Source organism: Nematostella vectensis, chromosome 10 (assembly GCF_932526225.1).
Source record: "Nematostella vectensis chromosome 10, jaNemVect1.1, whole genome shotgun sequence".
In the NCBI taxonomy this organism is placed as follows: domain Eukaryota; kingdom Metazoa; phylum Cnidaria; class Anthozoa; order Actiniaria; family Edwardsiidae; genus Nematostella; species Nematostella vectensis.
This window is the reverse complement of record NC_064043.1, coordinates 2440862-2659757: the sequence shown is the minus strand read 5'-3', so window position 1 is coordinate 2659757 and position 218896 is coordinate 2440862. Positions and strand designations below refer to the sequence as shown.

The window sequence follows — 218896 nt, the reverse complement described above, 5'->3', positions numbered from 1 at the left end:
GTTGCCCTGACCAAAAATGCGCTATAGTAATATATAGAGACGGGGCTGGGAGGCCCGGAGGGGCGATTCGCGCCTCCCAGGCCTAAGACGGGAGACGAGGCTGGGAGGCCCGGAGGGGCGATCCACGCCTCCCACTAGTTTCTCTGAAACCCCCCGGTCCCCCCCGAGGGACACTTTGGTATTACCCGCGCGCCATGTCGCGTCCGAATCCGGCTATTTTTAGTAACCACCACGCCACCACTGCGCGTGAGCATTTTTACTCACCCCACCCCCGCGCTTTGGCATTTACATCTTGTTGTTTGCCGCTGCTTTGTGACTTGAAACCGGAAAAAACACCCTCTTTGCACAAATACCATCGAAAATTTCATTCTAGCATCAAGGATACAGGCACTTGCGGTTTATTAAGGGGGTGTAGTACTTTGAGGATTGCAAGATTTCCAAAACAAGACTTCAATCACCGATTTTGCTGCTTTTTCCTGGTTTCTCAACATTCATTATCTTCCTAATGGCCAAACGCAATCTGTAAGTTAGACATTAGATATAATATTGGTTTTTGTGAATATTTCGGTGAATTGAGAAGGAATCCAAGAAAAATACATTTCATAAAAGTTATCCTTGTAGCGAGGGAATGCATTTTTGTGATGATCAAAGCCAGCAAGCTGAAGTATCTGAGCTTTTGTAAAAGTGAGGAAATAAAGAGGGAGATATTAATATATTTCTATGATGTTGTTATTATTATATGTTATATTATTATGTTGTTATTATACAAGCTGGTGTCGGGATTTGAATCAAACGCAGTATCGCCGCCATTTTATCTCTCGTCGGTTTTTTCTTTCTAATTTGACTTCGCCGCTCAGACAAACAAAACAGTCAAACTATTCAGAAATTTAGCTTTCTGTGAGTATATTTGCCAATCTTGGTAACTTAAGTTAGACCTGTTTTCTTCTCCCAAGTTATTTTACATGATCTCTTTTCATTCCTATCGAGTTGGCAAAACAACAACACGCAACCCGCGGGGGAGTAGGACAAAATAAAAGGAGCAAATCCTCACGCGCAGTGGTGGGGTGGTGGTTACTAAAAATAGCCGGATTCGGACGCGACATGGCGCGCGGATAATACCAAAGTGTCCCTCTCTTATCTTATGCTCTCTTGGTGAAATACAAAGCTTTCCTAGGTTCCTGGGTACGGTGTAAGTTATACTGAAGAATCAGACTTTCTTGTAATTAATTTGCATTATTGATCAGGGCTACACTTACTTGACGGCCGAGGGCCAATTAGGCTGATCGATATGTTTCTAGCACGACTCAAATTTATTTTCCTCGCGCTCAAGCACCAACATATTGCGCAGTTTCACAAGAGCAACAGTGTGCTAGAAACAAGTTTTTTTAAAGCCTTTCTGTTCCCCTTCTTTCCTACCCATTCCTTCTTCCTCAGCCCCACCCCCACCCCCCTAAACAATAAAAACAATTATAACAACAACATCGACAAAAAAGCGTGCTTCCCTTAACAGGGATATACGAGATTCTGTCAAAATACAAATTCTATCGAGCATTGCCTTTTTGCTTTCCTAAAAGCAAGACAACTAGGCATAGTGAAAAAGCTCCAGTTTTATGAAAAGAAGGGTAGGGTGTTTGCCCGGAGTAATACCGCTCTGAGAACAACCTGCTTCCCAGGGTGTTCTGGGTAGTTTTTCAATATGGCCACCTGTTCCTACCTCGCCATTGCTAGCGTGATTTTTGGTAGGATTGCACAAAACTAGCATGATTTTTTACATTTTTCGCATAAAAACAATACTCAGAATTATTTGTTATTTTGCAGACCGAGAATGTTAAAACCAACCCCATAGATATATCCCATATATATTAACATTTAAACAAAAAGAAAGCTTGCACTTGCATTTACAGTCATGGGGGGGTGGGGGGGGGGGGGGGGGGGGGGAGTTGAGGGAGCGAAGAAAATTATGTGAATCTGCACGACACAAATGTGTTGTTGGTATTCGCGAGAGAGGAAAGGTTAACTCGTGCTATATGCATTCCGATATCCCAATAGGTACTCGGACCTCAGTCTTTAAAGAAAGTGCAGCCGTGTTCAGCGTATCTGATAATGGACTCTAATTACGGTAATTGATATCGCCTTATTCAAGGCCAAATTAAAGAAGAGGTTTAAAGATAATTTTTTTACATTGTTTTTCCCATTTTTTTACGAGTATAATGTTGGAAACAATTAGCATAATTTTTAAAAGCGAGTATTATCGGAGCATAATTATCAGAATCGCATTAAAAAGTGGCGGTGGACTGGGAAAGAACTTGAAAACTATTCATGTGTTTTATTGTCCTAAGCTTGAACACAATTGGTCAATTTTCGAATAGCACGTCAATCAGCCAATTTCAAATCCGTTACACGACCGCGCAGTTCTGTAAATCGAGCTAGAGTCACGAGCAGAACAAATATTTTACTTGTTTAGCCAATTTTACGTTAAAACTTCACCTTTTTTAAACTCACATTTAAAGGGCAGAACGTTCAACGACCGATAGCGGAGGGGAGAACGGAACAAAAGCTTTAATTTGAAGAAGTAGACTTGTGAAACGTTGGGTTGGTCTTTTCTTCCGGGGAGAAGAACTTTGATCCTCGTGTTTGACCTTCTATCAAAAACCTCGCCGTAAAATGCCTACTCCTGCCTTTCCAGTCGAGTTGAGCAAGTACTATGATGTCAGAGAAACCATTGGAAGTGGTAAGTCCTTCATATAACTGGCTAAAATCGAGTTGTTAGCGCTCTAAAACTGTCTTCGCAGAGGAATTCTGTGAACTTTTGATTTCGATGAGTTAAACGGTTTCATTTTGTCTTATTCGATGCTGTTGTTATTTGTTTCGAAAATAATATCACTTTAACCTCGTCACAAGCATAATTGTTCAGCTAAAATAATGAACTCCATTTTCTTTGTACATAATTTATTGAATACTAGTTGTTGATTATTATCATAAATTCAAAGAAACCAAAAGATATGTCAAACTATGAAAGTGTTTGTGTCTTCTCTCGTGTATGTGTTGTACTTCCACGTTCAGTATTTTAGTGATTTCTTGTATTTCAAGAATCTAAGAATTCCCTCCTATCTTTAGTGATTCTGATCTTAACTTATCATGTCCCATTCAAAAAGTCACGTCTAACTTCTGATTTCCAAAAATGTCATTCAGGCGGCTTTGCTAAAGTTAAGCTTGCTGTGCATCGAACCTCAGGCGAAAAGGTAAATTTGATTTGATTTACCAAACAGTATAAAATAAAGTAATTATTTTCTGAGAAATGTTCTTAATCAAAAAATATTTTACTGCTCAATGATATTTTGATCAATCCTTCTGTCTCAGGTTGCAATCAAAATGATGAACAAAGAAGCACTTGGGGTACGTACAATTTGATAAAATAAATAGTAATTTTTCTGTTCACCTCAAGATACAAGACCTTCAAAAACAGGGTAACATAATTGCAGTTACGGTGGAACCCAGAATGCAAACTAACTGTAACTCCTTCCTAACTCAAACTAAAAGCAGAACTCCCTGCTTACCTCAACTGCATTTTGACTTGAGGGTTTACCCCCCCCCCCCCCCCCCCCCCCCTCCCTCCCGCTCACCACCACCACTCCCTGGATTAGCCTTAACCATGTACAAGCTTCAGCACTGAAGTTTCTGAACTATGTGCTTGTAAGGGAAAGTTTGTTAGGCTCCAGTGGAACCTCAATATAACTAAAGAATATGGAAAAATAACCTGAAATTCCAGCTGTCTAGATTGTTTCAACTTTTAAGTGTTTTTTTTTTTGTCCATTGCCATATTGTTATCCAGGTTTCTGGATATATATATATATTATATATCTCTGTTACAGCATGATCTTCCACGGGTTCAAAGGGAATTAGAGGCGATGAAAGATCTATGTCATCAGCACATCTGTCAGCTGTATCATGTCATAGAGACGGATGAGAACATCTATATGGTGCTAGAGGTAATAATAGGTGGATACCACCTAGGGCAGGGAAAAGGCACCTGTGTGGGACAATTTTATGTCTAAGATTAAAATTTGATTGACTAGAAAATTGAAAAAGATTGTGCCTGCAAGATTTTACTTAAAATGATGTAAAAGAAATACACTTGTTCTAATAATAAGTGGATTGGCCCATAGAGAATTAAACTTTACAGAAATAGTAAGTGTACATTGATTCCCTTTTCAGTATGCACAAGGCGGAGAGCTGTTTGATTACATTGTTGCCAAGGATAGATTAAAGGTACTTGTCTAATGTTAGCACACAAGGATAGATTTAAGGTACTTGTCTAATGTTAGCACACAAGGATAGATTAAAGGTACTTGTCTAATGTTGCACACAAGGATAGGTTAAAGGTACTTGTCTAATGTTCGCACACAAGGATAGATTAAAGGTACTTGTCTAATCTTCGCACACAAACATTTTGGTGTGATGCAGATAATAAAACCATACTCATTTGGTATTTTTATAGCATTATATATTTTGTTATTATTATTATTCTACAGGAGGATGAAGCCCGAGGTTTTTTCCGACAAATCATCTCAGCTGTGGCATACATTCATGAGAAAGGATATGCTCACAGAGATCTTAAACCTGTATGTGAAGATTATTCCAATTTGTTTAACTTTATCAATTTTATTTCTATTAATATAACCATAAACAGGCTGATATGAATTATTTATTATTATGTTATGTTTTTATTTAGTAAGATTGTTTGTTTTGTCAAGTTTGTTTATAATTTTTTTTATTCTAATTGAACATCCCAAAACACTGTTCTTTTTTTCAACAGGAAAATCTTCTTCTTGATGAAGAGCAGGTAGGATCCTTTTATAGCTAAATTCAATGTTGTGCGACCTTGGCAAATACAAAATCCTCGTCTTGTTCGGGAATAACGCGTAGTCAATCATTCATCTAAACTAATCAATGGCTTTTATGTTCTTACTGTTGCGTCATAAACCATTTGACTGCACACAGCAAGGAATTGATTGTTCATGGTGGTATGATTGACTATTTCTATTCCCAAACAAGAAATGGTCGCACACTAACAGATTCTACTATAACAAAGATTTTTTTAAGATTGTTATATACACAAGATTGTGACATTTGTATAAATGGTTATCATACTAGAATATCAAGCTAATTGACTTCGGCCTAGTTGCCAAACCTGAAGGCGGGATGACAGAACAACTGGAGACATGCTGTGGCTCACCGGCATATGCTGCTCCAGGTGTGTGCTATCTATGGTTGTTTGCATGGATTAAACCATTTCTTATTGAACAACAGGGCATTTGATAAATATAAATCTTATTTATTTACTTACCTTAACTTTACTTATTTTTCAGAGTTAATATCTGGCCTTCCTTATTTTGGAAATGAGGTACAGTTATAAGGTGACATTTTGTATTGCATGCTGTAAAAAGCACTATGAAATTGATAAATAAAATGCCACAATCTTATAACCTCCTGACTTCAATTGTCTGGATTCATCCTGTGACCAGGTTGACTTGTGGAGCATGGGTGTACTGCTCTATGCCCTCGTCTGTGGATTCCTCCCATTTGATGATGACAACACCTACAAACTGTACAGACTTATTCAGGTCAGTTGTTTGTTATTTCAGAAGTGCGCAGGCTAGGGCTCAGATTGTAAAATGAAATCAATTTCTCTTATAAAATTCCTAAAGTTCTGACAACAAATTTTTTAGAAAGGAGAGTATGAAATCCCTTCCTGGCTGTCTCAAGGCACCGTTGCCATTCTTGGACAACTTTTGCAGGTCAGTGAGCATTCAATGTCTAGAAAATGCTATCCCACCACTTCATGCCCTTCACAGTGAGATTGTTGCCCTACTCCTTCACAGTTAAATTCCTGCTCCTTCACTCCACAGCGATTGACTCTTCACAAAGAAAGACTACCCTCCCCTCCTTCTATCTTAGGTATTTCCATACCTATATATATGAGTATAAAACGAGGGGGAGGAATCATGCTTTACCCACTGGCATGCCTGCAAACATATTATCCCCAATCAATTTAGACTATGGTTTCTATTCTTTGCTGGTAATGCGGAAGGTATTTACAGCATGTTGTCTGAACAAGCCTACAAGCAATTTATAATTTGTCAATGTAGGTCAGTCCTAGAAAACGTGCCAAAATCCAAGATCTAGTGAACCATGATTGGGTGATGAAGGGTTATGCTGCACCTGTAAAATGGCAGACAAAGATTAAGGTATGTAAGTCAGCAGAAGGTATGTTTTATGCCTCTATGAAAATAGAGTAGTTTTGCTGACATTCTAAGCATTATCCCTTAGTCAGAACAAAAAAAACTGTGCAAAAGATGGTACCAAGATACTCCCTTATTTTACTTACAGTATCTGTGGTATTACTTCCTCGCAATTATTCCTCATTGTTTTTTTATGTCTGTAACTTCTTCCTCATTCTTATTCCTCGTTGTTTTTTTTGTCTGTATCTTTGTTCGGCTTTTTCCTCTTTGGTTTGTCTATATCTTTCTTTCTCATTCTTATTACTCATTGGTTTGTTTGTCTATATCTTTGTTCATACTTATTCCTCATTGGTTTGTCTGTCTGTATCTTTGTTCTGCTTATTCCTCATTTGTTTGTTTGTCTGTATCTTTGTTCATACTTATTCCTCATTGGTTTGTCTGTTTGTTGTGTAGAGAGACAAGCCAGAGATGGATGTCATCAAGGAGCTTGCTGCCTACTATGAGGTCTCCACTGAGAGAATGGCTAAGCGAATACTGGAGGTACAGGCCAACGGGAAATCCATCTACTGATGTGGTCCTTTACCATCTGAGACCTGCGTTTTGTTCTCATGATGCTCTGGACTTGTTATTAAAAAAAGCATAACTTCTGATGACACTTACTAAAAGTACTAGTAGGGAACATATGACACTTGTAAGTCAAAGTCAAACTTCATTGTCTTGATCACATTGTGTGCTACATAAAAAAGAAAACACTAAGTTTTTAGGTGGAGGTTCTAGCAAGTACGTTTACAAGCAGAAAACTGTTGCCTTGCACTCCTTGACAGTAGAAGTATGATCACATCCTGACTGCTTACAATTAGAAGACAAGTGCTTGGCTGCTCTACCTTACAGATTTAATCTTGCATTTAATACCTCTTTCCTTTCACAGTGGAAGTATGATCATGCCACTGCTACATATTTTCTGCTGAGGAAAAAGAAAAGTCAGGGAGAGAGGCCACAGCTGCTGCCCAAGTACTCAAGGTACTGCAAGGCTTACATTGATAAGAGAACTCAAGTTTTGATGGTTGTCGCCTGGTATTATGTTGCAAGTTGATAATAAAACAACTCACATAAACCTCCCTTGTTGTCACCAGAACATGCAATGATTCCAAGGAGAACAAGGTAAATGAATGTACCAGTCAATTAGACCAACAGATTTTCATCCCTTTTCAGAACAACAATCAGCTAGCAGAAAAATGCCAGTGCTTTGCTAAGTTGATTCTTGTTCTATAAAACAAGAGCTGTAACTATTTTATATCTCTTTTAGCAACCCAATAATCAAAAGAACGAGAACGAAAAAGAGGATTTCGCCCTTCCGCCGCCTAAACCTCTTCCGTACAAACCCAAGAGGGCCATCCTTAATAATGTTGGTCCCATGGATGACTTGGAGCGAAAACCACGGGCTGACACCATGCCTGATAACATCCCTAGCACACCAACCACCAAGGAGATAATGCCCCCACCGATGGCACCTTACACCCCAAGACGAGGTAGGTGGCACCATTCACCCCAAGACGAAGTAGGTGGCACCATTCACCCCAAGACGAAGTAGGACATAATGACAGTGATAGTGTACATTTGCCATATGTTAATTTATTATGTGATTTTCCAGGAGTGGGTGATATCCCCATGTCCAAATCAGATTACCATTTTGGCGCTACTGACCTCACTCCAATCTCTCAGTCAAAGATGTGAGTATAAGACGCAGGTAGACAGGAGGTGATATAGTGTCAGACTTTGGAGTGCACAAATGCACCTGGTGTTTTGTGACCTTCAATTAGCTGGACTTCTCCCTCCACATTTGCAAACAGAATTCTTTAATCATCACAATCACACTACAGTCTTTACATCGCTGTTTCCTGAGTGTACCATGCCTCAAACGTTTGTCCGGTTGCAGCATTTCGCTGTCCCTTGACATGGATCTCGACAAGAAAGGCAAGGGAAGAAAAACACCTTTCAAGTCACCCTTCACACCCCGAAGAAGGGTCGGATCAGAAAGGGGCACACCCTCTACCGCCGGCAAGAAGGTACGTCTTCCTCCCCATTGCATACTCCTGTTCTGGTCACCCATTTATCACCTGAAGTAAGACACATTTCAGCTAACCCCTTCAGGATCTTTCACAACCACAGCTGGGCTCATGCATTGCCTTGTTCACAAAACGTTTGAAGTTGTGAACAATTACCCTGAGTGCAAAGGCCTGACAAACCCGTCTACTGTTCAAACTCCTAGCGAATCAGGCATCTTGTGCCGGTATCCCGTCAATTCACCATCGTAGCCAACTCGCCACCACCAATGGACAACCACCATTTGGTGGCGAGTTGACCGTAAATCGTGTGCCCGTGTAAAATGTCATCCCTAAATTCAGGGTAAAAGATTAGTATTTGCTTGGTGCTATATATTTTTTGTGTATGTTCAGGGGGCTATCATGAGCAGTATCGAGGAAGGACTCAATAAAGTGATCGACGCCATTACACCGAAACGGAGTGCGCTTTCCGGCGCAGGGCCAAGAAAGGTCAAGGTACGACCACTCCTCTATTACACCAAAACACGTCTGGTAAGGTATAATCACTTGCTTCCACGCACCCACATGCAGCGCCCCTCCCGCTCACTCATACCTAATGTCAGAATACAGTAAAGGACGGCTGCGAACGAAAATAACGGGGGACTGAAGTCAAAGTATTGGACACTTATCTCCAGTGCAACCATAGCACACTGTCAGATAAGCAAATCCAAGGACAATGTGTATTGATGATGTGTCCACCACGTCAACATTCAGAGCTTTTCTTTATGATGTGACTTTTAGGCCTTGTATAATGTGTCCACGTCCGTCCTAAGCGGTTATCTGTGTGATGTGACTTTTAGGCCTTGTTCAATGTGTCTACGTCCGTCCTTAGCGCTTATCTGTATGTGAATTTTAGGCCTTGTATAATGTCTCCACCACGTCAACACTGAGCGCAGATGAGGTGATGGAGGAACTCCAGAGAGTTCTCAATGATAACGACGTCCTTTTCAAGAAAAAGAAGTGAGCATATATTTTCTTTGATGATGATAATGATGTTGAAGATGATGATGGCGATAATGTCCAAGATGGTGACGACTACGATGATAAGAGCGACTGATTTTTTTTCTTTCTACTCAGCTACGTATTACGATGCAAAACAATCGATAATCGAGGCAAAGTCATTTTGGAATTCGAGATGGAAGTCTGTCACATCCCCAAGATGGAATTGATAGGTGAGTTCCTCTGGAATAAAATAAAAAGCCAATGCCTTATGAGAGGACCCTGGCGCACCAAGTACCGCGCTTGCCAGTTTGTGGGTTGTACTTTGCATATTCATGCGTCTGTCACGTGATTCAACACCCTTGCGTTTATGCTAATGAACATTATGGTTTCGTGATCCAGGCATCCGAAGAAAGCGCATGAAGGGAGATACGTGGGCATACAAGAAAGTTTGCGAGGGACTCTTAGGATCCGCCAAACTATAAATGTATCACAGAACAAGAAAGTCTGCGAGGGACATTAAGGATCCGCCAAACTATAGATGAGTCACGGAAGTGTGGCGCTATCACTTGCCCCATAGAAACGGTCCCATATATGGCTAGATTGACCAAATAAGCCACAGAATGTCCAAATATGGCCTTTCTATCATTTGGCTAGAAACCGTTTCATATAAGGCTTAAATGCCACCAAGAAATTATATTCGCAATTCGTCACTAGATAGCCCCATAGTTGTACACATGGCATTTACATGCATTTACAGATACCACGCATTGGTGGCAGGGGCGTTATGCCATGGTGCCTTGCACACAGCACCAATAGTATCGCTATAGTCGTACTTTCTCTAATGCACGTGAACCGTTGAATGTAGTAGAACAAAGGCAAATATTTGTTATTTATTTGTTTTATTTATTATTTAAATAAAATGAATAAAAAATATTTGTCTTTGTTCATGTTAAAAATACATAGAAAGTCACGAATGAAATGGTTAAAACGTTGCACACCTTTTCTAATAGGAGCGCCCCCGTAGTCTTCAAATATTTTTATCGACAGAATTTCGCAATGTAATACGTTATTAGCATTGTTATGATAATAATTTCAACATGAATAGAAGCAGAAACCTATTAAAGGGATTATATATTACTAGGTTTTCTGATGAAAGTTGGTGAGTATTTTTTTTTTTCAAAAGAAAAGCTGCGTGTTTTTCATACTTATGAGATATTATTAATATTTTATACCTATTTAGTGGGTTTTGCTAATAGGGTTTGGGGAGATAATTTAAAACTGTACATAGCTTTTAGAATAGCCAATGAATAAACAATTTTATTCCAATCGTTATTTATGTTTTATTCATGTCATTTCAGAAGTCCCCTCCCCCCAAGTCAAACTTGGCCTTCCTTCCTCAAGTCAACAATGACCCTTAACCCCCAAGTCAACCTTGGCCCATTTCCCCTCAAGTCAACCTTGACCCTTAACCCCCAAGTCGACCTTGACCCTTAACCCCCAAGTCGACCTTTACCCTTAACCCTCAAGTCAACCTTGACCCTTACCTCCAAGTCGACCTTAACCCCCAAGTCTACCTTGACCCTTAACCCCCAAGTCGACCTTGACCCTTAACCCCCAAGTCGACCTTGACCCTTATTCCCAATTCGACCTTGACCCTTATTCCCAATTCGACCTTGACCCTTAACCCCAAGTCGACCTTGACCCTTAACCCCCAAGTCAACCTTTACCCTTAAGGGTGTACTGACATTAGTGTTGCTCAGTTACGACGTTGCTACGCTGGTGGCGTTGAGCGCGCGCATATACATAACACGGACTTCGTCATTCACAAGCTTTCCTGGAGTAAAAGAAACAAAAAAAAAATTGCGTTTCAAGTTCCCCCAAATTGACTTTAAGTTGATCTCAGCCTTTTCGGGTTATGGTATTTTCCATATTTTGAAAAAACGAAGATTAAGTCAAGCATACGTTTTTGAAGCCAAAGTTTTCAATTTTCACTACCTGCGCGCGCTGCAAAAACCGCTTGCAAACGCTCGCGCACGCACTGAAAATCTTGTTTCAAAGTAGCGCGCGCTGTATCAGAATTTTAAAATACTTTTTTAATTTCCATCATGACATGACGGATATCGTTCCTTTGAAGTGTTAATACCACGAAACACTATTGGAATTTGTTTTTAAACTTCATTTCAATATCATCATGTGAGATGTGATCATTGTGTCTGAGCAGGCCGAATGTGCAAATGTGCGGGCTTTGGATTCACTTCCGGTTATGCGTTTTCTAAAAAAGGAAATATTTGTTTGCAAATAGAATTTTTATGCTTTATTTCGAGCACTGTTTAGTAGCATGTATGTTATGTAATATTATTTGTGGTCGCGTGTCAGCACCATGTCTGTTGTTAGGAGGACAAAGAGGGGGGTCAATTAATCTCATACATGTGACCGCTTAGCAAGGATCACTTGGCTTCTGTAACTCGTTGAGAACAGAAGTGTTTTTTGACCCACCACCTCCCCTTTTTCTCCTCGTCACACTATCAGATTTTAGAGTTGTCAAGTTGGTTGCGTTTTGTTGCCCTCACCTTTACTGGGCTAAGATAATTGAAAAATATTGTAAATATAAAGTGAAAAAATAATTATATTAAATACGGCTTTGGGCGTGGCCCATAGCCAATTAAGTCCATACAATGGTGTGGTCTACATTGATAGGGGTTGGGCCCAGTAAACTAGCTTCAGGAAAAGCAGCATTTTACCTTTTAATTGCGAGAGAGAAAAGCATAAAAGCCTTTTTTTCGCCAAATTATTTCAAAACGCAATATTTTTTTCTGTATTCCTTTTTATTAAAATCTCCTTCATATAGCCAAGCATGGATTTAGCGTTAATTTAACAGAAACCAAAATTATATCAAATAATCTGGATTTCAGGACCTTTGAAAAATCATACAAAAACAATTACTCAATCATTTCTAAAACGCATGCTTGGCTTAATGCACCCATCCCTCAAGCTTCATAAAACGTATTCAATATTTGTTTTCGAGCAATTTTACTTGAAATATTTGCTTTTATCTGTATCTATGACGTCACATTATGACGTCACGGGGTAACGTCATCATAATAGTCATACTTTTGTTGGTCAACTTGGCAAATATCAGACACTCATGACTTTCTACAAGGCTTTTATGCTATATTCACTTTTCCTTAGCAACAGATGTCAGTACACCCTTAACCCCCAAGTCGACCTTGACCGATAAACGCTTAGTCAACCTTGACCATTATTCCCTCAAATCAACCTTGACCTTTCTCCCCTTAAATCAACCTTGACCTTTCTCCCCTTAAATCAACCTTGACCTTTCTCCCCTTAAATCAACCTTGACCTTTCTCCCCTTAAATCAACCTTGATCTTTAGGGACAAGGCTATAGTGGATTGTATTGAATTGTATTGAAGTGACAGTGCTACACCATGCAGGAGGGTTCAGAAGCTCATTTGATTAAAGATCAAACGAATATCTCATGATTTTTCTTTACATTTTATTACTTGAAAACGGTTTTTAATTAATATTAATTTTATCTGAACTTCCCAATAATCCATCTAGTCATACCCGGATGCAGCGGGTAGCCTGTGTACAGATGGCTCTTCTTTCATCAAGTTGCTAAACTAAAAAAAGCTCCTCCCCTCGAAGACAACTCTAAGCCAGTAAGTCATGTGAAATTTCATGTAAGATTTGGGTTAGGGAAATGATGTCAGTTCACGGGCCCTAATATGAATTACTTACAGTAATTGCAGTTTCTGTAAAATCACATTCCATCGAAAAATATATTTATATATAAAATAATACAGTAATTAAAACAGGGGTGACGACCTCTTTAGTCAAAATTAAATTTAGCCACGCCCCTTCACGGAAAAGCGATACGCAAGACAAAGATTCGGTATTTGAGGATCTTGGATCGTGGCACACGGCGGCTGGTTAACAATATAAATTTAGAAAGAGTCTTATCTACAATGTGTGTGATAAGCGCATCAGATATACATTTTAAGAGAGCATAGCGTAAAAATGGCGCGACAAAACAAGGAGAAAGACGCTTTTTTCACATTTTGCGGTTGTGTTATGACGCTTTTCCCTAGCTACAGCTAGGAAAGCGCATAGCATCATAAGATTAGGAGAAGGGGGCATGATAACAGTATGCGGCAGCATTAAAAGGTGCTTTTAGTAGGTTTGGTATGTGTGACTAGTGCATGAGATACATGGCATAGTAAAATACGACAGCAAACAGAATCACCATCCCAGAGAAAAGGGCAAGCTGAACTTTGATGAACACCTGAAGACCTTCTTCTATGTAAGAGACTTTGCGGTACAACTGGTCGATCTGAGGAACAAAACAAAATGTCACAAGAAAATATAATTACCACAAGAGCATTATTAAATGCAAGATTTCTAATTTTGATTGTTATTAACACTTCTATTACTAAAACGCCCCCAGACGTCCGTAAAATATAGGCCCAACTCCAAAACGTCAAAAATGCAAACTAAACATTGCCAGACCCGGATACTCATGGATTCAACCAAGGCATAGACGACCTTCAAAAGCGCATCCAAGCAATGTAATAGAATTGACTCTTTTGCCAAAATATCAACCTTGATTTCTGACCAATTCGTAAACAAATGGCTAAACTCAGAAACATTTCTTACCAAAAAGACACAAAATTCCGAACTACAAATAGAGACAAGCATACACAGATCAAGTCACAAATAGATAACTTTATTGCGCTCCGTCAGGTAACATTTTACAGCCATCAGCCACAATAATCAATGCTAAGACCTCCATTTGAAACGAGTTGCCATGTTTAGGCTATATTGCATGCCTGCACTGCACCATGGGAGTCTTGGAAACAGATAGGCGGACAAACTTCTCCCCCATAATCATAACAGTTTTTTTATAAGTCTCTTTGCCCCAAAGCCAAACAAAACATTTCCAGGTCCAAGGAACCCAGAATAAGCCGGAAAACAATTTTTGAATAAGGTTGGATAGCAAAGATGTTCCACATTGGAGAGTACGAGGCCATTCACTAGAAAATTCCTTTCTCGCTCGGTGAAACCCAAACAAGGAATTATTCCATTGAATCAACCTCAGCGTGCAAACATCACAGCACAGCACAGCATTAATTATGCCCAAATAGACTTCATGATGTCCTTAGGCACTCTCCAGATGTGAAAAAGCTCTAATTTTTAAACAAATTACAAGCAAAACTGTTGAAAGCAACCAGCTTTAGCTGTGCTGCGCTAGACAGAAAAGACACTGCAGCGCAATGTTGGGAACTTCAAGGCATACTATCTTGGGTCAGCAGTAGATTAACATAACTGGTAGTGTTGGACTTGAAATAAGGGGTCTGTTTTCAGTCTGTTTTTCTTACAATGTTGCTCAAAATAGACATTCACACCTACCTTTTTCTCAATTGCTTGAATCTGTTTATATGAGACAGTATTGTGTTTGTCGGCTGTATCATTTGACTCTAACTGACTAAGCCCAATTGCATCATGGGTGTCGCACTGTTCTGACGTCATAAATTTGCAGCGCAACCTGGTTGTTCAAAAGAGAGATTCAAAACTAAGATAATGCCAAAATATCCCTAACAATTCCAGTGACATTTCTTAGTCCAACGGTTGTCAATCAACCGCCAAGCTTGGGACCCAGGGCATCTAAGCCAATTGGAACCGAAATGGGTGGGTGTGGCCGCAACACCCTGGGCCCTAAGGATATTCAATCACCACTAAGGGGTTTATACCCCACGAGCGAGGAATAACCAAACAGGGGAAGTTTCAAAATGGAATAGTAGGAATAGTATTAATTCACGCATTGAATATACCATATTTTTTGGTAGAAACCTTAAAAGATTATGCGTTGTGCAGGTTGTTTATGAACATTCCTATGAATTATTTTGATTGAAAAACCACCAATTGGGATACCTATGTTATTCTGAGTGGGAGACCACAAGGTGGGATACCTATGTTATTTTGAGTGACAGACCACAGTGAGAAACCACTCAGTGGGATACCTGTGTTATTTTTGAGTGAGAGAATACCCGAATGAGATACCAATGCTATTTTGAGTGGGAGACCACAAGGTGAGAAACCTGTGTCATTTTGAGTGAGAGACCATAAGGTGGGATACCTGCGTTATTTTGAGTGAGAGACCAACCAGTGGGATATGTTATTTTTAATGAGAGACCACCTAGTGGGATACCCGTGTTAATTTGAGTGAGAGACCATCCAGTGGGATACCTGTGCTCCATAATGCTGCTCTTGTGAACTTTTTTCCAAAGTGATGCGACCTCGGCATTAGTGTTAGCACCAGTTACCCTCATTGACATCACAAGAAACTTGTCTCGACTAACGGTGGTAGCCAAACCTACAAGTACACAAATAATTAGTTTAGACACATCCATAGCCTCCAATCAAAGGTTACAGTGAGGACACAGAAAGCGAGCCATGCTGAACAACTTTGACCAATCAGATTCGGCTGGAACACCATAAAAATTTTGAAAAAAAGTTCAGTCAATGAGAAATGCTGGACATTGTTTATCACTCATATTTTTACAAGTAATCGAGCCGCTTTCCCACGGTCGACTACACGTACAAGATCAAATTACCAATGCCCGGCGTTTCTCATTGGCTGAACATTTTTTTTAAATGTTTACGCTGTTTAAGCCGAATCTGATTGGTCAAAGTTTTTCAGCATGGCAGCTTTCTGTGTCTTTACTGTAATTGCTACGCATGAACATTTTAATGAAATAATCAAATAAGAGAACCTACAACTTCATTCAAAAAGTCATTAAATGACACCTAACAAATAGAGGTTTGTGAGCAGCTGGTGGAGACATACAGACCCGTGGAAATGTGTTATGGTTTAGGTCTGTGATGATGTGTTGAGGATATTTAGACCCTAAGTAATGTGTTATTGTTTAGGTTGGTGGTGATGGCATGTTACCTGGTGTCATGGTGATGGTGATGTAACCTGTTGTCATGGTGGTGGTGATGTTACCTGTTGTCATGGCGATGGTGATGTTACCTGGTTGTAAATAGACACTGACTTCTGCAGATGACCCCTGGTTGATGACGCCTGAACTGGGTCGTACCCGGTAACTCTCAGGAGAAGTCGTCTTGACCTGCCATCAAAAGACAAGTAGCTGAGGGTTTCCAATTGAAGATAAGAGAGACTACACTCTTTTTTATACAAGAACTTGAAAAGACAACAAACAAAATATTGAAAAACATTTCTTACAGGCCCTTATATATGGCAAAGTGTTGAATTATAGACATGAAGTTTCTGTAAGCAACTATTGTTTACAGGTCATTTAAGACCTTTAAAAGGCATATGGACAAGACAACGATTAGCTGCAGTGGACTATCTATGAGCCCTAACCTTATATGCTACTTGTGTTGATGACGTATTCTTGAGAGTCAGGGTTTGCAGAATCTCTGCACTCGACATTGAGCCAATGAATACAAGCTCCTCGGCAGGGCTGAAAGATTACATTTTGCATCATTGAATATTTGTAGATTGAAGAGGCAACATCACCAGTTGTGCAACCTATATGGTTGCTGTGATGCATGCTACTGTGGCCAACAATACAAACTTAAAGAAAGAAAGTTAGCCAATTAGCTTAGGAAAATTATAGTTTGATAATATGAAATTTTAGCCAATAGAAAACTTGACAAAACCCCTTTAAGCTCAGTGCAAACAGCACCAACATTGCTAGGGGGAATATTTAACCATTTTGCTTGGCCCAGTAATGTTTTGGTATTTGCACACTTTGCTGTGAGGTGCTTCCCTAAGTGTTATTTTCTTTGTCCTGAAGTTATTCAAGCAAGGCTGGACAATGCCGCCGTCATTCTCACAAAGCCTTCCAAACCAAATCATAATCACAGTGCGGCTACACAGTATAATGCATGATGTAAATGCAGAAATGTTTGCCCTATACTTTGCCCATCAAAAGAAAACCTCAGTAAGGAAGTGTCTCTTGTATGCCTCTGAAAACCAGGCTAGAAAAAGATTTCTTTGTGCGAGGGCCATAGACATTCTAATTTTATCAAGTTATTCATTTTATATTACAGAAAAAGAAGAGAATGGTTGAAAGGTAGAAATCACTATTTCAAAAGCAACACAAACCTTATGACAAGCAGTAAAACTTATATCATTTTGGGGATGTTTCTGAGTGTTTTTTATACACCAAGGGATGATATGAGAAATTAAGTTTAAGCTCACCGGATGGTGAGATAATTCCCAGGTTGAATGGCTGGGTTGATTTGTTTGGCTCTTTGTGTCGGTTCCTGGAAACAACATGAACCACAAATGACAAGAGGCGAATCAAGCAGCACACACACACATGATACTTGCAAACAAGGCCACTACAAATCCTACGTACTAAGAGAGCCAGGGGGAAGGAGCCTAAGACCCGCATTCCCCAAGGGGGGGAGGGAGTAAGTTATAGTATAGAGTAATGTAACCTTACATCATCAATCAAAGTGAAAGGACTATTGGGTGTGTGGTGGGCAAAATGTTCTTCCTCGAATGTGACCTACAACAATAAAAAGAAACATTGAGATCATATAGTAAGGATCTATACATTCTGTCAAGCTGTGATGTCTAAGAGACTGAGAAATTATAATTAGCAGACCTCTATAGCAGCCAATATTTTATTGAATGGAATGGCAATCTACCTTGTCCTATCCCCATTTACAGAGTTGAGAAATTACATGGGTGAACACTGAGAGATTGATCTGACTAATCAAATCATCTACTCTTTTTGTAGAAAAAGTTTGGATCTAAGATAGGTCTAGTACCCATTTACCAGAGCTCAGCAATGGCTTTGAAAATAAAATAGAGATTTTCAAACCAGGTCAGTGAATTACTGCTGCAACCCATCCTGCATTTTCCCCTGGGCATGCCCCAGCCCATGTTTTTTTTGGCACCCCCGTCAGGGCCAAAGATATTTAAATAAGAACCCAGCGATGCTTATAATACACATACTTACCTTCCTAGATAAGTCTGTGTCAGCTTCATCTAGTACTAGGCCAGTCTCATCTGACGTCACCTCAACACTCCCATTCTCAACAACAGCATCATTATTATTTGGCTGAAGATCTTCTTTTCTACAATGAGCAAAAAATATGTCAGAATTATGTTTTCACTGGGCCTTAAAAACTGTACTTCAACTTTAGGATTTGACTTACCTTTCTGGTGGGCCAAGCCCCATATCTTCCTCTGCGTAAGGATATGTGTATTCAAATGTGTCCTATTTCAAAACAATTAATAATACTATCAGAGGAAACAAGTATTACTATCTCTCATAATCTTTGTGAATACTTACAGTTCCTCCTAGTGATGTCAGTAATTGTTCTCTGTCAATATACTCATGTAGTGCATCTTTGGAGACAAATCTAAAAAAAAAAAGGAATGTGGGCTGTTTCTACCCCAAATCCTAGTCAGAAGCATAATAACTTACTTTATAATTCGAACAGCATTAGGACTCAGCCAAGTTTTCACAATTTTCCAGGCAGCTGTAACAGAGCAAAAAATGTCACACAAAGATACACAAAATATAGAATCCATAATAGCTGCTTTACCGACCTGTTAATATCCACGGTAACTCAATGACCAACAGCCATGCTGTCGAACAAGAAAAGAGAGAATTAAACATTTCTTGGAAGAGAAAATTAAGAAGGAAATGAAATGAATGAAAAATGTCATGATACAGTACCACAGATATCTATATTGAATATTGTGGCATAGCACACTCACCAGCAACTCACCCGCATTAGGCAGGTGTCACAAGATTTTGGACCTCACCACAAGCCTAATTTTTGTGAGAATGTTCATACATTCTCTGTCTTCACCCACATTGGCTTTCTTTTTTTTACATATTTACTGTATTTCACCCAGTTTCACAAGATTTCTATCCAAGTTGGATTGACAGCTATGTTGTGGGTATAATGAACTGGGTACAGACTGCAAATCATAGGAGTGCAATTGCAGCCCAAGGCAAACAGTTCTTCTCCCACATATATTTACACAGTCTCTCCAGCCCCTTTGATAAAATCCAAGATTTGACACTACACAAAGCAACAATAACTATGCCAATTACTAGATGTAAAATGAAAGATTGAAATCACAGTCTGTAAACTCAAAGAATATACATTGTTGGTACTTACAAAGAGTATTGGGGTAGTAGTTTGTAAAACATGTGATAATAAATTTGACAAACTCCATATCCTAAAACAAAAGGATGCACAAATCAATGTCATATAGCACTATGCCAAGAAGAAGGTGGGGTGGGGTGAAGGAGGGGTGGAAGAAAATAAGTTTTACAGCAATTTGCATTGGAGCAAAGCATGGAAGGGGAGACTTTTTCAGGGGTTTCATTGAGCCGGTGGCTGCAGGAACCGCCAGCCACTACTTTCCGAGCACTGGCTACTTCTTTAAAAAGTAGATTAATGTTTTATTTGAACTAATATCTTCCACCCCCTATTTATCAATTTCCACTCCCTACTCTGAAACTAAATAAAACCCCTGCTTTTTGGATCACTTACCATATTTGCAAGTCCTGTCTCCTGCATGTCAAACAACAAATTGATTTTTCTGCTTGGGTACATTTTTCTCTATAAACAAGAACAGAATGGTTGTAAAGAAAGATATCATGGCACTATATCCAAAAGAATGGGAGTGGGGTACTCAGATATAGTGAATAGGAAACAATTTAACACATCGACCCCTCAACCGGCCTGTACCGGCTTTGGGAAGTACCCACAACCCAAAAAATTCATAAATTCAAAATAAACACAACAAGATGAAGATACTCAGGCATCAGTCTAAGGGATAAATGGTCTTGCAGATATGCATCCAACCAAGGTGTTGGCATCTACTCTCAAGCCAAATAATAGCACAGGTTCTTTGACAAATCTCAAATCGAACAAGGAGAGAAAAGCAGAATCACCCCTCTCAATAAAACGCTCAAAATACCACACAAGGGAGAGAGATCAGCAAACACAGCTCAAGACACAAATAGATACCTTTATTCTGATCCTCCAGGTACATTTCCTTGGCCTCAAAACACAATGTCCATTCCTTGAAGGATTGTACAACCACGAAAATATCTTTACGTATTGCAAAGCATTCTGGGAGATCCAGGGGAAAATTCACGAGGGGAGGGCCAGTCAACACTCCTCTCCCCAAAGTCAGATGGTTTTTTAGAAGTCTTTTCACCCCGAAGCCAAACAAATCAATTCCAGGTCATACAGACCCAGAATAGCAGTGTAAACAATTTTGGAATCAATTTGGTTTCAGAAAAGACAGCATTTAGGAGAGCTGTGGTGATTCATTAGAAAATTATTTTCTCATCCGGGCAAAGCCAAACAAGAAAAAATCATCATGAATCCACCTTTGCTTGCAAATATCCATAAGCAAAGCACTCAATTATGCCCCAAAAGACTTCATGATGTCCTGAGACACTCTCCTAATATGCTCATAGCTGTATTTTTGATGAAAAATACAAGCAACCATCAACTTTTGCTGGCTTCAGCACATCGACGAGGGATTAAAAGTGGGGACCGCAAAGCACTGTTGGAAAGCTTGGATACCGCTGACTAGGTGCAGCTGTGTTTGACTTTGACGGGCTGTATAAAACTCAGAATAGGGGGGGAGGTATCTGTTTTCAGTCTGTTTTTTGTAAATTCAGCTCCAAAAAAGCCAGGAGTCAATGGGTTAAACAATAAAAATAAAATACATAAAGACAGATTAAAATATAAGTTCAATAGAATGACAACACTAGATTCTTTTCACTATTTTTCAAATGACTCTTGGAAAAAATATAAACAGCACAAAAGGCTACTGCTAAGCACATATGCTTTTGCCTAAAAATATTTTTGATCCTTAAATACATATACAATTTATTGGGACCTATTATTCTGCTTAAAAAAAGATGTCTGTCTATCTGCAAGGGGAAATTTCAGGGCCCTAGCAGGGGGTGGGGCACTTAGGGCACGTGTGCCCCCCCCCCCAATATTTAAAAAATATATAAGGAAATGACCAGTAGGGGCGTGGCTGTGCCCCCTTAATATTTTCTTAATGTTTCTGTATTATCCCCCCATTATTTCGAGGCCTGCTACGGCAATGAATTTCCATGTCTTGTTGTGAGTTTGTTACTTGGGTTCTTTTGAACTCTATTGGACTTTAAACCTTAATGAGTCATTACGCTCATAGTTACATACCCTTCCCCTCCCCCCAGGGGGAAAGCTCCAACCCCACTTCCCTGAGATGCTATGATGCTTTTTGGGGTAAAGCCCCAGCCCCACTCCCTGAGATGCTATGATGCTTTTTGGGGTAAAGCTCCAACCCCACTTCCCTGAGATGCTATGATGCTTTTTGGGGGAAAGCCCCAGCCCCACTTCCGTGAGATGCTATGATGCTTTTTGGGGTAAAGCTCCAACCCCACTTCCCTGAGATGCTATGCTGCTTTTTGGGGGAAAGCTCCAACCCCAATTCCCTGAGATGCTATGCTGCTTTTTGGGGGAAAGCTCCAACCCCACTTCCCTGAGATGCTATGCTGCTTTTTGGGGTTAAGCTCCAACCCCACTTCCCTGAGATGCTATGATGCTTTTTGGGGTAAAGCCCCAGCCCCACTTCCCTGAGATGCTACGATGCTTTTTGGGGGAAAGCATGGGTACTGACAGAAGCCCATCACTCACATGTTTTTCTAGAAGGAAAACCAGGAAGCGCTTCATCTCATGATGCTGCTGGGGGTCCTTCTTATGGTTTCTTCCAACAAATAGCACTGTGCAAAGAATAACACAATGGAAAAACTAGAATACTAGAAATGAAATACTTGGGAAAGAATTTGCTTTTTTGGAAACTGGTTGGTTGAGGCCAGTCAACAGAGGTCATCAACCTATCTGATCTTTGTCACAAAAGTTCTGCAGGCTTGAAGGGGAGTAACAACACAGTATCTTGCCAAAAACCTGAACATTCAGTTCAGATCTCCACATGTCTGTTAAGAATGTATAAGGTAAAACAAATGTAGATTTGTTTTACTTGGTTCTCACCGATAGTGTTGCCATCTTTATCAATATTGTGTGGAAAAAGAAATCCACTTTCAAAAAGCTTTCTGTTCAGGTTGTCTTCAGTTATATCTGCAAAAAGGAAGACAATTTTAAAAAGCCTCAAAATGGCTGATAATGAAGACATAGAGTATAATAGCATTTTTAACTCAACTAGTTAGGTTTCCACTGCCTTAAACTATTACCAGGGTACTATTACCAGGGTACTATTACCAGGGTACTATTACCAGGGTACTATTACCAGGGTACATAGGGGGTTGCGGCTTTGTGGCTTTGATAGATTATTTGTGCCGTTTCATTGGATTTATATTATAAGTGATTTGTTTTAATATTGTTTCTTTGTGCCTAACGTCAATAATGTTTACCATAACTTTTTACCATTAAGTCCAAATGTCTTTCTCCATTCTAAACAAAAGACCTGAAAAAAAGGAGAACTTTGAGACAATGATAATCGCTATCCATCAACTCTTGCCATTATCATTATCTGGACACTTATTAATACAATAACTTATTGATTTTGAGCAGGCATCTGTAATAGCAAAACTTTTTATATACAGTATAGAGAAGTAGTAGTACAAATACTAACCAGGGCTTCTAGAGCTTTATCGACATCTTGACTGCGAGCACGTATGAAACATCGCAGCCAAAGATCATCCTGTCTCACCCTTATAAGGTCTCGCTCATCAAACTTATCCACTGCATCTGAAAAAACACATTGGAATACACTCACCTATCGTTTGATGCAAGATATAATGTTAATTAATAAAGGACTCCATACACCAAATATGCAGAGAAAGGAGATCCAAGTTTATCTCAACAAAGTAAACGACTAAGGATACACCCTAAGTTAGGGGGATTTCCTTAGAAAAAGTAATAAAAATTAATTTCTATATATTTGTATTAACATATAATTTTTCGTTAGGATGGAAGCATAAGACGATAACGCTCTTTTAAGTGTAAACTAAATTGAGGTGGAACAAGTAAATAAGACATATAAGCTTACCAATGAGAGTCTGATCTCTTTTTTCTGTGCGAGCATCACTCACCGTTTTCTAGGAAAAACCTTCGACGAAGCTCAGCGATTCGATTTGCTTCATGCGCGGTCTGAATTAATAAGTACACACGAATATTCCCCCCATTTAGTGCCTTGTGAGATTGTTATGATCAGAAAGCAAAAGATCAACAACATTACTTTATAAACCCACCTCATCGTCCGCCATTACTGCTTTCCTCTTTCCGGTCGAATTCGGAAGAGCTCCGAGATTCCGAAAGCTGAGCGAAATTATTCCGGAGCAAAGCCGGGAAATTTCCGCTGGTTTGTTTAGAACTGTGGGCTCAGCAGATCAAGATGGCGGACAAATTCAAAAATTGTGAAGAGCCGCATATTTACGCACTCCTCTACCTGTATGGCGATAAATTATTGATTACTTGAGTTTTAACAGTTCTGTGGCACTCAATATATTGACCACAATATGGTGATTTTTTTCGACTTTTCCCTTCGTTCATCACGGGTACTTTCACCTAGAAATGCTCGACTTTAAGACTCGAAAAGTTTAGTCTTATTTTATTTCTTGTGATAATTGTTGTGGTTATGAGCGCGGCAAGCTACCCGAGTTGCCGTGGATTTCTCAGTTTGATCTTTTATCTTGCTCTCGCAACACTGACAATATGTTGTCACGGCAAGCCAGTGCGCTTGTCTACCGCTTGGCGGGATGAAATTTCGCAAAAAGCTTCAGAGTACGGTAGGATACAATTGATGTTCACTAAACGAAATTATTTTTCTATCTAAATATAGAATTCAATAACTTAAAAGATCATGTAGTTTTTGAAATAGATTTATTCTAATAGTCTCTTGGATAATTTCATAGAGGGGGAACTCTCACCCCAAGTAAGATAGCAGTTTACAATTTCATTTATTCAATTATTATTTCCACAGCCGAGCATGTAGCTTTGCCATTTCTTGTTTCTCAAATGACTGCCCTTAAGATCCCAGGACTCAAGGGATCGGTTAAAACACCACTGGGGATGGTACTCTATGACTTGGATAAGTAAGTATCCAGGACATATAAAAGACCACACCCCCACTCCATCCCCAGCCTTTACCAGGGAGATGGGTAAAGGCTGGGGATGGAGTGGGGGTGTGGAAATTATAAAGGTACACTAGAAGGAGCTGGGGCTTTGTGCATGTTTTTTTTGTTCACTGATTTTGCTGTTGTCCCACTGTCTTATGAATGCTCCCTTGCCCTTTAGGGTGTGATTATAAGGTAAAAATACTGCCAAAAAGCAGTAATTGAGCAAACCTGAACAATTGTCCAGTTGTGTGAGCTTCCCAGATACAGGCGCATAACCAGGATTGGCCGAGGGGGGTGCACAGTCATAGGTATCATATGGGAAAAGCATAGAATTTGAAGATTCCTTAATAAGAAATGACCCAGTTTTTGGCGGCCAAGGGGGGGGGGTGGTGCATGCACCCCCCTGTGTACGCGCCTGAGGTACATGCTACTCACCCTAATGCATAGTCATATCCTTACTCACCAAGCTCCATCCCTGGGATACTGAAAGGCATGGCTACCATGTTCTTCATTATATTGTTAGCCCCAAACATCTGGGTGCCACTTGACAGCAAACTTCGGGTGCCACATGACCGGTAATCCCTAGGGTTATTTCTGCTCATTGCCAGGCGCATACACAGAGAGAGGGCGGCGGGGGTGGGGTAGGGTGGCCAGGAAAAAGTTGAATATTTCTTATTGAAGGGTTGTCATATACTATCCTTTTTCAATATGAGACCTGTGACGCCGCACCCCCCCCCCCCTCAGCCATCCTGGGTAAGCGCCCCTGTTATATGAGGGTGGTTGACCCTGGTGCACAAGGACCTTGTGTGAGGTACTTAATGTTGGTGAAATGTAATACTTATACACCATTCATTAACTGTTTTGTTGTATTCATAACTTTTCAGAGTAAAACTAAATAATGTGAACATTCCAAAAGCTAATTTGACTCTTGAGTCAGACAATGAGCTAAGGATGATAGCCAAAGATGCTTCTCTACATGTGAATGCAAACTGGGCATATAGAGAACAGCCATGGTTAGTAAAAACATGTTATCAATTCATTAATGGCATTCTAAGTGGCATTCTAATTTATTTTGTTTTTCCAGGCCTCATATATCTGATTCTGGGACCTGTGATATATCTGTTGGAGGACTTTCTCTTGGGATGCTATTTGACATCAGCAGTAAGTGTTAATGAAAAACAGATTATCTGATTATGTTAAAAACATTCCAAAAATCCAAGAAAAATTTTAAAGTTTGGCAATATTTACCAAAAAATGCTTTTTTTTGTAAATATTGCCAAACCAAGAATAAAAGCTGTGAAGCTCATATTATTTAGTATCGAGTGGCTGTCTATATATATGGTCATTTTAAAAGATGGATAGGGGGTGGATGGAGTCACCTCTACATGTTTCTTTCTCAGATTTTATCTCTACAAAATCCCTGAAATACCAAGGCAACATGATCATCCAAATATAAATGATACAAGGTTTTAAGAGGTACAGAACCACTTTGTGCTTTTCCTATTACTATCCATTACAGCTGACATCCCCAAGAAGAAAAGTTCCATGCATGTTAAGAATTGCAATTTGAATGTTGGAAAGCTGAGCGTCAAGTTCCATGGTGGGGCAAGGTGTGTTTCTTTTAGTTTATTGCTGTAGATGGTAAAAAAATTATATGATTTTAAACTATTTATATTTCGCAGTTGGTTGTATAACCTTTTCTCAAAGGAGATCGAAAGAGAACTGAGGTCCAGCCTTGGGGATAAGGTAAACAATAGTAATCAAGAAATGCAATTCTTCTTGATGGAATCATTGGAGTGCCTAGGGGCATTCTAAAAGGGGGTTGACTAATTGGGGGGGGGGAGGATAAGGGGAATTGTATCAGAAATCTGCCCAGATCTCATAAATTTGCACCTTAATATAGAGTTTTCTTGGGCAGTAATCTTGGAAATTAGGTGAAATACAGTAAATATGTGAACGATCAGAAAAGAGCCTATGCAGGTGAAAGATCAATACAGAATGTATGAACATTCTCACAAAATTTTTTCTTGTGATGAGGTCCAAAATCTTGTGGCGACCGCCTAATGGGGTAAGTCGACAGCTACATGTATGTATGTGACAGGAAAGGAGAGACCACTTTCCCTAGATCCTCCCCATATTATCTAAAATAATAATAAAAAATAGTTGCTTTTGATGTTTGTAGGTTTGTAAGTCTGCTGAACAGCTCATTGACTCGAAAGCAAACAAAGCGCTGGATGCGTTAGCTGGCATGATCAAGGGTTTTGAAGGAGGGACCTAATCCACAGGATGACTTGGGGGTCACCTATTAGCTAGAAATACCAAAATGATGTCTTAGGCTTTGTCTTCTTTGTAGCCATCTATATTTGTCAGTCGCAAAAGAAAATACATGGACAAGGAATAAACTAAACTAAACTAAAATAAACAAAAAAAAAGACAAAAAAGTATTTTTCTACTTCTATTTTTTTCTTTTTCTTTACCCATGTACAGTACAATATACTGAAGGAATGTATGTGCTACTCAGAGAAAAGAAAAGTACAGAATATTGTAATCCCCCTGCTTTGCTATTTTTAAGTAAAACATTCAATGTCGGAGACTCTTTTGTAAGACTACAGAAAACAAAGTAAGAATTAAACTAAAAAATATGTTCCTGTCTTAACTTTGTCCCCTGAATGCAAGTGTAAACATTCATTTATCTGAAATCTCTGGCACACAGGTTATAAACAGCATTACAATTTCTGTTTATATGGAGAGAGTAATTGATGTTGAGGTGACAAAAAAAGCTGTTTTGCAGTTGTTTGTTAATTATTACCAGTCTTGATATCTTTATCTTTATTTTATTCTTCTTTCTTGTTTATCTGTTTTATGTCTTCAAGAAAGCTGCAAAATATTTTTTTGTTCATCACAGCATACAGCACTCAGCATTTTTTTAATTATATGGCAGAGGTTGGCAAGCTTTGCTGGCATCTTGGGCAATATAATGGACATAATAAATTTGTCAGTTTCCATGTTTCCACATGATACCCTGTCCAAAGTCTGTGATAAACAGTACAGTGTCACTTTGATCCCGTACAAGTTACAAAATCTTTTCTTTACTCCCATGGCTCAATTCAACCTTGGAGTTTAACATTTGACGCATATCCTCCTTAGGTAAGAAAACACTTGACAATCTTGGTCAAACTTGACCCTGTATGTAGCTTACTATGCCTTGGGCTGGAAGTTTGTTACTGTTTCCCCTGAGAATATTCACAAATCCAGTATAGCAGAAGGCGTTCAGATGGTGTTTGAATACAAATGGTTCCCCACAGGAATATCAACAGACCAATATGAGACATCTACAACACCCTGAAGTGGCCTTAATGAGACTGTTACAACACTCTGTAGCAGTCTTATGAAACTGCTACGACACCCTGTAGCAGTTTAAGTCCTGGAGCATTAGAGGTACTCTCTGCTGTTTTTCTTGGGAATATTCACTGTCCATTACACCAGAGAATGCTACTACAAAACCCTGTAGCGGTAGAAGAACATGGTACTCTGACTGATATTCCAGCCAATAGCAAGGGACACAACATATACCACCCCAACAATCAGTACAGGTGGATACAACAAAGTGACGGTGTTCTTTAAGAATGGCAAAGCTGTGGAGATAAACAGATGGTTAGGGCTGGTAGGGAAATTGGGTTACCATATATAATAAGTTCAGTGGCACTCATTTAAATCTTCATGTCAAAGGCAAGGCGCTTATTAAAGGGAGGTTTATACAGTAATTCAAAATCTGTTTTAATCTTGATAAAATTCTTGTTGAATGCCTTTAACTTGGCCAAAAGAGAGCAGAACTCACCGCTGTATCCTAAGAATGTGATGTAGACGTAGTAGACCAGGGCTATCAGCCACAGTGTGTTACCAATGAACCTTGAAATGAACCATGGGTGGTCTATAATAACTGAAAAGGAAGGCATGGAGAAGCTCAAGTATTTTCCAACGGAAGCAATTCTCACTTGTAAAGATGTAAAATTATTAATTTGGGCACAGTCTTTACATAGGATTGAAAAATGCTATATTTTTTTCACATAGGATTTGTATACATAAGATGGGTAAGAAATACCAATCACCTACTTTAGTTAACACCCTTTACAGTATTTCACTAGCTGAGCTAGTGGCAAAGATGTGTAGAACCATTTTACATCAAAGAAGGGACATCAATTCAATGCCAATTGGTAATGCAAGAAAAATTGTAAAAGTTTTTAAAATAAAGTATAAACGGAAAGGCGAAACACTAAGTAAATTTTATCTCTATTGAAATGGGTAATAATAATTTGAAAATTGTGAGGGGTACGTACAAATGATAATTAAGTGAAGGAAGTGGATAATATCCAGACAAAAAATGTAATTCAGTTACACTACTGTGCAGGTTTAATCTATAATTTAAGATGAGAGTCCATAAGAGAGTTTTCAAGTCAAATTAATGATTGAATGTGATAATTCTTGGATAAAAAGCTAGAAAGAGTGTAGAACTCTCACCAACTCTCATACATGTATTTGTTTAATCAAGGCTTGACATAATGACATTCATGAATGAATCAAAGATAAGTATTTACATAAAGAGGTGGGGGGGGGATGAATGAGTCAAAGATAGTATTTACACTGCATACAGAAGAGTTGCACCACGTGGAGAATGATAAGCAGAGGGAAGAACGCATTCAGGTGCACATCAAATGCGTAGCCCCACTCCACGCCCTGTTCCCGGTTATATGTGGATGGTATCCGCAAGTACCGATTAGTTACAATCCTGAATAGAAAATACACATCAAGCATCAGGGAGGTATTATAAACTAGACAATAATTTTCTGAATGGTACTCCTAAAATCTACCCCTAGCATATTCTCAGTTGGCTAGAAGGTAATATTTTTACAGTTGAAGTTGAAATCCTATGTTTTTGGTCAAGGAAATGAAGTTAAAATGAGACTCAGGTTAACTTCCTTTCGGCAAAGTTCAGGTACCATATAGCACTTAAAGCTTGTACAAGTTTACTCACCATAACACTGTTGCTATACAGAGACCACACCCAATGCAGTCAATAAATACAACCCATAATAAAAACTTGATAAACCCTAGGAAGTGTAGCTTTAACACTATCGCAAAACCAATAGAGGAAACTGAAAATAAATAAAAAAACCCAGCTGTTAACACCATGGTATACATTTTTCCCCTTCAAATTTTTGGTAATATATAGATTTTAAAGGTGATGACATATTGTTCCCAGGAAACTACTACTTCTTGTTTGTTAAATGGACTCTCTCATCTGATCTTGTTCACTTTTGCATTATTTGCAAATAAAATTACTAAATAACCATCCAAATACATAACTTTATAATAAGCATGTCAAATTCAGTCATTACAAATGCCAAAGGAATTGCAGATACTGTAAGCTGATGCAAATAGTTTTTTTCTACTAGCTCTATATGAAGCGGCTGGGATGACAAAATGGTGACAGCCCCTTGAACTCAACCCCTTGAGCCTTTGCTCATCTTGATATAATGACTACGTATACAGTTATAAGTAATTCACAGGAGCTTACCACATAACCAAAAGCTGAGGAGAACAAGAAAAGCAGGGTCGTCCCTTGCCCATTGGTCTTTTGTCTCTGAAGACAAAAAAAAGACATGGTATTTATTATAATCAAGCATTGACCTGCATTTCTCGCACCATGATGCTCACCTAACCACAAGATAAGGAAAAGATTACTAACAGCACTCCTACTGTAACAAGTTATTAAAATAATGTCAACATTGCAGGAATAGCAATGCTGTATCAGCCATTATTGCAGAGGTAGATTGCACAGCGCTTAATAACCTCTGCATGTATAAGACCATGCACACATCATTCATATAATACTCTTTGAAGAAAGTTATCTTTCCATTTATAAATGTCAAATGTGCTGTTATTTTGCAGAAATAATATTCTATGGAGGTATACTTACGTTTGTGATAATGGAAGTTTCTATATCTATAAAAAAATGAAAAAGGTAAAATAAGACTTACATATGTATAATTTCCTTGTTTAACTGAGATGGCACTGCTTTTAATATTTGAAAATGTTTCTTTCCATGTCTGAGTATAATTTGATATTTTATGGTATTACGGCAGTATTTGGCCCTATTGACAAGGTGTTAAGACGTTCCTTCCGAGTGCAATGCTTTACAAACTTGTAAACAATGCCGTGTTTGTTTACCCTTTTCACCACATTTGATGACTCTCAATATCGAGATGGATACGACTCTACTACATGCCACACTTTACTTACACTTTCTGAGGTGAAACACACAGGTATAGCATTTGCCATAGCGCAAACTCGAAGTCCATATGTCTAAATTTCAGGATTCGTTTCAGATACTTCCACCTCCTTGAAGTAGACATGGTACGGAAAAGCTGCGATTTCGCTGTCGAATAACTCGAATTTGTAGATAATGGTAGCATTATATGCTTACACACGAACGAGATTGCATTCCCGGTTCGAAGAAAGTCACTTATTACGCGAGTTTACAGGGTTTTTAACAAAAAAAATAACGTCTTCTAAATACACCATCAAAACAGACATGTTTTGCGCATGCGTTGACACGTCGCTTCTTCCCGAATTGCATTGCTTCTTGTTAACACAGGTAGCCAATTCCCGGCTCTTGCACAATAAAGATTGGAGGCGAATGATTAGCGTGGTTAGAGTGTACTATGCATGATGACGACATCACTATAGCAACACACCCATTCCCAAGAGACGCAAGAGGTAAAAAGACCCCGATAACTTTCAGTCTACATCTCAGCGAGCTGTGTGTGGCGTAACCGACTAAGACAGGCCTGGGATCCTGGTTATTGCCTCCCCATTAATGCGCGGGTACCTCAGGTTCCTTTGTGTTGTACAGTTCGCTAGATAGCGGTGTTGGGGCCGAAATCTCCAGCTTAGCCGTAAAGCTTTAGCTGCCATACGTCGTTTCAGCGATTGTCTGGAAGTATGGTCTATTTTTTGTCATTTCACATGATCTGGATTTGGTTCGATCCTTGGCTTTGATTTTTTTTTTCTCACACGGTATTGTTTTATGCCATTCCTCGGGTTTTCCGTTCCCAGGATTTTCTGTCAAGGGGCGCGCAGTCATAGCTTTATTTCAAAAGACCATTTTTTGGCTGTCCTTTCTCTCTCTCCCCCCCCCCCCCCCCCCCTTCTCTCGCTTTTTTGCTCGCCACAGGAATCTCGAAACCCCGAAATTTCCAAATTAACTCACTTGGAAAGCCGGCTCGCAGATGCTCGATTTCCAGCTCGTTTCTGTAAAGCCCGCAGTACCAGAGTGCCGATGAGGCCTAGCGACGACTGAAAATCGAAACTAAGAGAGGAGAGGGGACGCGAAATCAGCGTCTTAGCTACGCCCCCGACAAATATCGCTTGTGAACGACACAACGACACGCTATCCTAGCCGCCAAGATTAAGTCTTAATTAAGTCAGCAAATTTGCACGCAAGAAAAATATCATGTTTTTCGTCATAATTCGATACCCACTGGGCTTTTGTTCCCGTCTTATGCCATGTTTGCACGCCGATCGAGGTTGATTCAATGAGGTTGTTCGGGCTTTACCAAATGATAAATTTTGCCCTCCAAATCCTCCATTAGTCCATGAGCTAAATCTCCAAAATTCCCCCACCCTACCCCCCAAAAGTAAATTCTTGGTTGTCGGTTATAGCACGGGTAATATAACTGGAGACATCGAAATTCTTAAAATATAGGCCATAAGCTATAATTTGATACCAATTTCACTATGTCTACCGGGGAGGGGGGGGGGGGGGTGCTACGAGGTGCGTATTTTCTTGACCTCAGCTCATGGACTACATGGGAAGAGGGAGATTTAGAGGACGCCGTCTCGGTCAATGCAGGCATATGGAAAAGGGTCGAAAATGGTATCTATCTTGGCATGGAGGTATTAACGTTGATACTTGTGGTTGATGGCTTTAAAATGGAACCTGATTGAGCGCAACAAAGGTATCTATTTGTGACTTCATCTGTGTTTGCTTGTCTTTATTCATAGTTCGGTATATTTTGTGTCTTTTTAGGTATAAAAGTTAAAGGATTTCTAGACCAATTCTCCAATTCTATGCAAGCAGGCTTATTGAAAAAGACCCTTTATAAAAAGATTGTCTAGATGTGTTAAAAAAAATCACAAATGTTTATAACTATTTTTTTGCTGATTGCTGACCACCTTATAATTTATTGTACAACCCAACAATGTTGAATTACCGATTGAATGAATGAAATGTGTGTGGAATGTCGAAATGTCTTCTGAAAGATTAAAGCGAAAATCTAGACACGGTATTTCGTAAATTTGACTATTTGACATGTGAAATTTTGCCGTCGTGTGATTGGGCAAACATTCCTTACACATATTCGCTATTCAATGGTGACCCTGGTCATTACTTATGCCAACCTGTATAAATTTTATACCTAAACATGAGCATCGGCCAGGAAACTTTCAATGTCTGCTTCAATGCAGGCCCGGTAACCCTCCCTGTGGTATGCACTAAACATACTAGGCGTGAAGAATTGATTGACGGTCGAGTGGTGAGGAAACCCATTGCAGAGTTTCTTAGATACCCATTGGATGGCTTTGCTGCTTGAATGACAGCACTCACAGCAGCAAAAAGTAAGTCTGTCTACCTCCTCCGCCTTTAACACGGGGCCTGGGCCCCAGCGCTTGGGGTCGAGGTTCTTACTCGTGTCTCTAGCGTACTCGCCCCAGGTCATGTCAACGCTCGAACTCTCTGGAAAAGGAACTCCTCTATCGGGATGCCTCGGGGAGAGAAGTAGAACTTCCCCTTTTCCTGCCTCCACGTAACCATTCTCAGTTTTATCAAAATACTTCACAATGAATCGATAACTCCTCGGGCGCCTCTCGGCGGGCGTGTTAATGTACTTCTTGTAAATTTCGCCGATGACGTCACGGCAGTCGTATCCGATGAACTCGCAGTTGAAATACTTTCGTGCTAGCTCCATGGAACGTATAATCTGTATTGCATAATCATCGTCTTTCTGGATGTAGCTGCCGTCCACTGTGACGATTTTCTTGACGCGTCGCTTGAAAAGGCTCAGTAAGCCGAACTTCTCCACTCGGCCCAGATCGCTCAGGCTGATAAGAGCAGGGGGCCTGGGTCCAACATTGTTAATATTCAGGAATTCACGAAGGAACCTCACGTGGTACAGGTTCACGTGACACCACCTGGAACAAAACGTTTGATTGGTTATTAAGGATCACGTGGAAGAACAAGAAGTTTGATAGGTTATGCGAATAAACCATCTATATTCTATCTTATTAAGGGCACGTGTGAAGATCGTTCAGTTTTATTGGTTATCGAGGATAACGTGGAAAAACAAGACGTTTGATTTGTTATCAAGGATCACGTTTGATTGGTTATCAAGGATCACATGGAGAGCCAGACGTTTGATTGGTTATCAAGGATCACATGGAGATTCTGACGTTTGATTGGTTATCAAGGATCATATAAATAGAACATGATTGTTTATTAAGCGTGGAGAGCATACAATTCAGATGGAAGAAAGTGTAAAATGCTTATTTCTAGCCGTATAGTGGCTTAGGGAAGGTGGAGGGAGGTAGGGGCACGAAAAAAACCCCCAAATAACCACGGTACTCTCGTACCCTCTCGGACTCTCTCGGACCCACTCGTACCCTCTCGGACTCTCTCGTACCCTCTCGGACTCTCTCGTACCCTCTCGTACCCTCTAGTACCCTGTCGGACTCTCTCGTACCCTTTCGGACTCTCTCGTACCCTCTCGGACTCCCTCTTACCCTCTCGGACTCTCTCGGACTCTCTCTTACCCTCTCGGACTCTCTCTTACCCTTTCGGACTCTCTCGTACCCTCTAGTACCCTGTCGGACCCTCTCGTACCCTTTAGGACTCTCTCGTACCCTCTCGGACTCTCTCTTACCCTCTCGGACTCTCTCTTACCCTCTCGGACTCTCTCTTACCCTTTCGGACTCTCTCGTACCCTTTCGGACTCTCTCTTACCCTCTCTTACCCTCTCGGACTCTCTCTTACCCTTTCGGACTCTCTCTTACCCTCTCGGACTCTCTCTTACCCTTTCGGACTCTCTCGTACCCTCTAGTACCCTGTCGGACCCTCTCGTACCCTCTCGGACTCTCTCTTACCCTCTCTTACCCTCTCGGACTCTCTCTTACCCTTTCAGGCTCTCTCGTACCCTGTCGGACTCTCTCGTACCCTTTCGGGCTCTTTCGTACCCTCTTGGACTCTTTCTTACCCTCTCGGACTCTCTCGGCCTCTCTCGGCCTCTCTCGGCCTCTCTCGTACCCTCTCGGACTCTTTCGGTTTCTTTCGGCCTCTCTCGGACTCTCTCGTACCCTCTCGGACTCTCTCGGACTCTCTCGGCCTCTCTCGGCCTCTCTCGGACTCTCTCGGCCTCTCTCGGACTCTCTCGTACCCTCTCGGACTCTCTCGTACCCTCTCGGACTCTCTCGGCCTCTCTCGGACTCTCTCGTACCCTCTCGTACCCTCTCGGACTCTCTCGTACCCTCTCGGACTCTCTCTTACCCTCTCTTACCCTCTCGGACTCTCTCTTACCCTCTCGGACTCTCTCTTACCCTCTCTTACCCTCTTGGACTCTCTCTTACCCTTTCGGACTCTCTCGTACCCTGTCGGACTCTCTCGTACCCTTTCGGGCTCTTTTGTACCCTCTCGGACTCTTTCTTACCCTCTCGGACTCTCTCGGACTCTCTCGTACCCTCTAGGACTCTCTCGGCCTCTCTCGTACCCTCTCGGACTCTCTCGGACTTTCTCGGACTCTCTCGGCCTCTCTCGGACTCTCCCGTACCCTTTCGGACTCTCTCTGACTCTCTCGTACCCTCTCGGACTCTCTCGGACTCTCTCGTACCCTCTCGGACTCTCTCGGACTCTCTCGTACCCTCTCGGACTTTCTCGGCCTCTCTCGGCCTCTCTCGGACCCAGCCCTTCTCGGACACAGCCCTATTCGGAGCAATTCCCCCTCCAGTATTACCCACCTGACGATCTCCTCTCCGAACCAGCCCCCCTCGGACCCAGTCGGCAACATGGCAATGGCGGCAAAGATCAGCACGTACGCGATAAACACGATCATCAAAACCTTCTCGACGTCACTTGTGGAGTAGTCCAATCTCTCCGCGGTCAGCCATAACACAGCGAGCAAGATAATGGGCGCGCCAGCGATACTCTGCAGCAGTATAGGCATTACCTAACAAACACAGAAAATCATTCTGTGGCGAATAACAGAGACCGAGACATCATAATGTCCGATGTTGGAGAGACTGAACTATGTAACTAGGGACTATATTTCATTATCTTAAAAATAGCCTGATAGTGTCGGTCAAAGGTTCTAAGTACGAGTATATATCTAACCATTTTAGCAAGCTTGTTAGTCAGGAGTTTTTCGTACAAAAGTATATATCTAACCTTAGCAAGCTTTTCGGTCAGAGGTTTACGTACAATTGTATAGCTTACCTTAGCAAGCTTATCGTTGGTGCAGCCGTAATTTTCCATAGGGGCGGTGGGGACCGCGTTATTGTTTGCCAGTCCCAGAATGATCTGCAGCTCGCGGAAAGGCTCGAACTGCTTGTCCTGTTCCCTTGGAGGCCTGACGACCAGGGCCGCTGTTGTCATGGCGTCCGCAAGCTTGATGTGTTCAGGAAGAAGACTGCATTGAATGGCATCTGGAGAAAGAACATGTCAGATTGTAAACCATGTTCTACGCCTTTCAATTTAAGTCAATTCGAAAGGGAAGGTGCAGCGCTACGGGACATGTCGGTTACGAGAGTTAACGGACGTTCAATGTCATAGCTGATAAAAAATAGTAGGTAACATCGAAAAAGGTAAACATCGAAAAAGGTAGACATCGAAAAAATGGACAGAAAAAAAAACGAAAAAACAAATGTAGTAAATGTAAAAAAGACGTGACAGTGGTGCTGTGTTGATTGTGGTTAATACTGCGTATGCGCTCCTTACCAGTCCCCGACCCTGGCTGCTCGGTGATGACCTCGATCTCTGTACTAGACAGGCTAATCATGGCCTCTGGGGGCTCGTCAGGGTCTCCGAGCTTGCGTATACGCCAGTAATCCGCTACCACGTTACTGATGTACTGTGGGCGCATACCCGCCAAACTAGCCAAAGTGAGAGTTTTGTCGTTGGTCGCCTGGCAGCGTGAACAGTGGAGGAGTGGGGAGAGAACGGGGAAGAAGTCAGTGCACGTGATACCAGAGCAGCCATAACGACCGACACTTTCCTTCGTGAAAAACGCGTACTGGAGTCGCCATCTGGAACGACAAAATAGACTGTTAAGCCTAAATACACAAGGAAACTTTTATAAAAGAAGTTTTACAAACGTGCACCTCTTAAATGTTAAAAGTTAAATGACATATGTGATAATATGGCGTGTTGCCGGAACCTTGTATGTAACTAGCTTCTTGCACCCAGGAAGTTAATACCTGGAAGCGAGGCGATAATTACTTTAGTAGGAAAACTAAGGTCCTCTTTCCGTCAGTGACAAGCATTTGGGATTCAGTAGAAATAAGTTGGACAATTTTAAAGGAAACAAGGGCGGATCCAGGCGTTCCAAGCAAGGGGGGCCGGATTCATCGTTCTTCCGTGGATTTCCTTATATTTCTTGTTATTTCTAAGCCAAATATCTGAAATTTGATGGGTGACCCGCTCGGCCCACCCCTAGATCCTGGTAAATCTCACTTACTTGACATAATTGTAGATAGAAGTACGACTGAATACACCCAAGTACGGGCTGACCCATAGAATAGCGCCCGCGATCAGCATAGCGGTGTAGAAATGAGACTCTGAGTAGTGAATGGGGAAGTCGGACCGGTACACGCGCCACTTGATGACGTATGCGTAGATGTAGAACACTATGGCCAGCGCGGAGACATTCCTAAGAGGCGGAAAGCCACACCAAAAGAACATACTGAGACCAAGAATAAGGACCTTCAGCCAGAGAGGCGCGGATTGTGAGTACTGTTGAAGGAACCAGGGCAGTACTGACAGCCCGAGGAGAATTCCCGTAGAGATTTGGATGAACCGGATGGTGTTACAAATTCGCTTGATAATCTTTTTCAGTAAGTAGAAGAATAAATATCCCACAGCGAGGAAAATAAATAGAAACGCGACCTTGAAGGCCTCGCGGTCATTCGCGTTGAACGTCGTGCCGCACTCTCTTACTGTGGTCGTGTTCCCGCACTGGAAACCAATACGCAAGGTCCCTCCAAGGACCAGGTCGATGACGTAGGCGACTGGAATGGACAAGCCCCCCCACAGGACAATCGGGATCAATAGGTTAACGAACAGCATGAGTAGAAGCACGATCACGAAATCGTGGATTCCACGACAAGCGTTACGCCAGTCGCAAAAGTAACCAATCCGTCGGCGCATGTTCTCGAAGAACTCATGGTGCCATTCATGCTCGTCCTCTTGTCGGTTCCTGGATTTCCAGTCCAGGAAGGCGGCCGCGGTGAAATTTCCGCCGGAAATACAGCTGATGTAATCAATCTCGATGGATTTCTGCAGGAGTCTGCGCAGTACACCAGATGAGAAGGCCGCTGACCTCACACCACCGCCGGAGAGAGCTAAGCCAATCTTGTTCCTCGGCATGTTGGGGTGGGCACTGGGTCCCAGGGGGGCCCTGGTGGGCGTGACCTTCTTCAGGTTGATGGCCTTGGCGGTTCCTGGATGGAATGACACAGCAAAAATTTTTAGAAGATATGAAATTTAGATATTAGCGAGCAAAGTTGGCTTAATTTCTGATCAGAGCCCGACTTCTCCCTAAAAACAAGGAGAATTTATACTTTGAACATTTGAAAATTGCAATTCAAGTCTCATATCTCGAAGATGAATCCATTAGAAAAAAAAACTTTGTTTACATAACATAAGGAACCTCTATGCAAAAATTCAAGCTAACCAAAGTTAACAGCATGGAATGTTAGTTTGGGGCTCTATTAAAACCGTAAAAATGTAAAGGAGACGATGGACATCTGATGGACGCTTTATTTGCTAAGTCTAGGTTCAAGCCCTACGCCTCTTAGATGGGTCTTGCTTAGGGAGTGTGTGAACACTCCCTTATACAAGAGTTGATGGAGATATGAAATACAATGTTGTTACAGATATAACCTAATGAAGACCTGCATGGAATATTAAATATTAGTTTGTGGCCTCCGATAGAAATCAGAAATGACGCATATTGTAAACAAGTAATTGGTTGTTATAAAACACTTTGCATATAAGAGAACGAAACAAACTAATCGAGTTTCTAATTGCCGCAGGGGGGTCGCAACGGATAAAAAGACTTTTCTATGCCCTAGAAGCAACGGATTGCTTGAAACAGCTCTAAGCCGATTCGACTATAAATGTCTTTTTTTTCTTTCGAGACAGGCTCTATTCCCGGCAAGTAATGCAATATATTCCTGAATGTAAGTTCTGAGTCCTCGGTGGATAAATATACATTAAAATACAGGCCCCTCTAACACCGCGAATGACGCTCTTAAGTTGTTCTCAGTACAGTACGGTTTATGACGTAATTCCTTGCAATGCCTGCACTAGTTCCCCGAGTTCGTCAAATTTCAAGAAATAGTTTCTGGATTACCTCGGCATCCTAGAAATGATATGAACGACATTCTTTGACAGGTTTCACCCTGTTATAGACCTCTCTTGGACCCTCGAGAGGTCTTGTAAAGTGTCTACGAGTTTGATTGTTCAGTGAACCATTTAAACGCTATGATGCGGACAAGATTGATATGCTAGTTGGTTCCACAAGACACGAGTATCATACCGTGATCGGAGGCTGAGCAATCTGAGGTCTATTATTGCAATGAGCTGTGCATGAGACTAAGTGGGCTTGTTGACAAGGTTACCTGCAAGGGTGCCTGCAAGTCTGATCATCGCGTAAATAGTACTCAACCAATATCATCACTAATGGATCTCAGATCACTAAACTTTACGCAAAACTAGAACCTTCTTCGTAAAAATAGCTCGAAACTTATTCGGCTCACATTCCTCACCCAAACCTGACAAAATAAAAACCCCACTCCAAAAACGGTCCAAAAAATCGCTCTACAGACACATCTTGTGACAAACCTTCGTGATCATGGGAACCATTTGCGGACAGCAAGGCCCTTTGTGTCTCGTTCAAATCGCTGGGCATAGCCACCAGACTGTATTATACAACACCGATAGATCTGTGTTCTTAGCAGAGCGACAAAATCAGAGTAAGCCCCGTCTGTCAAAATATGCATCCTCTAATACGCCTATCACTGCAGCAAAAAGCAAAATGCTAATATTATTACTTCTTGTGTGACGTCAACTAAGACCGGCATTAATTCTCTGTTTCCGTTTTTTTCAATATCCGGCATTGTTAGGAAAATCCACCCGGCTCAAAATAGCACTTATTTCCTGGAAATACAAGAGAATATAACAAGTGTATATTTGTCTAGCAAGTAAATTGTAAAAAAAAATAACTCTTAAATAATAGTTTAATACCGATGTATTCGTCTATTGTGCAAAATTACCGATCCCAGTTACTACTGTTTTCTTAATTGTTTATCAGAACAATGTCACCGACAGGGGTAGCTTTTTAATAGAGATATCCATCAAAATTCAAATAAGATGTAATCTAATGTCTATGGCTGTGGTCGCAGCGAGTCGTCAATAATTATATACGATTCATATGCACGGGGCAAATGCCATCGGCAAGATGAACTTACTGATTTGTATAGCACATTAGCCCGTTTTAAGATATTTGGTTCTGGCGTTTTGAAGAGGAGCCATGCGCCAAATACGGTAAAATGGCAACTATATATAAGCGGAAACGGGAAGTCGAAAGCGGAGAAGTGATTATACCGACGTCATAACCCGATCTCTAAAGGGACACAGGAAATAGAGAATCCTACTATTACGATAATACTACTTCCGGTTTTCATACAGAAACCACCTAATGGGCGTGTCTTGCACCCCTCCCTCAGCGTGCATCTGATTTTACATCCCTCGCCATATGCATCTCATCTCGCTGGTGCAGTCGATGACTTTGTGCTTTCATGAAGTTTTTCGCCCTGTGACGCATAAATTAGAGCACAACTTAGGTGAAAATGTGCAAAGAAAACCTGGTCTTTCGGTTTATTTGCAATTGGTCGCCTATCTATGCCCGCAGGGCTATGAATATAGAAAAAAATCAAAAAAGCTAACTTTTCAATTATTTCTTTTGCAGGAGAAGATTCCTGAAAACGAGTAATCCAAGAATGTGGGTTTTTTTTCGCCAATCTTGATGATGTTATAAAAAAGGGAATATATTCACACCAAACGACAAAAGAGTTTTACCGTATCAAAGAAACAGAGAACAGTAGTACAAAAAATGAGATGCGACCTACTAAGCAAGACCGTGACCTTTTTTAGCGGTCGACAGTATGCAAATTTAGAACGTAGGTAGAATAGCTGGTTGCAGAAAAGTTAAAAAAAAAAACGCAGCATGCAACCAAGATTCTCTTTTGTTAGTACCTGGAAGAGGTCAAATGTGTGTCAAATGTGTAGAAATAATTATTTTACAGGCGTGCTTTTCTTCGACGTGTAACTTCTCATGGAAAATGTATCAATATAATATATTTTTGTCATGAATTGTAACACAAATAAGCTTATCGATAAAAGAAAATAGAAACAGATACATAGTTGAAACATGCAGAATTGTTTTTTCAAGCCAGAGATATTTTTATATTCTAGTTTCCTGCTGTGTGGGAAGGCTAAATCATGGCGAGAACTCATGGAGCTACAAGAGCTAAATCCTGTCGGACCAGTGGCCAGTTTCCAGCATATATATAGCTTTAATCCACGTCGGTATCTTTAATTCCTTGAAATAAACCCCTAAATCCTGTTATAGCAGCACTTTGTCCTGATTTCTTCACTAGATTTGTTTCGTACTTGTGGCCTTATGCTAAAAATTCAGACGTGCGTTTGGTATGTTTGTGGTGCGACCACGAGATGGTTAGCAAACTTTTGCATTTTATCTCACGAAGTGTCAAGATCAGATTGGATATATTGCACTTCATGCTCCTGTAAATATCTGTTTTTCACAAAATCATTAAAAATTGAACTCTTTGCACCAGAGCGATTGTGAGCTTGTGGTGTGTGTGCACAATAAGAATTCATCGCGGTTTTACTCGTTAGAAAAATGTATTTACAAGTCATCAATTATCAAATGTTATCTAAAATAATTAGCCTTTTTAACCCAAATTACTTACTTCCAGTGAAAGTGATATTCGGTTTACGAAGTGTGTATTGTGATCAGCGAGAGCCTTGCCTGAGAGCGCAAATCGCTCCAAGCCCGCCTGGTCAACTGTTTTCCCATACGGAAAAAAATGTATCACTGGTCTTCTTTGCAGTAACATTTCGATTTAAAGCTACTCACCAGCTAGAAAGAACATCAGAATATTATCTCTTTCAACTTCAAATTAGATTGTTTTGTCTAAGTCGACGAGCAAACCGGTCGGTTGAGAGCCCGTGAGGCTTGGGTAATTAAAAGCTTCTTTTGCATGTTACCAATAACATAAATGCGTTGAGTTCAGGGGGACAGTTGGTTTTGTTTAGCATTCACAAGATATCTTGATATCATATGATAAACTCGGCATGGGAACACGCCTGTATATACTTACTGCTGAGCCGGTGATTTAGTTACAATTGTGGTTAAAACCTCCACCGCAAAATCCACCGCAATCTGGAGCCGCCTCGCGTAGGAATAGTAAAAGAGGAACTAAAGGGAACTGTAACTGAGACCGGAATGATATGCACTGCGGTCGAGTTTGGGCATATCACAGCGTATGCTGTTCAGTCATCAAGGTCAAGTCGACACACTGCACACTGGTTCACACGGACCCCGGTAGGCAAGGGTACATCTGTAATACTGCACGAGGGCCCCTCGCATCGGAGCGAAATTCTACATAAATTATCATGTGAAGTACCTTCGAAAACGAAACGTCATTACACTTTGTGTATTCGTGTGGATTCAAGTGCTTCGGAAAGAGCTTACCCGCTTATTTGCCTCCTTAGATCTTTCTTTTGTCTCAGTGATTTATAGACAGAACAAATATGTTATTTAACATAAACAAAAAAAATAATATCATTGTACCGTGTGTGTATGGATATCTCATTTTTTAAAGCATGTTCCAGAACATTAGGATAATGAGCTAAGTGATAGGCCATCTATTTTGCAAAGACCGTGAATGCCATTGTCTGCTGGACAATGCGCTTCACTTACGTGCAACAGATCTCAACAAGCCACATGGAACGGCTTAAGTAAGCTAATGTGAGAAGTAATTAGTTACGCGTGGTCGGAAAGCGTAGCTGAGCAGTACCAGACGTTGTCAATACACACGATATTTGTGCTGTATGCCCGAGGTATTCCATGATCTTGCGTGTTGTGTCAAGGCGGAAGGGGGGTGGGGGTGGTATCATGCTGATGCGAAGGGTGGGGTAGGAAAGGATAGCTGTCAATGTAAAAGATGATGTCAATGTATGTGCTGTATGGTGGTGGGTGCTGTATGTGCTCAGCCGGGGTGTTCTAGGGTGGTGGGTGCTGTATGTGCTGAGTCGGGGTGTTCTATGGTGGTGTGCTGAGCCGGGGTGTTCTATGGTGGTGTGCTGAGCCGGGGTGTTCTATGGTGGCGGGCGCACTAGGCTTATTGGAGATGCGGGGGAGGAAGGAAGGGGTAGGGGGGAGGGGTAGGATTGGAAAGCCTGAGTTGTACCAGTCAATAAAAAGTTCGTGATCTACAGACAAGCACAGCTAATAACTTACACTTACTGGTACGGCAAGTACTGTCACTTATTGTGGTATCTGCGTCCCCAGTGTTTTTAATCCACGTCCATTCGATTCAGATTAGTGTAGTGTAGCTTGAAAAGAATGTAAAGAGAGTAGGAATGACTAGCTCATTCATACCTCCAAGCTCGAATCAGGTGCTAACAATCTAAGCGCATATACGTTAATGGACCTGCGCCGAAAAGGGGGGGGGGGGGGGGCTGGGTCATTTCATAGAACGGGCTGGGAGGCGCGCCGCGCCCCTCCGAGCCCCTCCGAGCCCCCCAGCCCCGTCTCATGCAAATAAGGCTCCGCGTAGATAATTGCTAATTATCAATCTACGTCGGGACCACTTCGCGTAGATAAATAATTGGCAATTACTAATCTACGTCGGGACCACTTCGCGTAGATAAATAATTAGCAATGGTTAGCAATCATTAATCCGCTGTCTATCGACAGCAGCGGGACTGGGGCCACATGTATGCGCGCGCATAGAAACGAGTGGGAACCTTGCAATTAGACCCCCGTCTTTCCTGTAGTATATGCACATGTGCGTACGTACGTATATATACACATGTGCATAGCATTGGGTTGGGCCGCCACGCTACGGAGCGCGGAATGACCGTTTTTCGGCCGTAAATTTAAAGCCGCTGGCGTGGCGTTTAAACCTGAGCTTTACTCGAACACCTCGCTCCCGAACTCCTCGCGAATTTCTCGCAGTCTCTTTTTCATCTTTTCGCGTGTTTCCAGGGAGGGCCCTTTCCTGCTTTTTTTCTCAGACGATGCGAGGCCGTGCCTGATAGCGGCCTTGAGCGCGTAGTATCTCTCTTGTTCCCGAAGTATTAGCCGAAACTCTTCGTCTGAGATATGCCCGTCTTGCAGAGCCTTAGAGACCAGCTCGCTGATCGAGTTTTTCTTACTCTCCGCTAAAACCATCGTGTCTTCGTGTTTAGCCACCTTGCTCGTAAGACCCCTAGAGACTACCCCCGCGCCCGCGACACCGACCAGCCCAGCGACCCCTGCCAGCGGACCGCCGATCAGAACCCCTATCCCACTCAAAGAGACCCCACCCCGGCGCTGGAAAGCGCCCCTGCAGCGATGCCGGATTCCACAGACACAGCATGGGTAACGGCAAAGGCGCGCTTATACTTCTTCCGCACCTGTCGATGATGCGTTATCTCGTTGTCTAGAACCGCCTGAGTGTCACATATTTTCTGGAGTCGGAAGCTTTGCACGTCGCCGCCGATGCTTGCCGAAACGGCAGGCGTCATGTGCGTACCCTTCGGGGGGCAAACACTGGGAAGCGAGGGGTATATGGCACCACTGCTAACGTCGCTGTTTGCCATGCTTGTTATGTCGGACCTAGGTTAGCTCTAATACAAGGCGAACAGGCTTGCCCTTAAAGTCCACCCGTCTACCGCTGTCATCCCTGATCCATATTTGGATACTCGAGACAAACTCAGAGGAAGATGCTGTGGCACAAACGGGGATGTCGGGTCCATAGACGACTTTCTCGTGCGGCCTCCCGCGGGTTTCTAGGCAAGCGAGAACGTTTGAAGACTCGCCTAAGGAGAGGCATTGCGTGCGGTCTACGATATCGCAGCAGATGTAGAGGGCCTCTATTTTCGGCAAAGCAACCTTAAGTGGGGGCCCCCCCAAGGGCAGTGCGAGGCCCAGCTCCCCCAACTGATCGTCTTTAGCCTCTAGGCCAAATAGTGCGCAAAGCTCGGCATTCAGGAATGCAACGCCATTGGACATGAGCGCGATCTTCCCGGTGAGGGGATCCAGTTCCGCGGTCAGAATCTCGCTTTCAGCGCGGTTGATCGTTTCCACGATGGACTCGGCCGTGTGGTGCCCGGCTGGCAGAGTATAGCGATGGGCGGGAGGGCGGCTATAGTCATTATCTGATGCTCCCGCTCGAGATTATACCAGCTGTTAAACAGCGAGCACTGCCGGAGCGCCACGAAGCGTGGGCGCCTTATCGGCCGCTCGAAGAAGAGCGTCTGTTCGCCTTTGGTGAGCACAGTATGTAGGACCACCATTGTGTTGAACACAGCCCGCCTTCGTGTTTAACAGGACTAAGCATGGATTGGGAAGGCTGGCGGATGCTGAACGAGGAGGCGATTCCCCGAAGGGAGGTGGAAAAGACGAAGAAGGCGGCAACTGCGGCGGGAGCCTCTATAGCCGAACATATCAAACGCGCAAAACCCGGTTTCCCTGGGTCTCTGACCCTCGCGCAAAAGCTGCTCTACGCCGTGCCCGCGACCCCCGTGGAGAGCACGGCCTCAGACATCACCCCACTAATCACGCAGCTGGAGATACACGTGGCTGAGGACAAATCATTCACGACTAGGGTCCGAGACATATTCAAGAGACAGTAGTCACGCACAAGTCCGCCAAGGAGTCTCGCCGGTGGCTATCGGAGCCTTCCTATGGGTACTGGCCACAGCAACTCAACTTTGCGGTCTGGTGCGCAACCGCCGGATGCGGGGTGTCCCTAACCGACCCCGCTTTCGCCACGCTCCCCTCTGTCATCAGGGGATTTCTAAGGTTTTACGTCTACTTTACCACGCGGAGGATACTCTACGAGCTCGGCGCCCCCCTGCCTGGCGACAGCCCGTTCACGCAAAAAGGTAACCCCTACAAGAAGGCCGCTTCCGAGCGTCTATGTATAGAGTTCGGTTTGCCGCGTAAGCCGGACTTCCGGTGGAAAGGCGGGCGGAACTACGGGCTAGGCGGTGTGTTTGTGTTCTACCCGGGGGAGGGGTATCGCAACGTGCACGTGATCCGTGGCTACGACACGGCGGCGGACGAGTACCCGAGCCACCTCAATCTGTTTAGCGACGAAGGTGGGACGTACAATAGTGGGAAGCAGGTGGGTTTCATACGCAACGACGACCACGGGGGCGTGCAACATAGCTGGTTTGCGCCTCCCAAAGGTGAGGGGCTGACAAAAGCAGGGCTAGGAAGACTCGATCGCTCGGTCGAGGCGTTCGTCTACACAGTGCTTGGCGCGCAGGTAAACGTCTGTTCCTCTATCGCGGGGGCAGGTGGGCCGGCCATGGCCGAGACAAAGCCAGTCGGTGCTCATAACATGGCCGGTGGGCATCCTAGGGTGCAACACGTGACTGATCCGAGGATCGACCGCGTGCCGTTCCGGCGGCGAAGCAAGGCTTTAGCACCTGCGAAAGCGCACCCATAGGGCGCAGCGCCAGCCCCTTCTTCACGTATGCATGCTGCGCATAGCATGACCGCCGCCGGGACGGCAAGCGCACCCGGACCGGGCGAAAAGAGTGACCACACCGCCCTCAAGGCGGGGTTGTCGGCACTCGCGGTGGCCGCGGCGTATTACTTGTTCCGATGATTGCTTTGCATTCGACGAACCAAGAACGCGGCTACGGCTAGAATGAGCAGCCACGCATTTTCGCCAAGGAATTTCACCGCTTCCCCTGCAGCCTTAAACACGAAGTTCGCGATGCTGCCTACTAGCCCAGGGAGAAGCTCGCCTAGCTTTTTCCCGATAGCCTTAAGCCCGTTACCAACCCCTCTGGCCACGGAGGAGAGCGACCTGCCGAGCGACGTCACAATGGCCGCGATCGTCGTCGCTACGGCCAACCCGATAGCGGTGACGGTAAAGCCGTACTTTTTGAAGATGGCTTTGATGCGCTCTCTGAGCGGCTTTCGGTTCTCGAGCTCTCGGTTTTCGCGTTCTAGTTCGTCGATCTCGGATAGCCTCTCCTCGTTGCGCTCACGGACCTCTTGGCGGCGACTCTCCGACTTGTTAGGGTCGTCGATGGTCTCCCTGTCTGTGGTTACCACCCCTTGCAGCTCTTGGACTCGTTCTGTGTTCTCCTGGACCGCGTCTATCTCTGCCACAGACCCCATCGCCAGCTTGAAGCCTTTCAGCTTTGCAACGTCCTGTCGAACGCCCCCGTTCTCATTGAACAGCTATCTTGGTTTAGCCCAACCTTCTTTGTCGAGGTTACGAAGTCGTATTAGCGTCTTTCCCCTCCGGTCTGACTGGAACCGTATCAGATTCTCGTTAAGGTCTGGGTATTTCTCCCTGAGGGACTGGAGACCGAGTCTTGCCGCTGCACCCTCTGTGGTGAACGAGGTTTTAGTGGTCGTCTGCGTCCGGCCCCCCCGCGATTACGTGTTCGTCATTGGGATCGACTCCCCATCGTCGGGGTCAAACGGGATAAGGGGCGTCGTCTCGTCGTCCCCCGCTCCGCGATCGGCGGACGCACCCGGCAAAAAATCGTCAATGTCAACGTCAACATCACCCATGATGCGTGAGCATAGCGCATGCTACGCTATATTAGACATGTCTAACAGTCCGCACCATAGTCGCGTGACGTACTACTAGGAATGTCAAGATAAACTTGACCCCCAACGAACACCCAGAACTCCTCTGGGGTTGAAAGCCGAGAGAACTGTTCACCGGGTCACTCTCAACCCGTCGACGGCTTCCCCAGGCGAGACGCTATATGTGGCGGCCCCAAAGCTATCGGAAGGCGTCACGCTCGTGCCTGGCTCCTTGAGGGTCGGTTTCGATCTCTCCATCTCAGGCCAAGCAAATAATACCGTCGTGAACAACGTCGGCCGAAATCTCGTGAGCCGCCTGAAAATCACGTTTGCAGGAGAAACGCTCCAGGACACCAACCGATACGATGTCTTTAAGACGTATGAGGAGCTTTACCTGTCCAAGGTCGAGAGAGAGGACCGCCTGGAGCAGGGCATACAGTCAGAAAACATGCGCAAGCTTCGCTCAAAGGCTGGCGATAAAGCGACTAGTAACGCCAAGGAGAACGCTCTAAACGCCGCCCACGGGGCGAAATACACCATCCCGCTAGACCATTCTCTGCTGACGGACCACGGCGTACTGTACCCAAGGGCGCTCTCCGAGGCGCTGCTCTTCGAGATAACGCTCGCAACGGTTAACCAGGTAGTAGTCGGAAGCGATGCTACCAAATTATCCTATGGCATCAAAAATCTAGAGCTGGAATACGAAAGCCTGAGGGACGACAACCTCGCCCGGTCTGCAGCCGCCGCCTACCACAACGGCACAACGTTCTTCTACGAGCAAGTGAACCTTCACAAGACCTTCGTGATTAGCAAAGGGACGGACAGCATAATCAACGAGAGTGTCAACCTGCCGGGAAGGTTTATGAGTGGTCTGTTGCTCCTCTTTGTGGAGCCATACACAGCAGGGGCTCGCGACTCTGAGAAGTTCGTGTAACCCGACATCCAGAGCGTTCGCGTTACAATCGACGGCATGCCAAACAAGGTCTTCAGCCAGGGACTGCGCCCCACGGATTTCTGGAGGGAGGCGAAAAGGCGGTTCGTCCGCCCCTCCCCGGGGGGGGGGGGGGGGGCACAGCGGAGCGCCTGCCGCCCCGGCAGTCAGCCCCGAGTCGTTCTATGGCGATAACAAGTTTGCTCTGTGGATCGACCTTCGAACGACGGACGACAGTGCTATCCATGGGGGCGGTCTCCGATTGGTCAATACCCGCGACGGTGTGCATCTCGAGATAAAAGGCACGGCAAGCGGCCAGGGTACCGTAAACTGTCACGTGTTTGTGGTGGCCGACGCCCAAATGAACCTTATGAACGGACAGCTAGAGTCCATACAATACTGAGCACAGACACCGAAACGCGTTTCTGCGCAAAGCGCTTGCTTTCCCGGCGCAGCGCTGTATGGACCCGAAAAACATCCCATTTAACGCTCTCATCGTGGGCCCGACGTCATGCGGGAAGACCCAATTCGTAGTGGACCGGCTGCGCGGCCCTTTCCGGGGGAAGTTTGACTACATCCTACTCGTGTGCCCTACCTTTGTCTACAACAAAACATACGACGGCTTCGGCGAGGGCGACAATCGTCTGTTTGTCATCGCACCTGAGGCGGGTCAGATCGACATACTGCTGAGGTTTGCTCTCTTCGAAGGCACTAATACGCTGATCATACTAGACGACTGTGCGGCCTCGAAAGACGTAAAGAGGCGCTCTGACCAGCTCGTCAACTTGGCGTTCAGCGCGCGCCACGTGGGTATTAGCGTGTGGGTGATCACGCAGCAGCTCACCAGCATCACGAAGCCGTTCCGCGAGAACATCGCGGCCCTGGTGGTCTTCTATACCCCGAGCAAGGCGGACATGAAAGCTATCCTGCATGACTACGGCGCGGAGCTCTCAGAAGAGAAGATGAAAGAGTACATGAAGGCCCTCAAGACGAAAAAGTTCCCGAAGTTAGAGTTTTGCTTGCGTCACCCTTATACCATCGCCCTAGTTGAACGGTAACCACCGCCCTAGGGCATAACGTATACATATATATATGCACCTTAGCCACGGCATGATGAGCGACGAATACTTTGAGAGTCTTCTTGAGGGGGGGCGCCGCAGGCCTCCCGGCCGTCGAGTCGTTGGACTGCTCGACGCATCCTGCCGGAACGGCAACCGGAGGTGAGCAAACTGGGATAGCAGACGCGAGGGAGAAACTCGCGATTCTCGTAGCCTCGGGGAAGTCGAGAGAAATGGTAGGCAAGGCCCTGTCTCACGACGACGTCAAACGCATGAGCGCCGAGGAGGTGAGGAAGTACGAGAAGCGATACGAGACCGCTCTAGCCAGCCGGACTACAGACGCCCTGGCAGACAGCTTTCTGAAGCTTACGACCAAGCTAGTAGGCATGGCGCTGCCGATAGACAGTGTGGTCGATCTCCACAATGATCTAGTGTCCGACTACATCATCAACAACGGGCTCCGCACATTGTGCGGAAGCCTGTCTCTACGCTGCGGTCGTTTGATGGCTTTAGCCGTCGGGGCGTTACACGTAGCACGTCATGTGAACACCGCCGGAACGGCAAGCGCTGACACGCGGTGTCAACACGGGGTAGCAGTCGCGGACTCACCAGTGGTTTGCCCGCAAACGCACACTGGCGAGCCTGCCATGACGACTTTAGAGTAGACGCTCATTTGAAAGCTTGCCACTTCTTCAGCAACCAAGTAGTTGCATCACAAATGGAGGAACCTCAAGGAAGTACTAGTGCTCAGCCTGCCGGAACGGCAAACGGGTCAGCGGAAGCTGCTGATGAGCATCATCAAAAAACTGCTCACGAACCTGCACGTACGCCTTCGGCGTTGGTGGAGAGAATCACGAGCCCCGAGCCACCCGCGACCCGACCTAAACACCCTGGACGAGTCGAAGCTGGAAGGCGCTTGGCAAAGTGGAACCGACTAAACAGAGCGAAGAAGAAAGAGACACTTCGTGTCGTGCAACACGTTAAGTCGCCGGTCGCTAGCGAGTCGCAGGGACGCGAGGGTGCGCGCGCGCGCCGAAGGCATACACACACCAGTCCCGGAAAGCAACTCTGCTTGGTCGGCCAGCTCGGTCATCGGGGTCGCTGGTCTTCTAGTGTCATTGATCGGCCTCTACACACGTAGGCGGGAGCTAGCAGACGCGTTCACTCGTACACCAGCTGTTAAACAGCGAGCTACCGATCCACGTGTAGTGGCCGACGGCGTGACTCCGCCGACACTTCGTGTCTATGCACAGCAGATCAAGGGTCGACCGCTTGCCGTTCCGGCGACAGCGCTTCGCGCTCCCGGACTATGCAAATCTCGGCTGTTAGCCATGGAGTAAGCAGACATTTAAACAAAAGAGCCCCTCCCATATCCGCACGTCCGTGCATCATACGCGTGTACGCATATATATGTCGACGACGCAGCAAAGCAAGATTACAAAGAACATCACCGACGCCGCAGTCATAACCGGCCTCGTCGCAGGTATTGGCTGGGTTGGGCGCAAGGTCTTGCGCGAAGACTTCACCAAAGACCCCTCCGCGAACGCCATGAACTACGCAAAAATGACTGCCGCTGTTGCGGGTGCTAACGCTTTGAAAGGTTACCTTGAGGACCAGAAGATCCTGCCCATGTAGTAGTGTACTACACGTATTAGACTCGTGTTCACGTACACACAGCACGTGAAGTGTGCGAAGCACACACACACTACTCGATGGCCTCCATCGCAATTTTGGTTGGCGGCGCCGTCCTAAACGCGACTGTATTCCGTTCCGGCGCTGCATCTAGGCGGCCTTTTCCCATACTGCGCGTATTCGTATACGTATACGTATAAGATGATTGCAGACCAGTTGTGGAGTGCACGATGTAGCAGCCGCTGCTAAGCGAGTGACACCGAAGGTGCCGTCGATGGGTGGGTTATGTAGCTTTGGTGATATTGCTAACCGAAGCCTCGAGTTGTGGCGCGCAGACAGGGAGTGCGTTAAGAGGTTCGCCAATGTCGTTCTCCGAGGGCCTACCGACCTCAGAAAGACCGCCTCGGCACTACCTGAGCAGACGGCAACCGCCTGTTGGAGACTGATACACCTGTTGCAGTACATTGCCGACACGTAATGGCGGCGAAGCGCATGTCCGACGAAGAACTCGATGCGTTCCTTCGTATATACTACGCCAGAGGTGGCTTCCAGGGAGTGACCGCTCTGCATGCCAAACTCCCCAAGAACTCAGCCTCCATAGATCGAGTGCGCAAGTGGGTAAGCTCGCAGCCCGTCGGGGGCTACACACAGACACCCCCTCCTCCGACTACCTACGCCCACTTCTCGGAGCAGATACCTAACCGTATCCACCAGTCGGACCTGCTATTCTTGCCAACCGATCGCGGGTACAAGTATGCCCTGACTGTCGTTGACGTTGCTTCACGATATAAAGCCGCCCGCCCACTGAGGACTAAGAGCGCGGCCGTCGTCTCCCGCGAACTCGCTGACATCTATGCGAGGGACCTCTCACATGGCCTAAAGTCCTCATGGTTGATGACGGCACGGAGTTCAAGGGTGCTACCACAAAGCTCCTAACAGACCACGGGGTGGAGGTCCGACGGGCTGAGCCAGGGTACCACAGGAGCCAAGCTACCGCCGAGTCTTTCCATCGATGGCTGGCACAGCGCCTATTTCGTGCGCAGTACTCGAAGGAGCTTGCATCCGGCGAAACAAACCGCGAGTAGGTTACTGCTTTGCCAATCGTCATCTCGGACATAAACGCAACGAAGAGTCGCATGACTGGCTTTGCGCCTAAAGACGCCATAAAGCTGAGGCGCGTGCCTCTCAAAGCCGAAAAGCCCCCATTAGAGGTCCCCTTAGAGGTCGGAACGGAGGTGTACATCGCCGTAAACGAGGAAGACCTCCAGGACAAGGGCCGACGGCGAGCGACGGACCCGTGGTGGACAAGCAAGGCATACCCAATACTAAAGAGGGTTATGGAGGCCGGACAGCCAGTGTTGTATTACACGGCGTACTCTAAGCACGGCTTCACGCGTTCGCAGTTGCGTAGCATCAGGCCAGCGTGATCAGCGCTTGTGCCTTCTATTGCAGCTAAGGCACGTGAGTCTGACATTCCACTTGTAGTGACCCTGACTGTCGTCCAGCCGGTCGATACTGAAGCATTGGGGATGGCTCTTGGTGTATCCCTGAAGCAAAAGCTGTGCCACAGACCGTGCACTTCTTTTCCGCGTCAGCAATCATGCCGAGTACGTGGTCTACCGTCAGAACGTGGTGCGATCCCGTGTACTTTGTGCGGCCCTTTTGCCTGTCGTCTATAGCGTATCGCTTGATTCGCGCTATAATGAACTCTTCACTGGGCGTAGCCTGGCAGTCGGGGGTAGTTCTTCCTGTGGTGCTCTATCAATCGCTGCTGAACAAGAGCCCCCATCTTGTTGGTCGAGCACACCCACGTGTCGCTTGGGTGGGCCTGCTCGATCGCCGCGTCGAACGCTACCCCATCCCACTCCTCTCGATACACCTCAAGCTGTTTGGAATCTGGCCGACACCAAATCCGGCCCTTTATGCCGTGGAGCCTGGAGGAGGGCGCGGCAGAGCCGCAGTCGCATGTACTGTACGGCTTTCCGCAGTCTTCACACAGGCAGCGGTAGTCAGACTCGAACCAGCGGATGTTCCCTTGTGCCCACTCCTTGAGCATATCGTGAGGCCCCTCTTTATCTCCCCAGGGCGGGAGCTGCCCATAGTCGCCACAACACACTACCTGACACGGCCGAGATACCCTAGGATGGCGCGTAGCACTTTAGTCTGTACCTTATAGCACTCGTCAATGATGATTAGTTCTGCGAGACGGTCGAGTTTGTGCCCCAGCTTGGAAGGTCTCCACTCCTCTATCGGCTTCTCCGCTGGTATGCAGAGGTAGTGGTGGTAGGTTTGAGCCTTCACCACCTCCCTCGCCGTGGCCATGACGAGGTCACCCGAGTCTAACAGGTCCTTAAGCTCTGGCGTGGTGATCCAGCCCTCGTTTTGTTCCAAGTGCTGCCCTACCCTCCCGGAAGTGTAGGGGTGGCAGGCCTCAGAGAACTCCCACTCGGTCAGCTGAATGGCCCCGGTTAGTTGAAGAACCTCGCTCAATGGCCGTCCCACAACATCCGCGATACGATACACGTTCGTAGGGAAGCCGTATTTCCGTACCAAATCAATGGCGTCCGAGGCGCCGCCGGAGAGACTGTCCTCGCATCCTAGGTACGCCGCACGCATGTCGATGTGCGTATGAGGCTGCGCCCCTAAGTTTTCCTTGCTATTCCACACTTTGGACTCAACCTGCGCCGCTCGCCAGACGTCCCTGTATTTAAGAGGCGTTGGCCTGATGTTCTCTCTTTGGGTCCACTTCTTGAAGCGATACCCTATTGCGCCGCCCATCGAGTGCGTAGCTTCGGTGTACTCTTGGTAGGCTGGGTGATCATCAGGGAGCCATTGAGGGTCATATCCTGTCTCGTCTGTAAACGCCCTGTCGATAGCCGCTCCGTCCTGTCCCGATCGGTACAGTTTGCCTTCGTGCGTGACTATAGCGCGCCCGCACAGCCAGATCCTCGTGCTTCTGGGGATCGCCCTGTTTATAAAGCGAATGAGCACCTCTCGCACTTTTGCCTCGCGCGTTTTTGTGGCGGCACTGGTAGCGCGAAGCGCTGCCTTCTCCTGACATAACGAACGAAGCTCCCCCTCGGCCTCGAAGTCTAGGCCGTGGACGCTCGTGATCGCAGGTGGTTCGGTAGGAAGCTCCGCCCAGGCGTGGTTATTGTGGCAGGGGATAGTGACCCTTGCATTAGTCTTGTACTTCCCCGAGTCCCACATAACGTTGCCCAGGGCGTCCACGCCTACTAGCTTTACCTCGAGCATCTTTTCCATCTCAAAGAGGTCTTCTTTGGTGCATCCCGTAGTGGCCAGCTTCTTGTCAAATCGCTCGAGGATCCTGCCTCGTGTCTTGGTTAGACCGAGGAAGCGCGAGGTGCCGCGATTCCTCAAGAAGTGGGCAACATAACTCACAACACAGTTAGCGAAGGTGTCACCCCCCTCTCGCTCAAACATTGGCCCAGGCTCACCATTTTGCTCAGGTAAAGGGCAAAGCTCGTATTTCACGTAGACGAGGTACTCTCGCCCTTTCCCCCAAATACCCGCATCGATGCCTTCCAGGGCGCCGACTGCGATTCGGTCCCCTCTTTTGACTAACGACCAACCAATCTTGTGCTCCGAGCGCCCTTCCTCCTCTGTGATTGGCGCCAATGGCTCTGCGGGGGCCTTACCAACGACCGTAAAGAGTCTGTAACGCCGGTCGGGGTCTACCATCTCAAGCACCGGTGGCAACACTGCGTTTGCCCGCAGAGACTCTCGCTCGTGCGAGACCCACCACACCGAGCCATCGTCATTAATGTCAGGCCCCCGCATAACCGGCTTTAGAGCAATGACACCTGCTCCACCAAGATCTCGTATCTCCTGGTAAACACCGGCGCTTATGTCTTGGCCCCGAAGAGTGGCATCCACGCTTGGGAACCGAAGATAGGCGCCGCCGACGAAGAGAGAATATTACTTCTCGGGGTCTAAGCTCTCTGGGCCCTTTTGCTCCAGCAAAGGGTCGAACTCGCGCCAGACTTCCTCTGTCCACGCTTTCGCCGGTACGAGCGGCTTAAGCAGCTTGTGTTTGACATCGTCGGGGATATCCTCGTCCAGGATGTTCTGGACCAGCCCTGCTAGTACGGCAGGCGCCTCTTTGTCAGGCATGCTTTTGAGAACCTCCTCTATGTAGGCGTCCATGTTTCCGTATCACAGCCGGCGGGACGAGTGTTTGGGTATGCCTTGTGCCATCCAGTCTCTAATTGCCCGTATCACAGCCGGCGGGACGAGTGTTTGGGTATGCCTTGTGCCACCCAGTCTCTAATTGCCCGTATCGCGGGCTGCGATGTCAGACAGGACGAGTGCGAACCGTTCCCGAGCGCGCCTCTCGGTGCCGCGCATCCGCAGGGGCGACACAACCGCGTGTGGTGTCGCCCCTGCGGAGTTGAACAGATGGCATCAAAAGACAAGATGGATGCGCTGGTTGAACAAATGGCATCAAAAGACACGATGGGTGCGCTGGTTGAACAGATGGCATCAAAAGACACGATGGATGCGCTGGTTGAACAGATGGCATCAAAAGACACGATGGATGCGCTGGTGGAACAGATAGCATCAAAAGACACGATGGATGCGCTGGTTGAACAGATGGCATCAAAAGACACGATGGATGCGCTGGTTGAACAGATGGCATCAAAAGACACGATGGATGCGCTGGTTGAACAGATGGCATCAAAAGACACGATGGATGCGCTGGTTAAGCAGATGGCATCAAAAGACATGATGGATGCGCTGGTTGAACAGATGGCATCAAAAGACACGATGGATGCGCTGGTTGAACAGATGGCATCAAAAGACACGATAGATGCGCTGGTTGAGCAGATGGCATCAAAAGACACGATGGATGCGAGTTAAGAGTGCCTCGGACCCCCCATAGTGGGAAAGGGTGTGACGGGTTTAGACATGGCCTCGAGGTATAGTTGAACAGATAGCGTCAAAAGGCATGGCAGGGACTGCAAAGCACCCGGGTGATGGGGTGAAGGGACCGGCTGACGGCTTCAAAGCTCTAGAAAAAGCGTCCAATGTCAGTTGATAGGGAGGTGCAACAGGTCAGGAGGGAAAATGAATTTTGTCTTCGGTAGTTCCTAGGAGACGCCATCCTCAGAGGAGTGTGTACGTATAGTCGTTGTCTTGGTGGAATGCGACACCTGGGTTCCTAGGAGACGCCACCCTCAGAGGAGTGTGTACGTATAGTCATTGTCTTGGTGGAATACGACACCTGGGTTCCTAGGAGACGCCACCCTCAGAGGAGTGTGTACGTATAGTCTTTGTCTTGGTGGAATACGACACCTGGGTTCCTAGGGGACGCCACCCTTAGAGGAGTGTGTACGTATAGTCATTGTCTTTGTGGAATGCGACACCTGGGTTCCTAGGGGACGCCATCCTCAGAGGAGTGTGTACGTATAGTCATTGTCTTGGTGGAATGCGACACCTGGGTTCCTAGGGGACGCCATCCTCAGAGGAGTGTGTACTTATAGTCATTGTCTTGGTGGAATACGACACCTGGGTTCCCAGCGGGAAAATTCAAGTTTATTTAACGTGAGTCGAACTTGTCGGGTAGTTTAAAAGTTAACGGTGCAGTGAATTTAACGCTTCACATGAACCAGTCCTTCTGGTAAATTAGAGTTAAGAAAAATACAAACTTTTCTGGTGGGAACGAAGCACTGTAAAATACTTAGATCTCGCTACTAATTAAGAACAGGGCCGTAGCAGGGGGTGGGGCACTGGGCGCACGTGTCCCCCCTCCCAATATTTCAAAATTTATAAGGAAGTGACCAGTAGGGGCAAGGCTGTGCCCCCAATATTCTCTTAATGTTTGTATATTGTGCCCTCCCCAATATTTCGAGGCCTGCTACGGCCCTGTACAAGAATGTAAGCGTTTTGAAAATTTACAGTACTTCTTCACGAAGTGTGCCTAAACACGGACACAAATAGACTGCTTATTGGAAATATGTTTAAAAAGATAATGGGAATTGGTTTTTGCATTTAAACTACATTTTAGATGGATTTAGGTACATATAAACAATGTGTCAATTTGTGCAATCATATGATAAAGACAACGCTCGCAAAAAATTGCAACATTATTAGCAGCTTGTAAAAATTGTAACAAATATTTGGTTCGTCAAACTTTCTAAACAAAATCTAATGGCTATGTAGACAGCCAAAACTATAAGCACGTCTGGGATAAAGTTTTTTCTTTCTAGATGCTTCTATCATCAGGTTACAATAATTATTTTGAATGTGACTTTTTAGCGTCAATTCTTGGGGGGAACCCATTCAGAAGTAAGTAAAGTACAAATGCCTCTACGTTTAACAGATATTGATACAAAGCCGTCTGTCTACGGCAAAAGGTCAAAACAAGATCAAGTGATAAAAAGATGTTTTGCATTTTTATTAAGTTGAATCAGTAAAACTTAATAAGATCATTGTTATATGCCAAATTTCATGATTATTTTTCGACAAAAGTCTACGGATTCAAACGAACATGTGATTCAGAGAGCGCGCAATTATCAAGTAAACGATTCCTAAAATGCTCTTCGCAGATCCACAAAATTAAAATTGGCTTTGCTAAATAGATAATATAAATTCTTATTTTTATTTTATAACCATTGGAAATTTATGGGAAAGGTACGAAAATCGTTCCTTAAGTTTGTGTCCGAAATTGGGGCCAGTTGACCAGTTGACACATACTTTTCGAGCACGGCGCCCTAAACTTTAAAAAAAATGTATATATATTATAAGTGTTTTATTAGGTTATGGTCCAACCTTGTTACCTGCAAAATATTAAAAGTGTATTTTTATTGCTAAAAGGTTATGGTGCTAAATGCAAAAACCGTCCGTAATTAGGGCAACACACTGTAGCTCAAACGTGGACACACGGACGTGTACGTCAAAAAAGTGAAGTCCGGATATGTGGTACACAGGCTCTGAATGACAGAAGTCAGAAAGCGGTTGAGCAGTTGGAAATTATTGACGAGAATTCGTGTAATATTGAGAACTGCAGTAACAAAGTAACGGAAAAAAGAGCGCGAAAGAAAGAGCGCAAAGAACATTTTTTTACCATTTTTAATTCAGTCGAAATTGGTTTTATTTTTGTAAAATAGAAAATATAATTCATTCTATACTATAGCATGCCGTGAAGAAGTTATAATAAAGGAGAAAATTTACCAGAGTCAAATACCAGCGGCTTGGTGTATATCACGTACATTCAATACAAGCACATTATACATTATACCATTGTATTTACATTAATTTTGAATTATTCTCAACTTTTCATGGTAAAAACAGCAAGAATAGCAAGGAAAATAAATAAACTTTGCCATCCCTTTCTATTATAGGGTTAGGGGACTGTGAGCGAAGATATTTCTATTTTGTTAAAGTCTTGCTGAGAGGAGGAAAGCGTGTGACTTCCCTTATTATCCCATGCCGCTTCCTGCAAAGCCAGTGGAGATGACTGCTTGAAAAGATTCTTGCCTGAGACTTAACCCCCCTCCCCTACAACCCTTCCTACCATATCCCTAGAGAGGGCAGCTTTGCTACAGCCACGCTGAGAGGAGGGAAATGTGTGACTCCTCCCCCCCTTGCCCCTTCCTGCCTTGCTGCTGGCAGCTTTGCTAAAGACTTTAGGGGAGCTCAATATTTGTCCCACTTAGCTTTACTGCTTCAAGTAGCTCCTCTCTGCTCAATAGGTTTTCTTTCTCAATTCCAATAAAAAGTTGTAGTCTTGCATTTCCAACAAAGTTATGCAGTAGAAAGCTTGGTAAGCCCCCTTTCTTGTCCCTTAGCGTATAGAGAGGGCAGCGAATAGCTCCTAAAACCTGAATAGAATATGAAAAGCTGACCACCAGATACTGCTTGACCTTTAAAAACATGACTGTATGGAGCATCCTTTTTGAAATTGCACATGCAATAAGGTACACTAATTCTACAATAATAAAATAATGTGCAATACTCCTCTTGATCTGGTAAAGGGCTAGTTTCTAAACTATAATGCCAACATTGCTCATGTATTATAGTGCAAGAACTAAGAGTACGGACAAACAGATGAATATTACATATTCTTTAGGCCTTCCAAGGTATTCTAGTATTTAGCTCACAAACCAATAAAAACTTACACTGTTTAGGTTTTTGCAGTCTCAACAGCACTTATGACCTTCACCAATTGTCGATAAATTTCCCTTATTTCCTCAATTTCTACAATTTTTACATGAAAACATTGACTCACCTCAAAATCAAGATTTGAAGTTGTTGAATTCCTTCTTTCCAGCTCAAGAAACTGGTTCAAGGGTACTTCTTTAGCATAAAAATGTAGACAGAGTTTCTTTGTCAAATTCAGTTCTGCAATATGCTCTTCTTGTACATGTGTTATGACATAATTATCTTCTGTTATCCCAACAGGAGTTGAAGTCTGGCCCATTTCTTCTTGTACTTCTCTGTTAACAGCTGTCTCTAAGTCTTCACCATCATCAACAAAGCCTCCAGAAAAACCTATTCTGCCATCAAACCTGAGCTGCATCTGAAACAGCACAATTGATTGGCACTTTTGCAATAGATATTTATCAGAGATAATCCACTCTTTGTTATAAAGCACTCCATCTTATTGTAGCCATCAAAATTATTTAACACCTCTCGCAGGTAATTGATTTAAAAAATTTGTTCACCCGTTTAATAGCCCCTTCCAAGCGTGCGATCGATTTAATCTTGGGCGAACATAATCACCAGTTTTTTCACCCCAAAGCCAAAAAAATAATTTCCAGGTCATACAGACTAAAAAAAAAGTGGGATCAATTTGGTTTCAGAAAAGACTGCATTAAGGAAAGCTGTGGTGGTTCATTAGAAAATTATTTACTCATCCAGGCAAAGCCAAACAAGAAAAAATCCCCATGAATCCACAGGCAGCCCAAGTTCATTATATGTATTTTGTGAAAATTCAAAATCTTCAAAATTGTGTATTTATGAATAAATGATTCGCAATGGCTCACTTGTTGTGTCGTTTATTACTCAACCGAGTTTGAAGCCATTCGGCAGGCATTTCACAGAGTTGAGTTTTCTCCCCCACTATCAATAGTATAACCGTAAATCTAAAGAAGCCAATAATAGGGAGTCGTCACTTATAAACTATGAGGCACAAGATTGATTGTAAGAGAAAATCTTTAGCTTCCAAATAGCGTGAATGGTGTTTTTAAATACTGATCTTATTTGATACTAAACTAATACCAGAAAGCAAATCATTCTAACCTATATAAGATCGTGGGAAGTTTTAGTGATACTTGACAGATTTTGACCTATTTTTATCATGACCGAATGAACACTTAAACGCGAGAAAACACGTTACATAACACTACATCTTAAAACATACAAGATAAAAAACCCAAATACAAATGCTTACATGAGTTAAATAATTCAATTAAAGGGCCTGACTAAATAAGTCACAACTTCTTAAGACTTAACAGTGCTATTCAAGACCAATTTTTGACTTACCAAAATGGTATTCTTGATGGGGTAATATCGAAACAATTTTACGTCCTCCGGTATAGATGTATGTAACATCACATGGCAACAGTGCCTGTACCCAACAAGAGCGAGAGAATTGGCGCGAGATATGACCCTCCCTGTCGACATGGTGTTTAACACCACACGATCAACCTTCAAGGTGAATAAAAACTCGCTATTTTAATAATAAAAACAATACACGAAACTCGAAAAGTTAAACCTGTGTTTTAGTCAGGCGTTCCTAAAATCGCGATTACCCAGAGTTCTTTTTCGCCCGAGTCTAACTCTCCGTAATAGCACAGGAAGCCAAATGCTATGGGTACGGTATTTACCTAGTATCTTAATCGAGAGGGTTTTGCACTTTGGTATCCAAAAGGGTCGGAAAATAATGCACGAAAATAAAAACGTAGCATTCGTATTAGTTGGTTGCTTTTTAGTGATTAAATTCACTATCTACAGGAAAACATGTTCTCCCGCTATCTACTATTTTGCCTTGAGTCAATCACAATTTATTGGCCCCGACGAACTGTTAATTGTGGGGCTTACATTTCGTTAGGTCAAAAACCTGAGCAGGGGGAGGGGAGTGGGTGATGGCAAACAGCTCTGGAGGCCTACTGGTTAAAGAAGGCCAATCGCGCCGCCATTTTACGCTCCCGCAAAATACCTGGTGACTTAAAAAAATCCATTTCCATCGCCCTATCCGAGCAAGTAACTAATAAAATTTCAATCAAATACCATTAATAAAATGTCAGACTTCAATCGTGGATACTTACTGTGCTTTCTTGCACATGAACCTCTGTATTTTCAATAGTAAATAATAACAACACAGGCCCGTACCAGCGTACCCAGGATTTTTCTTGGGGAGGGGGGGGGGGGGGGGGGGGATCGGTAAAAGTGTCTTATTTGTTTCTCTCAACTCGAGTTTTCTACCTCAGCGTCACCACCCACTTCCGCTCCCCGTTTTGGCTCTGGCCGGGGGGGGGGAGGGGGGGTTCTCTGGTAAAAATCTCACCACTCCCGAAAAAAAAAAGTTTTTTTTATTCATTTGCAGTATCTCCACGGTACGTTTATGGTTGGATTTGGCTACATACTAGAGTGATTTAGCGTTTTTGAGAACCGAAAGTGAACCTTCCGTAACAATTGCTGTTGACCGCGCCCAAAATGCTACCGCTTAGGGTTAAAACTGATTTTTCCAACGAAAAACCCTGTCTTTTTCATGTGAGAAAAACCCCGTCTTTTTATGTGAGAAAACCCCGTCTTTTTTATGTGAGAAAAACCCCGTCTCTTTTATGTGAGAAAAACCCCATCTTTTTATGTGAGAAAAACCCCATCTTTTTTATGTGAGAAAAAACCCCGTCTTTTTTTATGTGAGTTATGCCTTTGCCGTACCTCACAAAGTAATTCTCAAACGCTTGAAGGGGCGTAGCATATGGGGCGAGCGGCATCCATTGTGGTCGATTTGTTCTATGCATTCGGTACAAATACGTGACTGGGAGGCGCATGTTGTGGATAGCGAGTTGTTCGGTTGACCTGTTGTGGGGTAAATCTTAGCTGATTACCAAGGTGAATGAATAAAAAAAGAACGAACCGAATCATCGCGTCTTCATCTGGTGTCAACTTGAAAACTCATACAATGGTAGTCGTGTTATCATCTAGTTTGCATGCCATGAAACCTTAGCCACGCAAAGGTAACCAAGAATAGCTCAACTAAAAAGTGCCAACCAGATGAGCCGTGCTATCATTGAGTTTATACATCGGAGGATTTTAATATAGTTTTCTAATCCTGACAGTGCACTAGAAGCGAGATATATTCTTAGTGAAGTGAACCAAGCGTAATCTCAACTATACGGTCTCGCAATTACAACCAAAAATATGCAATAATTTGTAAGCCATCAACACTAGATGAGTCGTGCTATCATCTAGTTTGTCCATCTGAGTAATTGAGGATACTTGACAATGAACGCAAACCACGACGTATGTTTATAATCTTGTCAAGTTCGATTCTCACGCACGCGATATAGACCGAGAGCCACTCAAATGTAACTCAGAACTCGGACAGCTCACGCGATCCGAAAATTGCTCGCAAAGCAGCACCGGAAATCAAGGCTTAGGGCCAACATAATGTTTGCGGAATCGCCTGAAAAAGTTAATCAATTTATTTTTCAACTAGTTTAGCCCGTAGATGGGTATTTGTAAGATCTCGTGTATCAGTATCTGCAATAAGGATGTTTGTAATTCCTAAATCCTGCCTTTTATGCTTTGATTAATTCCGACAATAACACGACCCTCACGAACAAAGCATGCAACACTAATGTACGACGCGCTCACAATGCAATACTTGATCACAACTTCCCTCCAGAGGGGGAGGGGTCAGGGAAACAAAAACAAGGTCAAACGGCTCGAGCCTCACGTTCACGGAACGTCAGGGATTTCATTGGAGACAAGTATCAATAGTTTGTAGACGAAAGAAACCTTCAAATATCGCACTCAAAGTGCTGAGGGAAGTTATTTAGGGAAAATTCACGTTATTAAGAATGTGATGAAAGGTCGAGCGATATTTTGGTATCTCACGCGATACAACGGGCAGTAGGCCACGCAAACCCTTGTTCCCATCCATAAGCCAAGCTGCAATAACTGTGCTATAACAATCCCAAAGGCACCGCTTACAGTAGGGTGTTAGTCTTAAAGGAATTGTACGTAGCATTGCGACTCGCCGCTACTAAACCGCGCGAAATACGCGATCAATGGGAGCCTGTGGGGTGGCCCTAAACAATAACCCCAAAACACGCAAACTTGACACAACGTCGTTACCATTTAGTGCTGTTTAATAATCGGATTTCTTTAAGATAGGTAATCCGAGAATACTCGATTAGACTATAAACATTCTAACGTTCTTAAAAATTGCTACCAAGCGCCCAGCGGCCTGGAATATACAGTTATAATTATATAGTACATCTTCCGGTAGAATGCGATAAGCGAATTGTGGATTGACTTTGATTTGACCACAAGTGAAATGGGCGGTTCTACTATCATACAATGGTTATACCCTATTAGAAACGCTCTTCTTTAAGAACCTAACGCTTGTTATTGAATAACGTTTGCGCCTTTAACCCCTAGCCCAGTCGCCCCCAGCCTCTACACAAATTACGCCTTTGCTCTCTGCCGAGTGGATTTCTTCTTGTATTCTGCAAGCCATTGCATGATATCCTGAGTGTGATAAAAAGTTGGTCCCATTCCACCCGCATACTGAACACGCCCGTCATGTATGATGTACAGTCTGGTAGGCAGCCCGGCGAAGCTCTTGTTAGCGAGGTTCTCCATTGTATCGACCAGGAGTCTCGAAGAGGGGTGGAGCTTGTTAAGCTCTTTGAGTTTTTGTGCCGCGCGGCATCGCTCTTGTATTGTACGAGGCTGTTGTATTTCGATGTTACCCTACAACATGTAAGCACTCAGATTAAAAGCTATTATGACATCACATCGCGATTATCGATCAATTTTAACAGCGCTACAAATGCTTCCAGTAGTGAATGGCATATTACGCATACGCTGCTAAACTTATCACATACCTCGAACTTCCATTCGTCCGAGGGATGCGCCTCCTTGATGTAGACAGTGGCAAAGTCCGCGACGCTCATAAACTCCTCCACGATTTTCTTGAATTCACTTTGTCTCTTCATGAACACGGGACAAGTGCAACTTCCCAGGTTTACGATAAGAGGCCGACTTCCCCGCACGTGATCCAGAAGATGGCTTTTTTCTTTTCCATCTAGGGATACGAGAGGTGGATTAGGAGCAATTTTTCCCGGTACTGCTTCTCTCTGCAGTTCCAATTGTATCATTTCCAGGTGCGCCTTTAGAGATTCCCAGCCGAACACGTTCGCCCAGTACGCATCTTTCCGTATTTCGACCGTAGCGATGAAAAGGAAAAGTCTCATAAGCGGTCTTTCCATACAGTGGAAGCACTGTAGCAGCTTTAACACCCCGAACCCCACAACAAGCAGAGCAGAAGCCGCGTAGAACAGCAGAGCAACTCGCACAGATTGCAACATGGTGGAGGGATTACGCGAAGTACTCTTCAGCCTTGTCTTCACCGTGTGCGATGCTCATATGCACTGTGTGATTCAAAGCGCGCAGTTTTCTAGTCGTTGTTTCTGGCATGTCAATAATGTTGACCCCCTCCCCCCGAAGGGTCTTTTGCGCACTGACCGTGTCGTTCTTTAGGTGCGTTTTTGCGGCGGTATTTATTTCCGCTATATCCTACCAAAACAACTTGAGCATTGAAAAATATTTGTATATAGCCTTGACAAAACCTTTACCCTTGGTCTGTTGTTTGTGATAGAAGCAATGACGCTATCCATCGTAGACAGACACAGTCTCCTCCATAATAATATATTTATGTGAACTCGGGGTATTTTTGTATTTGTCTTGTAAATCAAATATTTTTTAGAATCACTTCTAAATTCGCTATCCTCGTATCTTGGGCTTAGTTAACAGAAGATATGTTGTCCTTTGACGCAAGAAGACACACTGCGCAGAAGCCATCATAGTGTACAAAACAAAATAGCAATAAAAAGTTGCAGATCAATTTACTTTGCGCTAATTTGTTTTTTTATTCACTTATCATTTGTTTTGACGGAATCGATGCGTTGCTTAGGTGAGTTTGTTTGCTTTTTGCAAGAGTTAAAAAACTAGCAGGTTTTCTTACTTTTAAAGGTCACCGGCAAAATGTTTCTTAATCCATTACTAGAGTGCACCTTCATGGCCTCTTGGATGCATAAAGGGCTATTCATTTGGTATTACTTGTAATTCTCTTGCGCTACTTGTCCGTAGCTAACCACCCGTACCGTGGGACAATCTTGGAAATTTGATCACGCGATCAAAATAAAGCAAAATGGGGTTGATTTTTAATGTCATAACATTCAATGCTTGCGATCACTATAACACGCGCATGCAGCCATTGGATGTTTAAAGCAATTTATTTTCTGTTAGATTTTTTCTTAAATTATTTTGTCAAGGTGTGTTATGCTCAATTTTTTGTGTCTTTCTTTTCCTTAAAAAAGATAAGCTTATCAGGTTTTAGAGAGTCGTTACTTATGTAATTAGGTAAAAAAATATATATGAACTTTTGCCTTTTTTCCAAGGTTTTCTTTTGCGATATGGTTCCGGGTGATTGCATCGGCTCGCGTGATTTCTCAAATCTCAGACACTTGATCAAACAACTCCTCAAAAGCCCCCAGATAAATAACATAGCAGATCATGCAATCATTATATCGCCAAACTCGACATTATAGCCCATACCCTGACCTTGATGAAGACAAGGTTACTCTGTTTATCTTTAATTGTGATTTCTTTTCAGCGTTTTGTTGTTGGTGAGATCGATATGATTAGCAAGAATGGGAATGTTATTATGAGTCCCATCAATCATTGTTAGCAAGCTAACTAAATCCCTACTTGCCTTCACAGCTTATTAAATCGGTCACAGAGTCATCTTGTTATGTTTAGCAGTTTAGTAACGTGGCTAGAGCCCCATTCCATATTAGAAAATACAATCCCTAGGTTAGATAACTGAATGGAAATTAAAAAAGAAGCGAATGGATTGACTGAAAAGCCTAGATGTAACTGTTATAATGATATTATTATCATTATTACCGTTATCATTATTACATTATTGATATTATTAACTTGGTCAGAGCTGAGCTTGACTCGTGATCGTCGCTTGATATCATAGTGTTGATCTCTGGATAAAAATATCAAAAATAAGAATGACTAGTGCGTCCTGTGCTCGGGTGGTGGAGGTAGTCTGGGTAGAGACGATCAGAGATAAGACTAATGTACTGATACCGAGGACGGAACGAAAGAACACAATAGTATTGTCCTCTCAAAACTTGATCCTCTTTTCCGTCTTTTGAGCGAAGACTCGCTGGCGCTGGTAGAGCGCTAGTAAAGGGCTCTATCCGACCACAGCTCAAGACGTGCCATCCGTTGGAAGGAAAAAGGAAGGGGATTATATAATTTTGATGTAAAAAACAGCATCTTTTTCATATTCAATTTGCTAGGAATCCAATAGACTGCGAGCTTAAGAAACACGTCATCCCTTTTGGGCGTGGTTCCATTAATGTGTCTCAAATGCGAAATAATTCGTTAAACATATTTCTAGGGACGGGGCTGTAGTAACGAAACGAAGGCACATGCGATGTTTTTACGTTATGCAGGCTTGTCCATGGCTTGTGTTGGTTCGTCTTCAAAATAGATATCTAGGAACAATTCTGTGTTTGCATTTATAAGCCTTATTTGGCAAATGCTCCGTTAAACATTTATTGCTTATAGCTCTTTAATTACTAATTAACCAAATACCATTTACATTTGTTTCCTTCATTAAAGTAATTATCACAAAACAGAGTGACAAATGTGTGCCTTTATAGCGCTCAATGCTTCAACGCTTTTTCAGGTGTAAGAAACCCACATGCCCTACAGCCAATATTATTTCTTCAGACAAACATGTATAATTTATATGAATTTACATAATAAAACTACGAACATAAAACAAACCATACTACTACTTAATACAGTATAGTTGTAATGTTCTCATAGTTTTGTTGTTCATGGCTTCCTTTCCTTATGAGAATAGAGGGAAGTGGATATATCACTGATTTATAAGTCACATACTTGTAAATCTAAACATTTGATAACAAGAGTTCACTTAACAGATTTCTTTTATTTATTGATTTTAAAGGAGCTAAATGACACAAGGATTTCTATTTAGCTTGTTTTGCGACGATCTTGACAACGTACACTAATACAAGCAAACAAGCTAAAAAATAACACTAAAGTAATGAAAAAAGCACACAAAAAGCAAGCATTGGCACTAGTAAGTTTATTTATTTTTATTGAATTGTTACAACTCTTGTCGACGCAGGAAATCGCTTCGACTTTATGAGTCTTTGCTAAATTGATGACGATGTGAAACAAAACACCTCAAATCTGGAAGAACAATAATAGGAAACTAAGGAGGAACAATGATAGGAAATTAAAACATTCCTCAACTGAAAAAAAAAACAATAGCAGGAAACTAAGGTCTCACTTACATGATTATAGGGGGTAAAATGGAGGGGGGGGGGGGGGGGTGAATAGAGCCTTTACGGCACCTTTTCGATCGTTTTCAAGTCAGTTCTATTTTGCATTTTCAAGAATAGAGTTCTTGATTAACCCCCGGAATCGGCCGAGATGCACGAATAGCTCGAGAATGTGTAGGGTGAGAGGGCTGCAATTGAGTCCTCAGAAAGGTCACAGTTTCGATCAAGCATTTGGTCTCCTTGCACGCAAAAACTGCATATATCATCACACGACATTTCATCCATCTAAGAAAAGAAAAGTCAATAATCCGCTATATATATATATATATATATATATATATATATATATATATATATATATATATATATATATATATATATATATATATATATATATATATATATATATATATTTTACGAAACGTAGAAATCTAGAAATACCTCTATCCCCAAAGGCACGTAAAAAGATCATTCTAGTTGTCTTGTCCTATCTACCTGTGTACGGGTAACCTGTGTACTCAGTTAAGAGCATAATTGCCGTCAATTATGATTATGACATTTGCAGTTTTATATCATGTTTATCTTTGAGTATATTTGATGCAGATAGGAATACATACTGCGTTTCACTCTGCAAAGGTCGGCATCGAGGGTAAAAACATTACAATTAGTAGACTTTCCAAACAGAACATTTTTCCACAAATTTACTGCAAGTCTTCGCCAAATGCTGATAATAACCGTCGTAAAATGACTTGTGTACGAACAGAATCTCAATATGAGCCTGGCAATTCGTCCTACAAAATCACGTGCACTCTTTTCTTATCGCGTTTTGTTCTAGGCTTTTCCGTTTCATCACACACTACCAGCTGTGTGGCATATACCGCTAACGATAGCGTGCAGCAGGATCTTTTAGGTTAAAGTGCAGAGCTCTCAACTCACTCAATAAGCCACTCAAACCACTCAATAGTCTAAGCTGACCCTGTGGAAACCACACAGCGACGACAGTCAGGAGAGTGATGCTTCTGTCAATTCAGACACCCTCTCATCTTCGCCCATTCAACACCAGAACTTGTAGAAAGATAAATAGCACATGCCAGTACCCGCACAGACAGACATGGAAATTACGAAAACGCGTAAAGTATGTTATTCTTCGTATAACGAAGGAGGGAGGGGATGGGGTGGAGAGAGGGGATGGGGTGGAGAGAAGGGATGGGGTGGAGGGAGGGGATGTGGTGGAGGAAGGGGATGGGGTGGAGAGTGGGGGTGACACGCCCACCCCTACCACCTTTAGCTACACATATATACAAAGTCCCTCTTACCCCTTTTCGTCTGTAAACGCACGTCCACACGAAAGGTTTAAATTATTCCATTCTGGAGAACGTTTTCAAAAAGTTTCGTTTTTCCTAAATTGTGGACGATGATACCCGTATCTGCAAAAAAAGGTTGTGCTTTCCGAGAGGATAACGTAGGGAAGGCCTAGGGTCAAGAGAGCTGAAGATAATATAGGGACACTTTGGTATTATCCGCGCGGAAGAAGAAAACAAGTCTAACTTAAGTAAGCAAGATTGGCAAATTTACTCACAGAAGTCTCGTTTTGGAAATCTTGCAATCCTCGAAGTACTACATCCCCTTAATAAGCCGTAACTGCCCGTATCCTTGATACTAGAATGAAATTTTCGATGGTATTTGTGCAAATAGGGTGTTTATTTCGGTTTCAAGTCACAAAACAGCGGCAAACAACAAGATGTAAATGACAAAGCGCGGGGGTAGAGTGAGTAAAAATCCTCACGCGCAATGGTGGGGTGGTGGTTACTAAAAATAGCCAGATCCGGAATCGACATGGCGCGCGGGTAGTCCCTCTCTTATCATATGCTCTCTTGGTCATACCAGGGGCTCATAAATAGGGGCAATCATCTGTATTATATAAATGTCACAGCGTTTCCTAGGATCAGGCTATTTTTAGGCGCGCGCGCACGAACGGGCCTACTTTGACGTTGGTATTTTGACGTTGGTAGCTACTTTGACGTTGGTCGCGCGCGCGAGTGACGTGAGGCTGCACGCGCAAATTGCAGTTAGGAAGAATATATTTTTATCTATCGTCCGTCGGTTTTGTTTGTTTACCAAAAGAATTGCAAGCTAGAATTCAAAGTCATTGGTAGGGTTGGATTCATATTAAAGAAGAGAGCAACAAAAGTCAAAGTACCGAAGAGAGAACATAGCTTTTTGTTTGAGACTGCGCGTGCAGTTGAGCTCAGCCAAAACGTCAACACAAAGGTTGAATCTGATTGGCTCATCCGCGCGTCTGAAAATAGCCTGACCCTAGGAAACGCCGTGACACCTATATAGTACCAGAACATGGGGAAGTTGATTGCCCCTAAGAGCCCCTGGTCATACTCATAATCTCAAGCCTAAAACAATAACGGTAAGTCCACCGTTTGTGTTTTAGGGTTGAAGGTAGGTAAAGTCTAGAGACTTTATATGAGATAGTGTTCGGAGATGGGGGGGGGGGGGGGGGTGCTGGTAGTGTGTTGCAAATGTTGGTCCTCCTGTGGCTCGGCTGCAAGTTTGTCAGCGGTTTCAGCCAATAATGTAAAATCTAAAATGGCGGACGACAACAAGATTGCCGCAGTAGATATGACCAACCTTTTTACTCGCGAATTAGAGGGGAACTATGGTAACTTAGTCATCAAACAAGCCGTGTCTGGCGACGTAGGATGTGTAGTGTGGGATGCTGCGATTGTACTTGCAAAGTACTTAGAGACCGACGGTTTTAACGTGAACTATGGACTAGCTAAGAAGCGCGCCGTGGAGTTGGGCGCAGGGACCGGGGTAGTCGGGCTTGCTGCGGCCGCCATGGGGTCAGTGTCCAAGAATTCACTTGAACTCCATTAAGTGAGCGTTACGATGAATGTGTTGTTATGTGATTCAGGGCTGATGTTGTTGGCACGGATTTAGAAGATTTTATCCCGTTGATAGATCTAAATAAACGAACGAACGGTCATCTGATAACCGGGAAGTTCTCAGCGAGATGTTTGAAATGGTGAGTGATGATGCAGATTGTACATGTAAGTACTATAATTTCTCGATTAATACCCAACAGATATTACTTTAGATATTCAGGCCAGTACTCAGCAGGAGAGGGGAGAGTTTTCTGATAAAAAATCTGACTACACTGTAGAAAAAAGTGTTTTTTTATGCCATTGCAGTACTCCATAGGACGTTTCTTTTCGGATTTTATTACAAAAAAGTTTAACTTAGAGTTAGGACGCGCGAAAATTAAGTGAGTATACAAGAAGCCTTTGGTGGAAAATTGGCCGTTTAATAAGCTTTATGAAAACACCTTGTCTATTTAGTCATCTAATGTACATATAGTATGGTGAGGGGTTGAGTTGGACTTGTATTTATAGATTTTTATGAAACCGAATTTAGCCCACACATCTTTTTGTTACAAATTGTTTCAGTTTTGATGGTAACAGTACATTTTAATTCCACTTGTTTTTATTGATTTTATTATCCCAAAATCGCGAACTTGTGCAAATAAAGTGATCTGGTTTTTACCAAAATGGGAAAATCCTCCAAAAAAGTGTCTAGAAATATAACGATTTCAAAATCGTGTAATAAGGTAATTCAAATAGAATGTCTATTGCGAAACTTTCCACCATTATGGGAGGTGCAAACACACCCCCTGCACTCCCCTTGGTATGGGCCTGATCTTGACAGTTGCCAGGCAGGCGCATAGCTCAGGCACCAGGATTTGCTGAGGGAGGGAAGGGGGGAGTCATAGGTGTCATATAGTCATCATAGGTAGCGCTCCCCTAGGTATGGACCTCTAGTTAAGGATGGGCACGGGGTATGCGCTCCTATATAATCCCCATTCTTTTCAAGTGTCTTATGGCCTGTCCAAGGAGTCAATGGTAAGTGCATTATTCAGGTTGTGCTTCCCCTTTGTATCTCTTACTCTTATTGCTCCTGAGATAAGGCAATCCCCCTCTAATCCTGTGGGAGCCCAGCTGGCTTCTGGATACTTCAAGCAAACTTGCATTCCCGGATTCAATCTCGCCCAACTGGCCTCTGGAGACTTCAAGCGAACTTTCATTCCCGGACTCAATCTCTAGAGAGACAGGAGCCCCTCTGATCTGCAGGATCTGGTAATTGCAAACGGTAGACCACAGTGTGTGAAGTGGGTCGTCTGAGCCACAAGGCCAAATGCTTCTGCTGCAGGATCTGGTAATTGCAAATGGTAGACCACAGTGTGTGAAGTTGGTCGTCTGAGCCACAAGGCCAAATGCTTCTGCTGCAGGATCTGGTAATTGCAAATGGTAGACCACAGTGTGTGAAGTGGGTCGTCTGAGCCACAAGGCCAAATGCTTCTGCTGCAGGATCTGGTAATTGCAAATGGTAGACCACAGTGTGTGAAGGGGGTCGTCTGAGCCACAAGGCCAAATGCTTCTGCTGCAGGATCTGGTAATTGCAAACGGTAGACCACAGTGTGTGAAGGGGGTCGCCTGAGCCACAAGGCCAAATGCTTCTGCTGCAGGATCTGGTAATTGCAAATGGTAGACCACAGTGTGTGAAGTGGGTCGTCTGAGCCACAAGGCCAAATGCTTCTGCTGCAGGATCTGGTAATTGCAAATGGTAGACCACAGTGTGTGAAGTGGGTCGTCTGAGCCACAAGGCCAAATGTTTCTGCTGCAGGATCTGGTAATTGCAAATGGTAGACCACAGTGTGTGAAGTGGGTCATCTGAGCCACAAGGCCAAATGCTTCTGCTGCAGGATCTGGTAATTGCAAACGGTAGACCACAGTGTGTGAAGGGGGTCGTCTGAGCCACAAGGCCAAATGTTTCTGCTGCTGATGATTTTGAATCTCTTGCTTATACTTACTTCAGCAAAATAATATTTTGTGTTGTCTAATATAGGGGAAGTGATGTTTCATCTTTTCTTCCTCACCCTGACTATGTATTCATAGCAGACTGTATTTACTATGAAGAGGTTAGTATAATTATTTGCCCTAGTAGTTTTTAATGTGTTTGAATGTATTTAAATGCCTTTCGTAAGTAGCCCCTAGAAATCTATTTGCCAGTTGTTTGTTACTCTTGCAGTCTCTTGAGCCACTTGTCCCTCTGTCCATCTATTTGCCGATTGTTTGTTACTCCATCTATTTGCCGATTGTTTGTTACTCTTGCAGTCTCTTGAGCCACTTGTCCAGACAATGAATGATCTTAGTGGACACCAGACCTCGATCTTTCTCTGTTATGAGGAGCGAAGAACTGGAAATAAGCTTGAATTAGAAAAAAAATTCTTTAAGGTACGCAATCACACCTATGCACTTGGTCCTTGAACGTAACATTTTAATTGTTATATTTCATTTATCAGCTGACAAAGAAGCTATTTACATTGGAGGAAATCCCACATAGCAAACAAGACCCACTTTATCACAGTAATGACATTCATATTTTACATTTGAGAAGACACCCTCCATCTGATGGTTGATGCCAAGAACATACGGAAGAACAACGGAACATAGAGGCTAGTAAATGACGGATTGCGGTAGCCATGACAACTTCAAGATTGGTAGTTAGTGGATCGTGGTAGCCATGACAACATCAAGGTTGGTTATTGATGGATTGTCGTAGCCATGACAACATTTAGGTTTGTGATTAATGGATCGGGTAGCCATGACAACGTCAAGGTTGGTTATTGATGGATTGCGGTGGCCATGACAACGTTGATGTTGGCAATTGATGGATTGCAGTAGCCTGCTGACTGACAAGCCTGATTTATGGGCTTCCTGTGGTAATGCACGGTAGCCTCTTCCCCAAGCCCCCTCCAGGTTGGAACAATAAAGAAAATCTGTGATCAATAGAGAAGTGTAGAAGCCCGCTCATAACAGGATTGGCTAGAATACCTCATTGTTCTATTGTATTCTTGTTTTTCATCTGTGGTGCATCAGTCCAATGTAGTGAAATCTGATAGCTTCTACATGACCTGATCAATTTTTTGAAGAAAGTAAAAAAAGCTAGGAATAATGAACAATTACTTACCTATTTTTGGTGTCAACTATCAATTCCTTGATAACTGATGAAATTCGAAACACGAGGCAGGCAAAAGAGTGAGCATTCTTATCATTCAGCAGCAGGAAAGAGAGTAAGGCATGATGAAATACACCTGAATGTGATATTAACAAAATATCCAGGGTGACTTTTTTAATTTTGATGCAACTTTTTTGGTATATTTTCCCAGTGTCCATATGTGAGGTTTTCTGTCATGTCAGCATTATTTCATCGCAAAGTCATTGTAGATTTTAAGGCCCCTACTATCTTATATTAATCTCAAATGGTTCATCTCAGCCAGTTGGATAAGTCCAATACACGCAATTTGTCTTTTTGACTAATCTGATGTTACATAAAAGTCATGAATCCTATCCATAATGCTCAACGCCCTTGGTGTGGTGGGAGCTTGTGTCTAGGGGGAAGGGGGTAATCAAATTCAAACCTGACAGGAAGGAAATTTTTTTTAATACATATTTATTGTTCCGTGTACAAGTTTTTTTGTTCTTTTTTTTTAAAACATCTCTCTTTTTTTACATTTTTCTTTTTTACATTATACTTGTTACATTATTCCTTTTTTTGTATTTCTTATTCTTTCTCTTTTTTTACATTTACTTTTCTTTTACATTACAAGTACACGGGAATTTACGAATACGTATACACATCACACTACACACAAACACGCGAAGGAGGAGGCAGACATGCTGCTTGAGGAAAAAAAAACTTATTTCAAAAACATTTTCCACTTTTCTTTGAACTGCTTCTCTTTGTGATTTTTCCTAGCTATACCGCTCTCAATATTTAACTTGTCATTAAAAAGGGAAAGAAAAGCGTCAAATGAAGGAGCCAATTTGTTTGAAAAATTTCTAAAAATACTATATTTTGCAATGATTATTGCGTGATTTACTCCTATAAACCTATTTTCCTTTGGCTTATACCCATACAAAATTTCTCTAGGTGAAGGAAGAATCTCCAAACTAGACTTATCCCTGAACCATTTCAAGTAATGAGACCAAAATTCAATAGCCGTTTGGCATTTGGCAAAGATATGTTCTAGATTGTGCAGTTCATTGCAAAACTGGCAGTTTGGCGATTCAGAAAGATTCATTTTGAATAAAAGAGAATTAGAGGGTAAAATATTGTGCACTATCTTGTACTGAAACACATTTAGAAAGGCTTCAGATGTGACTTCAAATGGTAAAGCATAAACATCTTCTAATTCGGTCAAAGGAACTCCAGAGTCTAATATTCGTTTTTCAGCGGCTGCTGTCACAAGTAATTTTCGGTGCGCTGCGCATGTTAAGTTACCTAGTTCCAGGAGTGCCTTTTGATTAAAAGCTTTAACCTCATCCATTGGTTGCTCGTCATCTGTCATCGCTGCTTTGTTGACGTAATGGGAAACAGCATTATACACTCCCATGATTGTAAGAAAATTGCAATCTAAATCGTGGGACGTTTGAAATTCTGAGATAGGAATCATTTCTCCTCTAGCAGAATAGAGATCGTGAATATATGTTATGCCTGCCTGATGCCATTTCCTATAGTACACAGTTTTGCCTCCTATCTTAATATTTTTATTATTCCATATTATGTCATTATACCATCTTCGGGATGGGCCAAACTGTTCTTCCGCTATATCTGCTATATTTGCCCAGTATTAAGAAAGACGGTATAGAAAGTGGGAATGACATTATGACATTCTGTGCTTAAAAGTGAGACATCATAGTTACAAAAGAGCATGAAAGTCCCCCCGAATTTCTGCAGATGATGAAGAGGAATGATTTTCCATGGTGCGATAGAATCACTTAAAAAACGTTTGTCCCATGATAGTTTCAAAGACCTTTCAAAAGTATTGAAATCAATCATGTTCAGGCCGCCGTGATTTTTCACTCCGATAAGTGTAGATTTATCTTGTGGGTTTTACCATTCCAAACAAAGTCAAAAATGATGCTATCTATTTTCTTACCAAACCCGGGCGGCGACACTAGTGAAGTCATTGAGTAAACAAGTTTTGACAAACCCAGAGTTTTAACAATATTTATCCTTCCGAGTAAGGTGAGATTTCCACCCTTCCAAGTATGCAGCAGCTTTTGTAGACTTTCCGCTTTGTCCTTAAAATTAAACTTGTCGTTCATTTCATTGTCGTACGAGAAAGCGCAACCAAGAGCTTTAATCGGATGCTTAGGCCAATTCACACCCAATGGAGTCTCGCGCTTCTCTTTATCGCGACCAAGCCATAGTGCGTCAGTTTTGGATTTATTAATCTCTAAACCGGACACACGTTTAAACTTATTCAACAGTTCGAATAATTTCTCGCCGGAGCATGCGTCTTTTAAAAAGACAGTCAAATCGTCTGCGTATATAGAATATTCTCATTTATATCATTCATCCATATATATATCTCATTTTTGTTGACAGTAATTCCTTTAATATTAGGGTCGTGCTGTATTGCGCAAACAAGTAGCTCGATGGCTACTGCAAAAAGAATTCCTGATAGCGGGCAACCTTGTCTGACACCCCTTTGTACAGAAAAAAAAACTCGGACGCAATCCCATTATTTATAATACAACTTGATGTCTGGTTGTAAAATACCGAAGGAAGGACATTTTAAACCCATTTAAACCATGTTTTCTGCTTACCTTACGTGGGTAGCCTATTAATTTTCGCACCCGTCACCTCCCTGTCGCGCGTTATCTTCAAAAACACTTAAAACAAATCGTAATAACGACAGAGACGAGATTTGAGGCGGTACCGTGTTTACTTGATTGCTGTTACAAAACTGCTTTAAGCAGAGTGTGCAAGACGGTTTTACAAGTAGATTTTAAGGTGATCTTGGGGTATCGTACCGCATCCCTTTATGTTTTCCTAAGACGGCTAGTGCAAAGAAGAGGCCTTCATTACGAGCCGCATGCAACCGGAAGTTAAAAAATACTGCCTCTGTGGTTGCTACGGAGTGACGTCATATTGTTGTCATCATACTAGATTTGCGGTTTGATATTGACACCATAGGTGTTGGTAAAACTCATCTTTGAGTCTGGTAAAACACTTGTATCTTTGAGTCTGGTAAGTATGATAAAGCATTGCCTAGTTGAGGATTTAAAATATGCGACAAAACTTAATAAAGAAGCGGTCGCGATTTATGTTACATCGCCGGAAGAGCGTGATAGCGCAGCTGACACATCACCGAAAATCTAAGCTCCAAAACAAACAAGAGATATAGTTCCAACCAGGATAGGGTGCACGGGGGTGGCTACGATTTTGTAGGATTTATCTATATGGAGGAGTTTCTGTTTTTCAATGTTTGATGCATCTACAGGAAAGCAAATGTTTGACACGAGGTCCTCAATTACCAGAGTACACACATCGCTAAGCACATGCTTTTGGTTAAACAAAGGAATCTATTAGAAATCTGTACGGTGTTCAAGGGCTTTTGGTCGTCGCTAAAACTTCTAAGTGGTTTCGAAGGCCGGGACGATCAAGCAGGGACGACTGGAATCAAAACAAGGAAATGGGAGCCTAGGTGGCGCAGTTGGCAGAGCGTCGCTCTGTAGTGCCTGTGCCTCTCACCACTGGGTTCTGGGTTCGATTCCCGGTTCCGACGTGAGTAGAGTTAGTTGGTCTTACCTTTGCTCCGAGGGTTTTTCTCCGGGTTCTCCGGTTTTCATCCCTCCACAAAACCAACAATTTCGATCTTAGCTGTGATCCGTGGTCAGACATGAGTTGTATGTCGGCTGCCTGAGGCGCCTTCATGTGCCTTCAACTCGACCACGTCTGAATCTGCGCTCTCGTAATTCAGCTTCCCAGCTGCAATGAAAGCGATTAGCTACCCAAATTTATTTATTTATTTATTTATAAGGAAAGCGCGGTAAAATAATTCAAAATGGCGGGAGTCCGAAAGCAGCTAAATCTATTGACTTTGGAACAGTCTCCCTATTACAACAAGGCGAATCGAACAACCTGGGCCCTTCAAGAAATCTCTAAGAGATAGAGCGTTTTCGGAGCAGCGTCTTTTGCACCATTTTATCATATAATTTTTGTTATTTATTGTTAATTTTTAATATAGTATTTTTAGAATTTTTATAACATAGTCGGATTTGTATATATTATATATTTAAGGGAGGGCCACAAGTTTATTAGCTATGCTATTATGTGTCACCCTCATTTTAAATAAACTTTATTATTATTATTATTATTATTATTATTATTATTATTATTATTATTATTATTATTATTATTATTATTATTATTATTATTATTATATGGGTTTCTTCCATTTTAAAGTTACTAGCACGAAAGGGTAAGGTAGCCGTGCTGCATGCGATTTGCGCGCTATCGTCGAGAACGCGGTCGCCTTTTAGATGCTTAGAAGCAGGGAGTTGAGTAAGGAGAGAGGGGGCAGAGGTGAGGGGGAGAGTCGGAGGAAAAAAGTTTATTACGTGTGCTATTGTATCCTATTTGGTGAATCCAATCAATGAAGTCCTGGTACAAACTGTAGGTACCTGAGAGCTTTAGGGTTACATATATTGCACTATATTTTATGCTATCCTATTTGGTGGATCCAATTAATAGAGTCCTGGTACTTATGTAGATACCTGAGAGCTTTAGGGATATGCTACGTTTTTACTTACTCTATATCCTAAAGTCCTGGTTCTTGCTTACCTGAGAGCCTTAGGGGTATATCAATGCTATGCTATCCTGTTTGGTGGATCCAATTAGTAAAGTCCTGATACTTTAAGTGCCTGAGAGCTTTAGGGATATGCCACGTTTTTCTTTATTATTTATCCTATTTGGTGGACCCAATTAATAGAGTCCTGGTACTTGCGTACCTGAGAGCTTTAGGGATATATCAATGCTATGCTATCCTGTTTGGTGGATCCAATTAGTAAAATCCTGGAACTTTAGGTGCCTGAGAGCTTTAGGGATATGCCACGTTTTTACTTACCATATCTGGACCCAGTCCTGTACATAGAAACCTGAGAGCCCAAGGCACTCCGACCATGACCCCTCCCCTCTACTCCCTCATCTCAATTCTGGCCCTGGTCGCGATCTTTCACGCCACCTTTCTCTAAACTACGAATATTCTATATTTTTGGCCATAAAATAAAACAAAATAATTGTGTTTTCCCGAATAATCATGTACGCGATATCATAAATATTTGGCGCATCTTGGGGACTCTAATCTGCCATTTTAGCGATTGAATCGTATTTCTTTAATTTGATTTTTGTGCGCTGCTTACCCACATCCATGACTCCCACAAAAAGATGTGATCAAATATCACAAATCAAAAGTTAACATAACTAAAAATGAAAGCCTGTCGCATATGGTTGGGATACTAGGTAATTTGGGGCATCATTTATTATTTTCATTCTTCTGACAGGTAATTGGGATTAGTGGATCGAAGTGTTACCTGGAATGCTGTAGCCTACAACGCTCAAAAAGCATCGATCCCCACAGGGGCCGGGGTAAAAAATTCCGTTGCTAGGAGCATGCGGCTCGTTCCCCGAAAAGCGTTTAGTTTCGTTTGGATTTTTAGCCAATGGGCCTTCGAAGGGCGGTCTAAACTGCAGAATACCCGTCCACTTATTTGCATTTTCCTTATATTTACTGCCTCGTTCTATAGAAATCGAGGTGTGAAGTCTCATTGTTAACTCTTTGTGGACGGGTATTCTGCAGTTGCTCTGAAGGGCGACCTATTAACGTGGGTGTGCCAGTGAGTTACCCTTGGACTACCGTGACCTACGTTATGCTTACATGGTTATTATTCATTTCGGAGGTAACGCACTACATGCTTGCTGTGCTAGTGCGCATGGCAAACTTCACGCGTGACCACAATGATTGACAACATTCAAATTATTTTTGCACTTGCTTTCTCAATACCGAACCTAGCTATACCAGATTTACACTAGACCTAGATGATACCTAGAGTTACCTGCTCACGAAGCAACTTTATACCGGTAGTTGATAAATACGGAACGGGAATAGGCGCTCGATTTACGATTCTCGAGTATCTTGAAAACAATGTGGACACGCCTACAATTGGGGAGGGGCAAATTCACGTTGACTCTTAACTAAACAAAACGTATCATTAACTCCCGGAAAAAGTTGGCGGTAAATTGTCTAAAATGATAAAGTTATAAAAATAACCCATCACCTAGCGTTAATTTCCCGCGTGGCAAGAAGTAGCGTAGCCGCGACACCCTGCAATATTTTCCCGCGTGACAAAATGTTTTGAAGAAAGTTTGTCTGGATATTTTAGCTCCGAGTATTATTCCCTGGGTGGCGGAAAACTGTTCGAGCTAGCGGGGAGTTCGATTTATCCGGGTTGAAATCACTAAAAATTAGACTTTAAGGGGAACTTGAAGCTAGCTCAAGCTAGCGGGGAGCTCGTTTTATCCAAGTAGAAATATTAAAAAACAATAAACGGAAAACGTGAAAAGTTTTTTACAATTTTTCTTCGAGTATGTAACTGATAATTTATAGCGTAGATAGTGTAGATTCTAATATATTCTTTTGTCCGTTGAGGTTTCCGTCCGCCCGACGCAAGTAAACTGGTGCGATGGCCGCTTCAAGTGAACTTGGAGTTAGTCACCCGAGGATGGAGTTATCTGAGTTCCGCTGTTGTAGATACTATTAGGGGTAATATTATCTTAAGGGTTTTTCTTCGTTTATCAAGAGCAAACAACCATTAACAAACTGTCAACACAATAACAGTTTATGTATGTTGTTATACAATATTCTTGCTAATTTGCTATGCAGTGAGTTTTTACATGGTCTACAAGTGGCAATAAGTTGCATATTTAATGCATCTTAAATGATCTTGTTTACAACATAAAATAAAATATCATTAAAAAGTGCCAATATTCAAAATGCGATTTTAAAAACTGGATTGATATCCTACAGATTACTAATAATTAATGTCTTGATACAGGGTATATTTCTAAATTCTTTTTTTAGGCTCAAACCACTGATGCGTAGAATTACTCCAAGAAGGCTAACGGTTGACAATTCTTAAGTACACATTCCTACAAGATGATAAATCAATAATCCACTAGGAAATCTCAATATTTGCCAATAAATCATTCGCTACTGTTAAATGTCTAGTTTGCGACGGAGTCACGGAGCTACTAGTTGTAGACGTGTACAGAATGCAAATGCGGAATGCAAAATGTACAGACAAGATTTGCTCTACTTTTTAATGAATACCCAGTTGTTTTATCTCGCGGTGGCTCATGTAGACAGCACATACTTGATGAACTCCTCATAATTCACCTGCCCCTGGTTGTATTCCACCGCTTGGAAGAGAGAGTCGGCCTCTTCGTCTGATAGTTTCTCGCCGATACTCGTCAGGACGTGTCGTAGCTCACCGGCACTAATAAACCCGGATCCGTCGCTATCAAACACCTTTAGACTATCCACGAAATCATCCGACTTGGCTTTATTGCGGGCTACTTTCCCTTTAAAGGACTGGTACACGGGGAAGAACTCATCGAAGGAAACTCTGCGAGTCCCTTCTGGGTCGACTTCTTTGATGATTTTTCGGACCTCGACATTTGTCGGGTTGAGATCAAACGCCCGCATGACTTCGCCAAGTTGAGCAGACTCAACCTTCCCATCCCCCACAGTGTCGTAGATCGAGAACACGTCTGTGAGCTCGGCGATTTGGCGTTCTGTGAGCTGAGCTGCCATTTTAGGAGTGTCTTGTTCGTTTGCAGTGCTTCCAGTCAGAGCCACTGATTATGGATTCAATCTTTAGAAACAAGACAATGTGATTTCCCATGTGGTATAAAGTGCCGATAAGTTCCGCTAGGATTTGCATTTGTAAGAACAGTGACAAATAACCCGCTAGCTCCGGCATTTCGGACAGGACAGGCCTCGTCACTTGACTCAAAAGCTTTATGTCAAAAGCGGCGCGGAATAGACCTGATGACATGAATCGATTTATAAATAAAGATGACAATAGAAATTGGTTCGAGTCATACGATGGTTTCTAAGGACCGTGGCAAATATCTATATCTCGCCTGTTCTTACTGACATTGATATTCTAACAGACCCCTATCCTAGCTCGTCTGTGCCTTTAATATCAAGCTACTACCGACCTTACCTGCAACTATAGATCTCCCCACCCCTCGTCGTCTTGTTTTTTTGTGCCTCGAAGAAACTGTGTGGATCTTTTGAAAAAATGAAAGGGATTGAAGCCAGAGAGGGGAAGGAAGATTGGTAGATAACGAAATAAATGTTTACTTACATGCGGTACATTAAATGTTTTTATTTACATGTTTCAAGTACCGCATGAATAAAATAATGATTTCAATATTTAATAATATGTCCTCATTATTTTATTGCAGAATCAAAGAGTAATCTATCTAGCGTATTCTAAGTACACAGACATATAAATAAACGCTAAGTATTTGCAGGCGGTATGGTACCTTATCATACGAAATGTACAGATGGAATTAAAAACCACTAGCTTAATTTATTTAGGGGGGGATTTACAAATTATATTTGTAGAAAAAGAAAAGCTTTTTTTAAAGGCACATTTCTTATGATGAGGCATTTGTTTATCAAAGTGCCTGAAGTTTCCTATTTGCACTAATTGTTTTATCTAACAATACATATTAAAAGTATAAATCAGTGATAATTATTTTTTTGTGATGGTGCCACTTACTCTCTGGGCGTGTAGTTTCAAGTTTTCTATTTCAAAAATTTTTAACTGGTAGAAATATCAATTCATTGATAATCTTCATTGTGAATGTTCTCTAGGCATGTTCTGTAAGTTTCCTATTTAAACTATTTTTTTATCTAGTAGTAAAAAATATCAATTCATCGATAATTGTTCAGTGAATGCCGCCCACTAGGCTTGCTCGCTTTTGCGAGGCGTTTTGCGCTTGGCTCCCTGGTCATCCTTACTCCGCTTTTCTTCATTGATGTCATCCTCATCACTCTCGCCCCAGTCTCTCTCTATCACTTCCAAGCGGCGCTTCATGTCGACCTTCTTGCGAGCTTCTCTGAGATAAGAGCTGATCTCTCTGTCATTCGGCACTTTGCGCGTAATTTTCTTCAGAGGAATCTTCTTTTTCTCCTCTTCCTTGCTCTTTTTCTCCTGTTTCTCTCCTCTTGTAACTTTCGGGATGAACGGGTTGGACTCGCTGCTTCCACTGTTTGTCTTTGGGAGGAAGGGGTTTCCCTTATCCCCGCGGACCTCAAAAGGGTTGATGCCTACTCCTTTGCGTCGAACCTTTGATTGTCGATTTTTCTGTTTCTTGAGAATACTGCGTAACATGGGCAGTGAGGAAGTGAAGTCAGGGGCTGACCGCTTAGCGCTTGGACCGTCCTTGGACCGTGCGGCACACTTCTCCGGCGTATCCTGAACCGTGTCACTAAATCGCACGCTTTTACGCTGTTTCGGTGCGACCTCCTGCACGATTTCTTGTGTTTCCGTCAATTCTTTGAAAAAAATATAATAAAATAAATGCATTTCCTCGTGTGTTTTAACTTATCACAATCTTTGCTAATCGTAGTTTGATTCTTAAGCCTTTCCTTTTCATGTACAGTTCAAAATTAAAGTATGCAGATGAAGAGAAGCAGAAAGAGGTTTTCCCTGAGCGTAATTACGATTTAATATAATGTGGTGATGGAGTTATGAGTTCCTTTTGTCGTGGTCATTTTTGTTGTTATTATTACCGCTGTCCTTTTTGTTTGTATTGTTAAGGTTGACCTTCTTGTTGTTTGTGGTTGGCTTGCTGTTATTGTTTGTGGTTGGCTTGCTGTTGTTGTTTGTGGTTGGCTTGCTGTTGTTGTTTGTGGTTGGCTTGCTGTTGTTGTTTGTGGTTGGCTTTGCTGTTGTTGATGTTGTTTTTGTGATTGGCTCTGCTGTTGTTGTTTGTGGTTGGCTTTGCTGTTTGTTGTCTGTGGTTGGCCTTGTTGATTTTTTGTGGTTGGGTTTGCTGTTATGTTGTTCTTTGTTGTTGTTGTTGTTTGTGGGTGACCTTGCTGTTGTTTATTGTTGTTTGTCGTTGGCTTCGTAGGCTGTTGTTGCTGAACATTGTTGTTTTCTGTTCATGTTCTGGTCGCTGTTGCACCTGTTTTCAGCAATCTTTATTTGTTATCGCATTCTTGTTTCTTTTTGAGGTTGATATCTTACCTTTGCTATCTTCATCCTCCTTCCTCACCGACAAAGATGTCAGCTTGGAGACCAACTGATCTTTAATTTTACCGACATCGCATCCGCCTCTCAGCGCCATGGACTCCAGACGCATAGTCAGTGACTCCTCCGAATACGAGAGCAGCTCTTTTATGCTTCCAAACTCCCGACTGGGCTCGTCGGTCTCGGGTGTGGTACTGGCGATGGCTGGCTCACACGCGTTAATGGCTTCCACCTCGCTGTCCTCGCCCGTGACACAAGACTCAATCGCCTTGTCAAGGTACCTGTCTACGTCCCTCATCTTCAAAAATGGAGAAATTTGACCGGGAGTGCTTGCTGGTGACCCGCTGCAAGTTAGTGTCTGGATGTCGCGGAAGCCTGTAGCTATCTCCTCTTCCGTCTTGTTTGACTGTTCTTGGATTGCTTGTACGAGATGAGCGTTTGCAGCGGTGCCAAGTTTCCAGAATGTCGCCTTTTCCGCGGCCTCGGCTATCGCCGCTTTTGAATTATCCCTTTCTACGTTCTTGCGTTCAATCTTATTAAACATGTCAGATGTCTGAGCACTTAGCCTATCAACTCTTTCTTGGTTTCTTTTCAATATTGCATCGCGTAGCACTCTGCTGAGCTCTTGATCTATATTTTTGCGCTCCTCTTCTGGGCTTGGCTTGTCGGTTGCCGTAACCTGGGGCGTGGTATTTGCTGTAGACGTACTTTCCGCCACATCGCAGAACTGGCCCAACACATCTATTAACTGCCCGTAGTCCTTTACCGTGTCCTGGTCGCCGTCATAAAAAACTTCAGACAAAGGTTGCAAACGTTCCTCTATGTCTATATCGTCATTGCTGACCTTGTCATCTTTGTAAGCTGGTGTTTGGATGGGCTCTACGCTCGACCCTGATCTGTCAGTCGTAGTAAATGCATCTCCAGTGTATTTCATCCTGGGTTTCGTGGCCACTACCTCCACTCCAGCAGCGCTTGATAGCAGCATAGCAGATGCCGTTACTGTCGAGGCATGCATACGAGGTTTTTCCTGGCATTGCGTCATCGAAGCTTTGATATCCTCGCTTATCGTCGAACTCACTGTAGAAGTTTCTTCGTTCCTCTCCGAAAGCGCGACTGTGTTATTATATTGCTGGAACAACTGCAGCAAAGGACATCGCACGCTGCTGGGATCTGCTGATTCTTTGTCGTTACTGCTGTTACGGAAAGAGGCAGAGTCCAACCCAAGCTGTGAAGCGCAGTTTTCTACAGATTCTGGGCGCTCAGGTGTGGCGTTTGTTGCAGTATCATCGTTTGTTATGGAGTCCTCTAGTGGGGGGATAACTTGAAATGTGTCATTGTTGCTTGACTTAACTTCTTGATCCTCTTTCACATCGTCTCCGTCATAAAGCAAGTTGGCCATGTCATCTGAGGTCTCGTGAATTTCATTAACCGTTGCTGTGAGTTGATGTTTTAGATACTTATAAGAAAACAACGTAAGAGTTTGGTTAGGAACTTCTTGCACGCTTGACGGCGCTGTTTGGTCGTCTATTGAATCGTCCTCCTTTGGCTCACATAGTGCTGTTGGAGTTGCAAACTTAAATGTGCTTGTAGTATTGTTGTTGACTTGTTGAGAACCGTAAGACGTTTTATCCTGGTTGCTTGTGGAATCGTTATCCTTGGGTGGTGCAAAGGTAAAGCTGTTAAAGGGTTTGTCGTTGGTCTCTTGTCCATGACAAGTGCCTTGAACATCTGCTTCACTCTGCTTTTGTGGAATTACAAACTTGAACGTGTCAAGTGCGTCGCCCTTGACCTCCTGGTGATCTAATGATGTAGCTTGGTCAGCGGTCTTAGTAATTAAAGACTGCGCTTTGTAAACCTTGTTGATGATTTCTTGCGTCTGTTCCTCTGTAAAATCCAACGTGAATAAGTCGTCTGACACGGCTAGGCTATCCTCCTTGTTCTCTTGCTGCTCTTTCGTTTGTTCAGATTCCTCACCGTTGTTTGTGTCTTCAACTTTTGAATTGTTGATATCAGATTTGACCTCTTCGTTGTCTTTTACCTTCTTTTGTTCCTGTAGTCGTTTTTCCTCTTCTATTTCCCTTAAAGTCTCTTCAATCGCATCTTTGAACGGATCGCGCTTCTTCTTTGAAGGTTTAAAAACCTTTTTCTTCTTCACCAAGGTGAAGTCTGCGGTCGTGAGTTTTGGCTTGCCGTTCTTATCAATCTCGTGCGTCCTGCGTCTGCTGTTTAGTTTAGCTGCAGCACCTGCCCTTGCGACTTCCGTCAAATCAAAGATGGGACCTTCTCGTATAGGTTCAGCTGTTGCACAGCCCATCTCAAGATCCTGGACTGGCGTACTGATCCACGGCTTAAACAATCCACTGTTCTGCCAAGGTTTAAGGCATCCTAATCCGATTTGTAGAGCTGCTGTTGTGTTGGCCGAAGAGGCACCATCCCACATGGCCTCTGACGCTTCTGACATGTCTGTGTCTGTCTCGTCGTCACTCATTCCCTCGTCGTCAGACTGGAGTGCTTCGGTGTCCATTGTCTCATTCTGAAGAACAACTTGGGGGAAACGGGTGCCAGTAGTTTTTTGTACAAACGGGTTGAAGATAGAACCTGGTGGACTCTGCAAGACGATAGACGTTACCCCAAAAGGAGAAGTGTCCATTGATGGGATCATGGGGGCTACAGGAGTTGTGTCCATTGATGGTCTCATGACACCTTCAGGACCGGTGTCCATTGTTGGTGTCTTGGCGCAGACAGGAGTTGTGTCCATTGCAGGGGTAGTGGTGGCTGCAGGCGTTGCAAAGACTTGTTCCATTGGTGGCTGAAACATCGGCGTCGTAAATCCCCCGAGGGAGTTAGTAGTTTCTCTTGTCTTATTTTGAACAAACGACTCTAAACTCCTGCTCGGTTGCACAGGGATATCTCTAATAGCGTTCAGCATATCAGAGGTAGTTCCTGTTCTCATAACTGGTGCTTGTTGTGAGGAATCCGCTGGGTTGGAGTGGCCTTCACCGCACTGCGATGCGGATACAATGGTGAATCGGAGCGTGGCGGGTTTTATGAAGGGCGTGGAAAACTTATAGACTTTCTGCTGTGTATCAGTGGGAGCATCTACTTTGGCTTCTGAATTCTTTGTCTCATCTTTGATTCGTTTGGTACCAGCCTCATGTTCTTCTACACCAGTGGTCGCTACACTGTTCTTTTCTGTAGTATTGATTAGTGTTGTTTGATCCGCCTGCGTCCCGACTGATAATGGCAATCCTTGGTTTGATAATGCATCATCAGAGTTTTGCTCTTTGCCCCTTTGTTGAATATCTCTATGTTGCGTTGAAGAGGTCTCCGTATATTTAGTAGACTCGGCTGTGTTCTTGACTAATGTTTTCTCGGCTTTGGTTGTTTGTAGGCTTGCTGAAGGGGCAACTGGTTGCTCAGTGATACACTGGATGGCATCAAGAATAGCCGACATGGTCCCTTTTTTGTCAGACATCGTCCCTTCTTTGTCCGACACTGTCCCTTTTTTGTCCGACATTCCTTCCTTGTCCGACATCGTCCCTTTCTTGTCCGACACCGTCACTTTCTTGTCCGACGCCGTCACTTTTTTGTCCGACATCGTTCCTTTCTTGTCGGACATCGTCCCTTTATTGTCCGACACCGTCTCTTTCTTGTCAGACACCATCACTTTCTTGTCCGACATCGTCCCTTTATTGTAAGACATCGTTCCTTTCTTGTCGGACATCGTCCCTTTATTGTCCGACACCGTCTTTTTCTTGTCAGACACCATCACTTTCTTGTCCAACATCGTCCCTTTATTGCCAGACACCGTCCCACTCTTGTCTGACACCGTCTGCTTATTGTGGTCATTGCTGCATTGTGATGTTGAAACAAAAGAACCGACAAATCTAAGCGTAGCAGGTTTGATCAATGATGTTGTAAGCTTGTAGCTCTTTTCCTGTACATTAACGGGAGCAGATGTTTTAGTGTTTTGATGTACACCAGTAGTCAACGGAATCTTTGTGAGATCAGCCGCTGATATTGTTGATTCCTGTTTGGGAACACTGCGAGCCCCAGTAGAGCCTTCAACACTAACTGCAGCACAAGTGACCTCTTTGCTTTTCTGTTGGACATCTTCAAGTTTTTTTTGTTGCGTCTCCGCATCCTGTGTACACATGTCTGAATCCTTCTTGACAGGGGAAACCACGGTGTTTGTGATCTGTGAACATGATGAGATTACAATCGTTCCTACAGGGGTGCAAAAGTATGAAGTCTCCCTATTCTTGACGATTGACACCGTTGGGTCTGAAGTCTTCGTACTAAGCAGTGGTTTTTGATCTTCATATTTTTTGTTGCTCTTGCATTGCGATGTGGAGCAAATTGATCCAGCAAAGCTTAGTGTAGCAGGCTTTATAAGTGGTGTGGTAAACGTGTAGCTCTTTACTGGTGTAGTAACTGAAGTAGTTTGTTCGCTTTTGACACATGAATCCTTGGTCTGCAGCTTGCTCTTTTGCGGATGCTGCACAGGTTTCCTTGGCGTATTGTCAATTGATGCTGTGGTAGATGCAATAGTATGGCATTTATTTGGAATTGGCATAGATGGTGGTACAGACGAAGCCACTTTGCAGGAGGATAAAGTTGTTATTATTTCATGAGCAGAAGATGTACTCTTGCTCTGTGCAGCAGACTGCTGGGCGACATTGTTGTTGATTTTATTGCTATTCGATTGTGATGTTGTGCCAATTGAGCCGGCAAAGCTTAGCTTAGCGGGCTTGATAAGCGGAGTGGTAAACGTGTAGCTCTTTATTTGAGTAGTAATAGAAGAAGTTTTTTCAGTTTTGTCATCTTGTGATATCGCACTTTTCAATGTTCCAAAGGTGTTGCTGCTATTTCCCTGTCGCCCACAGGCTGCCGATGGCTTGCAGTCTTCTCCCGGCAGAACAGACCTGTACATCTGAGAAGCGTTCTTATTAGCTACTTGCGAAGGTGGCGATGTTTTAGCTTCTTTACTCTTTGTACCGTCGGTCTCCAGGGGTGCAAACTTGAATGTGTGAAAGGCAATCCTTTTGGCCTCTTGCGCAGATGTATTAACTTTATTCACCTCGCCGCTACTATCTTCAGGGAGTGCAAATTTAAAAGTGTGAAAGGCATTGCTCTCGGCCTCTTGCGCAGATGTAGTAACTTTATTCACCTCGCCGCTACTATCTTCAGGGAGTGCAAATTTGAAAGTGTGAAAGGCATTGCTCTCGGCTTCTTGCGCAGATGTAGTAACTTTATTCACCTCGCCGCTACTATCTTCAGGGAGTGCAAATTTGAAAGTGTGAAAGGCATTGCTCTCGGCCTCTTGCGCAGATGTAGTAACTGTATTCACCTCGCCGCTACTATCTTCAGGGAGTGCAAATTTGAAAGTGTGAAAGGCATTGCTCTCGGCTTCTTGCGCAGATGTAGTAACTTTATTCACCTCGCCGCTACTATCTTCAGGGAGTGCAAATTTGAAAGTGTGAAAGGCATTGCTCTCGGCCTCTTGCGCAGATGTAGTAACTTTATTCACCTCTCCGCTACTATCTTCAGGGAGTGCAAATTTGAATGTGTTAAAGGCATCGCTCTTGGTCTCTTGCGCAGATGTAGTAACATTATCGACCTCACCGCTGTTGTCTTCAGGGAGCGCAAACTTGAATGTGTTAAAGACGTTAGCCTTGGCCTCTTGATAACCTCGATCACGTGCTGCACTTTCCCCTTGTGCGATCTTGTCCAAGGTCTCGCTCTTCACTCCACTCTCACACGTTACTATTTCCTCCTGCTTACGATCCGTTGTTGCATCCCGTATTGTTTTCATTACGACGTTGTACAGTCCAGCCATCACTTTGCCTTTTCCGAGCACGACAACACAGCTCTCATGGCCCCTTGTATCCACGTTAGACTTGACATCAGTTGTAGAGATGTCAGGTACAATGGCAGCCACTGGCTTTTTGCTGTCTAGAAGTGATGAGCTTGACTTTACGATTGGTGTTATCTCTGAGCTTGACTTCACGATTGGTGTTATCTCTGAGCTTGACTTCACGATTGGTGTTATCTCTGAGCTTGACTTGACGTTTGGTGTTATCTCTGAGCTTGACTTCACGATTGGTGATATCTCTGAGTTTGACTTAACGATTTGTTGGATATCGGAGCTTTGTTTGCCATTAAATCGCTTAGAGCCGCTCTTCGTAACCTTCGTAGCCTCCGCTTTCTCAGGAACCTTGGAAACCAACTTGCGTCCACTTCCACTCTTGCCTTTCTCAGCAGCTTTCTTAGCTTGAAAAGATACGGTGACGTTTGGCTTTGCCGTGGATCTGTTAGGTGATCCTTGCTTTCGTTTTCCTTTGACTTTGCGCTTTTTTGGTTGTTTCTTCCAGGGCTGCTTTTGGTATTTCTTCTTATCCTGAGAGTTTTGACAATCATGCTCTTTTTCGAGAGTCGTCTCATCTGAATTCTCCCATAGAGTGCTAAATAACACGTCAGCAAAATCAGGAGAGGGTGGAATGATGTCATGATGACCATCGGGGCTCTCATCCACTATGGCAGCTGGAAAGTCAGCGAATATTGGAGGAGGTGCAATGATATCGTCTTGATGGAACGCACCAGTTTTTTCTCCCCTCCCCGAAGTGGTGCTAACTGGAGAGTCAGCGAATTTAGCAGGGGGTGAGATGATGTCATATTGATTATCGTGACAAGTACCAACTGTCTCCTTCCTTGACGCTTTTCTTGTCGTTGATTGTTTTGTCACTGTATTATTCCCCCTTGTGACGACCTCCTCTCTTTTTCCAACTCTTGATTCTAACTCGGTTGGTGTCGCGAGGCATCCCTTGCAATATTGCAGTTGCGCAACATCGCCATTTGACACGCCTTCTTTGGCGCCATTATCGAGATCATCCGCGTCTTCTAGGTCGATGTTGCGCTGCAGCATGGTTGCCGACAGTCTGGTCTGATTGATGCTTGTCTTGACCTGAGAGACGCCAAATCGTCGATCATCGTGCCGCTTCATGGCCAGTTGTCTAGCCGCCTTCTGCCATTGCCTGAGTGGTGTTGTTGTAGTTGTCTTGAAGGTGACCAAGTGGTCATACTTGCATCCATTTGGACACTTGTCAATCCGAGGGTTGTGCATGTCCTCTTCGAGTAGCACCGGCTTGATCATATAGCGAAGGTCCTTCCAAGGCATCAGTAGCTCTTGTCGAAGCCTGTTTCGAAATCGTCGTCTACAGCTAGCAAAACTCTGCGGGCTTGAAAGACGCCTTGGTGGTGAAGAAATGCCGATTGACCACACTTGGTATTTGCTGGCGATACTGGCGCCGTAGAGGTATTTGCTGCTGCAAGTAAGGTTATCTCCACCATGGCTGGTAACATTAGCAGGGTCGCGCAGTTCTTGCAGACACGCACTTGAGATTACACTGTTCTTAGCTATGAGCCGCTTGCTTGTTAAACCGCAGTCTTGTTTCTTGGCTTGTATGAAAGGAGTGTGGGACACTTCAGTTTCACTCTCAGTAACCCTTGGCAGAGTACCTCCTGTAGCGTTGCCTGTATCTACCCCCTTCATTCTCAAATCCAATTTTGAGAGTACACTGTTTAGCGGTGTTGGCACTGGTGTGATTGTAGAACTTCGCTGTAATCTCTTTTGACTCATAGAGTAGACGGTGAGGCCATATTTTCGCGCCGTTCGCTCGTCGATGTATACAACCATGATGGTATATGGGTCCCTCAGCCGTTGGTAATACAAAGGGATAGAGGTCACAAGGCGGTAACGTTTGGCCTCGTTGATGTAAATAACAAGACTCAAAGCTCTAACAGTAGCTATCGCAAACTCTGAACTCGGGTTAGCCATCGTGGTGCTGGTGTCAACGATGCCATCTCCTGCTGTTACCTGACGCCAATCTGGCCAGGGCGATATGTTTCTCTTGTTAGGCTTCAAGGTGATAGTAGGCTTCAAGATGACAAGCCAGAACGTTCTTGATACTACTGTCGTCTCCTGTCTTGTCGTGATCAAGATGAGGACTGTGTTGTCATCACATATTATGACAGTGATGCTGGTATATTCTGCCTTGGCTTGTTGTTGACTTAACTCCATCAGGATTCGCAGAGTGGTAGCTACTTCTAAATGGAAGTCTTGTACGTTTTGCTCGCTGTTTCTTCTCATCACGATCGCTAGCTGGTTCTTAATCAGTTGTGCTCTCTTGAACTGATTGTAAGTCATGAGTACGCGCATGGCACTAGCCAAAGTGCTTTGAAACTCGTGGCTTGAGGCTGCTGGTGGAAGTTGTGCAGCCCAGTCGTCAGGTCTTCCCAAGACAATGTCTTTTAGGAATGCATTCAGCTTGACCTCCGACACGCCTCTTGGCTCTGTGGCCTTCGGTCTCCACGGGACCAGAGCTTTGCGCTTGGATTCACTGTTCTTCGCCTGGAGTTGGCTCCAGGCAATTAGCACGCACGCAGCTTGAGTCATGGTTGTATGGACGTTTTGGCCTGTGGCGTCTGCAGTGAGGCCTGGTACCCAATCATCAGGTCTTCCCAGGAGTGGATCCTTGTCTCTGAGGAGAACGCTCAGCGTGACTTTGGAAATGCGTCGAGGCTTTGCCGGGTTCGGTCTCCATGGGGCAACCGCGGTGCACCCGGTCTCACTTGCAAGCAGCTCGCTCACATCGGCCTCGGGTTCTTCAGTCTCTTTCTCCTCCGTCTCGCACTCCTGCGCCTCGGATGTTAGATCAGCGGGCTCTGCAGTAGGCTCTGCGGCGCGACGGGAGGTCACGTGGTACAGCAGTTCCATCGCACCAACCATGACAAGGGAGAGCTCAGATGGTAAACAAAGCACGATAACGCAAAACTGTAAGGGCAGGGTTATTACCATGACAACGATATCGTATAGCACTTCCGGTCTCGTGACGTAGATGGACAGCAGGGCGCAGCACACGGGGAGGGGTGCCGCGACGGTGAGCAGGGTGTGGATGGCACATGCTAGAATGATGGCTAGAACAGGCACGCTGACCACCAAGCACAGGATCGCAGACAGAATCATGAGGATCCATAATGCACTGCCGGTTGAAGCTGTTTGTCAAATATGTTATTTAGTAATGAGGTTTCAATTAATAGTTTATATAAAATTAATATCTAAAATATAATAATATAAAAAGGTGCTTTCATAGCTAATAAGCTCGTAAGGAAAATAAATTGAGAATAAATTGTACAGGTGGTGAAAAAGGTTTGCTTGACTTATTTCTAAAAATAATGGGGTACCATAATTGCTAGAATAAGCACTTTTATAGAATCCGATAAGGACTTAGTTTTCACGCGAGCCAGAATGTCGAGCGCAAAGAGGGAGTCCCAGGTCTGGACTAATAAAGACTGTACGTTTAAAGAGAGGCGACGGGAAGCGAAGGGAACTGATGCAACTACCAGGTTCTGGGAGGATTTATACTCTTTGCACGTTGTAAAAAATATCTAGAGATCAAACAGATTTTGAAATAAGTACTTTTCCGACCAATTACGGCATGCCTGCCTGGGATACAAGCGCGTAGAGTAATAGCAAGTATAACACAAGCGAGAATCGGTTAAACACAAGCGCAAGATGAAAAAATGGCGTTCTCTTGGGTTTAATGATAATGTAGAGGTTATTTGTGTTTTGGTTGCGTCTTAGTAAGAAAAAAGAGAAAATTGGGACGTGTATTCGGAGACTGGCTGTAAGCACTCAGAAAATAGCTCCGGTATAATTTGGCAAAATTAGAATTATAAAACTGCCATTATTTTATAGAAAACTGTGAAGTTTTCACGCATTGTTTTTTTTTTGATCTGTTTGAGTTTGTCTGGTTGAGTTTGACATTTACACCACCTATTTGTAACCATTCAAGTGCAAATTTTGTCCAAATTTGGCAAGTCATTCCTGCGCTCCGATTGGCTTAGGCCGTGACACAGAAGCAGAGTGCGAAGCGTGCAACGTGCAACTGGGTCAAAGCAGAACCAGTGAAAAACGACATTATTTTGTTGGGTATAGCAAAAAAGTACTTAATCCCTGCGTTGTAGTTCCAGGACATGGTTTCGTAAGTATTAAAGCCCTAATGTTTAAAGTGTACATTCAAAACAAAAGTCATGTAAGAGCTTTTCTCGTTCACCTGCAAATCTGCCATTCTCCCGAAGCAAGCGCTGTCAAAGTTTTGTCCTTCAATCTTTTACAGGATTTCAAAGTTATTCCCTTTTTTGAAAGATTTATTGAAAGCATTGATCAACGGTAAGTCCCCACCATCTGTTTCGTAACACGCTCATTTTTCGCGAAAAGAAAAAGCCCTGTCTGGAATAGTCTTGAATCGCACAGAAGGACGGTATTCATCAATTTACCATCGTTCGTTGTCTTTCTTGTCTCAGCTTTCCGTATTTTTCAAGTATTAGTCAGTAAATACTAAAAAGCCATAGGATGACTAGTCTTTAAATCACTTAATTGAGAACAAGTTCGCCTTTACGCAGTAAGATGTTTTGTACGGTATGCAAAGAGCTCGTTTGTTTTTAATTTTAAGTACTTAAGTTAACTTTGCTTTACGAAATATCCCTCCTTACTCGCTTTTATATTCTAATGATTATCGATAAGACTTGTATTCTAATAGACAAAGACTTGAAGACTTTTTTTCTGTATTCTTTAATTACTTCTAATCAATATAATTAAGTAAATCACTTCTATTGCATTACTAGTGTTAATTTATTTATAGTTTTAGGTTGCTATTACACGGTACTTAAGTACCTTGGCCAAGTTAAAAGAACAACAACAATCAATAATCATTATGAATCATTTGTAAGAGTTAACTGAGTGAGAGCGAAACGTTTGTATCCTGCTAACAAAGCTTTTTCCTGTTTGTTTCTATCGATTCACTTATCGGTGTCGCGGCTCTGTTCTTTCGCGTTTTCGTTTGTTAGTGTCCGCTAAACAGTGCCCTATAAAACAAGGGCCCTAAAACAACAATTAAAATTTATTGAAAACATTACTAAAACAATTTTGGGATAGCTAACATACCTTCACCGTCTTTGGATGTCGTGGATTTTGGGTGGATGTTGTTGACCTATAAAATGTAAGACAAAATTGTTAGAAAAATTATGACTGTGACCTTAGTATATCTCATAAAAGGTATTATTTATTATTTTTGTTCGGACTTCATATTGTACTTGAATTTCGAATCGAAAGCTTTTGGCAATCAAGAACGATTTAGGACTAATATTTTTTGTAAAGCTGTTCTTTAATTTTCCTGCTTTTTTTTATCTCACTGATTTTCCAACATGCCCAAACTTACTTATTCATACAATTTTGCAGGTTTATCACCAGAGGCTGTGAATATCGTGCGGTTTCACTATTAAATTTAATCCCAGTTTTCATAAACGGAAAAAAAAAACTTTTGGACTTGACGCAATAAAACAATTAATGGCTGCAATATTTTTAACTTTATCCAGCTTTATTTATGCCGGTAAGCAAGTGAAAGAAATTGATCCACTGTTTAAACGCATGTAATAATGTAGATTTCTCCTCGCCTGGAGCTCGCTGATTGGCTCACCTTTTCGCAGGAGTTTGTCGGGATTTCTCGGGACTCCTCCTTCGTCGAGCGTGGGTCGCTGACTTCTACGATCACATCCAGTGATGGTTCGTAACTATCCATTTAGGATTTCTTGAAGTTTTGAGTTTCTATCATTTTGAAGTTTGGATTTTTCTTGCCGAGAGACTCGGCAAGGTTCGCATCCATTTTCCGTAAAGTGGAAAGCCCTAAAGGTTGCTATGGGCAACCGGGTTTTAGTGCACCAAACAAATTTCACGTCACAGAAAAATTAGCCAATCAGAAGCCTTCGGCGAAACGCAGCTCAGCTAATCAGAATCATGCATTCTGTTGAAGCGCGCTCTAAAGACGTCAATCCGATTCTCACTCGAACGCTGGAACGCAAGCACGAGAACAGGCGCAAGAGAGCGCATCTTCCTGCGCTTGTGTTCGCTAATGCGTCCAAGAGAGAGCCAACCTTCAATAAGTTTTGATTGGCCTTGAATTGTGCGAAAAATATCAAACTTGGCAAATGCTCACGCTCACTTCAGTGATTTTGATACTGCCATATTTCTTTTGATTTTTGTGCATAATTGAAAGAGCCCTTGTCAGAGACACCTTCTGATAACTGTTAGTAATGATTTGAAGAAATTTTGAAATAACCATCTAGAAAACAAAGTTGTATACGTTATTTGCTAATTCGATAATATATATATATATATATATATACATATATATTCGTGTTGCACGAGATGATTGTATAAAGAACGGATATGAAGCGATGAGGGAAACTGGAGGGAGGGGCTTTGGAGGACGTGCGGAGTCGAGGATAAGAATAGAGAACATTTAGGATATGTTATGGATAGGCATACACGATCGAAGCGCTCTTTGCTTGAGAATGAACGAACATTCGCGTAGCGTAAGCGACCAACTTAATTTACGAAAGCTTTCTCGAATTCCTGAGGTGGTCGCTTACTAGAGCCTCGATAGCATGACGTACAAATGGATATCACGGTTACACAAAAAATATATTTTATTGACACATGAAAGCGACTGGAAGCATGTAAAACCGTCTTTCCAACACTGTGAAATTATCCGTGTGCATTTTTGTGATCAAACCATTGATGTACTAAAAAAAACAAAAACAAATGGTACCAATCGTTTTCTAGTTTTTTTTTTTATCTAACAACATAATTATGATCCTTAACGTGACGTCAAAATATAACCCTTTACATATGATGGCTTTCATTGCCTTTAGGAAATTAATTGATTCTATTTACACATTTTAAAACATCCGTCTGTGGTGAGTGGCTCGTCACATTTGTGTGTCCAAGCTCTGCAAAGTACAATAGAACACCAATGTTAACGTTGCTTTCTTGGCATGAGTACCTTTTTACCCCACTCTGAAAGAGGAACCTTTTTTCTTGCTCCAGAGTCGGCCGGTGGAAGGGAGTGGGGGTATAGATTTCGATAATATTGTATTAATCGAGGGAAGAGAAGTTAATAATGCTAGTGTCCATACAATTTTGTATGGAAAACACAAACACACTTTTTGCTTCCCTTCCTTTAGTGGGAAGTGTCACTTCAACATGGGAAAGAAGAGAAAACAGGACACAGCAATCATTGAGTAGGCAATCACTATATGGAACTGTATACTGTAAACCAAATAAGAATAAATACAAAAAAAGCCCAAATAGTCGTGTTCGCGAACCAGAATAATAAATACAATACACCAAAAACTGGTATTTGTATTGTAAACCAAATAAGGTTGCACTCAGAGGGTTGCACTCAGAGAGTTGCACTTGGAGAATTCCCCCCCCCAAGACAGAGTCCTTGTGATTGACACGCACAGTTAATAGACACACCAAGATTATCATGCCTATCATGTCGTTACTGCTAATGATCATTACCTTACCCTAATTTGCATCCATGCACTAGACACTCTGCTAAAGAGAGGCTGTACGTGGGATTCTATTTACTGCTTTCACAGATGACGATTGATGCCACCTCATGGTCAAACTCATGTCTACACTCTACCCTTTCTCATGCCGTTATTTTATTCATTGTACTGTTAATCATGCAGATTGTCTATTCTTTCTTTTAAATCGTTCTAGTTTATTTCTTGCATATGGACAGTTTCAGTGTGAGTTTATCTTTTAGCAAATAATGTAGGAGTTTCTGACAAATTTCTAGAACCATTATCTGAAAGTGCTTGGTTACACCTGTTGTTTTGTTGTCTATTAGCATGTCTTTATCTTTTTTTTGTTAATCCATGTGTTTATTTTTAAGGTTGTTTGCAGCAAAAGGTAATAAACTAGACCGAGCTTTCCTTGAACACTTCTTGGTCTGCTGAATTTGCCAGAAGCTTTTGCCTCTGTCAGAAATGTGAAACGAAACCAACATAAAGAAATTAGCAAATAAATAGGAAATGAGCAAAATGTTATTGCCAATGGATGTGATATGGAAACTTTAGGATTATGTTTTATTGATGGATCAAAAATGAAGAAACAAGGATCATTGCAAATGGATGTACTGTAATATGGCCACTGGTGAATGTTTGATCAATGGGTCAAAGTGAGGATTAAATTTACATTTATTTGTATTTATATGAGTTCATTATGCTATTTTATTACTAGTGGCCAGTATTGTGCTATGATTATTGTCTATACTAGGTAAAAATGTGATTGTTGGGGGAAGAATATACCTAGACTTTACCTCTGTGCTGTTGTAAGCCAGGTTGGTGGGTGATCTGAGTGGCCGTGGTAATGATGGTTGCGCATTGTCAATATTTTCAAGGCTAGCTTGTGAAGCGAGACTCTGTGGATGGAGAAAAATCTTAGCTATCACAAATAAGTTATCAAAACAATAATAACAACTAAATTACTATTACAACTAAATAATTATTATCGCCGATCACTGCTTTTAAAAAGGAAAGCCAGCCTCCCATCTGATCCTACGGGCCACTGGCGACGATCATTCCCTAATACAGTCTCTAGAGACACAGGGATACCTAGGCACAATCTGCTAAGTTCCATGGCACCTGCAAGGCATGGAGAGATTGCACCAGAGGATGATGATGATTACAACATCAACTGTGCCAAGACCAATATCAACTTTCACACTACCATTATTATCAATTTTGTTGTCACTCATTTAATCATGACCTTAATGATCACTTTTCCTTCTACCTCTATGGATAAAAAAGTAAATTTGAGTTTTCCATGTTGCACCTACCAGGACTTCTTGCTCTGGCATGAGCGCATGAATAACAGCATCATGGACAGATATGAACAAATGATGGCTTCCAACATCACGAGTGAAGTGTGCTTTATCCAGCATGTCACGGATGCTATCTGAAAAGTCAGAGGAAACTTGTTTTATGAAACAAGCCTTATATAATCACAAATGCAATAGGGAAAAAGACAATAAACATGCACTCACGGCGACAGCTTGCAAGGTAGAAGTTGACATTGATTCTCTGAAATTCCTTGGCAAGCTGCAAAAAAGTAGAGTTATTTCAATAATGTATAAATGTGCATGGGTGTTTAAGGGTGTTAACCCCCACCCCCATCAACCCGCACCCCTGACCACCACCCCTAGGGCTTACATGATAGAGGTGTACTATACTGACCTTTATAAGAGCATTAACCCCCTATCGCCATCAAACCACGCCCCTGACCGCCACCCCTAGAGGTTATATGGTAGGAGTGCGAGAGTGTTAACCCCCAACCCCCACCAAACCGCGCCCCTGACCGCCACCCCTAGAGGTTATATGGTGGGTGTGCAAGTGTTAACCCCCAACCCCCATCAAACCGCGCCCCTGACCGCCACCCCTAGAGGTTATATGGTGGGTGTGCAAGAGTGTTAACCCCCAACCCCCATCAAACCGTGAACCTGACCGCCACCCTTAGAGGTTATATGGTGGGTGTGCAAGAACGTTAACCCCCAACCCCCACCAAACCGCGCCCCTGACCGCCACCCCTAGAGGTTATATGGTGGGTGTGCAAGTGTTAACCCCCAACCCCCATCAAACCGCGCCCCTGACCGCCACCCCTAGAGGTTATATGGTGGGTGTGCAAGAGTGTTAACCCCCAACCCCCACCAAACCGTGAACCTGACCACCACCCCTAGAGGTTATATGGTGGGTGTGCAAGAACGTTAACCCCCAACACCCATCAAACCGCGCCCCTGACCGCCACACCTAGAGGTTATATGGTGGGTGTGCAAGAGTGTTAACCCCCATCAAACCGCGCCCCTGACCGCCACCCCTAGAGGTTATATGGTGGGTGTGCAAGAGCCTTAACCCCCAACCCCCATCAAACCACGCCCCTGACCGCCACCCCTAGGGCTTACATGGTGGTGTACTATGCTGACCTTTATAAGGGTGTTGACACCCTGTGTGTCTATGAAGTTGAAGGTGCTGCCGTCAATAATAATGGTGTGGATTTTGCCTGGTTTCACTTCAGGCTCTACGTCTGAGAGATCTGTGCCATTTTCTATTTGAGCATCACCATTCTAATAAAAGGACATTAATTAGACTGGCTTTTGAAATGATCAGAACTACTTTTCATTACTTATATAAAATAAATTGTCGCATTAAAGTTTTCTTTATGTTTCATTATCTTCAACATTTTGAAAAACCTAAAGTCGAAAGGACTATTTTGTAACCACTTGTTGCTCAAAAAGCTTGAAGGTATTGTTAGCAAATTGCAATTTGAGCTGAGCAATCAAGGACTCCCAATTAGGTTGGACCAGAGCAAGACCAGATTAATTGCTCTTCCTTGGATTGTTGATTGACTTCTATATATTTTCAAGTAAAATCTCCAAAAATAGTTTGCCCATCTCACCGGTATTGAAGGTGTCACTGTATTCTCAGGTAATATGTTAACAGCATCATCACCGCTCTTCTTGCGGAATGTTACAACTGTCTCACTGCTATCTGCCTTCTCATGGTTCTGAGGACTGGATGGTTTATTTAGAGTCTGGCTTGAGCCCATCATATGGCGGTTTACGACAAGCGGGTCCATGCCAATCTTCTGGATGAGGGCATTACGGAAGTATTCAGCATTAGCATAAAATACTGCTGACTCAAAACGAAAGATCTTGATTCCAGGAATTTCCTCTGCCTGTGGAAAGTGCAAATGAACAGAAAAATAAGAAAAGGACCTTGACATACCGCTTGGTGTCTGTGGTATGTACATGCTACTCTGAATGCTGAGTTGGTTGTCTTTTTGTTTTGTATGAATTTTTTTTGTATGAATTTTTACCTCAATTTCTTAATGTTTCTCATGTAATGAGCAATCCCCTTTCAGAAATATACTCACCCCAGGGAACTGGCGGATGTCACGATATATTTCTGTTCCAGGAACTTGACCTAGAATTTGATAACGAGGCCTGCAGAAAACAACAGCATGGAAAGATTAGAACATTTCAAAATTGGTGGATATTTCACAGATTGTTAGAAAATAAAAGGAGTCAGCCTACAGTGTGACTAACCTCTATTGATCACCCATCAGCTTATATAATGAAATGCATTAAATAACATTCTACATTGCCAAGGCTCTCTAACACCTAGTGCAGTACAAAGGTGCCATACCTGGCAGATCTGATGATAACCATGAGAAGAGCAACAACAATACCAATTGCAAGTCCAGTATCAATACCCAGGAATACCACCCCAGACCAAGTGACTAGCCAGACCACCTGTAAACATCAAACAACACTTGTGAGTGAATGAACTAAACACAGGTAACCATTCTTTTAGGGACAAACAAACACAAACTTTTTCACTTGGCCATGTTACTGTATGATAGAAAAGTGGTGTGTTCCGTTTTTTTGCCTAAGGAAACCCAGTCCCTTTTTTTTTTCTCTTTTTGCTCTTTGAGAGGCTAAATGTTACTGTATAATAAAAAAAGAGGAGATTATGGGGGAAATGTCCCCAACTGACTATGTTACTGTATGGTGGTGGACCCAGGGGGGTACCCCTTGACTATATTACAGCATGGTATTACAGCAAGTGGTGGACCCAGGGGGTACCCCTTGACTATATTACAGCATGGTATTACAGCAAGTGGTGGACCCAGGGGGTACCCCTTGACTATATTACAGCATGGTATTACAGCAAGTGGTGGACCCAGGGGGTACCCCTTGACTATATTACAGCATGGTATTAAGCAAGTGGTGGACCCAGGGGGTACCCCTTGACTATATTACAGCATGGTATTAAGCAAGTGGTGGACCCAGGGGGTACCCCTTGACTATATTACAACATGGTATTAAGCAAGTGGTGGACCCAGGGGGTACCCCTTGACTATATTACAGCATGGTATTACAGCAAGTGGTGGACCCAGGGGGTACCCCTTGACTATATTACAGCATGGTATTACAGCAAGTGGTGGACCCAGGGGGTACCCCTTGACTATATTACAGCATGGTATTAAGCAAGTGGTGGACCCAGGGGGTACCCCTTGACTATATTACAGCATGGTATTACAGCAAGTGGTGGACCCAGGGGGTACCCCTTGACTATATTACAACATGGTATTAAGCAAGTGGTGGACCCAGGGGGTACCCCTTGACTATATTACAGCATGGTATTAAGCAAGTGGTGGACCCAGGGGGTACCCCTTGACTATATTACAACATGGTATTACAGCAAGTGGTGGACCCAGGGGGTACCCCTTGACTATATTACAACATGGTATTACAGCAAGTGGTGGACCCAGGGGGTACCCCTTGACTATATTACAGCATGGTATTTAGCAAGTGGTGGACCCAGGGGGTACCCCTTGACTATATTACAGCATGGTATTAAGCAAGTGGTGGACCCAGGGGGTACCCCTTGACTATATTACAACATGGTATTAAGCAAGTGGTGGACCCAGGGGGTACCCCTTGACTATATTACAGCATGGTATTACAGCAAGTGGTGGACCCAGGGGGTACCCCTTGACTATATTACAGCATGGTATTAAGCAAGTGGTGGACCCAGGGGGTACCCCTTGACTATATTACAACATGGTATTACAGCAAGTGGTGGACCCAGGGGGTACCCCTTGACTATATTACAGCATGGTATTAAGCAAGTGGTGGACCCAGGGGGGTACCCCTTGACTATATTACAGCATGGTATTACAGCAAGTGGTGGACCCAGGGGGTACCCCTTGACTATATTACAGCATGGTATTACAGCAAGTGGTGGACCCAGGGGGTACCCCTTGACTATATTACAACATGGTATTACAGCAAGTGGTGGACCCAGGGGGTACCCCTTGACTATATTACAGCATGGTATTACAGCAAGTGGTGGACCCAGGGGGTACCCCTTGACTATATTACAGCATGGTATTACAGCAAGTGGTGGACCCAGGGGGTACCCCTTGACTATATTACAGCATGGTATTAAGCAAGTGGTGGACCCAGGGGGTACCCCTTGACTATATTACAGCATGGTATTAAGCAAGTGGTGGACCCAGGGGGTACCCCTTGACTATATTACAACATGGTATTAAGCAAGTGGTGGACCCAGGGGGTACCCCTTGACTATATTACAGCATGGTATTAAGCAAGTGGTGGACCCAGGGGGTACCCCTTGACTATATTACAGCATGGTATTAAGCAAGTGGTGGACCCAGGGGGTACCCCTTGACTATATTACAACATGGTATTAAGCAAGTGGTGGACCCAGGGGGTACCCCTTGACTATATTACAGCATGGTATTACAGCAAGTGGTGGACCCAGGGGGTACCCCTTGACTATATTACAGCATGGTATTAAGCAAGTGGTGGACCCAGGGGGTACCCCTTGACTATATTACAGCATGGTATTACAGCAAGTGGTGGACCCAGGGGGTACCCCTTGACTATATTACAGCATGGTATTAAGCAAGTGGTGGACCCAGGGGGTACCCCTTGACTATATTACAGCATGGTATTACAGCAAGTGGTGGACCCAGGGGGTACCCCTTGACTATATTACAGCATGGTATTACAGCAAGTGGTGGACCCAGGGGGTACCCCTTGACTATATTACAGCATGGTATTACAGCAAGTGGTGGACCCAGGGGGTACCCCTTGACTATATTACAACATGGTATTACAGCAAGTGGTGGACCCAGGGGGTACCCCTTGACTATATTACAGCATGGTATTTAGCAAGTGGTGGACCCAGGGGGTACCCCTTGACTATATTACAACATGGTATTACAGCAAGTGGTGGACCCAGGGGGTACCCCTTGACTATATTACAGCATGGTATTAAGCAAGTGGTGGACCCAGGGGGTACCCCTTGACTATATTACAGCATGGTATTAAGCAAGTGGTGGACCCAGGGGGTACCCCTTGACTATATTACAACATGGTATTAAGCAAGTGGTGGACCCAGGGGGTACCCCTTGACTATATTACAGCATGGTATTACAGCAAGTGGTGGACCCAGGGGGTACCCCTTGACTATATTACAGCATGGTATTACAGCAAGTGGTGGACCCAGGGGGTACCCCTTGACTATATTACAGCATGGTATTAAGCAAGTGGTGGACCCAGGGGGTACCCCTTGACTATATTACAGCATGGTATTACAGCAAGTGGTGGACCCAGGGGGTACCCCTTGACTATATTACAACATGGTATTAAGCAAGTGGTGGACCCAGGGGGTACCCCTTGACTATATTACAACATGGTATTAAGCAAGTGGTGGACCCAGGGGGTACCCCTTGACTATATTACAGCATGGTATTACAGCAAGTGGTGGACCCAGGGGGTACCCCTTGACTATATTACAGCATGGTATTAAGCAAGTGGTGGACCCAGGGGGTACCCCTTGACTATATTACAGCATGGTATTACAGCAAGTGGTGGACCCAGGGGGTACCCCTTGACTATATTACAGCATGGTATTAAGCAAGTGGTGGACCCAGGGGGTACCCCTTGACTATATTACAGCATGGTATTACAGCAAGTGGTGGACCCAGGGGGTACCCCTTGACTATATTACAGCATGGTATTACAGCAAGTGGTGGACCCAGGGGGTACCCCTTGACTATATTACAGCATGGTATTAAGCAAGTGGTGGACCCAGGGGGTACCCCTTGACTATATTACAGCATGGTATTTAGCAAGTGGTGGACCCAGGGGGTACCCCTTGACTATATTACAGCATGGTATTTAGCAAGTGGTGGACCCAGGGGGTACCCCTTGACTATATTACAGCATGGTATTAAGCAAGTGGTGGACCCAGCAGGCTCCCTTCAATCTCTGCAGCAATACTAACAGCATCTGGCTTGCATATAATCCACAGCTCCTTTAGTCGTTTGAATTGTTGCAGGAGTCCTTTCAATGCCACCAATATGACACCGGCCAGTACAGCCTGAAAGAGAAACAAGGTGTCATAGTTACACCCAGCACAACCCCTCTTCTTGTACAAGGTCCATACTGTACAGTAACCAAGCACTGGGCCTGCTCAAAAATAACGACTTTGCTGCTGGACTGGCCAGATCAATTGTGGAAGCACAAGAGACCTAGTGTGTTTTAGTGTGTTGCATATCCACCACTGAGGCCAAGGTTTGAATCCTGGCTCTTTCTGGCCTGCAGAGTTTCTCAAAATTCCTGTTTTCCTCTTCTCAGATAAAGACACTACAACGGGTCCTTTCAAGCTGCACAGAATAACCGTTGTAAGTTACTACATCAATCCCCCCCCCCCCCCCAACCCCCTATACAACACTCATACCTTCGGTAAACAATAAAACAGTGGTGCCAGGAACAGTAGAACAAGAATAATAACACCGACAACTGGAACATTACAGAGCTAAAACAGAAAGTGACAATATTATTTGGTGATGAACCAAAAAAAAATACAAAAACATGTTAAAAGTATAACGAGGAATAGATTAATGACATTACCAAAGACTTTGCCTGGCTTTCCTGGACTGCTGACCTGGACAGAGAACCACTGACAGGAAAACAGGAGAAAAATGACCCTATAACATTGCCTGCTCCATAAGCAATCAATTCCTGCAAATAGCACAAACACGCACACCTTTCATGGTTCCGACTTATCAAACGTCGAAGTATTTTTCCTTGCATAATCTAATCATCGAGTAGGCATAACAATGAGGTGTAGCTCCTAATATTCTCAAGGGATTTGGTAGGAGTTAATGAGGCAAACAGGTGCGTGTGGTTTGGTGTGTGTAGTCCACTCAAGGTGCGTGTAGTTTGAGTGTATGAATCTAATTACACTCAAACAACACGCAAAAAACATGCACAGAATGTTAGGTTTCCTCCAGGCTGTACTGTATGTTCAGCACTGTTTTAGCTTAAGTTGTTCAGAACTGCTTGGTATACAGGATTCCTGTTGTGTTAAACTCATCAACACTAGATGAGTCGGCAGTTGGGTGCCCAATGGAGATTGCAGTTTTCAGTTAACATGGCAACCATGTCACCGTCCCACACTGGGCACCCGTCACACTGATAAGCAGTGGAATACTAAGTAACTATATACCTAGGACGGTTGATCAGAGGATTTGCTGCCCAGTGCAAAGCTAACCTTCAAAGGCATACTGCTGTACCAAGCGAGCCGGCGCAGGTCATGTGCGCATAACCTCTAGAGCTCTGAGACGCTGCCCTGTGTTGAGTCTAGCCTTGCCTAAATGCGAGCGTTTAGCTTCATAATATAAAGACATGGTGCACTGGGTAAACTCAATTAGTGCTCAGACCGTAAAATGTTTATTTTTTTTATATCCTCAATAAGAGCCAGTTAATATACCATGGTATCGTCCAAATAAGAATAAAAAATAGGCGTCTCTCTGAGGAGTCTCTAGTGTTACAAACCCAAGTTAAACCACTTCCATCTTACCTGATTTGGGTCTATTGTATACTTGTTCTTCTGGGCAAACATCTTGGCAAGAGAAACATTAGTGGCAAAAACCACTATGGCAATGACAATTGCATCCACAATCATGGTCTCCATGAGTGGTAATGATGGTGTTGAGAATGGCGGAAAGCTAATGAGGAAAACAGAGTTGATAATTATACCACGAAGCTATAAAATCACATCTCAATAAAATAGTTACCCTTTGGGTATTTCTCCTAGCACAGCCACATCATACTTCTTGTGTGTTTCAGCACCATAAGTAATTCCAGTGCCCAGGATCACCTGCACATATATAAGACAGAACTGTTAGATATCATTTAGACTACTGAAGGAAAAGACTCATACTTTGCACCTCTTAGCTTACTATTAACACACCCATCTCCACCCCCAGGTGTTTACTTATTGCACCCCCCCTCCACCCTCAGGAAGAGGCTACATATTGACACACACACACTACACCTTCAGGTCTAACTGTCGGCAACTCCTCCACCCTCAGGCCCCCTGCAAGCTCAATGGTCTAACTGTTGACACCCTCTCCAACTTCAGGGGTCTACCTGTTGACACCCTCTCCAACTTCAGGGGTCGACCTGATGACACCCTCTCCACCCTCAAACGTCTACTGTACCTGTTGGCACCCTCTCCACCCTCAGGGGTCTACCTGTTGACACCCTCTCCACCCTCAGGGGTCGACCTGATGACACCCTCTCCACCCTCAGGGGTCTACCTGTTGACACCCTCTCCACCCTCAGGGGTCTACCTGTTGACACCCTCTCCACCCTCAGGGGTCGACCTGATGACACCCTCTCCACCCTCAGGGGTCTACTGTACCTGTTGACACCCTCTCCACCCTCAAGGGTTGAACTGTTGACAACCACTCCACCCTCAGGGGTCGACCTGATGACACCCTCTCCACCCTCAGGGGTCTACCTGTTGACACCCTCTCCACCCTCAGGGGTCTACTGTACCTGTTGGCACCCTCTCCACCCTCAGGGGTCGACCTGTTGACACTCTCTCCACCCTCAGGGGTTGACCTGTTGACACCCTCTCCACCCTCAGGGTTCTACCTGTTTACACCCTCTCCACCCTCAAGGGTTGACCTGTTGACACCCACCCCACCCTCAGGGTTCTACCTGTTTACACCCTCTCCACCCTCAAGGGTTGACCTGTTGACACCCACTCCACCCTTTTTAACTAAAACCTGTAAGAATCCACATTGCTGGAGCACAGTCAATTTACAAAATAATGGGGAAGAAAAGATGTACCGCTATTAAGTCTGCTGGGATTGGGAACTTGATGTATTTCCTTGTCTTCTCATCCAGTAGTTTGAGGCAGTAGACCAATATGATACAGACTACGCCAGTAATCAGTGACCCTGGGACTGTCTCAGTGATGTGCTCAAACATGTAGATGTATGTCTGAGAATAAAACAGAAGCCAGTAATATCTGGTTATTATTAGCTTCCACCAACTGAAATAGTAACCAACCACAACCATCTAACTACTTTGTAGTGTTGGGAAAACAACACTCAACAACTCTTTTCTATCAAATGACAAGTGAATCACATCTAAACAGTAAAAAAAAATCAATGGCTTGCTACTCTCACCTTGACAGTTGCAAATGCACCAGTGTATCTCGGCACAGAAATTCCAAATATGTTCTTAACCTGACTTGTCAGCACCAATATAGCAGCTCCTGTAGTGAACCCGCTGATGAGAGGATCAGAGAGATAGACCGCCACAAAACCAAGCTTTAACAGTCCCATCAAAAACTGGAATGGAATAGAAACTATTAGCAAACCCATTGATGAGAGAATCAAAGAGATAGACTGCCACAAAACCAACCACCCTCTCCACACCTCCAGAAACAAAGACATGGTAATCAAACATATTAGCCCATTACAAACCTGTACAATGCCAACCAAGAGTGCTAATGTGACTGCAATTTCCATCTTCTTTTTATCCATAATCTCCTCGTCACTTGGATAAGTACTGTTGGACTCCTCCTTCCTGATAAGCTTGTTGAGGGTCGTTGTATTCAGGAAGCCACCACTGATAGGTGGTGATGTTGTGGCTAAAATTGATGACTGAGTTGTGGCAGGCTCTATTCTTGCAATCTCCCTTTCCACCACAGAGCCTACCATAAGACAAACTACTGCAAATGTACCTGTTACAGGAAATAGAAAGCTGTTAAGTAAATATGATGAGCTTTGCAACTTGTTAGGAGCATACAGATTATTCTTGAATAGTACTGTACTTTGTAGAGACGGGCCTTATTTTCATAGTGTTAGAGTGTCTGAGTGTGCAGCCTTTTAGTAGGGGTACATGTTATTGGGTATTCAATACTACACTAACAAAACAAGACTACACTTAAAAAACAAGACTACACTTACAAAACAAGACTACACTTACAAAACAAGACTACACTTACAAAACAAGAGCCACCAAATCAAACTGAGGCTTTGTGAGGTTGATGTGCCAAAGGCAAAGTTTGATCATTCCTGGCATGACCAAATGATCAGTCATTGCCATATAGTATAAGCAGGTATTGCATGTGTGTACTAGTTGGGAAAGGCACACAAATTGTGGAAAAACAAAATAAATAAAGACTAGAAAGTAAAATGTAATAGACAGTTTTGTGAGCAGATTGTGCTGGTTTTTACCCATTCAAGTTCAAATACATCGTGCCCCCCTCCCCCAATAAATGACCGACTTTTCCATACATTTTATGGAGAGAAAACATATAGAAATCCACATGTTCATTATACTTGCCTAAGGATAAATGTCGGGAGGTCCCAAATATAGTATACACCAGTAGCGGTATAACAGCAAGGTAGAGGCCACCAATTGGTGGAACTGAAGCTAGCAGTGCATAAGCCAAACCTGTTGATCACAGATATACAGCTTAAGTAATCTTTGATGTTAAATATTAAGTCTTTTTGGGGAGGGGGCTCAAGAGAACATAAAATGTAATACCCCTTAAATATCTAGGAAAATACTTCCAGCACCAAAAATGTCTGAACTCAAGATCCAGGGAAGTCTGATATTTGAGCATATTCCTCAAGTACTAGGATCATAAAGATAGCAAGACTTTTTACGTTGCTGAGAATAGAGGTTTGTCTATAGGATTGAAATTGATGTTTCTTATTTTGGGGAGGGGGGGGGGGGGGGGGGGGGAGCCAGAGCAAATAGATAAAACCCTTTGGTGAGAAGGCAACAGAGAGATGAATAGACTGACATCGAGGAGCCAAATCTGTAACCTAGTAGTGACAGACAGTACACAGCAAGACTGACAACCACACCACCTGGGCTTCCCCAAGGGAAAAAAGTGTTAATAGCAAAATGCATCTGAGGCTGGAAACATCATATAAAACCAGTCAAGCTCCCTTGAGTTACCATATAATCTTAACACAAAATGTAATAACTTTCAAAGCAAAATGATTACATTTTGCGTTATTACATATTGCAGCACAACATGGAGGGCATGTGTTCACAAACCACTCAGCCGTTATTTTATCAAATGCCAAATTTACAGTATGTACCAAAATGCCAAGATTGGCATTCAATGTAGCATATAATGTCACATAATGTAGGATATAATGTCACATAATGTAGCATATAATTTTCATTCATTGATGTGAGTTTGATAGCTATTTCCTTATCTGTCACGATAACATGCTGTATAGCAGACCAAAATAAGCAATTAATTTCATAATTGAAATTTATCTGTCTTATATTACTCCCATTTGGTTCAATTATTTGTCGGCATTATTTGAACTATTTAACTGCTGTAAATGGCTGTGAATGTCTCGTGGTGTGAATGCGGTAAATCTACTAAGCCATTCCATGTGTTGACCACCAAACAGTGCTTATTACCCAAGGTGACAAAAATCAACAACAAAAACAAGAAGGTTGTAGCAATAGATCAACAACGATATTCGCAACAAGAGGATATCATAATAAGCTTGCTCATTTGAAACCCCCATTATTGGTGTTGAATTTTTTTAGTTCATCTCTGAGAGCCGGTATATATATAAGAAAAAAACAGATCGTATTACATTACTTACTTACCCTGCGGTATGTGTAAAATCGAAACTGTAAAACCACCCATTATATCCGGCACTAGATAGTCCTTTATCTTGTACTTGGGTAGCCATGAGACGATAGGAAACCATGAGTATATAAGCGACTTGCATGTTAAGCTCTGGAAATATCTTCTGAGATGGTTGCGACCTTTTTGCCACAGAGGGGTCTGTTGGCGAGCTGACTTACTATGCGCGTAACAACTCTTGAAGTCGTTCTCGTTGAACGCTCTTCGTGATAAACTGATCACCTTTCGCTGTGATTTCGTTGATAAGAAGTCCGTATCGCTCATTCTTGATACACAAATATAAAGACAAATTCTCGTCGTGGTGTCGAATTTCCTAAATTGAGTTGAAAAACGCAGCAGTCCCAGGCAGCTCTGACTCCTCTGGGCAAAATGCCACTTTTTATAAGCAGCGAATCATGATTCCCATAAGCAATCCATTTCTAGATTATTTCCAAAATGTCTACATTCTTTTTTATCTTGTTGTTAGCTCTCAATTGAATACAAAGGCTAATTTCCCGAGTGCTACGCGATTAATCCCGTGTTCATCAATCGTCCACCATGTTGTTTTGTGGTGGATACTGCTGACCGCGTTTATACCGTACTGAGGGTTCAAATCTGCTTTCTCTAAAAATTAATACTATCGGGAGTTTTTCCCCTTAGGAAACGAATAAAAAAGCAATTTCCTCCATAGAATAGGAAACTCGAAGCATCTACTCATAGAATGATCGCTTTACTGATTTTAGCCGACTCTTGCGCTTGTAAACAAGTGCAAAAGAGGGGTGATACATCTCTATACAGTCCATACGTGCATGACTCAGCAGATATTTTTCATGCTGTGTCATGGTCTACGACGGCGTGCAGTAAATCACGGGAAGCCTTATGTCGCTTTTCCTATTATTTCTAAGTCATCTACATCTTAAACAAAAAAGTGGTCAGCTCAAATCAAATGTAGTTCATATTTTGAAGGCCCGCGAGAGAGAATAAAGCTCTCTCCCCCCTCCCCTCAGGAAAGAGCCTATGCTGAAGCCAAAGAATAGCAGGAGATCGCGCCTTTTCTAAACGCAAAGGTCATAAAGATATAAAAATAGCCAAATACAGGGGCGGTCCAGGACTTCAAAATGGGGGTGGATAATGGCCGGATAGACGGCTAATAACTGATCGTGGTTCTTGGTAGGTCACTACATAGATTTTACAATACTTTCACGCTGAATTAGATTTGTCGCGTCAGCAAAGTAAAAGTCAAGGAAAATGGACAGTACCTCCCATCCCTCAGACATTTGTTTTCTTTGAACAAAGTGACTTTTCATTTATTTTTTTTACTGCAAATGGGGGGGGGGGGGGTGCAAGAAAATTTAGCCAAAAATTGTCGTTTTTGCCAAACGCAGTCACTCCCATGTAAGGAAACTAATATATTTCTTATTTGGAAAAACTGCATGATATTTGTCATACCGCAGGTGCTTTGTAAACTTTATGACTTGTAATCAGAAGAGAAAAACAGTGACTGTGACCATCTTTGGTCAATGGAGAAAGTTTTGGAAAAGAATCTATGATTTCTTGGTACCAGACCCCCAAAACGACAACGTTTTCTTCATATGGATATCCACCCAATCCACCGCCCCTGAAATAAGCATACCAGACGGGACGCAAAAAATCCACAAAGCAAACTTCTGTAAAAAGCAAAAATGCCATTGCAATGTGTTCTCAATACTAATCATGGAATTTATCGTCTACAGCAGTTGTTTTATGAAATTGGCGTTTCATTGCTATATATAGAGGGGTTTCTTGGTTGACCGTGCATAAGCCAAGGCGAGGGGGGGTTGATATAAAGGAAGCTCAAGCTGATAAATAGAAGTTGGCCGCGCCAACTATTGTACCAATTCTTAGCCCACCAGCCTCTCAGAGCCGATGAGACACGTTGGTTAAAATTACGTAATATAACGTAATGATTTGAGAACCCTTATTCAATTCCCCTATGGTCATTTGTGGAGGGGGGTTATTGGAATGGGAGCGCTTATCGCGGAGGGGGCGTTTATTCTATTTCATAATAATGTAATAATAATAATCAGTTTATTACCATTGATCGTAGTCTCCAGGACTAACTTACATGGGTGGTCGATAGCTATTGGAAGCTATACATATTTATACGTTACGAGATTGCCAAGTTGTTCTGTCCTAGGGACAGGACACTCCTAGTAGCATCTGAGAGATGGTCAAGCCAACAGGAGCACAAAAACCCGACGACTGGGGATACTTGGGATGGTATTACAGCACGCAGTAACGCGGCGCTCATCCAGCCCGTGTAAGCTACAGTCCTCAAGGGCGACATCATAGGAGAGCTCGGGACAGATAATATGTAGAACAGATTTCTGAATACATTCTACAAGCTGGCACACATAATCTGGCAAGTTAACCGGAGACGCATATCCGAGAATGTGCCACACAAGACTACAATAAATAAAAATGCCATCTTCTGAATCTATTGAGAACGAAACTTTAATAATCGCACAATAGTTTGAAGGAGAAAAAAGACGACGGAAAGAAATTTGCACTCATATGGATATAGAAGTTGTAACCCAGGAGAAGGCCTGTCTTTGATATATATCCGCTGATTGTCTTGAGACAACAATATTAGATCAGAACCATGCCCACGTAACAACAACCTTGGCAAAACGATTATACTAAAAAGTTTAAAAGCTTATCAAACAATCTATATTTAGTAATCTTCCATAATGGTTTCAATAAAACAATCCAATAAAACTTGTTTGATAAATTCTTCTTGAAACATGTCATTGCTCAACATTTTACCTAGATATTAAATAAATAAATTATAGACCTCTTCGAAGGATAGAAGTCTTCAAATATCACAATTCGTTTTTAACCTGTGGACCTATTTCAGTATTATACACTACAATATCTCCTATCGGTGTACAGACATACCAATTAACTCTACGCCTAGTTCAAATATTGATAGGTTGGAAAAAATGCTTGGTTTACTGTCAAATTTAATACTGTGAATCCCTAGATAATCTGACAATCCATCCAGCAACGAATCGTTAAAAAGGAGAAAATCTTTTGAATTGAAAATTGTGTTTTTACTCATCATCATAGTTTGAACGGGGCTTTTATCTAACTAATGATGTTAGAAAGCTCTGGAGTTGATCAGACATCGTGTGCTTTTTTTTCATATAAAAATCTTGGGACGTCTCTAATTTTACAGTAAGAGGGTTCAGACGCGCCGAAATTACTTCTAGCAAAGAAAATTTGAATGAACGTTTGTTTCTCTTACCTAATACATCTATAAATTCTTCTATATAATATTTTTTTACTTTGAGTATTTTACTATTCATCGCATGTGAGTAAGACTATTATGACTCTTTTTTTCTTCGAGTTCCACTTCTGTTATCCATCGAGCCGATCAATATCTCAAATCGGGGTTTCAGACCCCTTCCCCCCTGTTAGGGCCCGGTCTTGTAAGATCGGGAGCTTTCAGCGGGCCGTCACGTGCGTTATCAACCTTTGTCCATCGTGGGGATGGACAACGCACTCATTTTCTCGTGGACGTGACAATGGCCGGAAAGGATGCGACGTCCAACAATAAGCGGCGAGTCGCTTACGAGAGACTAGCTTCTGCTCAACAACACTTCCATTTTCCTCCTTGTTTCTCTAAGCCTCATACGAGTGACTCTAGCCTTTTGCCCTTGCCTTTGCCCTTTCCTCTGTCGGCATTTGCGTTGACGTACTCGTGGTCGTCCGGTGGTTCTAATAACAAACGCTGCTCCTCTGCCCGCTCGACAGGCTTGTCGTTCACGTCTATGCCGCTCTCAGCGCTGCCATGGTTGTCATGGTGATTATTTCGCTTTGTAGCCTCGTCATACGAGGGAGGGACGCTAGGCAGGGGTGAATTTGCGATCTCGTCGTCGGACGCCTCGTGGACGTCGGGCGGCAATGACGGCAACGGAGAATTGTACCTGCAAAACGCACAAAGGAAATCAATTAAACTGTTTGAATATTGCCTTACAGGAAGGCTCCCCGGATTTTAAGGCTCCTCGTATCCGGATGGGGTGTGTGAAATGGCGAAAAATGACAGAGGGTGCGGGGAAACGAAATAGTAACCTCCCTTGGGGGGAGTGCCGGTCGGGCTCCTTGGACCCTCATACGGATGTCTAACATTTAAAGGAGGGTATGGGGGCGTATTAGTTACCTAGAGGAGGGCTCCCCCAGGGGGGAGGTGTTGGGCTCCTCGTATCCGTCCACCCCTTCTGTCCTCTTTCTCTGCAGTCTCTCATCGCATGGAGTCAAGTAGTAGTCTGTTGCTCCAGTTTTGTCATCTGCTAGAAGCTGGAGGTAAGGATTGTCCTGCAAAACCAACCACAGTTTTTAGTAAGAGCTAACCCAACAATCGTTTTCAGTAGGGAGTTTGAGCAAGGGCGACAGCAACGACAAAAAAAACATATATAATTTAAAACAATAACGTGAAAATGCCTGGTATATTTCAGCCTCTGTCCACAAACGTGAAAACACCAAGTTTCACGGTCTAGCGAGGACGAGGACGTGTGCACTGAAAACCCAACTATCTGTGTTCACTAAGGTAGAAAAAAGATTGTAGTCTGATTATATTTCTGTTTCTTTTGAATCTTTGTAGTAACTAGTTAAGAATTGAGTGTTTAGCGTGTAGGTACTCTTTTCGGGCGCGTCTTCGAAGCCCATGTGTCCCTGGTAAAACTCCATTCTAAGAGATATACGACGGCAAGATTTTGCAATCATCCTTGTTGTGACCTTCTCGGTTATTTCAATTTTAATGTTCAAAGGAGAGATTCCCCGCATTTGCCTCAGGTTTGAACGGCAATCTGGTATTTATCAAGTGCAAACCTTTTTATTCCTTTTTACATTGGGCGCTTTGGCACCACTAAAAAAGTAAGCTTAGCAACGTTAGCTGCCTTAGCAACGTAAGTTACCTTCGCAACAATAGCCGGCTTAGCAACGTTAACTACCTTAGCAACGTTCCTCTCCAAGACGTTACCAAGTCTCTCAACAAGCGTGCCAAAGTGAGGCCTCTGATCTGGCAGCTGCATCCAGCAGTCGCGCATGATCGTGTAGATTTCTAGAGGGCAGTTCTGCGGCTGCGCCATCCGCTGACCCTCACTAAGGTAGTCCAGGAGCTGCTCGGTCGGGAGGCCTGGGTACGGCGTGCCGCCAAGTGTCATGATCTCCCAAAGCAGAATGCCGAATGACCAGCTAGAATGAGAAATGGGACCTGGTTAGTACGACCGCTTGGTGGTGAAGGATAGTTGAGTTAACATTAAGAAACCTGGTTAGTACGACCATCTGGTGGTGAAGGATATTTAAGTTTACATTAATTGACCTGGTAAGTATGACCGCCTGGTGGTGAAATATAGTTGAGTTAATTCTAAATGACCTGGTTAGTACGACCGCCTGGTGGTGAAGGATAGTTGAATTAACATTGACCTGGTAAGTTCGGCCGCAAGTAGAGTGTGAAACACAGGGGTAAAATTGGGTAAAACGGTTGCGTGATTGATGAAAAAACAAAAGGGGTTATGATTTCTGGACAAGAGACAGAAACAAGAGAGCTTTTTGCATCCTTCTTACACATCAGTCTTCTCCGTGTAGACGCGATCAAAGAGAGATTCTGGTGCCATCCACTTGACGGGCAGCAGACCGCTTGTCGTTTTAACATACAGGTCATCCTGGTAGATGTCACGCGCCAAACCAAAGTCGGACACTTTCATGACATAGTCCGGTCCTACTAGCACATTACGGGCCGCCAAGTCACGGTGTACGCACTAATGGGGAAAGCAAAGAACATATCGGGATTTGCACCGGGATTGCTGTTACGTTATGAAAGTATGAATCGAATTTGTTTAAGCAGAGGTGAGAGGCTCCGTATGCTGATGCGCTAACACTGAGCCACATGTGATTCCACCTGTGAGGAGAGGGGGGGGAGAAGGATTAACACAGGAGGATTTAATGGCGGTGGTAATGGAGATGATGGCTCATAGTGCGGATGACTGGATTGTTTATGGAAATTACACACCTTTTTCCTGGCTAAAAACTCCATTCCCTTGGAGATCTGATAGGAGGCCATCGATGTGTCCACAAGCGTATACTCAGCTTCTGGATCGGGGTTAGTTTTGGTCCAAGTCGGCTCAAAGACCTCGCGTCTTGCTCGAAGAAAACTTAGCAAGTTGCCGTAGGGTGCAAACTCTATGATGACCATGAGTCTTCTGCCTCGCGTGCATGCGCCGAGCACATTCACGATGTTCTTGTGTTCGCCCACATGGATAAGGATCTTGAGCTCTGAGGCCAGGTCTTTGTAGTCACTTTCGCTTGCTCCTTCTAAATTAAAAAGGAATATTTTTGTTAGCGTCATCCACTTTAGAGTATCAAGACGCTCAAAGATTTGTCAAATTCAAATACTAAGATAGTTGAACAGTAACATAGAGATAATAGCATAGTGTTTTTTGGCTCCTGCATTTTGACTATTTTATTTATATTTTACATTTCCAGTGTTCATAATATTTGCTTGTAAAAGCGGAGCACCTTCTTGAGACAGTTTCTATTCACTTACCCTTAAGGCATTTTACAGCAACAGTGGTCTTCGTGCTTCTCATGCTGTTATACTCTGCCCCTTTCTTCCTGAATGATCTCCTAAACTTGTCCCTCATCTTAACAGCTTCCGGCGCTTTGTCTCTGGGTTTGAATGCAGACATCCCAATAGCTTCAGCACGAAGCACCTGGCCAAATGCGCCTTGGCCGAGGGATTTTCCAAGAACGAGTCTTTCTTCTGGGAACTCAAAGTCGTGGTCATAAGGAAGGTCGTTGCATTGCTCCAAAAGGCTTCGGTCTGGATCCAGCTATAAGAGCAAACCAAGTCTCACCTATATACATTTTGAAGTGTATGACTAATAATACAGTTAACTCTTCCGTAATGAAATGGTCTATGTCTGTCTTGCAGAACTAACCTGTTCTGTCTGTCCTGTTCTCTCACCTTATAGTCTGACTGCCCTGTCCTCAGGAAGTAGATCTCGCGGTACTCTTTAATCTCTTGCTTGTGTCTCCAGTACATGATCCCAAAGATTATCAAAATAAAAAATACAAATGCCACACAGCCTATTACGATTCCTGTGACCTCACCCGTGGTAAGAAGCGGCGTAGCCTGGCTAGAGACTGGTAAATCTAGAAAATCAAAACGCTGTTTAAATTTCTACGTTTTACTTATTTGATATTACAATTTGCAGTTTCAGTTTCATTTGTCATGTCCTTTGCCCTTCTGGGTGGACTGCATCTTCTGGTAGAGTATCGCTGACTTCTCGTCAGCCAGCAAATTGTGCCACCCAACGCCCCCACCCCCTTCCCCCGGACAAAGTCCAAAAACAAAACAATTTTCTATCATAACTATAGCATAAAAGTTTTGTATTAGTGTTTCTTCCAATGATGCAAATCTGCTACATTCATACCTATTTTCAAAGCAAACACTAAGGAGTCTGTTTTATAGTTGGTTGCATTACATGTGTAGTTAGCAATATCGTCTTTTGACATCTTGTCAATCACAAGTAGGGCACTTCCTTGGCCTGTGCTAAGGACCTTGGTACCAGCTTTACCAGGTCGCATCCACATTACTTTGGGTACAGGGTTGCCGCTCGCATGGCAGCTTTGATTGAAGTGTTCTTCAGGGCGCACAAGAACTGTTTTGCTTTTCGGTGACACTATCTTTGCTTTCTCTGAAAGTGTAATACAATGACATTTTATACCAATTGCTATTCAGGGATCCGTTTAACCTATACATAAATTACCTAGAACATTCAGGAATCCTGTTACATTACCTGGAACATTTAGGAATCTTGTTACATTACCTAGAACATTCAGGAATCCTGTTACATTACCTAGAACATTCAGGGATCCTGTTACATTACCTGGAACATTCAGGAATCTTGTTACATTACTTAGAACATTCAGGAATCCTGTTACATTACCCAGAACATTCAGGAATCCTGTTGCATTACCTGGAACATTCAGGAATCTTGTTACATTACCTAGAACATTCAGGAATCCTGTTACATTACCTAGAACATTCAGGAATCCTGTTACATTACCTAGAACATTCAGGAATCCTGTTACATTACCTGGAACATTCAGGAATCTTGTTACATTACCTAGAACATTTAGGAATCCTGTTACATTACCTAGAACATTCAGGAATCCTGTTACATTACCTAGAACATTCAGGAATCCTGTCACATTACCCAGAACATTACATTCCCTAGAACATTCAGGAATCCTGTTACATTACCTAGAACATGCAGGAATCCTGTAACATTACCTAGAACATTAAGGGATCCTGTTACATTACCTAGAACATTCAGGAATCCTGTTACATTACCTAGAACATTCAGGAATCCTGTTACATTACCTAGAACATGCAGGAATCCTGTAGCATTACCTAGAACATTAAGGGATCCTGTTACATTACCTAGAACATTCAGGAATCCTGTTACATTACCTAGAACATTCAGGGATCCTGTTGCAAAATCAGTGTCAAGCTTGTTGGTAGCAACACACTTGTAGGTGCCGGAATAGCCTCTGTTGTTAGGTTCACAGATGATGAGAGGACTCCCCATGCTGTCCTGATAGAAGAAGAACCCAGCTTGGCTTCTCGAACACCCAGTCTCCCGTACAAGGTTTAAGATGTTTGTGATCTCACCCCAGCCTTGTGGGGTTCCCTTGAACCATGTGATCTTTGGTGTTGGGTGCCCAGTTGCTGTGCAGAACAGTTTGACCTCAGACACTCTCTCCCGCTTCACTGTCTGATTCAGAAGGCCGGAGACTTTTGGAGGAGCTAGAGCTGTATTTCGAGGGGGAGAGATTGATGTACACTTACACACAGTTACACAAAGATTGTGTTTTTCACATCATTGTTAGTAGGGATGACTCTCTACTAACTGGTGCTATCTGATGTTGAAAAATCTTGTCACGTGATCACGACTGTGCACAAACCAAGTGTTCAGTACAAGAAAGCATGTGGGTACAACATTTTCTCTTGTACTACACTCTACTTGTGCAATTACACAACCACAGGACAGGGCCAAAAAAAAAAAAAAGATTTTGGCCTTTGAAGTTTGCTGCGTTTCCTAAACAATCCTACTAAATTTGATAACATGTGAGGGACACATTAACAACTAAGGGAAAACACTTAGCCTTACCTTTGACATTGATGTTAACTGAATCATTAATAAACCTCTTAGGCTTAAGTCCCACAGCATCACACACATACATCCCTGAATCATTCACTGTGACATTAATAATAGTCAGTTTGAGGTTATAGAACTCATCATCTAAGTTTGTTTTTGTTATGTTGACTCTCGGATCAGCCCTTGAGGACAGAACTTGTTTGCCTCGCAAAAACTGTACGCCATTGGAGTTTACCAACTGCTTGAAAGCAATGCAGTGTATTTCTAGTATATCATGCTCATCAACAGTCGTAGGGCGGTAGAGTGGAAACTTAATTTTCACATAGTCGGTGTCATCTGAGGAAAAACGAAATCAATATTTGATTACAAGAGGAAACATTATTGCTTGAACATGCCACAGCGATGCCTAAATCACATTTTAAGATGAGTGAAACATGACAGAGAGAGAAACAAACAGCTTAGCTTTTGATAAATTCCAGTATCTGCTCGGGCAGATTTTTTTTAGGCACACAGTAGGGTTTTACCTTCTAACGACATAAGATCTTAAAGCGTAAATTTTGAAACCAGTCATCTGTTTGCTAAAATTTTTTCTTTTTTTTCCAACCCTGCCAGTTTTTGCAAGTCAACGACTACACGTACAGTAGGCTAGATTTAAATGTGAAACCATAACCCAGCCTTTAAGTAACCAGCACTTTTGCTTATACACCTATTTAAAAAAATGCAGCGCAAATTCAGTTTACATGGCAATTGGCAAATGGTAGTTCCACAACCAAACGGTATTACCATAATTCAGTTTACATGGCAATTGGCAAATGGTAGTTCCACAACCAAACGGTATTACCATAATATCTCAGCGGAATGCAATCATGGATCAATCATGCAATAATCAATTAAAGGCTATTAATGTATAGCTCTGACATAACTAGATTTCATTTATAAGCACCTTTTGGTTTTGTCACCTTTTGAATTGTCATTTGCACTGACATTTTTTCAAGTAGGTGTATTTTATGGTTTGATTTTTTCGGTTCACTACAGTGACATGGCTATGCCTTTTACATTGCTTAACAATTGTGCTCAAGTTTTAAAACATGAAACTCAAAGCACACACCTTTTCTTGGCAAAACGTTCTAAAAACCCCACAAAACTGCTGGCTATCTATGCATTATGAATCCCCCCCCCCCCAAAAAAAAAATCTGGCTACCCATACATTCTGAAAACCTTATTTAAATGCTGGCTACCCAAAAATGATGAAAAAACCTGAAAAATACGCAATTCTAAAAAGAGAAAGAAGACACAATTTCTTACAATGGCCATTGGTTCCTTGTATTACGGGCTAATTTTCAAAACACAAACAAAGTGAGACCGAAATGCACATACAGAGATTTCAGCTTTTTAGATAGTTTTTCCTTGAGCATCCTTGCACTGTGTGTGGGCTCAGGGACGAAAAGCACAAATTTCAATGACACTTTACCAAAAGTCGCATCGATTAAAAAAAGTTGCATTTGTTATTTTGCTCACTATTACTCACTAAGTACTTAAAGAAATTTTCCACCTTATTGTAAGTGAAATGGGCTTATTTGAATTTCATGTTCGCCTACCCAAGAAATGTAGCTCATGTGCTCTGTCATCCAACACAAAAGTATTCACTTTTGTGACACTATCAAATCTTTCTACTCACCTGAATGTCTGTACTGGACTGTCCAATTGCTAGCTCCAACCTTGTTCTTAGCAATACACCTGAAGTAAGTGGGGTCTGAGTTGGCCGGAATATACAAAATGCTTTTTTCTGTTGGTACCCCAATGCTAGGTGTTATAGTGTACCCTGTAACATTCATCCAAAGGATCTCAAAAGGAGGCTGATCAGGAAACAAAGGGTTAATTTTTTGGAACTCCCATTGAAATGAGGCTTTAGGGTTGGCATGCAAGACTGTACATTCCACTTGAGTACTGAGTTTCTTCACTTCAAGGAATACATCACGCTCTTTGGAAAGAACTGGTTTTGCTAAAATAAAAGATCAAAATCATAGCATAAGTGCACTGTTTTGTTCATGTGTTAGGGTGGGGAGCTGGTTGCATATAGTAGATGAACAGATAAAGCTAAAAGTTCCATTGTGAGGCTTTATAAATAGTGAATAAGATGCATTTTGATCTTCCGAAATGTTACTACTGTTAATACTTACTAAACCTTACTATGCGAATTTTTATAGTTTAAGCTAAAAATCAATCAAAAAATTTCAAGTTCAAGATTAGTATTTTCTATCAAATCTTGTGTATACTGTATGTGTGTATATCAAGGCCGAGATCCCCTGTTTTGGCTAAACTCGTGATCGCGATTAAGCCATGCACTATAAAAGTAATTAACAATGTATGACACCTTCTGTCTCCATTTACTTCCGTAGTAGTGAGAACAACCTTTATAGGTTCTATGTTTAGTGTTGATTGCACTGTACCTTCAATATTAATGAAGATGGTGGCTTCATCCTGACCCTCTGAGTTCATGGCAACACATCTGTAAGCACCATGGTCTGCAGGATATTTCGTGTTCTTAATGGTCAAAAAACTTTTCATTTCCCTATCTTTTGGTACCTGCACTGACATAATGTACCTCCAGTTTTCACATTTATTTAGGGCAGTGACTTTACAATTTGGTACAGTGATTTCTTTGCCATCAATGAACCACTTGAATGACTTGATGTAAGGATAACCCCTTGCTAAGCAGTCAATTTGTACAGTTGCTCCCTCACTCCTCGTCACATTCGCAGACTTAGAAATGATGTTTGGTTTTTCTGGAGCTAAAAGTGACAATAGAGAATAAAACAATTATGATTGCAATATATATTTACAAACACTCTAAAGAAAAAGGAACATTTGAAATATTTGAGATATTTAAAATGCAAAACAGACACTAATAATTACAGTAAGGACTGTATCTGTTAAAGCCTTTTTTTTATTTAAATGTATTTTTTGTTTCTCTCATTTTATATTTACTATTTTTAAATACAGAAAACAAAGAATCTAAAAGGGATGCCCTTAGTGGCAATCATTGGTTTTCACTAGGATGTAAGCACCTCCAGTTGAATGCAAGTGCAAGAAAAAAAAAACAATTGCAATATTGTATTTGCCATTGTACTGGTATTCCATTCAAAGATTCCAATGAATCAAGAATTATATGTATAGTTTTGTTGTGCTAGTGCCCAAGTACTGAGACCCAGCCCTATCCAACCTTATAAGTGCATTATCTGCTAAGTTAGAGCTTGTTTGTAATTATAAAACATAACCTCTACTCACCATAGATAATCACTGATGCAAGTTTAAAGTTTTGTTTTCCATTGCTTGCTATCATCAAACACTTATACATTGCATCACCAGCTAACTGAGTATCTTTGATCATTAAAATTAACTTATGTTGATTGGTATTGACATCTTTTGTAGAGACAGTCTGACTAAGAGGAATTTCAATATCACTACCATCCTCTTGCTTTAACCATTTCAGAGTGGTTTGAGTTGCAGAAATGCATGTTAGATTTACATGTTGACCAATAGTGAGTACCACAGCTTGATCGGGAACTATTTTCACATCTGGAGTCACATCAGGCCTACCATATAAGTTGACTTCGACATTTTGAATTACAAATCCTGAAGCATTTGTGGCGCGGCACTGATATGCACCAAAATCGTTCACGCCAAAATAAATAATTGAATAGATGTCTCCAACTTTAATAAGCTTTTTGGGTTCTGTGTATTTTTCCTTTGAAGGAAATGTTGGGTTCTTTCTAAAGAACAGGGATGTGGTGGCGTTTTTGTCATTTGTTCTACAATCCATCTCATAGTTGGCACCAAATGCCACAGTTGCAAAAGGTAGGGGTGTAACAAGGAACTTGAATTCAGAAGAAGAAACTGGGGATTAAAAAATGCATGCAGTCAGTGTTTCATTCTCTACATGTAAACAAAATAAATTACACCTCACACATACACTAAGCATTTTGTAAAGTTATGGCTGGAAATTTTTCAGATTTACAGGAAAGAACTGTAATTAATGAATTCCTCTCACACTTGAGCATCAAGTTCTTTTTAGGGACCAGGAAAAGGACACAAAGCTAGATAGAAAATATTCAGAGAAGTAGACCGTTGGGATTGGTAAAATAACAATTCATTAGATAATAAATGCTTTCGGTTGATTAACGCTGCTTTTGTGTCAGAATAAAAAGAAGTTCATAGGGACTATTCAACTGATACACAAGCGAACTGACAATCAGTAAAACAAACAAAATCTAACCCAGGTAGACTTGATTTGTTTACTGATACAAGTTTGAAGGTTGTTTTGTTTTATGATGCATCAAGTCAAGTACTCCAGTTCGTTCCCATATATGCACGCGTTAACTTAAATATAAATATAACAATGTACTTACTTATTTTAACAGAAAGTAAACATCTAGACGTAATTTACTATAATCTCGATTGAAGTATTGATTCACCTAACACAATATCAAGTGAATCTGTTGAAAAGATGTCACAAGAAATTTGGGTTGAATTCGGACAAGAAATTTGGGTTGAATTCGAATGTTACACAGCGGAGTTCAAAATAGACATGTTTATAACTCCCCCGAAAGATGTAACATAAACGTACAGTTTGTTACAACCTGACGATTGATTCAATCAACCAATAAATGGAGCATTATACAAATACAATTGTTATGTTACATACCTTGGGTTGAAATGACAAACAGAGCAATAACAACAGTGAAGGCATGCCAAGTCCAGCGCCCTCCGAGAAAGCCAAGCCTCGACATTTCACAATAACAATATTAAAATAAGTGCAGAGAAAGAATGCTTACAGTAAAATAAAATCAGTCCTACGTGATCCTTGTTGGTTAGTCATTCAGAGAGATCGACCGGTAAAAAGGGCGGTCAACAGATGGAAAATGCGAAAAATGTCGCCACAGTTCGGAAGTCGAAAACGACTCATTCACTTTCGGCAAAAGAACGCGCACTCCTTCGCTGAGGGAGACTGGGTATGTGTAACACAGGACTCCCACACCCCTAAAAACTCATTTTCGCGCATGGATCAAACCACTCTACGCACAATGTAATCCCATTAATCTATCCCTGAACAATCGGCTTAGGAAGTAAAAGAAAAGGAGAAGAATCTGATTAATACTGGTCTATTTTATTTCAGTTACAAATTTAATCTTGAGGGAACTCATCTTTTTATAGTACTATAGGTTTTTGTTTCTCTGTCTAAGGCTCTCTCTGACACCAGAGGGCATTTTTGCGTTGTATCCACGACGCCATGAGTCCTGGGGATATGGAGCTTCTCAAATCAATAGTTGCAAGCTTTCGCTGTAGATATAAATTATTTAGAATATGTTTGTCCTCGGGGGGAAGGGAGGGGGGTATAGAAATAAACAAGCTTTGGTGATACATATTTTGGTCTGAGCAGCCTAGAGAAATAAAAACCTTGGTAACGTTATACGCTACAATAATTGATTGACTGACACATGCACGCATGTATGACGGCAATATCGGCGGGATGTTCCTCGCTTCTTTCGTATATGGTCATTAGAGATACATATTTTGGTCTGAGCCTATAGAAATAAAAACCTTGCTAACGTAGCCTTCCGTTATACGCTACAATAATTGATCGATTGATGCATGATTGATTGATTAATAATAATTGATTGATTGACACATGATTGATTGATTAATAATAATTGATTGATTGATACATGATTGATTGATTAATAATAATTGATTGATTGACACATGCACGCATTCATGACAGCAATATTCGGCGGGATGCTCCTCGCTTCTTCCATTTATGGTCATTAGCCAGTTGAACGTTTAGCGGAACCACCTGTTTTCTTGGAATTGCGCTTTTTCTTGGGACCGTCATTTTTCTTGGAACTTCTCTTCTCTAAAAATGAAAATATTTGAAAATGTTTACATTGAGTCAATTTTCAAGCGTCAGAAAAACTGTAAGAAGATTTGGATTTGGATTGAAAGCACACCAGGTACAGAATTTCAAACATGTGAATCCTCATTCCCTCATGCGGAAAATACCATGACTCACTCCAAAAGGTTGATTCCCACAAAAGGCAAGAGCAAGCACAAGAGAAGGCAAACGCTTGGTTTTCTTGTGCTAACGCTTGTGTGTGACCGATAATTACGTGCTGCGCTTTAGCGGAGGATGCGCGCGCACCCTTTCCCCTTGGCCGACGAAAAGTAGGTCATTTCTTTTCTTGAAGTTTGTCAAATACTATCCAATATTCCATATAATGCCCATGACTGTGCCTCCCCCCCCTCAGAATATGGCCATGTGCGATTGAAATATTGCCTGATTGTTTTAGCTTCCTAGAAGTAAATAAAGGTAACCTTTGACATGCAGACTGATGGTAGCGGAGCCTTGCCCCTGGCTGTTAATAGCGACGCATTTGTATTCCCCAGCATCTGCTCCCTCCACTCCTCGTATTACCAGCTGTGCCTTGCTCTTTGTTACCACAGCCTTTTGGATGGACATGATGTACTTGGCGCTCTTGCACTTCCCTGGGATAAATGGACTGACACGGCAATAAGGTATGGTAATCTCTATTCCATTCTTGTACCATTTGAAGTCCTGGATGTCAGGGTAGGCCTGTGCCTTGCAAAAGAGCTTCTTTTTGGAGCTCGTTCGGGCTGTCACATGACCAGAGCTGGCAGTAATTGTTGGTATATTGCTGTCTGTAACAAAGACATCAATAAACAACTCAATTCTTTGAAGATTTTTTTTAATACAGATATTGTTTGTAGAATTGGGTCTCTTTAGTTTTTGTCTCACTGACCGTCCGTCATTCCGTCCGTTCATATGTTTGTCCATCCGTCTGTCTTTCTGTAGTACGGTCTAAATGACTGTCCGTTTGTACATCTGTCGGTCAGTTATTCCATCATAGGGCCGTAGCAGGTGTTGATATGGAAAATAATCAGTAGGTGCATGGCTGTGGCTGTGTTTCTTGTGCCCCCCCCCAATATTTCGAGGCCTGCCACGGCACTGCATCCTTCTGTCTGTCTGTCTTTCTAACTGGCTCACTGTCCGTCCTCCCTCCGTTTGTCCGTCTATCTGTCACTGTCTCCCTTCCGTCCCCCTGCCGTACGTCCGGCTGTCAGTCCGTCTGTCTATCTGTCCGTGCACTCCTTACCATAGACTTTAACTGAGACCAGCTTGTAGTTATTCTGGCCATTAAACGTTAGTAAACACTTGTAAAATCCAGAATCACTGAGGTTGGCATTCTTGATCATCAAAATTACACTCTTTTTCTTTTTATTGTTCACAGTGGTAATCTGATTGGAGGGTATTTCAGCATCAATGCCAGAAACAGAGTGCCTCACCCATTTGAGGTTTGCGTTTTGGGCAGAAGTACACGTGTAGTTCGTACTCTCTCCGATGGATAATGCAACGGCATGTCTTGGCTTGATTTTAACATCAGGTATGGCTGCAACATACCCTATTAGGAAGAATTCGCGACTTTGAATCTCTTGCCCCTTGACATTTGTTGCTCGACATTGATACAGACCGAAGTCCTTCATAGAAAATGAGACAATTGTATAGTCAGCCCCAGCCTTTAGTAACTTCTTGGGTGTAGGTGATTTTTCAGTCCACTGCCGTTTTACAGGATTTACTTTGTAATACAGTCTAATGTCAGCTCGATCGTCAGTGGTTCCACAAGGTATTTTGTAGTTTCTTCCAAAGGCTGCCGAGTAAAACCCCTTGTGTTTCACAAGAAACTTGAATTTGGCACATGCCCCTAGAGTATAAAAGGAGTCCATTAACAATAAGACAAAAGAGCAAATCATTCTAAGGAGGCAGGCGTTTTTCTCTCAGCATTTTCACAAAAGCGCCAAACGTAAATGAACAGTATGCTAGTATATATGGAAAATAGCTTGTGATTTGGTGAACAACCAAAAAAAGCCATAGAAAGGTTGCTGTCTTGAGAAATATATGAAGTACATAGCGACCTCTTTAAAAAACGAAGAGGAGGTCATCCCCTTCAGCAATTTATTGCTATCTTGAAATTTGAAACATCAAGAATTTGATAGAACACAGAGCCAGTGTTGCGTGCGCTTGAATCATGAGAGAAAAATCGACAAAGCTTTCTCCATTAGAACAATTCTTTTGAAATGCAAAAAAAAAAAAAAAAAACGCTCAAAACTATTGAACTGGAGGCTTTGAATAACGAAGGAAGCCCGAAGCTGTAAAACGACACGAGTAGAATGCTGCGTTGTTTACAGATGGCGTAGATAACAGATAAGCGTTCTGCCTTGATTTAATGAGTGCCAATTGCCTGGTTTAAAACAGATAGATACCGCTATCAATTAATTATGTCTGCATTATAAATCTGTTAGTAAATATATATTTTCACTTACCTGGGATACAAAACATAAGACCGAGAACAGCCACAACAAACACTACCAGACCTCGAGATAATGCCATAGTCGTCACTCGAAAACTCTCCGAAATTATTCCTTCTCAATAGCCTTTGGGGGAGTTGAAAACTTAGTAGGACTCAAGCAACAAATTATTTTGAAAGCTTGTGAATATCAGTTTTAGTAGCCTTTACAAACGATATACGTCAGAAAGGGTCAAAGAACGATGAACTAGAAATTATGTTTGGGAACCTGAAACTGCAGTATATTTTAGGAGGGGATAAGGGTGAACACGTAACGCACACAGATATCCCGCATCGCGATAGGGTAGTATATATTTATGAAGTGGATATCGGCTCCCGGTGAGCTATCAGAAGTCCATTACCAATATCAATGTAATTATTTTATCGTGACTCAAAACAAAATATTTTCTTGTTCCCCATGGAACTCTCTTTTAAATTCCTCCCATAGCAAAAAATTCTAGTTGGTAAATGGGCTCCCTAGAATAGTCTTTCCTACAATACTTTACTGATTGTGCCCTTCTAAGGCCTGACACGACCCTAGGAGAAGGGGCGATTTGATAAGGCTCAAAAACTGGAAGATTTCTGCTATATTTTCAATCAAGTGTGGATTTTCTCAACTTCCTTCTGGTGTAGTTGGATATTCCACGAATGCTTTCTATCTGTACGGAATCTGAAAAAGATCGTGTTGTTAGAATGGGATCGGTGCGTTCAGATTATTATCGAATTATTATTGGAATGTCGATAAAGCACTTGCGAGCGCAAGCTCGCCTACAGAAGGAGGTGACGATCCCAGCAGTTCTCAACGCCGCATCAGTACGACGTATATATACCCTATGTGTACAGTATAATAAAATAATAAAAATAAAAATAAAAAACGATAAGCGCGCATGAGTTGAAAATTACATAATACGAGTCGGCTTACTCCGAGCAATTTAAATTTGATGAACGTCGGAGACGATGTCGCCGCCGGCGTCACAACTTGACAAAAAGCCCAGGAATCAACTTTTATGCTCCCCCTCTCAATGGCAAGACACACAAAGCATCCTTTTCCATCGGCTAATTAAAGCAAGTAAGAAAGATATTTCAATAAAATTTCGTCAATAACCTGTCAGACTTCAATCGTAAGTTATTATTTTGAAGTTTCCTCGGAATAAACCGCTGTATTTTTAATGATAAACAATAACATAGGAGTGGGTGATTGACATTCTTCAAGGTTTTCGTAAGAGGCTCCTAAGTAGACAACGAAATATCGAAAAATGATACCGCAAGGGGCGATTTTGTACTTGTAAACCCTTCTTAGATATCAAGGAAACCTCTAATACTTGAGCGCGGCCCAGTATCACGTACGCCGCATGGGATCAGACTGTTACGTGTTGTGTCGTACTTCTCCGTTGTATTGTTTGTTGTCCGCCATTCCGTTTTCCTCTTCTTGGTTTTCTGTCATTTCATGAGAGCAATGACGATAATAATAAATTATTTCAGTGCCATTTTAGTGCCGTAATCATTTTAATCACTTTAACAGCGCCTTGATCATTTTTAATCATTTTAATTTCAATAGTGCCGTAATCACCTTTACAGGGCTTCTGGAATTACGCGGAGAAAAACTCAAAATTACACGGGATGCTTTGCTAAATTACGCGCTAAATTAAGCGGAAAATCAATCATTTACGCGCTAAATTACGCGGGATTTTGCAATACATTTTTCTTTAGAAATCAAAATTTTGCGGGATTCTTTACTGAATTACGCGCTAAATTACACGGAATATCAACAGTTACGCCCAAACTACATTTTGTATTGAAGGAAAGCACGAAATAACTTGAAAAGGTTTATTTTTTGCGCGAAAATATCTTAGGCGTGTTTTCAATGGCTCCTAGCCACCAGCCAATTACAAAAGATATTTTATTATTAGTACTAGGCCTTCGCGATTTAGCAAAGAATGCCTAGTCATTTTATTTGTTTTCGAAATTCAGTTCGAAATATCGCACTCTTACAAAGAATATCTTTTTTTTACGAGAAATAGAGGTAAGAAACATAAAAGAACACATCAGCTGTGCACTTAAATGTTTTGTCTTTCAAAATTTAGCCAAATTACGCGGGATTACGCAGAAATTTGTGGATTACGCGGATTACGCGGAGAAAGCCAAATTACGCGCTTCCGCACAAGCACGTAATTCCAGAATCCCTGTCTTTAATATATTGCCGTAATGTGCTGAAGCACATACCAAATGTTCGTAGAGTCGACGAATTCGGGATACATCATTGCGGAACACATACCCCATCTCTGGGCGAAGTCTCTACCCCAAGGGTCGCGTCTCCCCACGCCAAGGAAAACATAATCCCGTGGGGGAGGGGTTAAGTGCTCGAGGTAGCCAAGGAAAACATATGTCTCCTCGTGGGGGAGGGGGTTAAGTGCTCGAGGTAGCCAAGGAAAACATATGTCTCCTCGTGGGGGAGGGGGTTAAGTGTTTGTGTATAACGCGACTTCTCACTCCAAGGAAAACAAGGGCTTCGTAGGGGTTGGAAGTGGCGGGAGGGTAGACTGGATATTATCTTCATGACGCAGTCAGACATTCCGGGATAGACTTGCCATAGCATGGTATATACAAAAATCACTAAACCGACCATAAAAGACCTAGGAAAGCACCTTGAATTGGGTAGAGGGGGGGGGGGGGGGGGTGTTGTTAAACGGTATGAGATGAAAACGACACGAACGAGTACTTTCTCCTTTTCACATGTATACGAGGTGCCTAGAATCTAGTGTCCAAGAGGTCATTGACCTTCTGTGCACTAAATGGCATGGAACTTCTGTTCACGTATGTTCACTTATTGGCATGAAACAAAAGGCGGTTTCCAAAAGGCCTGGGCGAGCGCTGCACTTTTCATGGGCCGTTTATGCAAATACATGCAAATGAGCATGAAATAATAAACTTCAGTTCATTCCCATATGTATGTGCATTTAGATTTGCCCTATTGTAGCCTTTTAGAGCGAGCTGTGTCAATATGTATGTAGAGCTAAAATGGTGCGTAGCTGAGAGCATAACCGTAATGGTTCGTTGACGTTTCAAGATTTTCTGCAATGTTTCATTGATGCCAATCTGGTTATTTTCTATGTTTCCTTTATAATAAGACTTGTTTTCTTTATGGGGTCGATAGCTTTGGGTTTCAGCATTTCTATCCAAATCGTCTTGTTAATGCTTATAAATGTCAAAGACGTCAAATAACGAAGTGAGTCACACAGGTGCGGTTTTCTGTTTTGAGTTCCAGCGCACCACACGGCCACCGGCGGCTTCTAGTCTTATTTCCTATCTTACAATATTTTACAATAAATTTCAACACAAAGACAAAACACTATGACTCAGATATACTGACATTTCTTCTTAAAACACTTCATTCAATGGCACTTTTGATTTTTCATAGAGAATTACTTTTAAACATAACAATATATGCACGAAAAAAAATATTTCTGTAGGGCACATTTTCCCATGGTTACTTATTTTACATTTCACTCGTTTTTCACTTTCACGCAACGGGAACACAAATCATATCGCCAACGATATTTTCATTTGCTTTAGGAAATTGCTGAGAAATGGTTAAGAAATGCCGATGTTATCTTACGCCTCCCAGTCCTGCGCTAGATGTGCCGCAGTTTATCTCAGGTTACAGTATTGACGCGTACAGTACATATTAGTCAAACTACTGCAATGCCGTGTCAATGTTTCCGGAAGTTTCCGGGTCTTCCGGAAGTGGATTTCTTTCAAATGACGATGACGTCACTACGAGGGTGAAAGCGCCATGTGATTGGGTGATCGAATCCGAGTTTATACCACACCTTTGGTATGGGATCTATCAGTGATAGAGCAACTTACGACGAATATTTCCTGTATTTTGTAAGAAGCTTTCATGCAAAAACACGTTTTGTTACAAACTACAAGACATAGTGGAGGCCTGAATTAGGTTGCCATTGACCTAGATCTAGCGTGTGCTTTATTGTGACGGCTTGCATCGCTTTCTTCGGTTTGATGTTTTGAAATAGAATGGCGTGCCTTTCCCGGGGCTGCTTGCTTGGCGCTTTTGTAGTAACTATCGTCTGTCTTTCACCAGGTAATGTAAGCACCCATGAATAAGATCTTTAAGACTACACATGGAGGGAGTTCCTTGATATCTTGTTGCTACCGTAATTACGGGATACGGGGGAAATGGAGTTATAATGTTTGGTCTGTACAATCACACACATGAATGAACTTTCGATATCGGTACATTGATAACTTGTCCGTTCATACAATCTCGTGCTTCTAGAACTACATATTTTAAATGGAGCTTTGGCCTTTAACGTTTTGAATACTACGGCTTACGGCTACGATTTATCGTTAAAATGACTGTTGTGTCTACTTAAAGGGATAATTAATGGCGGGAAAAATGGCTAACATGAATTACATGTGTCTGTATCTCGTCTGTTAATCTCGACTTCAAACTCCTTTCAGATTCACACATCTTTTGAAAATCAATCTATAGCCCATTATTGCATTGTTTTAGCTGCCTCAGGATTTATTGCTATTCGTATTAATTTATCAACTTAACATTCAAATGATTTGGATGTTTAGCTTTTATTCAGTCATTACTCTTGTTCTTTTTTATTAAGCTTAATTGAAAATAACTTATGACCTTTTACTTGCTCCATAGAAATTCAATGAAATCGTATCAAATTGTGCTCTGCCTATGAATGTGGCAATCTAGGTGTTTCAATAGCCATATGAAGAAGATCTCCCTCAATTTTGATCATAGCGAGTTGTTATAGACTGTATTACATGTTCATAGGGAACACGACCTTGTCGTGTCATAATCGTTTAGTTCACGCTAGTTATCTGCCCATGACTCGCTAGGGGCCTGCAAAAAGTTTATCAGAATCTGATATTTGCTCCAAATCTAAACAATTCTATTCTTGCGTCTGGGAAATACTTGCTGATAGCATACAAGAAGACCTAACATCCGATGAACATTCCTAAATATTTGTGTTTTCTTATTTCTTGACAGTAAGTAAAGTCGCAAAGTCAAAACAGTAATAATCTAATGAAGAATGCTCACTTAAAGTATGCATTCTGCTGTTAAGCACCCTTGAATAGAATTTATTTGATACATTTTTGTAAGAGGTGATACGTTTTTGTAAGAGGACACATTGTGCAAGTAATTAGAAACTCAACAGAAAAGAGTTTTGTTTTCATGTTTTTATTATTAAAGCATTTTATTGCATTATAAGTTGCCATTGTTTTGCTGTTATTTTGATTTGCTTGACCAGTCAAATGTATCAGGGCCAACCCAACCTTAATTTTTAAGATTTTTAGGTATTTGTGAAGAAAAATACTGGGGGAATACGGTATGTTCCATCATGTTTGTTGATAGGTTATAAATAATAATTAAAAAAATGACTCTTTTTCAAGGTTGCTTAGAAAAAAGAATTGACCCTTGTTTTTTCTTTTCTTACATAGCTATATTTCTATGTTGTTGTTGTATCAATGACCCTTTCCTTTCTTTTCTTTCCTCAGGGAACTGTGAATTCAAGTTCCTTTCACCCCCGCGGATGTTCTATACTGTTGGATTCTACTCAAATTTTCCCATAAACTGTACCACTAATGACGAAAATGCAACTACCACGCTGCTGTACCGTCAAAAGTTTATGGGAGGCTATAATGAGAAACCCTTGCAACCAGGCAAAGTGATAAAGACTGATGACGTTTACACTATTTTAAACTTTGCCTATCAAGATGCAGGGCAGTATCAATGTAAAGCAACAAACCTGGATGGGGAAACAATATTTACAGATCCAAATGCATGCAAAGTGTTTGGAAGACCCAATGTTATTCCAGATGTAACGGTAGATCCACTATATGCAGTACAGCTATCTCAGGGAGATAGCTTCAATTTCACCTGTTCGTCAGCAACTCACACCACACTGAAATGGACTAAGCGGCCAAAGACAGGCTCTGAATCTGATGTGCCGTCAAGCCAGACGGTGTTGATCAAAGACACAAGTAAAAATCAGCAGAGGTTGATTCTAATGATAAGGAATGCACAACCAAGTGACACAGCGACCTACAAATGTATCCTGACCTATAACGGCCAAGAACACTACAAACTGGCTTCTCTTATAGTGTATAGTATGTCTAGTTGCTCTAGATTGAGGAGATATTATGTATTGGATATTTTATGAGATAGCAAAAGTTATACGTTGTGGTTCCCTTACAAATGCCTGCCTAAGAACCTGAAGTGCAAGGTTTTTTTTTTGTGTGGGATAGACAGGGGCATTGGGGGAAGGGACAGGTGGACATATCTCCCCCTAATGAGGAATTGGTCCATTTGTAATTACTGTATAACTACTCTCTCTCTCTCTCTCTCTTACTCTCTCTCTCTCTCTCTTACTCCCTTTCTCTCTTACTCTCTCTCTCTCTCTCTCTCTCTCTCTCTCTCTCTCTCTTACTCTTACTCTCCGTAAAGATCATGTTTATCTAAAAAAGGACTTTTGTAATAAGATTATTTCCTTTCTACCAGAAAATGAGAAACCAGTGATCACTTCACACAGCTCAACAACTGGTCCTGTGACAATGCAGGAACCTTCCGACGTAGAGATCTTCTGTTCCTTTCAAGGCTATCCCCAGCCCAAGAACACATGGTCAAAGGACGGCACAGAGATTACTTTTGGTGGTTGCATCGCTGGGCAACCCTGTGAAACCAAAAAGTACATACTTAAGACAAAGAGAAAGCTCAGCACGGAGTACATTAGTCACCTCACTATTAAGGGTGCTAGGTACCCTGATGATCATGGCATTTACACCTGTTCTGCTGCAAATAGCTTGGGTGTTGCTAAGGCAGACATAACTCTGAATGTTGAAGGTAAGATGACTGGACTAACATTATCTAGAATTCTGTCCAATTTACTGTACAAATGATTTATGCCCATTAAAATCCCAGAGTTTTGATTATCAAATGTGGAACTCTTATTTCATTTATGTGGTGGTATTGAGGAAGAACTTGGGATTTTACAATATGCTTTAGGAGAAAGAAAATGTCATGAACAAAAATGAGCACAACATTGTTGGGCAAAGATTGTGTATGACTGTGAACCCCAAAAAAAGTAGACGGGGGTGATCGTAACATCCTTTAGGGTTTACATTCTGGCCAACTGCCATCCCTTAGGGGGATGTTTCACATCTTTTTTCTGATTTTGCCATCTCTTAGGGTATACAATTCAACCAACTGCTATTGAATATGAAAGCAAGGAGCACTTAGTACAACAGGCCTTGTCATGAATAGTACATGCCGTAATAAATAAACAGTGGTTTGTATGTGTAGTCTAATGAGTAGCCCGCTTGAATCAAGCCAAATACAAGGCCAGCTGAGCAGTCAGGGCACGTGTTTCACAAGCTTGTTGTATGTCTTGTTTGTAATTGATCACTGCTTTATTGATTCCAGTCAAGCCTATACTGGAGAAAAGACTGGACGTATTTCTGCAGTCCAAGAATACAGAAGGACATGTCAATTGCGAAACCAGCAGATCCAATCCACTTGGAAAGTTCAAATGGGAATACCAGAACAAGCCTCTCATATGCTCTTCTGACTGCCAACCTAACCCTTGGGCGTGGCTTCCAGTGATTTTCCCTACCACCCCTGCCCCCCCAGTCCCTACCAACTTTAGTTCAGTCACTATTCCCCCCAAGCAAGGGGCTTCATTCTTCAGGTGCACTGCTACCAACAAATTTGGCTCAACTAACACAACGTTAAAGTTTGAAAGAATAGGTAATGTTATCCTTAACAGCATGAATGTACAAAGTTATCTCTGCCTTTTGTTTATGTGTAATGTGCTATATGTCTATCATCTGTGAAGGAGAGAGCGCCACAGAACAAAAGGCAACAATGCCCTTTTAATTTTTTCCGATTTTGAATTAATATCTTAGTTATCAAAGACATTTCTGAGTCAGATTCTGCCACATCTATGAAGGCACCTTAGTCTTCCTATAGCTTTTCTGTAGTTTTCTACTTTACCATTTTATCAAGGCACATGTTTTGGACTACTGTAGTTTTGAATTTTTAATAAGTTCCTTTTTAGTCAAACATACATATAATCAAGATCTTAGATTGCCTTTGTAACTGACTGAACAACTACAACTTTTGCTGCCAATCCCATGTGCTATAAATCTTATACAACAACAGCAAACATTCAAGTTTTTTGTTTCATTTTCTAAAACTCAATTGACTTAAAACTTATTTGAGTCCAAATATTTGAATCCATATTAAATAAAGTCAATAAGCTGTGGTACCTATTTCAGAGGATCCCGGGGAAAATCTAGTGAGTATCAAGCGACCGGCAGGTTCCAAAGTGATCACAATTGACGAGAACAAGCCACTTGTTATCCGCTGCGTGGCCCTAACCCAGGTCGCCGTATTGGGTGGTATCCGATGGTTACGGGATAAAGTCCTGATGGACCCTGTTACCGATCCACGCATCACAATCAATAGAACCAGCCTGCCAGATACCAAGAACACAGAGATTAAGTTTACCATGGTGAATACAACAGTGAATGACAGTGGCGTTTATTCTTGTGATGCCCTGGCCTTGAGGCCTCAACTCAATAGGATTGTTAATGACAGCATAAAAGTTGAGGTTTTAGGTAAGAGGCTTGTATATTTTTACAGAAAGAAGTTGTCATATTTTTTTCAAATAGGGTGTAGCATTCAAAACATGATGGTGTAATTTAATACATGATTGTGAACATTTTAAATTATTTGTTTTATTTTTATTTTTGTTTTACATGAGCTTGTTATTTTTCATCTTATTCAAGAACTTTTTTTACCAGCTAATTTAAAACCCTTGAATTAACAACTAACATGCTCAATTCACAGCTGTAACACCTCCTATTATCTCTGAGATGCCTGATCAAACAGTTAAAAAAGAAAAGACTGACATTGTTGAGGTCAATTGCAAAGTCTCCGGCTACCCTAAGCCAACTGTCAGTTGGTACAAACACAGTCCTGGAGAGACCGAATGGAGAAGGTTATCCCAAATTCCAGATCTGGTGCGATCCAATGGCTGCACGCAAAGTAGAAGTGGTTATTACTTTTACCTTGACAGTATCGGCAGTCCTTTGGTAATTTGCCAGCCTCGTCATGAGCTACACTCGGGGAAATACAAGTGTATAGCAACAAATGAACTCGGGGAAGACCAAAGAATTGCGTCTCTGAATGTGGAAGGTGTGTTATATGTACTGTACTTAGTTATGTTGTGTCCACCACTGGGAGTTCTGTATCTACATTATTGTTGAAAAAACTGTCCAATAAATTCATCATGCTTTCGAATGCACCCATGAAAACACTTCAAAGCTGGGAATGGTGTTTTACAGATAAGTGCTTTACTAAGTTACTAAACAAACCACCATTAAAGAGATGAAATCTTGCTTGAGAGGGTTGTCCAATACCCTGACTAATTGATGCATGGCACCAGCATATGAAACCATCGAGGCCACTGGAGCGTATAAAGAACGAGGTAAAACAAAGGGAACAATGCCATGCATAAATTTGTAAGTGTATTGGACAAGTATAATATATTTTTTAATAATTTATTTTTCCACTGGAGCGTATAAAGAACGAGGTAAAACAATGGGGGTAAAACAAAGGGAACAATGACATGCATAAATTTTTCAATGTATTGGACAAGTATAATATATTTTTTAATAATTTATTTTTTCACTGGAGCGTTTAAAGAACGAGGTAAAACAAAGGGAACAATGCCATGCATAAATTTGTCAGTGTATTGGACAAGTATAATATATTTTTTAATAATTTATTTTTCCACTGGAGCGTATAAAGAACGAGGTATAACAATGGGGGTAAAACAAAGGAAACAATGCCATGCATAAATTTGTCAGTGTATTGGACAAGTATAATATATTTTTTTATAATTTATTTTTATTTTCATGTGCACATTTGTTCTGCACAACTAATGAGATAAACTATTCTGCTGTTTTTTAGAGGGAGCACGCATCCTAAAGCCAAAATCCAAGTTGCTCTCTGTTGCTCTTGATACGAACTTTAATCAAAGTTGCCAGGCTAGTGGGAACCCTGTACCTACAGTTCAGTGGATGCGACATGAGAAGTCTGGTGACAAGTTACTGAGTACTGGTCTAGGAAGTGCCCTTTTGGTCATTCCTAAGGTGATGACCAAGGACTTGACCAACTACACCTGTACCGCGGCCAACTATATGACAGACAAAGTGGTCCTTACCATAGAAGGTGTGTAAGGCATAATGGATTGTAGGTACAGATGGGCCAGATCCCTGGGGTGGCTGGTGGGGTGGAGACTATTAAAGTAGATAGGAGGTGATTTCCCTATCCATTAGGGGTTGTCCCTTTTTTATTTAATTTTGCTATTCCTTAGGGTGTCTCATGGTGGTATGAAATGCCTGAATCTTATGTTACAGTAAACCACAAGTGACCTGGGCATTTACTACATCAGGGTTAAAATTGCTTCAAGCACACCCAATGTACCATTCTTTAGAGATATAGATTGCTGTTAACCACATCCATTTTCCTATCCCTTTGGGTATTTTTTTATGAACCATCACCCACATCTGTTTTATGGGAGTCCCCCTGGGGCAGATCCTAGATTTTACTCTAACAGAGAACTAGTGACAATCGGTTGGGATTGGGAACTAAGTTAAACTATTTTGACATCCTGGCATCATTGATAAAATGATGAGTGTGCATCACCAGGTAAAAAAAAAAACAGGCAGTAGTATTATTTATTTCATAAGTTTGAGACTTTATTTGTTGTTTTTACAACAAATAAACATTTACACTTATACTCAAATAGAAGAGCCCCACCTCTGTTATCTGCCCTTGGTACATTTGCATTCAAGAGATAATTTTAGTGATGACAAGATAACAGCTTAGTTTTTTTTAGACTGAATAGACTCAAATAGCACACCCATTATCAGTGTATCTAATAACAGTAATTTGTGACTTAATTCTGTCACCACAGTGAGAATATTGCTTCATTGAATATTATCCATTTCATATTTTATATATTTTTTTAATTTCAGAATTAGATGATGCCATTATTTTGGCCCAGAAGGATGCATTGTCTTATTCTGCGCTGGCTGGGATTATCACAGGGTGTACACTATTTGTCTTGGTCATTCTCATCATCTGCTTTGTGGTCTACCGGAAGCAGAAAAAGCAGATTGATGAATACAAGGAGTTTTACTTCTTGAGAACTGGAGAATCCGATTATAAGGTGAACAATATTTTGTCAATATGCAATGTTTTACCTTTGTTATGCAAAGAACGTGGTAGCCTGTGTGACATGTGTCACACAACACACACTGCTCTGTCACACAATACAGACTGGTCTGTCTGTCACACAACACACACTGGTCACACATACACTGGTCAGTCTGATACACAACATACACTGGTCTGTCTGTCACAACACACACTGGTCTGTCTGTCTGTCTGTCTGTCTGTCTGTCTGTCTGTCTGTCTGTCTGTCTGTCTGTCTGTCTGTCTGTCACACAACACACACTGGTCTGTCTGTCACAACACACACTGGTCTGTCTGTCTGTCTGTCTGTCACACAACACACACTGCTCTGTCACACAATACAGACTGATCTGACTGTCATAGCACACACTGGTCTGTATGTCAGACAACACACACTGCTCTGTTTGTCACATAGCACACACTGCTCTGTTTTGTCACACAACACGCACTGCTCTGTCAACCAACACAGATCTGTCTGATATCACTGGTCTGTCGGACATTGTGTAAGTAACATTTACCATGTTTTCCTACAGATTGACCCAGATCGTAGCCTGCTTGAGCAATGCAATAACCTCCCCTACGACCTCGACTGGGAGTTCCCAGAAGAGCGACTTATTCTTGGAAAGGTTCTTGGACAAGGTGCATTTGGCCAGGTTCTAAGAGCTGAGGCCATAGGCATGGACAACTTTAACCCACGCGATAAGAGCGCAGACGGATTGAAAACACGCTCCAAGATGAGGCGGTCTTTAAGAGGCAGTTTTCGGGCCAGCATGAGAAGGAATAAGAATGAGTACGCAAGCTTGCGATGGGCCAAGAAGACGACTGTTGCTGTCAAGTGTCTCAAAGGTGGGTTTACAGTTGAAAGATTATTCTAAGGCAGATAAAAATGGGAAGGGCTTTGAGAGATGACTTATATTCATTCAACAATGCCGAGGTGTTAGGCCGACAAAAGTCTCATATATTCTCTTATAATTTAACCCGCTTTATACGGACACCCGTTTATACGGACAACGGACACTTTTATGTGGCCTGAATTTCATACAAAATTAACCCTGGTTTACGGACAAAAGAAATCCGGGTCTTGCACTTTCAGGAGATTGGTGCACTTTTTAATAAGGTATTTCTCGAGTTCTAATCGGTATTATCAAGCTTTTCTAGCAAATAAACAAATCAAGTATGCTTAAAGATAAAACAGAACACAATAAACAGTGCTGTGTAGAACAGTCACAAAGCTAAGTTAGCGTACCGTACCAGACTATAGACTAGGCAAAGGCAGAGTGTACAAAATGCCTTCTGAACAGAGTTTTCACAACCTTTGTTGAATTACAGTAACGGATTCAGTTAGACTAATTGAGTTGAATTTGGCAATCGCAATGACGATTGAGGAAAGGAGTAGTTATCCTGTTTTATTGCAGTTGTTTATAAACAAATATTGCTATGAATTTGAGTAATAAAGAAGTAACCGGAACATGTCACTAGTTCTCAGAAGTACTCTTTCCAAATGTTACTTGATACACGAGTTTATTATGTTTCGTTTTGATCAAATGAGCGGAGTCTATTATTGGTCGCCTTTTGCTCTGACTATCTGACAATGCGCGAATCCGTCAAAGTGCGCCTCGTTCAAATATTCTGAGAGAATGTTATGTTTTAGGCGCAACACAAGTGAGAATCGGTCAAACACAAGAAAATCAAGTACAGTAGTTGCGTTTTCTTGCGCCTACTCTTGCACTCCATTAAAACAGAAATGGTGTCCTAAGTTGTGAAGCTACCTTACCGAAAAAGTATATTTTAGTTGAAGCTAACAATCTCATTCCTTTTGCAGAGGGTGCAAGCGAGAGCGACTACAAAGACCTCGCCTCAGAGCTCAAGATTCTCATCCATCTGGGTGAACACAAGAACATCGTGAATGTGCTCGGCGCATGCACGCGAGGCAGAAGACTCATGGTCATCATAGAGTTTGCACCCTACGGCAACCTACTCAGCTTCCTTAGGGCACGGCGAGAGGTATACCAACCTACCTGGACAAAGACTACCAATGACCCCGAGAAGAACTACACACTGGTCGACCTGACCATGGCCTCGTACCAGGTGTCTAGGGGCGTTGAGTTCCTGGCCTCCAGGAAGGTAAGAAAAGCATTGTTTGTTTCTCTATCTTCAGTATTCGCGCAAAGAAAACACCGCCTTCCTAGACCGCCCTGTATCGCCCATGAAACGTACATCAAAACATGGAATAACTGTACTGGAATAACTGGATAAACCTCCATGAACACAGCATTCTAAACTTGAATGACCGTGAAGCTATTTCTGTTTCCTTAGCAAAGTCTAGTTAGTTTGCTAAAACGGGGAAAAACAACAGAAAACTGCGTTTATATTGTTAACTGTGTCATTTAACGAGGCCTTATCTATCCTCTTACGGTATGATCTAAACATGCAGTAACCCCCTCCTTAAAAGGCGTTTCCTTTCTAAACCTCTAATTCTCCTTTTTTTATTCTTTTCCAGTGCGTTCACCGTGACTTAGCGGCCCGTAATGTGCTAGTCGGACCGGACTATGTCATGAAAGTGTCCGACTTTGGTTTGGCACGTGACATCTACCAGGATGACCTTTATGTTAAAAACACGAGCGGCCTTCTGCCCGTCAAGTGGATGGCGCTAGAGAGCTTGTTTGACCGGGTCTATACAGAGAAGAGCGATGTGTTAGTATTAGTGTTAAAACGGAGAAAAGCGACGTTATATGCATTAATCTGTCTATATAGAAATATACTGTGAGTTTGCCTTACGTAGATCACTTTACGTTTCTATCCTTCAAAACCAAGTAACTATTATAACCAGGTAACTTGGTGTTAACTCAACTATCCTTCACCGCCAGATGGTCGTACTATCCAGGTTACTTAATGTTAGCTGAACTATCATTCACCACCAGATGGTCGTACTAACCAAGTTACTTAATGTTAACTCAACTATCCTTCACCACCAAGCGGTCGTACTAACCAGATTTCTTAATGTTAACTTAAATATCCTTTACCACCAAATGTTCGTACTAACCAGGTTTCTTAATGTTAACTTAACTATCCTTCACCACCAAGCGGTCGTACTAACCAGGTCCCATTTCTCATTCTAGCTGGTCATTCGGCATTCTGCTTTGGGAGATCATGACACTTGGCGGCACGCCGTACCCAGGCCTCCCGACCGAGCAGCTCCTGGACTACCTTAGTGAGGGTCAGCGGATGGCGCAGCCGCAGAACTGCCCTCTAGAAATCTACACGATCATGCGCGACTGCTGGATGCAGCTACCTGAGCAGAGGCCTCACTTTAATGTGCTTGCAGACCGACTCGGCAAGGTCCTCGAGAGGAACGTTGCTAAGGTATTGCTCGTTGCTAAGGTATTGCTCGTTGCTTAGGTATTGCTCGTTGCTTAGGTATTGCTCGTTGCTAAGGTATTGCTCGTTGCTAAGGTATTGATTGTTACTAAGTTGTTGCTCGTTGCTATGGTATTGATCGTTACTAAGAAGTGGTTGTTGCTAAGGTATTGATCGTTACTAAGATATTGGTTGTTGGTAAGCTATTGATCGTTACTAAGATATTGGTAGTTGGTAAGGTATTGATCGTTGCTAAGATATTGATCGTTGCTAAGGTATTGCTCGTTGCTAAGGTATTGATCGTTTCTAAGATATTGCTCGTTGCTAAGGTTTTGATCGCTACTAAGATATTGCTCGTTGCTAAGGTATTGCTCGTTGCTAAGGTATTGATTGTTACTAGGATATTGATTGTTTCTAAGGTATTGATCGTTGCTAAGGTATTGATCGTTGCTAGGATATTGGTTGTTGCTAAGGTATTGATCGTTACTAGGATATTGGTTGTTGCTAAGGTATTGATCGTTGCTAAGATATTGGTAGTTGGTAAGGTATTGATCGTTGCTAAGGTATTGATCGTTACTAAGATATTGCTCGTTGCTAAGGTATTGATCGTTACTAAGATATTGCTCGTTGCTAAGGTTTTGATCGTTACTAAGATATTGCTCGTTGCTAAGGTGTTGATCGTTGCTAAGGTATTGATCGTAACTAGGATATTGGTTGTTGCTAAGATATTGATCGTTACTAAGATATTGCTCGTTGCTAAGGTATTGCTCGTTGCTAAGGTATTGATCGTTACTAGGATATTGGTTGTTGCTAAGGTGTTGATAGCTTAAGAGCAGAGGGTTGCCCAGAGGCAATCCCACTGGTCAAAGAAGTAAAATGGAATAACTTCAGCCGATATGATTATATCTTGCAAAGTTCCTTTAGAACAAGGAGTAGACCCCCCTTGATGAACCTAACTACTCTGGCCACGTCTTTTAAAATGCCTGATGTACAACACATGTTCCACCAGGACAACCCTTACATTCAGCTGTTGATCGACGAGAGCACGGGAACCACGGACTACTATCTCAGTCCCTGTGACGCAAACCTTCCAAATAAACCCCGAGAGACGCCCGACGGATACGAGGAGGCCTTGCCAACAGCGCGTGCTGAATCATCGCTCAGGTACTTCCTAGTGTTGATTTTCGTATTTTGGGATTCGTGTAACCCTACCGTCTGTACTTACTCAATCTACCCCCTGTAGGTACGACACCTCTCTGCCACCCCTCCCTCCCCCGGACGACCCCCTCCCTCCTCTCCCAGACGACGACATCATGAACTCCCCGCTTCCGAGCATCCCTCCCTCGTACGAGGAAGCCGTGAAACCCGGTGATTACCGCAATGGTAGCCAGAGTAGCAATGAGAGCGGAATAGACCTGGAGGAGAAGTCGGGCAAGAGACCAGAGGAGCAGAGACTGTTGGTGGAGTTACCCGAAGAACACCAATATGTGAACGCCGGCAAAGGCAAGGGCAAGGGCAAGCGCCGAACCACCGAGACGGAATCACTGGTGTAAGAGCACTCGGGAGAACCTCGGAACGTTGCCGTGTACTCGAGGCATTGCCGAAGCGCCTGCGAAGCGAAATTCAGACCCGAAGTCGGTGGAGTAACCCGGGACAAGAGAGCTAAGGTTACATTTTATAACTGGATGGACACACTCTGATATGTGGACAGGTTCCTGATAGAGAAAAAGTCAAGGAGAAATGTACATGTAATGGTCCCTAACATGATGAGCCGATTGCAAAAGTACATAAACAATTGAGTCAATACTCGTTCGGGATGGACTCGTAACGTATTTTCTGTTAATTACGACAACAAACATATTGTTACGTTATTGGCTCGATTGAAATAACATAGGAAATGATAAATTAACCTAAAATCACTGGGATCAATTTTCAAAAATTGTTATTGATCTCGAAAGAGAAATCAAGCAATGCTATGATGGATTCGTTACACGAAGAACTAGCCAAAAAGCGGTATTTGTATCGATTATATGCGTACAGGCTAACGAGAACTCCACGGGTATAGAATACTTTTGCAGTTAGCCAAAGATGAGGCATAACCTGAATGAGAAGTTGTTTGTTGTTCAAATTCAACATCCATTCGAATCCCAAAGCCTACCAACCTACCAACCTACCAACCCTACTACTATTGACCAAAAGCAGTTGGTCAATGTGAATGGTGGCCTGTTTCTACAGTATCAGAACTAAATTATTTTTGGAGCCGCCTAAATTTGTAGATATCTAGAGACTGTTCATAGTCCAGCAAACTATTCTAAATATTGAGCTAAAAGTTATATAATATATGCCTACGATAGATTCATTTGCACTTAATAATATTATTCGGTTGATTATGACCCGAATGTAATGGGAATTTCCCCGAGTTGTACGCTGGGCGTACCTATTTCGTACAGATTTTCCTCGACTTCACGTTTTAAGGTTTTCAATAAGAAAACAAACTCCGGGCTTGACCCGCAACTAGTCTCCCGCGCAGTGTTCTGAATGGATTTTAAGGAGTCCTGTTCAGCCGCTACCACCTTTGTTGTTGTTTTTATTCCGTATAGAATACAAGTTATTTGAAGAAATCTCGAATCTCGTTAATCTTAAGCCTACTTTTGCTATCACTATTCCGTGTAATGCTACAAGAAACTGCTGGTTTTATTTGGAAAGGCTGGTAGCAATAGCTGACATGTTTCCCTTATGAGAGTTTCATTTTAATAGTTTATTCCAACCTGAATAAGTAGAAGTAATAAAAAAATGTCTTTTTATACACCGTATCTATAGCCTTTTATTTTATTGACATTCCCTGGGCGTGGTTCGTGGTTCCACTTACGGATGTCCCAAATGTGCCCGGGTTTTCCATTCTATTTCGAGCACTATCTTTTTTTTAGTCTGGTAGACTAATTCCAAACTCCGGCCAAGTGTCAGATTGAGCTTTAGTGCAGAGATATGGTGTTATAGATGGGCCGCACCGCACATTCAGCAGGTGAAGAGTCTTGATAAGGATTCCGGCGCCTTGATAGCATTATCCAAGAGCTTCGGTTAACGAGGACCTTGGCTCGGAAATAAGTGAGAGACGTCCTAGGGTCTTGGACAAGAGCCTTGATGGATTTCATGTTTTTACTTGAAGGGAAAATACCCCAGTGTAAAACAACTTAGTCTTCAGAATGAGAAAGTATTGGAACAAGGTTACCACAAAGAGCCCCATAGAAAATTTCTTGACTGTTTAGTTTACCATATGGTGGAAAATTACTTAAAAACATGTGGCATACATATAAAAGAAATACCTCTCATAGACGGCGCCCAATAAGTAAACCCGGCTAGGAGCCAAAAAATGTGAAACTCGAGCAATTCTTTTAATTGCCCGTGACCTATTGGCCAAGTGATAAGCCAATCAGGTTTATCAGGATTGGGCGACTCGCTAATAAAACTAGTCTGCGGCCAACACCACAAGGCCCCAGTCGATACAACTTCTATCTCAAGAACCTCAACAGTGAAAAAGCTTAGATTCAGTCTTTTCCAGCTTCTAGACATGGGTAGACAAGCGGCGAAGCTCCTGTTGGTCATACTGATTGTCTTGGCTTGTATTGCGAACATGGACGCAAAAGGCCGCCAGCCTGGAAGGAAAACCAAGGCCGCCAGACGAAAAGGTTCGCTGAATGCATGAATTTGACTTGTTTGTTCTGTAGTGATAGTAATCACCATTAACTGTACACAATAATTTTTAATGATAATAATCGCCGCGGATGATTTAGTTTCGACTTTTTATGGTCGATATCTGGAGTAATGGTATATAATATCGACTTATTGATTTACGGTTCTAGGGTTGGAGTAAGGAAGAGTTAGCGAAGAGTTATTTTTCGTAATTAAGTAATTTATGACTAAAACGTTCATAAGAACTATTCAAAAAAGGATGGCAACACTATCTATTGGTTTCTAGGCTAAAATGACGTAGAACGAATTCGTTGCAGTGCATTCTCCGTTTGTACACTACAGTGTTTTTTCGTGACATTTATGGCGTCCTGTTCTCTAAGGCCATACTTCGTTTGCCTAGCCCTTGAACTAGCTTATCCTTCTAGCACATTCCATATCGTTCGGACCCCAGAAAGTATCCCGTAGTTCGGATGCGCCCCGTAAGTTTTCAATTATTGACTGCGGATTTTAAATGACGGATTGCGGGGAAGAAGAATGTCTCCCGCAGTTGAATTAGGTCTTTTATGCCAATTCACCTGGATCACGCCACACGATGTATACATCTGTGTGCACTTATTCAGAGATCGATATTAGCGACGTATCTTATGTACTTACTCTTCTGATTGGCTTACAAAGCTAAGCACTGTTTGAGCACACTGACTGGTTGATAGCGGTGCATCTGTACGTTATCAAAGAGGACTCCTATTGGCGCCCAAGGCTACTTTGTTTTGATTGGCCGCTGAAAATAGCCTGTACTGGCATAGATCCTCATTGGAAAGCCCCGCAGCTTAATTTTCTCTTATGTTGGTTTGCTTTTTCTTATGCTGCCCCCCCCCCCCCCCCCCCCACACACACACACACATTCACATATCGTACACTATATCTGTTGATTTACCAAACATTTGGCACCAACCTTTTTCCTTCAGGCGTAACCAGTTTGATCCGAGTGACCCCTGAGAAGCCTGGGACTCTTCTCGTTGGATCCAGCATAAATCTGGCGTGCTCCAGTGATCAAGTCGTTAACTTGACGTGGTCCAAGGATGGATCCTTGAGGTCCAACGATACCACCCTCACACTAATCAATCTCCAGAGCCGCGACCGGGGAGTGTATGTATGCAGTGGGCATGATCAGAATGGTACCTCCCTGGAGAGGCGTGTCAAGATCAAGGTCAAGAGGAAGATGCCCGGTGGGCTTCAAGTGACGGTCAAGAGCAAAGCGAGGGGAAACAGAATAAGCATCACTTGTAAAGTGAAAGGAGCACGAAAACCTTTGAGCATAATCTGGAAAAAGGACAACCAGAAGCTTGTATGCGATGACAAAAAATCCAGGCCAAAATCATCGCTAAAATGCAAACAAATACAGAAGAAAAACGTCTATGTACTGAAGTTATCCCGCGGGAACAGAATCCAGGGCAGCTTCAGCTGCCATGCGAGATCTGGAAAAGCAACGGGAAAAGGCATTGTGCACCTTCCGCATCCTAAATAGGACGCCAGACCCGGTTCCTATGGCCTAGACATGACCTTCATTGGAACTGTATTGCTTACAAACAGCTTGTATCGTTCTGCGTGGAAGACGTACGCCCTGTAGCTATCACCAAAGACTCGAGAACATTCACCAAATATTTGTTGCGGAATTCCACTCTTTTTAGCTATTTAGAGGTTATTATTCCTTTTCAAAATGCACAACGAGACCAGTTATGGGAAATTGTTTTTATATTAAAACTTTCAAAAACGGTTTTTATTCGTATTTTCATCTTTCTCCACTTCTCGCCCTTCCATCCTTACCCGCGAATATCTTCGATTTTTCAGTTGAACTGATACCCGATATCCTCAAAATATATATAATGAATTATGAAAAATAATAAAAAAAATAATAGCGAAGAATGCAGAAACGCCGTTAGGAAAGCTGTCCTCTAGCATAGTACTCCATAATAAACATTTTTTAACAGGCTAATAGTCAAGCAATTTACGCGTTCTGAACCGTGGAGAGAGGAATAAAGAAAACAAGTCTAGAATTACCTCCGAGAGAGACGGGTCAAAATAGCGGGATTTATGTTGGCATCCCGCGGGCGGCAGACGCAATCTCACGGGAACATGAAAGTAACTGACTACCGACAAAACATGAAAAAAATTTAGTGACTAGCGACAAAAAATATTTGCCGACTACCGACATTTTATTACTTCCGGTATTTTTACTCTTTACTTCCATCGTCAATCAAATTCGGCCATTTCAGAATCTGCACTTTGTAGTTCCTGTTGCATCATTTTTTAAGTCAATTATTAATCCATAATTGATTTTTTATCAATAAGTTATTTTAATAACTAAAATTAATAATCAACCCTAAATAATGTTTAATCTTGTTTATACATGAAATCTGGTACAAAAGCGAATACTAGCTTAGTTCACCGACTACCGACAAAGACAGATAATTCTTACCGACTACCGACAAATTATGGAAATTTTAACTGACTACCGACATGTAGACTTCCCCATCCAGACCAGTGATGACTCTGCGGTAAGTGAAACGCGCGTGCCACGCACGGCACGAGGTGAAACACGCGTGGTCCCATGCACTCGGCACAAGGAGCACGCTCCTAATAAACACATTTAGAACTGGAAGCACTTTTGAACACGAAGGACGGACGGAAGTCTGTAAGAGCTCGTGGGGTTTGTAGTATGAAAGTCTTTGTAAGGCCCGTGGGAGGATGAAGTTCCCGCGGGATGGATGTCTGTACGCGTCTTTGAGATCCCGCGGGATGGAAGGCTATACACGTCTTTGAGATCCCGCGGGATGGAAGGGTATACACGTCTTTGAGATCCGCGGGATGGAGGGGTACAAACGTCTTTGAGATCCCGCGGGATGGAGTGATGAACGCCTGTGAGATCCCGCGGGATAGAGGGGTGAACGCGCCTGTGAGATCCCGCGGGATGGAGGGGTGACGCGTCTGTGAAATCCCGCGGGATGGAAGGGTACACACGTCTGTAAGATCCCGCGGGATGGAGGGTTACACACGTCTTTGAGATCCCGCGGGATGGAGGGGTGAACGCGTCTGTGAGATCCCGCGGGATGGAGGGGTACACACGTCTGTGAGATCCCGCGGGATGGAGGGATGACGCGTCTGTGAAATCCCGCGGGATGGAGGGGTGACGCGTCTGTGAAATCCCGCGGGATGGAGGGGTGACGCGTCTGTGAGATCCCGCGGGATGGAGGGGTGACGCGTCTGTGAAATCCCGCGGGATAGATGGGTGAACGCGTCTGTTAGATCCCGCGGAATGGAGGGGTGAACGCGTCTGTTAGATCCCGCGGGATGGAAGGCTATACACGTCTTTGAGATCCCGCGGGATGGAAAAGTATACACGTCTGTGAGATCCCCCGGGATGGAAGGATTTACATGTCTTTGAGATCCCGCGGGATGGAAGGGTATACACGTCTGTGAGATCCCCCAGGATGGAAGGATTTACACGTCTTTGAGATCCCGCGGGATGGAAGGGTATACACGTCTGTGAGATCCCGCGGGATGGAGGGGTACAAACGTCTGTGAGATCCCGCGGGATGGAGGGGTGAACGCGTCTGTGAGATCCCGCGGGATGGAGGGGTGAACGCGTCTGTTAGATCCCGCGGAATGGAGGGGTGAACGCGTCTGTGAGATCCCGCGGGATGGAGGGGTGAACGCGTCTGTGAAATCCCGCGGGATGGAGGGGTACACACGTCTGTGAGATCCCGCGGGATGGAGGGGTGAACGCGTCTGTGAGATCCCGCGGGATGGAGGGGTGAACGCGTCTGTGAGATCCCGCGGGATGGAGGGGTGAACGCGACTGTGAGATCCCGCGGGATGGAGGGGTGAACGCGTCTGTGAGATCCCGCGGGATGGAGGGGTGAACGCGTCTGTGAAATCCCGCGGGATGGAGGGGTGACGCGTCTGTGAAATCCCGCGGGATGGAGGGGTAACGCGTCTGTGAAATCCCGCGGGATGGAAGGGTACACACGTCTGTGAGATCCCGCGGGATGGAGGGTTACACACGTCTTTGAGATCCCGCGGGATGGAGGGGTGAACGCGTCTGTGAGATCCCGCGGGATGGAGGGTTACACACGTCTGTGAGATCCCGCGGGATGGAGGGGTACACACGTCTGTGAGATCCCGCGGGATGGAAGGGTACACACGTCTGTGAGATTCCGCGGGATGGAAGGGCACACACGTCTGTGAGATCCCGCGGGATGGAGGGGTGAACGCGTCTGTGAGATCCCGCGGGATGGAATCGCGAAATATCCATCTAAAAACAAAGTCTAATACTTAACCAAATTTAATAAAAATTATCGCATGGGCTTCCCCAAATCAGCCGATGGAAATGGATGCTTTTTCGCACCTGGTACGTTCTAGGATGACAAAATGGCAGCTGATAGAGGTTGTTTAACGGGAGCAAGTTGTTGATGACGAGCCGTTACTCTGTACCCTTGACACAGCTTGCTCTGTTTCTGCTTGAGATTCAACCCCTGGGGATTGGGCTGCAGTCTTCATACAGTTGTTTAACCGCGACTCAACGAGCTGCTAATCCTTCTCGCCACACCTATGAGAAAGAACACCATATATGGTGTTCTGACAAGACACAAGGCCATAGAGAGAAGGGGGGGGGGGGGGGCTTGAACGGCATGGTGCATATTAACTAATAACTAATAGTTCTTTTTACCAATCGTGACTAAAAAAACTGTAAAACTGTGGTTATAATCACAGCGCATCAAAGCTTCTCAAGCGCGCCAGCTTTCTTCAAAATCGCAACAATTTCAAAGACTTCCTGTCCAATATCCGGGACTGACTGTGCTGACGGGAAAAGAACGCGCACTATGCGAAACCAGCAAGGTCAAAGTGTGACCCTCTCAAGCGTGCTCTTCAGCACAGGAGTTTGACACTAATGAAGGGCTAACTACCGACACACGTAGCGGCGAATGCATGGCGAATAAACATTTCTCGTACACGTCATTTAACTTTGTTTTGTAAGGAGAATGCAATTCTAGTCCCTGTCTTGGGTCTGTGTGTGCTCTGACCTGGTGTGGGAATAGCCGGGCTCGGGACATTCCTAAAACATTTCCTCTGTTATCCTGTGTCGAGCTGCAATAATCCGGCATGAGAACCTGGCAGTTTCAAATCCCCAACTAGGCATGGAAATGGGAGTAGATCGTGTTTTACGGGGGAGGAGAGGTAAGGGAAATTCCCCCGTAAACAGACGGGAAGAAGACAGTCCTTGGAAAATAAACCAACTGTTTCCTTAATTTAAGACCAAACTTTCATTCACCCGACGTTTGCCAAGAAATTCTGATCGAGAGATTTGCGCGGCAATCCGCCCTTTCGCGGTTTTTCGGCGCCGTAAACTCAGGAAGGCAGGATCGGGTCCGGGTCCGTGCAAAGCTCGTGCGCAGGAAATTTACGAAAGGAACAAGACGGGAGCAACGACAACACTTTGTGTGTGTCCGTAATGAGAAGACGAGCCCTGCTGACCCCCAGCACTGGCCATAACAAGCCAATGTCTTTGCGCGCTACACGTGTTACGTGACAGATGTCACGCGCGGTCAATTTTGCGTTATTCGTCATGCGTAGGAGGAAGTGCTCGTTCTACATGTTGGCCATATAAAGTATCGATATCCTGAGTTCCGCATTTCTCATGGCCCTTTTAGAAAAATGAGTAATTGGTAAATCCATTTAAAGAGCCCTCAAACCTTATGAAAAACTTTATTACATATCATCTACCCAGTGTTGACATGCGAGTTCTTTCTTACATAGCATCTACGCAGTGTTGACATGCCGAGTTCTAGGGTGCGAATTGAGCAGCGGGGGATAGGCAGATGGAGCATAAGATGCAAGAAGTTGCGCTTTTATTTTTCTTAGGACATGTTTATCGACATTTTAAGATCATTTTTCAATCAAGGAGAGAACTCTTGTAAAAATGATGACAATAAATTCCGTTCGGTCCATCCTCATAACTACATACTTATGGTTATATCGGATTCTTGAAATGTCTTCAACAAGTTCTCTCTTTCTCGGATGCAAACGCATATTATGTTTGCAAATTCTGCCTTGGAAAAAGCCCTTCCCTGATACCCTTTTCTCTCCTGTGGAGCGGGTGCAACATTGCATCGAAAGGACCAATCAATGTCATCTTATCTCGGCAACTACATGCGCCGGATATAGCCATCTCAGGGCTTTAACAATGAATGTACTTGAATAGCCTGCTTGCAGGCGTCAACCCGGTGTGTTTTTCGCTATGTTTACGGTGTTTTGCCAAAAACAAGATGGCGACCACGACCTAAGGCATAGCGAAAAAAACACCGGGTAAACGCCTGCAAGCAGGCGAGTACTTGAAGGATACTTTTCTCGTTATCAACGCTTTCTGGAACGCTTTCAGCTCATCCAAATCAACTCGATGCATCAGCCAAAACCTTCATATCGGCGGAAATGATCTTAGGAGGCCCTTCTAGAGGCAGCCCAAATATTGACATTGATTTTCAAGCCTTTATCGAAACCTGTCCAATCCAAGTGTAATATCCAGCGTCATACTTATTTCTTGCGTGGTTGTCAAATGGACCTTGTCAAATTTGTCCAGAATAAAGCGCAGTTGCGAAAGACTTCACGTCATAGGGAGTGGTGTTTTTGTTGTTAATTATGATAGAGACTGTTAACAGTCGAAATCATTTCTATAGTTGCGGTAATTAGTTTGCTCTCTATGCGTTCTTTTTTTTTTTATGACGCCAAATAATTTTCAAGCACAAATGAGAACCTTCCGGTAGCTAAACTCTCTAGGAAATGTACTCCAATCGACGGGGGAGCTGAGGAAATGAGCTTCTGATAATCGAGATTTCAAGTGCAATGTGAGTTTAAACAGTGCTCTAGTAATGAGGTCGATAAGGTTGATCATGCCAACGAGAGCGCAGAGCCGCTAACAAGGCGCATAATCACGCCGATATCTAAAGGTTTACCGAGGTTGTGCTGTGACTAATTCACCGCGCCTCGTGGCGATCCTGTGACGTCATAGGTGGGCGGTGAGGTCACATGGGGGGGATATACCCTGATATTCCATGACTGCCCGGAACTGATCTGTGTATATATACTTTGAAGACGACAGCGTGTAGACGAATATCGCGGACACGATCCGAACAGCACAAGATACAGAACGTGAGATTCTAACCACACGAATACAAGCACAAGATACAAAACGTGAGATTCTAAACGGTGTAAAACCAGCGCAAGTTTATTATCAGCTAGGTGAGTTAAATGCATGTTTTTATTGAAATGGCCAGCATCCTAGGGGGTTGATACTAAACGCTAAGAATGCACGTAAAACACCGCACTGACTTTAGTATTCTCTAAAGCTTGCGGGTATACATGGTTTTAGGTCGATATCGCATTTCTTCTAATAAATCTCTACCTCTGTATTTGGGAAATATTTGTTGTCTTTTGGCTTTTTCCTCAATTCAGTTTCAAATGACAACATTTCGTCGCCTGAATCGCCTGTGCCCTAAGTGACGCATCGTCAACATTCCAAGTAATTAAAGTGTCTTATGTGCGACATTCTTGGAATGATATTTTATTCATAAGATCTTGTAACGATGAAAAATGTCGAAAATGGCAGATGACGTTACATCCCTGTCGTAATGTCGGACAAATGACATGCCAATCAATCAATTTTTAGGCCAATCACAGCACTTCCGGAATGCATGACCCGAGATGTTTAGTACGAGCGGCTAAATTTAGACTAGAAATTTCCGTTAGAAATATATTCGTTGTTTGCTCATATTCACACGTGCACATTAATAGTTTCTTCTCCCTGGGGACCAATTGAGTGCATTTTGTCAATTGCGCACATGGTCGCGTTACAAAAGTGTTTGTTTTGTTTGGTTTGGCGGGATGATTTAATACAGTCATTGTTATTTTTTCATGTCAAACGCAACGGTCTACGAATGCCATGCTCTATTAAACATTCAAAAGCTAACTGCCGTATCTTAAACCTTTAGCGCACAGATAGTGGACGTGAAAATTGTTGGTAAACTCATATCATAGTACCTTCAACAAGCCCTGCTTCAGCATTTGCTGATTACCTGATTTGTATTGTCTAACCCACAGATCTCGCATTTGTTTTTGATCCCAAGAAGAAAAGATGCAGTCGGCAGGGCTTTTCATAATTTTAGGTAAGAGATGGATGAGACGTTTTTCACCACGCAGACTTAAAGTTGAGAGACTTGATAAAATATAGTTGTTTTTATTTCCAGGCCTCCTTGTTGCTCAGTGCGCATTGGGCGCCCCAACTCAACAAGCAATGCAATTCCTCGAGGCCATGGGCAGCAAGTACAAAAACCCAACAGTTTACGCAGTTCGCTTAGACTCAGATGTCAGCTTAGACTGCGATACGAACGAGCGCTCAGTTGTGGTCACCCTGTGGCACAGGATGAGACCTTCTGATACCTTCAGGCAGGTTCCTGAACAGGAAGGAAAAGTGAACAAGAAAAAGCCCGGGAAATTCACCGTGCTCAAAGTCACTCTTGAAGACATAGGGTTCTATCAGTGTAGAGCTCTGAGTGATAGCAAACAAGAAATCACCAGGGATTTTGTCATTGTTCTAACGGCTGGTGAGTGACACACAATGCCTGGATTAACTAGTTGTATTCTGTAACGCACACCGTAAAGTTCTATTAAACCACCTGTAACTTTCACCAAATATTATACTTTCTCCATATGATACCTATGACTGCCACCCCCCCCTCCCCTCCCTCATTCCATTGAGACCCTCAAGTTGAATGAAAAAAAATTGAAAAAGTGCTTCGATCGGATCGCCAATGTTCTATTCATGGTTGGCAGGTGCATGTACTTGTTTCAACGTCTTTTGAATAACTGACGCTGTACTTGTTTCAACGTCTTTTTATAACTGAAGCACTTTTAGATCAAACTTTGGAATAAACCTAAATACAAATTAGCGATTAGGTATTCATTAATTCACCTGCTTTTTAAGAGTTACTTAAAAGCACTTCATTTTAAAAATCGCGTACTCTTTATTTTTCATTTTTTCGCGTTTGATTGCATGGGTGTTAATTTCGTATAATAGATGTCAGCTCTACCCTTTAGACACAATCACTCCTTTTTCCAACTTGGTTACATCCGACATGACGGAAAAACATGACTTGACGTTTCCAATAAGCTCATTTCACATCAAATAAGGCTGAAAATTCCCCTTAGTACTTAGTGAGTAATATCAAACAAAATATCAAATGCGACTTTTTTAATTGATGCGACTTTTTGTAAAGTGACATTGAAAATTTGAGGTTTTCGTCCCTGAGCTCAAACATAGCGCAAGGATGATCAAGAAAAAATTTTCTTAAAAAGCCAAAATCTGGGTATGTGCATTTCGGCTTCACGTTATTTGTGTTTTAAAAAGGGAAAATCAGTCCGGAATACAAGGAACTTATGGCCATTGTAAGAAATTTTATCTTCTTTATCTATCTCTTCGAATTGCGCATATTCATGGTTTTTCTGTCATGTCCTTACATCCACCTTTTTTAAACTTCCAGCTTCCCCAAGTCTGGTGATGTCCCCAGAGGTCCTCCTGGAACGCAAAGTGTCAGGCAGTGATGTTAGGATATCATGCGAAACTACTGCCAATAAGCGCATCAAATGGTTCTATTACTCCACCAATCAAGACCCGTCACAGAAGCAGAGGATCCGACGATCGCGCAATTACCACGTAACGAACGTAAATACGAATGTTGATTATGGGTTCAGCAATGTCACCGTGTGGAATAGCACTCTCACCATTGTCAACGCCCAGGTCGCCCAGAGCGGTCATTACGAATGCAGTCTAGGAAAACCGTTTGAATACCTGTACAGGAATAACCATCTAGTTGTAACAGGTGAGTCTGACAAATAGGTAAAGGTTATTATGATCAGTATAAACATGCGCGGAGACCCAGTGGACCCTAGCTTGCTATGGACAAGCCAGCCATTCTATCTAAGCTTTTTGGGGGGTAGGGTAGGGGGGTCCATTCCTACGGTAGCCAGCGCAAATTATTATTTTCACCAGGAGGCATTAGTTAGAAAACCTATTTGAAGGTTATAATGTGACCCTCTCTGAATAAAGATAACTGTTTACTAGGGGAAGCATTCCGTCCTTTTATTCTCCAGACGATGAAAACTGCATTTAATCTTTTTAATAACTTTGCATTCGTTTGTATTATGCCCCAGACCCCACGCCACCAATATTCAGTACCAGCTCAGAAACCATCACGGCCACGCCCAATACCCCAGTCTTCCTCGGATGTAAGCCAAATGGTTACCCTAAACCCACGATTGAGTGGAAATATTTCCCGCGGATGAAAAAGGGTGTATCTATTAAACCGTGCACCCGTATCCACGTGGAAAGATGCACTGATGAGGACTTCATCCAAGCTACAGATGGTATCATAGTAGAGCGACCCGACGTCGACTATCACAGTGGAATGTTCCTCTGCATCTCCAACAATCCCTTCGGTACAGCACGAAAATACTTCGTAGTCAACGTACCACGTAAGTCTAACCCTAATAAGTCCTCTAGCAGGGAATAGTGAGCTAGCGCTCTAATGATTTGATAAGGGGGACTTGGGCCTAGGGAGGCGGTCAGGCTTCATGGGTGAGACACCGGACTGGGTATACTTATTTTGATACATCTATAGCTGTACATGACCAGTACCTGTAACGGGCCTGTCATGGCTTATTTTGTAAATTTAAGTTATTTCGTGTCATTATTTGTGTGTTTAGATGCCCCAGAGATAGACAGAGCAAACACTCCGAAAGTCATCCTGCGGAAGCCCGGTCCATCTACATTTACTGTGTACTTTAAGCACCTCGGTTACCCTGAACCAAGTATTCGATGGGAAATGCAACCCTCGTGGTTTTATGGAAGTCCTGCGAACCCATCTATGTGGCGTCCTTTTGAGTCGTACGACAAGGCCGTCAGGCCAGAAGTACTCAAGAAACCCACAGAGGGAAGCTTATCAACTGTTGTGCGTATACCCTTCACCCTCAATATCGGGGCGTGGTTTAAGGTCACGGCGTCTAACGATGAAGGCTCGGACAGCTTAGAGGTTCTCTTTATTGGTCAGTAACTGAACTGAACAACACAGCGAGTGTAGGGACATACCAAGTGCTTTTACAAGTGTAGCACGGTCAAGTGAACATATCAAATGGTCTGACATGTGTTCTACATACAAAATCCTAGCCTCAGGTCATGTACAAACCCAGGGTTTGTTTAAGTGTGAGGTACTCAGGTATAAATAAGAAAAGAAAAAGACTTGTTGGCGGAAGTACGCATGCGCCCTGTGACCAGCCTTACAAGCACAGCTACAATTAGTAAAGATTCCTTAATCTTTGCATAAAACCATTAAATTCGCACTGGCTTGAGGATCGATTAATGAAGGGAATCATCAAGCCCTCCTCCTCAGAAAGAAATTGACTTTCGCTATCGCAAACAAGGACTAATCTTAAAAAAAACTTTTTTTGTCCAGCGATTTGCGAACTTGTTACTGTTGTATACATTTTATGCCTCTAAACTTCATTCTAGTTGCTAGGAGTTACCAAAAGCCCGACAAGCAATTGTGCGCAGTTTTAGTGTATCCGTATTTTACGGCCTTTTTCTGAAGTACGTTGAACACAAACTGTTAGCAGTTCAGGCGCTCGCATTTTTAATAGCATTTCATATTTATTGTAAATACCGTTTATTAATTATATATATCATTATACTGTAAATATTAACTGAATAATGGACCATTAAACTATGTAACCCTATATTTAAAATCTGACTGATCTAGCATTAAATTTTTTTATGCTAAAAATTCAAAATCACGGTTAGCTAGAGCAAGATCGTCAACTACCGTACGCGCAGAGCAGTGCAACATACTTGTCTTATTCACACACACCATCCTCGTAGAAGCGTATGAACATTCAGCGCTGAAAATGAGAAGAAGCTATAGACCGGTCTGATTTTTACCCACTCTAGGGGACGCCAGAGACGTACATGCATCCTATTTTAGACCGGTCTGATTTTCACTCCCTCTAGGGGACGCCAGAGACGTACATGCATCCTATTTTAGACAGGTCTGATTTTCACTCCCTCTAGGGCATACGCCCGAGACGTACATGCATCCTAGTTTAGACCGGTCTGATTTTCACTCCCTCTAGGGGACGCCAGAGACATAAGACATGGGGGGCGTCCCCCAGAGGGAGTGAAAATCAGACCGGTCTAAACTAGGATGCATGTACGTCTCGGGCGTATCCCCTAGAGTGAGTGAAAATCAGACCGGTCTAAACTAGGATGCATGTATGTCTTGGGCGTCCCCTAGAGGGAGTGAAAATCAGACCGGTCTAAACTAGGATGCATGTACGTCTCTGGCGTCCCCAAGAGGGAGTGAAAATCACACCGGTCTAAACTAGGATGCATGTATGTCTTGGGCGTCCCCAAGAGGGAGTAAAAATCAGACCGGTCTAAACTAGGATGCATGTACGTCTCTGGCGTCCCCAGAGAGAATAAAAATCAGACCGGTCTAAACTAGGATGCATGTATGTCTCGGGCGTCCCCTAAAGGGAGTGAAAATCAGACCGGTCTAAACTAGGATGCATGTATGTCTATGGCGTCCCCTAGAGGGAGTAAAAATCAGACCGGTCTAAACTAGGATGCATGTACGTCTCTGGCGTCCCCTAGAGGGAGTGAAAATCAGACCGGTCTAAACTAGGATGCATGTATGTCTCGGGCGTCCCCTAGAGGAAGTGAAAATCAGACCGGTCTAAACTAGGATGCATGTATGTCTATGGCGTCCCCTAGAGGGAGTGAAAATCAGACCGGTATAAACTAGGATGCATGTACGTCTCTGGCGTCCCCAAAAGGGAGTGAAAATCAGACCGGTCTAAACTAGGATGCATGTATGTCTATGGCGTCCCCTAGAGGGAGTGAAAATCAGACCGGTATCAACTAGGATGCATGTACGTCTCTGGCGTCCCCAAAAGGGAGTGAAAATCAGACCGGTCTAAACTAGGATGCATGTATGTCTCTGGCGTCCCCTAGAGGGAGTGAAAATCAGACCGGTCTAAACTAGGATGCATGTATGTCTCGGGCGTCCCCCAGAGTGAGTGAAAATCAGACCGGTCTAAACTAGGATGCATGTATGTCTCGGGCGTCCCCTAGAGTGAGTGAAAATCAGAGAGGTCTAAACTAGGATGCATGTATGTCTCGGGAGTCCCTAGAGGGAGTGAAAGTCAGACCGGTGTAAACTAGGATGCATGTACGTCTCGGGCGTATCCCCTAGAGGGAGTGAAAATCAGACCGGTCTAAACTAGGATGCATGTATGTCTCTGGCGTCCCCTAGAGTGAGTGAAAATCAGAGAGGTCTAAACTAGGATGCATGTACGTCTCGGGCGTATCCCCTAGAGGGAGTGAAAATCAGACCGGTATAAACTAGGATGCATGTATGTCTCGGGCGTCCCCTAGAGGGAGTGAAAATCAGACCGGTCTAAACTAGGATGCATGTATGTCTCGGGCGTTCCCTAGAGTGAGTGAGAATTAGACCGGTCTAAACTAGGATGCATGTATGTCTCGGGCGTCCCCTAGAGGGCGTGAAAATCAGACCGGTCTAAACTAGGATGCAGCTGTGCTTGTAAGGCTGGTCACAGGGCGCATGCGTACTTCCGCCAACAAGTCTTTTTCTTTTCTTATTTATACCTGAGTACCTCACACTTAAACAAATCCTGGGTTTGTGCATGACCTGAGGCTAAGATTTTGTATGTAGAACACATGTCAGAGCATTTGATATGTTCACTTGACCGTGCTACACTTGTAAAAGCACTTGGTATGTCCCTACACTCGCTGTATTGTTCAGTTCAGTTACTGACCAATAAAGAGAACCTCTAAGCTGTCAGAGCCCTCATCGTTAGACGCCGTGACCTTAAACCACGCCCCGATATTGAGGGTGAAGGGTATCCGCACAACAGTTGATAAGCTTCCCTCTGTGGGTTTCTTGAGTACTTCTGGCCTGACGGCCTTGTCGTACGACTCAAAAGGACGCCACATAGATGGGTTCGCAGGACTTCCATAAAACCAAGAGGGTTGCATTTCCCATCGAATCCTTGGTTCAGGGTAACCGAGGTGCTGAAAGTACACAGTAAATGTAGATGGACCGGGCTTTCGCAGGATGACTTTCGGAGTGTTTGTTCTGTCTATCTCTGGGGCATCTAAACACACAAATAATGACACGAAATAACTTAAATTTACAAAATAAGCCATGACAGGCCCGTTACAGGTACTGGTCATGTACAGCTATAGATGTATCAAAATAAGTATACCCAGTCCGGTGTCTCACCCATGAAGCCTGACCGCCTCCCTAGGCCCAAGTCCCCCTTATCAAATCATTAGAGCGCTAGCTCACTATTCCCTGCTAGAGGACTTATTAGGGTTAGACTTACGTGGTACGTTGACTACGAAGTATTTTCGTGCTGTACCGAAGGGATTGTTGGAGATGCAGAGGAACATTCCACTGTGATAGTCGACGTCGGGTCGCTCTACTATGATACCATCTGTAGCTTGGATGAAGTCCTCATCAGTGCATCTTTCCACGTGGATACGGGTGCACGGTTTAATAGATACACCCTTTTTCATCCGCGGGAAATATTTCCACTCAATCGTGGGTTTAGGGTAACCATTTGGCTTACATCCGAGGAAGACTGGGGTATTGGGCGTGGCCGTGATGGTTTCTGAGCTGGTACGCCAGTGCTGAAAAACGCAAGACTAGTTCCAGTACCGCGCGTTTAAACCAGCCCTTTTGTTTTGAAAATGGCGGCATTTTACCGGCAACTGTCACATTTTGACGAATGCTAAGAAAACTAGACCAAACCTAAGGCTATAATTTTCTTTATGACTCCCTCATTATCAAACAAATCTGTCATTGTTTGTACAGTATGGTTTTAATGCTGTACAGTTAGTCAAAACAGCGACTGAAGTCAGCCTTTCGTACCTTTTCTCGAACGATTCAACACTACGATTGTGCTTGTTTTCGCCAGAGAACGCGCATGCGCATACGTTATTCAGCACTGTGGTGGCGTGGGGTCTGGGGCATAATACAAACGAATGCAAAGTTATTAAAAAGATTAAATTCAGTTTTTTATCGTCTGGAGAATAAAACGACGGAATGCTTCCCCTAGTAAACAGTTATCTTACCTTCAAATAGGTTTTCTAACTAATGCCGCCTGGTGAAAATAATTATTTGCGCAGGCTTTCTTAGAAGTGCACCCCCTACCCTACCCCCAAAAAGCTTAAATAGAATGGCTGGCTTGTCTATAGCAAGCTAGGGTCCACTGGGTCTCCGCGCATGTTTATACTGATCATAATAACCTGCACCTATTTGTCAGACTCACCTGTTACAACTAGATGGTTATTCCTGTACAGATATTCAAACGGTTTTCCTAGACGGCATTCGTAATGACCGCTCTCAGAAACCTGGGCGTTGACAATGGTGAGAGTGCTTTTGGTTATTGTGACATTAATGGATCCAAAACCAGCACTTTCTGTGATGCTAGACACATGGTATTTGTTAGAGTGCTGAATCATCTGCTTCTGTGACGGGTCTTCATTGGTTGGGTAATAGAACCACTTAATGCGCTGATTGGCAGTAGTTTCGCATGATATCCTAACATTACTGCCTGACACTTTGCGTTCCAGGAGGACCTCTGGGGACATTACCAGACTTGGGGAAGCTGGAAGTTTAGGGGGAAGGTTAGCAGGGAAGTTTGTTTTGAATTTCTTATTCAAAATTTTTAATGGTAAAAGTTTCTGACATTGGTGGATCAAGGGGTGGGCTGAGCAGTATTTTTTTTATGTTCTGCTAAAATGCTTCCACTTTCCTGTATTAGTTTGATTGACAGTCCTGTGAGCACGAGGTTGTTTAGTTTTGTGTTTTTAAGTGAGAGTTGTGAAGAGTTTTCCTATAGTTTTGGTTCCAAAACCAGCATATTTTGTGTGTGTAAAGTCACGGCTGATATTCAAAGAAGAAAAACACCCCCTCTCTAAAATCCTTACTTTGTACCCTGAATCTGCCCCTGAACATGAACAAGGGATGGATAGCCACACACCCCAACCTCCTAGATACGACCTTGAATGGGGGGTAGTGCTTTTTTCATTATTATTATTATTTATTTTATTTATTAATTGGGCAGTCAATTATGCGTTATGATCATCACTTACCAGAAATGATAACAACAAAATCCCTGGTGATTTCTTGTTTGCTATCACTCAGAGCTCTACACTGATAGAACCCTATGTCTTCAAGAGTGACTTTGAGCACGGTGAATTTCCCAGGCTTTTTCTTGTTCACTTTTCCTTCCTGTTCAGGAACCTGCCTAAAGGTATCAGAAGGTCTCATCCTGTGCCACAGGGTGACCACAACTGAGCGCTCGTTCGTATCGCAGTCTAAGCTGACATCTGAGTCTAAGCGAACTGCGTAAACTGTTGGGTTTTTGTACTTGCTGCCCATGGCCTCGAGGAATTGCATTGTTTGTTGGGTTGGGGCGCCCAATGCGCACTGAGGAACAAGGAGGCCTGGGAAGTAAATATTGATAATAAATTATTTAGATAGACTATTATATATGAATTAAGAATTAGATGAAATAAAAAGTACATGGACACGGTATAAAATGTTTAACACCGATACTTTTTACCAATTTAAACCAGGGTCACAACACATCAAGAACGTCCATTACGTTTCTTTACGTTACTTACCTAAAATGATCAGAATTCTTGCCGACTGCATCTTCTCTTCTTGGAATCAAAACAAATGCAAGATCTGCGGATGGAAGCAAGGGTTTTATATTGTAGGAATGGTGATAATCAAAACACTGAATCGAAACACGTGTTAAATCGCAATGGTCTTTCAACTTTCAAACCGAAACAAAAGAATAGATTTGAGCATAGGGACCGTTACTTTGAAATAAAAAAAATAAAAACACCACTACCTGCAATAAACTAGAATAGACAAAAAACATGACAATAAAACGCGGCCATGTGCGCAATTGACAAGATAAGCACTTGAATGGCCCCCGGAGAATAAGAAACCATTCAAGTGCACGTGTGGCTATGAACAGACGAGGGTCATGCATTCCGGAAGTGCTGTGATTGGCTTAAATTCGCTTGACTGGCATGTCATTTGTCCGACATTACCTTTGCAACTTTTATCCGTTATTTTTTAAAGTAATTTTTTTCTCCAAATTACAATGAGCTATTTCGCGGGAAAACATATTTTGAAGTATCACACACTTATCACAAAGCCTCTCTATTTACGCGAGTAAATATGTTGATGACGATATGGAATTTGGAGCACAGCCCATAGAGGCATCAAAATGTAATCGGAAACTACATCCAAAAAGTAACAAATAATATTCTCACATGCATACGGAAGATCCAGAAAAGATGGTTTAATTAACGTAGTGCAAATCCCTATAAACGCTCGCCCATCGGAAATCAGAGCGGAGTTTGCGCTAGATGAGCCCCAGATCTAACCATCAGAATAACAAACACGATGAGCCCCAGATCTAACCATCAGAATAACAAACACGCATCCTAGTACCGTCCGAGACATACATGCATCCTAGTTTAGACCGGTCTGATTTTCACTCACTCTGGGGGTGCCAGAGACTTACATCCATCACGTTTCATAGTTTTAGACCGCACCGATTTTTAGTCTCTCTAGCGCCCGAGACATACATTTATGCTAAAAAGGGCGCACGAGACTATCATATCCTAGTTCAGCCCGATCTGATTTTCGGGCGCGTTTGATATACTCTCTCGTATGACGACGGGTCTGAAAAACCGGCCAAATTTATCCCTAAGGACACGCCTCCTGTGACGTCACACGTACACGGTCTGAGGTTACACGGGGCTACTATGATGTTCAAACGTATTAGCTATCGCTGCACATAAACATCCTCGAAACCGGAGCGTGGAAACAAAACGAAGACACGATCTGAACGACAACAAAAAAAAACACAAGAGAACACCGGAGCACGGAAGACGAGATCCATCCCGCTCGTAATTGTGAGGTGAGTTGTAGGATGCGTGTTTGTTATTCTGATGGTTAGATCTGGGGTTCATCGTGTTTGTTATTCGGATGGTTAGATCTGGGGCTAATCAAGCGCAAACTTCGCTCTGATTTCCATGGGCGAGCGTTTATAGGGATTTGCACTGCGTTAATTAAACCATCTTTTCTGGATCTTCCGTATGCATTTGAGAATATGTGTTACTTTTTGGATGTAGTTTCCGATTACATTTTCATGCCTGTATGGGCTGAGCTCCAAATTCCATATCCTCATCTACATATTTACACGCAAAAATAGAGAGGCTTTGTGATAAGTGTGTGATACTTAAAAATATGTTTTCCCGTGAAATAGCTCATTGTAATTTGGAGAAAAAAAAATTACTAACGGATAAAAGTTGTAATGTAGTTGTAATGTCGGACAAATGACATGCCAGTCAATCGAATTCAAGCCAATCACAGCACTTCCGGAATGCATGACCCGGTGTGTAGTACGACAAGCTTAATGTAGACTAGAAATTTCCGTAAGAAATATATTCGTCTGTTCATAGCCACACGTGCACTTGAATGGTTTCTTATTCCCCGGGGGCCATTCAAGTGCTTATCTTGTCAATTGCGCACATGGCCGCGTTTTATTGTCATGTCTTTTGTCTATCCGAGTTTATTGCAGGTAGTGGTGTTTTTATTTTTTTTATTCAAAAGTAACGGTCCCTATGCTCGAATCCTTTCTTTTGTTTCGGTTTGAAAGTTATTCCAGTAGTTGGACCATTGCGATTTAACACGTGTTTTGATTCAGTGATTTGATTATCACCATTCCTACAATGTAAAACCCTTGCTTCCATCCGCAGATCTTGCATTTGTTTTGATTCCTTGAAGGAAAGATGCAGTCGGCAAGAATTCTGATCATTTTAGGTAAGAAACGTAAAGAAACGTAATGGACGTTCTTGATGTGTTGTGACCCTGGTTAGAATAGGTAAAAAGTATCTGTACAGGACCCGAAATGATCCCAGGACCCGAAACGATCCCAGGACCCGAAATAATCCCCAAAAGTACCCCAACTGATCCCGGGACCCGAAACGATCCCCAAGAGTCCCCGAAATGAACCCCAAGGAATTGCAGTAATGGACAAACAAAAGGAATGTGGAAGGATTGGCTTTCAGTTTTAAAAAACATATGAAACATTTTAGCGTCATTTTTGTTACTATCCAGAAATTTGAATTAACTAAAACCATAGTATTAAGATTTTTTTATACGACTGCGCGGGAAATACAGCTTTCGACAGCTTGGTTGAGTCAGCAATTGGGGTCAAATTCCCGTGATGGTAATTTGAAGAACCAGGCGTGAATAAATAATTTATACATAACAAGCCATAAATGTCTCCACAGATTAGACATGCCTCTGCTTTCCCGTAGGAAAATGTTTTTTTGTGTTCGGTGAATGAAAGACAAGAGAGATAGAGAGAAATCATGCAGTGGTGTACGCACTACTACATAAGGAAATTCAAAACTCACATATTGCTTTCAATAAAAGCCACATCTCTTAATATTTTGTAGTAAAAGGGTTGTTCGAGTGCATTACTCAGTGTGCTTTTGTCATTCCATCTTCTCGGCCAAACCGGCTGTCAGTAAATATTCGCTCGTGTGAAAAACACGTTTGGTTGTCAAATGAATATAGATTTTTAGGGGTGATGTTTACCGGAAACGAGATTTATAGTGTAAGAGTCATGTGTTGGAACTGCAAATATTTCGAAGGTCAAAAGTTTGGTTGTTCTGAGCAAGGCTGTGCTTTGGCTGTGCTATGTTTATGTTGTACTCCTTTCAGTAGCAATTAAAAGTTGTGTATTTGTTTTGGACTCTGTTTATGGGTTTACCGCCGGGGCAATGTAATAAATAGAAGTATTGTATTGGAATTTAAGTTCTTTAAGTCATATTATTTAGAAATAGATTCGCTGTCAACCCTTAATTATGCTTTAATAATTGGAAGTGCTTTCTTCTGCTTTCCCTTTGTCCATTACCGCAATTCCGTGGGGTTGATTTCGGGGACTCCTCGGTATCGTTTCGGGTCCAGGGATCAGTTGGGGTACTTTTGGGGATCATTTCGGGTCCTGGGATCGTTTCGGGTCCTGGGATCATTTCGGGTCCTGTACATATCGGTGTTAAACATTTTATACCGTGTCCATGTACTTTTTATTTCATATAATTCTTAATTCATATATAATGGTCTATCTAAATAGTTTATTATCAATATTTACTTTTCAGGCCTCCTTGTTCCTCAGTGCGCATTGGGCGCCCCAACCCAACAAGCAATGCAATTCCTCGAGGCCATGGGCAGCAAGTACAAAAACCCAACAGTCTACGCAGTTCGCTTAGACTCAGATGTCAGCTTAGACTGCGATACGAACGAGCGCTCAGTTGTGGTCACCCTGTGGCACAGGATGAGACCTTCTGATACCTTCAGGCAGGTTCCTGAACAGGAAGGAAAAGTGAACAAGAAAAAGCCCGGGAAATTCACCGTGCTCAAAGTCACTCTGGAAGACATAGGGTTCTATCAGTGTAGAGCTCTGAGTGATAGCAAACAAGAAATCACCAGGGATTTTGTTGTTATCATTTCTGGTAAGTGATGATCATAACGCATAATTGACTGCCCAATTAATAATAATAATGATGACGATGATGATGATGCTGCTGCTGCTGCTGCTACTACTACTACTACCCCCATTCAAGGTCGTATCTAGGAGGGTGAGGTGTGTGGCTATCCACCCCCTGTTCATGTTCAGGGGCAGATTCAGGGTACAGGTTAAGGAGAGAGGGGATTAATGTGGATATCAGCTAAATGTCGCGGGGGACACACACACACAAAATATGCTGGTTTTGGAACCAAAACTATAGGGAAACTCTCCACAACTCTCACTTAAAAACACAAAACATAACAAACTCGTGCTCTGGAAACATTCTAGCACAATATCAGAAACACACTGCTCAGCCCACCCCTTGATTCACCCTTGACAGAAACTATTTTTAAATTAGAAATTCAAAACAAACTTTCCTGCTAACTTTCCGCCAAAACTTCCAGCTTCCCCAAGTCTGGTAATGTCCCCAGAGGTCCTTCTGGAACGCAAAGTGTCAGGCAGTGATGTTAGGATATCATGCGAAACTACTGCCAATCAGCGCATTAAGTGGTTCTATTACCCAACCAATGAAGACCCGTCACAGAAGCAGATGATTCAGCACTCTAACAAATACCATGTGTCTAGCGTCACAGAAAGTGCTGGTTATGGATCCATTAATGTCACAATAACCAAAAGCACTCTCACCATTGTCAACGCCCAGGTTGCTGAGAGCGGTCATTACGAATGCAGTCTAGGAAAACCGTTTGAATATCTGTACAGGAATAACCATCTAGTTGTAACAGGTGAGTCTGACAAATAGCTGGAGGTTATTTTTATGGTATATGGCACAGAGGTTCATCTGTGGTAATATTATAAGGTAGGGTTTCTAATAAAGCCATAACCTAGCAAAATGCCCTTGAGTGAAATCCATATCTAACAAAAATTCCCTTCCATAGCCGGCCTCAAATTATTATTTTTTTGGGGGGGTGGGGTCCATGATACAGAAACATTAAGAAAACATTGGGGGCACAGCCAAGCCCCCTTATAATTCTTGAAAATATTGGGGAGGGGAGTAAAGTGCCCCCAGCGCCCCATCCTCTGCTACGGCCTTGTCTTACTGGTAATAATGTTACTCCAAGGTTTTCAAGCTTTGAAGACTACTTTTGGATAAGCTTTTCTGTGCCTTTGAAAAATCCCTTATGCTTAAAAAAATGTCCAACTATGTTTCTCATTATGATCCTGTGATGGTATTTTATATTTTTATCCATATATATATATATATATATATATATATATATATATATATATAATCAGTCAATTGTTTGTATTATCATCCAGACCCCACTGCACCGGTATTCAGCACCAACTCAGAAACCATCACGGCCGCGCCCAATACCCCAGTCTTCCTCGGATGTAAGCCTAATGGTTACCCTAAACCCACAATCAAGTGGAAATATACCCCACATATGCAGAAGGCAATGTTTATTAAACTCTGCACCCGTATCCACATTGAAAGATGCACTGATGAGGATTTCATCCAAGCTACAGATGGTATCATAGTAGAGCGACCTGATGTGAGCTACCACAATGGAATGTTCAGTTGCATTGCAACCAATTCCTATGGTATCGGGCAGAAAGACTTTTCCATCAAAGTCCCACGTAAGTCTGATCCTTAAAAATGTTAAGTAGCATAATTACTACAATTGAGACATAGATTACAGATCTTTTTTCAAGTCATGGCCAATCTTCAGGTTGCTGCGGGGCTGGGTGTTAAAGGGGGTGCGCCCTCTTCCTCTAGCATTTCATTTATCTCAGAGAAACAAAATGAACCCATCCTAGGTTGCAGTGGTATTATAGTTTCTTTAGTTGAGAGTCCTTGGGAGGGAGGGGGCTAACCTATTGCTTCAGATCTGGAATGGTCAAACAGTGTTATTGTGTAGGGGTTCCTCAACCAAAATGTGGGCACATCTGAAATTCTCACATCTGGGCATATCAATCTGTCAACTGAATAAGATTTTTGGGTCCTTCTAGATGCCCCTGAGATAGACAGAGACAAGACTCCTACAAGAATCTTCCGACCTCCTGGTCCTACAAGTATAACTGTGTTCCTAAAGCACACTGGTTACCCTACCCCAGGATTCAAATGGGAGTTTATTCCCGTATTTGATTATAACTACATACCCAAGCAAGATGACTGGAGAGTATTTGGAAAGGAGTATACTGCAGATAACATTGTCGCAGTACCTGACTTCATTTCTATTGGAGCATTGTTTAGACTAACTGTTACCAACAAGATGGGCTCTGATAGTATTGCTATAGCATTCTACAGGAAGTGGTGAAATAAGATGGACTCTGATAGAATGCATTCTACAGGCAGTAGTGAAACAAGATGTGGGCTCTGATACAGTACATAGTATGGTTCTCACCTTTTAAAGGCATTAGGTAATTGCAAAACAAATCCAAGCAAATAAACAGCCCCATGGTTTAGCATTGTCTCCTGGTCATCAATTTATTTAGTGTATATCTCAGTTTTCGGTAGTTAACTGGTAGACAAAACGGATCATCAACACAGCCAATTTCTGTTTCTGATGAGGATCCAAGCTGACCAGTCAAGAAAAACGAACCGTTTAGATTGTTTGATAGAGATTTTCTAAATTGTACAGTACATAGTCATATATAACCAGATGGTGATCATTATTGATTATGTTTATTTCAGTTTCTACAAAACATCATTATGTATAATTATCAACTTTTTTAAGTAAAGTAATGTTTCATATAAGCATTCTTGTCTTGATGTACCAGAATGATTTTACAAACTGACTAAAGCAGTTCATTGACAACTAAACCTACAAAGTACAGAATAAATTAATGAAAGAAATTGTGGAATATACCCAAGTTGGGGCACACATGACGTGAACATCCATAAAACAAGAAAAATCAAGACTTTGTTGCATGTTTTTATGTTAGATCCTTTTACTCACTGGCACTGAAAGGTTAGGCGTCTACATTTAAACCCACCTTTATCCCTGCGTAAAGAAATGTGAGGGAATTATGTAGTGTTAATCAAGAATTGTTTCAAACAAAAAGCAATTTGAATATTAATGTAGAGGCATTTTTACATACAAATAATTCTCATATTTAAATTAAAAAAAAATATGAAATACAATATCGCTGATAAATAAAGAAATAGAGAGCACACATCAAACCCAAAACAGTTGAATTGCTGTAAAATTTTGGCAGAGATTTAATTTAAAAATGTGATTAATGATGAAGATGGTAAGAACCTCTACAGTCAAGTAGAAAATCAAGTTATTTTAGAGTAAACATTTTGTAATAATATTCTGTGATAGTTTCATGGGTTAAATCCATGCACTCTAGAGCGTCATTATGTATCTGACACTAAGATAAATGGATGTATGATGCCTGACATCACCAACGTAGCAGAACTGACGCCTCTCCACCTTGCAAGATGCATAGCTAAATAGTGACGTAAATATTATAAACATTTTAAAACAACACTTGCTGACAGCACAATACACTTACAAAGCTTTTCAATCAGGTCTTATCCAAGTTACAATACTAAGAATGCGTTCTTAGAATATGTACCATACAGACTCTTAACTATAAATATTGTTATCTGCAACCAGATCTACAAAATCTCCATGTCTAAGAAGAGCTAAATCCTACTGCAACAACCCTACTAAAGACACCGATTCACAACACAGTACCATGGACTGTTTAGTTGCATAATTATTGCAATTGAGACACATATTATATTACAGGGCTGGGTGGGAAAGGGGGTGGGCCCTCTTCCTCTAGCATTTCATTTATCTCAGAGAAACAAAATGTACCCATCCTAGGTTGCAGTGGTATTATAGTTTCTTTAGTTGAGAGTCCTTGGGAGGGAGGGGGCTACCCTATGGCTTCAGATCTGGAATGGTCAAACAGTTTTGTTGTGTGGGGGTTCTGTGACCAAATGTAGAAAATATTGTTATCTGCAACCAGATCTGCAAAATCTCCACGTCTAAGAAAAGCTGCAACAACCCTACTGAACTCACCAATTCACAAGACAATACCATAGACTATTGCTGTAATCACAGGGCTGACTGCAATGAGTCAGGATGCTATGAGTGTAGATACCAAATATGCTGTATTTGCCTGGTGATCTACTTTTCTACAAGTCTGATAGTAGCTGGTCCTATTGCTATCAGTTGGTGGCAGACTGTAGTGTGATTGTAGCTGGTCCTATTGCTATCAGTTGGCGGCAGACTGTGTGATTGTAGCTGTGTCTATTTCTATCAGTCAGCAGCAGAGACGGTACCTAGTTGAAGCAATAACTGGTGACAGTCTTTGAGCGTCCGCTTGTCGCCCATCTTCTCCAAGCAGCTTGCTGCCTCCAGAAGCATGCCTTTGCGCTGGCCTGGGGCAGACAGAAAGGGGTTGGGGAGGTGTCGACATGCCATCAGTAACGCAGTGGCACGTTCACGCCCGCCTGTCACACACTCCTCTAGTTCTTCTGTTTTAAGTACAAAAAATTAGTAAACAGAGTGATTTGTTTCATCTGATTGAATTGAACAGTAGCTTACCTGTGTGGTTATAACAATAATCATCCTTACTAACAACAATTCGTTGCCGAAGTGTTGTTCTCTGCAACAGCTGCTGTGTCTGGGTGGGGTTGGCACCAGCCATGAGTCGAGCTACTGCTTCATAAAGATACATCTGCAAGAATAATTCCATGGTAATATCATTCAATGTGTTTCATGCAAGTTCGGGGCAGTTGTATCAAACATTTTTTGTAAGGATGTTTGACTATCTACTGCACACAGATCATCTAATTTATAATCATATCTAATTTTCATTTTACAGTTTTTGAATACTTTATAATTACAAAATATACCTTATGACCTCTAGAAAAAGCAGCAAGATAAATGGTATAATATAACAATCAAAATATTTTCAATGAATCTGGAGAGAAAACTGTGAAAATAAAGTACTGGTAATTATTTTTCCTTCAACCAAGCTGAATAAAATTAACAGTTTGAGTGCAAATGCACATTCATCTCCTAAACTGAACATCACACTATGTCCGTCCTGTATTAAAATAAATTTAAGATATTTTCCTTGGTTTGTTTGTTTGTAGTGTAGGATTTGATTATTTTCTTATTCCTTTTTTGAATAGTTACCTTGTGGCAAAAGGCTAATAAGATTAACATAAGTTTCCAAATATTCACCCTAGGTAGAGCCGCCTGAAGATCATGTGTTATTTTCCTCAGACTTTCAAGGTCGTGCTGGAATGCCGCCAGTCCTACAGAGTCTATGACCTTGTGCTGAACATCTGGCTTGTTATTGGATTCCCAGATGTCGGTTCGTGTCGCCAACAGCCAATCACAGCAAAGGAGCTGGGCAAGTTGACGTAGCTTACTTGCAGATTGATAGGAAGCCAGGCTGATGCTCTCGCGGAGGTGCATGCCAGACTTGTTGCAGAGCTGACGGCATTCTTCTGCCTTTTCGGGTGTGAGATGCTTGGAGTTGAGAATTTCTTTTCTTGCCTTGAATGCCCGAAGCAAGGCTTTTGCAATAGGCTCTCTGCAGTTAGCTACAGGGTCTCTAAAAACCAGGGATTTGAAAAAGGGGTTCAAATATTGGGTGTGACTTTAAATGGTTTGAATATTAGTATAAACTAAAACAAAATGTGTTTATAAAAATGTAGTATAGGTACATTTGGAACCGTACGAGAGTAAAAGTGCGGTAGCAAGATCATGAAAATACAAAATCACTTTGGATGGCAAAAACAGGCAATTTTACACTCAATACTTTTCTTTGCTTTCCTGTAAGGTCAATGGAGTTGAATTTAAACAAATTTTAGCCAAATTTTTGACATCTGATTTGAGTCAATAGACTTACTCAGCATTCCAAAGGCACTTGGGCACACTTCCCACAGTGTTATAGAACCTCTCAGCAGCCTCATCTTCACCACGAAACCAGTGCACCGCCACCGACCCCACAGCTGCCCACCACCTGGCCACCTCATCACCATTACGGCCACACCCCGCCCCCATGCTACCCACGAGGCCATTGGCAGGACCCTCCTTTGGTTCCTCTGTGACCTCAGCGCAGACGTGTAGGATGTCAAGGAAGTTCAGGCCGTCTACCCAGCTTCCTGTTGTGTCCTGGGTGTTAGCATCTTTATTAGGCAGGGTATCTTTGGGTAAGGCAATGGCAGTTAGTGCTTCTTTCAGCATCTGCTCTCGGAATGCTTGGCTAACATGAGCAACAGGGTCGGCTGTTAAATAGATGTGGATTATTATTAGTGTGGATTATTACACTGCAGGCTATAGGCTTGCTGAACTCTAAGTGTTACCTTTATTTCCCATGCAGGGTTTGGGGTCAGAGGCCAAACCAGAGGAGGCATGATAGACCCCCCTTCCCCCCTCCGAGTATATAGAACATGTTATAACATAAATGTATACAGTACCAGGAGAAATCTTGATTTGTTTAAGCACAGGCCGCAAAAGATACCCTATCTGGGTAACCAATATGACTGGATGATGGAAACAAAGAGCAGCCAAAGACGCTCTCTGGGTAACCAATATGACTGGATGATGGAAACAAAGAGCAGCCAAAGACGCTCTCTGGGTAACCAATATGACTGGATGATGGAAACAAAGAGCAGCCAAAGACGCTCTCTGGGTAACCAATATGACTGGATGATGGAAACAAAGAGCAGCCAAAGACGCTCTCTGGGTAACCAATATGACTGGATGATGGAAACAAAGAGCAGCCAAAGACGCTCTCTGGGTAACCAATATGACTAGATGATGGAAACAAAGAGCAGCCAAAGACGCTCTCTGGGTAACCAATATGACTAGATGATGGAAACAAAGAGCAGCCAAAGACGCTCTCTGGGTAACCAATATGACTAGATGATGGAAACAAAGAGCAGCCAAAGACGCTCTCTGGGTAACCAATATGACTAGATGATGGAAACAAAGAGCAGCCAAAGACGCTCTCTGGGTAACCAATATGACTAGATGATGGAAACAAAGAGCAGCCAAAGACGCTCTCTGGGTAACCAATATGACTGGATGATGGAAACAAAGAGCAGCCAAAGACGCTCTCTGGGTAACCAATATGACTGGATGATGGAAACAAAGAGCAGCCAAAGACGCTCTCTGGGTAACCAATATGACTAGATGATGGAAACAAAGAGCAGCCAAAGACGCTCTCTGGGTAACCAATATGACTAAATGATGGAAACAAAGAGCAGCCAAAGACGCTCTCTGGGTAACCAATATGACTAGATGATGGAAACAAAGAGCAGCCAAAGACGCTCTCTGGGTAACCAATATGACTAGATGATGGAAACAAAGAGCAGCCAAAGACGCTCTCTGGGTAACCAATATGACTGGATGATGGAAACAAAGAGCAGCCAAAGACGCTCTCTGGGTAACCAATATGACTGGATGATGGAAACAAAGAGCAGCCAAAGACGCTCTCTGGGTAACCAATATGACTGGATGATGGAAACAAAGAGCAGCCAAAGACGCTCTCTGGGTATCCAATATGACTGGATGATGGAAACAAAGAGCAGCCAAAGACGCTCTCTGGGTAACCAATATGACTAGATGATGGAAACAAAGAGCAGCCAAAGACGCTCTCTGGGTATCCAATATGACTGGATGATGGAAACAAAGAGCAGCCAAAGACGCTCTCTGGGTAACCAATATGAATGGATGATGGAAACAAAGAGCAGCCAAAGACGCTCTCTGGGTAACCAATATGACTAGATGATGGAAACAAAGAGCAGCCAAAGACGCTCTCTGGGTATCCAATATGACTGGATGATGGAAACAAAGAGCAGCCAAAGACGTTCTCTGGGTAACCAATATGACTAAATGATGGAAACAAAGAGCAGCCAAAGACGCTCTCTGGGTAACCAATATGACTAGATGATGGAAACAAAGAGCAGCCAAAGACGCTCTCTGGGTAACCAATATGACTAGATGATGGAAACAAAGAGCAGCCAAAGACGCTCTCTGGGTAACCAATATGACTGGATGATGGAAACAAAGAGCAGCCAAAGACGCTCTCTGGGTAACCAATATGAATGGATGATGGAAACAAAGAGCAGCCAAAGACGCTCTCTGGGTAACCAATATGAATGGATGATGGAAACAAAGAGCAGCCAAAGACGCTCTCTGGGTAACCAATATGACTAGATGATGGAAACAAAGAGCAGCCAAAGACGCTCTCTGGGTAACCAATATGACTGGATGATGGAAACAAAGAGCAGCCAAAGACGCTCTCTGGGTAACCAATATGACTAGATGATGGAAACAAAGAGCAGCCAAAGACGCTCTCTGGGTAACCAATATGACTAGATGATGGAAACAAAGAGCAGCCAAAGACGCTCTCTGGGTAACCAATATGACTGGATGATGGAAACAAAGAGCAGCCAAAGACGCTCTCTGGGTAACCAATATGACTAGATGATGGAAACAAAGAGCAGCCAAAGACGCTCTCTGGGTAACCAATATGACTGGATGATGGAAACAAAGAGCAGCCAAAGACGCTCTCTGGGTAACCAATATGACTAGATGATGGAAACAAAGAGCAGCCAAAGACGCTCTCTGGGTAACCAATATGACTGGATGATGGAAACAAAGAGCAGCCAAAGACGCTCTCTGGGTAACCAATATGAATGGATGATGGAAACAAAGAGCAGCCAAAGACGCTCTCTGGGTAACCAATATGACTAGATGATGGAAACAAAGAGCAGCCAAAGACGCTCTCTGGGTAACCAATATGACTGGATGATGGAAACAAAGAGCAGCCAAAGACGCTCTCTGGGTAACCAATATGACTAGATGATGGAAACAAAGAGCAGCCAAAGACGCTCTCTGGGTAACCAATATGACTAGATGATGGAAACAAAGAGCACTCTGGGTAACCAATATGAATGGATCAGGAAAACAGGGAGCTAAATTGATCACCTGACTCATGAGGTCAACGATTAACCGCCTTGGATTGACTGGAAGCTCACTTAAGGTAAAAAATGATTGGCTTAGCCAAATAAAAGGTTGTTCTCTGAAAGCGTGCAAGATTTGCAATAGGGTGATGAATTTTTTCAGTCCCTTGCCCACGCTAACCCCACACTCACCATGGTTTGCAACACTGGCCCACATACTGTCCCCGCCCTTGCAAGACCAGCTGCTGCTGACGAAAAACCTGTGTCCCTGAGGTGTGAAGAGCCACTGCATGGAGGGAGGGATGGTAGCCCCGTTTGCTGTTAAAGTGTCCCTTGCACGGAGAAGGAAGTAGCGCTTAAAAAACAACAACAAATAGTCACTAAAGGCAACTAACTCCTCCTTGTTTCTCTAGACTCAATTAAAATATGAGTTGATATTTGTGAAACATACTGCATATATGCAATGAAAATCAAACTTTTATACTGAAAAAAAAACTATCCACATTTGGTTGAACAAAAAGGATAAGTGATTCCTTGTGAAGATTTCCATTATATTGAGTTGTTTTACAGATGATGGAATTTGAATGCAAAAGCAAGGCCAAGTTAGCTCAAGCCATCTTATAAACTTTTGAAAGCAAATATAACTGACAATAAAGCCTAAGCAGTTTGGTGAGAAAAAGAGCTGCAAATACTTGCAAGCAGGCTATAAGCAAACGCAGCCAAATCCTTGCTCTTGCGCTCAAATTCCAACACCTCAAAGACAGCCCATGTCCTTGAGTTTAGGAAGTTCAAGTTCCATATGGCAAAGGGTAAATACTTACAGCAACAAAGTGTAGCCCTTCTGGTAATGCAGACCTGATCTGAACAGCAGCTGTCACATACATCTGGGCCTTGACTTGGGCACTGATGTAACTACCCGCAGTCTCAGCCAGATTGATAGCAGAGAGGCCAAGTACGCTTGAGCGCCAGTAGCCTCTTGGCACATAGCCTGAAATAAACCATGTCAAGAACAATAAAAATCCTAGATTCTAGTGCTCAGCAAATCATGAATTAATCATAATATCTTATCATTATATCATCACACAGTTATAACAACCCATAATATCTTATTATATCCTCACACTGTAATAACAACCTTTAATATCTTATCATAACATTATGCAGAAACTCAGGGGTTTCATTTAGTTTTAGAGTAGGCGGTAAGTTATTAGTAAATAAAACATCCACCGGCTGCTAGGCCAAAATGAAACCCCTGTACAGAATAAGAACACCAAACTATTTTATTCACCTGTCAGGCAGAGCTGACCCCTGGAAACCCATAAGTAAGCATCCAAAAAACACCAGAATAAGAACACCAAACTAGTTTATTCACCTGTCAGACTAAGCTGACCCCTGGAAACCCATAAGTAAGCATCAGTAAAACACCAGAATAAGAACACCAAACTAGTTTATTCACCTGTCAGACTGAGCTAACCCCTGGAAACCCATAAGTAAGCATCAGTAAAACACCAGAATAAGAACACCAAACTAGTTTATTCACCTGTCAGACTGAGCTAACCCCTGGAAACCCATAAGTAAGCATCAGTAAAACACCAGAATAAGAACACCAAACTAGTTTATTCACCTGTCAGACTGAGCTAACCCCTGGAAACCCATAAGTAAGCATCAGTAAAACACCAGAATAAGAACAAAAAACTAGTTTATTCACCTGTCAGACTGAGCTAACCCCTGGAAACCCATAAGTAAGCATCAGTAAAACACCAGAATAAGAACACCAAACTAGTTTATTCACCTGTCAGACTGAGCTAACCCCTGGAAACCCATAAGTAAGCATCAGTAAAACACCAGAATAAGAACACCAAACTAGTTTATTCACCTGTCAGGCTGAGCTAACCCCTGGAAACCCATAAGTAAGTATCCGTAAAACACCAGAATAAGAACACCAAACTAGTTTATTCACCTGTCAGACTAAGCTAACCCCTGGAAACCCATAAGTAAGTATCCGTAAAACACCAGAATAAAAACACCAAACTAGTTTATTCACCTGTCAGACTAAGCTGACCCCTGGAAACCCATAAGTAAGCATCAGTAAAACACCAGAATAAGAACACCAAACTAGTTTATTCACCTGTCAGACTGAGCTAACCCCTGGAAACCCATAAGTAAGCATCAGTAAAACACCAGAATAAGAACAAAAAACTAGTTTATTCACCTGTCAGACTGAGCTAACCCCTGGAAACCCATAAGTAAGCATCAGTAAAACACCAGAATAAGAACAAAAAACTAGTTTATTCACCTGTCAGACTGAGCTAACCCCTGGAAACCCATAAGTAAGCATCCATAAAACACCAGAATAAGAACACCAAACTAGTTTATTCACCTGTCAGACTGAGCTAACCCCTGGAAACCCATAAGTAAGCATCAGTAAAACACCAGAATAAGAACAAAAAACTAGTTTATTCACCTGTCAGACTGAGCTAACCCCTGGAAACCCATAAGTAAGCATCAGTAAAACACCAGAATAAGAACAAAAAACTAGTTTATTCACCTGTCAGACTGAGCTAACCCCTGGAAACCCATAAGTAAGCATCCATAAAACACCAGAATAAGAACACCAAACTAGTTTATTCACCTGTCAGACTGAGCTAACCCCTGGAAACCCATAAGTAAGCATCAGTAAAACACCAGAATAAGAACACCAAACTAGTTTATTCACCTGTCAGACTAAGCTGACCCCTGGAAACCCATAAGTAAGCATCAGTAAAACACCAGAATAAGAACACCAAACTAGTTTATTCACCTGTCAGGCTGAGCTAACCCCTGGAAACCCATAAGTAAGCATCAGTAAAACACCAGAATAAGAACACCAAACTAGTTTATTCACCTGTCAGACTAAGCTAACCCCTGGAAACCCAGAAGTAAGCATCAGTAAAACACCAGAATAAGAACAAAAAACTAGTTTATTCACCTGTCAGACTGAGCTGACCCCTGGAAACCCATAAGTAAGCATCAGTAAAACACCAGAATAAGAACACCAAACTAGTTTATTCACCTGTCAGACTAAGCTGACCCCTGGAAACCCATAAGTAAGCATCAGTAAAACACCAGAATAAGAACAAAAAACTAGTTTATTCACCTGTCAGACTGAGCTAACCCCTGGAAACCCATAAGTAAGCATCAGTAAAACACCAGAACAAGAACACCAAACTAGTTTATTCACCTGTCAGGCTGAGCTGACCCCTGGAAACCCATAAGTAAGCATCCATAAAACACCAGAATAAGAACACCAAACTAGTTTATTCACCTGTCAGACTGAGCTGGTGAAGCTTGTGGCAGACAAGTGCCGCATCACGAGCATTAACCTTGTCATACTCCTTGCGGATATCCTCGCTGGCTTTTCTGAAGAACACACCGCATGCTGTTGAGGCCAGCCATGTGCCAATACCAAGCCTGAACAAGATGTGCCTGAGAGAATGCCACACAAATCCACAAAACACATCTAGCTTGGAAGTTGGCATGGGACGTCCCAGAACCCGCAAGCAAATTTCTAGCTGTCTTGCTGCAGAAATGTTGTCTCCCTGCAAATCATAAAACAAGAATGTTTAAAAGTATTCCTGTAAGTAATATTCTATGCAATACCTATTGCAAGTCCCATAGTCCTGCGGCAGAAAGCTTTATCATAGTTTTCTCTACATCATCTTTTAGTACTAAACAAACAGGCAGAACAATAAATGATAGTAAGATTTTGAACAAATTGGGGTATTACATGTTCTTCCCATATATATTTTATTGGTGACATTTAGTTGTTTTTTTTTTAATTGACTGAGAAGAACATACTACTGGAATACAAAAACTGAAGAGTTTTCAAATTTTTATGAACAAATACTTATGAGTATTCAACCAAATACTTTTTGGTATTCAACAGTTAAGGCCTTGCGCACGGTGTTGCGCATCAGAGTGTAACAAAAATTCTAATGCCAGGTTTATGATTATAACTTTGATCTCGAGAAAGCTACACACTTTTTTATTTTATTTGGATAACGTTTGTCTAATGTGCATCTCGAATCCAAAGTTAGAGATAGTAAAAATTTCAAAAACATTAAAAAATATTTAATAGATATATATAAATGAAAACAGTGCCATAAAAACGGGCCGTTTTAAAGCCCATTTTTTATGAACATTGCTCCATCTTTTTGCTGATAAAAAAGAAACTTTTTGTTTTGTAGTTTGATGTCATAAATGGAATGCACTTGAAATTTTCTTTTTTTTTATAGAGAGAGCGATATAAAGAGAGATAAGCAGCGTTAGAATTTTTTTCAACGATAGAAAACACAAAATGTTGAATTATGTCGCGCCTTTTTTCCTTATTTTGCCCTTTTTGCCTTCACCGCACCTTGTTTTGCCCTTTTGCTTTTTGCATTTTGTTGCCCTTTTTGCCCATCGCGCCTTTCTTGCCTTTTTTTCCCTTTTTGCCTTTTTTGCCTTATTTTGCCATTGCGCTCTTTCTGCATTTTTATTGTGCTTTTTATGCAGTATTAAGTTTTTTTTCTGTATTTAAGCTTATTTTTTATCCCTAGACAACATATCAACCAGCTGTTACGAACATTAGCGAAATATAAAACAAGTGCGAATAACATATATACTTTTCTAGACTTAATTCCAGTAGAAAGAAATGGCTGCTGGTAGCCTGTTGATATAATTTGAAACTCCTCGGGTATTTGTCTACTTTCAATTCTTGCTTCTCATCTTCTGATGCAAGACAAGAATTCACCCCGTTCGAGTTTGAATATTGCAAACTTAATAACATGGAGAAATATACATTCTATAACGAAAATAATTTTAGAAGCCTAAATTGTTTAATGAAAGAGCTCTCATAATCTGAATTTTCCAAAGCTGGATTAAATTTTAATTTTTTATAGCAGGATTCTATAGAAGCGCGCGATAGGCCGAAAAAGTGCACGATAGGGCAAAAAAGTGTGCGATAGGACAAAAAAGTGCAAAAACATGCACGATAGGCAAAAAAGGCAAAACACATTTGCAGCATTTAAATGTTACACGGCACATTTTAACTATAATAACTAAATAACGTCCATACTCCGACAACAAAATATTGAGGTTTTCTATTAGGGTAGAAAAATAGTATGACTATTTTTGAAAACTACGATAATCAAACTATTATATCCCTAATTCCGGATAAAAATGCAATACTTAAGAAATAGCAGTAAATATAAATTGAAATTTTGAGAAATTCCTTGTTGAGCTAGGATGGCGCAACAACGTGAGCAAGGCCTTAATACTTATTGGGATTCAATAACTCACTCTTGATAGGTCAAGATCTGCTTGGTTCTTGTGTCGCCAGAAGAGTGTTGACCTGTCTGAATGTGGCCTTGTAACAGGCTCTCCAAACACAAAAATCTTGACGAGAACTCCTATTAGCAGTGCTACGTTAAGGAGCCACTTAAACGCAACAAGTGCTGCCCAAGAGATCACTGTCAAGGGGTCAAAAGGGGCGTCGACTGAGTTCAAAACACGAGTACCATCATGAGGATTAGGGGAATCACCAAAACTTGAAGACAAGATGGAATCTGAAAATTGAAATGAAATGTATACCAGTAGTCACATTGGTTGTAAATAGACAAGGTGACAACAAGCAGGGTCTGGTGGTCCCCCCTCTGCAAGTAAAGTCATCCATAGGGCTACTTGCTAGAAAAATTACGTGGTTAAAATTTCTACCTTCTGAAAATAAGGACTATTGATTTGTTCTTATTGAGTCAGTAAAGAAATATGAGAAAAAAAGTGTACTGTACCTACCCATAGCAAAAGGAAATGCCTAGGGCTTTACAGTATAATACACAGCATTACTCATAAAATAAAGCAAAAGAAGGATATAAATCACACTTACCAGATGCTAGCTGGGGAAGCAGGAAGTTTATGGGACTAATAAGGAGAAAAGAGAATAAGAAAGTGCAAAGAGCCACTCTTGTCCTGTCCAACATGCCGCAGCTTGAGAAAGACAGTCCTTCAATCTTGGTTGGCTTAGGATGTGGGGCGGCCTCTGGTGACGGCACAGGGCTAATAGATGCCGGCGAGAGGAGGGCACTAGACTCTGGGCTCATCTGCTGCGGACTGTTTCTTCCGTCCAGGCTCTCTTGTGTTGGGGTTGTACTTTTGTTATGGTCTTGCTGCAGCTTAATCATCTCTGTGATGGTATCTAAAAATGGGTTATCATTATATCAGTAATGAATGAGACATTGACAAAACACTGGCAGTGAAATCAAGATGTTTTGCAATTCAGCATCTATGCATTAAAATTTGGGCATCTGTTGGCCAGTAAAATGCACCCCCCCCCCCCCCCCCTGGTTCCTCTGTCCATGGTAGCATGACCAGAATTTTGTGTGACACTACCATATTTAGAAAGTAAGGCACAGAAAGCTTACTTTGCTGATGCTGGGCTACTTTCAGAGCAGTGTTTTCCTCTTTAAGCCGGCCATTCTCCCTCTGAAGATATCTGATGTAGTCAAGTGCCTTCTTTAAAATGCCTGCCTTGTTCATCTGTTGAGAGCAACTTCTATTAAGAGATCATTGCTATCATGTATCCTGCTATTATCGTACCATTCCGCACCACTCTACTAAGAGCCAGCATCATTGTTCACCAGACCTGACAACCCTACTCCACTCCACTCCACACAACCCCTTACCCTCCTTCTATGAGCAATCAAATCATTCTCGCCTTACACATTTCACTGTTTCCTGGCTCTCACAGCCACAGGACACCCCCCCTACCACACTTAACATTATACTGTTATCACAAAACCTTAGACGGCATCATTCTCACCTTAGTTTCTGGGCCGCACACAAGGTCCTTCAGCTCATTAATCCTATTGTTGATGCTATTCCTGTAGCGCTTCTCAATCTCATTGTGATTGGACCGGTTACCTTTGGCGTTGATATCAGTTTTAGGGGGTGTGGTTGGTACACGAGCGATGGGTATCTTGCAAGGGTCAAATACTACTGGGATGGTAATGACCTGGTTGCCGTTATTGGCTGCCTTGACATGAAGCACAGTGGAGTCTGAATTCACTATTTGCGGCGGGAGATGGATCACCTGTTCAAGAAAACAACATAACAATCAAAACCACTTCCATGTGTCGAAACGCTGCATCAGCCCGTGTCCGCTGATCGGCATGCTGGTCCTATGGTCCTAAAGGAGCCATTTTGTTGACTTGCAATGCATCTTACTTTTGTGGAATTTTACAAAATCTAGGAATTAAACGATTAGACTTTTTTGTTTTTTAGATAATATTTTCTATTTCCATTCTCAAATAATGTAATAATTATTAAAAAATTAAAAGTTTTGATTAAGTTTTCTAGTAAAAGTTTGGGCCTTTTGTCTGTAGTTGTAGTTGGGGAATGTAGTTGTATGTAGTTGGGGAATTTGAGAAAAAAGTTCAAACCTGAGATTGTGAAGAAAAGGTTGACATTGTCAGCAAATTGGGTGACTGAGGCTGTTGTGGTGAGGCAGGATTTGACAAGGTTGTGCTTGACGCCCCTCCAGGTGACGCTGATGGGCTGGGTGAGAACTGCTGGCTAGCTGACGAGCCTGGACTCTGAGCCTGAGACAACGGTGAGCTTGGCATGGCTGTCATAACAGTAGGCATGCCTGCATTACTAGTTGTTGTTGTTGTCTTGATAACTTGGTTCAATAGTTGCTGCAGCTGACTAGTTTGATTTGCCATAGTTGCATTCTGAAGTTTCTGTTGTTGAAGTATCTGTGCTTTTTGTTGTTGCTGTTCCTTCTGTTGTTGGCATTTCAGCAACAGTTGGAGTATTTGAAGCTGTTGATTACTGGCAAGAAGTGGTTGCTGAAATAAAAAAAACATGGCTTTAAAATGACTAAAGCTTTATCGCGGCATAGTCTGGGATAACATAGCGGCCCTTTCACATATCTCTAGCAACAAGACAGTGTACTGCACTATAATGCATTAAATGCATAGGCAGTGGGCAAGTTTTGGGGGGAGGGGACAGGAGGAGTGCCAGCAACCCCAACTTTTCACATCAGTGGAAGTTAATATGTATTGAAGAAATGGAGAAAAGAAATTAATGATGCTATTAACAGTTTTTAGCTTTTTATAATTGCATGCACCCAGACCTTGCTGTATACTAGATATTCTATTCAGTCACAAAATGTCTTGAGCAATGTACCTTTATACCAGCTCTGCTACCAATGTAATGTATCTTACCTGAGGTCCAGCTTGGGAAATGTTTTGTCCTGACAATTTTGAAGGCTCTTGAAGCAAGTCTGCCAATGACTTGTCTGACAACTGAGATTGCTGCAGTGGAGACTGCTGTTGCGATTGTAAAGTTTGTTGTTGCAAGTGTGAAGACTGTTGCTGCTGCTGCAGGGATTGTTGTTCTTGTAACATCTTTTCCGCTTGCAACAGCTGCAGCATCTGTGAAGCATTGAGGTTCCCAATACTAACATGAGACCCAGGGCCTTCCTGTTTGATCACTGGCTTCTGCTCAGCATAGCTGTCATGTGGCGGCGATGGAAATGCTGACAGCATCGGGTCCTGATGCTGGTATTGCATCAGGTATGCATCTATGTCTTCTGACATCACATCATCTTGGCTGGAGTCCATCATATCCGGAGGTGTATAAGGTGGTGTCAAATTATTTACTGGTTCAGTCTTGATGTTGGCTAGTAATCCATCCTCAGACATGGAGGTATTGTTCTGGTTGGAGCAGATGTAAGACACAATGTCTACAAATAGAATTAAATCCATTATAAGAAAATACTTTTTGGGGAAAAGTTGATAAAATTGTTAAATATATCATATATAATACAAAGGGAAACTTCAGAAAATAATTTTCTGCAATCCACTAAAATAAATTCAGATTAAAATCAATCCAATTATAACAATGACATGTCATGAGCTGACGTGGGGCGCAAGGATGTCTATTCCAAGTTTTGGGAGGGGGAGGGGGTATAATAGAACTGATAAAGCAGGAAAAGACGGTATTATGCATGGCTTATCACTTTGGTAGATAGTTTAACAATTACACATACACATATGCCTATGGTTAATGACAAACTCAAAATCAATAGGATTTTATGAGATGGTACATTTTCACTGATTCACTAATTGTTTAATCATAAAACAATTTCCAAAACCATAAACACTTTCAAATCTAAGTTTGTGGTATGCTTACGTTTGATACACCTACCACCCAAAAAACACAAGCTTGACACTTAAACTCAAGAGAGTTGTTTTCTACGTACCACTGGCATTGTACAGATGTAAGCTGTAAAATAGATCTTCTTTGATGTTATCGACATGCACACACAGATCAATAGTTTTAGGTAAAATTCTTAGGAAAGGCATCAACGATAAACCACATAGGTCTCCGTCACATATTCTATTTTTAGATTCTTCTAAAGCATTTAAAGATTCTGAATATAAAAAGTGCAAGCGGAGGACGAAAAGAGCCGACACAAAAGCGAACGTGTTGTACATGTGTACTTACGATCAGTCAAAAAACTCGAAATACCAGCACGAAACAGAGAATTAAGACAACCTAGTTCACTTACCGTCAAAGTCATCTAACGCCTCGCTCATATTCGCATCTCTATTGATGTTTTGATCCAACCCGGGTATGGGATTGTCCATTATAGAAGACCAGTACTCATTTCTCTGGTCCGCCATTTTGGCAGACCTTAGCGTTTGTTGCTTCTTTTTCAGCAGATCTGCTTCGACCAATCAAATCATCGTATTCGATCGTATGACATTGCGTCATTTTAAATTTCTGTAATTCCCGCGGGATATTGACTCGAATCCCGAATTATTTTAGAGGGCAATATGGACCTTCAGTTCACTGACTTTACATTTCAATATTTAGCCTACTCTCCTGATGTAACTTTGATTATGCTTTGATATCATAAAATGGGCAAGTACAGTTATGATTTGCTGCTAATATCAGGAGAAAGGGTAAAGAAAACTTCACAAGAAACACTTTTTGCAGCTTTCCATTTTGCATTTCAACTTGACAGAACGAAATACTTTTTAGGGAAAATACAATGTTGTTTATTTGACTTTAATCCAGTTTTTACAGCTTTTCTGTGATTAAAAATACAAACTTTTATAGATCATAGAGCAGTTATGACATAATGATCGAACCGAAATTCTATCATAGCTTCTGATTGGCTGAATTTGTGTAAGGTGATCTCTATCCCAAACTGCCAGGGTTAGTTATTGATTGGTGCTCCAAGGGAAAATGGCGGCTCTCTCGGCAGTTTTATAGGGATCAAATGTTGTCGGTATTTTGGGTTTGAACGGCAGTGGAATTCCCTTCAAAACAACACCATGGCTAACAACTGGCAAAATACACCCGGTAAATACTTTTATGATTGAAGCTTTTTGTTTGTTTGCCTTGAAATAGCTTTACACAGGAAGCCCGCTTTCTTAAGTAGAGTTCATCTTCAGAAGGAAACGATTTACAAAGTCTTTGTTTGATTATACGCACTGATTTTATTTCGATTTTGTTTGTAAACAATGACGAATTAGCTGTTTGATTTATCTTTAGGAAAACATAGCCTAAACTACAAAAAGAAAAGCATTTCTTTGAGAAAGAAATAAGATATTCTGCTCTTATTGGGTGTTCGTGACTTTTCCCAGCCTTAGGGTTTTAACACTTCAAGCTTATGTGTGGACTTGAGTTTAAGGATAAACTACAATGGTATTTACTTAAGATATTCTACTCTTATTGGGTGTTCGTGACTTTTCCCAGCCTTAGGGTTTTAACACTTCAAGCTTATGTGTGGACTTGAGTTTAAGGATAAACTACAATGGTATTTACTTTTGATCAAAGCTTTTAACTATCAACAGTTATTGTTTTTATGATGAGCTACAATATAAAATCTATTCAGGAATTGCTTGAAATATTTTTCCTCAGCAGAAAAAGTTTGCTTTGGATTGTCAACTGCAGTTTATGATATTATGTGAACTCTTGCCAATGATTTCCAACAGCTTAGTACCCGTCCACACATATCCAGAAATTTGTGAAAACGCAAAACCTTTTTTACGAAATCCAGTTCTTGTCCACACGTATACAGTGTAATTCCGTCTTTATTTGAAGAGAATAAATGTCTGAGGGACGGGAGGTACTGTCCAATTTTCTTCGCCTGCTTGACTTTGCTGAAGCGACAAATCCAATTCAGCTTTAAGTATTGTAAGATCTATCTAGTGACCTACCAAAAACCACTTGATCAGTTATAAGCCGTCTATCCGGCCATTATCCACCCCCATTTTTAAATCCTGGATCTACCCCTGGCTGTATCCGGAAAATTTTAAAAAACCCTTTCCAGAGTGGAAATTTGTTTATCCGATACGGATATGTATACATGTGGACAGTCGTATAAGGAAAATTTTTAATATGCTTAAGTCATTTTGTTGGATACGACCAGAAATTATGCTGAATACGCTGTACTCTGTGGCTCTTACGTTGTGGTAAGAGCCAGATTCGTAAAAAAATGGAATTTTCACAAATTTCCGGATACATGTGGACGGCTAAAACAATTCAAATATGCTGCGTGTGGAAGCGGAAACTTTAGCATCCGCAGAAAAATATTTGCGGGAAAAAACAATACAAGTTGATCTTTCGTCATTCAGAATCTGAAGTGGATTCATTGCCTTACACTGAAATGGCTTCCATCACACCACCCCTAAGCAAGGTGCTGACCAATCAAAGAGCACCAAATGTAATTCGGTCAGTTTGCATTATGGAAGCATGAAAGCGGATTAGCACTTGGAAATTGTTAATGGTACGCAGAATGTTGAAAATCACACTAAAGCTTGTTAGTTAACAAGCTTGTTAGTTAACGTTTTGTAATTTCAGTTTTATCTCCAGGTGTTGACACTACAAAGAAAATGGATTCATCCCTTGCTAATGGAGAGCTTTCACTTGATTTTATGGGAATCCCTCAACAAATATTGTTAGAAATGGAGAAATATTTAATGCCCCACCTTACAGATGAAATGCTTTCTGTTTTGCCTGGGGCCACTAAGCAGGAGCCCCAGCAGTCATCTCTACGCGACCTGCTACAAGACTCACAGCCATTCAGTTCAGGGAAAGCCCCCACAAACGGTGGAAGTGAAGAGGTTAGGGTAATCACTAGAAAATAACCAAGCTTTACCTTTTGGTTGTTATGATTCTGCGAACTGTAGCTAGAAATAGTAAAAAAAGTTTGTAGTAGGTTTGTTGGTTCTTGTCAATAACATGCTGCTCAAATTATTTTGTTTGAGAAGGCACATACTTTGATCAGCAGTAGAGACAAATTACTGCTTTCAAGATTAGTGTTCCAGAGTTTCCAGATTACTAAAAAAAATGTGAATACAGGAAACATCCACGTATAAGATCCTACAGATTAAAAACCTACAGGCTGGCATTTTATTCACCCTTTTTATAAGAACCTATTCTGCCAGGAGAAGAAGAATAGGTTCCTAATATAAAGATCACTCAAATGCTGATTTTTAAAATTCTGGATATAACTTAATATGTGAAACCTATAAAATATAAAAGATGTAGACAATTTGAAAAATAATTTATGGTTGATAATAAGAAAGAAAAGATACTTTTCAGAAATGTTTGGTGCATTGCATAATGTAGTCAAATACTGTACAACAGTTTAATTGAGTAATTTCCCGAATTTGAGCTCTTCTATTATTCAAATAACATATCTCTGTTATCACCATTTCTAGGAACTTTTATCAACTGAACAGCAACTCCAACTCGTTCAGCTTCTTCTCAAATCAACCACTGAACAGCAAAACCAGCAAACACAAAATCCACAGTGTCTACCGAATGAGTCCATCCAACATCTTCTCAGGCAGATTATATCAGCACAAGTTGGCAGCTTCCAGAACAACGTTACCCATGCCAAGCCCAGTAGTCCAGAGACTCCTGTCGTAGAGCTCAAAACTGCTGCCGATGGTAGTCCATTTATATCTATCCCAACTTCTGTGTTGCTGAGCCATAACGCTGCACCTGAAAATGCAGAGGACAAATCTAACACAAGAACTAGAGGGAAACAGATTAGGAGCTATTCTCACAATCAGATTGAGAAAAGATACAGGGATAAGATTAGCAACAAAATGAATGAACTAAAGGATGTGGTTTGTGGACCAGAGGCAAAGGTATATGTCAATAACAAATTTCTTACTTTTGTCTTTATAAACAATATTATTGAAATCCTTCTTTAAGTGCATTGATCCAAATACTATTCATTTGCCTTTAGTTGCACAAAGAAACGGTTCTAAGAAAAGCAGTTGATAAAATTCGCCATCTTGAGAAGGAAAACACTCGGTTGCGTCAGGAAGTTGACAATCTCAGAAAAATGCAACAGCAAACTGGTAAGTATTGTAAGATCAGTGTTTTTCAAGTGCATTGCTAGGGCGAGAGGGTGCACAGAGGGCACAAGCACCCTTCTTAACCACCAAAAAGTGTGCCTTTTTATTGACAGATTTTGTACTATACTTTATCCATACTTAATCTTTTTGATGACTAAAAGACCCCCTTGTATTTCTTATATAGATACCTTGTCACAGTTCATTAGGCTTCAATCCACCAACCTTAAGCCTGGGGACAAGGATATTCAACCAAGTTTGTCTGTCAAAAGAGAGCCGACCAGTGATGATACTCAACAATTATCATCATCATCATCAACTAGTTTAGGAGATTCAAATACCAGACAGCCCCCAGAGATCAAGTCTGTTATCTCAGAGGGCATGCAGTGTGATGGGTGTGCTCTGAAAGACAGAACTAGAGTCGCTCTGTGTTCATTCCTCATCATTTTCCTGTTTTTTAGCCCACTGAACTTGCTATTACCAATGTCTAGATCAGGTAGGTAAACATATACAATAGCAGATCTACGGGAGAGGGGGGTATAGGGGGTTTAACCCCCTTCCCCTTGGGCTGCCCTTTTTTTATTGTGTCTGCTCATTCAAAGATTGTTACGAAGGTAAAATAATGATAAAAATTTTTAGTTCAATTCCCCCCTTGGCAAAAAGCTAGATCCCTCCCAGATACACAATACTATATAAAGGTATATCTAAGACAGGTGCACATCATGAGGGAGATTCAGGACTTGTTGAAGAGGGTGGGGTGTTGCCAGTATATAAAACATATGGAAAGAGGTTAATTAGTGGCTTGCAGCTCCTGCACAATTCTTTCTGGTATGTCTGCCACTGTCACTTCCTTTTCTCTCTATTTTAAATTATTTTAGATTAGCTGGTTTCTCTTTCCTCATGAGTGAGTGAGCGTGTTGTGTTCTTTTTGTAGAGTCTATGCTTCATTCAGCAAGCTCATACTTTAGACCTCATGGCGGAAGCCGCACCTTGAGCTCGATTGACACCAACTATCAGACATCAGCTATGATCTCTTGGGCAGTGATCATGGGTCTAAAGTGGTTTGTCAATATCATCCTGGTGATCGGGGTGCTTGTCAGAATCTTTGTATTTGGTGAGCCTGTGACAAGGCCAAACTCTGAGAGAGCCACTCTTTTCTGGAGGCATAAGAACAAGGCTGACATTGCGCTGTCACAGGTAAGACATTTTTGTATTGACTATGATGGAAAATGACAATTTAGACTCATTTGCAAAACAACCATCCCTTTGTTTTGTTTTACTTTTTAACTTGCTGAGCCCACACTTTTTTCACAAGCACACTAAAGTGAGTGACACTAAACATATCATATTTACATATGTGGCAAGATGTTTCCTTACTTCTGGTTCATGAAGCTTCAAATTCTTACTCGGCATTTGGCCCCTTTAGGGTAGTAACCTTGTAGCAGCAGAGCATCTTGAGGTGTGTCTACGAGTTCTTGGCCGTCCAACACCGCACACTAAACTGGATGTATTTTGTGGTGTGGTCTGGCATTGTTTACGGCATGCACTGCATCGGCTGGGTGTCGGCAGGCGCCTTGCCTCATCTGGTCTTCAAGTGCTCTTCCGGCAGATTAACCAGGATATTCACTGTGAATATGACAAATTGAATGCACAGGCTGCTGCTGTTGTCTGCCAAAGACTTTTACAGATGCATTTGACGGGTATGGGATAATAACTTTGGCAACTATTGTAACATTGTTTTTATACAATCATATATTTTACATGAGGATCTCTGATTATTTGTTGATTTCTTGCAGGTGATGCCCCAAGGAGTTACTGGCGTGCTTGCTTTCTAGGGTTGTCGGCAATAAATCTTGCTGAGAATGCTGGTAATTATGTCAGCACACAGCTCAAGTCTCAGATGTATGTGACTACAGCTATGCAGCTACAGCAGGAGCTACCAAACAGTCTCTGCTTTTTATCGGTAAGAATATATTTGTTGGCTTTTGTGAGGCGTATTCATGGGCCACCGGACATCCTTAAAAAAGGTGTCGCACTTTGCATCTAAAATTCTATTGTTGTTTAATTCCCTTCCCTTGTAGCATTATTTCTTTGCCCCTTCTCATTTCAAATTGCATGTTTGGGACCCTATTTTATTTTGTTGTAGCGTTATTTCCTGATGCGAGCAAGGGATACTTATAGTGAAGCAGGATCTGTTGCCGACCCTGCCATGCAATGGTTGTTCCACCCTCTAGGACACGAGTTCATTGTCAACTGCAAGCTGCCTTGCAGAGAAGGCCAGGCCATGTGGGCCTCTGTAACTAACAAAGGTGGCTTATCATTTTCATTATTATTGTCATCATCATCATCATTTTTACCAGTACTGCCGCCGCCACCACCACCACGTCATCATGATTAGCATCGTCATCATCATGATTAGCATCATCGTCGTGATTAGAATCGCCATCATCATGATTAGCATCGTCATCATCGTGATTAGCATCGTCATCATCATGATTAGCATCGTCATCATCATGATTAGCATCGTCATCATAACCAATAGCACCAACAACATCATCACCAATGCCACCAACAGCAACATTATCTTGATCATCGTCATCATAATTACTGATGCCACTAATACCACCACCAACATCATCATCATCACCATTGTTATCACCAATACCACCACCAACATCATCATCATCACCATTGTTATCACCAATACCACCACCAACATCATCATCATCACCATTGTTATCACCAATACCACCAACAATAAAATCATCATCATCATTATTATAACTATAACTACCACCATTATTATTACCATTATCAACAATACCACCAACATCATCGTAATTATAATCATAATTTCGAATGATCAAACTTTTTTACCTTTCCTATTCAGCAAACCCTATCGAAAACATCTCTCAAAAATTCAAAGAATCATTGCTTGAGGATATCTTCGCTGGCCTCGCCTTCCCTTGCTCTGGCCATCTGTCCTCAAATAAAGACCAGCCATTATCTTGGCATGGTCCAGAATCTGAGCTTCATCTCCTTCACGAGTGCTGTCGCAGTGCCCCACTCAAGAGTAAGAGGTCTCTTGCCAAGGTTTGGGGCCTTTCAAAGGGAGAAGACTCCCCTTCAAGCATGGGGGGCTGCTCTGTAGATGTCCTGATGAGTAGCATCGCTGATGGGTGTGATCATGGCAGGGACGAGATAGCCGAGTGGTGGGCTGCTTTGGGATTGGTGGCACTTCACTGGCTAAGGGGTGAAGAAGAGGCCGCCAAGAGTTTTTACAGCACTGTAGACCATTTGCCAAAATCTTTATTACTCTCCGAGTAAGTAGACAGTTACATTGATTTTAGCAGAGTTGGTATTTTTAAGGTTTTAGCAGGGTTGGGATTTTTAAGGTTTTAGCAGGGTTGGGATTTTTAAGGTTTTAGCAGGGTTGGGATTTTCAAGGTTTTAGCATGGTTGGGATTTTTACAATTTTAGCGTTTGATGCAAATTTTTGTACATTAGCCACCCACAAAACATGGCACTCAATAGACCGTTTTCCCGAGGTTGCGTTTAGCCACACACAAAACATGTATGTCCAACACAAATGTTAAATGAAAATGTTTTGATCTCGTTCAAAGATCTGGACGTGTTGTAAAAGCCAATTGAGTGTCATGTTTTGTGGCTTTTACACCAAACGCAATGTTTGACGAAAAACTTCTCCAATGTTTGACAAACATCTTTGAATGTTTGGCCTTAACAATTAGTCCCTTTTGCACTCCAAGGAAGTGTGGTATAATTTACACAAATATGTGATAAAATACAGCTATATATAATAAAGCTGATATACAGCTATCATAATCATGTTCTTATTTTTTCAGGAATCCTATCCCAAAAGCCCTTTTCCAGGCATTTAATGCTAGAAGAATTATATTGCATGCAGAAAGCCTTACAAGGGAGAGGCTCAAAGAATCAGGAAAACTGTGTGATAAAGCTAGCGTTTACCTTATGCAAAGTATTGAGCTGGCTTCACTTCATCATAGTTTGAATGCCGAAAACTCCTTTGGAATGGAGAAAGACACCAGGTTAGTTCAAGGAGAGGGCACTAGACAGGGCTCCCTTCATTCAGCCAATAGAATGCAAGAGCTTGCTCAGCTTCTGTGCTGTGATTGGTTGTTGGCGACACGCACAGACATCTGGGAAATCAGCCTCGACATCGTGTCTCGCCGAAGCTGTTTGGGGCTGACTGGGTTCCAGCACGACCTTGAAAGCTTGAGGACGATTGCGCACGTGCAAAAGGCTGCTTTGCCTAGGGTAAGAATGACTTTAAGCAATCAAAGGCAGTAGTTTAACAGGGCATGGTTAAGGAAGAGCCTCTGTCCAATCCCCTCCCCCCGCCGCTGCACATTTGGGTGCTGGGTATTTCGTTGGTGCCCGAAGAGCGAAAGTGTATGGGGTCGCTGAGCTACCCCGCTAACTGCTGCTCATGACTTTGTAGACAGTCTAAAGAAAAAGTCTAAATGGTCAAAGGAAAAAATCCTACCCAACAAAATACCCCCCTCTCAAAAATTAAATGCCCAACCCCTAACACAAAATACCCCCCTCTCAAAAATTAAATGCCCGACCCCTAACACAAAATACCCCCCCTCTCAAAAATTAAATGCCCAACCCCTAACACAAAATACCCCCCCTCAAAAATTAAATGCCCGACCCCTAACACAAAATACCCCCCTCTCAAAAATTAAATGCCCGACCCCTAACACAAAATACCCCCCTCTCAAAAATTAAATGCCCGACCCCTAACACAAAATACCCCCCTCTCAAAAATTAAATGCCCGACCCCTAACACAAAATACCCCCCTCTCAAAAATTTAATGCCCGACCCCTAACACAAAATACCCCCCCTCTCAAAAAATAAATGCCCGACCCCTAACATTTTTATATATATGTGCGCTTATTTTGCATCTCTTTTCTATAACCGGTTCTCCAGGTTTATCTTTACGAGGCTGTGGCACGACTCGTGACCGACGCAAACCCGGCCCGGACCCTGCAGCTACTACAGCGCGCGGGAACGAGGCAGGCATTCAACCAATCAGCGTGCGGTACGTTCAAATACTAGACCAGCTATCTTGCTTTTCTTGAATATATAAACATTTTTTTTTTTTACTTTGACACTGCGCAAACTAATATTTGAAAAACCGTTGTAGAACTGGACGGGAACAGGGAAAATCGAGAAAATGACGATGTGGGAAAACACATGTTTACAGAAAAAAAGATTTTTCCCTCTCCTTTCCCTCTCCCGCCCCTCTCTCCCCTTCCCTTGACTATAACCTCCGTTTTGACTGATTGGATTTGCGTGACATTGCGTTACAGGTGCCTTACGTAATGATTGCGTGACAGGCGAGCGTGAGCGTGCTATTGCGTTACTGATGGCATGTCGTCACCTTCCCACTCCCTATCTGTCTGCCCCAGGCCAGCGCAAAGGCATGCTTCTGGAGGCGGCAAGCTGCCTGGAGAAGATGTGCGACAAGCGGACGCTGAAGCGCTGCAAACAAATCCTGCTCAGTCTAAAAGAGTAGTCTCGGTAAATACTTGGCCATCTTGACATTGGAAACCAATTAAAACCAATAAGGATACAAAATGTATCTATCTGATTGACACAAGGCTCACTAGTCTATCAGATGGACTAAAAGACCGATTTAGACAGCACGATTTAGTCGTATGCGACCTGTCGACGACATATTTTAGCTACGACTTTTGTAGTCGAGCATCGTAGCTGACTTACACTCCACGACTGACTCCACGATTGAAGTTGTAGAGGTGTCGCATACAACTAAATCGCGCTGTCTACTTATAGCTATGAAGCTCGTGTGATCTTGATAAGCCAACTTTATTATTAACGTGGCCGCGATAGCGCGCGTCAATATGAAAAAGCTTGGTATCTCACGCTTTTCACGGAAAAGGGTCTTTATTTTTTCCAATGGAAAATTATGTTGTAGTCGTTAGGATTTTATAATGAAAAATGTTATACTTCTTTGTTATAATATCAAAGGAAACCCGGTTTGATTTGCGTAAGAAACAAAGCCGCATCAACATGAAAATTTTAAAACACTTCAACGCTCAGTTTAAAAATTTAAATTCTCGTTTTAACGACTCTTGTTGGCTTCACACCCATTGCGAATAAATGAATTCTTGGAACTATTTGCAAATAAAATATTCTTTCGTAAAGCCAGGCTGAGTTTGTTTCACTGAACAGCTTACTGGGTAGTTCCTAGCCAGTAAGGTTAAAGCTGCATTGTCACCAGTTTTCTTCCGGAGGGCCGACGGAAACTTCAACCGACAAAAGAATCTGTTAGAATTCGAGCTGCCAACAGGCACGTGCCCCCCAATATTTTCGATAATTATAAGGAGATGGCCAGTGGGGCGTGGCTGTGTCCCCTTCCCCAATATTTTCGATAATTATAAGGAGATGGCCAGTGGGGCGTGGCTGTGCCCCCTTCCCCAATATTTTCGATAATTATAAGGAGATGGCCAGTGGGGCGTGGCTGTGCCCCCTCCCCAATATGTTCGATGATTATAAGGAGATGGCCAGTGGGGCGTGGCTGTGCCTCCCCCCTCCCCAATATGTTCGATGATTATAAGGAGATGGCTTTTCACGTTTTCCGTTTAAAATCATCAGAGATTGTTACGTGATCGACCGGAAGTAAACAGGTGACAATGCGGCTTTAAAAAAGAGATAAGTACATCCCCTCCCCCCCCCCTCCCCTCAGACAATCCTGTTTACGCGCCTGTGCTATCCTGGATAATCCACGTGGGAGGGAACCCATTTTAAAGGCTGAATTGGGGAAGCATTTGCAATAAACTATTTCAGTAAAGTTTCGTGGAGTGAAGTTTTAATATGGTTATTTCGATATTTCCTTTGCACAATATGCAAAATTTGCCGATATTGAATTATAACAATAATGAGGTTTTGTCGAAAAGGGCTCTTCACAAGTCATAACGACTTGTCCGTCAATGTATCACTTACAGACCGTGTCAAGGTGACGTTTATTACCTGTGTTTTGCATTAAAAGAATGAAAAAGATCGACTACTCTACTGCTGTAGCAGTAATCGTGCTTTTCTTTTAAAGCAAGGGGTGTATTTGTTGAATCATTTAGCAAGCCCCAGACGCGAGCACAGGGGGTGCCGTCATGTATATCATATTTGATCGTCATATATCAGAACAAGAAATGACCCACTTTAAGGCGACCAATAACCCTCCCTAGCCTGCTAGCCGGAACGAAAACACGCAGGAAGGCCGGCTCGCAGGCTAAACCTTGCCTAGCTACAATAACACCAACACTAAAAAGTTCAGAAGTATATTATATTTGGTTATTTATACTGTGTCTGTCATTTTTGTATGCTACATTTTCTTTTTTTGTAAAGAGATAAAAAAACCCTCTTTCTTAACGATCGCTACCCTGGTTCCACCAAATTCCACTACTCTCGAGCTCGCTGGCGCTATTGGTCTTGTACGAGCCTTTAAACAGAGAGAACTCTGGAACCAGGTAAAAGATCGCATGTCTTGACATTTATTAATTTTATGAAGTAAATGCTGGAAGTCATCCTTCCAGCATTGCTGGCGAATTTTCGCTAGACTGACTATAGGACAAAGGAAATGTCAAAATGGGAAATTGACTTTCTGACATTTACTTTGTCTTGTGGTCAGTCGAGCAAGAATTCGCCAGCTGGAAAATGCTGGCGCAATTTGCACAGGGCTTAAAAGTTATAGACCATGCGTTTTAGATAGGGTGATTTTTGTAGGTGGGATACATGAAGCATAATAAAAGTGTAGGATGTTGTTGTTTTATAGATCTTTGTTTGACAATGTTCCCCCTTAGTCTTTAGGGGATGGACGTATACCCCTGTTCCTGTTTATGAGATTATGCGATTATATATACGATGCAGTTTTTTTTATTATCTCAACATGGTCCTGTACTTTTTTTTATACAGTACATTCATTACAATAAGATCTGGTGTTACTATTCCTATGGGACCAACTTGCCGTTTAACGCTATACCGAGTGCGTATAATAATCAACTCTTTGTCTTTTGGCCCGATTAATGAAAGCGACATGTAAACTTGTTCCTAAGCACTTCTTAAGTATCTGCAAAGTTCGTTAGCGCCTGTATGGCCCATAGATAAGTGCTATCCTATCATTTCGGGAAGGAAATTAAGTTGAACATGAAGGGAAACACAGATCACTTTCCACCGACCTTGAAACGTCTGGGCATCTCGCTACCCGTTGCTAAGAGCTTCAAGAAAAACTCAAACGGTACGTAAAAAGAGTCATTACTGTACTCATGATTTCAGCAAAAGTGACATTTTCTATGCTTTGTCTTCCAAGATGGCGGAAGAAAAGTGCGATTTGATGCTGACCCAACTGGAAATACTACATACAGGGAAGACTTCAAAAAATTTGGAAACACCACAACTCAAGCGAGACACGAGAACATAAACACAAAACAAGGTGCATTGAATTTTAGTACTCGATAATCACTTATTGAATTTGAATGCTGTTTTTAGAAATTTTCCTAATGACCTTTGTTGAGACCAAAAAAGATTCGGAAATAATTCGGAATAATCTCCCTGGACTACGTATGTGTTTCCAGAACATGTTCTATAATCCCACCATTGTACACAGTTCTCAAACTACTTATTCCTTGCGTCAACTATGAGATTTATCAGTGAAACACAACTTATGATGTCGAAGAGTTTCGTCATTCTGGATTGACTAAGGTTTCGAAAACTTTTCTTATTATACTCTTACCTTTTTTTGTTTTTGTTTTTTTAATTTGGGTGGGGCCGGGGGTTCTCTTGTTATGGAGATTTGTTTCTTGTGAGGTTTTTTTTCTTACAACGTTTCTACTGCTTTTTTTCTCTAACTTTTTTTTCTATAAAGGTGTAGTTGAGGTGCCAACCCCATCGTCACCAATAACAACAACGTTCCGCTCTTCTTTCCGAGGCGAGAGGGTCCCTCCTGCTGTCAGCTGCAAGTGAGTAGCTTAAAAACAGAAAGAATTAAATTTCGGGGATGTGGATGCTATGTAGGTATCACCTGCGGCCCTCAGTTCAGTTTGAAATAATTAGCTAAAGGATATAACTCCCGAGTGTATTATTCTCCATTCGTTTCGATCTCTATTATGTTACGCGTGCCCAGTCGCTAATTTGGAGAAGAAAAGTAAAGAAATGGCTATGAGACGCGCAAGGGGTTTGGAAAGGGCTAGAAAGGGCTTTCTGGGAAGGACGAAGGTTTTGTTAGCCCCCATATCCCTTTGCGCACGCCGCGTCTTTTTTGCTAAGAGGACATGTCCCTTCTGCTCCAGTCCTCCTCGTCGTTCTCAGCTCCCTTAGCTCGCGCACAACCAAAGTAAAACGACAAGGCTGCTAAGACTCGACGAATCAGCTGATTTGCACGAAAAACAATAGAAACAGTGCTACTAGTCTAAGCCAAAAATCCAGTATTGAATCTCGTGCAAGCTACAGTCATTGAGGGCAAAAAAGTATTGTTGAGACAGGAGTCTTCGACTATTTATTGAATCTCGTGCAAGCTACAGTCTTTGAGGGTAAAAAAGTATTGTTGAGACAGTAGTCCTCGAGTATTTATTAAATCTCGTGCAAGCTACAGTCTTTGAGGGTAAAAGTGTTGTCGGCGAACTGTTTAAAGTTATCACTTCTCTATAATAAAAAAATATTATTACCAGCATCTCGGTCCTCATGGTCCCTTCGTATCACCTTCTATATCAGACCCAAGTGGGAAGCGCAGCCACCTATCAAAATTGGACCCACAGGGTACTCATCTGACTTCTGCGCTAAGCCCCTATCCAGAAGGTCCCCGCCCCCCAGTAAACTTGGTAACGTGCTTCACGGGTATCCTAGCAACGTGACCTTTCCATATACAAGGTCAGGACAGGTATGTAAATAACCAGAAAATATAGAAAATATAGAAATAAGAAATGCTCCTTATTTCTGTCAGACTTGAAATTGAAAATGCTCCTTATTTCTGTCAGACAGAAATTGAAAATGTACCCTATGAAGTCCAGGATAGCAAGGGAGGAAAACTGTGGAAAAATAATTACCGACATGTCAGTGATGATGCCTTAGATCGTATGGCGTGGTCTCGAAATAAGACGTTAAAAGCAACTGCACTTGTCCAAACAAACTTCGTTATTCACATATCTGTGTCTCTTTTTTTCCTCATGCCAGACTGTAACACTGTGGAAGCCGTTCCCAGTCCTCCCTCCCCTGGAGAGAGGAATAATAGCTGACGAGTTGCTGAACAAAATATCACGTGATGTCTTCACGTCCACATACCGCGAGGACTTCCTCAAGGGCACAGTGTGACACTCGCAAAGAGATCCAGAGTATCCCTTCCCATTGCAATAGTATTTATTACCTCTTATACCCAATTTGATAGCTGTTTTGTTACACAAATTTTTTTTTTACATTTTTTTTCTTTGTACAGAGTATAAATGCTAAATTTAAATAAAGCATGTGTCGTGGAAATTATATTAACATTCAGTACAATGATCTTTATTTATATAGGGCTACAGTATAACCTCTGTAGGTCTTTTCGGTAATAGTTTCATTATCAGTGCATCATTATTGACCTTGTTTACATGTGAGAATTTTCACTTATTCGGGCCGAAAAATCGAAACTCCCTTTAGATGTGGAGTGTATTGTGTTATAACTGTGTAGTAATAAATGACGCAAGTGTCTTAGTTCAACAAGGCAGTGGCTTTTCTAGTTTTTTTCGTGTTGCCGCCCCCCTTTACGCTGCACCCTTCCCCCGCCTGAAAAGAAAAACATCAGAATTTCCAATGTACCACAAAGGCACGTTCTCGTTATCGTCGTATGACGCTTGAAAGGATTGTTATAGTCTTGTCTCCTTTACTGTGTTGAGCAGGGTTTGCTTGGCCTCGAGTGTGTTGGTGTCGTTATGTTCCGCGGATCTCCGGTCGCTGCTTCCTGCCACGTCAAGTAGACGCCCTTTACACAGGAGCCCGAGTAGTACTTCCCTAAAGGCGGGAATTCGCCCCGCGTATATGAAAATATTAATGGCTGAGTTCACACAAACAAGTAACAACAGCAGAAACGGTTCATACGATAGCGTCGCATTGCATTTTTGACAGTAAACCGTTATCGGTTGGAGAATAAGCCAAGGAAGCCACGTGGCCACAGAGGCTACCGTGACGATCAAAAGCGTGACGGCCAACTTCCTGTCACGCAAGTTCTGGGCATGGTTATTGTTGACAACGTGGCTCGATTTGACTTTGACGAAGACGGCTGTGTAGGACACAATGATGATGATCAAGCACGCTGTGGCTGTCGTCCAATACAAGTTAGTTCCAACTTGCGGCTGCCCGATAAAGGTCGAAAAGACTTCAGAGACGACCGTGTATCCACCTGCGAGTATCCACGGAACCAGGACGAGGGCGACGTAGAACCCTCTCCCCACCACGCGATGGTAAAACGGGAACACAACAGCAATAACGCGCTCGATGGAAATTGCCGCCAGAGTATGGACGGATGCAAAGAAAGGCACGAGAAAGAACCACTGGAAGATGTCACGCGCCTTAACCGAGTAGTACTTAGCCGGTATGATACCGCAACTGAACATAAAACCCGCGCAGAAGGAGACCGCATAGACGCCCATAAAGAAGTCCACAAACGAGAGACTGATAAGTAGGAAGAACGGTTTACGGCGCAAAGCCTTGGTTCTCAGGAAGATCACGAGTGAGAGGAGGTTTCCCAGTAGAATGAGAATAGCGACAAGGCCGTAGGACGCGATGAAGCCCACACAGTAAGGCGAGGACGCGACCGGCCTAGCGACGCCTACCTGCCCTGGCAACACCGTGGAGTTTAGGTCAGTGGTGTTGTTCAACATAGCGGCGATAACTTTGCTTTAAATGGAAACTTCACAGGGTTGCCTGTGAAGCATGAAAATTGTTTCCTGTCTTCTAAGCAGATGTTCTCACGACCATATCTGGACCCTGCTTCTCTGCTTCGGCAAGTTCAATTTTGTTTCTGTGTTAATGTTTACACGTCTTTTAATTAGTTCTGTCTCTCTCGCCTTGAAATTTCCTCAAGCATCGCCCTCCTGTTTTAACTGTTAAGATAATGAAATGAGATGACAGTAAGAGAACAATCAGAAAGGGCTCAAGTATGCCTAGAGTGTGATATGTTATTATGTCGCAGACGGTCACATATTGATTATATTTGATCGCGAGACATCATCTTCATGAATGATTTAATTATCCCGGAAATAAAAAGTGTGCACTTGCATAAGGTTATGATAGTGTTTAGTGTTTATCGAAAAGCCGTAATACTCATCTTTATTTACATAAGGACAGCTTTCTATAGAACCAAATTTCAGAATAATTAACTCTTGCCGAAGACACGACGCCTCCAGGAAGACTGAATTCAAATCAAGATGATTATTTATTTGAAAACAATATTTCACATTCTTTTTTCTAGTCGCTTCCTGTAACATGCAAAAACAGCCGCTATATTGATAACTATAAAATAGACATCGCCCCAAACCCTTCCTTTTTAAGGTTATCATCAGCTTAGTTTATCAATAAAAACATCATCTCACGATTTTAAATCCCGTTTCTTGGACTCACTAGCGTTTGTGTGAAATGTTGCACCTTTCTATCTCCTCTGCGACACTCAATTAAATGGTCATTTTTAATGTGTAGTTCCAGAAAGACTGGACCCCCACCCCTCTGGGAATTCCTGGGCGTTTCACCCTCCGGAATTTCTAATCCCCTCCATAGGGGAGGTATGGATATTTTCTGGAACTACACAATGCGACACCAGGACTATTGTGCTTTAGCTCTATTTTGGCTAGATTAATAAATTAGTAAGTGGTAGAGACCAGGACTATTATTGCGATTAGCTTTATTTTGGCTGGATAAGTAAATTATTAAGTGGCAGTATAAAATTAAAGACAAAATAAAAAAATTTATACTTTTAATAAAAACGTGGATATCTTTGCGCGTTGTATATTCGCGCTCTTGATTAATTTTCGCTGTGATTTGAAGTTTACAGTGGCAATTTTGTCGTGGCAAAAGCCATACCCACCTTCCCCTCCCCCGTTAATTTATTTTTCGCGTCGTTTCCGCGGTGCCCTCAACCCCACGATCTGTGCGCTGCCCAAAACACTGTCATTTGCTACGTTACTATATTGTTTGCTGTACAGGTACAGTATACAACAAAATTGCCAAACAAGTGGTGGGAGCTTAGGAACTTAGGCAGAAGGGGAAGTTGTGGGGATTGTTCCCTAATAATGTTTCTAGAAATTTGCGGATTTTTTTTTATTAATATACTAGGTTTTGTGAGAGATTGCTTTTCAGTCACATCTTAGCTAGGTTATTACCAAATATACAGCCCTCGATTTAGTCCGAAAGATGGGCTATACTCGATGATAGCAAAAAAGTGTTTTGCGTTATCTTTATGTGCGGTTTATCAGGTTTGCATACATCATTACTCTGTTAATCGCATATTTGTGGCCGATGGTAAATGTAAAAGTATTCTATGTGTTACAGTTCAACTGCTTAAATAATCGAATGTCCTACTTTTACGAGTTTCTTTTTTATCATTCATTTCGTCCGCGTGCGTTTCCCAAAGCAAAAACAAATAACATAAAACGACGACTTATTTCCTACGTGTGACCTCGTTTGAACTCAAAAACAAAACTGGGTTTGGAATTAAATCACTTTTCCATACCCTGCTATGGTCTACTTGGACAATAACGGGTTAAATTAGGCACGGCGAAGAAACATGACTGCGCTTTTAGAACGCGCACCTTACAGTATTTCGTCCGAGCTCAAACTCTACCTTTTCGAGATGATTGCCCTCTAGTAAAACCCACTAAATGACAATCTAGAAAATCTCCTCTTGGCAATGGATGTCAGCTCAAATTTCCAACTTTCCTTTGACAGCGTCTACAGAATTTCACTCAAATTTCTTATCCCTTCTTCAAATCCAGTTCTTCTCAGATAAATCCCCAAGCCGCCTTGGTTCGCCCTGAGCTCATCGTGGATTAATAAGCTAGACTCGTTTTAAGTTTACGGTTATCTTGTCCCTAATTAACAATTTCTCATCTTAACCAATCACTTCGAGCAAACGCACTCTTAATGCTGTCGCACGTTTGACAAATACGCAAACTAGGTTACATTGAACACGGTGTTTATCCTCTTAGTACGAGGGCGTAAACGTTTTTAAAGAGCGACGTTTTGTAGAATTCAAGAGTGGTTTGACATCAAGATAGCGATGTCCATTTTACTCTTGTGCCGTAGAAGCGTGGCACGGTAAATATGGCACCAGCTGCGTGACGACATTTTCAGTGTTGGGTTGACAGATACATGACTAACAGTGGCTGCGGCATGTTGATTCTATGCTGTTTTTTATGTTTCCATTCATGCTTACCGTTGCATTTTTTATCGCTAATAAAAAGAACACATACCTTAGCAGGTTTTCAAACAAGAAAAACACTAGGTTGCATGACTACGTTTTTTTTTAAAGCACGCGTTGTTTTCGCATTTTCATAATCAACTTGAAAAGTGACTCTTTCCTCTAGCAGATTTCTGTTATCTGCTTAAAACATCTTAATGCCTATAAATTTACAAGGTAACAATCACACTCGTATACTCATGCTAAAAGAGGTTTAAAACAGTGTACACCTAAGAGGCTACGATCAGATAGCTCACTTTTTTCAAATTACCGTTGGAGACGGAATGAATGAGAAGGATAAGCGCCAAGACCCAGCCACTCACCCTTCAAACAGCTTCTTTCAAGCACTTTTAAGCACGTGTGTCTGTCTGATGATTTCCTTAAGTCTTTTGAGAATTTGGGTGATGTTTGGAATGTACTTTGCGTGGTCCAAGCCCGGAATAAGACGCCATGAAGATGCCAATATTAATAAACAAAGATATAGAGCTTTTTAACGGGCACAGGTGCTCGTATACAAATCATTTCGTATTCAAACTATTTTTTGTAAGAGTGACACACCGAAAGGATATTCAAACATGTCGACACATTCCTAATAAAAAAGCTTGTTTCCTTAGTTCCAAGATTCGGCTTTACTAGACGTTCGTGAGTGCGAGAAAACAAGGAAAGGTTCAGCTTTCTGTCCATTCCCAGATTACCTCACATTTCCCAGATTACCTCACATTTCCCAGGCGCGTACATAAGGTGCGCTTACACCCCTCCCCCCCTTGGGCCGCCAAAAAAGTGGGTCATTTCTTAATGTGGGATCGTTGAATACTTTTTATTTTCCATATATGATTATGACTACGAACCCCACCCACACTCCTTCCCTTCAGCCAATCCTGGGTTCGCGCCTGTTTCTACATTCTAATTCTTCTGGCTGGATATGCAATACAAGATTCCTTGTTGCTTGGTCAAGTAATTGGTCCGCAAATTATAATTCTTTTTTTTGTTTGTCCACAGTACAGGTCTCTGTACACACAATAATTTTAATGTCAAACAGAGGATCATGAAATAACAGGAAACGAAAGTATGTTTTTTGCCTTTCACCAATTCTCAGGTGACGTACAAAAACTTCCCCGTAACACTACGTGACGTGAAGCTTCCTGCGTGAAACGTGATCTCATCGCGTGAACAGTGCGGCATGTAGTTCTTTACAAACTGCTGAATCTGATAATGCCTCCATAACTCCGAAGCCTCCACGGATAATTGTTACGAGCTCCGAATCCTTGCCGAAGGCTCTCCGAGTGTTATCTTGAGCACCATCGATGGTAGCGGTATGGATTACGGCCTGACGGAGCACCTGTCGATCACAAACCAGGTTTAAAATCATTGCGTAGTAAAAGAAGAAATTGCTATCGAATATTCTGATTAGATGTGAGTCCTATGCCATAAAATATGTCTCGAATTGCTTTTAATGACAAATAAGCTTTGTTTTGCCAAAACTCGCGTACAAAATAGCGCGTTTATGGTATAGCTATCAACCAAATCGCCCCTTTCTTCTAAAGCAGAAATTCTGTTAAGTGAGATACTATTCTCATTCCCCGAGGGTGGTAACCTAAGAGAGAGTTTGGCGACTGTAGTGCGAAATGAGTGGTATAACCAGATAGGTTAGATCCTTCCTCTGGTTCACCTACCTTGTTGTTGCTGAGGCTGGTTCGGCGCTGACCAAATCCATCGGGACTGGAAGAAATAATAAACATTGTTTTCTTTCCTTTTTTTACAGTTACATTTTCTTGGCTACTATGATGAGAACGCTCAAGCTGGGAGCGCTTATTGTAGTAGGCTGGGAGGCCAGGGGCGAGGCCAGGGGGTGGCCCGGGGGCCGCCCCCCCCCCCCCCCCCCCCCTCTTCTGGCAACCAAAAATACAGTAAATTTATAAGAAATTGTCTAAAATACAGGGCCCCCTCCTGTTAAAAACCTGGCTACGCTGCTGGAGAAGAAGCGCTTGTTGGCGATGGAACGTTTACTTGGGGTTTAAGAGTGAGTGGGTATTGGGAGGAGGATCTTTTAGATAATCATATACCTGATCAGATTTTTTCGGTGAATTAAAACAATGTCGATCGACCACCCCTTTGTTATTGTTTATCATTAAAAATACAACGGTTTTATCGCAAGTAAACTTCAAAATAACAATCTACGAATGAATTCTGGTAAATTATTGCCAATATTTGATTGAAAATATCTTGGATAACTCTTGAATACTCGCTTCAATTGGCAAATGGATTTGGGTGCTTTGTGTGACTCGGCATTGAACGGGATCATAATAAAGGGGCGTGATTGAATTTCCTTACCGTATCGGGGTAATTGTACGTGTTTCTCATCTGCGGATGAGGGTTGTTCTTCCTATGACGCGAGTATGGGACCACAAAGGGAAGGGTCAGCGGTTTCTGTGACTGGAAGTGTTGCTTGTACGTTGTATCGTTAAATCGATAATCAATAGGAGCGTAATTGGTCGACTCTGGCCTAAAAACACACAAGACAGTAATTTGTACCAAAAACTAAGAAACAAGTAAGGGCATACCAAGCCTTCAATAGCAGAATAACCTTCGTGGCTATGTGAATGGCTGGGTATTTCTTATATTTAATTCTAAATAATGTATGTTAAACACCAAGATTGTTAAATTTGTATAGCATTATTAAGGGTTTAGCTAAGCCACAATTAGCCTGGAAGCTGTGAAGACTCACCAATCACACAGGGGTCACATAATTAATCGTAAAATGAGTTATGCTTTAGGGAGTATAAACAATGACACGACGCATGGACAAAAACTCTGAGAAAACGAAATATCTTGCACTTATTAAACGAGAACCTGTACGTTAATGTTAAGTAAACTTTGCAGGATAGTTCCGGCAAAATGTGTCATTCCATGGTAAATTCTAAGGCGCTTTCGAAACCCAGGGATTTTTCTAGGCTGTGTTGCCATTGGCAACATAGCCACTGTGCGTGAGGAAAGGAACACTCAAAACAATAAATAAAATTTATAACTAACCTTGTTGGCGAAGGTGGCGGTCTGTAGCGGCCTTGAAAGTCATTATTATACTTTGTGTCATACATGTGGGAGAAGGAATAAGGCTTGAAGGCGGGTTGATACAAGGCAGAGAGAGATGTAAGTCGTGCGGATCTTACAGCGCCGTGTCTGCCATGGTAGCTGGCTCTTTCGTCAAGCACGGCTAAAAGAAAGACAATAAAACACTAATTTAGAATCACGTATGGACTCAACGTACTGTGATATGAGAGTGATATTCTTGTATTTTCTAGTAGTTACCTGTTGAACCTCTAGACTCTAATGGTCTCTGGTTTTGCTCTGTTGTTCGAAGTCTTTGAGCTGTAGTCGTGGGTCGCTGCGGTTCGCTTTGTGAAGGTGGCGGTATGCTGTCATATTCCTTCATTTCAAGAAGTTGAGCTCCGAAAGAAACCTGGTTATGTCTTCTTTGTATATTTTGATATATTATATATTGGCAGGCGCGATCTACAACTCAAAAAAATAAGAAGATTTTGAGGAAAGCCTTTCAGACATTTCGTCTGACTTTGTTTCGTGGCTAAGGTCTGTTTACAAGAATGTCATGGATGATTGACCTAGAAGGGCAATTTCCATACGAAATTCGATACATTTACTTCTTCATCTACAAATCTATCGAGAAAAAAATGAATAAAATTGGAATCGATTGGCAAAGGTATCAGGGCTTCTTTATGTACAAAAAAACGAGAATAGTGAAAAAAAAACACACATTTATATTTCAACTTTCAAAAAATGACAGTTAAGTTTGCTCTGAATGGGTTTCCTGTGCGTGTAACCTATCCCAGCATGCTTTGTGTTTCAAAAAATGGCGGCGAGCCTAAGCGACATCCAGAACGAAGAGTTTGAAAATAGCTGCTTGTTTTTGAACGATGAAGATGGATCACCGATCCTATTCTACATCACTCCTGGCCCTCTCAAAAAACGCCTCAAAACTTTGATCGAGGTAATCACTTGGGAAACTGATATAAAAACAAGCTTTACCTCAACAGCCATCAATGTGTTGTCAATTTTCCGTTGCATTGGACATTACTTTCTTGCTTCCACTTAACCCTCTAGATCATTGCTGTTCGCTTGGTTTTGCGTGTCGAATATTGTATTATACTTGCTGTGCACAAGGAATGTTGAAGTTTAACGTAAACAACGCGAAAACAAGACGAATCACGAGAAAGATTCAACAAAGAACGTCGACACAAGCTAAAGCACTAGATCGTTCTAATACAATTTACATCCATCCATATTGTTGTGCTAGGTTCGTGGAGGCATAGTAAGCAGCAAAATAACTCCTGGAGTTGACACAATATTGTGAGTATATCTGTGTGAATTTGCTCTCTGTATTTATAATAATAATGATAATAATAATAACGATCGTTTATTATCAACTTTGCAGTATGTACACTGAATTACAGTGGCGGTCAGAAAACACTCTTATAACATTAATAGCATTATGCATATCGCACAGTGGCAAGATTGTTGAATCTATTTGTGCGCCCTTTGGGCATTTGAGGGCGCTGCAGCCCTGATCTAAGGGAGTACCCGTGGCTTATTGGTATTCCCCTTGGAATTACATCACTGAGAGGTTTGACACCCTTAGCCTTTGTAACAAATGCAGCCAGATAATCTGTTATACTTACTTAGTCTGTAGTGTTTTGATATTTTAAAAACCATTTTACAGGCTTCAAGAGTCTTCAAAGGATAAGCCGTTGCTTGATGGATATACATCTTCTGAGTATATTAATGACTGTATCCACAAGAATGAATTGCTGAACATCAAACCATACCAGTGAGTAGACACTTGTAACCACAGGTAGACCAAGCTTTTTGATTGTCTGCATTTATAATATATAGATTTAGGCACTGCCTAAAAGCGGAGCCAGCATGACTTTTTTCAGCATAAACTTGTCTAGAACCCCCCTTCCCTGCACTTTCATTATGCATCATGTTCCACCACCCACAAAAACGGCACCATATGTAAAACATATAAAGATTGCATGTTCTATAAATACTGCAATTATTATTAAGGTACTTGCACCGGCAAAAAATGATGGCGTGCAATTAAAAAAAATCCTACTCAAGTGGTTTTGGATAAGCATCTATTTTTCTAATATTTTCTGATATTTTAAATTTTTTTTAATTGCTCTATTTTCTCCGCCAAAAAAATTGTTAAAAAAACTCCCACTCGATTCTTTGTTTTATCATAGTAATTGAATATTGCTAAAAAAAATTCTTTTTATTATCAAAAGCGTAGGTAAAAAATGCAAATATAGTGAAAAAAGGACACACACTATTTAATTCAATTAACACCTTCAGCTGTCAATCTCATCAACCACCCTTTTCCAAACTGATCTTTAGTATCTATTCTTTCTATATCTGTAGTCAGTTTTGATCAATTCCATGGCAGTTCAATTTTAAAACAAGCCCAAAATACCCCAAAAGTAGCCGGTGCTAGTACCTTAAAAGTGTCCTCCCAATCCTCCTAGGGAATACCTAGAACAAATTTTTTTTGTTCTAGGTAAAAAAAGTATTTATTGACATTACTAAGGATATCATTAACTAAACTATACTTGATAGACAACTGATAAGCAAAATAAATTTATGCTTTGATTAACAGAGAAGGCTTTCAGGTGTGAAGGAAGGTCATATTTATTTTAAAATGAGGATCAATTAAAGTTCCTCACAAAAAACTGGGTGCTATTTTATTCTCTTCAAAATTTAAAACAATAAACAAATACATATCAAATTCCTATACATTAAGTATATCAGCAAATCACACTATTATAGTGGATTTGAGGTAAAAGTACTCATTCCCTACCTGTACTGTACCAATTCCTTTTACTTCTTTAAAATTACTTTACTTAACTTGCAAATATAGGGCTTTATCATTTTCTTATTCTTGCGTAAGTTTTAAAGTAAGCAATTCAAATATTGGAAAAAATATATTTTACCTTCTCTCTTGTGCTTTAAAATGTAACTTTGCTAAGGGTCAATTAAAAGCACTCCAACATATTTAAACAACTTCTGAGTACATTATTTTATTATACAGTTAAGAACTACATATAAGAACCTAGAATAAACAGTCTGTTAACCTAAAATTATCAAATTAGAATCCTTTTTATAAAGCATCTATTTAGCCTATATTTGAAATAGGTTGAAATAGGAAAATTGATTTCTAAATAGTTTTAAATATGATCTAAAGGGATCATATAGGAGACCTGTTTTTGTTTTTCATGATTAATACTACCTCAATTACTTTACCATGAGTCATTGTAATAGCAAGAGACTATTTATAATAGTCAAAATGTCACTAACCACACATTATACAAGAACCTGTCAGGCTAACTTGGAAAAAAACTAGTTTTTTTTTTTACTTTTATAACTCTGGTTCATTTTTTAGAACAATTTTTCCATGAAAATATTATCTTACTTTTTGTTACTTTATATGTGTTTATTTTTGGTGACCTACATTAAATACCAATGCCTTATATGTACATCCTGCCCTGGGTCATGCCTCTTAGCCAGCAGCTTGTGTCTCAGCTTGATTTCAGAATCTCTGGCTGAGATTAACCTGAAGAAGTTTGGAGAAATGCATTTAAGAAAAAACTGGTAATTTGCTTACGATACAAATATTATACCACAAAAACCTAATTCATAAAACCTAAAACTGAAAATAGGATACAAATATTATACCCCAAAAACCTAATTCATTAAACCTAAAACTAAAAATAGGATGTGAAATTTTGCAATCAATAAAGCAAGATTTAGTATTTTGCTGTTACTGGAGTGCAAGAGTATGCCATAAATAATTAAATTCAAATTTATCTTCATAAACATTTCCCACCATGCTGAGAAAGCTTGCCAGAAACTGCTAGTGTTTGTGCATGTGACGAAAACGTGTTCTAAAGTGTGCCTCTCTTAACACTGGCATTTTTTAGTAGCTTTTATTTTAGCTTTATGGAGAAAATCATTCATAGCCAATATATGATGGTTTATCTTAAATTGGAACATTCGAAGGTTTGTGCTTTTTGTGCACTTAAGGATCATCTTGGGAGCTGAGCCTTTTATACTTCATTTGATTTGTTCTTTTCAGGGCCAGAGCAACTGAAAAAGCAGGGAAAAGTAAACTAGGTGCTGTTTCGTCATCAAATTCTACAAACATAGTAAAATCAACGTAAGTACTGCAACTTAACTATAAATATTGCTGTACATTAAACAGTTTGGCTTTGTTTTATAGATCAATCAGGAATTTGGTCACTTTTAGGTAAAAAGCATATTTGTAGAGGAATTATTTTTTCCCTCTTTCTTTAATATTCTCTCAAATTTTCCATCTCGAAATGAGGGGCTATAGGCTCTAAGACCCCCCCTGGCTAAGACCCCCCCCTGGCTATGATCCTTCTGAGTAAACCCTGGCAGTAAAATTTTAGAAACTTATTCAAACTATTTTTTGTTTGGCTCTAATTTGTTTTTGATTTGTATATGTAGATATTTTATAAATACATGCTGTATACACATGTTAAATAAGTTACAGTATATAAGAAAATATATTTGTCACCAAACTGCAAAAACTAAAGAGTACAATATGGAATTGAGTACAACTCCTTTCTAGGACTGGTGGGAGAGCAAAATACACGTATGAGGAGGACCAAGCCATCTTGGACTATGTGAAGCAGTATGCCTGCCCTGGCATCCCTGTTGGGGGCAATGTTCTCTGGAAACAAATGGAGAGAGAAAAGGTATCATCTTGTTTACTGTGCATTCAAGAAGACATGAAGGTGTTTACAGGGTTGTTGAGGACTGCACAATTTGTTATTAACCAAAGATCTGGCTCTTACTAGGTGTAAAGGTTATACTTTACTACATAGAAATATAACAAAATCATCTGTAAAGTGATTAAATTATTTCAACTAGGTGACAGGTCACTCATGGCAATCAATGCAATGCCGGTACAGGAAGATCCTCAGGCCAGTAGTCAGCAGGGTGAAGAAACCAAAGCGCCTTGACCTGTTTGTGACCAAGGCAAAGAAACCAGGTATGAATACTAAGATGCAGGGTGTAAAAAAATCACCACGCCTTGACCTGATGGTGTGGAAAGCAAAAAACCGGTAAGATCACTAAAATGCAAGGTGCAAAAACCACCCCTCCTATCGACCTGTTTGTGTATTTTCCTTTTTTATTCTGATATTCTGTACACTGAAGCATTCTTTCTCACTCTGGTGAATTTGAATTTTTGTATTTTATGTTAATTATCTTGAGAAAGCCTTTCAAGTTCTAAAGAAGTGTGATTTATTTCACGATTATAGTATAATATATCCTGTTTTATTTATAATTTATTTTCCTCTTAATTTCAGCCCTTTCTTCTTCGACTCGTCCAAAGCGTCTGTCCGCTCGGGTGTGTGCCACGCAGGTAAAATCGTACTTGGTCTCTAGTGAAAACTCTAGTGATGTTGATTCGGGCAGTGAACCTCAAGTGAAGAAAGAAGTCGGAAAGCGTACCAACACCATCGCTAATTCTACTGATGATGAGAAAATGATTAGACAGACTCCACGAAAGAACAGACCTCGATTTTTTGACACAACAGAACATTCGAAGTCAGATAGTGACTGCTATAGCAGTGGTAATGACAGTTACAATGATGGAGGACACACTAACCACACTTCATCTGCTCAAAAGAGGAAAATTATGCAGCAAACCAAATATCGCAAGGGGCTCGGCGATGCATCTCCTAATAAAAAGAAGCAGGCCTCCGTGGAAAGGGATGATGATGCTGATCAAGGTGCAGCCCCTGACGCTGCCGCTGTGGATGATGAAGATGACAGTCTTGAAGATGATGGCGATGAAGGCGGAGCTAATGTTGATCATAATGAAGTGATTAACTTGAAGGATGAAACTGAATTTGCCGACACGATTAACATGATCTTCAATAAGCTTCAGCAAATAGAGGTAAGGAGGTTAATAATCATTTCTAAAGCAACACGGGCTACCGTCCTCTTCCTTTCCCGATTTCCTGTTCCTTTTCCTTTTTCTTCACGCAGATTTTATCATGTGTGTGAGCACCTCCATTTGCTGCCTTCTCCATCTCCTCCGCTAGTTAAAACAGGCCTTTTAAATACCAAATAACGTGTGGCTTGTTTTGATAAAATCCCATATGATCAGTATAACGGTGAAACGTCACAGAAATAAACTAAGGTATTAGCCTGCAAGCCAGTCTGTCCTTTCGGGTCCCCAGTCCGTAATAATAATACACGCATTAGGCGCTCTCGGGTCCCCAGTCCGTAATAATAATACACGCAGTAGGCGCTCTCGGGTCCCCAGTCCGTAATAATAATACACGCATTAGGCGCTCTCGGGTCCCCAGTCCGTAATAATAATAATACACGCAGTAGGCGCTCTCGTGGGGTCAAGTTTCCCGCTAGGTCGAGTGAGCGCTTGGGGATCATACTTGTTGTTGTTCTCGTAGGATCTTCGGCGTAAGCACAACGTTTCAAGAGTAGAGGTGGTCAACGCCCTTCGTAAAGCAAGTGGATCAGTGAGTGAGGCCAGTCATGCTTTACAGTCATGTAAAGGAGCGAGTGATCCTGAAGAAGTTCTCCAGTCGAGTGAAGAAAAAGCGGGTAAGACCAACGAAGCTTCCCACCCATCCAAGAGAATGATTAAGACCAACGAGGCTTTACAGTCACCAATAAAAAGTAAAAGAGACGAAGTAAGTAGTAAAGTGAGTACTATCGAGGCCACGCAAGCACCCTGTGGAGGCGGTCAGTCCAACAAAGCTTTACGGTCACGTGAAAAGGCGGGTAAAGACAAGGAAGCTACACAATCGGCAAAAATAAGTGAAAGCTCTAACAAAGCTATCAAGTCGCCTTGGAAAGGAAGAAATGATAACGAAGATATCCACTCACCTTGCAAAGGAAAAATTGTCAGCGAAGATGTTAAGTCGCCCAGAAAAGGAAGAAATGTTATCAAAGCTTTCCAGTCACCAAAGAAAGGAAGTAAATCAAGCGAAGAGAGTGATAACCACGAAGCCACTAACTCACCCAAGAGAAAGAGTAAGACTAACGTAGCTATACTGTCACCTAAGAAAAGCGGTTCGACAAGCCACGCCTTGAGGCCAAGCAAGAGGGTACGTGAGCCATACGAGGCTCCACAGTTACGTAAAAGAAGACACGGAAACAAGACGGTGATAGGTTAGCAGACATAATATAATAATTTTATAATATTATAAGTTTATATTTTTATAAAGACCCTTTTGTTGTACTACTGACATTCCAGCACGCTGGAAGACCAGGCTAAAGACACTAGGTTTAGCCACGCCCTTGTAAACAGCTCCAGCATTGCTGACCAAAACAGTCAACATTTCTTACTCAGTTATGAGCCTGCAATGATGGCTTGTGCTTTTCGCACTAGGCGACAAGCATTAAACTTTACTCATATATTTTAATTGTGAATATTTTTATGAAACACCGGCCGATCCATTCAGGATCTTCGTGTTTTGAATGTTTTGGTGAACAAGCGATACACACTATTTGTTATTGATGCCATAAAAAATATTGTAGGGACCACATACTTAGTGTTCTAACAGTGTTCTAATACTAGACTGTAATGAAATAAGAGTTTTTCCAAGTATTTGTTGTGTAATATTGCCAACAGCCACACCCGCCACAATTGTAAATAAATCTGCTTTGATACCTAGTCCTTTATGGGAGATTGTGGCTCTGACTTAAAAGTCTATAAGCGGTTTCTCCTTTCTATAAGAGACTATAGGTTCATTAAAGATTCTAGCCGTATGAGGCTGAGATCCGTGATAAGTTGCCAGTTTTTTATAATAATCTTCAGAAGATTCTGTTTAGCCGGGTGGAACCTCATGACAAAATGTTTAGATTCGTTTATTAGATGCCATGTTTGCCTCAAAACGCATTTTGCCTGTCCGTGATTTCAACACTCGCCGTTATGTATGTTGTGAAATCGCGTAACCGTATCTAGAATAAGTTGCGGATTTCGGCTTAGAAGGTGGCAAGTGAGGAATTTGTTCTCAACGGACCTAGGCCATCTTCCTAGACACAAACCCTTCTTATAACTAAGAGGGTGGCAAGAGGAGAGAATGCGTGTACTGAAAAGTTTCAGTACGCTATGGACATCAAAGATATTTAAATCAATGAATCTTTCGCCCTTTTATAGACTTCTGATGAAGTAAATAAAGTGCGTAGTGTCTTTGAGATTACACTTTTGCTTGAGCGTTACATGCCGCAGAAATGGATCTACGGAGGACGATATACGCTAGACGTGGTTTATGAGGTGACAAAAACTTTAGGTGACATATTATATGTCTTTGTGGTGGAATTTGTCGTTCTTTAATGTTTCACGTCTATAGGAGCGTTGCTCGACCTGACATAAGCGCTTTCTTTGTGCATGTAAAGTTTCTTAGAGTTATTTAGGACATATCTGCAGTACAGCTCACTCCTGTTTTAATAGATTTCTTAAAATCAAACAGGAAGATTTGAGGCTGCCGAGAATCGCCACTGTAACTCGTAGAATTCAAAGTGCACTTTGGCTAAATCTGGCTTTTTCTGAGAGAGGGCTCGCTCATCTCGTCTAAGGTGCCTTCCGATGTCATCGTTTGATGAAAAATCGGCGGGCGGTTATAGCGTTTAAAAGACCGGTTTCGGACTCTTAATGAAGAGACCTTCGTCAGTTGTTTTTCGCTAGGTTGCTAATGAGGACTTCGTAAAGCATGCTCGATTAGCGGATGTAGGGACCACATACTTAGTGTTCTAACAGTGTTCTAATACTAGACTGTAATGAAATAAGAGTTTTTCCAAGTATTTTTCTAAATTGTACACTGGGTACCAGAGGCTCGAACTCCAAGCTTCACTCACGCACTCTCAAAGAGCCGCGCATCGTTCCCCGTAGCCAAGAGCCAAGACCGGCGTGACAGTAAACGAGTGAAGCTCGAGCCTCTAAAACAAGTATCAATTTCAGCATTAGACTACATCTTCTTAATATTGGCCAGCGTAATAAGCGAATAAGAGACTGGGAAAAGGGGACGAGATCAAGCACGTGCCTGGGTGTGGTCTTCGTGTCCGTGGCCCTTAAATTATGCTGTCTACATCGGCCACAGCTCTAGAAAAGAATAACACTGCTAGATATATTTGGGGCCTGATGCCTAAAACGCTGTCTACATCGGCCACACCTCTAGAAAAGAATAACACTGCTAGGTATATTTGGGGCCTGATGCCTAAAACGCTGTCTACATCGGCCACAGCTCTAGAAAAGAATAACACTGCTAGATATATTTGGGGCCTGATGCCTCAAACGCTGTCTACATCGGCCACAGCTCTAGAAAAGAATAACACTGCTAGATATATTTGGGGCCTGATGCCTAAAACGCTGTCTACATCGGCCACAGCTCTAGAAAAGAATAACACTGCTAGATATATTTGGGGCCTGATGCCTAAAACGCTGTCTACATCGGCCACACCTCTAGAAAAGAATAACACTGCTAGGTATATTTGGGGCCTGATGCCTAAAACGCTGTCTACATCGGCCACAGCTCTAGAAAAGAATAACACTGCTAGATATATTTGGGGCCTGATGCCTCAAACGCTGTCTACATCGGCCACAGCTCTAGAAAAGAATAACACTGCTAGGTATATTTGGGGCCTGATGCCTAAAACGCTGTCTACATCGGCCACAGCTCTAGAAAAGAATAACACTGCTAGATATATTTGGGGCCTGATGCCTAAAACGCTGTCTACATCGGCCACAGCTCTAGAAAAGAATAACACTGCTAGGTATATTTGGGGCCTGATGCCTAAAACGCTGTCTACATCGGCCACAGCTCTAGAAAAGAATAACACTGCTAGATGTATTTGGGGCCTGATGCCTAAAACGCTGTCTACATCGGCCACAGCTCTAGAAAAGAATAACACTGCTAGGTATATTTGGGGCCTGATGCCTAAAACGCTGTCTACATCGGCCACAGCTCTAGAAAAGAATAACACTGCTAGATATATTTGGGGCCTGATGCCTAAAACGCTGTCTACATCGGCCACAGCTCTAGAAAAGAATAACACTGCTAGGTATATTTGGGGCCTGATGCCTAAAACGCTGTCTACATCGGCCACAGCTCTAGAAAAGAATAACACTGCTAGATATATTTGGGGCCTGATGCCTAAAACGCTGTCTACATCGGCCACAGCTCTAGAAAAGAATAACACTGCTAGATATATTTGGGGCCTGATGCCTAAAACGCTGTCTACATCGGCCACAGCTCTAGAAAAGAATAACACTGCTAGGTATATTTGGGGCCTGATGCCTAAAACGCTGTCTACATCGGCCACAGCTCTAGAAAAGAATAACACTGCTAGATATATTTGGGGCCTGATGCCTAAAACGCTGTCTACATCGGCCACAGCTCTAGAAAAGAATAACACTGCTAGATATATTTGGGGCCTGATGCCTAAAACGCTGTCTACATCGGCCACAGCTCTAGAAAAGAATAACACTGCTAGATGTATTTGGGGCCTGATGCCTAAAACGCTGTCTACATCGGCCACAGCTCTAGAAAAGAATAACACTGCTAGATATATTTGGGGCCTGATGCCTAAAACGCTGTCTACATCGGCCACAGCTCTAGAAAAGAATAACACTGCTAGGTATATTTGGGGCCTGATGCCTAAAACGCTGTCTACATCGGCCACAGCTCTAGAAAAGAATAACACTGCTAGATATATTTGGGGCCTGATGCCTAAAACGCTGTCTACATCGGCCACAGCTCTAGAAAAGAATAACACTGCTAGATATATTTGGGGCCTGATGCCTCAAACGCTGTCTACATCGGCCACAGCTCTAGAAAAGAATAACACTGCTAGATGTATTTGGGGCCTGATGCCTCTAACGCTGTCTACATCGGCCACAGCTCTAGAAAAGAATAACACTGCTAGGTATATTTGGGGCCTGATGCCTAAAACGCTGGGGATGATGACGAGGATGCTGCCTGATCCCATCCTTAACAGGTGCCAGCTTTTCTTTCCGAAGTCAGTTGGTTTTTGTGTTACCCATAATTTAAAATACAAGAAAGTATTAGGCATTCTTGAACTTCAGTAGAACACTTGTTTAAGAAATTTACAACTTGATATTGTAAAAAAACTCTAATCAAACACATAAAATAAACTAATCAGAGCGCTTAGAAAAATAGAAGATGTCAATTTCATCCTAATTAGGTTATTGTATCTATATATAGCATCTGTCGGAGACCATTCGGAAGGCCCGTATCTATATATAGCATCTGTCGGAGACCATTCGGGATGCCCGTATCTATATATAGCATCTGACGGAGACCATTCAGAATGCCCGTATCTTTATATAGCATCTGACGGAGACCATTCGGAATTCCCGTATCTATATATAGCATCTGACGGAGACCATTCGGAATGCCCGTATCTATATATAGCATCTGACGGAGACCATTCGGGATGCCCGTATCTATATATAGCATCTGTCGGAGACCATTCGGAATGCCCGTATCTATATATAGCATCTGACGGAGACCATTCGGAATGCCCGTATCTATATATAGCATCTGTCGGAGACCATTCGGAATGCCCGTATCTATATATAGCATCTGACGGAGACCATTCAGAATGCCCTTGTCTATATATAGCATCTGTCGGAGACCATTCGGAATGCCCGTATCTATATATAGCATCTGACGGAGACCATTCTGAATGCCCATGCCTTTCTTTTCGTTTACAGTACTTTACAAAAATAAAGATAAGTTATCTCAATA

General features: G+C 42.2%; 24 protein-coding genes across 45 annotated transcripts; 9 read left to right on the top strand and 15 right to left on the bottom strand.

Annotated features, from left to right (window-relative positions):
• The first annotated feature begins 2380 nt into the window (after window positions 1-2380).
• Window positions 2381-10434, top strand: LOC5516441 (maternal embryonic leucine zipper kinase). Of its 2 annotated transcripts, XM_048733686.1 has the most exons (22): window positions 2382-2731; window positions 3193-3242; window positions 3361-3396; window positions 3873-3989; window positions 4216-4269; window positions 4533-4622; window positions 4817-4843; window positions 5155-5254; window positions 5370-5404; window positions 5526-5624; window positions 5730-5798; window positions 6150-6248; window positions 6696-6782; window positions 7171-7262; window positions 7376-7403; window positions 7549-7771; window positions 7894-7972; window positions 8179-8308; window positions 8699-8800; window positions 9201-9304; window positions 9422-9516; window positions 9686-10434. In XM_048733686.1, exons 1-22 carry the CDS (start codon window positions 2665-2667, stop codon window positions 9766-9768), a joined length of 1866 nt encoding a protein of 621 aa, XP_048589643.1. In that variant the 5' UTR covers window positions 2382-2664; the 3' UTR covers window positions 9769-10434. The 2 variants fall into 2 exon arrangements, with proteins under 2 accessions (XP_048589644.1, XP_048589643.1); XM_048733687.1 differs by lacking the exons at window positions 9422-9516; window positions 9686-10434 and having other exon boundaries at window positions 2381-2731; window positions 9086-9295.
• A 2350-nt stretch (window positions 10435-12784) lies between these two features.
• Window positions 12785-23671, bottom strand: LOC5516442 (motile sperm domain-containing protein 2). Its single transcript, XM_032386277.2, has 20 exons — window positions 23588-23671; window positions 23429-23486; window positions 22969-23084; window positions 22761-22800; window positions 22368-22454; window positions 22014-22099; window positions 19860-19928; window positions 19482-19542; window positions 18901-18939; window positions 18776-18830; window positions 18641-18710; window positions 18504-18565; window positions 18305-18422; window positions 17783-17848; window positions 17536-17600; window positions 16693-16792; window positions 16339-16435; window positions 15552-15678; window positions 14715-14850; window positions 12785-13638 (listed from the first exon to the last, which is right to left on the bottom strand). Exons 1-20 carry the CDS (start codon window positions 23600-23602, stop codon window positions 13501-13503), a joined length of 1605 nt encoding a protein of 534 aa, XP_032242168.2. The 5' UTR covers window positions 23603-23671; the 3' UTR covers window positions 12785-13500.
• Window positions 23672-23711: 40 nt separating this feature from the next.
• Window positions 23712-27098, top strand: LOC5516443. Its single transcript, XM_032386280.2, has 7 exons — window positions 23712-24124; window positions 24319-24430; window positions 25339-25467; window positions 25539-25615; window positions 25974-26064; window positions 26137-26200; window positions 26637-27098. The coding sequence occupies exons 1-7, from the start codon at window positions 23974-23976 to the stop codon at window positions 26730-26732; spliced, it is 720 nt and encodes a 239-aa protein (XP_032242171.2). The 5' UTR covers window positions 23712-23973; the 3' UTR covers window positions 26733-27098.
• LOC5516444 (protein unc-50 homolog) lies at window positions 26897-31068 on the bottom strand. Of its 2 annotated transcripts, none has more exons than XM_032386279.2 (7): window positions 30755-31068; window positions 30432-30457; window positions 30030-30095; window positions 29487-29607; window positions 29104-29240; window positions 28293-28394; window positions 26897-28089 (listed from the first exon to the last, which is right to left on the bottom strand). In XM_032386279.2, exons 1-7 carry the CDS (start codon window positions 30925-30927, stop codon window positions 27950-27952), a joined length of 765 nt encoding a protein of 254 aa, XP_032242170.1. In that variant the 5' UTR covers window positions 30928-31068; the 3' UTR covers window positions 26897-27949. The 2 variants fall into 2 exon arrangements, with proteins under 2 accessions (XP_032242170.1, XP_001636568.1); XM_001636518.3 differs by having other exon boundaries at window positions 29095-29240; window positions 30755-31067.
• Window positions 31069-32491: 1423 nt separating this feature from the next.
• Window positions 32492-42572, bottom strand: LOC5516493. 7 transcript variants are annotated; one of them, XM_032386289.2, is made up of 7 exons: window positions 42182-42572; window positions 40474-40591; window positions 37234-38215; window positions 36495-36802; window positions 35994-36202; window positions 35519-35727; window positions 32492-33703 (listed from the first exon to the last, which is right to left on the bottom strand). In XM_032386289.2, exons 3-7 carry the CDS (start codon window positions 38139-38141, stop codon window positions 32932-32934), a joined length of 2406 nt encoding a protein of 801 aa, XP_032242180.2. In that variant the 5' UTR covers window positions 38142-38215; window positions 40474-40591; window positions 42182-42572; the 3' UTR covers window positions 32492-32931. The 7 variants fall into 7 exon arrangements, with proteins under 7 accessions (XP_032242180.2, XP_032242181.2, XP_001636569.2 ...); XM_032386290.2 differs by lacking the exon at window positions 42182-42572 and adding an exon at window positions 41938-42103; XM_001636519.3 differs by lacking the exon at window positions 40474-40591 and having other exon boundaries at window positions 42182-42571.
• A 15881-nt stretch (window positions 42573-58453) lies between these two features.
• LOC5516494 (U8 snoRNA-decapping enzyme) lies at window positions 58454-61014 on the bottom strand. The gene is made up of 3 exons (XM_001636520.3): window positions 60757-61014; window positions 59501-59791; window positions 58454-59093 (listed from the first exon to the last, which is right to left on the bottom strand). The coding sequence occupies exons 1-3, from the start codon at window positions 60895-60897 to the stop codon at window positions 58899-58901; spliced, it is 627 nt and encodes a 208-aa protein (XP_001636570.1). The 5' UTR covers window positions 60898-61014; the 3' UTR covers window positions 58454-58898.
• A 2561-nt stretch (window positions 61015-63575) lies between these two features.
• On the bottom strand, window positions 63576-64959 carry LOC5516446 (type I iodothyronine deiodinase). Its single transcript, XM_001636521.3, has 2 exons — window positions 64335-64959; window positions 63576-64200 (listed from the first exon to the last, which is right to left on the bottom strand). Exons 1-2 carry the CDS (start codon window positions 64815-64817, stop codon window positions 63913-63915), a joined length of 771 nt encoding a protein of 256 aa, XP_001636571.1. The 5' UTR covers window positions 64818-64959; the 3' UTR covers window positions 63576-63912.
• A 5443-nt stretch (window positions 64960-70402) lies between these two features.
• On the top strand, window positions 70403-77715 carry LOC5516495 (protein N-lysine methyltransferase METTL21D). Of its 2 annotated transcripts, none has more exons than XM_048733256.1 (5): window positions 70403-70696; window positions 70768-70878; window positions 72756-72828; window positions 73025-73144; window positions 73308-77715. In XM_048733256.1, the coding sequence occupies exons 1-5, from the start codon at window positions 70440-70442 to the stop codon at window positions 73320-73322; spliced, it is 576 nt and encodes a 191-aa protein (XP_048589213.1). In that variant the 5' UTR covers window positions 70403-70439; the 3' UTR covers window positions 73323-77715. The 2 variants fall into 2 exon arrangements, with proteins under 2 accessions (XP_048589213.1, XP_001636505.1); XM_001636455.3 differs by having other exon boundaries at window positions 70415-70696; window positions 73213-77715.
• A 2866-nt stretch (window positions 77716-80581) lies between these two features.
• On the bottom strand, window positions 80582-81767 carry LOC5516447 (myosin-2 essential light chain). The gene has a single exon (XM_001636522.3). It carries the CDS (start codon window positions 81571-81573, stop codon window positions 81115-81117), a length of 459 nt encoding a protein of 152 aa, XP_001636572.1. The 5' UTR covers window positions 81574-81767; the 3' UTR covers window positions 80582-81114.
• A 366-nt stretch (window positions 81768-82133) lies between these two features.
• LOC116620678 lies at window positions 82134-98253 on the bottom strand. The gene is made up of 5 exons (XM_032386234.2): window positions 97460-98253; window positions 95569-96880; window positions 95037-95082; window positions 84029-93085; window positions 82134-83331 (listed from the first exon to the last, which is right to left on the bottom strand). The coding sequence occupies exons 2-5, from the start codon at window positions 95668-95670 to the stop codon at window positions 82739-82741; spliced, it is 9798 nt and encodes a 3265-aa protein (XP_032242125.2). The 5' UTR covers window positions 95671-96880; window positions 97460-98253; the 3' UTR covers window positions 82134-82738.
• Window positions 97859-104975, bottom strand: LOC125573134 (solute carrier family 26 member 6-like). Its single transcript, XM_048733484.1, has 10 exons — window positions 104967-104975; window positions 104816-104911; window positions 101141-101247; window positions 100869-100938; window positions 100392-100670; window positions 99919-100059; window positions 98986-99040; window positions 98779-98897; window positions 98260-98361; window positions 97859-97918 (listed from the first exon to the last, which is right to left on the bottom strand). The coding sequence occupies exons 1-10, from the start codon at window positions 104973-104975 to the stop codon at window positions 97859-97861; spliced, it is 1038 nt and encodes a 345-aa protein (XP_048589441.1).
• Window positions 104840-111297, bottom strand: LOC116620679 (sulfate transporter). The gene is made up of 10 exons (XM_048733254.1): window positions 110482-111297; window positions 109183-109293; window positions 108318-108577; window positions 108018-108182; window positions 107677-107829; window positions 106614-106696; window positions 106397-106544; window positions 105445-105493; window positions 105272-105349; window positions 104840-104911 (listed from the first exon to the last, which is right to left on the bottom strand). Exons 1-9 carry the CDS (start codon window positions 110783-110785, stop codon window positions 105342-105344), a joined length of 1281 nt encoding a protein of 426 aa, XP_048589211.1. The 5' UTR covers window positions 110786-111297; the 3' UTR covers window positions 104840-104911; window positions 105272-105341.
• Window positions 111298-112550: 1253 nt separating this feature from the next.
• LOC5516497 (fibroblast growth factor receptor 4) lies at window positions 112551-124709 on the bottom strand. Of its 2 annotated transcripts, none has more exons than XM_032386265.2 (14): window positions 124412-124709; window positions 122995-123603; window positions 122157-122498; window positions 121385-121708; window positions 119719-120042; window positions 119019-119360; window positions 117976-118239; window positions 117507-117694; window positions 117087-117372; window positions 116553-116854; window positions 116108-116301; window positions 115492-115735; window positions 114702-114856; window positions 112551-114468 (listed from the first exon to the last, which is right to left on the bottom strand). In XM_032386265.2, exons 1-14 carry the CDS (start codon window positions 124494-124496, stop codon window positions 114171-114173), a joined length of 3957 nt encoding a protein of 1318 aa, XP_032242156.1. In that variant the 5' UTR covers window positions 124497-124709; the 3' UTR covers window positions 112551-114170. The 2 variants fall into 2 exon arrangements, with proteins under 2 accessions (XP_032242156.1, XP_048589456.1); XM_048733499.1 differs by having other exon boundaries at window positions 118027-118239.
• Window positions 124710-124852: 143 nt separating this feature from the next.
• On the bottom strand, window positions 124853-128429 carry LOC116620688 (contactin-5). The gene is made up of 4 exons (XM_032386267.2): window positions 128104-128429; window positions 126879-127484; window positions 126079-126423; window positions 124853-125620 (listed from the first exon to the last, which is right to left on the bottom strand). The coding sequence occupies exons 1-4, from the start codon at window positions 128168-128170 to the stop codon at window positions 125532-125534; spliced, it is 1107 nt and encodes a 368-aa protein (XP_032242158.1). The 5' UTR covers window positions 128171-128429; the 3' UTR covers window positions 124853-125531.
• A 3511-nt stretch (window positions 128430-131940) lies between these two features.
• Window positions 131941-148256, top strand: LOC5516499 (fibroblast growth factor receptor 4). Its single transcript, XM_032386268.2, has 15 exons — window positions 131941-132228; window positions 133668-134279; window positions 134671-135012; window positions 135592-135915; window positions 136446-136787; window positions 137020-137367; window positions 138145-138405; window positions 139215-139408; window positions 139968-140280; window positions 141257-141558; window positions 141935-142128; window positions 142554-142797; window positions 143801-143955; window positions 144035-146477; window positions 147447-148256. Exons 1-14 carry the CDS (start codon window positions 132162-132164, stop codon window positions 144342-144344), a joined length of 4008 nt encoding a protein of 1335 aa, XP_032242159.2. The 5' UTR covers window positions 131941-132161; the 3' UTR covers window positions 144345-146477; window positions 147447-148256.
• Window positions 148257-153593: 5337 nt separating this feature from the next.
• LOC5516500 (Down syndrome cell adhesion molecule homolog) lies at window positions 153594-158319 on the top strand. 3 transcript variants are annotated; one of them, XM_001636460.3, is made up of 6 exons: window positions 153594-153774; window positions 154633-154697; window positions 154779-155135; window positions 156072-156410; window positions 156742-157062; window positions 157294-158319. In XM_001636460.3, exons 2-6 carry the CDS (start codon window positions 154667-154669, stop codon window positions 157638-157640), a joined length of 1395 nt encoding a protein of 464 aa, XP_001636510.1. In that variant the 5' UTR covers window positions 153594-153774; window positions 154633-154666; the 3' UTR covers window positions 157641-158319. The 3 variants fall into 3 exon arrangements, with proteins under 3 accessions (XP_001636510.1, XP_032242208.1, XP_048589740.1); XM_032386317.2 differs by lacking the exon at window positions 153594-153774 and adding an exon at window positions 154441-154552; XM_048733783.1 differs by lacking the exon at window positions 153594-153774 and adding an exon at window positions 154488-154548.
• Window positions 158320-160171: 1852 nt separating this feature from the next.
• On the bottom strand, window positions 160172-164230 carry LOC5516501. Of its 4 annotated transcripts, none has more exons than XM_048733787.1 (6): window positions 164212-164230; window positions 163295-163358; window positions 162761-163114; window positions 161935-162273; window positions 160987-161293; window positions 160172-160755 (listed from the first exon to the last, which is right to left on the bottom strand). In XM_048733787.1, the coding sequence occupies exons 2-5, from the start codon at window positions 163323-163325 to the stop codon at window positions 161229-161231; spliced, it is 789 nt and encodes a 262-aa protein (XP_048589744.1). In that variant the 5' UTR covers window positions 163326-163358; window positions 164212-164230; the 3' UTR covers window positions 160172-160755; window positions 160987-161228. The 4 variants fall into 4 exon arrangements, with proteins under 4 accessions (XP_048589744.1, XP_048589743.1, XP_048589745.1 ...); XM_048733786.1 differs by lacking the exon at window positions 164212-164230 and adding an exon at window positions 163528-163618; XM_048733788.1 differs by lacking the exon at window positions 164212-164230 and adding an exon at window positions 161535-161627 and having other exon boundaries at window positions 163295-163445.
• Window positions 164231-164404: 174 nt separating this feature from the next.
• LOC5516502 (hemicentin-2) lies at window positions 164405-169990 on the top strand. 2 transcript variants are annotated; one of them, XM_001636461.3, is made up of 6 exons: window positions 164405-164610; window positions 165452-165515; window positions 166862-167215; window positions 167676-168014; window positions 168550-168870; window positions 169243-169990. In XM_001636461.3, exons 2-6 carry the CDS (start codon window positions 165485-165487, stop codon window positions 169548-169550), a joined length of 1353 nt encoding a protein of 450 aa, XP_001636511.2. In that variant the 5' UTR covers window positions 164405-164610; window positions 165452-165484; the 3' UTR covers window positions 169551-169990. The 2 variants fall into 2 exon arrangements, with proteins under 2 accessions (XP_001636511.2, XP_032242250.2); XM_032386359.2 differs by lacking the exon at window positions 164405-164610 and adding an exon at window positions 165226-165273.
• Window positions 169900-185928, bottom strand: LOC5516451 (sterol regulatory element-binding protein 1). Its single transcript, XM_032386356.2, has 14 exons — window positions 185769-185928; window positions 184420-184940; window positions 183634-184041; window positions 183015-183284; window positions 182617-182731; window positions 182082-182390; window positions 181499-181764; window positions 179484-179757; window positions 177001-177167; window positions 176372-176534; window positions 173116-173494; window positions 172443-172818; window positions 171798-171930; window positions 169900-171727 (listed from the first exon to the last, which is right to left on the bottom strand). The coding sequence occupies exons 1-14, from the start codon at window positions 185881-185883 to the stop codon at window positions 171510-171512; spliced, it is 3714 nt and encodes a 1237-aa protein (XP_032242247.2). The 5' UTR covers window positions 185884-185928; the 3' UTR covers window positions 169900-171509.
• Window positions 185929-186200: 272 nt separating this feature from the next.
• LOC5516503 (sterol regulatory element-binding protein 1) lies at window positions 186201-195789 on the top strand. Of its 2 annotated transcripts, none has more exons than XM_032386358.2 (13): window positions 186201-186568; window positions 188084-188334; window positions 188935-189369; window positions 189471-189585; window positions 189767-190075; window positions 190514-190776; window positions 191006-191279; window positions 191376-191542; window positions 191726-191888; window positions 192470-192902; window positions 193443-193875; window positions 194552-194663; window positions 194935-195789. In XM_032386358.2, the coding sequence occupies exons 1-13, from the start codon at window positions 186541-186543 to the stop codon at window positions 195138-195140; spliced, it is 3189 nt and encodes a 1062-aa protein (XP_032242249.2). In that variant the 5' UTR covers window positions 186201-186540; the 3' UTR covers window positions 195141-195789. The 2 variants fall into 2 exon arrangements, with proteins under 2 accessions (XP_032242249.2, XP_032242248.2); XM_032386357.2 differs by having other exon boundaries at window positions 186202-186568; window positions 188072-188334.
• A 544-nt stretch (window positions 195790-196333) lies between these two features.
• Window positions 196334-199945, top strand: LOC5516452. The gene is made up of 5 exons (XM_032386276.2): window positions 196334-197876; window positions 197949-198071; window positions 198504-198597; window positions 199349-199514; window positions 199808-199945. The coding sequence occupies exons 1-5, from the start codon at window positions 197786-197788 to the stop codon at window positions 199943-199945; spliced, it is 612 nt and encodes a 203-aa protein (XP_032242167.2). The 5' UTR covers window positions 196334-197785.
• Window positions 199946-200057: 112 nt separating this feature from the next.
• LOC5516504 (lysophosphatidic acid receptor 1-A) lies at window positions 200058-204749 on the bottom strand. Of its 4 annotated transcripts, none has more exons than XM_048733784.1 (2): window positions 204317-204749; window positions 200058-201711 (listed from the first exon to the last, which is right to left on the bottom strand). In XM_048733784.1, the coding sequence occupies exon 2, from the start codon at window positions 201487-201489 to the stop codon at window positions 200476-200478; it is 1014 nt and encodes a 337-aa protein (XP_048589741.1). In that variant the 5' UTR covers window positions 201490-201711; window positions 204317-204749; the 3' UTR covers window positions 200058-200475. The 4 variants fall into 4 exon arrangements, with proteins under 4 accessions (XP_048589741.1, XP_032242166.2, XP_032242165.2 ...); XM_032386275.2 differs by having other exon boundaries at window positions 204331-204749; XM_032386274.2 differs by having other exon boundaries at window positions 204383-204749.
• Window positions 204750-204851: 102 nt separating this feature from the next.
• Window positions 204852-207664, bottom strand: LOC5516453. The gene is made up of 5 exons (XM_001636528.3): window positions 207366-207664; window positions 207090-207270; window positions 206391-206562; window positions 205733-205778; window positions 204852-205398 (listed from the first exon to the last, which is right to left on the bottom strand). The coding sequence occupies exons 1-5, from the start codon at window positions 207487-207489 to the stop codon at window positions 205346-205348; spliced, it is 576 nt and encodes a 191-aa protein (XP_001636578.2). The 5' UTR covers window positions 207490-207664; the 3' UTR covers window positions 204852-205345.
• A 236-nt stretch (window positions 207665-207900) lies between these two features.
• On the top strand, window positions 207901-218302 carry LOC5516505 (telomeric repeat-binding factor 2-interacting protein 1). 2 transcript variants are annotated; one of them, XR_007314034.1, is made up of 9 exons: window positions 207901-208062; window positions 208369-208421; window positions 208792-208899; window positions 211204-211284; window positions 211720-211846; window positions 212022-212142; window positions 212462-213054; window positions 213572-214671; window positions 215868-218302. XR_007314034.1 is itself a non-coding variant. In XM_001636464.3 (8 exons), exons 1-8 carry the CDS (start codon window positions 207925-207927, stop codon window positions 214298-214300), a joined length of 1950 nt encoding a protein of 649 aa, XP_001636514.2. In that variant the 5' UTR covers window positions 207901-207924; the 3' UTR covers window positions 214301-215324. The 2 variants fall into 2 exon arrangements, 1 of the variants encoding a protein (XP_001636514.2); XM_001636464.3 differs by lacking the exon at window positions 215868-218302 and having other exon boundaries at window positions 213572-215324.
• Window positions 218303-218896: the final 594 nt, after the last annotated feature.

Excerpts from the sequence above, each read along its gene's own strand:
- LOC5516441 (XM_048733686.1), top strand. The coding sequence starts at position 2,665 with ATGCCTACTCCTGCCTTTCCAGTCGAGTTGAGCAAGTACTATGATGTC. Across the intron at positions 7,404-7,548 it reads ATGATTCCAAGGAGAACAAG|CAACCCAATAATCAAAAGAA; the intron begins GTAAATGAATGT and ends TATCTCTTTTAG. Across the intron at positions 7,973-8,178 it reads CCAATCTCTCAGTCAAAGAT|CATTTCGCTGTCCCTTGACA; the intron begins GTGAGTATAAGA and ends GTCCGGTTGCAG.
- LOC5516442 (XM_032386277.2), bottom strand. Across the intron at positions 23,085-23,428 it reads AAGGTTTTTCCTAGAAAACG|ATGCAGTGGATAAGTTTGAT; the intron begins GTGAGTGATGCT and ends GTGTTTTTTCAG. Across the intron at positions 14,851-15,551 it reads AGCAGCATTATGGAGCACAG|GTTGCGCTGCAAATTTATGA; the intron begins GTATCCCACTGG and ends TTGAACAACCAG.
- LOC5516443 (XM_032386280.2), top strand. The coding sequence starts at position 23,974 with ATGAGCGCGGCAAGCTACCCGAGTTGCCGTGGATTTCTCAGTTTGATC. Across the intron at positions 24,125-24,318 it reads GCAAAAAGCTTCAGAGTACG|CCGAGCATGTAGCTTTGCCA; the intron begins GTAGGATACAAT and ends TTATTTCCACAG. Across the intron at positions 25,468-25,538 it reads GCATATAGAGAACAGCCATG|GCCTCATATATCTGATTCTG; the intron begins GTTAGTAAAAAC and ends TTGTTTTTCCAG.
- LOC5516444 (XM_001636518.3), bottom strand. The coding sequence starts at position 30,927 with ATGCTACCATTATCTACAAATTCGAGTTATTCGACAGCGAAATCGCAG. Across the intron at positions 29,608-30,029 it reads CCTCAGCTTTTGGTTATGTG|TTTCCTCTATTGGTTTTGCG; the intron begins GTAAGCTCCTGT and ends ATTTATTTTCAG. Across the intron at positions 29,241-29,486 it reads TGTATAGCAACAGTGTTATG|GATTGTAACTAATCGGTACT; the intron begins GTGAGTAAACTT and ends TTTTCTATTCAG.
- LOC5516493 (XM_032386287.2), bottom strand. The coding sequence starts at position 39,687 with ATGCCCAGCGATTTGAACGAGACACAAAGGGCCTTGCTGTCCGCAAAT. Across the intron at positions 36,803-37,233 it reads TCTATCTACAATTATGTCAA|ATGGCGACTCCAGTACGCGT; the intron begins GTAAGTGAGATT and ends TTGTCGTTCCAG. Across the intron at positions 35,728-35,993 it reads CCAACGATAAGCTTGCTAAG|GTAATGCCTATACTGCTGCA; the intron begins GTAAGCTATACA and ends TGTGTTTGTTAG.
- LOC5516494 (XM_001636520.3), bottom strand. The coding sequence starts at position 60,897 with ATGTCGACAGGGAGGGTCATATCTCGCGCCAATTCTCTCGCTCTTGTT. Across the intron at positions 59,792-60,756 it reads CCATCAAGAATACCATTTTG|ATGCAGCTCAGGTTTGATGG; the intron begins GTAAGTCAAAAA and ends GTGCTGTTTCAG. Across the intron at positions 59,094-59,500 it reads CTTCAAATCTTGATTTTGAG|GTTTTAGGAGCTATTCGCTG; the intron begins GTGAGTCAATGT and ends TATTCTATTCAG.
- LOC5516446 (XM_001636521.3), bottom strand. The coding sequence starts at position 64,817 with ATGTTGCAATCTGTGCGAGTTGCTCTGCTGTTCTACGCGGCTTCTGCT. Across the intron at positions 64,201-64,334 it reads CGGACGAATGGAAGTTCGAG|GGTAACATCGAAATACAACA; the intron begins GTATGTGATAAG and ends TACATGTTGTAG.
- LOC5516495 (XM_001636455.3), top strand. The coding sequence starts at position 70,440 with ATGGCGGACGACAACAAGATTGCCGCAGTAGATATGACCAACCTTTTT. Across the intron at positions 70,879-72,755 it reads TCAGCGAGATGTTTGAAATG|GGGAAGTGATGTTTCATCTT; the intron begins GTGAGTGATGAT and ends TGTCTAATATAG. Across the intron at positions 73,145-73,212 it reads TAGAAAAAAAATTCTTTAAG|CTGACAAAGAAGCTATTTAC; the intron begins GTACGCAATCAC and ends TTCATTTATCAG.
- LOC5516447 (XM_001636522.3), bottom strand. The coding sequence starts at position 81,573 with ATGGCAGCTCAGCTCACAGAACGCCAAATCGCCGAGCTCACAGACGTG.
- LOC116620678 (XM_032386234.2), bottom strand. The coding sequence starts at position 95,670 with ATGGATAGTTACGAACCATCACTGGATGTGATCGTAGAAGTCAGCGAC. Across the intron at positions 95,083-95,568 it reads CGACAAACTCCTGCGAAAAG|GTCAACAACATCCACCCAAA; the intron begins GTGAGCCAATCA and ends TACATTTTATAG. Across the intron at positions 83,332-84,028 it reads GGAGGATGAAGATAGCAAAG|AATTGACGGAAACACAAGAA; the intron begins GTAAGATATCAA and ends TTTTTTTCAAAG.
- LOC125573134 (XM_048733484.1), bottom strand. Across the intron at positions 101,248-104,815 it reads TTATATGCAAGCCAGATGCT|GTGGTCTGGCTAGTCACTTG; the intron begins GTTAGTATTGCT and ends TGATGTTTACAG. Across the intron at positions 98,898-98,985 it reads CTACCTTGCAAGCTGTCGCC|ATAGCATCCGTGACATGCTG; the intron begins GTGAGTGCATGT and ends CTGACTTTTCAG.
- LOC116620679 (XM_048733254.1), bottom strand. The coding sequence starts at position 110,785 with ATGAGCGATACGGACTTCTTATCAACGAAATCACAGCGAAAGGTGATC. Across the intron at positions 108,578-109,182 it reads CTCCCGACATTTATCCTTAG|GTACATTTGCAGTAGTTTGT; the intron begins GCAAGTATAATG and ends TTCCTGTAACAG. Across the intron at positions 105,494-106,396 it reads ATACAATAGACCCAAATCAG|TGGTTCTCTGTCCAGGTCAG; the intron begins GTAAGATGGAAG and ends TTTTCCTGTCAG.
- LOC5516497 (XM_032386265.2), bottom strand. The coding sequence starts at position 124,496 with ATGTCGAGGCTTGGCTTTCTCGGAGGGCGCTGGACTTGGCATGCCTTC. Across the intron at positions 117,695-117,975 it reads AGTGTTTGCTTTGAAAATAG|ATTTACCAGTCTCTAGCCAG; the intron begins GTATGAATGTAG and ends TTGATTTTCTAG. Across the intron at positions 114,857-115,491 it reads TGGAGAGGAACGTTGCTAAG|GACAATCCTTACCTCCAGCT; the intron begins GTAGTTAACGTT and ends TTGGTTTTGCAG.
- LOC116620688 (XM_032386267.2), bottom strand. The coding sequence starts at position 128,170 with ATGGCATTATCTCGAGGTCTGGTAGTGTTTGTTGTGGCTGTTCTCGGT. Across the intron at positions 127,485-128,103 it reads TCTTATGTTTTGTATCCCAG|GGGCATGTGCCAAATTCAAG; the intron begins GTAAGTGAAAAT and ends TTTATACTCTAG. Across the intron at positions 125,621-126,078 it reads CATCAGTCTGCATGTCAAAG|AGAAGAGAAGTTCCAAGAAA; the intron begins GTTACCTTTATT and ends TTTCATTTTTAG.
- LOC5516499 (XM_032386268.2), top strand. The coding sequence starts at position 132,162 with ATGGCGTGCCTTTCCCGGGGCTGCTTGCTTGGCGCTTTTGTAGTAACT. Across the intron at positions 134,280-134,670 it reads GGCTTCTCTTATAGTGTATA|AAAATGAGAAACCAGTGATC; the intron begins GTATGTCTAGTT and ends CCTTTCTACCAG. Across the intron at positions 143,956-144,034 it reads CGTGCTGAATCATCGCTCAG|GTACGACACCTCTCTGCCAC; the intron begins GTACTTCCTAGT and ends TACCCCCTGTAG.
- LOC5516500 (XM_001636460.3), top strand. The coding sequence starts at position 154,667 with ATGCAGTCGGCAGGGCTTTTCATAATTTTAG. Across the intron at positions 154,698-154,778 it reads AGGGCTTTTCATAATTTTAG|GCCTCCTTGTTGCTCAGTGC; the intron begins GTAAGAGATGGA and ends TTTTATTTCCAG. Across the intron at positions 156,411-156,741 it reads TAACCATCTAGTTGTAACAG|ACCCCACGCCACCAATATTC; the intron begins GTGAGTCTGACA and ends ATTATGCCCCAG.
- LOC5516501 (XM_048733787.1), bottom strand. The coding sequence starts at position 163,325 with ATGCAGTCGGCAAGAATTCTGATCATTTTAG. Across the intron at positions 163,115-163,294 it reads AAGAATTCTGATCATTTTAG|GCCTCCTTGTTCCTCAGTGC; the intron begins GTAAGTAACGTA and ends TTTACTTCCCAG. Across the intron at positions 162,274-162,760 it reads TTTTGTTGTTATCATTTCTG|CTTCCCCAAGTCTGGTAATG; the intron begins GTAAGTGATGAT and ends CTAAACTTCCAG.
- LOC5516502 (XM_001636461.3), top strand. The coding sequence starts at position 165,485 with ATGCAGTCGGCAAGAATTCTGATCATTTTAG. Across the intron at positions 165,516-166,861 it reads AAGAATTCTGATCATTTTAG|GCCTCCTTGTTCCTCAGTGC; the intron begins GTAAGAAACGTA and ends TTTACTTTTCAG. Across the intron at positions 168,015-168,549 it reads TAACCATCTAGTTGTAACAG|ACCCCACTGCACCGGTATTC; the intron begins GTGAGTCTGACA and ends ATTATCATCCAG.
- LOC5516451 (XM_032386356.2), bottom strand. The coding sequence starts at position 185,883 with ATGGCGGACCAGAGAAATGAGTACTGGTCTTCTATAATGGACAATCCC. Across the intron at positions 182,732-183,014 it reads TGTGCGGCCCAGAAACTAAG|ATGAACAAGGCAGGCATTTT; the intron begins GTGAGAATGATG and ends TGCTCTCAACAG. Across the intron at positions 171,931-172,442 it reads TTCAGGCGGCTCTACCTAGG|ATGTATCTTTATGAAGCAGT; the intron begins GTGAATATTTGG and ends TTATTCTTGCAG.
- LOC5516503 (XM_032386357.2), top strand. The coding sequence starts at position 186,541 with ATGGCTAACAACTGGCAAAATACACCCG. Across the intron at positions 188,335-188,934 it reads CAAACGGTGGAAGTGAAGAG|GAACTTTTATCAACTGAACA; the intron begins GTTAGGGTAATC and ends CACCATTTCTAG. Across the intron at positions 190,076-190,513 it reads ATTACCAATGTCTAGATCAG|AGTCTATGCTTCATTCAGCA; the intron begins GTAGGTAAACAT and ends TTCTTTTTGTAG.
- LOC5516452 (XM_032386276.2), top strand. The coding sequence starts at position 197,786 with ATGAAGGGAAACACAGATCACTTTCCACCGACCTTGAAACGTCTGGGC. Across the intron at positions 197,877-197,948 it reads CTTCAAGAAAAACTCAAACG|ATGGCGGAAGAAAAGTGCGA; the intron begins GTACGTAAAAAG and ends TTGTCTTCCAAG. Across the intron at positions 198,598-199,348 it reads CCTCCTGCTGTCAGCTGCAA|ACCCAAGTGGGAAGCGCAGC; the intron begins GTGAGTAGCTTA and ends CTTCTATATCAG.
- LOC5516504 (XM_048733784.1), bottom strand. The coding sequence starts at position 201,489 with ATGTTGAACAACACCACTGACCTAAACTCCACGGTGTTGCCAGGGCAG.
- LOC5516453 (XM_001636528.3), bottom strand. The coding sequence starts at position 207,489 with ATGAAGGAATATGACAGCATACCGCCACCTTCACAAAGCGAACCGCAG. Across the intron at positions 207,271-207,365 it reads AGAGTCTAGAGGTTCAACAG|CCGTGCTTGACGAAAGAGCC; the intron begins GTAACTACTAGA and ends TCTTTCTTTTAG. Across the intron at positions 205,399-205,732 it reads CCAGCCTCAGCAACAACAAG|GTGCTCCGTCAGGCCGTAAT; the intron begins GTAGGTGAACCA and ends TGTGATCGACAG.
- LOC5516505 (XM_001636464.3), top strand. The coding sequence starts at position 207,925 with ATGGCGGCGAGCCTAAGCGACATCCAGAACGAAGAGTTTGAAAATAGC. Across the intron at positions 211,847-212,021 it reads AACAAATGGAGAGAGAAAAG|GTGACAGGTCACTCATGGCA; the intron begins GTATCATCTTGT and ends TATTTCAACTAG. Across the intron at positions 213,055-213,571 it reads ATAAGCTTCAGCAAATAGAG|GATCTTCGGCGTAAGCACAA; the intron begins GTAAGGAGGTTA and ends TTGTTCTCGTAG.